General features: G+C 39.4%; 1 protein-coding gene across 1 annotated transcript; it reads right to left on the bottom strand.

Annotated features, from left to right (window-relative positions):
* Nucleotides 1-42033: 42033 nt before the first annotated feature.
* Nucleotides 42034-276264, bottom strand: sema5a (sema domain, seven thrombospondin repeats (type 1 and type 1-like), transmembrane domain (TM) and short cytoplasmic domain, (semaphorin) 5A). The gene is made up of 22 exons (XM_033985975.2): nt 275674-276264; nt 215015-215224; nt 199756-199855; nt 191391-191436; nt 174267-174329; nt 167339-167437; nt 159868-160081; nt 156286-156571; nt 151985-152120; nt 143022-143226; nt 138140-138347; nt 132244-132361; nt 128004-128188; nt 126281-126424; nt 118205-118352; nt 97045-97270; nt 72071-72280; nt 63022-63192; nt 60964-61119; nt 56231-56275; nt 54252-54463; nt 42034-43214 (listed from the first exon to the last, which is right to left on the bottom strand). The coding sequence occupies exons 2-22, from the start codon at nt 215157-215159 to the stop codon at nt 43095-43097; spliced, it is 3237 nt and encodes a 1078-aa protein (XP_033841866.1). The 5' UTR covers nt 215160-215224; nt 275674-276264; the 3' UTR covers nt 42034-43094.
* Between the last annotated feature and the right edge of the window lie 7264 nt (nt 276265-283528).

The raw sequence follows: 283528 nt of genomic DNA, 5'->3' as shown, positions 1-283528 counted from the left end.
GTGTTTGCTGTCTGTCTGTGACTTTGCACAAAATCTATTTCACTTAGCTCAAATCTGACAATATAGAGTCCACTGCTGAATGGAGACTCTTGAGATATGCTGGTTTTTTTTGTTTTTTTTTCTTATGATATAGAGATTTTCGCTTGTTTTCTGTTGATTAATTTGCTTGTCTGCTTCTCTTTCATTGCTGATTTTCTAACTTTCTGTTGGTTAAATCAATTCTCATGTTCAGCCCCAAGAGGCGACTGCTGTTGTGATTTTGGGCTTTACAAAAATAAATTGAATTGAACTGAGCGATTCTTCAACGTAGAAAGTACCAAATGAGTCTAAATCAAGTCTGTAGTCTTGTTTAATCGTCCCATTGCCATATTATTATTTTGGGCTAATAATAATAATAATATTGCTGTAAATATGTGTTCCTTTTTCCTCGTGACCAGCCGTTTGTTTTAATATGAATGGACCTCATGTTTTGTAGTAACTGTATTCTGGTACATTTACTCGTTCATTTCAGAATATTTACTTTCCTAAATTCAAGGAATACACTGCAGTACTTGAACACATAATGTAATGCTTCAAACTGCACATAATCAAAGAGAAAACACTGCTGTGGTGAGGCATGTGTGATTTTTCCTTCTCTAATGAGTAATGGAAATGCAGAACAAACAGTGAAACAAACATACAGCTGTTCTTAACCCTCTGTTACGTCCTTACCATATAATTTAAATGCAACTCGGTGTAAAAGTATTGTGCAAAAGTTAGAGGCAGGAGTGCCACTTGGATGTATAGAGATTGTGCAAAATTGTCCTTTGGTGCTTGTTTTGGTGGGATTTTAACTTTATCTGGTTTGTGGTAATAAAGGCTTTTAAATATTTTGTACTTTTTGAGTGCCTCGGTCTTTGTATTCTAAGTATTCAGAACACAGTACTCTGATTGGACCATGTATCGTAATATTACAAAATACATTTTAACTCATCCATCTATACATTTTCTTCTGCTTATCCGGGGCCGGGTCGCGGAGGCAGCAGTCTAAGCAGAGACTCCCAGACTTCCCTCACCCCAGGCATGTCCTCCAGCTCCTCCAGTGGGACCCCATTTTAACTCAGGTATTCAGTATTTTATAACTAAATACATTTTCTTCTTCATATTTTTCTTCGTATTGTTCTTCTTCGTATTGTTCTTCTTCGCATTCTTCTTTTTCGTTGTATTCTTCTTATTATTCTACTTCTTCTTCATATTCTTCTTCTTCGTATTCTTTTGTCTTTTTCTTCTTTATATTCTTCTTCGTATTCTTCTTCATATTCTTCTTCTTTGTATTCTTCTTCTTCTTCATATTCTTCTTCTTCGTATTCTTTTGTCTTTTTCTTTGTCTTCTTCTTCTTTATATTCTTCTTCGTATTCTTCTTCATATTCTTCTTTGTATTCTTCTTCTTCATATTCTTCTTCATATTTTTCGTCTTCTTCTTCACATTCTTTGTATTCTTCTTCTTCATATTCTTCTTCGTATTCTTCACATTCCTCGTATTCTTACCATAACTGCGTGTCCCTGATTGGCTAATCCATCTGTCAATCACACCAGTCAATCACACCAGTCTGAGCTTGGGGAGTTCAAACCGGTCCAGGCTACTGTCTTTGTAAAGTATACGAGAAGAACAAGAAGAAGAAGAAGAACAAAACAGACACAGGTTTAAAACGAAACTAAACAAGGTCCAATTCAAACTGATCCAGGACTAATCCATGATGCACCAGACCAGCCTAAACTAAGACCTAAAATCAGCTACCTGCATATATCCACACTAAAACCACGACCAACCGCAGACACGATAAGAGCAGGATTTAAACTACAGCTCTACCTTTTCAATTGCGCTGTACCACCACCGGCAGTACACACCCCACAGTTTGAAACCCTCAGCTCTGATGCATCTGTCCTTGAGTCGTACGTCAGTGTAAATGTGCTGCTGTGTATTAATGCGCCCGTGCAGGTTCTTCTCCTCTCTCAGTCTGAGCAGCGCCATCCGTCTTCCACCTCTCCGTAATGCTAGCGCTCGCTCGCCCCCTGATCTGTCCTCATTTGGTTGGCATTTCGTTACGAGCCACAGAAACAGCCTAGCTCACAGCGTGCCCGAAACTGCCATCTCTGCACAATTCGTCTAGATTTTTTGCTCCTAAAACAAACACATTGTCTTGTCGGCATGCACAGCTTTCCTCCAAACTAAATGAGGACAAATTGATACCCGGAAAAGAATCAGATAAATAAACAGAAGCCAGCGCGTGTCGGGATGGGAGACAACTGTAACTGTTCTGCTGATGTACTGCCCTGTTGTGTAAGTAAGCCTCATTATGAAAGCTGCAGTGGACATTGTATCGAGGGCACGCCAAAGTTAGTCTGACACTACATAAAGCTGTTTGGTCTTTAACGCTGTCACCAGTTTCCACGCAACAAGCACAACTGACTTTCTATTACATTTGATGGACTCTTTGCACAGACTTTGAGGTCCCACGTTTCACAAAATCGATTCTTGTGAGCTTTAAAACATGTTATAATGCTGTTACCTCCTCAAAAACATACCCGAAGTTGTGTTTTGCTTCATTCACACATGTTTAAGTAAGTCTGTCTACATCTCCAAAGCTCAAAATGCTCCGTTCCACCTTGTGATGTCACGAAGTGCTGCTTTTCAAGTTATCAGCTACATTTTTTTCTTTTGTTCAGTAGAGGTCGGCAATTCCAAAGCTAAAATCATCCAAATGATTCTAGTGAAGGTGTATGGGGTTTAAAAACACTGTGAAGCACTTCCTGTATCACCACATGACATCACAAGGTGGAACAGTGTGTTTTAAGAGAAAAACAAAGCCTAAATATGCAGGATTTCTGTGTTAAACATGTGTGAATGAAACAAAACACACCTCCCAGGTATGTTTTTGATGAGAAAGCAACATTATAACATCAGAAGATCAGAAAACAGCATGATACGGGCCCTTTAACAACTTAAAATGGAACGATTTAACAACTCCACTTATGTTTGAGATGAGGAAACAACATCATAATCAGAAAATAGTGTAATATGGGCATTTTAACCAAGGTAACTTTTGAAAATGTCTGCTGCTGGCTGTGGGTCGACATTTCTAAGGGGCCTCAGAGTTTGTTTGTGACTGTGTTCCTCTCTCTAACTTATTCACTGTCCCTCTCAAACAGCGTGTAAAGCGTCTGTCACCAGGCTTTGCATAACTTTTCACAGTGATTTTAAATTCGATAAACAAGTAGTTGGCAAATCAGTTTTTTTCATTTCTGACTTTTTATCTCATTTGCAAAAAAAGGTGTATGCTTTTATCTCATCTAGTTTAGACTACTGTAAACAACAAAGCGAAAGCGTCAGCAGTCACCTCCACTCTCTCTCTCTCAAACCTTCAAATCTGGCTAGAAATCGAGAGGTAATAATGGACTCAGACTTGAACTTTAACAGCCACATTAAATCAATAACATCTGCAGCTTTTTACAGTCTAAAAACATCGCAAAAATGAAAGGTAAACTGTCAAAACCAGACTTGGAGAGACTTTTCTGCAGCTAAAACGTGGAACAGTCTTCCTAAAGATGTGAGACAGGCCTCTACTTTGACAATATTTAAATCCAGGCTCAAAACGGTTCTGAAAGGTTTTTATTCTGCGTTCTTCTCTTTTAATGTTGGTACAATGATTACTTATGTTTTGATTTGTTTATCTTGTGATTTTCATGTCTTTCTTATTCTGTAAAGCACTTTGAATTACTTTGTGTACGAATTGTTCTGTACGAATAAACTTGCCTTGCCTTTCCTTGCCTATTGCACTTTTTTGTTGTCTTTTTATGTTCTCTGTGCAGCACTTTGAAAACTCTTTTGTTTGTAAAATGTGCTGTATAAAGAAAGCAGTTTTGGATTCTAGATTTGAAATGTCAAAAGTGAAAATATGATGGGCCAAAAGCAGCACAACCTCTGGACAATGAACTAACAATTACTAACAATTTATCAACCAATTCTGATCTATATCTTTGGAAACGTGGTAGAACATGATAAATAATCAAGAGCAGGTAATGAATGTTATGTCTGTAGTCTGTCATTCCTTTAAACAATGTACACGGCATGTCTTAGTTGCATTTTATTTTGCATTACTATTGCAACAAAACATCACCAGTAGAGTAAAACTAACCTGCCTCACGACGATCTAAACCCAGCTCACGTTCCCTATTAGTGAGTGAACAATCCAATACTTGGTAAATTCTGCTTCACAATGAATGGAAGAGCCGACATCGAAGGATCAAAAAAGCGACGCTGCTATAAACACTTGGCCGCCACAAGTCAGTTATCCCTGTGGTAACTTTTCTGACATGGGTCTACGTCTCTCGTCTGGCCTGGGAATGCCTTGAGGTCCCATTGGAGGAGCTGGACGAAGTGTCTGGGGGTGGGGGAGTTTAAGTCTAAGCGTCGCTGCTAAGACTGCTCCCCCTGCAACCTGACCCCAGATAAGTGGGAGGAAATGGATGGACAAGATGGATGTGTGTTTTAGTAGCAAGGATTTCTGTCGCTGACTATAGCCTTAGACAATTTACAGTTTTACTTTTAAAATGATCCAAATGTTTAATCAACATCAGCTGCTGCTATAGAGATAAGATCAAAGTGTTTTTTCCTCAAGCTTTCATAATAATTATTTACTTTATTTTTAACACCTTTTGCTTTCTGGATGTGCAACAACAACAACAACGCACTTCTCTATAAAGAATACACTTCATAAATACTACTAGGCAATACCAGAAGTTTAACACAAATTCCAGCTGCTTGACTTTATATTACTTAAAGGAAGTGTATATAAGATTTTGATTTGAAGTTTCATAAACATGGCTCAAATGTTTCTCCAGATACGAGGAAGACTTAAGTTCAAATCAAATATAGTTTTATTGTGATAACTATTGTAATACCTCACGTGAGTCTATCATTTGCGTTGTCAGGTTCAATGCTGAAATCCAGTGGGTTCCAACCTTAAAGAATCTATCTGATCTGAATCCTCACAACCTAAACCTCAGCACAACCAATCATTGCCTCTGTTGTTGCAGTATTTTCCGTCTATAAACCAGTGGATACATTTGAGAGCAATTATCTGAACAGGACTGAAAAGTAAAAGTATTTTACATTATAGATTGAGACCTGCTGAAAAGGCTGAGGATTTATTTTTAACACATTTGTAGCTTGAGCAAACAAAAATATACAAAAAAAAGCAATCGATTCAATTATTTCTGTTGAACAAAATTCAGCACAAATCTTTATCAAAACACGACATTTGAAGCTTTATTACGTCTCAAACTCTTACTCTTTAAGTATCATTTTAAACAGGTACTTTAACACTTTTACTTAAGTACATTTTTTTCATGTCATACTTTTACTTGAGTATTTTTTTGCCCTGGTATCTGCACTTTTTAGTAATAAAATTGAGCACTTCTTCCACCACTGCTATATACTGAGAATGAAAAAACTTTAAAGCGTCCTCTGTCTGCAGGTAGTTGTAGTGCCTTTTTAAAAAGTGTAAAAGCGCAGGCTACATACAGCTCCTTTAAACTTAAATATTCCCCTGGAGGTCTATAGTTTGGCTCCGGTGTTATTGAGAACATTGTGGGGCGCTCGGAGTCACTCGGCCCCAAAGTGGAGCTGACAGTGAGCTTAAGACGGGGCTCCGCTCAGTTTAAAGGCAATTCCCTGTTTGAGCCGCCACTGCCGCTCCCAAAGCTGAGCCAGTCAATCCAATAACGGAGAGGTGAGTGAGAGGGGGTCAGAGCAGAGGAGGGGGAAACAATGAGAGAGCAGGCTCAGGATCGGTCTGCGTCAGCCACAAGAGCGCACAACATCATTCTTATGAAGTGCTGAGAGCCTCAATGGTGTTTACGGACGGCGAGGGGCAAAAGTTTGTGACAGGTTTGCAAAGAAAGTGTTTCAACAGACACATATACACGAGAAAAATGTAATCTAACCTGGAAGCACTTTCTGCATTGGATGGCACAGAGAGTTGAAGCCAGAAGTTTGCATACACTATTTAAAAAGAGACGTATGCTATTTTTTTTCTCACTGTCTGACATGAAATTATACTAAAGTTTACTGTTTTAGGTCAAGTAATATTACCAAAATTATTTCTATTTCTATTTTTTTTTTTTTTACTTAAAACAAACCCCCTTCACTTATTGAAAAATCACTGTATAAGTAATAAATCCAATACACCAAGATGACTGGCTTTCTGTAAAGGAGCACTATGTAACCTTTCTGGGGGAGAGCGTATCCATGAAGAGGTAAATTCCACACTATTGCAATTGAAAATGACCAGGTGACACCACAAAACCAAGTTACAAGTCAGATCTGTGGAGAGGCAACCCGCTCATGGTAAGAATACGTGTTTTTTAAGGTGTTTTTGAGCAAGAAAAACACATAATAAAGTGAATTCAAGACAGATTTAGTGCAATACCGTGAAACATTCAAAGCAATCATATTTCCATGGAGATCCACCACCGGAAAAGTTACATACTTCACCTTTTAAACAAACAAATAAAATAAATACTTTCGATATTTGTTCAAGCATTGCATTTTCACAACATCTTCCGCATGGCGCTATGTCCTACAAACTTGTCTGAGCATCTTTGGAGATTGAAAAAACTTTCCAATGGGACTGACAATCGCCTCTCCATTTTCCTCTCCCAGCATGCCCCACTTTCTTTCATGCTCGAAATGCCTCTCAAAACACAATATTTGGTTTCCTGTGTAGCACATGGGAATTTTGGATACTATTGTGAAGAAAGGTAGGCAGTAGTCTAGTCAGCACAACATGGCGTCTCCGAGCTTCTGGTTTTTTTGCCACTGCTGAGCGCGGCAAGTACAGTACATCTCAATTTGTTCTGGGGGGATCAAATTCTACCAGCTTGCAAATCTTTTCCCGGGAAGCAGCAGGATATAGGCGCGCCGTGAATAAGCACAAAACAGTGGGATGTATAAGAAAGTCTGCATTCAAACCAGCGGAGTCCAATTGAAACGTCAATATATATGTGTGTAAATACACCGAGCGTCTAATCAAGCATGAGATGTGGCGTAGATCTGCTCAGCGTAATTACCAACTGCAGATCAAAGGATTGTATCTTGTATTTATGTCACATTCAGAGGAAGAATGGCGTGGAAGAGGTGGGCGAGAAAACAGCATTGAAAAGAGTTGAAAGGCGTGCAACGTTTGAAGACGTAATGAGGAAATATCAGCGTAAATGGCGGCTTTTATGTGTTTTAGTGTTTAATTTCACCTCATTCAAATATGTGCAGTATGTATAGATGTATATTTTTTTCTTTATTGTGATATTAGAGACAATACAAACAATAAAAGACATTAGACATTTCGAAAACGAGACTGGAAGAATGGCATTTGTTCTTCTTATTTACTTATATGGAAGTGTATTTGTAAATGTGTGTGTGTGTATGGGTAGATAAGTAATAAAACAAAAACAAAAGAAATAAGAGAGAAGAGAATAAATAAATAAATATATGAGATTCTGTGTAATATTTTTTAACCCAAACCAAGTCACAACTCACACTTAGGCCTGTCGCAACAACATTTTGAAGTGCGTTACTGCAATACACAATAAACAATATAACTGAAACTAATTCATGCCACTGACACAATAACCCAGGAGCAGATTTAAACCATAAAAACTATTCTAACTATCTCTACAATATTGTTAAAAAGCCATGAGCTGCAGTAAATAAACAGCAGAATGTAACACTAGTATTTGTTTGTATGTGTAATGAGTAAAAGAAGCAATTTATTCAACCTTTTTACAGCTTAAATCTCATCATATAGCCTAAAATAACAAACATTTCCCTGTAGTGCAAAGAAATTGTACACACGATAAATATTGACCACAAAAAATATCGTTTCAACTTTCATATATTGAACAATAAGTCGATATAGTGATTATTGTGCAGGCTTAGTGATACATTTTTAGCACATTTGGTTTGCAACAATTTGACGTGATTATAAAGTAGTTTGATAATTAGCAGATATATTGTCTGTGTAATCCCTCAGTCGTCCAGGTCTGAGCCAAAGTAAAAGCCAAAGTTAAATCTGTTGTAACAGTGACAACATTTCGCTGCTCATCTAAGCTGTTTCTTCAGTTGTGGTCAGATTACTGCTGGACACTGTATTATATCTATCTGCAGGGAGGAGCTAACTACACTGAAACTGTAAACAGCTATTGTTTACAATTTCAGCCTTAATGGGCCGTGTCCACCAGCAATCTGACCATAACTGAAGAAGCGACTTGGATGAGCAGCGAAAACGTCTTCACTCCTACAACTTTTGTCCGATTTACAGATTTACTACAGCAGTTGTATTCTTGCCACTTTATTATAACTACATCTTAAAGGTCCTGTATTACAGAAGCACTTGAGAGCTTTAAGTCTGGTTATAATGTTGTTACCTCCTCAAAAACATACCTGGAGTTGTGTTTTGTTTCATTCACCATGTTTAAGTGTTATTACTCTACATCAGAGGCGTCAAACTCATTTTCACCGAGGGCCACATCAGCAAAATGGCCGCCATCAAGGGCCAGATGTGACTGTGCGGCCGGATAAATGTCACTAAATGTAAACAAATGTCATGTAAAATAAATGTAACAACTTTTAAACTTGTTAAATAACTGTTTCTGTATTTATTACTTATTCAAGTTGCAAATATTGTGTAACTGTGTATTTCCTGATAAAGCCTTTTAATTATTGGACAATTTGTTCTTTTGCTTGAAGGCTAACTTTTTCATACTTAGCTCTGTGTTTGGTGTCAAAATGTCGACGTAGATTGTACCAACCCCGCCTCATAACACAAAAAACATACAAATTTTCTCCTTAAAGCACAAACTTGTATTCACCTTCAGCACCTTTCTTGAAACTGCCTTCCACGCCGACAATTTTCCTCTTCCAGAACAATTTGGGATGATTATTCTCAAATATTTCTCAGTGTCACTTGTTGGAAAAATCTTATTAGTTTATTGTCAGTGCACACATTAAAGCAGTATAGACTTATTTTAAAATGACAGTCAAGTCTTAATTTACCTTCTCGCGGGCCACATAAAATGACGTGGCGGGCCGCATTTGGCCCCCGGGCCTTGAGTTTGACACATGTGCTCTACATCTTCAAGGCTCAAGTTAACAGCTCCTTTTACCTTTAGTCCAGTAGAGATTGGCAATTCTAGGGTTAAAATTATCCAAATGATTCTGGTGAAGGTGTGTGGAGTTTAAAAACACCGTAAATGTGCAGGATTTGTGTGTGAATGAAACAAAACACAACTCCAGGTCTGTTTGTGATGAGGAAACTAATTATAACATAGATCAGAAAACAGTGTAATATGGGCCCTTTAATTAGTCTTAGTGAACATGAACCAAGAGTTAAATCATAATGAGCATAATGAGTAAATTGTTTAGACTGATTCAGGCTTAGTAACGACTTATTCCAAGGGTTATTTAAAGTAGTTAATTAAAGTAGTGTGTAATGTACAGTTTTAACAACATTAATGCCTATATTTTTTAGCTCATTACAGTAAGTACCACCTTGGAAATCTTCATCTTTCTGATTCTCACCTGATCGAACCTTGATCTAAAACGGAACAATTCCAGGTCTAAACTGGATCAAAAATATGACGAGCATAACGAGCCTATATGAAGGTTATTAATCATGTATTCACAGTCGGAGGAGAGGTCCTGATAAGGCTGGAGAGCAGAGGTTATGAAAGGACAGCCCACACTCTAATTACCCCATCAGTCACTCTGCTTTTAACGTGTCTCATTGTGGGAAGCGAGGAAAAGGCTATTCACTACAATCCAATTTGACACAGAAGATTTGGGCGTCTTTCTGCTGATGCGTGGTGTTTTGGAGGCCTTAAAAGAAGCTTAGAGGTCATCAATTGCCTGCTCAGCCTTTATTACTTTGTTTATGGCTTGTTGGTGAGTTGATAAATTATCCAGAAATGATCAGTATTGTCTTCTCCCATTGCTCACTTTCCTAACACATCTCTAGCATCCCGATTCCTCACCGCAACGAGTTTCTTAGAGAGTTTCATCACGTTTGAGGGGCAAAGCGGAGTGATAAGTCGGTGGGTCGTCGCTGCTGACTGCACACGAGCCGCACATCCGGGTTCAACATCATTAAAACGCTTCACACTTAGAGCTGGGAAGTACTTATCAGGCTGATTTGGACTCAAAGTGATTATCTGACTCTGCTACAGGAAGAAAAAAGTGGTATAGTGCCCAAAGATTTGAAGGTTGGCGGTTTGAATCCTGCTCTCGACACAGACATCCACAGAAAAAGTCAAAAGTAAATTCTGCCAACTGGACAAAAAGCTGTAGGAGTGAAGACGTCTCGCTGCTCATCCAAGGCGAACTGAAGAAGCAGCGAAACGTCTTCACTCCTACAACTTTTTGTCCAGTTGATAAAATGTACTTTTGGCTTTTTCTATGAATCAGACCTGGACGCCGGAGGGATTAAACGCAGACATAAACATCACTGGTTCAGCAGCTTGGCGGTGCGATTCCAGCTCCCTCAGATGAACGCTGTTGTTGTGTCCTTGGGCAAAACACTTAAACCACCTCGCCCCCAGTGTCCGTGTACACTGTTGTATGAGTGTGTGCGTGGATGGGTGAGCGGTTCCTTGATGTAAAGCGCTTTGAGTGACTTTACCTCAATGACTAGACACACTAGGGCTGTTAAAAGAACTGATACCCAGATATTCAATTCAATTCAATTCATTTATTTTTGTAACGCCCAAAATCACAACAACAGTTGTCTCGAAGGGCGTTCATGTTTTGGTTGATGGGGGAAACCGGAGTACCCGGAGGAAACCCATCCAGACACGGGGAGAAACATGAAAAACTCCACACAGAAAGGCCTGGTGACCCGGGGATCGAACCAACCTTCTTGCTGTGAGACATGAGTGATGGCACTCAGTCACCGTGCCGCCAAGACACAAAAAACAAAACAACAGGAAGAATCAGACACAACAAGAAAAATCAGACACAACAGGAAAAATCAGACACAACAGGAAAAATCAGACAACATAAGAAATCGGCCAGGAGACCAGACGAGGAGGAGGAGAGCCGGGCGAGGAGGAGGAGAGCCAGGCAAGGAGGAGGTCCAACTGTCATCGGGGCATCTGAAAGAGATACACTCCACAGGGGGAGTGGGACAGGGGACAACATGTGAATAGCATTGCTGATGAGAAAATAGGGCAAAGTAGAGGATAGTGCTCAGGTTGCCATACTTCCCCCAGCTAGTTACTCCTACTGCAGCTTATCTTATCCCGGGTTTTAATAACCCTAACTCCCTCACTAAGTAACCTGGTCATACGCTATACCGAAGAGGAAGGTTTTAAGCCTGGTCTTAAATACAGAGACTGTGGGGGCCTGTTTAACATCAGCAGGGAGTTGATTCCATAGCACAGGAGCTTGGTAACTGAATGCTCTCCCTCCCACTGTACTTTTGGACACTCTAGGAACCACTAATAGTCCTGCATTCTGAGAGCGGAGTGCTCTGTTTGGCTGGTACGGGACAATAGCATCTTGCAGATAGGATGGGGCCATACCGTTTAGGGCTTTGTATGTCAGGAGGAGGACTTTGAATTTGATTCTAAGCTCGACAGGAAGCCAGTGCAGATATTTTAGTACAGGACTGATGTGGTCTCTTCTTTTAGTTCCTGTTAGGACTCTGGCCGCTGCATTTTGGACCAACTGGAGGCTCCTTATAGTACTTTTGGGGCAGGCGGCAAGCAGGGAATTACAGTAATCAAGTCTGGAAGTAACAAATGCATGGATGAGTTTTTCAGCATCGTTTTTAGGTAAAATATTTCTAATTTTAGTTATATTTCGCAGGTGAAAGTATGCGGTTTTACAAGCTAGGTTTATATGGGCTGTGAATGAGAGATTTTGATCAAATAGGACTCCAAGATTTTTTACAGTAGGGCTAGAAGCTATATTCACATTGTCGAGTGAGAATATCTGGTCTGACAGAGAATCTCTTTGACCTTTGGGACCAACGACAATGACCTCTGTTTTTTCAGGATTTAAGAGCAGGTAATTCAAGGTCATCCAGGTTTTGATGTCCTTCACACAGGCACTGAGTTTATCTATTTGATCAGTCTGATTTGGTTTCATTGATAAGTACAGCTGAGTGTCATCAGCGTAGCAGTGAAAATTAATGCCATGTTTTCTGATAATGTTACCCAATGGCAACATATACAGAGTAAATAGGATTGGACCAAGCACAGATCCTTGTGGAACACCACAGGCTACTTTAGAACAGGGAGAGGTGCTCTGGTTTATACTAACAAACTGGTACCTATCTGATAGATAGGATTTAAACCATTTGAGGGCGGTCCCTCTGATTCCAATGTCACATTCTAACCTCTGCAGTAGAATGTTGTGATCAATGGTGTCAAACGCTGCACTGAGGTCCAGTAGGACCAGGACTGAAGCCAGCCCGTTATCAGCAGCTAGTAGTAAATCATTTGTTACTTTAAGCAGTGCAGTCTCTGTGCTGTGGTGAGCTCTGAATCCAGATTGAAATTTTTCAAATATATTATTGTCCTGCAGGTGGCGGCAGAGCTGTTTCACCACAACTCGTTCTAGAATTTTTGAGAGGAAGGGAAGATTAGAGATAGGTCTATAGTTGACTAATTCATCAGGATTTAGGTTAGGTTTTTTCAAAAGGGGTTTAATCACAGCATACTTAAAGGACTGAGGAACGTAGCCATTTTCTAACGACATATTTAATATGTTATGGATGGAATCTATTATTAGGGGGAGGGCTTCTTATACTAATATATAATAAAATACTATCAAAACCAGGTACTCAAATATCTTATACAGTATAACATAAACAGGATGGAGTTTGACATTTTCTGAGCAGTTTTATAAATGTTCTTGGTCTGTATCAGAACAGATATGAAACCACATGAGAATATTAAAGAAACTACTATTTTGTGCCTAAAAAAATGTTTTTGTTATTATCAGTGTGGTTTGATCAGGGCTAAAACGTAACAAAGTAAAAGTATTTGTATGTGTATGTGTATACTTCTTACTTTTACTTCACTACATTTGAGAGTAGGTATTATAACTTTCTACTCCACTACATTTTTGAACAGGAATGAAAAGTAAAAGTATTTTTCATGATTATTTGAGACCTGCTGAAAAGGATAAGGGGGATTATTTTTAACACATTTGTAAAGTGATCAAACAAAAATATACAAAGAAAAACATCAGTTGTTTCTGTTGAACAAAATTCAGCACAAAACTTGATCAAAATCACTGCATTTGAAGATTTATTAGACGCTTTCCTTTTTTAACTACACTTTAAACATGTACTTTAACACTTTTACTTAAGTCGATTTTATCATGTGACACTTTTACTTGAGTATTTTTTTGCTCCAGTATCTGTACTTTTACTCAAGTAACAAAACTCGAGTACTTCTTCCACCTCTGAGTATCAAAACAGTAACATAACATCAACATTTAGCCTTCGTAATGAAATCGAGTTTGAAATTTTAGTCGTACATCGTGACAACACCGCTCCACACTGAAATGTTTTGAACGTTCTAATTTTCCAGCCGAATCACACAACTACCAGAGCGAACCGAGGAAAGTTATCGATCAGCTTATTGTTGCGAAGGGGTCAAAGGTCAGACGAACAAGAAGAGGAAAATTTCACACCAAACTCGAGCAACTTTAGCAATACTTTCTCTCGAGGCGGAAGGAACATCATGAAGAAAAGTGAACTAGCAGAAGTAGTTTGCTTCGTAGCTGGATTTACTCACAACAACCCAACCAATCGCCCACAAAAATGAACTTGGAACACTGCAAACTTGTACTTCCTCGTCAATGTTTTGTGTTGTGTTGGTGTGCAGTCCTGCTTTGCCCAAACGCTGTGGATCAATAGCTCATCACAAGGCCCATTAGCGGAGAGGATGAGTCTAATGGCACCGGAGTGTGGAGCTGCTGTAATCTACTGCACTCATGGTATTAGATTGTTGTAAAAGAAGCACACAACAATCTACACAAGTCTTCCGGTTGTTTTTAAATGAAGGTGCAAATTAAAACTGGCTAAATGCTTCAAACTGCTCAAGCAAACTCCGATATCGAACTTTGAGCAAACTTTTTCTGGCAGTTTTTGTGCACAAACTTGTCTTGTGGTTTCATTATTGTGTAGATAAAGGAGAAGTGCTGGAAAAAATACTCTGTAGCTTTTGTCTTCATGGAGATGTTATCGCTTGGCTTGGAATGTTCCGCAGTACGGGGTTGAACTTAAGCAGGGGTGCCACCAGATGAGTTACAAGTCAGAGCTGTGGAGAGGTGACCCTGCTCAGAGTAAGAATGCATGTTTATTAGTAATATAAACAGCTGTTATCGACTAAATCCAAGGTCAGTAAGTTTAATGTCGCACTGTGGGACATTTCATGCAACGCAATAACATCTCCATGGAGAACAGCATGTGGCAGAAAAGTTACATAATGCATCATTAATATTTATACCCATTAATGTGTCATTTTAATTACTTACCATTTATCAGTTGGGGTTGTAATTATATCCAAATCTTAATCTAAAAATAAATTCTAAAATATTCTAAAAAAAAAAAAAAAAAGAAAAAAAAGAGGCTTAAAAGTGGTTGTTTTTTTGTTTTTTTTTGCAAATTTACTTTTTATTGAAAAAAATCACTCAAATATAGAGAGAAATAAAACGCTTTTTAAGATAACTAGGCTATACTTAGAACACACATTAAACATTCTGGTGGCAAAGGAAGCTGTTTCTTATCAAAGTGAAATAGCGCTGCAAACATATCAGATAACTTTACATCAAATCAGATCTAAGATTAAAAGTTGTAAATAATTTCTCCGTATTGGCTGCACTGAAAACTCATTTGTCTCAACGCCGGGGCTGATGATTGCATTACTCCGTGGCCCCTGTAATGTTGCCGTAGTAACCCATCACTATCAGTATTCTCTATTGTTCTGTTGTTAAAGGTAATCCGTTTCTCATGAGCATAAATCCCAGGCGTGTTTCACTGGCTGCTCTGAGTGGTGTCATTAATCAAACAGACAAAGTGTACCTTAGAGACACACCCAGGGCCTCCATAAACGTATAAACAAAACAAAGCAGAATAAAAGTGGCATCGATACATCAGCGAATGAACTGAGAGAGACGGTGATAACGACTGCTCCCTAATGTCACGTGAGGAAATAACTGTTTGTCGCGGAAGGTCAGATTATGGGATTTAGTCATGTGATTGGAATAATAGCTTTAAATGAAATTAGCTATAAATATAATGTGTCATAACCTTTATAAATCAATCCAACTTCATCTGGATGCATATGGCTATTAGTCTTTATCCACTGAACATATTTTGGTTTGTAAATGATATTATTTTAGATTCATTTCAGTTTTTTTTTTGTTTATTATAGTAGAAATTCTCCATAATTTGAGCAATATACAAAGTGTACACTATGTAACGTCGTCAGCCTAGCATTTAAAGCTAACATCTATAATTCGATTGGCTGATCTGCCCAGTTGCATTCTCACATATCACCACTAGATGCTATCAACTTTACTGCTGTCTTATACAGTAGGTTTGGCCTGACAGAAGAAGACCAGAGAATACAGGTGAGACTGAACCATAGATTGTATAAAAAAGTGGACTAAGTGAGTATGACGTCACCCACAGTTTTCAGCTCCAGTCAAATGAAGCTAATCGAGGTTATGGGGCGAAATTGGAGCCGAGTTCGATATTTGGCGTTCTGACCGTGAGTATCAGCAACCAAAGAGCCAATCCGGAGTGAAACTGTTGAAGATAGCCCCATTTCCAGGCCACACCGCTGGTTTAGCAGGGTCGAGCGCTTAGCAACGCTGTCAATCAAACCTGTTGCTAACGCCAGCGGGAGCAACCTCATTGGTCTCTTATTAACTGACAGCAGCAGTTACGGAGCGCGGGCGACAGTTAATTATAGTCAGAGCTAATGGAGCCGGAAGCGCGCCCATGATCACTTCCTATTTGGAACGTAGCGGCTAGCGGGTTAGCTACGTCCATTTATGTATACAGTCTATGACCTGACGTTTCACTTCTGACATTTACTGGAAACAAGCAATCAAATAAACGTACAGATGGAAGCTTTAACGTAACTAACTGACATTTATCCAACCACAGAAGAAGAAAATACACTGAAAAACATGCATACTTACTGCGTCCGACGTCACCTACCCGCAGATCTGACCTGTAAACTGGCTGAGATAAGTTCAATAACATACAGTGGAACATGACACAAAAGCAATTACATCTCCGTCCTCCACCAGAAAAATTACACAATGCACTTTTAACCAATCTCCCGGAGTCAGTCAGTCCTTTTGTTGATATAATGCCCACACCATTTCATTATTACTTGATTTCAATCTCAGAAGTATTCCCTGTTCCTTTGCTAACAGCAGAGGATGTCTCGACCCGTTGTTTTGCACTGGTAAAAGAACATGTTCTATTTAACCATATGGCACAAGAACGCTCAGTCCTGGGCGGAAATACACCCTGTACTCCACCTCCGACTCCGACCCAAACCATAGCATTTCTAATAAGTTAATAAAGAGATCATTTTTCGTATTCTAAGATAAGATTCTATCAGGTAATATTTTCTCCCTGCCTGCGCCCTGACTACCCTCCCGTTGTGCCAGTGCGTGTGGGCTTTACCCATTCATTTCTGGCGCAGCGGGTGAAGAGTATGCTGACCTCTGCTCTGCTTTTAATGAGACTAGCTCTGCTCCCTCAGCTCCATAAGCCACGGCCAATCACATTTAAACAGTTGAGAGAGAGGAAACATGGGTAAAGGAGGGTCATGGGCGTACACGGTGGGGTTGTTTACAGTGTGTGGGTGTGCGGTCAAAGCCATTAGTTATTGCCTCTCAGTCAGGAGGTTGTGGGTTAGATGTTCACTAATTATTTTATTCTTGGTATGTATACACGGCTTCTTGCTTATCATGTAAATTTAATCATGTGGCTACTTAAATCCCCACTCACCCACTTTTTAGCCCGCCACCCTCTCAAAAAAAAGGAAAAACTGAATAAATGCATGTTTTTTTCCTCGTTTTTTCTCCTTTGGGTGTTTTTATTTCACCGAAAATACATGCACCCTTGCTCTTTCACAGTATGGCATAAATCTTATCTGTCTCCAAGTCTGGTTTTATGACATGCACTCTCCAGAAATGTGTTGCTTAGAGCTCTGGCCTATTTTTCCTAAAACGCCCGATCAAAATGTACCCCAATCCAAACTGATTCTGCGTCTGAACCTTTGGAGCACAGACAAATGACTGAGCTCTTTGTGAAGCTGAGCGTCTATAGCTTTGGCCTCTACTGTCTGATCTGCTCTCATTATAAGAGAGAACAAGCTATTCACAGCGGAATATCGTGTTCAAATCTGGATTTTTTTGTGGGGTAAATACATGATGAGGTATAGCTAGCGTTCAATAGACACGAGATGGAACATTTGTTGGGTTTTGACAATTCTCATGTCAAAGCTGAAGCATATGTCACTAAAAATTAGATCTATGGACTTGTAATTAGGCAAAAACATCCATGTGGAATTAATATAAAAGTCCTAGTAAATTTATGTTTTTTAAAATTTGTGAATTAAAACACAAACTGGCCCAGATTCTACCACGAATGGTTGATTGATCTGAAGGTGGTGGTAGCTTTGGCCTCTAAGTATTTTATTTTATTTTATAAGCATATCCTTTTAACTTTCTGCATGCCCTTATTTGTATTTGTATTTATTCAATGTGTTTTATGTTGCACTTTATCACCGAAGTAAGCTCCTAGTTTGTGAACTGTGTTCACAGACGATGGCAATAAAAGTCTTCTGATTCTGATTCTGATTCTAATGTCTGATCTGCTCTCATTATAAGACATGTTCAAATCTGGATTAAACAAATAAATAAATAAATAAATAAATAAATAAATATATGATTAGGTATAGCTAGTGTCTGGAAGGATTATCCAATAGACACTAGATGGAACTTTGTTGGGTTTTGACAATTCTTATGTCAAAGCTAAAGCATATTTCACAAAAAATTAGATTTATCAATGTGTAATTAGGTAAAAACGTCCATGTGGAATTAATATAAATGTCCTAAAACATTTATTTTTATTTATTTTATTTATTTATTTTTTATATGTTTTTATATTTTATATTTTTATTTTTATTTTTATTTTTATTTTGTAGATTAAAACACAAACTGGACTAGATTCTTCCACAAATGGTTGATTGATTGACTGAAGGTTGGTTCAAACCCCGCTCTCGACATAAACATCATTGGTTGAGCGGTCAAATCCACTGACCCACAGGTTGGCGATGCGATTCCAACTCCCAAAGATGAATGCTGCTGTTGTTGTGTCCTGGGGCAAGTCCCTTAAACACCTCATTCCCTGTCTGTGTACACTGGTGTGAATGAGTGGTTTCTTGATGTAAAGTGCTTTGATATAAAAATGTGACGATACGACTATTTGACTAAAAGCTTAAAAAATCTTAAAAAAATAACTTAAACAAGAAAAAAAAATCTTCCTATACAAGAACTCATATCATTTATTAATTCACTCGAGCTTCTTTCAAAACTAAAACAAAAAAATTCACTCAAGTACCCCACGAGCCCTTTAAATGTATCAATGCTATGTCAAATAAATCTGCATTTTTGGGACAATTTTTCCATCTAAAACTCTTCCAAAGCTGCTTAAAAATTCTCTCCATACATATATCAGGGGTCCAGAAAATGACAAATGAATAAGAATGAGTGACTGACGACTGGCTTGACACACTGCGTGGTAAACTGCAGACACAACTCAAGGTAGCGCTCCGAGTCGATTATGTAAATGCTGCTGAGGGACTTTTGATTTTTCACACGTTGTGCCTCATATTTGTACATTTAAGGTGCTATATTTTAAGAAATAATCCTGTCACTCTCTGAATATGCATCATTAATTTGCCTCCCACACGTCCTGCCGAAAAGTGTGTAGTTTAAAGACTTCTCAGTCAGAGGGCGACATTTAAATTCACAAAGTAACCTGCCACTGTCACTCTTTGGGCTTTTAGTCAGTTTGCTCCTGGTTCCACTGATCTAGGAAAAATCAAAACAGCAGGACGGCGCCACAGCAGCTGAACAAAATGTAAGACACGGAATCAGACAAATCGAGTAAATTTAAGATGTTTTTGAGATGTAGCTTCTTGTGATAAGGCAAAAAAGGTTATTTGTAAAGCACAGTTCTTTAAATCCAGGCTCAAAACAGTTCTGTTTAGCTGTGCATATGACTGAAAGTTTTTTTATTCTGCACTCTTCTGTTTTAATGTTAATTTTATGATGATTATTTGTGATTATTTATGTTTTGATTTGTGTGATTTTAATGTCCTTCTTATTCTGTAAAGCATTTTTTGAATTACTTAATTACTTTGTCTTTCCTTGCCTACAAGAAGTAATTCAAAGTGCTTTGTAGAACAGGAAGTGCGCAATCAAATCTCAGTACAAGCTATTAAATATATACAGTAAATCATTAAAACACAGAAAGGTTGTTTTTGAGTATTTAGAGTTTTTTTTATTTTTTTGTGAACTTTTAACTAAATCATCATCATCATCATCATCATCATCATCATCATCATCATCATCATCATCATCATCATCATCATCATCATCATCATCATCATCATCATCATCATCATCATCATCATCATCATCATCATCATCATCATCATCATCATCATCATCATCATCATCATCATCATCATCATCATCATCATCATCATCATCATCATCATCATCATCATCATCATCATCATCATCATCCATCATCATCCATCATCATCCATCATCATCCATCATCATCCATCATCATCCATCATCATCCATCATCATCACATTTTATTTTCTTACATATTTATTTTTTTAATTAATTTTCTTTTTATTTATTTATTTTTTTTAAACAACCTTTTTATGTTCAATCTAATTCAAAATAAGTACCAAAACCCAGTCATTGATCAAACTTACTCATGAGACAAAGCCATTAGTTTGAATGACTAATGGCAGAGTTGGTAGAGTATCTGAAGGTTGGCTGTTGAAATCCCACTTTCAACGTAAACATCATTGTTAGAGCAGTTTTAGCTCCTACAAATGGTAAATAATCACATTTCTGCAAAGTGCTTTTCCACCTTCAGGGTACTCAAAATAAGAAACCACTCACATACACCAACACACACTCATTTTTGTGAATAAGAGGAAGAAAATGGATGGATAGGTATTTATATTTTCCTTACAAATGTAGTAAGTTGCCAGTTATTAGAAGAAAATACTCATAATGTAAACAGTAACTCACATACTTAATACGAGCAACTCTTTCTGAAATACACCTAAACCACAAAACCAATGAGCACAAAGTGTTCTGAAGTGAAAAGGCTGTGGGCTATTGGCACGCGAGCGCTGTAATAAAGTTTTGCACACAGGGAGAAAGTTGCCAGGTTTGTGAAAAATCTTCCTAATCTTGTCCATTTTAGTTATATTTGTATTCTAATAAACTGGGGATCAACCACTTTACTAGATCGGCTCAGTATTACGGTAAAGTGAAAGCGAAACCTGTGAACTCACCTGTTTACGCACCTGTAGGACGGTAAATGCAACCGGCTACGATAAAACTGAAACTGGAATGATGTCATGATGTGAAATACTATATTACATGCACATACACAAGTCAACAATAGGCTCGGAGTTGCCTCGAGTAGAACAACATTTTAATCTAGTATCGCTGTCCATTTTTCACCGAGGGGCAGTGAGTTCAATCCTAGCTGGCTCTGTGGGCGCGGTGATCAGTGTTTGGACAGCGGTTGGCGGGGTGTACGTTGCCAGGTTCGACACGGGGCTTAAACTCCTCGGCTCGCGGCGCTAAAGTGTTGATTCGTGCGCTGATTGGAATCTCAAAGCTAACTGACAGAGAATTGAAGATGGTTAAACTTAAAGGGAAAAATCATGCTGTGTAAATCGTCCGTAGCAATGTTTTTTTTTTTCCTTAGCAGCTTCTTACAGAATTCAGACTATAGAAAGTGATGATGTAATGGTGTGAACGAGCTACTGTTTCTAGCCTGATTTAAACTGTCTCGCCTGAAAAAACTGCTAACACTGTAGTTTCAATCTGCACAAACATGTTCGGAAGTGTCCCCGTGTGTCAGATGCCCTCCCTGTGTGTCTCCATTGGGTCTTATTCTGCATTAAAACCTGCTAACCCTGTAGTTTAGAGCTGTACAAACATGTTCTGAAATGTCCCTATCTGTAAGATGCCCTCCATGTATGTCTCCATGGGGTCTTATTCTACATAAAAACTGCTAACGAGGTAGTTTTTATCTGTACAAACATGTTCCGAGGGGATTCCTGTGTGTCAGATGTCCTCCCTGTGTGTCTCCATGACGTCTTTTTCTGCATAGACACTGCTTAACCTGTAGTATTGATCTGTACAAACATGTCCCGAGGTGTCCCTGTAGGTCAGATGCCCTCGCTGTGTCTCAATGGGGTGTTATTCTGCATAAAAACTGCTAACCCCACAAACCTGCTCTCCATTTAGACCTAAACCACCGCTGTAGATGATAAAATCTCCAAGATAAAGGCCAAAAGTCACTTTTTCATGCTGTATTCTCATGAGAAATATCCAAAAGCTACGCTAAACTAACACGTGTTGAACTGAATCATTTCTATCAGTGACCATAGAACTCGCCATGTTTGAACAATCTGTATTTTAACACATTAATATTCATTTTAGCTGCCACCCCATATTAAACATTATAGCCCTACAGAATGTTGTCAAACCCAACAATATGAAAACACATGGGCACATTCATATCTTAGTATCACATATATTTTTAAGCTTTGGAAACACCCAATGGCAACTGCAATTGGAAAGTGTTTGCCCGTGTGCCGGTGTCATACATAGTTAATAATTGTACAAAAATAAATAAATAAAATAAAGCTACATGAAATATTCTTGGCATAACCTTTTAAAAGTTCAATGAGCTAGCTTTTGCAACTCTTCTAGGTGAATGGCAGACAAATGTAGATGTAGTAAAAAGCAAAATACACACATACCTACATACATACACATAAATAAGATAACACAAAATACTAAAAAAATCAAATTCAGGCAGTCATTCCATGCATTTCTCCCTCCTTCCGGTTTTGTTACTTTTGTCTCTTTATTCATACAGCCTGAAGCGTGCTCTGCTGGTTAAATAAGACCACCTGCTGCTGATAAACATTGGCTGTGGACTTGGGATTCCTCGATGTGGCGCTCCCACATCGGTATGTATTATGGATGTGGTTTGTTTGTCTGGCCGCAGCACAACTTCAAATTTACTGCGTCAAATTGGTTTAGCTTGAATTGATGTTATTGTGCTGTTCTAGGTTTTACACCAGCCACCTGTCCTATACCGGGTAAAGAGGGAACAGAGACACGATGTAAGCGCCGGGTAACCAATGCCTTAAAACAACTGCTATGAATTATTTTTACTTTTTGAGGCTGCACGGGGAGGACTTGGAGGCCCTGTAGCAGATTTTTACGGTCTTGAAAACTTGAAAAACACAACTAGTTCATTTTAAATTGTTTGCAGAGGTCCAAAGTTATTCCTCATTTACCTTATGCACTAAAAATTAATCACCACAATGAGTTTATAAGCACTTTTCCCATATTTCAGAGATTTGAGCTGACGATAACTAGCATACTAACTGGGTGACTCAGTTTGTAGAGTATTTGTCCACTGAGCTCAAGGTTGAGTGGTCAAATCCAGGTCAGCGTTGCAATTCTAGTTCCCACCGATGAATGCTGTTGAATCCAAGACACTTAACCCACCTTTACCCCAGTGTCTGCGGACCCTGGCGTATGCATGTCTGTGTACGAGTGGTTCCTTGACGTAAAAAGCTTTGAGTGCCTTGAAGGAGGAAAAGCGCTGTAACAATTTGCCTGAACTCACACTTCCGGATTCACTTTAAAATTAAATGCAGACAGGACACGACAGAACGAGTTATTTTGACTTCAAGAGCTGCTTATCCAACATATCTGTATGGAGCAAGACATCTTTTGCTCAAATACATGGGGTAAAGTTGTGTACAAGGCTTTTAACAATGTAAACAGCAAAATAAATAAGGGTCGTGTTGGCGAAATAACAAGAAAAATATGTGATTCTTATATTAGTTTAGCAGTTCATATTATTTCAGTCTTGTTAATATACATTCAAGGTGTGTAAAAGACATGTTCTTTCTGCTCCGAGTTGCTGTAAACTCTCTATTCCTTATCACATCTGTTGCTTTTCCTACTTCCCACTACATTCCAGCTGCTTTAGCACGAACACTCCCATTTGTTGCGCTCATGTAATGCATTTGATCCAAAATGGCCCGGTTTTGAGTATCCAACTACCACCAACTACCAATCCTTCACATTTCTAGAGATCCTACTCATACAGAGGAGGATTTGGGAACACTTAAAGGAACCTCGTCTAGTGGTGGAATGTAACAAAGTAAAAATACTGTACTTAGATTTTAAAGTGGATATTTTTTACTTTTACTTCACTACATTTGCGAGCAGGTATCTGTAAAGTATTTTTTATTATTGTCTGAAACCTGCTGAAAAGGCTGAGAGTTTATTTTTAGCAGGTGCACAGTTTGAACAAACAAGAAAAACAGCAAGGAAAAAAATATTGATTTAATAGTTTCTATTGAACAAAATTCAGCACAAATCTGGACCAGAATCACCACATTTGAAGCTTTATAAGACCTCAAAATCTGTGTGAAATACTTTAACTTTTTACTCTTTAAGTACATTTTTGAATGGGTTTTTCATGTGATACTTTTACGTTTACTTGAGTATTTTTGTTCGTCTGTTATCTGCACTTTTACTTAAGTAACAAAACTGAGTACTTCTTCCATTCTACCATTGTCTGACTGAGAAGTGTCTGGGTAAGTCGTAGAAGATAGACAGTTCGCTTTGTGCTTATATACGTTTATAAAAAGCATGTTCTCAGTTATGGCATCTGAAATAACAATTGAGTCTACATCCGTGTGGACATAATCGATATATAGACGCCGGGAGGAAGGACCTAAACACACTAAATGCTGTCTTCTCACTGTTTTGTTGAAGGCTGCTCCATTGACAATCTCCACTGAGAATAGCTGAGGCAATTTCTCTTTCTTTAAAGCAAAGTGACATTGATTTTGTGTACTGCAGAATAATAATCTCACTTATTCACAACAAAACCTGTCTATTTTCTTGCTCATAACTGTCAAAGCTGCAGTAAAATGCAAATGTGTTGAGTGAGTGCTCCCAGATCGCACACAGGTAATGTTTTGTTTGTTTCAAGTCTAGTTTAAAGCGATTTTACTTTACAGCTCTGGACGAATTTGATTGTCGCTCACAAGGATATGCATGCGTCTGTTAAACTGTTCATCAACATCATAAACGCATTAACCCAGAGATTGTATTTCCTGTTGAGTATATCGATGACGGTCTCTTGGCTTTCTCGACTTCCTTTAGCCGAGAAATCTGATTGGCTACTCACTCTGTGGTCTATGGCAGTATATTTGAGGTCTGGGGTCAATTCCATTTCATTATATTTGTCTTGTTTGGTCATAAAACAGTATAACAGTCTGATATTTTGTGTTTAGTTCAGGGTTGACACGTTTTGTTGTTCTTGTTAATGTAAAGGCTTTTGTATGTGACACTTGGTTGCTATACCGACAATGATGTGAAGGTTTTATTGGTCAGTTACTGGTCTGTTCGTGAGTTTAGACTGCTGTTGTTTTGCTCGTTTTGGTGTGGGTTATGGTCTACAGTAGCCCCTGTGTCCGGAAAATAAACAACCAGAAGAAATTTGCAGTCTCCCTTGAAGGCGTCGATTCATATCCCACTTCTGACACCGATTTAGTGCTCTGGTGTAAGGAGGTTCGCCAAATTTCTTTTGGTTATTTTCTGAACAGATGGACTACTGTTGACTGTAATCCACGCTAAAGCAAGAGGAAAACAACAGCATTTTCAACTAACAAGAGCCAGTCTCCAAAAACAGATCAGTAACTGACCAATCGAACCTTCACATCCTTGTCGGCAAAGCAACGAAGTGTCACATACAAAAGCAGTTACGTCAATGCTTTAAGGACTGAGCACGTTATAGACCATTATAGCTCAGATAGACTTTTTTCCTTTTTTTAGCCATTAAAAAATCATGTTAAAGAAGTATCAGCATGTACTTTTGCCCTTTTTCACACAACTACCTCTATTTTACATATCCATGCTTATTTGTCCTTTGATGCAAATAACTGACTGAGAATCCCAGCGGCACCTGTGCTCTGATTGGTCGTCTATGAGGGACAACGTAAGCACATTACCGTAATGACAGTAACATATTTAAAGAGCCCCATGCCTCTGTTTTGAGATGCCGTTTGAATGTACCTGATAGCACAATTGGTTGCGGAGTTACGGTAATGGAAAGTCCGCAACCGCGAGTCCAATGGCGGCGATAGGATCCAGCGCAACAGGATTAAAAACAGCACATAAACAGTTTCAAGAATCACAAAAGGTGTCAACTCTGAACTAAAAACAAAATATAAGCTCATTACACTATTTTGTTACCAAGCCATAAAATATAATGGAATGGTGATTAAGGAGATAAACAATGATGTGGATTTCCAAATGCTCGATGAACTTCATTTGACAGGAGCCAAACATTATGGGTGACGTCACACTCCCTTAGTCCACTTGTTTATACAGTCTATGGGTGGAACTATAATCTAATCTAATGCCGTGCTATGTCATACTGAGAAACAAGGAATATACTGCATACTACTCCCAAAGCAATTCCTCCATGTTGTTTCATTCACTTTTATTTAATCAAAGTGTGTTACATGTTTGGTGTTATTTTGCTGACACACAGGCTAAGAAACAAAGCAAGAATGTAATGTCAAGGCAGCGCTGCTCTTCAGTCGCCAACAAAAAAACAGTGTGTGAAATGTTCGATGTAAATGCAGATGTAGTTCAGAGTAAAACAAGAGTTGTCCATGTATATAAGATTGAAGAGCAGTTAGACAGACTCCTTTGAATAAGAAGGAGAAGTCTGAATGAGCAAAGATGGAGGAGCTCGAGGAACTGGGACAACTGCAGGAAGACAGGGACATGTGTCAAGTGTCAACTCTTCAAAATCATTTCGACATTGATTTGTATGAGAGAAAACGTGTAATATTGAATGTCGTGGCTGCTCTGGATCTTTAGGTCATTAAACTACAGCGCATTAAACAATTTCTAAATAAAATAATCATATATAATTACTTTACAGAAATTATTGAAGTGTTGTGTAACCCAGTAGAGAAAACGTGCCTTATTTCTCTCCTAATGTTATTGCACTCATTTTATTTTGAAAACTTTTATTTTTGTAAGGAAGTGTGATCCTCTCACTTGCGCTGTTGACTTCCTGTTTTATCAGTCACGTTGGGTGATAATGACCTTCTTATTTGCCGAAAGTAATTCAGTCCCACCTCCTTCAGATGTGATGTCAGGTTCACCTTAGTTTTTCGTTCTTTTACGCTTTGGACACACACGAGAGAGGCTGGTTGACGAACTGTTTAAATTGCTAAGCTAACAGATAGTTGGTGAGTGCACGTTGAATTATTTTGATGTAAATATGGTACAAAATTAGAATTCTAATTGGGAAATTGTTTATACTATTTTAAGTTGATTCCCTGAGTGAACCAGAGCGGCCGTGACAGTGTGCATGTTCACGCAAAACCATCATCTTGGTGAGTGACCATGTGCTAACGTTAATCGGTAATGCTAATCGTGAGTGGTAAACTACTGCTTAAGGATATGAAATGTATGTGTGCTTGTTTTATGGTATTTTAAAGCACCAGTTAAGTTGACAACAAATGTCACTGTACTTTTATTTAATTTCACCCCCATGCTTCACAGTAGGTATAGAGTTCTTTGGATGCAACTCAGCATTCTTTCTCCTCCAAACACAACAAGTTGAGTTTTTACCAAAACGTTCTGTTTTGGTTTCATCTGACCATGTGACATCCTCCCAATTCTCTTCTGGATCATCCAAATGCTCTCTAGCAAACTTCAGGCGGGCTAGGACATGTCCTGTCTTAAGCAGAGGGACACCTCTGACATTGCAGGATTTGAGTCCCTGGCAGTGCAGTGTGAGTTTATATGTGGTATATGAGCATTGACATGTGAATGGAAAAAGGGAAAAGAAATGCTGATCTGCTGCTAATGTCCTCCAGAAAACTGTAGCCCACTGCAATGCTGCTATATTTGTTAATGCACACAGTGGTGATCTTGTACGTTGCATTTGTGTGGCATTTGTTGATCGTAACAACCATTCACTGATTCTCACCAACAACAGTGAATCTTAAAGGGATCACAACTCAGACCTGTGGGAGTGTGGGTTTGTGATGGAAAAACACGTCTGTATGGAGAAGACATGCTACGCTGACATCAAATTTAAACTCGTCCTAGCTTGGTGTGTTAATTGTAGTTTTAATTGGGGGATTGGGTCTTTCAAAACATGCTGACAGGTGATAGGTGTTTTACAATAACTTTTTAATTTTTTTAAAATTTTTGATTAAATAAAAAAAAAAGTGTGATGGAGAGGGACAGAAACCCAAAAGGACTTATTCTTTCACATAACAGCATATCTTTATACATATTGTTTAAATAGAGGCATGCTTTTAGAGCTTTATAGAGGTATTTATAGAGGTGTATGTTGCCTTCTACTTAGGCCTACTTGCCTAGTGTTTGTGCACCTCCAGCTTCTATGGGGCACTATGGTTTGGATGTTTGGAGTGGAAACCCCAGGTATAAAGGGAGCAGGAAATTGGCACCAGCTGTTGGAAGGTGCAGAGGCATATGATTTTGACTACTGTATAGGTTATTGTTTAAACTGTATAACTGTAACTGTACTCCTGCTTCCTGCTGCTGTCAGACTGTACAATGAACACTGTTAACACTGAACATGTGTCGTTCAACCATACCTATGTGCAATACTCAAGTCAATTCACGGAGATGTTACATTAGAGTCTATTTTTAGTTTATTTTTTAAGTCTATTTTTTAAATTATTTAAAGCTATTTATCTATTATCTTGTTTTATTGCATGTACCATTTTCCTTCTGTTCTTTAACTGTGCGGTGCAATATTGAATTTCCCCACTGTGGAACTAATAAAGGCATATCTTATCTTATCGTATAGGTGTTTTGTAGATTGTAAGATTGTACACTTTCAACCAGTAGTGACAAAAGTAGACAACAACTTTGAATCCTGTGGCATCTGGTTGGCATGGAAACATCCGATGTGTTTGTGTTTGTGTGATGTTTACTTATGTAAAGACAGACAGCCAAAATACTCATTTACACAAACTGATCCATAGAGAACGTCCACACGACCCAAGCTTGTACGATAAACGCCAAAATGTCTGGAGAAAAACTGCCTTATCACCTGCAGGACTACTGTGTCCTAGACATGCTCGATGAAGGGGTTTTTGGACAGGTGCTGCACTGTCTCAAACCCACATCAGCAGAAACTGTTGCTGTGAAAGTCCTCAAGAAGGAGGGGCAGTATTCTCTGAAGAGAGAGTTGGCAATGCTCCACCGCGTCCAACAGCTGGACCCTGAAAAGTGCCACGTTGTCAAATTCATTGACACGTTTGTATGGAACGATAACACATGTATGGTGTTTGAAATGCTGGACTGCAGCTTGATCGACTTTTGTAAACGGCGTAAGAAAAGACCTAATCTGAGTGAGATCAGAGTGATAGCCCAACAGCTTCTGATGGCCTTTGAGGCACTCGGAGAGTTGGGTATTGTGCACACTGACCTGAAACCCGATAATGTAATGCTGATCAATTGCAAAAACCAACCTTTAAAAGTGAAGCTGATTGATTTTGGAGTTGCACACCTGAAGTCGGAGATGAAGCTGGGATCCTCTCATCAGAACATTTATTACCAGGCACCAGAGGTCAGCCTAGGGCTGCCTCTGACTGAAGCCCTGGACATGTGGTCCCTGGGCGTCGTCCTTGTAGTGCTCTACCTGGGCAAACTCCCTTTCTCCGGCTCCTCCCCCTACAACAAACTGAGGACCATCAGCTGTGTGGTGGGAGCTCCATCAGATGAGCTGCTGGACAGAGGAATATACACCAACAGGTACTATTCCAAGAAGGAGAACGGGTGGACATTTAAAACACCGGAGGAGTACTACAAAGACACACGGATGGCGCCAATTGACACAGCAGGCCAACTACAAGGATCTAATCTGGATGAAGCTATTCGGTCATACCCACCAGAAATCACTTTCCCTGAATTCCGGGACAGGATGGGGTTTCTGAACCTGCTGAGAAAACTCCTTCATGTGGGCTTCTCAAAGAGGATAACTCCAAGTGAAGCTCTACAACATGAGTTTATAACCCTGGAGTATTTTGAGGAGAACCATGATGAATATGTAAAACAGGCCAGAGTCCTTATGGGCCTGGTTCAGAGGAACACCTCCAGAGATCCTCAAAATCCCACCCCTGAAAAGGTCCCACAGGAGGTCAAGGAGATGCCTCCAACATCAAGAGAATGCAGCTCACTGTACACAAGATATATATCCAGAGAGTACGAGTGTATGGAGGTCGAGGAAGATGGTAAGATCTTCAATAAGCCACCACCAATCACCAAGCAAACAGGGCAGCCCAAGGAGGTCCAGGAGGAGGACCATCCAGAGGAGGTCCAGGAGGAGAAGGACCACCCAGAGAACTGCTGGACAGAAATTGATCACCGGATTGAGGGCATTTCTCCTGAGAATGCTGAAGAATTTGAGAGCCAGACAAGGGACTCATCTCCCCCCAGATGTATCCTGGAGGTTTTGGAGATTGAAAATGGTGCCAGGGAAGCACAGTCAAATCTCCCTGAGGGTCCTGATGACCCCAAAAGCCAAACGGAGATTGTGTCACTTCCCTGGAACAGTCCAGAGGAGGTGGTGAATGACATTGATGAGGAGCAAGAGAGCCCCAATTTACGTCATCGCTCCAGTGTCCAACGTATCCTTTCAGCGGCCAGGACCTTCTGGAGAAATGTGGCTGTTTCAACCAGAAAGTGGTATTCAAGATCTAGGATGAGGACGATCTTCAGACGTGAGAATCGCAGTTCTGCCTCTAGAGGGCACTAAGATACTTAATTTTGTTAAGTCAATAAAGTTTGTTGAAGCATTTTTTTTGTCCATCTTAAATTTTGGGGCAAATTCATCAAATTAAAAACAACATCACACATGTTTACATCACTGTACATCACTGCAATGTCTAAAACCAATTGTCATGAACAACACAACCACAAGTAAAAATTCTCCATCGTCATCCCTTATTATGATCCAGATTATTGTGATGACTGCCCTATAGTGTAAGTCTTCACGTATCCTTTTTTATCTTATGCATAATTAGGCCTGTCACGATAATTACAGTATCAACTTATGGTTCAATATATCTTGCTCAATATTTATCAAGTGTACAATTTCTTTGCAATATTGGGAAGGTTTTAACAAATTTCTATGTAAAATGACAGAATTTGAGCTGTAGAGGGTTAAATAAATACCTTTTATGGCTAATTATCGGTTCATTCTCTGTGTACATTATGTAAGTTTGGGCAACGCTGCAGCTTTTGTGGCAGAACTGGGGTTTTCTATATCAACATCATAACTCTGAAGCTGCCTCTGAGAACTCTGTGTACACCAAACTACCAGCCGGCGGGACCCGCTGTGGAGATGTGGAGGCCCATAACACCTTGCATTCTTCCTTACCGTATGCAACCATCTATTTTGCATTTGAATAATAAAAAAGCAAGTTAAATCTATTCTCTGAGTCTGTGTTGACGTAAATGATCACTTTAGCGCTACACAAAACATGGATTTAAGACATGGTATTTTTGAATCACATACAAAATGGCCAAATTGTTTCCTTTGTAAGAGCAGTTTCTAAATGATTATCAAAGAGGAAAATACAGTTGTTAGCTCCCTAGATCAAAGACAAGCTTTCAGAGAGATTATATATAATAACAAGCAGCCATTTTGTTTGAGGTAATGGTTGAGGTATTGACGAAATTGATAAAATAAAGTAAACAACATAACCCAACCTATATTGTGAAATTACAAGCAGAACCTTTCACTATATTTGAAGTCTTTGGTGTCATTTGGATCTGTGGGCTGCACTGGCTGGCCCTGTATATGTCATATTCACTTGTGATAGTAACTGTAGTAGTAGTAGTAGTAGAAGTAGAACTGATCATGTGCAACACTGTAACACAATCTAAATACTTTTCAATTATCTTTATTTATACAGGCAAAGCCCAATGGGAGCACTTAGACTTCATGGGCGCCCTGTTCAAGTACAAAACAGTACAAACAAAACTGCATAAATCCATTTAAATCATTAAAAACTAGAGCAGGTGTGAGTATAAAGTTTTATCACCAGATTATCAAAGTGCATTTGCACCAAAAATATCCAGTTTTCCATGTCCTTGAAATATATTCCTTTTTTGGGAAGCAAAATAACAAGAAGTTTTTTTCCCCCCATTTCAGTTCTATCATGAGATCTTGAGTTCCCATATCAAAGTTCATTAAATAAGTGAGATATTCCGGAAAGTCTATTGTCGTAGTCCCTTATAAACACATTTTATACAGTGTTGTTCTCTTCTGACAGATCATGATGGTCATCTGACTTTTTCATAGATTGTACAGGGATGGACCTGTTATGAAACGAAGTGAAAGAGTATACTAAAGGTATAAAGTAGAGGCTGAAGTCTGCATGTACATTATATCTCCATAATCCAGTACGGAAAGAAAGATTGCTTGAACAATTTCTTTTTTTTTTTTTTTTTTTATAATTTAATGGGATACAAGATTTCAATCAATGTACCATTCAGTGTATAAAGATTTGTAGCTCTCACATCAAAAATCATACCTTAGTTTTATTTGTATTCTATGATAATATAAGATTTTCGAGGGTATTTTGGACTTCATTAAAATTTTGCAGCAGTTTTCATCACTGGCACAATTCCCTGAAGTCACTTTTACCTGCCATATATTGTGTTCATATGCTGTAGTGTAAATAAACATATCCACTCATAATGGTGTTGTAGTCTTGTAGTTTTGGTCAATCTGAACAGTGTTACCTTAGATTTAAATCACTTTTAGCTATTATGTGTTATTGAGCTTAGCATTGGTGCACTGGAATTTCAAGTAAAGGTTCTCTTATTTAACAAAACAAATGGAAAAAATATGGTTTCTTAATTAATTTCAGTTTTCCATAACTAGCATTGATTTTGTTATCTCGTTGCTACTCCATCATCATATATTATCCCCTATTTTATATAATAATCCTGTGTACTTTCCTGATAATCAGTCGCTGCCTGGTTGTAATCTCACTGCACAGATGCTTGGACTGGCCCCCCCTTCCTCCGACACACGCACACACACACACACACACACACACACACCCACACACACACACACACACCCCTCCACCTCCACCCCACACCCCCATCCCACAGCCCTCATCAATGACCAGCGTGTGAGCTCGAGCAGAAGTGACAGTGGCCTTCTGTTCGGCTGCTCTCCTGGGTGGAGGATACAGCGAGGAAACCGGTGCGATGCCAGAGCAGCTGGACTAGGCACACTGAGGAGAATTGTGGCAAACCTGGCAACAAAGATGGAGAAGACACACCGGCTAATTGGAGCACAGCAATATCCGCCATCTTGGCTTGTGTCCTAAATAGCAGCTTTGATTGAGGTGAATGGGCTCATAAAGTGCTTCTGGTGAGGCTTGATAAGCTTAAATGTGTCTGGCCGACGTGGGGATCCTCTTGGCGTCCGACGGAGAATTTTGGCTTAGCTTTGGGCTTCCTGCAGCTGAGACTTTGGGACCAACGGGACAGACACCTGGAGGAGAAGGGGCTACACTGTGGTCCGTCAGCTGACAATAGTATGTGTGGTCGCATTGTGGGGCAAACTGGGTGGCTTGAGTCACATGGAAGCAAAAGAAAAACACAGCACTTGCCTGAGACCTAGAGTACACACGATACTTTATGAGAATGTGAATCTGGTCGCTGGTTTTATCTTCTCAAGTTCAGATGGGTGTGATTGACAGGTAGATTAGCCAAAAACAAATGTGGCTGCTTATGGAGAAAAATCAAGGAAAAATATCACAAAGGACTGAAAAACAGACTCGAATTTGATTTTGTTCAGAATGATAGATGACTAATGAGCTCCTTTGTTTCGCATGCGTCACTGAAATACACTAATCTGATTTCACAGTCCTGTCTGACTCCAGCTCGACGACTGAAGGAGTTTGGGGACCAGAGTCATGTCACTCTGTATAAAACATACAGAGAGATATCATTCTGGATTTGCTAACGTTGAAACTGTTCAGTCTGCTTCCTGCTTTTACAAAATAATAAAATGTAAATAAACAATATTTACATTTTCCCAAAAGTCTAAGGGGAAAATAAATGGGAATAATTATGCAGCTCCAAAACCAGAATTCTCCTCCCACTCAGGCCTGTATGTCAATCAAACATTTTTCACACTTTTTCCCATAACTCCTTTTGAATATAAAAACCTGGAAGACAATAATGAGCACAAACAGAATAACTTTAAATGCAAGGCTTTAAATCGTCTCTCTGTGTAAACGAATGCAGCGCGGTCTTTACGGAGATTACAGAAAATGCCTTGTTTGAGTTTGTTTTGAATAAAGACTAATCTGACTGTGATGTTTTCATCTAAAAATACAAGATTTAATTACACCGGCTCCGTTCTGATGCTGTCTATTACCGGCATCAAAAAGTAAATAATTTTCTCCTCAAAGTAAGTCATAAGACAACTGTGTAATCTGTTTAGTTTTATAGTTAAATTTGGAGAAACGGCAGAACAAATGCAACTGGTTTAGAAGCGACAAAAACATACACACCTTTGAGTAATATAACAGTTGACTTAGGTGTAATACTTATTGAATGACACTCAGAGGTAAATTCTATATTAATTAAACCATCTTCTCTAAAGGTATATTATGTAAATTTTCGGATGTCTGCCACCTTAGCCGCACAAAAACAGTAAATAACTTATCAGGGACTGCATCTTCTCCGACGTAACTTTCGCCCGTCCCTCATGACACGCTAATAAACTTGTCTGTAGATATATAATGAAAATCCTGATAGGAAATCGCCACAGAAATCTATTTGATATAATGACAAGTTTATTATATCTGTGCTGGATCTGCTCTTGTCCTTCACAGTGACGTATCACGTAAAACACATCAGACACATCGCCCAAAAGTAGAGCCACGAGCAAGTGAAAATGAGACAAAACAAAAGTCTTTGGAGAGCGTTTTAACAAAGGGGAAAAGGCCGACCGAGGAGCCAGAAGAGGAGACTACGACCTCCAAGAAAAAGAAAGCTAAATTTAACAGGCAATACCAGGAGTCCTACTTAAAATATGGGTTTGTCGCTCCCAATGAGTCTCCCGCACCGAGCCCGCTCTGTGTAATATGTGGGAAAAAGCGAACGGGGCAATGAAACCTTCAGAACTGCTTTGGCACGTGGAGAATAAGCACCATGGATTCTAAGATAAGCCTTTAGAGTTTGAAACGTGAACAAGAAGGAAAGAAGAAACAATGCACTGATGCAGAGATATGGTGAGTTGTATTTTTTATGCACTTAACTTATTTTTGCCATATTTATCTGGAACACATAGATGGCCGTTCCGTGAAAATAAAACCTACATTATTCCAGTCTGTGGTGCAAAAAATGTTGGGAACCCCTGGCTTAGAATATTCCAGAGTCAAGTTACAGCTAAGATCACTGAATAGGCAAGCCCATGGAGTAGACTGCATGTTTTATATTGTAGTAAACCTACAGTAATGTAAATGTTAAAAAGTCACTGTCTGGTGAAATGTAAAAGTTGGGGGGTGGAGGACAACCAGGTGGCAGAACGCTATGAAACTGAGTGGACTTTTAATTTAAAAGTGTCATGATCCCTGCTGATCCTGCCCCTTTTTGCACCTCCCCACTCCCTCCTGTGTCCGAGCCTGAAGCTGGATGGAGATTTTTGGCTCCTTCCGTGCACACCTGGGACTAATCACCAATCAACCACACCTGGGAAGGATAAGAGGAGCCAGGACCTGACACCCAGCACCAGATCGTCCGTGTATCTTTGTGGTACTCCTTGCTTGGCTTCGTTCTTGTTTTTGCGCTCTTTGGATTTTACTTACTGGATATTCTTGCTCCTCACCAGATCCCGCTCCCTGGACCTCCCGTTTCCGACCTTGCTCTTCCCCACCGGTACGGTCCGCCCTGTCTGAGACCCTGCTCCTCACGCTCTCACCTTGGACCACAGCACTCTCCCCAATTCAACATTTGATCTACCATCGTTTTGCACTTTTGTTATAAATAAACACTGTTAAACTATTCCCCCAGTTCGGTCTTTTTGGTCCCCCTTGCCTGTCGTTATGACACAAAGTAAACAGGCAGTGGACGATTCAGTCTAAGGCCTTGGTCAGGATTATGATGGTGGCAGCTGCATAACAATCTGAAAACATAATAACATCAGTGAAAGTAAAAGTGGGACATTCATTTGGTGCTATGTCTTATCACCAGCTGTCACTGCTGTATATGACTAGTCACTATGTTTGTCTTGCATTAAATAAACCAATAAAATAAAAATAATAAATGAATAAAATAAGATGAATGCCCTGCATCTTTTTTCTGGATGTATTTTAACAATAAGAACAATGTAAAAGATGAAAAGTGTGACATTCATTTGCTGTATCATCATGGATTTGCACATAAAGAAAACACATTTAGCCTTTTGAAATATAAATAACACTCTCACTGCTTTGTCTCCATGCAGATGCTTTGCTTTGAATGTTCCACAGTATGGCATTAAACTTATGTATTTCAGATAAGATGAGCTCCCTACATATTTTTTCTGGATGTGTTTTAGCAATAAAAACAATGTAAAAGATAAAACGTGCATGGCATTAAACTTACGTATCTCAAAGTTACAGGTAAGATCAGTGAAAAGGTGAGCCCGCTTAGAGTAGACTGCATGTTTCTTTTCTGGATGTGTGTTTTACCGGTGAAACTAATGTAAAAGGTAAAAAAAAAGAAGTGTGGTTTCATTTGCGATATATGGAGCTGCAAATAAAGATAAAACCGCTAACCCTTTTTAAACCTGAATAATATTGGCCTCTCTAATCTTGTAATCACAGCTGGTTTGCTTAGCTAACATCTTCCCTCATCGCTCACACTATCCCAACACAGCAGCATACATCAGCAAATACTGTCAGCTCTTGCATTTTTGAGCGCGGTGACGGCATGAGGTCTGCCCTGGACTCCATCCACACTAAAGACCGGCGAGTTGGCGCAGCATCGCAACAGCGCTGGCCAATTTGGTTCAGTAACTTCACAAGAGCTGTGAGTTACATTCTTATAGTGGGAGAAATGAGCAGCTCTGGTTCAAACACAGTGGTGCAAAGATGACGAGTCCCACAGAGAAGTCAAGGTGTTTAATGGAGTATTAGTGTTAGGAACTAGACAGGGACGCTAACTCTCACTCATCTTGTTTATACTCCGGCTAATTAACACTACACTGCGCTTTGTGTCAAGGTAGAGCGGTTCGTATAGTACTTCATATCCGCACCATATGGAAATCAATAAGACGATGTGAGCGTTTGTGTCTTGACATTTGTGGATTGGATCAGTGTCGTCAATAAGCAATAACACCGGAGTTAAATGTACATATTTTATCAACTGCCCTAATCCCAAATCGATATAGCAATCACGGCGCAATGAACGTGGAAGATTGAGTTTGGCCACAGGTAAAATATAGGAATCTTTCAATAATTACAATAGATTACTTTTATTTAGTGCTTCTAATTAAAGCGCTCCGCAGTCATCTCCCCCCGGCTGCCAATGGACTGGAGGCAAGGTTAGTGAAGTATGCAGAGTGCCAAAAGAGACAACAGCACGGAGTCAAACCATCAACGTAATCACACAAACCTCTATTCAGGCGACGTCACAACATTCTGTTATGGGCCAATAATATTTAATACGGACTTATTGTGCTTGTGTCTGCTCTGTAGTTATAATCTATGACACCCCTGGGTAGTTACGTTATAATTTGCACATTTTAAATCGCAATATTTATCTAAAACGACCCAATAAAAGAAACAACTCCATTCACTTCCGCTTTAGAAAACTGTGGTGCCCAATGGGAGCTGATGTTGCCATAAACTTGATCACAACAAAAAGCCGTGGAGCTGCAGATCACAGTAGAGTAACAGATTTTGCTTCATTTCAAGTGACGATGTGACTCTGCTGAATCCTATATGTATCACTGATTATGAAAATAAAATTGAAGAACAAAGTAAATACAGAACAGAACAGAACAGTGGTGGCGGTGAAATTGATCGGCAATATGGCGTCCTGAAAATACGTGTTTAAGGATCGCTCAAACATGCACGAATCACTTCCAAAACAACTCGGAGAGGGGTAAATGAGAAGGTGAAAAGTCAATTTTGCAGATTTGGTCTGCTTTAATACAGATGAAAAACAGCTAAAATTACTATTGCTAAAATCCAAGCTCTAGTGTCAGGTTCAACATATCAAAGTACAATGTAATCGATAGAGCTCTTTGCCCTCCATCTGGGAGTATGATTCCACATCATCATCAAGGATCATCACATCCTACAATCAGAAAATCATTTTACAACAAGCTTTGGCTATGACCTGGAAGTTTTTTAGCATTCAAAAGGTCATAACATACCAAAAAGAACTGTGTGCTGTGGGAACAACTAGAAAAACTCGTGTTTGTGCTTGTATCATCCAGCTATGACCTTGAGTTTACTGGTTAAAAAAATCTGTTTTGACAGCCCCAGTCAATAAAACCTCTCTATTCTCTGAAGGTAGACAAGCTCTCGGATTTTTTGTTGATTTAAAATAAAATGTGAAATATAAAATCTCCAAATCTCCAACTGGAATGCAATATTTAGAGCAACATTCTAAAGCTTGTTGCACGAAAGCCGTTCTGAGACAGATCTGGACAAGCGGGGCGTGTTCTCCGATGACCTTTACAGCGACCTTTAGCGCACCCTAAATGCCACTTTAAAAAGTCATTTATTGTGGTCGGCGCGGTCACAGAGGGATGTCAGGAGTGTGTGAAGAACTGTAGCCCAGCGCACATGTTCAAACTGAAAAACGCTGACAATTACCGAGGATGAGTTGAGACAGAGCTGCACTTTTCTTTCATTTGTCACAATTTACTGACAGCAAAAAGAGATGAAAATACAGCCATGTGAGAAGACATTCAACTGATGATTTAGATTAGATGGGACAAGAAAGACCATATACAAAACACTGTGACATATGAATATAAAAAGCAACAAATATATATCTGCCCTCTGTGTTGCAACATACTGCAGGGATTGTACTCGTGTATTGCTCAGTGACACAACACCTGCATGTTTAACAATACATGTACTTGTCTCCTATTTAAGTAATGAACTCAATGTATTCTGTGGTCATTCTAAGTTTGTGAGGAACATTTAGTGCAAACTGAATGTATCATTTTGATAAAAGGCTTGATACTCAATACCAGTTGTGGTTAAAACTAAGAGACATCAGACCTGAGCCGCCTGCACTGGCTCCTGTTTCATGTCTGTGCAGTTCAAAATGTTATTGATTCTACTTCAATGTCTGCATTCTATGGGTTCTCTTTATTTTGACGGAGTTATTGCCGCCCTATACTCCACCCAGAGCCAAAGCCTGACCCAGACCACAGAATAGCGCCCTCTACCTGTCAGACCCTTTTAGTCTTTAACACGGTTTAAGATTCGACTGAAAACCCACCTCTTCTCCCTGGCATTTAATATTGGCTTGAGAGGATATCTTGGTGTTTTATTGTACTTTTTCTTATTTATTTATTTTTTTTTCACTCTGGTTAGCTGAGGTTGTTTTAAGTGTGTTATATAAATGAACTTGAATTGAACTGAACGACAAGCACCGTTGGACAATATAATTATCCAAGAGGTGGGGACTTTTAAACTTGGACTCGACTCTGACTTGAGTCACTGTTTTGAGGATTTGAGACTTGACTTGATAAAATGAACAAAGACTTGTGAATGTCAGTGACTCGGGACTTGACTCGTACTTGAGCGCTGTGACATAAGACGACCTGATGCTCCTTTTTTTTTTTCTCCAGTTGATACTTTAGGGGCTTCATTTAACAGAAACAAACTGGAACATGTCCCTCCCAGTTTCTCTATTTGTTACTAAGGATAAAACAGTAACTGAAGTACTGTGATACCGTATGGTCAGATGTCTAATGATAATACTGGGGCTGTCACAGTGAATTGGGCCACAAGCCCCACTGCTTAAATCCATTGTTTTGTTGCAGCAACAGCCAAACCACAGGGGGAACTACATAGACCAGATGTAATTCTTTGGATTATGGCAGTAATGATTCGCACTAAGGTCTTGTCGAGGCATTAAAAAGGAAAAAGGAGCATATTGACAATTTTGTCCCTCCAAATATCGCCATAAATACTGTGACATTTGTGTATTGTCACATCCCTATTTGTTACCATGACTTTTTACAGGAGTACAATCTAGTTTTAAAAGCACATAAATTGCAAGAATACAAGCTACATTCGATACTTTGGTTCCAAGACTTGAAATGACTTGAAACTCAAAGCAGAGGACTTGGACTTGACTTGGACTTGTGGACCAATGACTCGGGACTTGACTTGGACTTGCCGGTCTGTGACTTGGGATTGGACTTGAACTTGAGGTCATAGGTCTTGGTCCCACCTCTGTCTTACACTAATTCTGATATAGATGAAGACGATTCTGACAGTATTCGGGAAAGGTCCAGTTTTGTCTAAACACAATTTCAACGACTTATCACAGCCAATCCTACTAATCCCACTAATCCAAACCCATTTCTGCTCCAATAAATATTTTGTGTCATTTATTATTTATGAATTTTCTGCAGTTGGTTGCTTTCTTAGATAGAACAACTTATGTCCGTTTTAAAAATAGTTATTAAAAAGCTCTTGCGGTCCCCTGAGCCATTTAGAGCCATTTCTTCTCCCTCTACATCATCACTGCCCCCCTCCATGTGGCGCCCCCGTGCTGTCGAGTGATTAATTGCAGCCTGACCGGTCCCCTCTGCTCACAGGAGGGCGTGGGGCTGATGGAGAACAGGTCTGTGTAAGGTGTAGTGGCTTCATACAGATTACAGCTGTGCAGCGGGACTACCCACTGCCACCTCACGCACATTTGTCTCCTTCAGGTATCCTTACGCTGCCACAGGGACTATTTGTCACAGAGGAGAGCGGGCGACTGCTGAGGACTTCTTTAAAAAACATGTGCAAGTGGACTTCACACGCTGATTTATGGAGAGAGCATGAGGGCCGTTTAGAGCTCTTCGTTTTAGGTTTTTCTGTTGCTGTTTTTTATTTTTTTCAGAACAGAACATCAATACACTGGAAATGCACTAAAATACAAGATTATTCTTTTTGTTTGTCAAAGATTTTATGGAGTTATGCAGGAGGTTGTGTTTTCATTTGTTACTATGTTTTGTATCATTTGGGGTTTTGAGAAAAAAATCAATGCAATTTCTTTCGGGAAAAATAGATAATTTCAGAACCAAAAACATGTGAACCACAGCACATGAGCCGAATGCAACCAGTATGTGATTAAAAGAGCAGTCGACCATGTACCAAATACATATTGGCTTATTGACCAAATACTTTTCTCATGGAATAAATGGCTGAATGATGCTGACATATCCTCTTGTTTTGTACTCATGTTTCCGTAGTACTCATGCAGTACTTTGTGGTAACACTTTAACCTGCTCATATGTCGATAACACATTTTGGATTGTCTAGGCCACAATACAAATTTTTAAAAGAAGAACAGCAAACAAGAACAGCAACAATGCAAAAATGTTCAACATGGAATATTTTTTTAGGAGTTTAGAATGTTCACAATTTATTTATCTATTTATGTACTTATTTATTTATTGTAAAGGCATATGTCTTCCTTCCCTTCTTAGCAGCACTTCAATTGAGTCACATTGTTCCAAGATTCAGTTTTTTTTCACTCAGGACAAATGTTGCTCTGTTCAGGCACTTAATACATAGTTTTTGCAAATCGTTATTCAAATGTTCTATCAAAATTATTCAAACGTAGAACGAATATCCTCATATGTGGTAATGTGGTACAAGTAACGTAGATAATTCTAGTATGTGGTGGATAATTCTTTGCTTTTACACTCATCAGGTCCCAATCAGCCCACATAACAAAGAGATATTAATAAAGTCATGCAAAAGCTCGGGTCTCAGGAGACTATCCCAAACTCCTCAGCCTAACCTCTTAATTACATCAATACAAAACGTGTAGTGTATATGTAATGTTATTGTTAGTGATGGGACTTTCAGCTCATTCATGGGATCCGAATCTTTCAAAGAGCCATTCAAAAGACTGGCGCTTTTCCCATTTTTTTACATGACAGAAGCCAACGTGAGAACTCATTTTATCTACAAACTAATCACAGAGAGACGACAAAGACTCAGATGTGTTTAAAACGGTTCAAACTGAGCGTGGGAGTGCGTTTACCCTTTGGAATCATGCACAATCTACATAAAACGTTACAATAATAATGATAATTCAAAAACTGTTATCACGATGCCAGATATGCTTTTTGTGTCGCTTGTGCTGATTCTTCATCACGAGTTACTGTGAAGCGGAACCCGTCTTTTTCCAAGTTGTGTAATTGTTGTTTTAAGTGTCACATGTTGACAACACATTTGAAAGCTTTGAACAAATGAAACAGACGAATCATGAATAAACATTTTCAGCTCAGATTTGGCATAACTCAACACACTGTGATGTAAGAAGCAATATTCTTTTTAATTTATGCACAGGAACACAAGCAAACATGTAAAAAGAGTTAGTTGCAACTGAACCATAGAAGAAGTCATTATCCACTTTGAACAGAAAGCGTTTGACAAGATGGCGGACTGCGGGCGTTTACTTAAGGGCAGGTGCTCCAGTTTTGCTTCACACGGCTGTACAAGAAATGCCATAAATGTCCCGTCAAAAGAATAAAAGATAACACTATCAAAATTCATAGTTTTTTTCCTTTACAAAAAATATAAAAGTATGACGACAAAGACAGGAGATGGTGCTGATGAATCCTCGTCAAATACACGTTTTTAAACTTCTAATTTCTCTTTAACACTGGAGACTTTGAATACATGTTTACAAAAAATAGACATAGATTTTAAAGTAACATTTCTGTACAAAAAATATGAAACTTTAAAAGCGTTAATGGCTGCTGTAGCTCAACGAAAACATGGGCAAACCGGCTTCGTAGTATCTACATCCTAGAACTTGGACCAATCCAGAGATCGCTGGAGCGGTGAAAGTTGAACGCTTTTACCACGGACTTGCAATTTGACGTTTCCAAAATGGTGGAGCCTAGCGTTAGCCCAGTGACCCGGATAACGCGGATTTGAAAGTCCGTCAAAATCTGGAATGCGATCAATCATGCAAAACGAAACCAAAACAGCAGAGGAAAGAGATCGGATGAAGTCATGCACGGGGAGTGTCGTGGTGAGTTCTCTCTTGTTACAAATACAAGTCTGTTTAAGAGGCTGCGCAGGGAAAGGTAAAAGGAATCCATGTTTTCTTCTTCTTTCTATCCTCACCAACGAAAGACATATCCAGTTTTGGAAAAGTTTTTTTTTTTTTGTGTACCCCAAGGCACCTGTGAAAAAGTGGGCTTTCCCTTTTAGTTGGCAACATCGTCCTGTCAATTTGTCCTCATCATTAAAGAGCTGCCATATTGTCTCGATAAGGGACAGTCCCGTGTATGAATCTCAATACAAAGCACAAACAATATGCATGGTGAAAATGGGGGTGGTTGCCAGATATGGAGTCAGGGAGTCAGCTTAATAGTCATCGTAGGTGTTGAGGTCAGTGAAGTATGCGTTGGTATATGTTTTTCCTGCAAGCTGTGGGTTGAAGTATTTGTTTCGTTCCTCCAAGAGCAGATTGTTTTTGTTGAAGGCCTGTGGATGGAAAGAAGAAAAAAATATATTAATCTTTATGTATTGTGTCATGACAAGGTTAACCAAAACATAAAAAGTGGAGGAAAGGTGCAACACAAATCAATGAATGTCCATTTGGTGTGCAAAGCTGCGATATCCGTTTATAACACAAGGCCAACGCATTTGCAAACAGGAGGGAGAAACGATAAGACAGCGCTGGAGCATTCGGAGTCCGCGTGTCCACTTCTGTCATTGCTAATAGCTAGCATCAGCAGATTTTATGACCCTCACATAGTTATTCCTCCAGGACAAATGTTGACCATAAAAATCTATCAAAAAGAGCCACTTTGGAGTTGAACAATAAGCTGGAGCCATAGGGGGGTCTTTTCAGGGAGCGCACACACACATAGACTGGGCACACAACGCAAAGCTAAATCCAACTACAGCTATTTGGCGAATGGTCCCACGTCTGCTGCGGTGCGCCAGTCCCCCGAGGCGGCGCGAGTGAACGCCTGATGAGGCTGCGTTTGAGCCTGATGGATATTTGCAACACTGATGAACAAAAACTCAGACAGACTCAATTGAAAAAGACTGAGGACGCGCAAAGTAAAACGGTGTTGTAAAGTAGTTTGTCTAAATGAGTTTAGTTTAGTTTGTAGACGTTCTGCTAATTTCCATCTGCAGTTCCTCAGTTCATTTCTGTTAATATTTAAAGGGCCCGTATTATGTTATTTTCTGATGTTATTACGTTGTTTCCTCATCACAAACAGACCTGGAGTTGCGTTTTGTTTCAGTGACACATGTTTAACACACAAACCCTGCACATTTAGACTGAGCTCTTCTCTCAAACAGAAAACACCCCGTTCCACCTTGTGATGTCATCATGTGGTAATACAGGAAGTGCTCCACTGTGTTTTTAAACTCCATACACCTTCACTAGAATCATTTGGATGATTTCAGCCTTGGAATTGTCAATCTCCACTGAACAAAAGGTTAGATGTAGCTGATAACTAGAAAGCTACCACTTCATGACATCATAAGGTGGAACAGAGCATTATGAGCTTTGGAGATGTAGACAGACTAGTAATAAAGGGTTACTCAAACATGTGTGAATGAAACAAAAGGAGGTAACAACATTATAACATGGATTAAATCTCACAAGAGTCAATTTTGAGTAATATGGGACTTTTAATGTTCAGAGCTTTTTAAAGGTGCACTATGTAACTTTTGCTACGAGGAGTCTGCTACCTGCTTACGTCTAAGGAGATGTTTCTGAATATCCTTTCTTACTGTGCGCATGATTGCCATTCCACAGAACAGCTTGTTTCCATGGAGATAGATATGATTATTGCCATATAGTGAAATATTCCAGGTAAAGCCATACATTGTGTAACCATTGTTTTTCAGAAAGGTTACATAGTGCACCTTTACATTTGATGGAAGTAAATCATAGCACATTATTCAGAAAAAGGGCATTTAATGTTTTTTTCTGAATCTGCCGAGTTGAGGACTGAACCGTGACAGTTTTGGAAATATGCGTAGGGAATTTAACATGAAAAGGGCAAAACGAGGTCGTGGAAATTGACAAACTTTTTTACTTTAATGTGGATTTATGAAGGAGGGATGTTTATTGCTTGGGAAAAGAAGAAACTATTTTAACATGAGACACGTCAGTCACAACAATCAAACTTTTTAGCATAAATAATAAAAAAATTAAATAAAATTAAATCAATAAATCAATCAATAAAAATAAAAAAAATAAATAAAAGCATGTCGTTTTCATTATGGTTGTGATTATTGCACTGGAAAACACACACAAAAAAAAAAACATAAAACAAAAAAAAACAAAAAACAAACGAACATGTGCCTGGAGGAAGGCCACAGGCTTGTTACCATTGAAATGTTGTTCCTTTGGCTATAATCACGCACAGTATGGAATAAATGTATCTCTATGGAGAATGTTCCAAAGTTTCATTTTAACTTTATATTTCCATGGATGCAAGTGATGTGCCACCTCCAGAAAGTTACAGACTGTACCTTTAATTAGCCAAAGCATGAATAAAGCCAGACTTCTTAATAAGTGAAGGAAAGCGTAGTAACTCTGGATTTATTTCTATCAGACTGATCGTAACACTTCAGTCTTGTGTTGCCCTCGTCCAAACCTATTTGTGTTTCTGCCTTTAACAAAAACATCCCAACTTTGTCACATATGATTGTGTTTTCCATCACTTTTGAAACAGCGACCTCACTAACAGACGCCTTTTCTCTCCTCACACACACACAGGGCTGGTGATAAACAGGGCCCGGCCTCGGAGGTGCTGTGCTTCTTGGCAGGTGGCCCCATGGCTGCTTTGGAACAGCTGTGGTACGGCTCTGACTCCACGGCTCGCCTCTTTCTAATTGGCTGAAAAATGATTGCTCTTGCTTTTTTGCACAGCACTAAACATAAGTTATTTAAATGATCAGGTGCTGTTAGTGATAGAGTAGTAACAGGGGGCATCATTAAAATAGATTTGTTTCCACGAATCTGATCAGGTAGAGTCGCTAACGGGCACAACAGTTTTTGGTCAAATTAGTCTCAGGGATTGAACCGTGGCAAAATGATCCCTTATTGGTGATATTGGTTTAGCAGTTAGTGTATACGGGCTATATACTGCCACTTCACAATAAAGATTTCTCAAAAACTATAGTGTTATGGAGTGGCAAATTGAAAGTGCATTGTTTTTTCCAAAGCAGTGAGCAATCTATGATCTTGCTAATGAGAAAAAGTATAAAAATAAGTCATGAAAAACGAAATAAAACCCAAAAAAGATGAGCCGACCACACCAGCAGTCACTCAGTTACAGTCACTCCCACGTGGTTCAAAGTCTGTTATTTCTACACAGTAAATCAATGTAAAGTTGTTTTTATCAGTCTGTTTATGTCAAAATAACTTTATAATTTTGAACGTTTGATTAGAGGAATCGTATTAGACACTGTAAACTAAAGAAACACTTTACAAATTTCAGTTTTGTTTGGATCTGGTGTCAATTATCAGGAATAATCGCCACATTTTTCTATATTTTATCTATAATCGTAACACTAAAACTTAACATTATGACTGATTTATCACTGACGGTTGTGCACAGCGGTAGCCAGATAGTTCCAATCAGAGCGACCATTTCCACCGTAATCTAATCCCTATGAGGTTTTTGCTGACAGCACATTAAACACTTAACAAATGCAGAGAAAACTTCACCGGAGGACTCTTCTGTGTTTACCAAGATACGTCTTTGTGTGTCAATGCTAATGCTAATTTCAGAGCCTAATAAATATTTACATAACGCCACTGACCGAAATACTGTATGGCTAAAAATAACTGGGTTGTCCTTACAGCAAATTTAATTCTGTTGAAGATAGAAGTTAGTAAACACACAGAGAGAGAGAGAGTCCTTGGGTGAAGTTTTCCTACGTTTAACATTTTGTCAGTGACATCCACCTGCAGCTCCCTGTCCGCTGCCTGATCCGTCAGACTTTATTGATTTCACGCAACTTTGCAAAAACCTCATGGACTAGAGTGACCAGATTTTCAAATTCAAAAACTGGGACACACTCTGGTTGGGACGGTTGGTGTAAATAAAATAGTGAAAAGAGCTGACCATTCTCTTGTGGGTTTTTATATGATCTAAGGAACTTCTGTTGGTGCTTCTTATAACTTTTTGTCCAGTTGACAGATTTGAATTTCTTTTATTTTTTGTCTTTTGGTCGCTTTCAAGCACCGTTTTCCGTTTTTAGCTACACAAATGACAATATATTCTGCGCTTTACTGTTGGCATGTATCAAATTCATCAAAAATATGCGCTGGGACAGGGGACAGAGGGCTCAAAACTGGGACTATCCCGGGTAAATGAGGACGTCTGGTCACGCTATCATAGACATTATATTGGCTGATTGATACTAGCTGGCTACAGTTGTGCACAGAACCAATTACACACAGATCAAATTTTACAAACACATAAACTAAACCACATTGGCATCTGTTTCCCACATCTTTCTCAAACCAAAAGGGCCATTTCTTTCTAGAGAAGTTTAGGCTTAAATATATGTTCACAGTCCCGTTACGCAAAAACTCCCAGGTCTCCCACACGTCCTGAGAACCTCTTTGCGAACTTCTCAGACTGACTCAACAAGTAAAAACGTGTCATATCCATATACAAATTATATGTCATTTTGGAAAGGAAAATTATAATGATGCACAAACATTTCTAGGGGATTTTTCCGAAAGTGGCTTTGAATAAGAATAGGACCGTCAGGCGAAGCGAAAAACATGGAAATAACATGCAAATCAATGTCAAAAGAGGGTGTACACTGCATTCACACAAGCAGGAAAAATGAAAGGATGTGAGGATGAGAGGGGGAAAAAAAGGATAGGAGACTCCGACCTGGCGCACACAGCAAGTGCCCCCGGAAGTGAAGGAGCACGTTGGAGAGAGAAGAGGAAGAGGAGGAGGAGAAGAAGATGAAGAAGAAGAGGAGGAGGGGAGGTGTCGCGGAGGTCAAAGTTCAGAAGGGGGTTAGTAGAAAATCTCCAAGCCGCGCATGGACACCCCCATGTTAGAAGAGAGAGGCTGGTGCAAGGCTGGGTCATCCAACGGCAACAGAACCGAGACGTCCGGCTGCGGAGAGGAGCGACATTACAAGCTCACAGTGAAGCAACAACAACATCAGGCTGTGGATCTACCATTAAACATGCTACTATTCTGTTTAAAGGGCCCATATGACGCCATTTTCTGATGCGTTTTAATGTTTCCTCATCAAAAACAGACCTTGAATTGTGTTTTGTTTCATTCACACATGTTTGAAAACTGAAAAAAACTACCACTTCATGACATCACAAGGTGGAACAGAGCATTGTGAGCTTTGGAAACTCAAACATGTGTGAATGAATCGACTCCAGGTGTGTTTCTGATGAGGTGCCATTCATCAAAAATCATTGTAACGTGGCTTAAAGCTCAAAAGAGTCAATTCTGTGTAATATAGGACCTTTAAATGTCACTAAATATACAATTTCTACAGCAATATTAAGAGTAAATGTAATTATTAGCAGTCCCTGGAACCCAACAGTCCCTCCCCCTGTGAAAATACATTTGTTTTTCATATACAATTATTACCAGTCTTAAGAGTTTAAAGACACAGCTATGTGGTAACTAATGTTCATAACGCAATTCAATTCCAAACACAAATTTAAAACTTACACTGTTTAAAAATAAAAATATAGGTCGGTCATTAGTCACGACATAGCTGATGAGCCCCAAGCAAGTTTTAAAACTTTTTAACAGCCAATGTGAAGTCAAAGTGTGAGTCAATGTTGAACTCCATGGAGCTAATCTGTCAATACCTATAGACAGTTGGACTATTGAGGCTAAATGTCCCAGAAAAACTTTTACAAATCCTACTCCTACTGCATTTATCTGTAAATCTATGTATTCATTATTATCTGATTGGTTCCACTATTAAATATTTGAGGTTAGATGTTATTACTTAGTCCTTACTATTTATTTTTGACTTGAAGTTCAAATCTAGAGCCAACTTTAGTACAACTTTGCATGTGATTATAAATTTCTTGACTGTTCATGCACTAGGTAACTTTTCCAAAACAAAGTCTAAGCCAGGACTAAACCAGGTCTAAGCCAGAAGTAAATCAGGTCTAAATCAGGTCTAAACCAGGACTAAACTAGGTCTAAACCAGGTCTAAATCAGATCTAAATCAGGACTAAACCAGGTCTAAATCAGGTCTAAACAAGGTCTAAACCAGGACTAAACCAGGTCTAAACCAGAACTAAAACCAGGTCTAAACCAGATCTAAACCAAGAAGAAACCAGGTCTACACCAGGGCTAAAACAGGGATAAAACAGGACTACACCAGGTATAACCCAAGATTAAACTAGATCTAAACCAGGTCTAAACCAGGAGTAAACCAGTTCTAAACCAGATCTCTGGAAATGCTACTGCTGTCGCTGGAATGTCCCACATACAGCAAAAACATCTCCATGCCAACTAAGTGGTAAAACCCCCACTAGAAAAGTTACATAATGCAGCTTGAAATAAACTGCACACAGCAATGGCTCTATCAGAGAAAACTGCAAAATTTAAAAGAGAGTGAAGAATAGTTGGCACAATAACATTTATGATTTAAGCTTTTGGATATATTTTCAAAAGCAGCGTAATAAAGAGCCAGACTCAACAACACAGAGTGATGTCGTGAGCTATAATGTACTTTTATATAATCACGCCGCTCCTTTTTCACTCTCTTCCTTTTTCATATTTCCATGTGTCTAAAGCCATATCTTTGTCGATTTGCAACCCAACTAACACAATTAGACTCACAGCTCCTGACTCTAATTGCATGACAGATGGATGCCGCCAGCACCTTTATTTCCCAGTGAAATTACATCTGCAGACGTTTGCTTTGAGCGAGGACCTGTTTTTAAATACTAAGCAACCACCATTTTTGGAAGTGGTTTTGCAAAGATACACTCAGGTATACAGTCAATTTATGTGGGATCACAAAGGCTATTATTCATAATTATGGAACTACTGTATAATGTATAGCTGAGTAATCCAATTTGTGTGGGGAAATCTCAACGGGTTTTGCGTTACATGGTTTTGGCGTTTATTAAGAAAAATAAGCCTATAGACTGTATGTAGATGAATCCTTTGGCTAATTCACGCAGCAAATTGACTAAGGTAATGTAAATACGTGGACTTGTTTGTAGTTGTTGTTGTCCCAAGTCACATATAATCATGAAATTACTATGCAAATTACTGACACCGGTTTCTATCAAAACAAAATACTGCTGCGTTGGCCTCACTTCAAATGTTGTCTTTACTTACATAACATAACAGTGCAACTTGTGACAGAAGGATGCACAAAAAACATTGAAAACATTTTATTTTGTTAATGGGACTTAGGTGTCAAGAGCGTTTAGGTGTCAAGAGCACTTTAGTATAGTTTAGCGCAGTTATTTAGCAAGTATTTTCTTATATATGAGCTTAGGGTTGAATAAAATATAAAAAAACAACAGTACCGGTATTTCAGTAGTATTTATGGTTGGATTGTTGAAGCTTGGAACGGCGGAGCGGCAGTGGCTCAGTGGTTAGAGCACCGGTCCCACAACCTGAAGGTCAGAGGGTCGCTTCCCGCTTGGACCAAGTTTTATTATTGTGTCCATAGGCAAGACACTTCATTTATATTATCTAGTATGAAAGTAGTGTGTGACAATTGGTGGTGGAAGGGGCTTATGGCGTTGATCGGCAGGCTTGCTTTTGTCAGTTTACGGTCTCGTGAATGAATAATGCATCATAAAGTGCATTGGGTGTCAATAAAGGCGCTTATTCCTCTTTATTAAATAGAATAATAAACATTGATAGTGGAATTATTTGCGTCAGAGTAGAGTTACTGGTCTATTCTTCCAATACTAAAAGGTCTAAGCCAGGTCTAAGCCAGGTCTAAGCCAGGTCTAAACCAGGTCTAAACCAGGTCTAAACCAGGTCTAAACCAAGTCTAAACCAGGTCTAAACCAGGTCTAAACCAGGTCTAAACCAAGTCTAAACCAGGTCTAAACCAGGTCTAAACCAAGTCTAAACAAGGTCTAAACTAGGAATAACCCAGGTCTAAACCAGGACTAAACCAAGTCTAAACAAGGTCTAAACCAGGTCTAAACCAAGTCTAAACCAGGTCTAAACCAAGTCTAAACCAAGTCTAAACCAAGTCTAAACCAAGTCTAAACCAGGTCTAAACCAAGTCTAAACAAGGTCTAAACAAGGTCTAAACAAGGTCTAAACCAGGTCTAAACCAGGTCTAAACCAGGTCTAAACCAGGTCTAAACCAGGTCTAAACCAGGTCTAAACCAGGTCTAAACCAAGTCTAAACCAGGTCTAAACCAGGTCTAAACCAGGTCTAAACCAAGTCTAAACAAGGTCTAAACTAGGAATAACCCAGGTCTAAACCAGGACTAAACCAAGTCTAAACAAGGTCTAAACCAGGTCTAAACCAAGTCTAAACCAGGTCTAAACCAAGTCTAAACCAAGTCTAAACCAAGTCTAAACCAAGTCTAAACCAGGTCTAAACCAAGTCTAAACAAGGTCTAAACAAGGTCTAAACAAGGTCTAAACCAGGTCTAAACCAGGTCTAAACCAGGTCTAAACCAGGTCTAAACCAGGTCTAAACCAGGTCTAAACCAGGTCTAAACCAAGTCTAAACCAGGTCTAAACCAGGTCTAAACCAAGTCTAAACCAGGTCTAAACCAGGTCTAAACCAAGTCTAAACAAGGTCTAAACTAGGAATAACCCAGGTCTAAACCAAGACTAAACCAAGTCTAAACAAGGTCTAAACAAGGTCTAAACCAAGTCTAAACCAAGTCTAAACCAAGTCTAAACCAAGTCTAAACAAGGTCTAAACCAGGTCTAAACCAGGTCTAAACCAAGTCTAAACAAGGTCTAAGATAGGAATAACCCAGGTCTAAACCAGGACTAAACCAAGTCTAAACCAGGTCTAAACAAGGTCTAAACCAAGTCTAAACCAGGTCTAAACCAAGTCTAAACCAAGTCTAAACCAAGTCTAAACCAAGTCTAAACCAGGACTAAACCAAGTCTAAACCAGGTCTAAACCAGGTCTAAACCAGGTCTAAACCAAGTCTAAACCAAGTCTAAACCAAGTCTAAACCAAGTCTAAACCAGGTCTAAACCAAGTCTAAACCAAGTCTAAACCAAGTCTAAACCAGGTCTAAACCAGGTCTAAACCAGGTCTAAACCAGGTCTCTGGAGATGTCCATAGGCAAGACACTTCATCTGTATTACCTGGTGTAAAAGTGATGTGTTGTTGGTGTGAGGGGCCAATAACGTAGATCAGCAGCCTTGGTTTTGTCAATTTATGGTCTAGCGAATGAATAATGCATCGTAAAGTGCATTGGTTGTCATGAAAGGCACTTATTCTTATTATTAAATCGAATAATAAACATTAACAGTGAAATTATTTGTGTCCAAGTAGTGTTGCTGGTCTATTCTTCCAATACTAACCTTTTCTGCGTTTCTGAGTCTTATTTATAGCATTTGTTACTATGGAATCAACTCTATTTTGGCGAAAAATGTTGAATCTGGAATATTAACCATCTCTACTCATTGTGCACTAAAGGTTCCTCTATAATTCGTTAAAAAAAAGGCCAGTTTTATCCCACCGTTGGCTGTTTTCACTTCATTAAGATGCAATTTTAACCACCGTTTCTCACTAAATGGAACTGGCACGAGCGATCCCTGTCGTCACGCCAACAGATAAACGTTAGCGTAGCATCGGTTAAGAGCGAGCACGAACAGTGGCACTAGACGCAGTAAGAACATGCTGTTATTTGTTGAACAGCTCAACCGTGTTGAAGCTTAAGAGCAGGTGTGTGAGTCAGCGTCGTGCAGGTTAGTCTTTTTACACAAATCAGAAACAATCATGAGGTTTCTTGGGAAAAACATTTATCCAATATACTGAAATGGTGGCATGTTCGGGTGTAATCAGAGGTTCAGAGGTTTGTGTTTGGAAATGATACGTTTTGAAAATAATGGTTTATATGTGATTGCGCTAAAATACCTTTGTACTTGAGGCTGAACTAGAACAATTTCCCGGTTTCTAACGCGGCATCGCACACAAAAAAGAATCCCCCTTAATATTCTTCAATAAAAACAATATGCTATCGTATTACTTCTAACAAATGGATGTAGACACAGCCTGAATCTATGCAGGCAGGAGTCGGAGCGCTAACTTTAGCATTAGCTCAATGCAAACCACCAGTTATCTCCGCCTTGTTAAACATCATGTCTCGCTTCGTCAACTTTTATCTGCACTTTACTTTGATTGCCCTTTTTCCGACCCTAAAAACAAGATGTGCTAAAGTGTGAGCCTGCAGTTTAAAATCCTTCATAATTACAGCCTTTAGAACACCTACGTATATGTCTAGTTTTTCCATAGACTATTCCCGTTATAATTTACACTATGATTAAAGGATAATGTCCTCCAGCCTATGAATAAAATGATAAGCCTTACTGTAATTTGCATAAAGTTAAAATGAGCATAATTTTACTGGAATCATAACTGTAATATTACTTATATACATATGATCTGCACTATGTCACTTTCCTGGTGGAGGGTTCACCACCTGCTCATCTCTATTGAGATGTCATTGCTTTGCCTGGAATGTTACACAGTATGGCATTAAACTGAACTATCTCCAGGTGACTCCAGCAGGTTTAGTTCAGATCTGTGGAGAGGAGAGCCTACTCACAGTAACAATGCATGTTTTTAAATCAACTGGCTCTGTGCAACGGCAACCTCACTGTTAGCGTCACAACTTCCTGTCATTTTATCTCTCTAACGTTTTTGCAGAGTCACGTTAAAATCAATAAATATTTAAAGATCAGGAAGTGGACAGGGAACTGCAGGTGGATATCACTGAGAAGATGTTAAAAACTATGCAAATAAAACAAATATTTCAGCAGAGGACACTTCGGTGCTTAGAAAGAGAGATGTTTGTGTCTCAATGCTAATGCTAATGCTAACTTTGAGGCTTAATAAATATTAACACAATGCCACAAACTGAAGTATTCTACATATAAAACTAATTGTGCAGTCTTTATTTTAATTAATTTGAATTTTCATAGGTGGTTTATTTTATGTTTCACGATTTAAATAAAAGTGACTGTTAGCTTGGAGACACAGTGAGCTAGCTAGGGTGCCGCTGTGCACAGAGCCTATAGAAAGCGGTAATTAAGTAAACGCAAGATTAGTAAATTTAATGCCAAACTGTTGAACATTCCAGGCAAATAAATCACCTCTCCATGGAGATGAGAAGCTGGCAGGCACTCCAACAGAAATGTTACATAGTGTATCTTTAATTCATTTGATGTTTTGTTGTAATGATTGATCAGAATTATTTCGGTTCTCAATTATTTCTCATAGAACTAAATGCAGACATTGTATTATTAAGAGTTTCTTGATCTTCCTCACAAACTTCAAACAGAAATCAAATGTCACCTGACCTTAATGGCTTCCACTGTGTCGTATTTGTCCAGTTTGTTGATGTGGTTGGTGATACTGGTGTTGAGGGGGGCTGCGGAGATGGGGTGTATGACTGTTGCATCATGGGATTGTTGTTGATAACGCTGACAGTAGGAATACACCAGCAGAGTAACCAAGCACCCCAGTATTGAGCTGCTCAGCCCCACGGCGATCATGTGGAAGAGGTTGAAATCTGAAAGAAAATAAAAGCAAGATTAAGCGTCTATGGAAGCAGCGGGCTGAGGGAGTGCGACGTCACCCGTAGCGTTCGGCTCCAGTCAAATGACGCTCATCGAGGCTAGCGGTTGTTGGAGCTAAGTGCCTTATTTGTAATTCCAGCTGCGAGTATCATAGCAACCAAAGAGCCAATCCGGAGCGAGGCTGGTTTAGCAGGGCGTGGGCTCTTAGCAACTGTCAATCAAACCTGTTGCTAACGCTAGCAGGAACAACCTCAGGGATAGAAAGCGCCTGATTTGTCTCTTATTAATGTTCATATCTTGATTTTTGGACATATTAGTGAAATAAACCAGCACCAGGATCATGTAGAACGAGTCAAAACGAACATTTTAAGACCAAAATATGAGCCTGATAGCAGCATTTATGGAAAGAGGGGAGACAGTTTTCCAACGTAAAGTGAATTGGAGCCAGAGTCGATGAAGCCAGACCCGTGCCCATGCTCATTTCCTATTTGAAACATGTACAGTCTATGATTCAGTTATATAAAGAATGATTACCGATGAACAGCTGATGACTGACAGTACCAGCACGACAAATGAAACAATAAAACACATAAGCCACTTCTCAAAACAATTAGCAATCTATTCATTAATATAATTTGACTTCTCAGATTACAACAACACAATTATAAACGATCTGCTTTAGTTTGCGCTGCCGACAAAGACTCGAGCAGATAAATCCATACGATGTATTTTTACACTTGCATAGATTTAATTAAAGGGAATGAGTAAAACCGTCTGCTGAGTTACAGGCTAATGAAGTTTTTCAACAAAAGCGCTATTCTCAGTTGGTTTGGCTTTAATTTCGCCTTAAAAAAAGTAAATCCAATGATGGGATGTGTGAGGCATCTTTAAGTCGCAGAGCTCCCTGCCAGACTTCTAATAAGAGAAGTAATAATGTCCAGCGCCTGTGGAAAATACTAAAGCCCGACCCCCATCCCCCCCAAAGCAGCATGCAGATTACCGCAGTGGCCCTGGCTCCAAAGTGGCTGTGTTCACACCAAGAGCAGAAGTGGGAGATGTCAGACTCTTTTACACGGACTTCAGGCTTGTATAGATCGGGGGTAGGATGTCGTGATTAATCGGGGAATCAATGGACGTAATTCAAGTCAGAAAATAGGAACTAAAAACGTGATGATTTTGAAAGCGTACACTTTTCCAATTCAAACTTATCTCCTCAAAAAACACATTCATCACTCACAAAAGTTGGGGAAATAGCATAGAGAAATGATAATAATAAACAACGTGCATGAAAGTAAATGGAAGATTTAGTTGGAGCGTGATAACAAATGTAAATAATACAAGTTCGCATTAGAAATAGGTTTTAAACTGGATGTGCTTCCCGACAAAACATTTCGATTCATTTATTAAAAGGACAGCGGATTGTGAACCAGCGTGACTATGTCTGAACATTAAGAGAATCAGTTCGAGACAAATTTGTCCCATTGATATGAAGGGAGCCATGAATCTCCTTTTTACCAGTACATTCGTAGCATTGTTAATTTTATATTTGCTATAACTCTGTATTGGATTTTCACAAGAACCCTGCTGTACTTTGCTGTTTTGCTTTATATCGTACAAAATAGCTTGGTATAAAACTCAAACTTTACCTTCATTTGGGAAACTTTTACAACCTAATTTATCAGCTCCTAACAGCTTTCTTATTGCGGACACTGCCTGTAAAAACATCAGGTAGTTTCAGCCTCTATAAGTCCTTTTATTACCTCCACAGCGGCGTTCCTCCTGGCTCGAGTGTGCAATTGAGACTTCTGCAAAAGAAAGACAAAAACACCAGAATTAGGATATAATTTGCATGATCAACTCCTCAAAATTGTATAAAACAGAGCAAAACAAACTAATATAACATTTTGATGATGAATATTTAAGTTCGCTATGTGACTTTTCTTGTGAAGGGTCCTCCACCTGCTGCTTTGCTTGAAATGTTCCACGGAATGGCATTAAAGAAGACCGATAGTGCTTGGGTCTGCTGTATAGCTATAATCTATGATACACGTGGATCATTGTTATAATTTGGATATTTTAAATCACAATATTCATCTAAAACAACCTGATAAAACAGACAAGTTCGCTGAGAAAACTGTGGTGACCAATGAGAGCTGGAAACGTCATGACAACAAAGAGCCGGCTCCTCCCATGCATAGCGAGTAGCTGATATTCTTTCATTTGTAAATAACTATGCAACGCTGTCAAATCCTATGCTTATCACCGATTATAAAAGTAAAATTGAAGAACGAAGTAAAGTGGGCGTGTACCAGTGGCAGTGAAAACAGGAGTTGATCGGCAATATGGCGTCTTGGAAATAAGTGCTTAAATATTACTCAAACATGCACAAATCACTCCAAATACAACTTCGGGTGAGTAAATGTTGAGGGGAAACAACTATAACATGGGTTGACACTCTAGAACAGGGGCGTCAAACTCATTTTCACTGAGGGCCACATCAGCAAAATAGGGGCCAGACGTGACTGTGTGGCAGGATAAATGTCACTAAATGTAATGAAATGTCATGTAAAATAAATGTAAATACTTTATAACTTGTTAAATAACTTTTTCTGTGATAAACTGACATTTTTAAAAGTGTGTATTGGGTCAGGGCTCACCTGCTCACAGACTGTCAGCACTGCTTCAAAAACAGCCATTTACAGCCTTTTAATTATTGGACAATTTTGTTGTTTTTTTAAGGCTAACCTTTGCATACTTATCTCCGTGTTTGGTGGAAAAACATGGCCGTAGATTGTACCGACCCCACCTCATAACACAAAAAACATACAGGTTTTTCTCCTTAAAGCACAAACTTGTACTCGACTTCACCTTTCTTGAAACTGCCCTCCTTCCTCTTCCTGAACATTTTAGGATGATTATTTGCAAATATTTTTCAGTGCCACTTGTTGGGAAAATCTCATTAGTTTATTGTCAGTGCACACGTTAAAGCAGTACAGACTTATTTTAAAATGGTAGTCATGCCTTTTTATTTACCTTCTCGCGGGCCACATAAAATGAAGTGGTGGGCCACATTTGGCCCCCGGGCCTTGAGTTTGACACATGTGCTCTGCATAATAGGCCTGCTTTAAACTGATCTATTGCTTTACCTGCCATTAAACTTACCTATCTCCATGGAGACGAGACGTTTGCCGTAATGGATTTTTCACGTTTTTAGCAATATAAAACTATGATTAATGTTTAATATCATGCTGTGGAACAATCCAGGCAACGCAATAACATCTCCATACAGACAAGCAGGTGGTAGAAGCAAAAAAAGTTACATATTACACCTTTAAAAGAAAAGAGAACAAAAGAAAACTTGAATGTCTAATCTTAGCCGTGGCACCTGGAGTAGTTTATGAAAAGTATCAACTCTCATTACAGCAAATGGAGTGCAAGACTTTCCTAATGAACCATAATAGACTGGCGGTCCCATTAAAACAGACAGATGATAAGGGATAGGGGGCAAATGGCTAATTCGACACACAGTATTATAACCCTGCTAATTAATACAGAAAGGCTTCAGATAGAACTTTCAATCAAATGTTTACATGGCGTGGCAATGAATTATACCAGTGAGTGTGAGACTATAGTCGTTAATGTGGGGAGATATGTTTAATAGTCACAGTGTACGCAGTAATGAGGCTCATCTCTGAAAGCACTAAGGTTGGCATAGTGATCTTTATGAAGTAGAAATCAATGCACATGGAATCTCACATTACACGCTCTCAATAGGAAGATGCCAGTCTGCAGATACTAGCAATACTAATTATGTGAGTTAAGCTTTTAGGGCATCTGATCTCTTACATTAAGCAAACCATGTAATTTCACTCCAGTTATAATTGAATTCAACGTCTCCAGCTTGACTATTTGTGCAGTTTTAAATGTCTCAGGTTATAAAAAAAAATGTTTTCCACTTATTAAAATGCGGGTAACCTTCAGCGTTTTCTTGTCAAATGTTAAAAGTTCAATGGAAAATAATGTCAGTGTAAAATTCAATAGTATGAATCTATATGAGACATGTGAAGGCCAGAGCACAAATGAGAGATCGGATGATTTATTTATGTCGGAATATGTAATTTCGCTTGGTTAAGGCAAAATGGAAGTAAGAAAAAAACAACCGAATGATGATTATACAGGGTCCTTAAAGTGTCTAATTACAAAAGCAGTTGATAAGATATATTAATTAGATTTGTTCTATTGTACTCAGTGCTGATAAAAGTTTTTAATCACATTGCATTTTTGTATTTGGGGCATCGTGTTGATTAAAGATGCATCGTTTTGAATTAACCTCAAAGAAATGGCTAATCCTCAAGAAAAGCACAAGCTGTATTATGGTTTATTGAAACAAAATTGGATATGCAGACCCAACGAAACAAATATACGGGATATTACTGAACTAAAGCAAAATATAACAGATGTGATTGTAACCATTGATGAGGCTATGCTACACGAAAAATGGCAAAAAATCCAGCACCATCTTGATGTTCTTTATGCGACTAATGTTGCCCATACAGAGGTGTATTAAATGCGGTAAAAAAGACTTTGGAAACCACTGAGTACAATAGAACAAGTGTGATTAATATATCTTATCAATTGCCTTCGTAATACATTTTTGAAATTGTAAAGAGACTTTATGGACACTCTGTATAACATCAACAACATGTAATACAATGTAATATAATTTCTGCCTGTCTAATGTTGTGTTGAATGTTAACAACTAAAATCACATCTCTCGGGTTTATCTCTGCGGACACGGCCGATAATGGTGATACTTATAGACAGTGTAGGACGCTGTACGCTCAGGCGAAGACTCGTATGCTTCTTGTACTGATGAGGTAAAGCTGATATTGTTTAAATCACATTTCACTCCGCTGTACACCGCCCACCTCCGGACTAATTACAAAAGAGCCAGTGCGCAAAGGCTGCGGGTGGCCTTTAATGAGGGTTTGCGTGTGCTCTTGAGGAGGCTGAAATGTACTTTACAAGCTATACTAAGAACTTTAACAGGTCCTATATTACACAAAATGAGTTCTTGTGAGCTTTAAGTCATGTTATAATGTAGTTACCTCCTCAACATGCCTTGACTTGTGTTTTGCTTCTTTCACACGCGTTTAAGTAACCTTTTATTATTAGTCTGTACATCTCCAAAGCTCTGTTCCACCTTGTGATGTCATGAAGTGGTAGTTTTCAAGTTAACAGCTACGTTTCACTTTTAGTTCAGTAAACATTGACAATTCCAGGGCTGAACTTTTCCAAATGATTCCAGTGAAGGTGTATGGAGTTTAAAAACACAGTGGAGCTCTTCCTGTATTACCGCATGACGTCACGAGGTGGAACAGAGCGTTTTCTGTTTGGGAGAAGATTTCAGCCTAAATATGCAGGCCCTTTAATGTAGAGTTTTATTTGCATGCAGAATAAGTCCGACAATGAAACACTAATGCCACTCAACCCCACTCCAACATGTGAAAACACTGGTGTGGTTGTCTTTTTAAAATGTAAATGATTAAATGAGTCCGGAATAAAGTTGAATTGAATAGAATATGGAAAAAAGTACATTTATTAGCGTTGAACAAGTTCAGCGTGTGGATTACAAAACCATAAAAAGACGGGTTCTACCAATTTACAGTGTTGTACTCCTGGCCAATACTTCAGCTGAATCATGGGCTCTTGTAAAAACACTGCGTAAATCTGTTACGTAAACGCAACTTCCTGTGGAGCCTTGTCATTTTATTAAACTTAAATGTCTTTACAAGTCTCATCCTTGCTGTTTATTATGAAAACAATTAATCCACTCTTTTATTATTGCCATAAAAGCATCTTAATGAGATAACACAGGCCTAATTGACCTAGTGCAGCGGCAGCATCAAGGTACAATTTCTCCCCAGTGAATAAAATACTTTTAACAGGCCCATTATGAAGATATAATAACCCAGACAAGATAAAAAGGTGCAAAATGCGCTGCCCTCGTTTGTCCCTTCCGGCTCTGCGTCGTAATCCCCAGCTTCCCCAGAGATATGAACTCTTCTGAACCTTATACGTCACCTTTGACCCAACACGGACCCCTGTGAGATATCAATAATAGGTTTGGTTTTTCGTTTGCCTTTAGGAAATGAACAGGACTCGCGCTGTGGACATGCCGTTGTCTGCTAGAGTTATTCAAATTAAAGGAACGGTACATGTTTATATACTGTAAAAGCAGCTCTTATGGTCAGAATGAGGGGTCTGTGTGCTGTCTACATGTAAATATAGAGCGTTTCATCCTCCGCGAACCAGGAAGTGAACTGTTGTAGCTTGCAAGTTAGCATTAACGTGAAGATAAAACACCGCTAGCTTCTGAAAGTTGGGAAAAGCACTTATAAAGTCATCATGGTGAATACATAGGATGCTAGGAATGCATAGGAAAGTGAGGGACAACTACAAAACAAACTACTTCTGTTTTTCTTGTTGTTACCTGGTATGAAATTTGAATCAGAGGAGCAGGGCCTCGTCTCGCTGCTGTTCCCGGAGCATTGGTTTCCTGTAGGGAAGAGGACGTCGCAGTGCCGCAGTCGGACTTGCGCTCCGTTGGAATCACAAGGGGACCAATCGGACCAACTGGACCAGCTCTCTGTAACCGTAACAACAGCGCATCACATAAACTGTTATCGAAATAAAGGTTTGGATTAACGTAAGCCCTCAGCTCCATATTACACACATGAGGGTCCTTTAAGGTAGAAAAATATGAAATAAGCCGAACACCTGTGATGGAACGGCCTCGAGATGCTTTTTAATAAACTATGTGTCTGCAGCTGGAGGTAAGAAATATCATAAAACTAGTTCCCATACTGCACCAATAAGATAAAAATAAGCAAAGATGTAATGGTGTTTACATTAGAAAAATATGAAGGGTCACTGAGGGGGGAGAACAGAGACTTGTTTCATATACTTGGGTCTGTTTGATGTTGTTATGACTACACTGGGTTTAATACATCACATTAGCGGTTGATGTTTATGAGGCATTATACATATTGCATAGGCTCCCTCAGGTCAAACTTATATTCACATCTTCACATCACATATTTATTTTTAAAGGAGAAAAATCCAATAAACCAACAGTTCAGTTCAAGTTGAGCATCACAACAAGAACACACAGCGAAGCATCCTGGAAGTGTTATAGATTCTTAAGCCTATTGTTTTTCGTAGCATTTTAACACTTTGCATTTCAAAAGTGCACTTTCCACCACCCGTTTGTCTGCATGAAGAGCTGTTGTTCTGACTTAGATGTTTCATAATATGGCATTAGGCTTTTCATTTATTTCATGTATCTTTATTTACACACGGAGAGCCCAATAAGAGTACTCCCCCGTTTAAATACTGAAAAATACATGTTATAATGTTGTTACCTCATCACAAACATACCCAGAGATGTGTTTTGTTTCATTCACACATGTTTGAGTAAACCTCTATTACCTCCAAAGCTCAAAAAGCTTTGCTCCACCTTGTGATGTCATGAAGCGGTACATTTTACTTTTTAGTTCAGTAAAGATGGGAAATTCCAGGGCTGAAATCATCCAAATGATTCTAGTGAAGGATATTACTTAACACCAGATCATGTTCCAGGTCAGATCTGTGGATGTTTCCAAGGAGATAAAATAAGTTTGATGCCATATTGTGGGACATTATAGGCAAAGCAGTGAAATCTCCATGGAGACAAGCAGATGGCGAACTCTCAGCCAAAATAGTTACATAATGCACTTTTAATTATCTAATTAAAATCACCATAATAAAAATATATACATGGAGTTTTTGCCAAACACATTACTAAAATAAATGTTTAGCATTGTACCATATTCTGAGTCACTAATTTTAGTTTATTTTTAAGTCTATTTTTTAAATTATAATAAGCTATTTATCTGTTATCTTGTTTTATTGCATGTACCATTTTCCTTCTGTTCTTTAACTGTATGGTGCAATACTGGAATTTCCCCACTGTGGGACTAATAAAGGCATATCTTATCTTATCTTAATGTAAGACTGTGATAGAAATGTTGAATATAGATTTTACTGTCTCCTTCCCACCTGCACCCACTGGTTTAGCACGGAGAGGCACTTAACAACGCTGTCAATCAAACCTATTGCTAAGGCTAGAGGGCGCAACCTCGGAGAAAGGAGGTTCCCGATTTGTCTGCTATTAATGTTCATATCTTGATTTATGGACACAATAGTGAAATAAAAATACCAGGATCATGTAAAGGTGGTTAACACGAACATTTTAATACTAAAAATACAAGTCTGACAGCAGTAGTAACAGACAGAGGGGCGATGATTTTTCAATAGAAAGTAAATTTGGAGCCACACATGGCCATGCTCACTTCCTATTTAGAACATGTCGGCTAGCAGGTTAGTTACGTCCATTTATGGATAAGGTCTGTGTTTGTAACCACATACTTTGTTTCATTATTCAAATACAAATACAACACACCTGCAGAGTTGTGCGGTCAGTGCTATAATGTGACAGTTGGGGAGTTACCTGGGCAGCCCTGGGTGTTGCACAGGGCCTCCTCCGTGTGCAGACCCAGACAGATGTCGCCCCCGTGGGCCGGAGGGGGGTTACTGCACGTCCTGGTCCTCATGTAGTGACCTCCGCCGCACGTCACCGAGCACTTGGACCATGACGACCAGCACGACCAGCTGCCATCCACTGAAACACACAGCAAGTCAATCAGTTACCACGGCAACAGAACAATAAGGTAAAGCAATGGAGGTGTTTATCAAAAGTGGGTCTAAACTGGGACTGAACCTGAACTAAACCCGGACAAAACCGGGACTGCACATAAACTAAATATGGGACTAAATCTGAAGTAAACCTGGAGTAAACACAGACTAAACCTGGGACTAAACCTGGAACTAAATTTGGACAAAACCTGAATTGAACCTGGACTGAACCTGGACTAAATCTGGGACTAAACCTGAATTTAAAACCTGGACTAAACCTCAATTTAAAACCTGGATTAAACACAGACTAAACCTGGGATTAAATCTGGACTAGTTCTGAACAGCACATGAACTAAACCAGGACTAAACTTGGATTAAACCTCGGACTAAACCTTTGGCTAAACCTGGACTAAATCTGGATTGAACCTAAACTAAATCCAGACTAAACCTGGTCTAAAAACACAGACTAAAACTGGACTAAACCTGGATTGAACCTGGACTGAATTTGGACCTAATCGGGACTAAATCTGGACTAAACCGGAAAACTGGAAAAAAACAGGTCCAACTCAACTCCACATCAGGCCTAAACTGGGCTCAAACCAGAGCCAAGTGTGACGGCCCCTATAAGCATGAATAATTAGACTAATGTTAATGTTTTATGAAAATACTGCATATGATTCTTCCTCCACTTTTACTCTCTCCATTTTACACAGCAGATATGAATGAAAAAATGTGTGTTGTTCTAAATTCATTATTCATTAAGAGCACCAAGAGCTGTCAGTTTTGTTATGATTTGTTGTGATTTTGTGTAATATATTTTGGTAGCTAACCACGTTTCAATTGCAAATAAAAAAAACATTTAATCTTTTTTATTGTATAGGCCTACTTTTTAATTATATTTCCCAGATGATTTTGTGATTTGCTACCGTTTATTAATTTATCAAATAAGTAAAGTTTGGAATCCATCTAAACTGTTTACAAACGAACCCCAGAAATCTTGCATATTTATTTGAATAATTAACACGAAAGAAGAAAAATGGTGTTTACTGTTCCCCAAAACTCCAGCCATGTTTAGATTTACGTCTCAGGTCATTAAAAAGCCAATTTCCTCTGTAGACGATGTGATTGGAAGTCATTAGAAGCCATTTCAAACAATGAATTTGTCCACTTTCTGTGTGGAGTATGTGAGCCTGTCTCTGCCTTCTGGCCCTCCCCTCCTGTTCCACTGGCTTCTTATTAATAAAGATAAATGAAGCATACAATCCCTGTTATTGTTCTCTCTGTATTGTCGCCAAGCGGTGAGCACTTATACTAGCAAACACAACTCAAACTGAGAGGTAAATAAACTATGGGCCATGCAGGATCTTTGAACGTGAAAAAGTGCAAGAAGTGAGTGTGACGTCACCCGTAGCGTTCGGCTCCAGTCAAATGAAGCTCATCGAGGCTAGCAGTTATAGGGCGAATTTGGAGCCAAGTGCCACATTTGGAATTCGGACCACAAGTATCATAAGAACCAAAGAGTTAATCCGGAGCGAGCCTCTTGAAAGTAATAAGTAGTAGTAAGTAGTTCCTTCCAACCCACACACACTGGTTTAGCAGGGAGCGGGCCCTTAGCAACGCTGTCAATCAAACCTGTTGCTAACGCTAGCAGGAGTGACCTCAGGGAAAGGAGGAACTTAATTTGTCTGTTATTAATGTCCATTTCTTGATTTAGAGACACAATAGTGAAATAAAAACACCAGGATCATGTAGAGCGGGTTAATAAGAACATTTTAAGACCAAAATGATGAGCATGACAGCAGCAGTTACACAGAGAGGGGCAACAGTTTTCTGAGATAAAGTGAATTGGAGCCAGAGTCGATGAAGCTGGAAACGTGCCCATGATCACTTCCTATTTGGACCGCGATGGCATTTATATGTACAGTCTCTGGTGAAAACGTAAGTATCCTTTTCTTATAATCTGGCTTAACTCTACCTTCTTTGTGGCACAGAAATCCCGCTCTAAGCTACCTGTGGATTGTTTTTAAAGACCAGTGGAATGGCTAGCAGCTGTGTGCAGGTAACCGAGGCAGCAGATATTTCGTGTCATCAGGTCTAATTTCTCCATCTCAGCCTGACAACACAGTCGATATCATGACGGATCATCTCATTTCGGAAAAAAAAAATAAAAAAATCTTGGTTTGTTTCCAAAGCAGAGGCGGGTGGGCTTAATCTTCTCTTTGTTTTGCCTTTTTATCTGCACACAGGATGCTGCGATGAATGCGTCCCAAATATTTCCTCTTTGTCTGTGGGGTGCTAATTGAGAATGCATCAGTATTCACTGTTCATCAGGTTTCATCTGCGTCTTTGGGGTATATGAAAGCTTCCATTGTTAAAAGAAATAACATCCCCCAATGTGGGACTAAACTTAGACTGAAACTGGACTAAACCTGGACTGAATATGGGCTAAACCTGGACTAAACCTGGACTAAACCTGGACTGAAACTGGACTAAACCTGGACTAAACCTGGACTAAATCTGGACTGAACATGAACTAAACCTGGATTAAATCTGGACTGAACCTGGATTAAACACAGACTAAACCTGGATTTAACCTGGGACTAAACCTGGACTAAATTTGGACTAAATCTGGACTGAACATGAACTAAACCTGGACTAAATCTGGACTGAACATGAACTAAACCTGGACTAAACCTGGACTAAATCTGGACTGAACATGAACTAAACCTGGATTAAATCTGGATTGAACCTGGATTAAACACAGACTAAACCTGGATTTAACCTGGGACTAAACCTGGACTAAATTTGGACTAAATCTGGACTGAACATGAACTAAACCTGGACTAAACCTGGACTAAACAGAGACCAAACCTGGGACTAAATCTGGACTAAATTTGTACTAGACATGAACTAAACCTGGTCTAAATCTGAACTAAACCTGGACAAAAGTCACATCAAATGTCCAAATCAACTCCACATCAAGACTAAATTGGGCTCAAACCAGAGCCAAGTGTGACGGCCCCTATAAGCATGAATAATTAGACTGGTGTTAATGTTTCATGAAAATACTGCATATGATTCTTCCTCCACTTTTACTCTCTCCATTTTACACAGCAAATATGAATGGAAAAATGTGTTTTTTCACACACAACACGAACTTGTCACATACAGTTGTAAATATGACTGGTCACTATGTTTGTCTGTTTTGCATAAAAAAACAAAACAAAGTGTGCCGCATGTATAAATGAGAACAGAATTGTTTGCTTATAGAAAATCCACAACACCTCCCCACAGATCTGACCTCTAACTTGCCCTTGTGGCGTCCCGTCTTATATTTATGGAGACAGATATGTTTAATTCCATACTACTTTGGAAATTAAACTGATCTAGCATCATGAAGATAAACCATGGAAACTGTTTTTATCTTTCAAACATCTGTACCCATTTTGACTTTTGAGCAATTTTTGGTTTACTTTGTTTTATTGCATCACAGTATTTTAAGGTAACTTCAGATTGTCATATTTTTTTTTGTCAGAGCCAGTAGCCTATTAACTTGTCAAATCCCAGCAGCCTCGTCTCACTGCGTCATATGTCATTGTTAAGTCCCTGTTCTTTTTGGACCACTTGTGACAGCTTTGGAGAGATCCTCTGACCTAAACATCTTGCCCTCCTAATTTACCCCCTGTCAAATGGGCTCAAATCCTCACCTTCAAAAACATGCCTTCAGACGCATTACCGTTGGAAAGGTTCACTCATCAAATGTACCGCAACCTCTAACAGTTGCCATGACGATTGCAATTTATGGTTCACCTGTTGAGGTCATGATGTTTTGCAGGATCAGTTTATGGTTTGTAATATTGAACTTAAAGGTCCTATATTATGCAAAACTGACTGTTGTGCGCGTTAGGCCATGTTATAATGTTGTTACCTCCTCAAAAACATACCTGAAGTTGTGTTTTGTTTCATTCACGCATGTTTTAGTAACCCTCCGTCTACATCTCCAAAATTCAAATGCTCTGCTCCACCTTGTGATGTCATGAAGTGGAAGTTTTCAAGTTAACGCCTACGTTTTACCTTTAGTTCAGTTGAGATGGGCAATTCCAGGGCTGAAATCATCCAAATGATTCTAGTGAAGGCATATGGAGTTTAATAAGACAGTCGGGCACTTCCTGTATTACCACATGATGACATCACAAGGTGGAACAGAGTGTTTTCTGTTTAAGAGAAGAACTCAGATAAATATGCAGGGTTTGTGTGAGTGTTTTTGATGAGGAAACAGCATTATAACACATCAGAAAACTGTGTAATATTGGCCCTTTAAAGCATAAATAAATTAATAATGCATCGTAACACATTCTAGGTATAATTTCCTTAAAGGGAGTGAGTCAAGATGGTGGAGAAAAAGCCCGTCGGAAGCTTTTAGTTAATTGAGTCTTCGTTCATGGTTGATAAAGACTGAGGCTATTAGCTGTTACATTACTAAAAGGTATGTGTGCCGTGCTCCCAGTGAACTTATTGAAAGCAAGTAAAAACAGCGTTCACGGATCGTCATTCCGATTCACAAAGGCTACCTGCACTGGCCTAAATGTGATGAGGTAATCTGATAATGGGTTCATGTCGGGCCATTTCCACAGAGTCAATATGAGAGCAAAATCAGATTAGTAACAGGGTCGAAAATGGCCGTAATAGGATAATTGCATAGTGTCTTTCCAATCTTCTATTTGAGATTGACACAGTTAAACTTCTGCCATTTGTCCTGGGATTATAATACTGATAACATTGGACTTTTTTTGAGCTGGTGTATTTTTACAGGTTTCGAACAGCGACAAAAATTTTGCCTGGGATCCAGAGTACACACTTCGTTAATACTTTACGAAGATGTGAGTCTGGTCATCAGTGAATCTCCCAGTTTCAAATAAGTGTGATTGACAGATGGATTAGCCAATCAGGGACAGGCGTGGTCCATCCTTATTGGAAAAAAATAAAGGAAAAAATAACACGGGGGCTGAAAAACATCACGGATTTCAATGAGAAGCACTAAATTCTGTTAATCTGAGGTGAGATAAATTGGATTTTATTTGGAAACCATAGGTGACCAGTGAGCCTTTGTTTCACATGTGTCACCGAAAAAAATTGATCTGATTGGACGATAACGTTTGACCGGGCCTGAGACGTAACGGTTGACAGACTGATATCAATCTGTATGAAAAAATACAAAGATATATCACTCTGGATTTGCCACAAAGATTACTATGGCATGTCACTGAATTACATGTTTGGAAAAGTAAAAATATTCCATGTTCCAGCCCAAGATAAATTTTCCTCAAGGACGGTAAAGTCACTTCTGATTCTGATAATATCACACTTCAAAGTCTAAACATGTACTGTACTTGGATTCAATACTCGAGAAATAAATGTTTGGTAGTAACTGAACACACAAATACAAGAATATCTGTTCAGAATACAAATTATGAGTAACAGTATTCCTATGCAGTTACTTTTTCACTTGATGATATTCAGAGTAGTCACTTTTCTAAAATCAAAGGAGTACACAGCAGTACTTTATCACACAAGGCTTCAAACTGCACAGTATTACCGAGAAAAAATGTGGTGAGGCATGTGTGTTTTTAATTCCCTCTTCATGATAAATAACTGCAGAACAAACAGGAAAACAGACATAAAGCAGTTTTAATCCTATGTTGTGTCTTTACCTATAATTTAAATGCAACTCGAAATAAAAGTAAAAATAAAGAGTACTCTAATTAGCCCATGTATTGGAATCATAGACTGCATACATAAATGGACATAGCTAAACTGCTAGCCGCCATGTTCCACAAAGGAAGTGAGCACGGGCGCACTTCTGGCTCCATCGACTCTGGCTCCAATTCACTTTCTATTGAAAAACTTTGGCCCCTCTCTGTGAAACTGCTGCTGTCAGACTCGACATTTTGGTCTTAAAATGTTCGTATTAACTCGCGCTACAGGATCCTGGTATTTTTATTTCGCTATTGTGTCCGTGAAGTTGCTCATGCATTAGAAACAGGTTTGATTGACAGTGGTACTAAGAGTCCACTCTGTACTAAACCTTCATTTGACTGGAGTCGAACGCTATGGGCAACGTCACACTCCCTTGGTTCACTTCTTTACACAGTCTATGATTGAAGTATGTAACAATATTCTGTAACTAAACACATTTTCAAAGTATTTTTCCCATCACTGAGTATAATATAAATAATACAAACACTGTTGCCATTTACAATTTAAGGAAACTAAAATTTTACTACACAGCAAATGAAATTAAAACTACTTATATTTTCATTGTGTACTCTGCAGTCACATTGCATTGTACTTTTCAATTTGAATCCAATTACTGAAATAAATGAACTTTACCAGGACGCATATATTTGATGAAGTAACAAAAGCCAGTAACTTAATTTGATCCAATAATTTGCAGAGAAACAAAGTAATCTGACACTGGATCCGTGCCAAAAAGCGACGTTCTCATTTGACCCGAGCACTTCCTGCTTTTCTCCTGGGCCTGTTTTTAATAATCACCTCGCTAGTGGTGGACAGCAGGTGCCTCATGCCAAACCCGGCGCTGGATTTCCATTTAGACAGCTTACTTCACCCGTTCTTTTAATTAAAACGCTGCGTTGCGACGTCTTGGGCTCAGAGGAGAGCTCAAAAACGCATTGTCTCAGGGCTTTTCACAACACGGCACGCGCTCCCGACGCTGGCAGCATAATTACACACAGATGTAATTACAATAGTGAATGCGCCTGGGGTGGTCTGTTTGATTCCTAGTGTAAATTGGGGTCTTCGTCAAACCTCTTATGCACAACTGATTTCTTTTGTTGGCCCTGATCTGTTCCTCCTGTGTGGGGATGCTGCTTATTGACACATAGGCTTGAATAATAACAAAATGCCAACAGTTGTGATTGTAATGAGGATTCAGATGTTTCTAAGTGTCCGTGTTGTCCAGATCTACAGCCAGTCTTTGTCAGGGAAAGTATATTTTGTTTGGAGCAAAGATTAAAAGTCTGTTTTGCTTATAAAATCGAATAAAAAATCATGAAAAAGTAACAATATGAGCACCTGTGGATATGCATGTGCGTCAGAGTCAATGGTGGAAAAAGTATTCAATTTTGTTACTTAAGTAAAAGAACAGATTCCAAAGCATAAAAATATTCAAGTAAAAGCATAAGTAACACATGAAATATCTACTCAAGTAAAAGTATTAAAGTACCAGTTTAAAAATGTACTTAAAGAGTCAAAAGTAAAAGTATTTCATGTAGATTTTGAGATCTAATAAAGCTTCAAATGTTGTGATGTTTATAAAGATTTGTGCTGAATTTTGTTCAACAGAAACAATTGTGATAGTTTTTGTGGCTGTTTTTATTTGTATATTTTTATTTGCTCCAATTATGAACTTGATAAAAATAAAACCCACAGCTTTTTCAGCAGGTCTCAAACAATAAAAACATACTTTTACTTTTCAGTCCTGTTCAATAATGTAGTGAAGTAAAAGTAAAAAGTACCCACTTCAAGTACAAACATCTAAAATGTATACTTAAGTACAGTACTTTACTACTTTTGCTTTGTTACATTCCACCTCTGGTCAGAAGGATGAAAAATTTGTGCCATGACAGAATTTGAAACAGTCAAAAGTCCTCAAAATGTCACCTCAAAATGCCACGTCAAAGCTGAAACGCATGAAAACATCTTTGTTACATAACATTGTAGACATAATCATCGAATCATGACCTGAATAGATTTATACTTTCTTTTCTGTCAGGGATTGTCACAGTTGCAATGAAGGTGGGAGGATAATACTTACCAGCTGCCAAGTATTAAGTTGCAACTGAAACTGCCTATTAAATATAATTGTTCTTTATGTTCAAACTTGACAAGAAAATTTCATATATCTCATTAAGATAAAGAGCAGGCTTAAAGCTTTGTTTCTTCACCATATTTAACTTGTCATCCTCACTCATTAAAGAGGGAGTATTATATTTACTTGATGGAGCTTTCGACCGTGTTGTTCCCTCTTCCAAAACATGCCACACGTGTTTTTCTACGTGATCCAGGCATGTTTGAATAATCTTGTGATCTCTCCAGGGCCCTATTCGAACAATGCTTACAGTTAGCAGAACGAGCCTATGTAACTTACGGCCATTTTTCATAAGTAAACAACAGCAGGATACAAAACTATGCACTACAACTTCACAAACCTGACGCAATGTGCAGTCGTTCCATTAGCAGAATTGTGATCTGAAGGGGGGCGGGCGCAGGGGGCAACACGAGGGAGGACTCAGAGCATTAAAAACGAAACTGAAACGTATTAAATATTTGAATGTGTTGTTTTTTTTGGCGATTATACCATTTTCAAATTATAATTGAAGCTCATAAGAGTCGTGCGTATTATAGGACCTTTAAGACATGTTACCTCCTCAAAAACATACCTGCAGTTGTGTTTTGTTACATTCATAGATGTTTGAGTAACAATTTGTCTACATCTCCAAAGCTCAAAATGCTCTGTTTCCACCTTGTGATGTCATGAAGTGGTAGTTTTCAAGTTAATAGATACCTTTTACCTTTAGTTCAGTTGGGATTGGCAATTCCAGGGCTGAAATCATCTAAATGATTCTAGTGAAGGTGTGTGGAGTTTAAAAACACAGTGAAGCACTTCCTGTATCACCACATGACATCACAAGGTGGAACAGGGTGTTTTCCGTTTGAGAGAAAACACAGGGTTTGTACGTTAAACATGTGAATGAAACGAAACACAACTCCAGGTCTGTTTGTGATGAAGAAACAGCATCGTGACACAGATCAGAAAACAGAGTAATATGGGCCTCCCTTACCTGGACAAGGCGTGACGTTGCATTCCTGGAACTCCTGCGCTGGTCCTAGACACGTCTGCCCTCCGTACTTAGGCTCGGGATTGGTACAAGTCCTTTTCCGGCTCCTTATCCCGCGACTGCAATCTCTGCTGCACTGAGACCAGGAGCTCCAGGCCGTCCAGCCCCCGTTCACCGTGTGTCCTGAAATCCTCCCCAGTCGCAGCACTTCACCTGTCGCCAGAAAAACAACAACACAAGTAAGAACATTGCTCCAAACTAGCTTTTAGTGTCAGCGCTTATTGGACTTTTTTTTTTTTTTTGGTTGGGTATTTGGTCTCACTCGCGGTTCTGGCTTTGTGCATTTGTTCTGAAGAGCAACAAGAGGGCAGAGAGTCAATAAAAGCACTTGATAGCGTGAATGTGTCTTTACTCTTGCAGTTGGGAGATAGTCTAAAAGCCCCATTTCAGCTGAAGGAGGAGGAAGCCGTCTTCGTCATTCCCACGGGCCCATTCAGTTGTAAATAAGCTCTAAAAATGGCTGCCGACAAATAGACTGTAAGCAGGTACGGTGTTGTTACAGCAATTTATGTGACACAGCGACGTGAAAGGAGACGCGTACAAACGTGCACCGGGTCTGCGTCAAAACATCAGCCCGCGCAAAGTGACGCAAGAGAACGCTTTGAATAGAGCGGGATTAATGTATGTCTATGTATGGACTACAATGAGAAATCAGAATCAACTACTACCACTACTACTATTATTACTACAACACCACTACTACTTCTACCTTTATTACTACTAGCACCATTACGTCTACCACCACTACTACTATTACTACTTCTAGCACCACTACTACTGCTACTACTACTACTACTTCTACCTTTACTACTAATAGCACCACTACGTCTACCACCACTACTACCTTTACTACTATTAGCATCACCACTACTACTACCACCAGCACTACTACTACTACTACTATTTCTACTACTAACACCACTACTACGAATACTACTACTACCACTGCACCTTTACGAGTATTAACACTACTACTACTACTGGGCATTACTACTACCAGTACTACCTTTAATACTACTAGCGTTACTACTACTACTAATACTACTGGTGAATTTCCCTGGCTGGGGATTAATAAAGTATCTATCTATCTATATCTATCTATCTATATCTACTACTACCACCGGTCCTAGCACTACTACTACCACTAGTACGACTACTACTACCACTACTACCTTTACTACTTCTAGCACCACTGTTATTACTACTACCACTACACTTCATTAAATTTCCTATCAGTATTGCTCCAGCTATACACGGGTCTCAAAGCAATGAAAGATTATAGAACCGTTACCATAGAAACTGACAACTCAAATCAAAATATTATCTTATCTGAATTGTGAAAAGTCCTCAGGATGTCGTCACGTGTAACAGGAGCTGAGGCCCACGCTCCACTTTATTACACGTCACGCTTGATGCAGTGTTAAATGCAGATGTCTGATATATTTACAGAACCCCTTGGACCGTTTGATTGATTTCCACTAAATAAAAGTTAAATAAAAGTGCTGAGCTTTGCATGACTGAATATAAATAGAAAAATCATTCAAAAGCTTCAACTGCTTCGCAATCATCATTTTCTTCACATGGCTTTGGTGAGTGCCCCATTCGAAACACAGCCAGTCTGCTAATCTGTGTACTCTTGTCTGAAAGGAGTTGAATTAAGGACTCGTAATGAAAAAGTGTCATTTCTATTAAAGCCTAATTAACAACATGCATCAATCAGACGAGTGGGAACAGGGTCTGGCACCGAGAGACAGACAGACAGACAGAGAGACGGAGAAAGCGAGAGACAGCAGGTTAAAATAAGGTTCCTGTCCTTTTTCGCTGAATACTAATCACCGTCAGTAGAATATGTGGTACAGCGATGACTCTTCAGGCATAGTATTATTTACGCTGATGCTTTAGCAGCTCTTGTCACGGGATACGAATCACCTGAGGACAACAGCCTACACTTGAGGTCATAGATAAGTATTTATTATTTGTATATCCAACATAGTAAATACTGACTATAAATCTATAAATACATGTACTGCCTTATAGTATCTCTTCTGTTGTTTCTCCGTCATGGTTCAATATCAGTGAAAGAGCGGACGTATAAAGCGGGAGTAGCAGTTCATTCCCAAACGTGCTCCTCGTTTATGGTTCAAAATGATCTAAAAATGGTTTAAAATCTAAGTTTGTGTTCACATTTGTCCTGGTTTGTTCCTGGCGTAGGCGTAGGTAAAGTTCCAGGTTTAGTCGTGTTCTAGTCCAGGTTTAGTTCCAATAAAATTAAAATAAAGATGACGTAATGCATTTATTTTAAGCTTTTCCAGTGGAGGATCGACCCACGTGAGCGCCTCTATGGAGATGTTGCTGCTTTGCCTGGAATGTTCCACAGTATGACATTAAACATAACATGAACATATTACAGTAACAATGCGTGTTTTTAAAGGTTTTATATTACACAAATGGACTTTTGTGAGCTTTAAGCCTTGATATAATGTTGTTACCTCATTAAAAACATGCCTGGAGTTGTGTTTTGTTTCATTCACATGTTTTAGTAACACTTTATTATTCCTCTGTCTACATCTGCAAATGCTCTGTTCCACCTTGTGATGTCATCAATTGGTAGTTTTTCAAATTAACAGCTACTTTTTACCTTTAGTTCAGTAAAAATTGGCAATTTACAGTTAAAATCATCCAAATTATTCTGGTGAAGGTGCATGGAGTTTAAAAACACAGTAGAGCACTTTCTGCATTACCACATGATGACATCACAAGGTGGAACAGCGTGTTTTCTGTTTGAGAGAACAACTCAGCTTAAATATGCAGGATTTGTGTGTTAAACATTTGACTGAAACAAAACACAACTCCAGGTATATTTGTGATGAGGAAACAACATTACAACAGATCAGAAAATAGTGTAATATGAGCGCTTTAAAGATATTTGAGCGATAAAAACACCTGTAATTGAATGAATACGTAACAATAACCAAGGAACACTCCACGAAACGGAATAGCATCTCCACAAAGACCACCAGGAAAACGTACATAGTTTTTGTTTAAGTACTGAGTTGATTTTTCAGCTTGCATTCGATGCTCCTTCAGTCAGATCCCCATGTGCAGACACAAGCCCCAATGACATTTGTAGCACTAACAATCTGAGACACAGTGGGGTTGTGTTACAAGATGGACTCCGTGCTGCTGTCATGAGCCGGTGTGAAGGAGGCTCACACTAATTGGACTTGATATTCACTTGTGATGGAGCCACAACAATGATTGGAGTGGGGCTGGAGACGGATCGGGACGCTATCAGACAGTATTTTAGTATTTTAGCGTAGGCAACGGAACAGGAAGTCACCCACCGAACATTGAATTTTAGCTGGATTTTTCTTAGCAAACATAGTCAAGCACTTGGTTTTATAACTGATTTTAGTGTTTGGGATTTTCAAACTTTTTTATTCAGTTGAAATAATCGGTGAAGGTTAATCGGAAGAGTTCTGCTTTTTTAAAATGTTTTCGCAAAGACGCCGCAACCTTCCTCTTTTGTATGCCGCGTTTTACCTCTCACCCTATCATTTCACTAATAGCGTACCGTATTCTATCTCTTTAACTGCATTAACCTTCTTACACCTGCTCCCCTCTGCGTTCTCCTCTCTCACCCTTGTTGTCCTGTCGTGCGTTTTTTCCCCACCTGACAGTTAGCGAGCGTCTTTAAGCTGCTTTATATTCTGGGGGTGACATCCATTTGTTTACCTTTACCTTCGCAACCTTTTCGTAACTAGGGGGCGACCTTGGCGACTTCACCTCTGGGCTACGAAGCGCCGGACCCTTTATATTGATCTACTTCAACGTAAGAACTGGCCGGCAAACTGCGCGGTGTACTCCTTATCGCACCACTCCATAGAGGGTATACACTGGCTTTGTAATGACCGTGGTCTAAACAAAGCCAATTCAAACAAGCGCCGGCTGTGATGTACTGGTCATGCTGCTAATGCTACTTCAATGGGGCAGACCTCCTGTCGCCAAAACAAACAGCGTGGAGCCCTCCCTCTCAAATAGGGGCCGGCGGGGGCGATCGATTGGCCCGGAGAGCGCGCACACACACACGCACACGGACACACACATGCATACACACATAGAGGAGAAACAGGGTCTACTGAAACGAACATGCATGATTCAAAGCTAACGAATAAACTGTAACGCCGTATGAATGATCTGCATGTTCCAACTGTCATGGAGGTTAGAGGTTTGATTCCCGCCTCTTCCAGTCCATATACGCTTAACCCACGTTACCTCCAGTGTCTACAAATCAGTGCTGCACATAGATTTATTCACGTAGTCTTATGTACTTACTGGTTTTAAGGAGGAGGGAATATAAATCAAGTTAAAAGGCGGGTGTTTGTTCACTGATCAGAAGGTTGGCGGTTCAAATCCCGCACTTGACATAAACTTCATTGGCAATGCGATTCCAGCTCCCACAAATGAATGCTGTCGTTGTGTTTTTGGGCAAGACACTTAATCCTCCATCCATATGTCCCTGTAGTGTTAGTCTGAGATGAGTCAAGTGTCTTTAGTTAATCTGCACATGTTAGATGAATATTGCGGGAGAATGGACCTTAAGTGGTTGTGTTATTCTGTCGGATGCCCTATGGGAGGTCCCGGAGGAGTGCCCCCTCGCTGTACTCGACTCTGGCTCAGACTCTGGAGATACAACACGCTAAAGAAGCCAGGTACAGCACACTTATTCAAAATGTTTTAGAAAAGCGACATTACGAAACGCTAAACTGATGAAATGTTTGGAAACTCTTTACACCTGCCTAACGCTGCTTCTGATTGGCCACTTTTACAGTCGATCTGTCTTTAGCCAAAAGGAAGAAAAACCTTAGCATCCGCTTCTTTTATTTTTAATCTCTGCGTTCACAATGCACTGATAGTTCAGACTTTACGGGTGTACACCGCTGTATGAATGTGTGTGTTTTGAGTGACTTGAAGGTGGAAAAGTGCTAATAAAAACATGACCATTTACCATTTAACCAGTCTAACCAATAAACTACTACCACCCTACTCCAAAAACATTTTAAGCACTTTTAAGACTACAAATATTACTCATACTTTTTAAAACAACTACCCCTACTACTACTACTACTAGTATCACCGAGCTGGTTGTGATGTAGGGCTACAAAACGACGACACAAAGTAAAGAAATAAGAAAAAAAAAACACTTCTTAAGCAAGCTGTTGGTGGCCATTGATCTCCTCGAGACCCTCACCCAGACAGAGAGATGATCTGAACCACACTGACCAATAGCGGCGCAGTACCTATCGGGCAGACTTTAAACCTCAAACATGTGTGAACCGCGTATATCAAACGGAACGCCACAGTACAGCGCCGCAGATGAAGAGGTGATGGAGTAAACAAGCTCTGAGCTACCACACGGACAGGGGCCAAACAACATGGCCAGATAAGAGTGATTTAAGACAAACGTGAGAGACAGCTGACCTTTAGGCCTCAGCAAACGGCGCACTTGTATGAGGACAAATGCGTTCCCTTCAGCTACACTGGTCTATAATGTGGGGATAAAGCCAGGGATGGAATAGGGCTTTTAGGCATCTGTTTTTCTGTCTGGTGACAAGGTTTCCTGCCTTAATTAGGCTCCATTTCGGCGAAAATGAGGTGTCAAAATTGCAATTACCACGCGAATCGGAAACCAAGGCAGGGGCAATGTAAGCGCATTCTCCGCACGTATACAGAGTGTGTTGTATTGAGTCAACACTGCAGCTATAACCCAAACTCTTTACCTCTGCCACTGACACGCAAATAGGGCTTGGAGGGAATTTGAAAAAAAAACAAAAAAAACCCCAACTCTTTTACACATTTATTTATAACATCAACAAAACAAGTAAATCATTTATTTGCAAAAACAGGTACTCAGTTTAGAAGTAACATGTTTTAAAAGTCTGCGCGTAATTGCTGTGAAAATGTAAGCTGCTGAAAATACTCTGCTTTGCTTTACAAAGACAAAACCATCTTTTTTAATGGCACTTACTGTTATTTTGCAAATTAACTCTTCAAGTAGCAATCAAAATAATAAATGGTCACCTTTTTATATCGCGTTTTTCCACATTTAAAGCACTCAAAGCTCTTTACATACATGCACCAGTGTACACAGACTACTAATGATGCTTTATGTTGAGAGCGGGATTTGAACCGCCAACCTTCTGATCAACTCTACTAACTGAGCTACTCTCTCCCTAGTACAATACGTCAAAATAAATAAGAGATAAATAAGTAGTCATAGCGATGCTTTGATACAACAACACATTTGCATGAAAATAGGTTTTAAGGAGCTGGAGGAAGTGTCTGGGGTGAGAAGAGGCTGGAAGTTCCTACTTAGACTGCAGCACCCATGACCCGGCCCCAGATAAGTGGAAGAAAATGGATGGGTGTGTGGGTTTCAAACAAATGTGAATTATAGTAGAAAACTGTGCATTTTTCTGCAGGCTGCATTATATGAGAGTGAATATCCAAAATAACAGTAACTCTTTGTCTAGACTGTGAATATTTGAATAATTATACTACTAAGTTTAATTGTTCGCACATCACTTCCCAGCGTCTGACAGTGAGCTTCCTCCTGATAACATTAGCCGTGGTTAAAGTCGACATGTGTCAGTGCCGTGGCCTGTGGCTCCAGGACGTCCCTGAGATGTCCTGAAGCTCCTCACTGTTTACCACTGTCCCACAGAGCCACACCTCCTCTGTCACAGCCGGACACAAACACGGCCTCGGGGTACAAAAACCGATAAGCAGGAATGTAAACTTTAATCCACACGCACAAACACAAAAATCATACTTAGTGTTATCTCAGAAATGCAGTTTTGAGAATGAACCACAGCTCATTGTAGTAATCTACTTTTAAGTCATTTGTACGTTTTGTTATAAATGTGTAAGTAAATAATTAACTAAGACTTTATTTATAGAGCATCATTGGCTGTAAATAAATGGACAAATAGAAAGTGAGCATGGGTGCGTTTCCAGCTCTATCGACTCTGGCTTCAGTTCACTTTCTATTGACAAACTGTGGCCCCTCTCTTTGTAACTGCTGCCGTCAGGTTCGTCATTTTCGTCTTAAAATATTCGTATTAACCTGCTCTGCATGATCCTGGTACTTTTATTTCACTATTGTGTCAAGATATGAACATTAATAACAGACAAATCAGGCAATTTCTTTCCCTGAAGCTGCTCCCGCTAGCGTTAGCTGTTGTTGTTGCGTGGGTTATGGCCTACAGTAGCCCTTGTGTTCAGAAAAGAAACAAGCAGAAAAATTTTGGCATGTTTCCTTAGACCAGAACTCTACAATATTATCGTTTATCGTCATATTTCTCTTTAGCAATACTGTATATCGTACTTCAAAATTTGTTATCGCAACAGGCCCAAGAGCAACTTTTACAGGTCACAAAGTGTTTTAGAGCGTGGAATAATAAAAGACAACAGACCAAATTTACCTGAAAGGGAAAACAAAAAACAGTCAACCAACTATTTTAAGCTGCTTTTTAGAAGAATCAGGAGAATATGACAAAAGAGTCGGACGCCAAAAGAGTTCCGATTTCCGAGATCCATATTTTAATTCCCAACGGCGAGTATCATAGCAACTAAAGAGACAATCCAGTGCGTGGCAGTTGAACACTAGTTCCCGTTCAAACAGCTGGTTTAGCAGGGAGCAACGCTGTCAATCAAACCTGTTGCTAGCAGTGGCAACGTTGGTGAAAGAAGGCGCCTGATTCGTCTGTTATTAATGTTCATACCTTGATTCACGGACACAAAAGCAAATTAAAATACCAGGATCATGTAGAGACGTTCAGTACCAACATTTTAAGACCAAAATGACAGACTGACAGCAGCAGTAACAGAGAGAGGAGCGACAGTTTTTCAATAGAAAGTAAATTGCATCCAGAGTCAATAGAGCCGGAAGCGTGTCCATGCTCACTAGCGAGTTAGTCATGTCCATTTAGTTACACAGTCAATGGTCTTGCTCAAAAAACACAACCGCAGTCGGAGTCAGAGCTCGGGTTTAAACTGCTAACCGAGCCCAAGTCGCCTTAATCGCCGCCTGCCTTTCAGGAAATGTGTGTGATGTTTGCAAAGCGCTGTCCACACACACACACACACACAACTGTTCCTTTGTGCGTCTTCTGTGAGCCGTGCGCGTGTGGTTTCCTGACAGCATTGTGAGATTTGATTGTGCTTATTCTGACTGACAATTTGCCCTTGAATGCTCCATCAAGGAGATTGTGGAAAATAGTCCCGCTGTTCCCGAGCATCACAATAATGCAAGTTTGACAAGAAAATTAAAGCAGCTCTGGTGGATGTTTATTGCGTGAGATTGGCTTCCTCTGCGTCTCTGCTCAATAATGTTGGTCTAGGAACAAATAAAAGAAATTATCCAACACCACTAAAGAGAGTGCAGTGGAGCTGGCGTTAAAGTCGTGATTCCTGCAAAAAAAAGTGTTGACAAGGTGATAAATAACTTCACAAACACTGCAATGCCAACTGTTCATGTGGTAGATTCAAGCCGCTCCTACAATAATTAGGTTTATTTTGAATATTAGAAAGATCATTAAAAACACAACTTTCAAAACAAAAGGGGTGAAGAGTGATTTAACGTAACGCCAGTATATCCCATTGAATACTTGACCTAGAGTTCTAGCTTCAGTGATCAGACAGTCAAACATTTTATAGTAAGAAAATATTTTAACTTGATGCATTTATTTATACACTGCCTGGCCAAAAAAAAAAAAAAAAAAGGTCACACACTCTTCAACTTCTTGTTTTTGACGGCTCCACGCTTAAAGGGCCCAAATTACACTCATTTCTCATCTGTTATAAACTCATTTCCTCATCACAAACATACCTGGAGTTGTGTTTTTTGTTTTACTCAAACGTTTAAAACACACACTTGCAGATTTAGGCTGCATATTCAAACTGAAATCGCTCCGTTCCACCTTGTGATGTCATGTCGTAATACAGGAAGTGCTCCATGTCACGTGTGTACAGGTATGTTTGACTTTTGCCTAAATATTTTGTAACTAATAAGATGTGAATAAACGGTCACCCATATACACTGCCTGGACAAAAAAAAAAGGTCACACACGCCTTTAGCTTTGATTACATCGTGCATTCGATGTGGCATTGTTTCGATTTCGGTTCTGCAACGTCACAAGATTGATTTCCGTCCAGTGTTGCATTAATTTCTCACCAAGATGTTGCATTGATGATGGTTGAGTCTGACGCTGCACAAAGCTTCTCCAGCACATCCCAAAGATTCTCAATGGGGTTAAGGTCTGGACTCTGTGGTGGACAATCCATGTGTGAAAATGATGTCTCATGCTCCTGATCCACTCTGTCACAATTTGAGCCTGATGAATCCTGGCATTGTCATCTTGGAATATGTCCGTGCCATCAGGGAAGAAAAAAAATATGGAATTGATGGAATAACCTGGTCATTCAGTATATTCAGGTGTCAGCTGACCTCATTCTTTGAGCACAGACTGATGCTGAACCTAGAACTGACCAACTGCAGCAACCACAACATATTTGCTTAGTTAAATCCAGGTAGCGACTTTTTTTTTTTGACCAGGCAGTGTAAGTATGCAACTATGGACCAGAGGTGGGTGGGGTAGCCAAAAATGTTACTTAAGTAAGAGTAATGCTACTTCACAATAATATTACTCAAGTAGAAATAAAAAGTAGTGTATAAAGGTGAAAAACTATCTGGACATGGCATCTGATTTACTTTAATTGGAAAGAAAATATGAAATAATGCACAAAATCTGGTGTTTTTAAAGGATAGACACAAAAATGAGACTGATATTTGAAGCAGCGCTGCAAAAAACACAAATGTTCAAATGGTTTCTTATTGTAATCATAAAGCTTTTGTCACTTTGGACGTACTCACAGTGGAAAGAGGAACCACACGTAAGAAAAAACAAATATTACTCAACTAGAAGTCAAAGTACGCTGATAGAAGAGTACTTTAAAGTTAAATTAAATATATATAAAATAAATGGATGTTTCACTTTGGCACAAATCATTTTTTTATTTAATTATGAAAAACAGTGGTCTAGCATTACCGTTTTCAACTCTTTTACATATTATTATTATTTTAACCTGTGCTTGTGTAAAAGATGTGTGGAAACCTTTTATTTAACTGAAGAAATGTTGTTTTGAAAATACATCAAATTGCTAAGTAATAGTGTATAGAGCCATTTTCCCAGCAGCCAACATGAAACAGAGAGAGGGGCTTTGTTCCAGTGCGATGGGCCTAAAGGAGATGTTTGCAGTAATTGTAGGTGCTTTCACAAGAATGAGTCGACTTCAACAAGCTGAAATTGCCAGAAAATGTTCCCAACAAGGATTGATCTTTTTTCTTTTATTTTATTTTTAAGAGCCAAAGTAACGTGGCTTCCATCTAAGAAAACTTCTGCTGCTCTTTGGCAAATTGTACAAAACTAGTCCAGGTCTTTCCAAATAGAGAGCATGAAGGTTAGTTAGTTCAAATTTTATCAAAAACATGAAAAAGCCATCAAAACTAAAAAAAAAAACAACTAAATAAAAACATAGCCTTCATAGATTATGGTTGCTATAGCGACGACAAGTGACGTGGTTTAAAAGTATTAGTAAAAAGTACTGACAAGCGGAATTGCTAGAAAACTCCAACTTTATTCCAGGATCAAGTGAAGCCTTTCTTTATGGAGCTTCATATTCTCACTGGGATTCTTGCGTGCTCCATTTTCCGTCGCTACTGTTCAAAAACAAACAACAAATAATAAAAAAAAACTGTACTGTTCCCATGGGGAGAAGACTCGTCTGTACAACAGATACTGAATTCCAGTGGGACTCTCCTGGTTAAATAACAGTTTAACAATAATAAAACCTGCTGTGTTATCACATTTGTCTAAGAATAATCCAGACTGGACTTACAGACGTGCTGCCTGATTTTTATTGTCGTAAAAACATGAACAGAACAGAAGTGGTTCATTTTAAACAGATTATTTCTCACTCACTTTATCCATTACGAGCATCCTAATTATTCACCTCAATGAGTTTATAAGCACTTTTCATGACTTTCAGAGGGCAGAGTGGAGTTTTGCCATTGTAAATCTAGCAAGACGCATGCTAACGTGCACTTCCTGATTATCGGACAATACAGCGCATTATAATTAGATGCAGACAACACACAACAGACATATTTTGACCTCATGAGCTGATTATACAATATATCTGTTCAGGGGCGAGACACATTTTGCTCTAGTACATGGGAAAAAATCAGGCACAGGGACTTTAAAAATATGTTTTATCTGTAGAGTTACACGGAGCGGCATTACAGGTGGAAATTACTCCAACAAACAGCAGTGGTGGAAGAAGTACTCAATTCTGTTATTTAAGTAAAAGTACAGACACCGGAGCAAAAAAGAAAAATACTCAAGCAAAAGGAAAAGTATCACATCAACAAAATCTACTAAAAGTATTAAAGTACCTGTTAAAAATGTACTCAAAAAGTAAAAGTATTTTGTGCAGGTTTTGAGGTCTCATAAAGTTTCAAATGTAGTGATTTTGATAAAGATTTGTGCTCAATTTTGTTCAGCAGAAACAACTGAATCAATCTTTTTATCCCGGCTGTTTTTATTTGTATATTTGTGTTTAAATTATGAACGTGTTGAAAATAAACCCTCAGCCTTTTCAGCAGGTCTCAAACTAAAATAAAATACTTTTACTTTTTCAGTCCTGTTCAAAAATGTAGTGGAGTAGAAAGTACAGATACTGCTCTCAGATGTAGTGAAGTAAAAAATTATCTACGTTAAAACTGATTTAAGTACAGATACCTAAAAATTGCAGTTAAGTACAGTACTTTACTACTTTAACTTTTTTACATTCCACCATTGCTACATGATGTGACATTTTTGGAAGTAAATATTTATCGTGGGGACTTTTTTTGTTTATTTTCTGCAATTTGATGAGATTTGAGCTGTAAAAGGCTGAATCTACTCATTATAAATACAAACTAACTACTTAACTGTTGCATTTTTTGTAGAATTTTGTAGAATGTAGAATACGTTTTGGGGATAATTCTGTTTTATGGCTTGGTTTCAATATTATCATTTATCGTCTATATTTACTGCAATATATCGTACTTCAAAGTTTGTTATCGTGACAGGTCTGGTCAGAATAAGTCTGGTAAAACTGCAGTTCTCCGGCAGCTACGTGAGAGCGAGTATGTGCTACAAACACTCAAATCAAAATGGCAGAAGTCCTCAGACAGCAGGGACAAAACAAAAGCATATATGAGGGAGAGTAAAGCTATCATTTGTCACTTTTGTCCCCATTCGCTTGCGTCTCCTCATGACACGTCCACACACGATCATCCGCAGAGCAGCTATACGGCCGGGTCTTGATAACACATCAGTCTGCTGACACCGCCCCCTCTCCCCGAAGAAGAAAAGATATCAAAATAAAAAAGATGAAGCCATCACTCACCGGCACGAGCCCATGCAGCCAAATTACAAACGCGAGTCTCAGAAGAGAAGCCTTTCATCTGCTTCTCTCCCTTCTCTGTGTCTGTCTGTGTAAGATGCAAATGGTGAAAAATACAGGGACCAGCGGCCGACTTCAAAACCTTTAAAGCGCAAAATTACTACATCAAATAGCAGCGTGACTGAACTTTTAACACACTAGAACTTCACAAATTCTTGTCTAGTGTTATTGATTAAACCAGACAAGCCTATCTGTCTCACGCAACGATTTTTAGAAATATCTGGAGAGAAGAAATGAAACTGAGAAGGGGGCTGCGGGGCTGTTTTCAATATTTGATCTATGCTGATGATGAAGCATAACATTATGACCTCCTCCCTAACAACGCAACCAATCTGCTCACTGTTTATCAGGCTGTGACGACGCTTCTCCTTTACCTTAAACAGACAGTATTTAAAAAAGGGCAAATATTATACTGTTTTCTGATCTGTTATAAAGTTGTCTCCTCATCGCAAACACTCCATCCCACCTTGTGATGTCATGTGGCAATACAGGAAGTGCCCCACTGTGTTTTTAACCTCTATACAGCCCGGGAAATGCCAATCTCTACTGAAGGAAAGGTAAAAAGTAGGCGTTAACTTCAAAACTACCACTACGTGACATCACAAGTTGGAACAGAGCAATTTGAGCTTTGGAGATGTAGATTTTTAATGAACTGGCAACATTCTAGCATAGTTTTAAGCTCACACGAGTTAATTTTGCATAATATAGGACCATTAAAGGTAAGTAGATATAGGTAGACTTTATTGTTCCCTTAAGAAAATTTGTCCTCTGCATTTGACCCATCCTTCAATGCCACTGGGGAAACCTGTCAGGAGCAGTGGACCCATCTTGTGCTAAGCTTGGGGACTTTACATAAAAAGAACTGAAGGTGCACTATGTAACCACCGCTTGGACATGTTATTGACCTTATTCCACCGCACCCACTGTTCCTCTAAATTTTCTTTCTATTCTTTGTGGTGGCACTTCAGGTTAAACTGAAATACCATTGATTTTATTGGAAAATCTGATATAAAGTAGGTTGATTTGTGTAAAATGTTCTATGTTCATGTCACCAACGAATTCTCTGCGAGGCTTTAAAACAGCTCTGTTGTCCGTATAGAACTTATTTGCTGTCGAGATTGGCAGCCCCACGCAAAATAAAACAACCCCAAAGACGATGGCGGGGCCTGCGAAAACTTTTGGAAAACGGTGAATTGCTTTGCCTGGAAAGTTCCACGATAAGGCATTGAACTTATATCTAGCTCCCTGGAGAGTAAGTAAGAATGTATGTTCCATTCAAGCCAACGAAATAACATCTCCAAGGAAATAAGGATGTGACAGACCCTCCTCCAGAAAAAAGTCATTGTATAGACCTTATAGAACAATTGTACCGGTGGTTTTCAGACTCGAGGGGGAACGTCATGAAAGGCTCACAAATGTTGAACCAGATCATTTTTATTAGTGACCAGGCCCAAGAATTCAACATTTACAATATTAATTTGAGCTGCCCCCATCTGTATTAACTAATATTTGTTTATAAAATGTTGTGACGTCGTCTGAAACCAGCAGTTTGTCAAATACATCTTTATAATGCAATTCCAGCAAACTCTTTTGGACCTATTTCCAACCGTTTTTTTACAGTTTCTCTAATAAAGACACAACACTAACATCTCACACTTGATTGCGTATGTGACAATAAATAATGCCATAAACACCACGACTAATTACCATGTGAAAATCAGCGTCTTTTACATCAGGACAGACTCGAGCTGTTGTCATTAGGCTGTGATTACAAACATAAATAATCTCAGCGTGTTCTATAGAAACTTAATGGAAATACATGTTTGTGAGAGATACAGATCTTAATATGGTCTGAAAGGAAGCCCTGCCATCAAAGGTATATTTCTTCTGTAATGGTTCAAGGTTATCTGTGAGGCTCAGCTGTGTGTCAATAATATGGCGCCCGGATTCCAGGACAAATAATGAAATGTCAGCAGATCTGTGATAGCTTTGATGCTCAAAGGAGAAAAAACATGGAGACATTTTGCCGCGGGCAGCAGGAGATGAAGAGGATTTCAGTAAGACTTTCAGGCCAGAGAAGCCATGTGACAGAACCACAGCTACATTCAAAGACTTCTACACCAGATCAGCAAATTTGCATCATGCTAAATAGGGTTGTTCCGACATCGATGCTGTTATTAGCAAACGCTCTGATACCGCACATTTTTCAGGTATCAGTGAGTACTTAGACCACATCATCTAACCGATACCACTTTGTATTTCCAGAAAATGAAGACCTGTAGATACATTAGGCACCGCCGCTGTTGACGTCTGTGGCTAACGCTAATGCTATCGCCCAGAGCAGGCTAAATGCCGACTGTGGAGACACTTAAAACGTCAATAATAACAACAGAAAAGACATTTATGTTACTTATTTAACACCTTCATTTAGCCTTTGGTGTGGACGCTGAACAAAAGTAGTAGTAGTAGTAGTAGTAGTAGTAGTACGAGTAGTAGGACTGTTACTTGACCCAGCTATCACAAATCCAACTTGCCCTGATGTTCTTAAGACGACCTATTCCACATTCTCTTCACCTGGTCACACTTATAGAGCTGGAGCTGGAACAAAGAGCTGGATGAAGCAGAGACTAAAATTGCAATCAAAATCACAATTTGAACAATCCAAATTAGAACATCGCATATGTGTACTAATTTATCTGGTATACTGCTCTTTGTAGGAAAGAAACGGTGAAGTATAAACCCAAACGCGCTAACCCTGAAGTGTACACCTCTCCAGACCTGTTCTGAAATACACGTCACTCTTGTATTTCTTTAACAGTTGCTGATTCTCTCTGATTGTTCACACCTCAGCAGGATGTGACAAGGAAAATTACACATAAAAAGTATAATCTAATGTGGCAAAGGCAGAAGCTATATATACCCTGTTAACCTTTCAGTTTTCTCTCAAATGTTACTGCTCTTGGATTGTTTAAAAGGCACACTATGGAACCTTTCTGGGCGCCTACTCGTCTCCCTGGAGATATACTATTATAATTATTGATGATTTGCATGGAATCTTTCACAGTATAGAATTAAATGTATATATCTTGCTTTTATTCAATCACTCGTGTTTTTTATTAGCTTGAAAAACACGGATTCCACGCAAAGCAATAACCTCCAATGGGGACAAGCAGGTTGCACGCACTCCACCGGAAAAGTTGCGTAGTGTACCTTTAAAGGTCCTATATTACGCAAAATGTACTCTTGTGACCTTTAAACATGATATAATGCTGTTACCTCCTCAAAAACAGACCTGGAGTTGTGTTTTGTTTCATTCACACATGTTTGAGTAACACTTTATTATTCGTTTGTCTACATCTCCAAAGCTCAAAATGCTCTGTTCCACCTTGTGATGTCATCAGTTGGTAGTTTTCAAGTTAACGGCTACATTTTACCTTTTGTTTAGCAACGATTAGACAATTTCACTCCTGGAATTGATGTTTCTAAATGATTCTAGTGAAGGTGCATGGAGTTTAAAAACATAGTGGAGCACTTCCTGTATTACCAGATGACATCACAAGGTGGAACAGAGTGTTTTCAGTTTGAGAGAAGAACTATGCAGGGTTTGTGTGTTGAATATGTGTGAATGAATGAAACAAAAACACAACTCCAGGTCTGTTTGTGATGAGAAAACATTATAATATACTGTGTAATATAAACCCTTTAAATTTGAAAATCTTCTCGCTAAAACAGATGATAGTTTTGTTTTTACCTACCACCGGTTTGAATCTGCTGCATAGAAAACACAAAGACTTGTTTGGTGTAGGATTTCATTGCATCGCTCGCTGTTGGGTCACAAACACATATACATTATCGCCTTATAACATCCCCATAGGACAGGTACACGGGACTCCGCTCGATAACCCGACGCCTCATGCTAATACTAAATCTTTACGGGGCGACATCCCATTCCTTTAGCTGCTTCTCAGAGGGATCTTATGGTCCCATGGTTGGACAGTGCACATCAATACGGACCCGCGCTGTGGCAGTAATTATCAGGGAATGGCTACGAGAAAAGAGAAGCGCTGTCACCCACGCTACGGCTCCTCGTGAGTCTGCACAGGAGGACGGCGGACTCCATATTGGAAACGTATTAACTATGAGCTATTACACGCATAAATCCAAATGATATGATAACTATCGGCAGGGGAAGTGACTACCTCTTCATCAGCGTTGGGTCCCTTGGAAACATGTTATGTCACCGCTCGACCAAATATAACAGCGTGTTGAAACTGTTGGAAATGTGCAGACTCATGTGTTGACTGTGAAAAAGGTCCAAAAGTTGCTACAGTTTTTTATGATATGAAAATAATTATGCGAACGTGACATTTATGCATTTGAGTTTCGTTTCACAATCTATTTGATATGTGAACCTCGACGTAGACCCTGTTATTACAAGAAAATTGAATGCAGTGGTAGAAGGTAAAGTACATGAAGTAAAGTATTGTATTTTAGTAGAATTCTTAGGTATCTGTACTTTACTTAGGTCAGTTTTACAGTGGATATTTTTTACTTTTATTTCACTTTATTTGAGAGCAGTATCTGTACTTTCTACTCCACTACATTTTTTTAACTGGACTGAAAAGTAAAAAGTACTTTTCATATGATTTGAGAGGTTATTTTTACAGCGTTTGTGGTAACATCGTGACTAAAGGTTTTGAGTTCATGCTTCGGCTTTGTGCAAAAAATAATAATAACAATAACAATAATAATAATAATAATAATAAATAAAAAATAAATCAAAATAAAAAAAATAATTAATTAATTAATTAATACAATACAAAATATAATAAATACATAAATAACACACACAAAATTAATAAGAAAAATGAAGAAATTGATTCGTTCTGCTACTGTTGACCAAAATAGATTTTTAACATCACTACATTTACATTTGAACAAATTAACAATGCGCTATAAATTCTTTTACTTTTTACTCTCAAAGTACAATTTTAGACGGGTACCTAAATACTTTTACTTAAGTCAATTTTTTCATGTGATACTTTTACTTGAGTAACTTTTACCTCTATCTGTACTTTTACTTAACAAAAGTGAGCATTTCATCCATCACTGATATAATGTAACTAAATACTTCAGATTTTGAGAATGTAACCAAGTAAGGAGTGCTATAACTATATGTATTTTACGTGTGTTGTCCATTGTTACTCTAAAACTCTAAAAAGGTAAGTAAGAAAAAAGTATTAAACGTTATGGTTAAAGAATGTAACCATGGTTCTCCGAGTGAAGAGACTTTTATTCCATGTGTTAACTCATCACGCAGGTAAACTGGGCTCAAATGCATCATAAAAAAATACAGTCAAATATAAATCTGTGAGTGTTATTCAAACAGGTCATTCTTAATATGACACATCAGGCAATAAACAACTGAGAAATTAATGTCTTATTTAATATCAACTAAAATCTCTTCTACTTTAGAGAATCTCCAATCAGAAAATAAACCCAGAAACGAGTCCCTCAAACAGGATTAATGCAGATGATTAGGAAATGAATGGCAGCTGCAGAGAAAAACAGGGAAGAGCAAAAGAAGGATCGGGACAGGCCGGAAATGGAGCTGGACTGGGATAAACGTGGAAACAACAGGCGAAGCTGTGACATAACTGGGTAAAGAGATAGTCTCGATATAATAAAGAACTCATTGTAAGACCTGTTAGTGAATGATAAGTCAATAAGTCCAAGTTTCTCCCTCCAGTATGATTGAAAAGGAGGTGTAAGTTTAAGGGTTTGAGAGATTTCGACAGGTTGATACGACGATGGTCAAAGGGCTGCATCTCATTTTGTCGGATGTATCAAATCAAAGTGTGAAGTGTGTTAAGGAAGACGGCAGCAAGTGTGAAGAAGTTCTGCGGTGTTCATCCATCTTTGAACAGAATAATTCCTCAGAGACATGAGTCACTGTGGATGAGTAACCGACAAAGCCAAGAGGACGCACCTTTTAATAGAAAATTCTTCACACTTTGTTGTTCAAACTCTGAATAAAACAAAGCGTCGCTCGGCTCAAACAGACGCAATTGATTATGAGAATAAAGTGTCTGTAACTGAACAAATGAGTTTTACCGAACACTGGGGCAAACTGTCACTTTGAATAATGAAACAGATTTCAGTTTCACAAAGCTTTGAGAAGAATCGTTAATTTATCTTTAATGTAACACAGAGAGCGTCGCGGATGACAATTGTGACAACTGTGCGACGCAAAATGAGTGTCACCTTCAGTCAGGAAGACAGACAGGTGCTGAAAATGAGCATTTCTTAGTTCCTATGTTCAATTAAGACCTGGGAACGCCCTGGGAACGCCGCCGGAGGAGCTGGAGGAAGTGTCTGGGGTGAGGGAAGTCTAGGATTCCCTGCTTAGTTTGCTGCCCCCATGACGCGGACCTGGATTAGCGAAAGAAAATGGATGGATGGAAGTTTAAAGGGGACTTATTTTTAACTTAACAGGTGGTTGGTTCATCTCCTGCTTTTTTTTTGAATGTTCCACAGTATGACATTAAACTTTTCTATCTGAATAATGACAAGGATTAGGCACCATCAGAACAAATTAGAGGTCAGATCTATGGAGAGGTGAACCTGCACACAAAAGAATCAGTGTCTTAAGCAAACGTGTGTATTTAAATGCAAGATATAAACCAGTTATAAGCAGATTTGGAGAAAACATCAATATTTAATCGATAACAATTAATAATAAACTGCATTTTAATTGAGTAAATCTGTGTAATAAACATCTGTGACATATGACAGTTCTACACATATAAAATGTACTATCACCATGGAGACAGGCAGGCGGCGGACTCCCTGAAAAGTTATAAATTGCACCTTTAATATGACAAGATAAGGGATTGTTTATGTTCTCTTGAGGAAAAAAAAAAAAGTTTTCTATGAGATTTATTTCAATGTTTTGTTAAAAAATAATGAACATTGATTCTTACGCTTCAGCATCAATATAATTCACAAAAGCTGCGGGCTTAAATCTAGACTATTACGCCCTAAACAACAGTCGTGCTCCAGTCCAAACCTCTGGCCTCATTTATCACTACATTATTTGTCAAAGAAACAGAACAAACGCAGCTCAGTGTATCGCTCAGACTCGTGTCACTGCTTATTTCTTTGGCGCTGAACTCGGCAGGACTGTTTGTGCACAGGGCTTTAAAATAACCGCTCTGTGCTATCCATGCACCGCCATCTGTCTCTAGACCTGTATCAGCACACACAGTGACAGACGCTCGGCCAAAAGTGACTTTTAACTGCAGCGAGTTTCAGCTAATGTGGTGTCAGACTCTACTGACAACCTTTAATGAAACACTGCTATTCCTCTCCTTCTCTGGCTCTAATCAGAAACAAGGCAGCCCTATTAAACCTTCACAAAGTCTTTGTTCCCTAATATCTCAGGATGTGTGCATGTCACTCCTCTTAAGTCGCTGAATCCCACTTAGGCCTTACCCACGCTGCCATGGCGATCGTTTAAAGACCCTTCAAGAACATTTTGCTGCTGCCAGCCCGACTATGAGGACAGCGTGTTCTGATGAGGCAAAGACAGTCATAATCAAGAGATGAGGAGGGAGATCAAAACCCATGTGAAAGAGCACATTAAGACTCACTCTGCAGGGATTAGACGAGAGGAGAGAGGGACGGACAGAGGGATGGAGAAGGGACGGAAGGACAGTGAGGGAGAAGAGATGGAGGGAGTGAGAGAGAGAGAAGAGAGAGGGGAGGGAGGGACAGAGAGGGGGAGAGGGAGGGACAGAGAGGGAAGTAGAGGGGAGGGAGCAAGAGAGAGAAGAGAGAGGGATACAGAGGGGGAGAGGGGAGGGAGAGAGGGACAGAGAGAGGAAGAAGGGAGGGAGAGATGGAGACAGGGAGAAGGGAGGGAGAGAGAGGGAGAGAAGGGATGGAAGGACAGTGAAGGAGAAGAGATGGAGGGAGTGAGAGAGAGAAGAGAGAGGGACAGAGAAGGGAGGGAGCAAGAGAGAGAAGGGACAGAAGGACAGTGAGGGAGAAGAGATGGAGGGAGTGAGAGAGAGAGAAGAGAGAGGGGAGGGAGGGACAGAGAGGGGGAGAGGGAGGGACAGAGAGGGAAGTAGAGGGGAGGGAGCAAGAAAGAGAAGAGAGAGGGATACAGAGGGGGAGAGGGGAGGGAGAGAGGGACAGAGAGAGGAAGAAGGGAGGGAGAGATGGAGACAGGGAGAAGGGAGGGAGAGAGAGGGAGAGAAGGGACAGAAGGACAGTGAGGGAGAAGAGATGGAGGGAGTGAGAGAGAGAGAAGAGAGAGGGACAGAGAGAGGGGGAGAGGGAGGGACAGAGAGGGAAGGGGAGGGGAGGGAGCAAGAGAGAGAAGGGGCAGAAGGACAGTGAGGGAGAAGAGCTTGAGGGAGTGAGAGAGAGAAGAGAGAGGGACAGAGAGGGGGAGAGGGGAGGGAGCAAGAGAGAGAGAGAGAAGAGAGAGGGTTACAGAGGGGGAGAAGGGAGAGAGAGAGAGAGAGAGACAGACGGCGGGACAGAGGAATGGAGAAGGGCGAAGGGAGGGAGTGAGAGAGAAGAGAGAGAGATAAAGAGGGGGAGGGAAAGAGGGAGAAGGGAGAGAGGGACAGAGCGGGGGAGACAGAGAGAAAGAAAGAAATGAAAGGAGGTAGGGAGGGACAGTTTAAGGGAGGGAGAAAAAGAGGGAGGGAGAGAGAAGAGAGAGAGGGATAGACAGGGGGATGGAAAGAGGGAGGGAGAAGGGAGGGACAGAGAAAGGCAGAGAAGTAGAAAGGAAAGGGCAGACATGGAGAGAAGAGGGAGGGGGAAAGAAAATGAGAGGGAAGGGCAGTTTAAGGGAAGAAGAGAAGGAAGGAGGGAGAGAGAGAGGGAGAAAGGAGGGAGGGAGAAAGAAATAGAGAGAGTGAGAGAGAAAAGGAGAGGAGGACAGGGAGAGAAAGGCAGAGAGGGAGGCAGAGTGAGTGAAAGAGAGGGAGAAGGGAGGGGGGAGGTAGAGAGGAAGGGGCAGAGGCGGTGAGAAAGAGGGAGGGGGAGGGATGGCGCAAGAGGGAGAAGGTTAAAGTTAAGGGAGGGAGAGAGAAAGGGAAAGAGAAAAAGAGAGGAAAGGAGAGGGGAGAGGAGGGAGGAAAAAAGGGGAGGAGGGAGAAAGTTAGTTAGTGTTAAGGGATGGAAAGAGAAAGACAGGGGAGGAGAGGGAGAGAGTAGGAGGGAGGGAAGAGTTAAGGTTAAGGGAGTGAGAGAAGGAGGGAGGGAGAAGGACAGAGAATGAGAGAGAGAAGGAGGGCGGGAGGGAGAGAGAAGGAGGGGGGGACCACCTACAGCTGCACACAGAAGCAAAAGGACAAGTGGCCCTGTGAGGCAGTCAACTTTTAACTACACTTTCTCTGCACTCGCAATTAACACCAGCGCTCATTTTCACAAGACATTCATAAGACTTTTCTTTAAAATTATTTTAAATTTTAGTCAACAAAAACGCAAAGCTAAGATAGTATTCCATAGTACCCTTAGTTCCATAGTAGTATCCATAGTACCTTTAGTCAGATGCATCATATACAAGTATTTAAACTATGGATATTAAGTTTGTTCATGTTCTGGTTTGGAGCTCTTGAATTCTTTTATGAAAGTTTGTTTTTAATATTCAAGAAAAATAAGAAAGAAAATCAGAGCCGTAGTTGAGCTTTTAGTCATAGTTTAAGTCAACAAAAATGCTTAGAATTGTAATCATAGTTTAACTAATTATGATAACTTTAAATTAGTTATTTCTTCGGCAAAATTAACACTAATTAAAATATAGTAAATTAATGACAGTTTGTAAAAATAATCCAAACAAGTACATTTACAAACAAGACAAACGACTGAAACTGGGAGGAGAAAAAAAATGCAAAAAGGGATTTCATGTTTCTTTTAAATGAAAGTTTATATGCAATGGTAACTAGTCACATTTTTCCACCTTTAAGACACTCAAAGCGTTTTACATCAAGGAACAACGAACCATTCACACACACATTCATACACCAGTGCACAAAGACACTGGGGGGCGAGGTGGATTAAGTGTCTTGCCCAAGGACAAAGCAACAGTGTGCTTCTGAGGGAACTGGAATCGCACCGCCAACCTGTGGATCTGTGGATCTGACCGCTCAACCGATGATGTTTATGTCGAGAGCGAGATTCGAACCTCCAACTATCTCATCGATGGACAAACACTCTACAAACTGAGTTACTTCTGCCCTTAAATGAATTTATAGCAACCCCAGTTTAAATGCCAATCATTACATCACAGCGATATATCAGATCCAAACATAATCTTAACCGTTTTCAGGTGGTATAACGCTTCTTCCATAAGTTCTGAGAAATCATGTAACACCCAATTTCCTCCTGTATAAATTTCCCTTCTACGCCACATTGCAGCTCTTGGCAATGGGGTTGGACGTGACTTTAGTTGTGTCAGAACCTCCCAGAGCCTCCCACTACTGTTGTCGATTAGCACTTGTTTGTAGAAGCATATGTGGCGTCTTAACCGCGAGGGGTGTGGCTCTGTACAGCTAACAGCCCCGACCCGAGACACTGGGGAAGAACACCACAACATCTAAAATTAAAGTGTTTGTGAGGTGCAAAACTCAGGATCAGCTTTGAGGATTGAAACTTTAACACGTCTGACACATAATCTGATAACAAAACCAAGGGGGAAAACTTTAGCATGACAATTAAGAGGTGGTCCTGTTGAGATGATTGCACAAGTATAATTTTGACAAACAAGTTGCCACAAAAAACATATTTTATTTATACAGAGAGGGCCCAATGAGAACTCAAGACTCTTTTTCATGTGCGCCCAGTTTAAAATCCAGAAAAATCCAAACAAAACTACATAAACCCATTTAAAAACAGGAGCAGGTGTGAGTATAAATGTTTATCACCACATTATTAAAGTGCATTTGCGGCACCCAAGTATCCTGTTTTGCCTATGTCCTTGAAATATATTCCATTTCTGGGAAGCAAAATACCCAAAGGCTTTTTGTCCCATTTCGGTTCTAGCGCGGCCAGTTTTTAGACTTATACAATCATGAAATCTTGTATTAAAAGTTCCCGTCTCAAAGTTCAATGAGCATGTGAGATATTCAGGCAAGTCGATTGTCTTAGTCTTTTATAAATACGTTTTATACAGTGATGTTCTTTTCTGACAGACACTGATGACCAACCTACTTTTTTTTAGAGAGTGGACAGTGATGGTTTTTAAATTCATCACCTGTTATGCAACAAAGAGCTGAAAGAGTGAAAAAGTGAATCTAAAGGTGTGACGTAGAGCCTGAAGTCTGCATGTATTACTCCATATGGTAACTGTTGTAGAAATAAGACTCCTTTTACAGGCTCTGATGAACGTTGAAGTAAAGACAAAGAGTTTATTTCTTGCAAGAAATAGGTCTGACAGCATCTCCTCCTAATGTCAGACCCCGAATCATGGAAATCACCAGGTTCATATAGTTTGAGATGAACCAGAGAACAAACATTTCCAAGTAAGGATATGATGCTCCTACTGAGGTGTGGTGAGACGAGCTCCTGGAGGCTTCGTGAGCTGGATCACCTCAGGATGTAACATGTGGAGTCAAAACGATACAAGGAGAGAGATCTCAAAGCCAACTGTTTGGTTTGATTGCATCTATCAGCACATACATTATCAACAGTAATATATGTGCTCATATCTTGACAGGATTAGCAATCAAAAGGGAACAAAAGGGTTTACATGAAAAGTTTTCCAACACTGTCTTTGACGACCAAACCAAATAAACTTTAGTTAATCTCACAACATTTGAATTTCCTTTACAGTAACAAAGTAAGTAGCTTTTCTTTTTCTGCATCAATTTAAAAAGCATAATGATGAATTGGTTAGTATAAAGAACTTTTTTTCAAACCACTACCAACCAGTTACACCACATCCATACATAGGCAGTGTGTGCGACGTGTCTTGCTCAAGGAAACAACAACTCCACACTGGTCCGAGCTGGAACTGAACGGGCAATATTACAGTTTTAATAGGACCACGCTACCTTAAGCCACTGTGGACGAAATGAACTGACATCCAAACCAAGAAAGTGCAGCTAAATAAAAAAAAAAGTACAGCTACAACTACAGAAGACAGAGTTTGACAGAAAGTATCAAAAATCAGATGAAAATACTCCACAGTGTTGCTTTAACTCCCTTAGAACAAGCGGAGGCGTTGGAAATAATGAGAGCCACACAGCGAGACAGAATGGCTGGCGGCGGCACGTAACAAGCCCTGCAGAGACGAGGAACTTTTATTTATTTATTTATCTACTCACCGTCTGTGGAGCAGCCCGTGGAGCCGTCGCTGGAGCAGTACCTCATCTCGATCCTCTGGCGTCCCACCTCCAGCAGGCCGGGGTCGGGGATGCGAGCCTTACACGTGTACCTGAAGCGCTGCTCGTAATGGCCCCCGTTGTCCGAGATGTTCACGGGGGTCCACGGCGTCCAAGGGGTGGTTTTCTTCAGCTCGGGGCACGGGACGGTGTTGCACGACTGGTACTCCTGCAATGAAACGCACGGTGTGTTCAAATAGGTGTCGGTGATGGAAAACGACACAAGTAAAACGAGGATGATTTAGAGCAACTGCTTCAAACTGATGTTGTTGTTTGGTTGTCTAAGGCGATTGGGATGTAATTCAAAGTGCTTTACGGAATAAGAAAGACATTAAAATCACAATACAAAACAAATCAAAACACGAATAATCATCATAAAATAAACATTTAAAAGAAGAGTGCGGAATGAAAACCTTTCAGTCATATGCACGGCTAAACAGAACTGTTTTGAGCCTGGATTTAAACATTGTCAAAGTAGAGGTCTGTCTCATCTTCAGGAAGACTGTTCCAGGTTTTTGCTGCATAAAACTGAAATGCTGACTCCCCATGTTTAGTCCTGACTCTGGGCAGCAGCAGGAGGCCTGTCCCTGTAGTCCTCAGAGTGTGACATGGTTCATATGGCAGTAACATGTCAGAGATGTACACGGAACATTTTAAACAGAACTTAACTTGCTCAGGTCCAGTTATAACACAGGAGATAAAACTCAATGCCATAATTACTGCTGCTACTGCTATAATTGGCTTTATAAAGTATGTTTAAAGGTACCTCCTGTGAAGTACAATACTTATTCATGACTTTATATTACTCATTCACCCCCACACTTTAACCTTTATGGCCACAACTGCCCTAGGGCTAACAGACAGACACTGCCAATCTGCCCCAACGGCCTGTCCGACCACCACCAATCACACACTCACTCCAACTCAATTACTCTAGCAAGGTTGTCCAAGAACACAATGACAGTGTGCATTAGTCAGAGCAAGGATAGAACCACAGACTGTGTAAAGAAGTGGACTAAGCGAGTGTGATGTCATCCATAGCGTTCGGCTCCAGTCAAATGAAGCTCATCGAGACTTGCAGTTATAAAGACAAACTTAGAGTTGAGATCCATATTTGGACTTCCATAGACAACCAAAGAGCCAATCTGGAGCGAGGATGTTGAAGGCAATGCCCCTTCCCGCCCGTACCACTGGTTTAGCAGGGAGTAGGCACTTAGCAACGCTGTCAATCAAACCTGTTGCTAACGCTAGTGAGAAGAACTTCGGGGTAAGAAGGCGCCTGATTTGTCTGATGTTAAATAAAAATACCAGGATCACGTAGAGCGGGTATTTTAAGACCAAATGATGAGCCTGACAGCAGCAGTTACAGAGAAACGAACCACAGTTTTTCAATAGAAAGTGAATTGGAGCCAGAGTCGATGCTCACTTCCTATCTGGAATGCAGTGGCTAGCAGGTTAGCTATGTCCATTTATATATACAGCCTATGGATAGAACAAACCTTCAAGTATATGGGTTACTATTTTGTTTACTCCAAGTGCTTTAAAAAATCTTTCCTGAGTTAAAATGAAAACAAATTAATCCTTAAGACGCCAGAGGAATGTTTTGAAGTGATTTTGCACCTCGGGCGCTTTGAATCAGAGCAGCTCATTGGACCAGTTACACGCTGACAGCAGATGACATAGAGACACTGATACTCGCGCGTGTCTTCCGCTATAACTTCTGCTACTGTGTTTTTTTCGGCTGCAGATTCGGCGGCAGGTGATTTCCTCCGTCTAGTGGGAGCAGATCAATCATTAAAGTTAGTATTAAACACCTCGGCTCAGACAGGGAGGCTTATTTCCAGGCGTGGTAATAAACGCAACAATGGCTTTTAAAATTCCCAGCAGCGACTATTACGAAATTAAACTGCTACTTTATGGGGGAATAAACAGTCTCTACAAAGCTTTCATCACTGTGTGCGTTTGCATGCATCTTCATCCCACTATGGACTGTTTAATGTTACCAAATGCAGTGTCTCTTGTCTTCGTAAACATCGGTCCAAACTCTTTTATTGGTTTGTTGTGAAAAGCACTCAGCGGCATGCATAAGGATAAGACCACTGGCACGATGCAGTACAAGGCAAGCAAGCCAGCTGGAAAAGGTCATTGATCCAGTTTAATTTACAATCGAGAGCAGGAAGGATGGATTTGTGGGGGTAAAGATTGAGTAAAGGCCAGGGACCAAGAAGGCAGCCAGTTGGAAAGTTAGCAAGCATTTCTGGTGTCAGGAAGTTAGGAATAAAAATAAGGAAAGACGGGCTAATCAAGGAATCAATGGGATTATCTGCTGCAGTGGCAAAAGTTGAACATTTTAAACATTACAAACATGGCCGTTACGGATAAATACTCTTTTTTACAGTTCACAATGGCAAACGTAAATGTGGAAACTTTTCTGATGGGAGTTTATGAGTCCACGTGTCCATGGAGATGTCACCGTTTTGCGTAGAATGTTCCAAAGTATGGCATTCAACGTATCGATATTGCATTGCGTGTTGGTTTGAAAAATACCTTAATAAACATATATTCTTACAGTGATTGGGGTCGCCTCTCCACAGATCTGCCTTGTAAGTCAACCTGGTAGCTTAGACTAACAAGTAGCGCACCTTGCACGCAAAAAGTTACACAGTGCACCTTCAATGAGCAAATGAGAAGATGTTTTCTTGCGTTTCTTTCTTTTTCACTACTCTATTTCCCACATTGTTACACTTTTATTTGGTGAAATTCTTTATAAAATGTTAAAAGCGCCAGCGGAGAACCTTGAAATCCTCTTCTTGGAGCGTATTTTCAAAAGCCAACGTATTTCACGACACAATTGAAGCCCATAATAGCGGCGTATTAGGCATCCTGGTGCTTTTTTGTGCGAGGAATCTAGACTTGAGAGTAAATGATATAGGGAGAAGGAGGTGCGCGGGCTGCCATTTTCTGCCACTACTTGTTTATTTATGCTGAATGGGGCTTTGAGTGAGAGCCAGACCTTGACAAAATAAGATAAGAGTTCTTTTCGGCACATCCGTCAGCCTGTCAACGCACACATCTTGGCGGGTCAGTCTGGGAGCACTATACATTATACAGTACACAGCCATTTTTCACCTCCTCCATGCTCCCTCTCTCTCCATCTATCTCTGTATCTTTTATTTCTGGCTTGATGTCAGTCTCTCTCTCCTTTGTGTCCCCGGTTGCATTGCTCCTTGTGTCGTCTCTGGGTATAAGGTTAAGTACACAGGGAGGATTTAGATTCTGTTAGGCCAGTGTGATGAATGGAACTGTCAGCCCCCGACCACTTCCTGCCTCTCCCCATCCAGCGCCGTAATCATCTGAGGACATTAATATTTAACAGCACTGCGCCAATGTATGCCGGCCTGCGCAGCCATTTTAATCAGAGCGGCTAGCCAAAAATATAGAATGTAAAAATATCGTAAAAGCATGAGGGGGAAGTTGGTGTTATGGATGGTGTTATTTAAACCAGCAAGAACGTTCTGGGTTCAAGTTTCGAACAATCTGGGGATGTTTTTGGGGGGAGTTTGCGTTGTTCTCTTTGGGTTTCGCTCTATTATAAATCGTCCAGCTGATAAAATGTTCTATTCTTTTGTGATTCCTCTATCGATGTAAAATATGCACATAACGGCTGAGTCTCTAACTTCCTGAACAGAATTTGAGATTTCGACAGTGTGGCACTACTGGCATGACAAGCTTATCTCCATGGTGACAAGCTGGTGGAAGTAATACATATTAGCTATAAAAATACGTCAAACTGAGTCAATGAAAGATTACATGCAGTACCAGGCAAAAGTTTGGAAACACCCTCTCGATCAATTTTTATGACTTTCTACATTTTAGATACACTCAGATGGCATCAAAAATATGAAGTAAAATATACGTAATTATGTAGTAAATAAAAAAGGGAGCGTCTGCAGTGATGTGGTCACTGTATCGTCTGTTGTTGCGAAGCTCTCGATTTACCGGTCAATCTATGTTCGTACCCTCAGCTGTGGTCATGAGCTCTGGGTAATGACTAAAACGACAAGATCGCGGATACAAGTGGCCAAAATGGGTTTCCTCTGTAGGGTGGCTGAGCGCTCCCTTAAAGATAGAGTGAGGAGCTCGGTCACACAGGAGGAGCTCGGAGTAGAGCCGTTGCTTCTCCACGTCGAGAGGAGCAGCTGAGGTGGCTCCTCTGGACGTCTCCATAGGGAGGTGTTCCAGGCATGTCCCACTGGAAGGAGGCTCCGGGGGAGACTCAGGACACGCTGGAGGGACTATGTCTCTCAGCTGGCCTGGGGGTCCCACTGGAGGAGCTGGAGGACATGTCTGGGGTGTGGGAAGTCTGGGAGTCCCTGCTTAGACTGCTGCCCCCGCGACCCGGTTCCGGATAAGAGGAAGAAGATAGATGGATGGATAAAAAAGGCAAATAACTACTATTCTTTTTTTGTATTTTATATTGAAATCCTCAAAGTAGCCACCTTTTCTTTGTTGAACAATATTCAGTAGAGTTACAAACTTATCTCCATGGTGACAAACTGGTGGCCATAATATATTATCTATAAAAACACCTCAGTTTGAGTAAATGTAAGATAATGTACACTACCAGCCAAAAGTTTGGACACACCATCTCTCTTTGGACACAGTTTAAATTTTTTTTTTTATTTTTACTATTTTCTACATTTTCTATGAAGTGGGATATATGGAATTGTGTAGTAAAGAAAAAAGCAAACTAGCTCTAAATATTTTTTGACAAAGCGAAGGGTGACTACTTTGAGGATATGAATATAAAATCTAAAACAATATATTAAGAGTTATTAAAATTATCAGAGTTTAACTTTTTTTAAATTTGTTACATAATTCCATATATTTTACTTCATGTTTTTGATGCCGTCTGTGTGTGTGAATAAAGCGTAGAAAGTAGAATAAATAGGCGTAAAGCAAAAAAAAAAAAAACAAAACAAAAAACTTGACTAGCCAGAAAAGTTACATAGTTCACCTTTAAGTAAATCAGTTTGCGAAAATTAATCTGAAAAATATGCAGTACCTGAACCGAACTACTCCTGTCTTCTTCACAAAAGCATTGAGGTTAAAGGGAAGAGTACTAGCATCCACCAGTGTTTGTTGTTGAGTTGTAGACGGTGGACAAAGATAGTAAATATTTAATATGTTGTGGCTCGCGTTTCAGCCTGGACTGTCTGGATTGGTGCTAAGGAGATAATAATAATAATGTTTTAATGTTAACCCTCCGCAGACACCTGTTAAGTTGTCACGCTCACTCAACACCAGGGAAAAGCTGTTGGGCTGAATGCCATGGACTTTCAAAATGGCCGCCCCTTCAGATTAAAATGGGCATATCAACACGGTGACAAAAAATACTCTTGGGGATTTAAAATAGCTTTTCCAATGACGCCGTAAATTGGTATTTTTACAACTTCATACTGTTTTGACACCATTTAATTATTTAAAGGTCATTTATGAATTATTAAGTTTGTTTTTTAGGTCTCCCATAAGAGGTGTAAACTTTCACTTTGCCTGTCCAAAAACACTGAACACTCTGTTGTAGTAGTAGTAGTAGTAGAAGCAGTATTAGTAGTAGTCGTAGTAGCAGTAGTGGCAGTCTCAGTAAACCCTCGCTGCTTCATTTTGTGTGATTGATGGGTCATGCGTTTGGGTCTGTACAAAGTTTGAGAGAGGGTCCTGCCTGAACAAGCTCCTGATGTGTTTAATAAAAGGGTTATAGCCAGACTTCAGGTGCTTTGAGTTACACAAACACACGGGATCTTCTCATTTTACAGCGAAGTCTCCCATTCTACAATATACTGAGCTTGTGCGTGTTATTAAAGGTCTTATATTACGCAAAACTGACTCGTGTGAGCTTTCAGTCATGTTATAATGCTGTTACTGCCTCAAAAACAGACCTGGAGTTGTGTTTTGTTTCATTTGCACATGTTTGAGTCACCTTTTATTATCAGTTTATCTATCTCCAAGGCTTAAAATCCTCTGTTCCACCTTGTGATGTCATGAAGTGTCAATTCCAGCGCTGAACTTATCCAAATGATTCTAGTGAAGGTGTGTGTTGCTGTGTCACTGGGCCAAACACTCCACACTTCTCTGCAAAGTGAGTGCAAAAAGCCTATTTGACAATGTATGGGAATTAGTATGTAAATTTGACGTAAATTGTTGATTCTCTTCGTAAGCAACTGGCTCTGCGGCAACAGCGCCTGGCAAACTCACTATCAGCGTCACTACTTCCTGTCTAATTTGATCTGTATGAGGTTTGTGCAGAGTCATGCTAAAATGAATAAATATTTAAAGATGAGGCAGTGGACAGAGAGCTGTGTGCATGTTAAAAAGTACACAAATGAAATAAATACTTCTCTGTTTGGAAAAGAGAAATGTTTGGGTGTAAATGCCAATGCTAATGCTAATTTTGAAGTTTTCTGAAGTATTCAATGTTTAAAAACAATTGGGTAGTCTTTATTTTTATTAATTAGAGGGTTAATAGGTTGTTTATTTTATGTTTTATTACTCAGTGAGCTCGCTGGCTTACCACTGTGCACAGAGTCAATAACTATCTGCAGAGTAACCCCCAAAGGCCCATAGTTATCCCATTGCTTTGACTGGTGTGTCATACAGAGCCGAGCCAGACCTTTGCTTAACCCAGAAGCTAGTCTTACATCTCACCTCAGCATTCACATTATATATTTACAAAGGTGTGTGAGTACAGGATGCAATGGTCTGTTTGGCACTCACTACAACAAGAACATTTATACTAAAACAAAAGGCCTGTACCCAAACCACTGGCTGAAAAACAAAAACAGGCTTGGCTTCTGCAGAAGAAGTAATTTTTATGACACGTTCTAAATAATAGATTCAATAGACCTGAGGTTGTTAAACACTGCACCTCTGTCCCGAGAAAAGAAAGAAAAAACACATACTGTACATACAAATGGAGTGACAAGATGGACGTGTAAATAAAATATTAGGTTGGAGTCAATTCAACAGTCAGTGGTTCCAATTAAAGTGTGCTAATGTGATTATTTCCAGCTAATAAGCATTGTGATGTGTCAGACACACATCCACAAACCCACGTCTCTATTGTGAAGAAATGAGCAGAAAGTGAACACACGGCAAAATGCAGCCGAACGTGACCGGAGCCTCGCGCAACACCAAATTGGATTCAATTAGTTCAGTGATTTGGACAAGCTCTCCACACAAATAAACAGAGAGAGATGGGATTTTTACACCTTTTTACGCATGTAGAGGGAGGGGACAGGAGCAGAGATGTAGTGAACATGTAGCACAAAGATCATGCTAAGGTTACTTCAGCTTTACTCGAGTATAAGTTCTGTGTTATTCAAAGGAAATTATTACAGAACTACTGCAACCACCATCCTATCGAAACTATTACTACCACTACTACTACTACTACTACTAGTGCTGCTACATGTTCACATACTAATCCAAAGGTGCTGGTTTTATTTCAACGTCAACCAATTTATAGTGTTGTTGTGTCATTGGGCAAGGCACTTCACATTGAGTTCATCCAGAGATTATGAAAATGCAAGTGTATGAAAGTCTTATCCCAGGATCAGCGGTCCAGCAGCCGCATAATTATCTAATTATAATTGAAACTCGCAAGAGGAGCTGGTGGTGCTGGCAGAGGTGATGCTGGCGGAGGTGGTGCTGGTGCAGGTGTCTGACGCTCTGGATTAATTTCATTGGGAGTCTATTTTTGCCAGAACCCACCGCAGCCTTTTCCCTTAATAAATGCACAGGTATCACATCGGCCTGTCACGATACATTTTGGACCACGATATATTAACACAGACAAATATAATGACAAACGATTATATTGAAACTACTTTAAACCAGTGACACAAAGCAGGATAATCCCAGTGAACCCATTTAAAAATTGCCAGTCTCATTAAAAAAGCCCAAGCTGCAACAGATAAACGGCAAAATGAACCGATAATAAGCCACAGACGTTATTTATTCTACTCTCTAAAGCTCAAATCTTACATTATTACATAAAAACGGCCAAAATCTCCCCATTATCGCAAAGAAAAAGTCCCCACGATAAAAACTGAGCTCCAAAATGATGCATTAGTGAGGGATATTACTAAAAAAAGTTCACGGCTACAATTAATACTTCTCATATTTCTACTACTTCTACCGTAGGGCCTAGCACTATTACTGCGATTACTACTGCCATATGTCAACTGGTGCTTGTCCCGCTTTCACTACTGCCATTATTATCGCATATTAACTTCTAAGGTAACTGCTATTTTAACCCATCGAGGTGTAGAAATGTAGAAATATAGAAATGTCCAATAGGTATAACTCTAAGGAGACGCAGCAGTAGCAGTCTGGAAGTAAAAACACGTGTAGAGGTCTAAAGTAGTATCTTGTACTCGTGTAGCTGCAGCCTGGACACTGGCACATCCCTGTATGACCCGGTTTGCTGCAAGAAAACATGTTTATACGTTTCTGCATGGTTCAAATTCCATCGTACTCAGACCACATCGACAGACCCGGCCTGTATTTTCTAGGTGCTACGCTCTGAGGAAATACAAGTTTAGATGGGAAAGTACATAAAAATAGCCAAGTCTGTGTACGTTTTCTGGACTGTGAAAATCTGTCTCTTACCTGCTTTTACTAGAGGAAGTCTGAATGCTCCCTGGATGTCAAAATGGACTATATTGTACAACTTAACTCCCATGTGTGGAATATAAGCAGTTTTCAAAGCACTACTCAAGCTCTGGCCATCGGTGAGAGGGGAATAATACAGAGTCGTGCTTCCCAGTCTCCTGCCATCATTACACTGATTATGTGACTTATTGCACCGGCAGAGCTCAATCTGTTTAAGTGAGCCAGTCCTGACACTTGTACTTGAGTCTGAAGTACTTTGTAAAGATTTAAGGTTGGAAACAGCAGGGGAATATGGGATTTTTACAGACTGTCTAATGTGCTAATATATCTGTGTTCGTGTCATTAAGCAAATGATTCAGTTTAGACACACCCTCATTTCAAAATACAAACATGAATATTAGAAGAAGCCTCGTTTAATACATGTAAATTAGAGAATATGTACAAAACTGTGTAGAGACTGGAACATGTCTTTATTTATCACAAATCTATAACAGCTGTCAAGACTTGCCATTCTATTTTATTTGTTTTTCCAAAATCTTGCAGCTCTGATCTGATGGGCCGAACATAAAGCTTTGTAGAATTACTCACAGTAACTCAAGTAAGAGTACTATTACATTGTAAACTTTGTTACTCAAGTAGGAGTAAAATGTATGGGATCTGAAAACTACTCTGAGGAGTACAATTTTATTATTTGTAATTGTAAAGTTCTTGGTCAAGGTTCACTTACTGCACAAGTGAAGGGACTAAGGTAAGAATAAACAATGATGAGCAGTGTGTTACACTGGAGTCTAGAGCACCACAACACAGAGTTCATCGAAGAACAATATACAGATAAATCTAATGTCAGAGATACTGCAGAACATGACTAAATGGCAAGTTTGGGGAAAGAAAAGTTTTGTTGCTCATTTATATTGCATGTGTTCAAATGGTCATTATAATATGAAACAATAAAGTAAGTAAAAAAGTACACAATGGTAGTGTTGGATATACAGGCAGATTTTTACTGTAACCTGGATTAGTAACATCATGTATATAGCTGAATATATAAGGGTCTTTACTAAATGTGTCTGACCCATGCTCTTGTATGACCCAGGCTGCAGAGATAACGGCACATTTGGTCCAAAGCTCAGACTTTTCTGTCTGACTTGATAATGAGGCGGCGTGTCGGAGCAGATCTCCTGGTAACACAGCAGCACACGCTCCATACAGGACTGTGCAAACAGCACATGTTCATTTCATTGGTGAACTGCTCTCAGTGTCATTAAAGTAGACGGCGCCGTGAGGACTCACCTCTGTCCATATATTTGACTTTAAACTCCAGTCAAATGAAGAGACCTATAAGATCCTCAGATATATTTAATGTACTTATGTGAATGAAGTAGGAAAGGCCAAAGAGAAGACCTGTGAGATAGTAAAAAACTCCATTAAACTTTATTTTACAGGCTGAAATGTGTAGTTGTTCCACTGGGTGAGCAGAAGACCTCAGAATGTCAGGAGGCAGAGAGGTCACACTGTCACTGTAAAGTCTGAATCCTGCTGTAGCCCATTCAAACTGCCTCTGTGTCCTTGGGCAAGACACTTCCCTGAATCTAGTATAAATAAATGTATGAATACGTGTTGGCGGTCAGAGAGGCCGTGATCTTTCTGTTAGCCCCATGTGGCTGGACTGGTGTATCTCACTCACTCACTTCCAGAGTGCTGAGTGAATGAATAATGCAATGCAATAATGAGTTTATAAAAAATAGATTATAACATTAATGCTGAATATTTCATGTATTGATCTGTCTCAGCTGAAGTTGAGTGACTTAAGATCTGTTTATTTTTAAAACAAATATTGGATTACGTTAAAATATTTACATTGAAGTATTTGACGAAATGGTGTGAGATCAGCAGCTCTCAGGACCAGACTGACACTTTCAGGAACCAAGAACAGCTGGAGCACAACTTGAGCATGAACTTGTGTATTGATGAGATCCTGAGTCTGAATCAAACTTTTCAATTAAAGATTTATGTGTGTATTTCAGAAAACAAGAAGATACCGATTTTAACTTGGAGAAAAGGCTTGTTGTGCAAACTCAGCTAAAAGAACCGCTTAAAGACTGTAACCTTTCGGATCAGCAGATCAGTTAATGGGTGACGCTGAAGGCTGTTTTCACTGCTGTATCTGGGAATCAGCTTGTTCTTCTAATCCAGCCCGTTGCTTTTTCAATCCAACATGGCTGCCGACTGTGTTTAGAGCCACCGTTCACCTGAGTCACCCCCGTACCTGCCTCTGCCCCACCGTCGCCCTGCGGTGAAGCCTCTATCACAGAACATGTAGCCTCAAGGATCAATAAAGAAACAGAGGGGAGAAAAACAACACATTTGATTTGCTCTGTGGCTTACTTGACTTTTGACCACAAGTGTGCTTTTATCAGACGAAACTTTCAAGTGTTTTGCAGAAATTTCCTGTTAAAACCAAGCAGCTGTTTTGCTCACCGCTGTCTAATATGTGACAGATTGCTAGAGCTGAGCACAGGTGCGTCTGAATGCTGACAGGTAAACAACACAAAGTAAATATGTGTGTAAAGTATAAACAGTATGTGCGGCACGGCGGGGGGCCTGGGATAGTAGAAAGGAGCGCAGCGAGAACAGTGTCTTTTGGATTCTCAAATGTATTAGATTCGCTATAGTAAATAAAGTGTTTTGTTTGGCCTTTGAGCTACAGTATATTTGATTTATGCAGTTTAAAATATATAAGATACAATACCATGACAACAAAACAGACAAATCCACTGAGCGACACAATCTATAGTCGTCTATTCATCTATGTGTACACAATGAGCGTGAAAAGCAGTCAAAATCAGATCATTATTACCAGTTATTGCACTAATATTGAAACTAGATCATTATATAAATCACATAAGCAGTTTTGAAATGATCATAAATCAGACCTATTGTGTTCGTGTTTGCTCTATAGTTACAATCTATGACACTTGTGGATCATTATGTTATAAGTTGCACATTTTAAATTGCAATATTGTTCTAAAATGGCTTAACCCTCTAGTGTCAGATGCTATCGCCGCCGATAATCTCTCGGTTGCGGACTTTCCATTACCGTAACTCTGCAAATTCAAATGGCGTCTCAAAGCAGAGGCACGGGGCTCTTTAAATATGTTACTGTCATTACGGTAATGTGCTTACGTTGTCCCTCGAAGACGACCAATCAGAGCGCAGGTCTCACTGGAATTCTTGCGCCAAAGGACAAATAAGGATGGATATGTAAAATAGAGGTAGTTGTGTGAAAAAAGGCAAAAGTACATGCTGATACTTCCTTTAACATGATTTTTATGGCTAAAAAAAGAAAAAAAAAGTCTAGGCTTGCTGTAATGGTCTATAATGTGCTCAGTCCTTAAAGAGTTAATTAAAGAAACACACTCGCTGACTTCTGTGTTTGAAAACTCTGGTGCCCAATGGGAGCTGACATCGCTGTGGACGTCTTCACAACAAGACGCCCTGGAAATCTATGTCATGGAGATAGCTGCAGATCACAATAGCCAGTAAAGGATCTTTAATTTTATTTTTCATTTGTAAAATAACTATGCAACGCTGACGAATCCTGCATATATCACCAATTAAGAAAATAAAACTGAACAACAAAGTAAGTACGTCACAGTGGGCGTATGCCGTGGTAGTGAAAACAGATTGATCGGCAATATGGCTTGAAAATAAACTATTAAAGAGTGCTCAAAACATGCACGAATCACTTCAAAAACAACTTATAGAGCTATAACATGATTAAAAGCTGTGAAAAGTTGATTTGGCAAGAACAGGTCTGCTTTAAACTTTATTAGACCTAGTGTAATCCCACACGGCAATGATAATTTAATGTTAAAAGCTACATTTATCATCTAAAAAAAGCATTTTTAACTATCACTGTGGTGTCAAAATTGATATCAAGCCTATTTCTAAGTATCAAAAACTACAATAAGCTTTCAGACTGGTGCTCAATCTTGAAATACATGTATGGATTTTGAATTTGAACTAAAGTCAGACCTCCCTCAAAGTACGGGCTCTATTTGACAATGAGATACGAGCAGTAAAGGAATATCTATTGAATCACTGACATAAATAGAAGGTATAAGGTGAAAGAATTTGTCCGTCCGTTGGGCACATTCACACCGAGCCCAACGGCACTCTTAAACTCTCACTTCCACTCTCCTTCTGTCTGCACTTAGCTGATAGTAATATAAAGTACTGCAATGGTAAAGAATTAGTAAAAATCCCAAACTGAGCCCATTCAGGGATAACTACACTGAGCCAAACAGCAAGCTAAACGATCACTTGTTCTTTCACTCACACTTCTGTCTGGGGTTAGCTGATAGCGCTACAGGATCAGAATAAAAATGACTACCACAGTAATCCAAGGAAAAAAAGACTTTGTAATCTTCTGTTTAATTACGCAGGTCTGTCCAAACTGGAGAAGCACAGCAGATGGGACATAAACCAACACTTTTAGGCCATGTTTTATAATTACAACTCCAAAACGCACAATTGCATCACTGACCATTCTGGAAATATAACTCCGAGAGCCTGGAGCACCAACGTCTTCAACCGCTACGGAAGCCTTTAATACCTGCAACTGTTTCTTTGATCTGCGTAAATATGCGGCATTAATACAAGGTAGTCAAGCTGTCCGAGCGATAGAGAAAAAGCTAAGGTGTCTGTGAAGTATGCATGCAATTATGGGGATGTCTGGTGGCACCCACAGACCTAATTAAGTCCATGTCAGCGAGTGGAGACGACAGGGAGGCGACGCAAAACAAACGCCCAGGACAAAGTGCTTCAGGAGCAGAGCCGGAGGAGAGCGAGCCAAGCTAATGAGCCGAGCAAGAGAAGGGCCTGTCTGCGGCAATTAGACACATCAATAATCATATCAAGAGCTGTGCGCCTTATAACTTTGAATCATTTGTACATCTAAAAATTTAGGTTCACTTTGCGGTACTTCGGGATTGTTATTTTTTGAGCAACAAAGATGTTCAAGGAGACATTTTAGCCTAAACCTACTTTTATGAGTTTTTAATCTTGTTTAATGGTGTCTGCATAATCTCTTAGTCGTCCAGATATGATTCGCAGCAAAAGAAAAATTGAATTATGTCTTAGAGCGAGGGCGTTTCTCCACTGTCACAGACCGTGTTGTGCTGTGTTTTTATTAATAACAATTGTGTCTGTTTTTGGAGGTGACCCGGATGCACTAGGACCCAGCGCATTTGCCCACCTGCGAAAGGAACACGCCTCTTACGTCCTGTCGCTGCTCCTCGGGCTCGACTCCACCTGGCCACACCATCAGAACTTTAGCTCTTTAGCACAATTTGCACGTATTTATTGTAAATTATTGAATAAACGCTTCACCAGAGAGATTAAACCTTTACAGTTGTGTCTGCTACCTTCTTTTGTTGTGGTAGATAAGCTGGGCCATAACAGAAATGTGGTCTACTCCAAAAACAAAAACAAAACAGCCGCTCCATAACAGAATGCAGCAAAACCATCGTGAGAGCAGCTCAGGACCCCAATCTGCTGTGCATCTCCATCTCAAAGCAACTAGCCACTCCTTTTATCAGTAAGGTACAATATCTTGGCCAAAGAAAAGAAATGGTTTGAGAGAGGAGTTAAAGAGGCTGTTTTTGTTAGGGAACACAATCCATGTTTGAACAGAAACAAGGGATTTAGACATAATTTATCACCTATTTATAACTCCATCCTCAGACCTAAATCAAAACAAGGAAAGCAACAGTGATAGCGAGTGTGCTAATAGATGTGAAAGCACCCATTAGACGACTGAATTATGATGCAAAATATGACTCAGGCACAGTTCACACTTAATGTAGCTCATTAGACTTAGCTTATAGAAACTGTTTACAAATAAATGTGTTAGTTTCTGTGTAGTTAGCTCCTCATTTCAGACAGATATAAGGCAGTGTCCAGCAGCAATCTGACCAGAACTGAAGAAGACGCTTGGATTTTTACTCTAAAAACTTTTGTCCAGTTGACAGGATTTCATTTTTCTTTTGCCTTGTGTTTCTTTTTAAAAAATAAAACACAAAAATGCTAATCTGCTGATTGTTATGTGAAATGAAGCAGCAGGGGCCAATAACCTCCGCTGCTTAGAACACGAAGTCAATTGACCCACTTCCATTAAGCTGTTTTAGATCAATATTGTGTTGTGCCATTACCGTTTACAAAAATTTAAATAAAGATCTAGGTAGGTTATAGTTCGTACCCGTAACATAACATTTAAAACAGTCGCTTCCAAATATTACACCTTTAACTGTTTCTGCTAAACACTTAATCGCAAATCAGACAGGCAAAGTGAAGCATTAAAATGTGTAAAACTTTAATATATCATCTTATTTTCATGGTAATCCAATTTCACTTCAATTAAAAAACACAAAAAACAAAGTGTCCTTCAACTTAATTAAACTTGTGATAATTTCATAACAAGCACACACAACATTAGCCAAAAAAAAAAAAAAGATTCACTCCAATATTTCAAAACCCGACGCTGACGTACGCTTACGGTTTGCGGTTCCTGTTCAAACAAATGTGTCGTCTCTAATTTACCACACGTCTATAACACTTGATACAAAAACTGTCAGCGGAGTTCTTCATAATCTGCCGAGGGTCCCCTGTGGTCCCAGTCACTTTCACTTCACAAGGCAAAACAGAGCTCCCCAGCACACTGACACTGACAACAGCAGCGCACAGTACAATCAAATAAAAGATATAAGTCCACCTCGATATACTGCATCTGCTAAATCACTGTTTATGTGCACTATGGAACTTTTCTGCTGAAGTGTAGGCCACCGGTTTGTCTCCATGGAGATGTTATTGCTGGATTATTGCACAGTATTGGATTAAAGCGGACCCATTAGGCAAAATCGGCTCAAATCGCAGTTTCCTCTCGACATATACTCACCCGATGTTGTTTTTGGAGTGATTCGTGCGTGTTTGAGAAATCGTTAGTCGCTTTTTGAGACGTGATGTTGCCAATCAATCCCCGTTTTCACCACCACCGATACATGCCCTCTGTGACGTACGTACTTTGTTTTCCAATTTTATTTTCTTAATTGGTGATACGTGTAGGATTTGGCAACGCTGCAAAGTCATTTTGGTACGAATGAAAAAAAAAATCAGCTGGGCACTGCAGTTTTCTAACAGTCAGTGGACTTGTTTCTTTTATTAAGTTATGTTAGATTATAGGTAGATTTTAGATTATGATAGATTATAGCCAATAATAGGTCTTCTTTAAACTTCCAGTCAATTCAATATTGCATTTATTCAATTTCAGGTGTTTGTGTTGATCGAAAATACCATGGAAAACACTTATTGTTCTCCACAAATCTAACTTGTAACTTTTAGCCTCGTGGCGACTGAATGGAAATAAATACGTTTAATGCCACACAGTGGATCATTACAGACAAAGGAATAACATCTACATGGAGACAAGATGACGACAGGCCCTCCACCAGAAAAATTACACGGTGCATCTTTAACAGGAGGTACATTTTTCTTTTGTATTTCTTTCCTGAACAAACTAATGTGTCCCTGGCAATTATAAGATGCTCTGTATAAGGTGAGTGTGTGCTAGCGTGCTATTTAGCTTCACTACGGGCCATTACACAGGCTGCGGGATGTGCTCCTTTAGCTAAATGTCCCGTTTAATGTTGCTCGCTCATCGTCGCCTCACTCATGGGTCAACTCCTCAGTCTTGTAGGAGATATAAACTGTGTTTAGAAATGAATATACATTGTATACTAATAACACATGCATAATTCATTGTGGGGTTTAATACCAGTGAGTGGGAAACTGGTGATAATGTTTATAGGGCAATGGGATCCATGTTTTAGGTTCCATTTGAGTACTTTGCTTTTATGAAATAATGAAACATGCTTTACACTATATTATTACAGATTTAGCACTATTTATTAATTCATATTCTTTACTACAAAGGAGGATGTATAGGGAGGGTAGTTTAGTAATATTGGAAATGTCCCAGTTCATCCAGGAAGATGAACTCTCGCGATTTTTGAATTCACAAGCCCTTGAGAATCCGTTTTGTTCAGCTCAGGCTGAAGCGTTGGCATGTGACTCCATTTTACCCTGGCCGTCGCCGAACACCACAAAACAAACATGGCGATGCCAACAGAAACACTTTTAGCAGAAATCCAGACTATTTTGTTTTGAAAAACACTTTGTGCTTTTGTGGAAGGAAACGGGTTCGTGCTTTTCTCTAAGTGGATTTAACTAAAGTTTGATTTCTTGCCTTTTTCCGCTGTAGTGACCAATCAGTGACCAGATTGATGAGTAGAAGTCTGTTCAGAGAGCAACACATATCAGTCTGACAGGTGCCAGGTTACTGTGTTCCATGTATTTGAGTAAAAAGTGTCTTGCCTCAGTGCAGATATATCACATAAACAGCTGTGTGGTGTCTGCATATAATTGTAAAGCATTTTATTTTATTGTTAGCTTTACTGTGGTGGCAAAACTCTGCTCTGGCCTCTGAAAGTTGTGAAAAGTGCTTATAAACTCATCACAATGAATAATTAAGATGCTGGGAATGCATGAGGTAAAAGAGAAATAACTTTGGACCAATGCAAACTGTTTGAAATGAACTTTTTTCACATTTTAAAAACTGTAACAATCGAGCTTTGAAAGAAGCAGTATATGTAATACTATTTAATACTTTTCATGGCAGAAGTCTGTTGAGTGTGTTGAACATAAAGACAACACTACATGCAGTACACGATTAAGACTACTCTGACATTTGCTTCTTTATTTGTTCACTATAAATTCACTCCTGTGATTCTAAGCTGACAGAGTACAGTCCTCACTATTTTAAACACAATCACATGTTACACTACTGTGCACTTACACATCTTATACTTATAATTATTATGTACGTGTAACTTTAAACCAAAGTGGTCAGAGACTAAACGTCCTTTAAGATTCACAAATTCTTCTACCACATTTGTTTCTTTGGATATTTGGACAAGGTTGTGAAACAGGAAAAACTCCCAAAATGTGGAATTTTAGATTGTGCTAACCACTCTGCCACTGAAGCTTTAAAACAGCATTGCACCAGAAAGAGGAACTGAGCGTCGGATACCTTCTGAGATTACATTTTTTAAACCAAACAAAGTAGAAATCTTGCTTTTTTTTTGCTCTTTGAAATAGGCCTGCAAGATTAACCACAATCAAATCGCAATCTTCATTTTAATAGATTCAATTAACAAATCGAAAAGGCTGCAGTTTTTGAAGTATCATCATTTCCAACACAACAAAATATCCGTCGTATTCTACGTGAAGAAACTGACAACCCTGTACTCCGTGGGTCTGTACAAACATGTTCAGAAATGTGATTCTTCTGTTAGTATCAGTTCATATTCCAGCTCTTTTGTCATATCTCCTGGGTGCGCTTAAAAGTGAAATAAAAAAATAAAAAAATCCCAAATCCAATCCCAAAGCTTGTCAGAACAAAATTTGATATTTTTCCCAAATCACACATCTCTACTTTGAAACGCAGAACCAACAACAACAACATTTACGACCACTTTAGTAATGAAAGTCAGTCCCGATATGTCCTTTCTCGCTTCTCTTAAAACAACCTTAGAAATAAACCAAAAACACAAACAACAACAGCCGTAAAGTCCCACGTACCACCCGGCCTTGACCCAGATGTTCTAATGCTTTTCCACGAGGGACACGGACACAGAAAAAGCGATGGCGTTCATTGCGTCTTCATATTTACGCACACTCGAGATGGTATGTGCGAGCGAACAGAAATAACATGCAGCATCTCATCACTCTGTCAACAAGGGCCAACGCCGGAGCCCGCGTCAAAAGAGCCTGTGAGATAAGCTGCTCATGTGCGCTGATTACTGTTGTCAAATGTGTGTCTGTGTGTGTGTGTGTGTGTGGTGTTAAAAGGATCCTGGTAATAAAAGAGAGAAGGATGCTGTGTAATTATAGACATATAGAGGATTTTAGTTGTGCTTTTACGGGTTTAACATGAACGATCCAATGCATCACGTAGCACACGGACACATACGAACGCTGAAAATGGTACTAGCGTTTTGTTCTTCTCTTCTGAATGACGTGAATTAGCCTCAAAAAGCCCCATATTACGCCGTTTCCGCTCAAAAAGAAAACACTCCGTTCCGCCTTGTGATGTCATGCGGTGATACAGGAAGTGCTTCACTGTGTTTTTAAACTCCTTACACCTTCACGAGAATTATTTGGTTAATTTCAGCCGTGGAATTGTCAATCTTTACTGAGCTAAAGGTAAAAGGTAGATGTTAACTTGAAAACTATCGCTTCATGACATGACAAATAGATGGTTTGATATTAACAAACTATCACTTCACTTAAGTAAAACCAAATATATACTCTTTGGGAACAGACAAATTTCTAAACAAATTAAAATTCAAATTAATGATATAGAAATAGAAAGAGTCACCATCGATAGTAAAATAAGCTGGAAACTACATATAAATAATGTAAAAAAAAAAAAAAGAAAAAAAGAAAAACTATTGCTATAATATGTAAAATGAAAACTTTTTAAAACCAAAAAAAGGGTTTATATTATACTGTTCTCTTTTCCTTCCATACCTTAATTATTGTGTGGAAATATGGGGGAACAATTATAAATCCAATATGAATCCAGTATTTTTACTTCAAAAGAAAGCGATTAGGATTGTCAATCAGGCAGAATATCATGCACCCACTAACCCACTCTTTATTAAACTAAAAACATTAAAACTAAACGATCTGGCTGAGTTTAATACAGTAGTTGTTATGTATAAGGCTCATAACCACAGGCTTCCACACTGTGTCCAGGAGCTGTTCAGACCTACAGAGAGTCGCTATAATCTGAGGGGAACTGGGATCTTCCAAAAAACTATGGCAAGAACTACAAAAAAATATATGCATCTCAGTTACAGGGGTTAATTTATGGAATCGTTTGGATAATGAATTAAAAAGCTGCACTTCAATTAAAGTATTCAAAAAAATGTATAAATTAAAAATTCTAGAAAAATATAGAGCAATAGTATAACTGTTACTATGACAACTGAACTGAACATTAATGAACATAGTATAAACTTTGTCTAATACAAAATATAAATCATGTAATAAGAAAACAAAATAGTAATAATAATAATGATATGCTGATGATTAAAAATAACACCTATGATCATGATAATAAGGACTACTAATGATTATTATATATAAATATGAACCCAGAGGTAACCGTATGAATATAAAAACAAATGTATTTCTTCTGTATTGTATAATTATTTGAAATTGTTGTGAGCCAAAGCCTTTCAGTCACAATTGGACAGATTCTGTGTGTGTGACTGTGACATTATTTTGTTTGTTTTTCTGTGTGTGTCTGAATAAACTAACTAAATAGAGCAGTTTGAATTTTGGAGATGTAGCCAGACTCCTCCTGGTGAGACCTGCCTGGAAGGAGGCCACCGGGAGGAGGTCCCAAGGAAGACCTGGGAACGCCTTGGGGTCCCACCGGAGGAGCTGGAGGACGTGTCTGGGGTGAGGGAGGTCTGGGATCCCTGCGACCCAGCCCCGGATAAGCAGAAGAAAATGGATGGATGGATAGACAGACTAAAAGTAAAGAATTACTCAAACATATGTGAATGAAGTAAAACAACTACTCCAGGTATGTTTTTGAGGAAGTAACAACATTCTAACGTGGCTTGAATCTCACAAGAGTCAACTTTGTGTAATATAGGACGTTTACAGGCGAGTTATGTAACGTTGAGTGTCGTTCATGTCTGACCACGGGGATGTTATAGTTATGGAATGTTTCACAGTGTGGCATGAAACTAATTTAACTCTATGGAGACAAGCGACGCGATTCAATTTTGTGATCCCACCCTGTTGTATTCTCACATGTCACCACTAGATGCTCTCTACGTTACTGCTGTCTGACGTTAGCTTTGGTCTGACAGAAGAAGACCAGACAGCACAGGTCAAAGGAGGGAGGAAGGGCAGGTTTTACGTCTGCTGTCTACTGAAAGAAAAAAAAAAAGCTAATAAATTTGCAGATGGTAGCTTTAATGCCACACTGGGAAGCATCATTAACTATTTTACTTGAGCAAAATCCATTTAAATGAACAATACTTTAAATTCGGAGCGATTCTCAGCTTCTCTGCTCACCCCTTCCTGCAAAATGTGCACCTTACCTTACAGCGAGGTGTATTTAATGAGTTTGTCTCCTCGCGGGATTATGTCAAGTGTAAATTAAACATGAAACAGATCTTTTTCTTGGGTATCTTGTATATTTTCATCTGCGTAGCTGTAACTGAGAAGCTTTTGGTAGTAGGGCTCGTTTAAACATTAAGCACAAAGCAGTAATGGGTGTCTCAAGTCCTACCTGTCCACAGCCGGGACAGTCGTCTCCATTCTCACATGTCCTGCGCCGTGATTGGATACCTCCACCGCAGGGCACGTTACAGCGTTCCCATGGCGACCAGGCGGACCAGTAGACGTGGGGAGGGCAGGGCAGGTGCTCGTTACAGTATCTGAGAGAAACGCAAAACGTGAGTAGGAGGACTGAACACAGTAACTCAAGATAACGTAGACCTACAGAAACATTCCAGGGGTTAAAGGTTGAAGGTTAAAGAGGAGGTATGGGGTATTGTTCTGTAACACATTGCGTATTTAGATCACCTTTTATTGTTTTGAAAGCGTTAAACAGCATTTTAACATGTTTAATAAGCTACATTTGACATTTCTGACACGCTGATTCGCCCTTCCCTTTGCTCCCTGTGCTAAGTCACTCCCATTTCAGAGCGCTATCACACCTCAACCAGCGCTAATGAAACTATCGCACATCACACCAGGTTTGTGAAGTCGTAGTGTATTGTTTTTTGTTATGGTTTTGTATATTTATGGAAAACTGACATGGGTGATGTACACTTGTGGGCGGAGCTTTGCACAGAATCTTACAGCTAACGAACAGGACCTGGGAGAGATCGCTAGATTGTGTAAACATGCATGGATTTTTGAAGAGGGAACGGCGTTATAACATTGTAGAAAGCTTCAGAAAGTTGATTTTTTACCCGTTCTTTGACATTATCTGTTTATTACATTTGATGACACCACTTACAGTAAAAGAAAACAAAGAATCTAACCTAAAATACTATCGTCACAATATTCCTAACGCAAATTCAGAAATACATGTGCTAAAATCCCAACCCAGCTTGAACAGTTGTTTATTTGTTAGATTCCTGTCATAACATATCAACATAAAAACGCATTTTCATAATTAACACCCCAAACACCCAGTTATTTTCAATGCGTTCTCCCGTTTTTTAATCTAAAACTTTCCCAGATGGTAGACAGGTTGAGTGCATTTGTTGAAATATACTACCCACATCCAACTCCAGCGGCCCCGTCTCTGCGTTCTCTTAAGCTGTCAGGTGAAAATGGCATAAGAACTCTGTCTGACACTGTGTTAAAATAATCTGTGAAGGCCACTAAAGTCGTCAGCGCACTTTTGCCTCGTCACTGTCACAAAAATAACTCCACAAACTGTCTCCTAAGTTTACTTATAACAAAGATTCTATGGCGCTTCGCTGTAGACCCTTCAGCGCAGGCTCTGTTGAACATTTAAGTCCATTTTACTACATATTTTAATCGCCCTCAATATGTATTTCACAGTTCATTTGCAGTAAAAGCCACACGACGCATGCATCACTTCTAATTACACTGTTTTACAAGACAAGTTTACTGCTATGTCTACTATACTTAATAACTCACTCTCATTAACAATCAGAGCGAGGCTTATTACTGCCATATAATATATTTTATATCTGTTACACATGCCACTATAAAAGGGGTTTATTGCGCTCGAGGTTCGGCACGTGCTCGTCTTTAGGAGCTCCGACAGTTGGCCACAAACTTGACGCTTCTGTTGTGTTATTTTCTAAGTGTTTTCTTGCAGCGTTACAGTTTTTAAGATACAAAACATAGAAAGTGAAAGTGTGGGCTCTTTTCTCTCTTCGGTGCAGCTGAGTAGGCGAAGGCGTCTTTAGAATTATACCAATAATAGTTTGGATTTATATAGCACCTTTCACTTTTAACTGGAGACGGTTTAACAATGAGGAAATCTGTTTCAGTGTAGTGTTTTTTACATAATCTGCGCTATTGTTGTGTTTTTAATAAGGGCAATTTTCACACACTAGGAGACAACAGGACAACAACAACAACAAATGGATTAATGTCGTGTCAGTGTATTTTTTAAATGGAAATTATTCACATTTTTATATAGAGATTCTCCACCTTCAAGGCCCCCAGAGTACAGTTCATTTAAACAAAACATTTAAGGGCTTATATGATCAGCTGTTTATTTAATGAGTGAGAAAGAGGGAGAGAGAAACCGAGAGGAAGAGACAGAAACAAAGAGACACAGAGAGAGAGAGAGAGAAAGAGAGAAACAGAGAGTGAAACAGAGTGAGAGAAACAGAGAGAGAAAGAGAGAGAGACAGAGAGAGAGAAAGTGAGAGGGAGAAAGAGAGAGAGAAACAGAGAGAAACAGAAAGAGTGAGAGAGAGACAGAGAGAGAGAAACAGAAAGAGAGGGAGAGAGACAGAAAGAGTGAGAGAGAGACACAGAGAGAGAGAAGCAGAGAGAAACAGAGAGAGAGACAGAGAGAGGCAGAGAGACAGAGAAACAGAAAGAGACAGAGAAAGAGAGAGACAGAAACAAAGAGAGACACAGAGAGAGAGACACAGAGAGAGAAAGAGAGAGAGAAACAGTGGGAGAGAGACAGAGAGAGTGAGACAGAAACAAAGAGAGAGACACAGAGAGAAAGAGAGAGAGAAACAGAGCGAGAGAGACAGAAAGAGTGAGAGAGAGACAGAGAGGGAGAGAGACAGAGACAAAGAGAGAAACAGAAAGAGACAGAGAAAGAGAGAGACTGAGAGAGTGAGAGAGACAGAGAGAAACAGAGAGAGAAATAGAAAGAGACAGAGAGAGTGAGAGAGTGAAACAGAGAGAGAAATAGAGAGAGAAACAGGGGGAGAGAAACAGAGAGCATTGGAAGAGTGAAACACTGAGAGAAAGAGAAACAGACAGAGAGAGAGAGAGAGAGAGAAAGAGAGAAACAGAGAGAGAAAGAGAGAGAACTACTGGATTAATGCCATGTCAGTGTATTTCTTTCTAAAATGGTAATTATTCACATTTTTATATAGTGCTTTTCCACCTGCAGGCCCCCAGTGTCTGAGTCCAGTTCATTCACACACCAGTGGACACAGACACTGGGGGCGAGGTGGGTTAAGTGTCTAAGTGCACAAAGACACAACAACAGGATTCATCTCTGGGACCTGGAATCGCACCGCCAACCTGTGGGTCAATGGATCTCGCTCGACCAATGACGTTTATGTCGAGAGCGGGGTTCATATCAGTGGACAAACCGAGCTACTGCCGCTCCTCCTACATCTCCGTTAATAAATGCAGTAGTTTTCATTTTGTTTCCCTCAAACAAGTGTAAGATTTAACTTCATAGTTGGAACTAAAACTAACCCCGGTGGAAAATCTCCTGAAGGCACTTGAACACAATGAAATCAATACACACATGATTAAAAGCCTGAAAATTACATTTGTGCACACTTTTATCATTCCAGACAGGCTTTGGTCCATAATATCTAATCTCCCTTTTTCCCCAAACGCACAAGTCTCTAATTATCCACTGAAGGCTGAGTAAGCAGTGAAGACAGTGCAGCGTGCTAAGGGAAATATCAACAGAAGGTTCATAATGCAGGATTTAAGTACAGCCAGATTTAGACCCAAAGCAGCGCCTTTACACTCTGTTTATCTTTGAAAGCTGCTGCAGGACAATCAGGACTGAAGTTATGGCTGAAGAACAAGAGAACAGACTTAGGACCTCTGAGCTCTGGTGTTCACTTTGAATAAATGTGCTGACATAAGTAGTCCTCTTAAGCCTGGACATGTGTGGGAGTAGGGATCGGGCATACGTCCAAATAAGATATTATAAATAAACAATGTTAGAGGAGATACAAAATGTCATGCACGGTCTGCGGTGTTGAACAAAACCTTTAAGGGCTTATATGCTCATCTGTCTGTTTAATGTGTGAGCGTGTTACAAAGCTGTGTCTTTATCCAATGACATGCCTGGATTAGATTTGTTTATTTGTGTAATTCTGCATATTTAGTTGGGATTCTTCTCCAGAGGACAAAGCTCTTGACCACTTTAGCATTGACCTCGCCCACTTTTGCCTCTAAACGCTCCTCGCTCTCGACATAAACATTATTGATTCAGCTGAGAGTTTCCAGCTCCCTCTGATGAATGCTGTTGTTGTGTCCTCGGGCAAGACACTTCACCCAATTTCTTTGTCATGGCACGTCTGGTTAAGTGAGATTCCCGTTCGTTTCAATGGAGAATTTGAGAGAAGTTTCACCACCGATACGCGATATACAGTAGGTTTGTTTGTGTTAAAGGTTCATTGTTGATGTTCACGTTCTCTGGGACGATTTAAAACGACTGTCAAGATTGGCAGCTCTATACAAAATAAATCAGCCCAAATAACGATGGCGGCGCCCACGGCAACGTCCGGAATAAGGTGAATACAGCAGCAAATTGAGAGGGAAAAAATGAGAGAGGGAGAGAGAGAAACAGAGAGAGGGAGAGAAAGAGAAACAGAAAGAGAGGGACAGAGAAACAGAGAGCAAAACAGAGAGAAAGAGAGGGAGAAACAGAGAGAGGAAGAGAAACAGAGAAAGAGAGGGACAGAGAAACAGAGAGCAAAACAGAGTGAGAGAAACAAGGAGAGAGAGAAACAGAGAGAGAGAAAGAAACAGAGAGAAAGAGAGGGAGAAACAGAGAGAAAGCGAGGGAGAAATATATAGAGAGAAACAGAGAGTGAGAGAGTGAAACACAGAGAGTGGGAGAAAGGGAGAGAGAGAAAGAGAAACAGTGAGAGAGAGAAACAGAGTCAGAGAAAGACAGAGAGACACACAGAGAGAAACAGAATCAGAGAAAGAGAGACAGAGAGAAACAGAGAGAAAAGGAGAAACAGAAAGAGAAACAGAGAGAGCAAAACAGAAAGAAAGAGGGAAAGAAACAGAGAGAGAAACAAAGACAGAAACAGAGAGAAAGAGAGAGAGAAACAGAGAGAAGCAGAAAGAGAAACAGAGAAACAGAAAGAGGGAGAGAGAGAGAGGGAGGGAGAGAGATACTGTTCTTCTCTGTGGCCTCTGTGTCTCAGTGCAGTGTAACAAGACTGATCAGTGTTGTCATCCGTGGAGCTCCTCCATGTTTTTAAAGTCCATAAACCATCAGTTTATGTGTTCTGATCATGTCAGTGCTCAAATTACACAAATCACCTTCACAGCTGAGCATTTTGACACCAAGCTACTGTTATTTTCAGCTTCACATCATCCAACCTGCTTCACTTTTCAAAGTCCCAGCAGAGGCAGTTCTCGCACCTTCTACTGGTAAAATTAAGAGACAAATTTCATACCAATTAGGTACTGAGCTTTGAGTCATTTCCAAGATAAATTATCCTACAGAGACATTGAGGCTCTTATGCCCAAAGTAGTTTAAAATGCCGTAATAAATCATAATAACAAGCCATGTAACCATTTTCCTATTTTGAATTCAAGGTAGCACAGTGGATTCTACCTGTTTCGCACTTCACACAGCAGATTGATGGCTTACTTGATTTAAACATGTGCTGTGGCAATAAAAGTGCACACAACAGGTCTGAGGCTCCCAAATGGCCCCTATTAGCCACTGTCTTTCATGTAAAACCACACGGACAGGGTAATACTAGTGCTATTCAAGTGACCAGTGCAGATTTTTCCACTCACATGAAAAACACACTTCTTTATTCTTTCAGAGCAGAATCCTCTCCGCCCTCGCAGCTGGCCTCAAACTGGCCTAAGGTGTTTTAAACAGCTGAACAAAGCACATATTCAGAGCACTAAGATCAAACAAGGCAAAACCCAGGCTAAGAAGAAGGAACACAGGCGGGTGGGAAAATCAAAATGTGTCCTGTGATATTTCAGCTGTTTCAAGTTCAGACGATTTCTATCTGCTCTGGTTTGTGGCAAAATTAAAGCTGCAATATGGGACTTTTCCAGCGGATGCTATGTCATACGCTTTGACGGGGATGTTCCAAAGTATTAAGTGGCATTTAACTTGAGCAGGTGATGACGTAAGGCCAACTTACTGATCAGGATGAGAGAATACGACTCACAATCAGAGACAAATTACACATTTTAAATCAGTTTTCTAGCGATAAAAACACTTGTAATGTGAGGATAAATGTGTGATAGATTTAACAATAAACTATTCCACTATTCCAAAGCAAAGAATCTCTAAAAAAGCTGCCAGAGAAGATACATCGTGTGCATATTTTGACTATTTTGAATAACATTTAAATTCAGTGTTATGACTAAATACAGTAAGTAACAAGTACAGCATGTTCCTCATAAGTAGAATTTAAATCTCTCCCTATTTTTATACAGATTGATATCAGTCTGCTCCACACTCCCTTCGTTACATCTCCAGCCTGGTCAAACATGATCGTCCAATCAGATTTGTTTTTTTTTCAGTGACACGTCTGAAACAAAGGAGCTCATTGGTCATCTATGATTTGCAAATAAACTCAAATTTCTCTCAGAGTTTAGTGTTAGTTTAGAGTTTTTTCAATTCCGTGATATATATTTTTTTCCTTTATTATTTCCGATAAGGACGGTCCACGCCTGTCCCTGATTGGCTAATCCACCCGTCAATCACGCCCATTTGAACACAGGCAGATCCACCGGTGACCAGACTCACATCTTCGTAAAGTATTGACGAAGTGTCTATTCTTTATCTCAGGCAACTAAAATATATGAGTCAAAGTCAAGTTCAGAAATGCAATCTCAAATAGTATCATTGTCGGAGGTTTGCTTTCTCTGAGGGCTTCAATTTGTGAGAGAAATTGGGCAACAAGCAAAAGCAAAATGGTGAGGTAAGGAGAGGGAAAACGAGAAACGTCCAAAATATATTAAAAAGAAGATGTGATATGAGGTACAACACCGTTTGCTCTTTCCTGTTGGAGTAATAAATTGTTTTTCGTCCATTTTTGTTTCCCTATAGTTCATCTCACTTGTTTGTTGACTTTTTTTTCTTCAATCAATCTTTGTGCGACATTAACTTCACTTAAACCTATCAGAGAGTATATAAAACTTCATAATCTAAAGCTTGTGACAGAAAACTTTGCAGACCTGTGCGCACTAGATCTTGACCTTACCAAACCTTTTTTTTGTTTTTTGCGTTTCTCTTTGTGTCATGTTCAAAAAATAGATAATTTTCAAGGCTTGAGGGTTGCTTGGAGACCGCACATACATCTCTACAAAGTGATTATGCCTCACAAAACGACTTCTACTATGTCTGTGTGTGTGTATGAAACTTGATAATTATCTAAGCACAGGCATATTCTACTATTCTACTAACTTCTTAATTAACTGTCACAGAATCGGACACAGGTTGGATAAAAACAAAAATATATACAAAAATGCAGGTTATGTTTTCAACTTGTGCATCTGTTTTTGTCTTTTAGGAGATGATAATAAAATAGATCCAACCAGATTATAGGAGTATACTTTTACACTTACTACTACGTTTTTTACACTAATCACGGTCAGCTGATTTAAACTGTTTTTGGTGCCGTCTTCCTATCAGTGGAGGCAGGACGACCGCGCTATCTGCAGTCCGGCTTCTTCAGGACAGTATCCCAGGTGTGTGAGACTAAAAAGGCCCCCTTGTCCCGGTTTATAGTCCCATGGGCACATTTGTGTATTTCTCCCACCTGCCTCGAGTGGTAGGAAGACAGCGCCAAAAACCTGTTTAAATCAGCTGCTCTGCACAGGTCACAGCAGCATCATGTGACCACCGCTAGTGAAGAGTCGAAATGATATGAAAATAAACTAAATATTGAGCTGAAAAAAAATCTCCTAAAAGAAATAAAAATATATAAATACATAAAAATAATAAAATAATAAATAAAATAATAAAAAAATGAAATAATAAATGATAAAAATAATAACAAATTAAATAATAATAAAAATCAAATAAAAAAAAGGAAAGACCAGATTAACCATTTTCCATGTATTTATTTTATGTTGATTCAAAGAAAATAATTGAGATAATTAACCTAATCTATCGAAAACAGGTATCTGAGCATGTCCTAAATGTATATATTTGAACTATTTAGTGTGTTGACCATCAGTCTGTCACCCTTGTTTGACCCTCCACTTTAGCTGTGTTTTGATACGTGGCCCTTGATGAAAAAGGTTGGGACAGCTGTGATCTAAAATATAAATATGCCTACGTTCATTTAACTCAGTACAGTGTCACATGTTCTCCACATCGTCCAGCTCTAGCCCAGTGTGGAGATGTGTTTAGATGTTGGCTGTGGTTTGTACATGTGTGTATTACCGTTCTTCTCTGTTCTGGCCCACACACACTCTCCCTCCGTGCCGGGGGGCGGGGTTGCTGCACGAACGCTGCCGGACCTGAAAGCCGATACCACAGCTGGTGCTACAGGGAGACCACGACGTCCAGGGAGTCCACGCACCGTTTCTATGGAGATACGAAGACGTTATGAAGAGGGGCAGTTATGACGTCACAAAAAATAGACTCTAGACTAAAGCTGAGATAACCTCGGCTTTGAGGCATATGCAAGATAAACTAGACTACAGTAACATTAAGGCTCTTACGATTCTACCTACTTCCTTTTCACACAGCAGATGGATGGAGCCTTTAAGAGCAGCTTAAGTGGTTTAAACATGTGCTGCGGCCGCCAAAATGCACAGGACTGATGCACTCCAAAATGGCCCATATTAGCCATTTTCTTTCATGTAAAACCCTGCAGAGACAGAGTAATACTAATACAGAGTAATACTACTGCCTATTCATACCACAGCTGGTGCTACCACATGAGGAATTGTCAAATTGTAGTTCAATTGTATCCTAAATGTTATCTCACATTTATTTATTTATTTAAATTGGGAGCCACAAAAAAGAACTGAAATTCAAAGCATTAATATCTAGTTAAGATGGAATTATATTTGTCCTGACCCATCAAAAACTACAAATGGCACTTTAAAGTTTGGATACATTTGTGACAAAATATTCATGGGTCCATAGTTGTTGGGGGATCAAATCTGATACCATCATTTCAAAGACACACTTATGTGGAATAGTTATAGCCCCAGGCCTCCATATGTGTTGACCTCTGTGCTGATCTCTGTTTCTGTGTGCAAGATTTGAACCGACACAACTCTCCTGTGATTGGTGTATTGCTCACAAGCTGGTACCTGATTGGCTGCTGGGTACTATGTGCTGATTGGTGCAACATCCTAGAGCCTGGAAACTCCTGGGACTTCACCTGCAGCTGCCACACCTTAAAAGGACCTGCCCCTCCAGGCTGCTGGGTTCTGTCAGTGAACAGTGCTGATTTTGTTCTGTGCGGCTCTGATTGTTGAAACTTTAACTTTGTAAATTAGTTCTGACACTGGTTTTGTTTTTTGTTATTGTATTTTCTGTACTTTTGTTTTGTTAGCTGTATTACTTTAATTAAATCATACCTTGAACTATTCTGTTAAGAGCCTCTTTTTGTTAGTTTTTAATTTAACATTTCTTTTTAATAAATTGCAACTTTAGTTTAACAATTTTCCATCATTATTTGTTACTTCCCCTGTCCCTAGCTGAGCTGTGCTGTAACAGGAGTGAACTGAGGTGACAGTGGCTGAGTGGGCCCCAAGCCCAAGGGTTGAAGGATTGATTCCCCCTTGGACCATTTTGTATTGTTGTGTTCAATACACTTCACCCACCTTGCCCATAGAAGTGGTGCGTTAGCTTGTTCTTGCCAAGAAAGTCTCAAATTTTAACAACATATACCAATGTGTCATGAATTGTTAATAGTGTCAAAGCTGTAATTTAGCAAGAGCAGAAAAGGGGTGAAAAAACAGCCAATCAACACTTTATCCCAAAGTCGGAAACACTGAATTAAAAACATGTGGCGACAGAGTGTAGTTTTATTAACACAGGGCTCTGTAACGAGGGGGTGTGATGAAACAAAGACTGTCTCATCCAAAGTGACTCCTCTGAGCTCCACAGAGGAGTTTGACTGTGGGATTTCATCTGGTCGTGTGGTTACCTGGAGCAGTTGGCCACCTCCACACTGATGCCATGACACTGCTGGCCGCCACACTGGGGGGCGGGGCTATCGCAGGCTCTGGTCCGGCACAGACATGCCCCAGCACTCCCCCCTCCGTCACTGTGACTGCACATGGACCAACTGGACCAGGAGCCAAACCCTCCATCGACTGTCACGTTACGCACCTGAGAACAGCACAGACGTACACACATCAGAGACACATTTTTACGACAGAGTACACAGAACAGTGTAATGCATCTTTGACCAAAATCATTCAGTCGATACAAACATACAGAGACTACATTCGTGCTTGCCACTTGTAATTTCGACATGGTGACATAACAACAATGATACCAACACTGCAGTTCTTATTTGGAGCATGCACAACATTTTTAGTTTCAAGTCTAAGATAGAAAGGACATTTTGAACTTAATATGAGTCAGCGACAGTGACAGAATCTAAATTGTTGGAAAAGGTCAAAAGAATAGAGAGTCCCTGCCGCAAGTGGAGGAGATCAAGTATCTCGGGGTCTTAGTCCAATGAGATTTATCTGGTGTTCTGCAGATTTTTTTAATAGATTATTTTTTCAGACTTAAATAAATAAATAAATCTCAGGGTCTTGTTCACGAGTGAGGGAAGGATGGAGAGTGAGATTGACAGGCGGATCGGTGGAGCGTCTGCAGTGATGTGGTTGCTGTTGTGGCAAAGGAGGAGTTGAGTGAAAAGGTAAAGCTCTTGATTTACTGGTCAATCTATGCCTCTACTCTCACCTATGGGCTTTAGGTAATGAACGAAAGGACAAGATGGTGGATACACGCTGTCAAAATGAGAATGACCATATATATATTTTTTTAATATTAGCACTAGGGCTGCACGATATGGGGAAACGATGAGATTTATATACTTTTGGCACCGTAAGTTCAGTTGATTTAAAGCAAAAAATGCACATGCGTTAATTTACGAGTCAAACTGTGTCAAAATAAAAGCAAAGACAAAACCAAGTCAACTCTAATGTAGAAGTTAAAGGTCCCACATTACGCAAAATTGACTCTTGTGAGCTTTAAGTGATGTTATAATGATGTTATCTTCTCAAAAACATTCCTAGAGTTGTGTTTTGTTTCAGTCACACATGTCTGATTAACCCTGTGCTATTAGTCTGTCTACATCTCCAAAGCTCAAAATGCTCTGTTCCACCTTGTGATGTCATGTAGTGGTACTTTTCACGTTAACAGCGACTTCTTTCCCTTTAGTTGAGTAGAGATTGGCAATTCCAGGTGTGAAATGATCCAAATGATTCTAGTGATGGTGTATTTAGTTTAAAACACAGTGGAGCACTTCCTGTATCATCACATGACATCACAAGGTGGAACAGAGAGTTTTCCATTTGAGAGAATAACTCAGCCTAAATATGCAGGTTTTGTGTGTTAAACATATGTGAATGAAACAAAAGACAACTCCAGGTCTGTCTGTGATGAGGAAACATAACAGATCAGAAAATAGCGGAATATCGACCCTTTAATAACAAAAAATGAATGAAATCTGCCTTTTTTGTCCATTTTACTTGCCAAAAACACGTCTGTTAAATGAACTTTGTGCTGTTTCTGCGATATATTGTGCAGCCCTAGTATGACTTATCTGAACTCCCAAACACTGGTGAACATAAGCTGACTAAAACCCTAGTTTAAAAAGGTAACAAAAGTATAATTTTAACTTGGAATGAAGATATAAAAACAGACAGGTGTACCATGTTGTATTCCAAATCCCCACAGAGAGCCATGCAATATTTTGGAGGATAATGGATTTCCTGGAAAGCACTCACTACAACTTAGGTATTTGTGGTTTGGGAAACAAAGCCCATGTGGCAGCTTCCAAAATCAATTTCCCTCAACCAGATGCAAAAATAGCCACATTATGAGGCTTTCTGCACATCCCAAACTGTTCAGTCACCAGGACACAGCTTGGCGTAAACACAAGAAAGATGTATGAGGAAGGGCTATGGATACGATCTGACAGAAAAAGACTTTCCCAGAAAATGAATGCTGTGAATCGACGCATTCAACTCACAGAAATATGAGGAAATAAAAAGCAGTGCATAAATAGACGTCTGAAGCAAAACAGAATGCAGCGGGACAGTTTGGATATTACTCGAGAAGTCCAGGGCACCAGGGCTAAATACAAAAAGGCACGACAGATGATATGAGAACGCTCGCTGCTACTTTCCAAGAAGCCATTTGGAACAGCGAAAAAAACACTTTGAATGAAAAGACATCAGCTGTTTTGGAAGAAGACGAAATAACGCCTGTCCTTATTGGTAATTGAAAGCTGCTGCGAACCTCGATTGGGAATGCTTGGCAAAGGCGGCCAATTTTGGATAGATGAGTTGGCGCAGCAGCAAGAAAAAGCCAATATTACATCTGTTGCACCTATCACTTACAGATGGGGCAATAAGTGATATGGCAGCATCCAATCAGATAATACTCCCCGAGAGCATTAGCGTGTAATCACTTCACCCTCTTTTACTTTCTGCAGACATTTACGGGAACCAGCGGCACGGTCACTTGGTAGATATTTTATGCCAGATGCCCTTCCTGTCAAAACCAGACATGTCACATGTCACTGAGACTCGAGGTGTTATTTATGCAGGCGGGATGTTTGAAAAGCCCTGCATCATGTCAGAACCAATACGAAAAACAAATAGTTGCTTTATATTTGTACATCCTTCAACCTGACGCTGACCTGTGATGACAAACATTCTGACTCTGTCTAGTTTCTCAGAGGCCGACTGTAAAAGCATTTTAGCTGCACAGATTATTACTGAGAAACTCAGTTCCTCAATCAATGGAAAAACACTTGAAATGGTTGGATATGTGACAGACAGTTTGACAGGTGCTATGAGGATAAATGTCTTTATCAATTATATGGAAGCAGCAGTCAAAGCAAAGATATTTGATCTTCCACCTCCCGAGACACTTCCTCCAGCTAACCCAAAGGAACATAAAGACAATTGTGATGCAGAGTAGATTCAGGGTTGACCTGGCAGTCAACTTATGTTCTTGAATTATTTGAGTCGTTTTTGTAGCAACAACCTTCTCTTTGTACTGACATAAAGAGTACATTAGCGCTTGATTAAATGGAGGGTTGTAAAATCATTCATTAGAGTGTTGCTTAAAGCAGGCGTTATTTAAGTGTACTTAAGCTAATAGACACAAAGGATAAATGAATAAACATGTTGGGCATTAGCCATTTCACTGGGGAATCACTCCATACGCATACATTTACATGTGAACATATGGGCCTGACATGGGCATGCATACAGATTTGTACATCTTAATGGAAACAGCATGGGCTCACTCCCAGCCACAGCTCTGCTGACAGATGCCGTAGGACGCTTGGCCACTCCACTGCTAAATATTCCTCTGAAACTATAAAGTCACATGAAAAAAATGCAGAGGCACATGGTCCACCCATAGTGACTGGAAACTAATCTAGTCAAACTACCACACCTCGTGCTATCAATTTTAATGTCAAAATGGGAGAAAATGCTCCAAATCCCTGCTCAACTAAAGTGGTACTCTGTCACTAGTACAGCTATTATCTCTGCTAACTACAGCCACAGTCCTCAAAATGTTGCTTATGACAGGAAGCTGAAACCCATGAATAGCTGGAGGATTACCTAGAGTATTTTGGGCTGTGTGCCTAGAAGAAACTCACAGACACAAGGAGACACATGCAAACTCGGTACAGAAAGGCCTGGCCCAGCTCAGGAGTTCAATCTGGGGCCTTCCGGGTGTCAGGCAAACAAACAGAAAATTCTTCTTCAGTTTCAGATTTTGAAAAAAAAAATCTTAAATCTAACACATCGGCCAGAATGTGTAAGGCTGCATGTTAATAAAGGCAATTGCTGCTGATGATTGAGTATCAGCTTTCAGATCACTCCGTTCCTGTGTACAAACTGTTCTTTAAAGTCAACCAGCTCAATCCCCAGACACTCTTCTTTGGCAACACTATATTCGATCTCTGGTTTATAGCAGCAGTTGCTTGTAAATTGCAGAAGTAAGAGGAGAATACAGAACAGGACGTAGACCTTATCGAAGAACCAAGACGTACGTGGAGAGAAAAAGATTCCAAAGATATATAATAGCACTTTCTATTAGCTTTAAAAGTCAAGATACAGGCAGCAAACAAGTAAATGGACCACAATAAATTTATAGCAGATTAGAAGTATTGCAATAGCACTTACAGGGCACTTGGAAATGCTCTGCTCCCATTGGCTCATCCGGACACTCTCTTCCAGGGTGGTACACTTCTTCAGTAGCACATCCCAACCACAATAGGGGTCCCTGGCACCCACACACGCTCTGCAATAAGACGAGACAGAAGATTTAATGAGCTTTTATCATCCTGTCATGAGACGGACAGAAATGAATTAAACAAGGGATTACCACACCAAAACAGATGAGAGTTTGGATAGAGAAAAGTTAGCAGATAAGAAGGTGGAATGACTGATGAATGCGAGGAGGAAATGAAAGAGATAAGTTAGAGAAGTAGGGAAAATAGAATTGGTTCAAAAGGGAGGATTGTGATGAGGGAGAGAGAAGCCATTTTAGGACATGAGTAACTAGGCGAGAGTGTCCAACGAGATAATATCAAGAGGTGTGTAACCGCTACAGCTCGGTGTTTTACATGGTGCAGACAGATAGAGTCGGAGCAGGCTGTTCACCTAAATTAAAAAGGACATTCGTTATTTCAATGGCTGTGGCCGTTTTGGATGCTTGCAATTACTGATTTACTGTTTTTAATTCAGCCTTGGGTAAAGGTTAGGGAAACAGCTGGGAGAGAGCGGGAGGAGCGGCATAATTCTTGTCATTTTTCCAGATTGGATAAAAATATATATATTTATTTGTAAAAAGTATGACAACATTGAACTTATCTTTAAAGGTTCAATGTGTAACTTTTCTGGTGGAGGGTCTGACATCTGCTTGTCACTATGGATGTGTCATAGCGTTGCTTGAAATGTTCCGCAGAATGGGATTAAGAGACAAGCCGCTCGGTCAAGTTACGGGTCAGATGTGTGGAGAAGCAAGCTGGTGTAACGACGTATACTTTTCAATTTTTATTTATTTTTTCAGCAGTACAGCAGTAGCAGTAACTATGCAACTGAATAAATGTAAAATAGAAACATTTAATGGCATACTGTGGAATATTTCAGGCAAAGGAAATGATAAATCACATTTTTATATAGCTCTTTTACACCTTCAAGGCTCTCAAAGCGATTTACATCAAGGAACGACTCGAGAGTTCACACACAGGCACACTCATACACCAATGTACACACACACTAAGGGCAAGGTGGATTAAGTGTCTTGCCCAAGGACACAACAACAACAACAACAGCATTCATCTGTAGGAGCTGGAATCGCACCGACAACCTGTGAATCCAATCAGTAGATCTCAACGCTCTACCAGTGATTTATGTTTTTAAACGTTGAGAGCGGGATTCGAACCGCCAACCTTGAGATCTGTGGACAAACACTGCAACTCAGCTTCTGTCGCAACTCCGCAAAATTATTCAGCCAATCAGATGACACAGTACGCACCAGAAAAGTTACACAGTGGCCCTTTAAATAAGATTAGATGATGTTATAGTTGGTGCTTTTAATGTAAACAGCGACAGTGTGAAGTATTGGTAATAGTATCTATGCTAAAACACATATTTACTAGCAATAAACACAGCACTGTATTTGAAACACTCGCTCAGTTTTGTAGTGTTTCAAATAGAAGGAGTATTAAGGACAAACTGAGATTATTTCTTATTCTTGTCCATCCGACAATTCCCTGTAGCTATGTCGTCTCTCTCTGTATATAGAGTGTAACACAAACTCATATTGTTACTGTCTTAAGCAAATGCACGGCAGCGGCACTGACAGCTCAGCGACTCGTCTCCCAGATCCCGACTTCAACCTGGCCCGACGTGCCCCCAGCCAAACGTAAACAAAAGTTATGAGTATCATCCATAACAATGAGCTGACAGGGGCTACAGTGGTGCCAATACAAGGACGCAGGTCGCATGCATCAGGCCGGCGAGGAGTGCAGACACGAGGCGGCTGACGTAATGTCTGGAGGGGAGGGGTGGTAGGAGGAGGAGGAGGAGGAGGAGGAGAGGAGTTATGGGGAGCTTCTGTTGGGACAAGGTGACGTCCTGCATAATGAGAGGGGAAGACGATACCTGCTCTCAAGAGACTGTGGGCGCTTTAATCATTGTGCACGGTCTAGTAAGAAGAAACAAGATGCGTGCGGACAACTAGAGCTGCTGTGGCATGTTTTTTAATAGGAAACGTTGCTATTAAAGGTTTAACATGTAACTTTTCAGGTATATTGTTTTGTTTAGCGACAGTAGCTCGGTTTGTAGAGTGTTTATCTATTAATCTGAAGGTTGGCGGGTCAAATCCTGCTAAACATCATTGGTTGAGCAGTCAGATCCACCGACGCACAGTTTGACGGTGCGATTCCAGCTCATGCAAATCAATGTTGTTGTGTCCTTGGGCAAGACACTTCACATAATTAGTGTACGAATGTATGAGTGAACGGGTGAGTCGTTCCTTAGTGTAAAGAGCTTAAACAGTGCCTTGAAGATGGAAAAACGCTATATAAAAATGTGACCGTTTACCATTTAGCATCTCCTTGTCTCCTGTTCATGTTTTTACTTTGTCATAATGTTCCACAGTATGACATTAAACTCATATCTTGCATTTATTCAACTGCATGTGTTTTTATCGCTCAAAAATGCTTTGAAAAACGTGGTGGTGACATTATGCTGGTCTTTCTTTCTTTCTTCATTCTTTATTTGTCAGGGACGATGTGCAAATTCATTAATCTAACAAAAGAAAAGATGATTTGTACCAGATTTAGTCCTTGGGCAGGTGAACACACAATAAATATACACATTTAATTACAATTACACTACAAGACTATCAGTTTATAATTAACATTAGCAGTAAAATACAATAAAATGTCCCTATGTCCAGTAAAATATGTTTCCTACTGTCCAAACTTCTATAAAAAATCATTATGTGCAGGTTTTTACAGTGAGTCTCCATGGAGATAGAAAGTTAAAACTCTACTTTGGTTTTATGTCCTACTGTGGAACATTCTTTAATTAAACAAACAATTAAAAATCAAAGAAAAAGACGGCGGACTCTCCATCGGGGAAGTTGCACAGTTCGCATTTAAAGTACTATTTGAATGCATGAAAAGGAGCTGGAAATAAGTTTATATCAAATTTAAAAGTCCAATAAAATTCCTTAACTAAGCTCAGACCAAATTACACCAGGCAGCTGTCCCATAAAAGTAGCTAACTCCATATCCCTGGTTTATTTGATTCTGGTTTTCTTTGTTGTCAGTTTCATAAAAGAGGCTCATGTGAGGAGCTGAGTCTGCTCTGGGAAAGCCCTGAGTGAGATTTAAGGAAAGGACTAAGCCGAAAATTCCGAAATTTAAGGATGATGCGGCTATGATCCAGCTAGACGTTTACTCGTTTATTTTACTCAGTGTATTTTATTTACTCCAAGATAAAGATTAAGAAGACACTGGCATCAAAAACCCTCAGAATGACACACACATCAGGACCTTTATATATCTTTACTTTTACGTCACTAGATCTATCTTAAGAGAAATGTTATGGTCCATCCAAACAGAGATAGAAATCTGTATTTGTTACGGCTTAAAACTCACATTCCAGCTATTTATTCAACATTTGTATCGCAGATGGGACGAGTCAGATGCGCAGACTGTATAAAGAAGTGGACTAAGCGAGTGTGACGTCACCAACAGCGTTCAGCTATAGTCAAATGAAGGTCAACAAGGCTAAAAGTTATAGGGGTATTATTGGAGCCGACGTCCATGTTTGAAATTCCGGCCGCCAGTATCACAGCAACAAAAGAGCCAATTCGGAGCGAGGATGTTGAAGGTAAAGCCTATTCCTGCTCGCACAGCTGGTTTAGCAAAGCTGTCGATCAAACCCGTTGCTAGCAGGAGCGACCTCAGGGAAACGAGATGTCTGATTTGACTGTTATTAATGTTCATATCTTGATTTGAGATCCATATTTGGAATTCCGATCATGAGTATCATGGCAACCAAAGAGCCAATCAGGAGCGAAGCTGTTGAAGGAGCGGCTGCTTAGCAATGCTGTCAGTCAAACCTGGTGCTAATGAGTGACTTTGGGGAAAGAAGGCGCTTGATTTGTCTGTTATTAATGTTTATATCTTGATTTGTGGACAGAATAGCGAAATAAAAATACCGGGATCATTTAGTGTGAATAAATACGAACATTTTTAGATCAAAATTACGAGTCTGACAGCGACAGTTACGGAGAGAAGGGTTTTCAATAGAAAGTTAATTGGAACCAGAGTCATGCTCACTTCTTATTCGGAACGCAGCGGCTAGCAGGTTAGCTACACAAAACACAAAACCTCCACTTGAATGATCTAAACCCGAGAAAGGAACAAGAACAGAACAAGCCTGTAATTTCTCAAACGTGACGCTTCAAACACTGGCCTTCGGTAACTCCTCCTCTCTTTTACTTTGTTTTTCTTTCCACGGAGAGAACCAGAGCAGAGGATGATGAAGCCATAACAAGCGCGGCGTATTTCTTTGTGAACAGATGTAAGCCGCAGCCCTAACTCTTCCGATAAGGCCTTATTGTGGATGAGATAGCTACGGCAGGTGCGATTCCTATTCTCGTCTGCGCGTGATGGATGGCCACTCAATCTGGCGCTGAATCTTCACGCCTCCATCGCGCTCCGTCTTCTTCTGCCAATATTTATGTCTTTGACGGAAGCATATTCTCCAGCAGACAGAAGCGCGGTAAATCTCATATATAAACAGGGAATAGTGCGGCGGAGAACGGTGGGTCATTGGTAATAAGAGGCGAGGAGGACAGCCTGATTTATGGGTACAGGAGGCAAAGGGGTCTTCCATAATCCGGAGCGGTTCGAAGTGTAGTGGCTTAAATTTAGGAAGACAAAAATGAGGTGAATCAAAACCTGCTGCTGGGTCAATAAATAAGTCCAAGATCAATACTTTTTAGGAATTGGATTACTTCTTATTTAAAACAGTTTATTAAAGGGGCATAAGAATCATAGCGATATTTGGACTAGACTGGGGCTAAACCGTAGACTCTACAAAGAAGTGGACGAAGTGAGTGTGACGTCATCCATAACGTTCAGCTCCAGTCAAATGAAGCTCAACGAGGCTAGCAGTTACCGGGCGAATTTGAGAGTTTTGAGAGAATTCCGACTGCGAGTGTCATAGCAACCAACGAGCCAATCCGGAGAGAGGCTGTTGAAGTAGGAAGTTACGAAATAGGCACTCGCTCCTTTAACTAGTAGGGAGCGTTGTCAATCAAACCTGTTGCTAACGCTAACAGGAGTGACCTCGGGGAAAGAAGGCGTCTGATTTATCTGTTATTAATGTTCATATCTTGATTTACAAACACAATTGCGAAAAAAAAAGCACCAGGATCATGTAGAGCAAGTTAATATGAACATTTTAAGACCAAAATGACGACTCTGGCAGCAGCAGTTACAGAGAGGTGACAGTTTTTCAATAGAAAGTGAATTGGAGCCAGAGACAATGGAGCCAGCAGCGTGCCCATGCTCATTTCTTGCTAGCAGGTTATGTCCATTTATGTATATAGTCTATGGGTTAAACTAAATTTTATCTGGACTAGACCAGGAATAAACCAGGACTAGAACAGAACCGAACTACATCTACATTTTGACTTATTGGCTGAAACTATTAACAAAAAGAACCAGTGTGAAGTCACGCTAAAATGTGTAACAATATTTTTGATGTTGTAATAATATCTGCTGGATTTTTGTCAATTACGGAGCCAATGAGACTGTTTCCAATGTTAAGTTACAGTAGTTTTAGAAGGAAAAAAAATGACGCTACAGTGATATTACAGTGGATGCCCAAACCAACATGTTTCCCCATTGACACTGCAGGATGTGTCAAAAGCAGAGGACAAATTTCCCTACGGGGGACAATAAACTGTACCATAACCTTAACCAGTCTCATACAGTGAACAGTGTGGACATAATGGTTAGTGTGTTATACGAGTCCACGTAATACTCACTCTCGGTTCTTGTGGTAGCTGCATCTCTTGAGTGGGATCTTGATGACCTGGTCACGCACACCCACATACAGCTCACTGCGGCTGTGCAGGATCAGCAGACTCCGGATCACCTGCCTTTTCCGGGGAGGGAACAACTCAATCTCCTCTAACAGGCAGCTGCCCGTCGACTGGTTCAGAGGGGAGAGCACCTTCCGGATTGTTCCATAATCTACACACAACATAAGCAAATATGGAATTAACGGAAGGAAGTGTAGCATACAGCATTATTACAGCGCATCTAAGCGGAAAAAATACTTACGTTAAATTACTTAGCTGCAAAAAGACCAACTGATGCCATTCTTACTTATGTCATAGTCATGTAAGACTCTCCATGCAACAAAGAAAACCACATGGCAACTGAATACCCAATTTTTTACGTCCTACTTTTGCTTTTCTTCCAAGTAAAACCTCTTCTCAAAGAACCAAGTGCTGAAACCCTTGTCATTGTGAATACTCCTTGACCTTTTTATTTTTAAATCCCCATGTAAGGCAGAGACCCCTGTGGGAATTCGTTATAGGTGCAGCTTTTCTTCCTGAAGTACTTAAACAAACATAATCCATTACACATGTGTCCCTCGGGTGCAGAAAAAGTAATTAGGTGATGTGGGATGCCAGTGGAAAAGGGTGAATTGCTAATGCAGTTGAAAGTTTGCTGGTAAATGGGAAGGTCGGGGAAGTAATGCTGATTTTCTGTACTAACTATAGTTCATCATGGGAGCGTCAAGACATTACAGTGAGGTTAATAGGGACATGCTTCATACAAGTGGACATAACACACACAGACATAACCTCTGTGCTGCAAAGTCACTGAAAAGTTCAAAGGGATTTTATCTTTTTTTCAAATTCCTCTGCATTAAATCAGATCTATGATGCTAAATTGACTTTTCAGAGCTTTTAACCATGTTACAGTGTTTCTCCTTCTCATTTACCCTCTGGAGTTGTTTGTGGAGTGATTCGTGCATGTTTGAGTAATCGTTAATCACTTATTTTCAAGACGCCACATTTCCGTTCAAGCTTTCACTGCCACTGCTCTGTACTTACTTTGTTCTCTAATTTTATTTTCTTAATCGGTGATACGTGTAAGATTCGGCAGTGTCTCGTAATCATTTTGGCACAAATTTAAGAAAAAATCTGCTTCTCGCTCGTGTCATCTGCAGTTATCCATTGGAGGGGCCGACAGCCACACTGCGCTTTTTTGTTGTGACGTTTACCACAACGTGAGCTCCCATTGGGTTTGCTTCTTTTATTGAGTCATTTTAGATGAATATTGCGATTTAAAATGTGCATATTATAACAAAATGATCCATGGACGTCGTAGATTACAACTATACAGCAGACACAAGCACAATATGTCTTCTTTAAACTTTCTTTTTCTCTCCAACTTTCATTTTCGAGCATATGGAAACAAATAATTGATAATCTATTTGTGTTTTGTTAGTGTCTCCAGACCTGTACTTGAAGCAGCAATCTTCTCGTTTAGAGGCAAGAGCTGTATTCACTAATCCACCGCTCCTACATTTCACCCACTGTTACTTAATTTGCTCTGAATTCAAGCAAAACCTCAAGGCAAGCCTCTTTTAAGATATTGCCCCTCAGTTGCAATGGTTAAAGGTCCTATATAAATGCATTATTCATGAATTTTAAAGTGCTTTGTACATCTTACTCTTTGTATTCCCTGCAGTTAGAATGAAACCTGTCCATTATTCTGTGCCTCCAGGCTTTAGCCACCATGATATCTGTAATAAATGCCAGTAGAGGGCGCTGCATTTGGAAGCAGTTTGAATAACGTTTTAAAAAAGAAGAGCTACCAGTTTAAATGATAAATTGCTTAACAGATGCATTTTGAGACCAGATTAGAGAGTGAATCTGGGACTGGACTTTTAAAACGTGGAGGAGCTTCATAAATTATGTGTGAAAGCAAGTCCAGAGAAGTGGGCGGAGATGAGGAGTAGGTGAAAACAGATATTTAAGCATCGAATGCGGGACAATTCGAGATTACTCAAACATGTATGGATCAATTTAAATACAAGTTTGAGTGCGCTAATATTGAGGGAACACCATGATAACATTAAGTTTTTTACATTATATGTTCTCTTTAAAGGGCCTATATTATGTTATTTTCTGATCTATGTTATAATGTTTCCTCATCACAAACAGACATGGAGTTGTGTTTTTCATTCACACATGTTTAACACATAAACCCTGCATATTTAGGCTGAATTCTTCTCTCAAACTGAAAACACTCACAATAGCACAATAGCACACAATAATTCAGATAATTTCAGACCTGGAATTTTCAATCTCTACTGAACTAAAGGTAAAAGGAGCTGTTAACTTGAAAACTAACGCTTCATGACATCACAAAGTAGAACAGAGCATTTTGAGCTTTGGAGATGTAGACAGACTAATAATGCAGGATTACTCAAATATGTGTGAACGAAACAAAACACACCTCCAGGTATGTTTTTGAGGAGGTAACAATATTCTATAATACCTTAAAGCTCACAAGAGTCAATTTTGTGTAATATAGGACCTTTAAAAGCATGCAAAAATATCTAAGCCCTTGGTATGTTTGTAATGAGGAAATTATAACACGATTAAAAGCTCAAAAAGTAATATTTGCCCTTATAGGCCCTTTAAAAAGTTATAATGCCAAGATTCAAAAACATGGAGTTATCCCAATTTAAGTGCCCGCAAACCCCAAAAGTGCTAAAATTCTGTAATTTGGAGCTTTTATTAAGATCTCACTTCTTTTACAGCGGCTGCATCGATCTGGATGTGCCTAAGCGTTAATAACACATGTGATTAGGTACAGTGAGTCCACTCGAGCCACAGTCTTGGCAGAGCTTCTGATCTTTTCATTAGCGTTCGTTGCTTGTCTGGGGAGCGCTGTATGTGGCCAGCCTCACTCTGGCGTCGCATTGATCACAGCCCCCTCAAACAATGAGAGGTTTTTAAACGGAAAATGCCACGCAGAGCACAGCCGAAGCCCAATGCCTTTGTCTGAGAGAGATCCAAAAATAACAGCAGCAGATACAAGGGAAGATGGTGTTGACATTTCCCAGTAGGTGTATGGTACATTAGTGAAGTGGGTCATCCGCATACATAAGCCCTGTATAGTGTCTGTTACATCACACAGCTCTTGTCTAATGTCTTGGAGGCCTTCCCCAGCACTTTGCCTCTATCATGTTGTCACACTTTAGTGATCCAAAGAATAAATGATAAGAAGGAGGGGCAGTGCAAGGAACAATCAGTGCTGCAGTGGATGAAATGGAGGAGGATGGTTAAAAATTCAGCTAAAACTTTTCTGTAATTTTAAACTGAGTTTTAGTATTATCAATCAAGCTAGCCTATTATTTCAGTGTGTCCCATGGAGATGAATCATCTCTTTTTTGAGAAGGACCTGTATAGTGCTAAATCAAACCAAGTGAACCATATAGTGATCAGAATGGTACAGCTGAGTGGCTCGGACTCATAGCAACAAAGGTTCAACTCCCGAACCCCCGGGCCTTTCTGTGCAGAGTTTGCACTTCTGACAGGTTGCCCCAGCGGCATTGATGGATGGGGCCATAGCAGAGGAGAGCATTCAATAAAGTTTACTTTCATCTTATAACCTAAGAACAAGTAACAAAAAATCATTTAGTCAAATAGTTCCACTGCGTATATTTTTGTCACAATTCAAAAACTATTGAATATGGCTACAGATACACATTTGGTATTCTACAGGTAAACAGTGCAGGTGCTTACTGTTACTAAATCAACTACAGAGTGTATCGTAAAGAAGAAATACACATTTTTACAGTGTTCCATACGCCTCTAAGTACTGTAGTACTGCCACCAAGTTAAAAAAAAAAGCACTAAAAGTATCTAGTTACCCTTTATGTTTGACCTGAGCATAAATAAACCAGCTGCCTGTGTCTGACACACGACCGTAGGCTCTTTGCGTGTTTACAAGCAGTGCTTCAGAGAATATGTGATATGTGGTATGTGTGTTGGCATTTGTATGTATTGTATTTGCAGTGCATATGGGGGACAGATGTAGATAAGCAGACTCACACTCCCGTCAGGAGAGGAAGCTTTGATGTCTCCTCTATACTGTTTTTTCTCATTGGGGAGAGACAGATACCCACCTGTGGCCAAGTACGTGACGTGAAACAGCCTTGCACCATGTCCAATCTGTTTCCAACCAGCAGTGACAATAAGACTGACTGAATATATGCATGGAGTTAAAGCCACTTGAATGTAATGAAAAAGTGGACTAAGGAACTGTTAGTTTTATTAATAAAAACTGCTAAAAAAGCAACTAAAAATAAGGTCAATATATTAAAGATGCACACTGTAACTTTTCTGGTGTATGTTTCTCCATGGAGATTTGATTGCAGAGTTTCATTTATCTTGCGTGTATTCAATTGCAGGTGTTTTACTATTAAACAAACACACTCAAAAAGCATGTGTTCTGTGAGCTGGCTTGCCTCTCCACAGATCCAACCTGTAACACGACCTGATTGTACCGTCTGGACACGTGTAATGCTATACTGTGGAACATTCCAGGCACTTCACACCTCACATCTCACATCTATTCAATTACAGGTGTTTTTACTGCTAAACAAATACATTGAAAAGCGTGTATTTTTACTGTAAACCGTCTCTCCACAGCACAGACCTGACCTGTAACTTGACCTGATTGCGCCGCGTACGTGTCTACATTGAGACAGGCGTGTGTAATGCTATACTGTGGAACATTCCAGACATAGGAATGACATCTCCATGGAGGAAAGCTGCATAGCGCTAAATAGAGTTACATTAGCAGACGCCATATACACAGATACACAGAGACACCCACCTGTGGCCAAGTAGATGATGTGAAACAGCGTGTCTTTGCCTTGTACTACATCCACCGCCACATGGGTGAAGCGAACGTTGTCTTCCATAAAGTAGGGCACCGGGACCACGGGCTGGACCACCTCATGCATTAGTAAGAACTTCTGAGCGTCCTGCAGGTTCCTCTCCGTCAGGTTCACGTAGGTGCCGGAGTCAATGGTGCCGCACTGGGGAAGATACGGAGGTAACAAGAGGGCAAAAGTTCAGCAATGCTATTATAGATATATTATAGATACAGATATACTCGGAGGGTGAATGGGCCTTGGTTGGTATGGGGCTGGTATTTTGAAACGCAAGGAAGCCGAGTTTGACAGCACCGAATATAGCCCGCGTGCTTATATTACTTCATCATTCTGTATATAAAACTGATGTAAGGCAAGTTTGGTTACAGCGAGTAGGCTAGAAGCATTTGGAGAGCGCAGGCTATAATCGAAACGGCGTATCTCGCAATGGCAATAAACTTGAATATAGACAACCTGTATTCATTCAAAAGGGAAATATTTGGATACAGTTGCGCAGTTGCTTTTGTACGGCAAATCCAGAATGATACTGTATGTCTCATCTCTCTAGTGTGTATTCTGCATCACGGGTAACGCTCGCTCGTCTCCGCGGAGGTATTTATGCGTAATGTCGTACTATGGAACGCTATAGACGAAGCAATAATATCTCCACGTAGACTAGCTGGTGATCTACCTTGAAACAGAAAAAGTTGCAGTGACTTTAAACGAGTTTTGATGCGTTACTGTCGCTTGTGGACGAAGTTTTGTTACTTTGGCCCGATCTCACAACGCAATGAGTCACCGTTTCGCTGATTCAAACCACTGTCTACATTATCAGTACATTGACTTGTGCTCCAAAGCATTGTAACCTGATTGACAACCAACTTTACTTCAAATATACTGTCCCACTGTTACACCCGGAGCTACAAAATGAAGTCGCTCCATCACAATTTGAGCACATCATAAAAAATGCATTAGATCCACCCACCTCTTTGGTCCATAATATTTAAACACGAGTATTAAAGGTAGATTGAGGTGCACAAAAGGACAGCTTTGACTGAATGCATTAATAAAATCCTTGGCGTTACCTCTGCGATTTTCAGAAAAAAGCTGTAGATTTGGAGGCCACCTGAGATAGAAGACGAGGGACTGAATGATTAACTGAACAAGTCTTTTAAGTCTGCGGTCTCAGTGTGCCAATGCGAACCCTCCCTCGCCTCACGCCCCCCCTCCCTCCATCCTTAAGGCTTTGTAGTCAATACGTGCAGGTTGATGAAAGGCGGGACTGCGCAAGTAGCTATCTCTTTTCATTACATTTCCCTCTCATATGCATATATATTGGCGCCAACTTGTATAATACCTTTAACATCAGCCAATAATTTTAAAAGGTTAGCATGTGCTGTGGGCTTCATTACTAATCTTCATAATAATAATAATAATAATAATAATAATAAAAAAGAGAGATTGCTTTCGGTAAACATGGCAACGTGAATTGAACAAAAGTGCCGCTAACGATAACTTTATTATGAGGGGTTATAAATAGGTGTCATTATTGCATATTAACTTGATTTCTCCGCTGTCTCAAGAGCTGTGTAAAATCTGAAGTCAAAAGTTCAAATTTAATGAGCTGCAAATGTGGGATACACACGTGTGCTGCAACACAATTACACAGGCCAAAACCGCTGTTAAATAAAACAACAATGGGATTTTAGCGGTGGCTCTTTAAGTGCGCTGTGGCCCCACTGTGCGGTTTCACTGTGACTGTGGTCAGAGGCAGCAGCATTAAACACAAGTGGAATACAAAATTAACAGCAGACAACTATCTGTTACTGCACTGAGCAAAAAGGATTATGTCTCAAGTGTGATATGAAAAACTCTGTGCCACTGCATTAGTTTTCAAATGAACGGCTTCTTCAAAATGCCTGAAAATGTTTTAAAAAAAAGTCTATATACGATCTGCATTTATTTATTACACCTGGAATGTTACACAAAATGGCATTAAACATATCTATCTCCATGGAGGCAGATGACGTGACCAGGCCAAGTCCCTAGCTGCATCTGTTGAGAGGTGACTCGCTTTAAGAGTGCAAGTTTTTTGTTATGAAACGCCTCTAATTAAATAAATGCAAATGTTTAAAAGGTCTTATATTAACAACATGGACGATTGTGAGCTGTAAAACATGTTATAATGCGGTTACCTCATCAAACAACAGACCTGGAGTTGTGTTTTGTTTCATTCACACATGTTTGAGTAACCCTGCATTAATAGTTTGTCTACATCTCTAAAGCTCAAAATGCTCCGTTCTACCTTGTGATGTCATGAAGTGGTAGTTCTCAAGTTAACAGCTACACTTTAGCTTTTTTTTAGTAGAGATCAACAAGTCTAAGGCAGAAATCATCCAAATGATTCTAGTGAAAATGTATAGAGTTTACAAACACAGTGGAGCACTTCCTGTGTTACCACATGATGACATCACAAGGTGGAACAGAGTGTTTTCCATTTAAGAGAAGAACTCAGCCTAAATATGCAGTGTTAGTGTGTTAAACATGTGTGAATGAAACAAAACACACCACCAGGTCTGTTTGCGATGAGGAAACAACATTATAACAGATATTACACTGTTAAACATCTCCATGGAGACGCACTCCCCGCCAGAAAACTTGCATAGTGCAACTTTAAATTAGTGGAAGTGCAGAAAATATTAAGCGAGAAAAGTGGACAAGCATTATTATTATTATTATATCGCCTGCTATTGTCTGCTCCAGGGCAAGTGTGGCTACCTACCAACCATCTAAACGAGCACCAGAGTCGCTGAATAATGCATGAAATTATGAAGCCGCTTTAATTAACCGCTAAAGCTTCATATAACAAAGACATTATTAGCATTATTAATCAAGATCAAAACTGTAATCGCTCGACAGTTTATTTCACTATGTACAAAATGGCCGCCCACATACCGCACTGGATAAACTGAAGAAATAAAGACTTTAAATATATTATCTTAAGTTATCTAGTCTGAAATGAGCGGCGACCGTACACAGCCCATAACTTAGACCGACAGAGGCTGGTAGTAACAGCGAGTTGCTAATTACTGAGCGGGATGGATTTTGAGGAGTTAAAAGGCTTCAAATGCAGTGAGTTTTGCGCAACAGAAACAATAGAATCGATGTTTTTTTCCTAGCGGTTTGTCTTTGTATATTTTTGTTCGCTTAAATTACGAACGTGATGAAACTAAACCTTACGCCTTTTCACTCTTACTTTTCAATCCAGTTCAAAAGTAGAAAGTACTGATACCTGCTCTCAAATGCGAAGTAATGAAGTAAAAGTAATCGACAATTTATGTGACTATGTACAAAATGGCCGCCCACTTCCCACGCTGAAGAAATAAAGACTTTAAACATATTATCTTAAGTTATCTGGACTGAAATGAGCGGTGACCGTACACAGCCCATAACTTAGAGCGACAGAGGCTCGTAGTAGCAGCGACTTGCTAATAAGGTAGCGGGCTCCACACAGATCAATGTGGAGCCTTCTCTGCAATGACAGATGAGATTCACAGTGGGTTTCCCCGGGACAAGCCACGGCTCAGTGCGTCCACCACACAAGGAGATGGGAAATTAAAGCCCCCGAGGATGGTGCTCGACAATACCTTTGGCTCTATATCTTCACCTGCGCGACTGGACATAACATATGCATGAGCTTTACCACTGGGAGCCTGTCCTTGTGTTGTATTTGTGGGCTAACTTTTTGAGCAGAGAATGCAGTAGGAGATGGATGTGCGGTGGCCGTGGTACAGTCAAGGTGGGGGACGGTGGGACCATTTGGACGAGGGCCTACGGAGCACTCAGCTGGCTCTCTCGCTCTCTCATTATCGTCAGCAGCTTTTTACTCTGTCAGGAGCATGAGAGCCGCACCAAAATAGTCCTGTTTACTACCGGGTTTTATCAAAATGCGTTTTGTTTGCCTCCTACGTATCAATATTGCTGCATAGTGAAGGTGGAACTCTACCTTATACTCGCAGACATGTTCTATTGAAAATTACATTGTATAAAAAAGACTTACAGATGAAATAACTACAGTAAACTACCAACCTGTGTCTCTCCTTCATAAAGTGTAATGTAAATGTAGAAGTTTGTGACAAAATAGATGGAATTTATACAGTGCAAACTTGTAAGAAAGAGCCATGCGAGTCAATATATGTGACACTTTAGGATGATGGGCTGTCCTTTGTCGTCTAAAGATGCTTTTCTTAAGTTGTGCTAGTGGAAAAAAAATGCGTGCATGTGAATACTAGCAATATGCCAAAGGATTTAAGAGAGCGCGAAAAGAAATAGATTTATACTGACTTTGTCCTTTCCTGGTTTAAAAATCATTATCCCAGATTTAAGTACAAATTAAAGGGTGGATTTTATCATTCTAAGGCTCAATTTACTTCACTGGAAATTGTTACTAGTGCTTATTACTATATTAATATTACTACTACTGCTACTACTTTTATTGCTGCTGCTGTATACTATAGTAAAATTGATTTTGATTTTGTTCAACAGAGCAAATTGCTATTTTTCCTAACTGTTTTTCTTTGTATATTTGTGTTTGTCCAAATTTCAAACTATCAACGTGTTAACAATAAACTCTCAGCTTTTTTTCAACAGGTCTCAAATAATTATAAACCAACCAGTACAACTGTTATTTGGAAAAAAACAAAAAACAAACAAGATACCTGCTCTCAAATATAATGAAGTTGAAAGCATGCATTTTCAAATCTACTTAAGTATACCTAAAATATATACTTTAGCAAAAAACAAAGAAAACAATAACAAAACAAAAAACATTAATCAAAGTTTTGGGTTAAGTTTTACTCAGTCATTCAGTGGATCATGTTTTAGAAGTGGAAATCCCATGATATTTACCATCCATTCGTTTCCAGTGCAGTTTATCTTACTGTGTAATTACAGAGTATGTCCGATAACCTACAGCACAGGTAACACAATCTTACACACACATGAACATGACTCAGAGCCGAGATAAACCCAGGAGGATCAATCTATAGAGTTTAAATAAATGAAGGACTTCTCCGCTGTCAGACGCAGAATTAAGCTCTCGATCAATGGCAAGTATAGTGTTCAGTCGTCATAATTATACCTATTTGGAAGCCATCAATAACCGTGTTTGGTTGTTTACTTTGATATGATTCCTGGGGCTTTGCTGTGTGCGCATACGTGTAGGTGTCTGCAGACAGCACATAAATCCTGCCTGGTAAATCTAATCCCACTACATTGACAAATACTTGATGAAGATGTCACTGAAAGCCAGATAAAGTGCGCACCGGTCCAGTGGCGAGGAGCAGCCATTGTGAGCGCGGCGTCTTTAAAGAGGAGATAGGGAGGAAGAGGGGAACAGATAGCGGCTTATCCTCGAGTCAAAGAGGGGGAATATATGGCAGGCTATTGAATACAGCTAATGCTACGTGGAGAAAAACAGGAGACGTCATGGTTACAAAGTGGAAAAATAATACAATGATTCAGAAATGCAGCTAAAGGTAATTACTTTAACAGTAGAGGTTTATAATTAGTTTTCTCATCACAAACAGAGCTGGAGTTGTGTTTAGTTTTACTCACACGTGTTTAACAAATCACAATCCTGCATATTTAGGCTGAGATCATCTCTAAAACAGAAAACAGGATTACGCAAACAAACAAAACGCAACTCCAGGTATGTTTTTAATGAGGTAAAAACATTATAACATGTATAAAAGCTCACTTGAGTCAGTCTTGCGTAATATAAGACCTTTAGCCCAAAGAGAGAAGCTCATTCTGATTTCTGATTGGATAATCTGATGTAGAACGAAAACACAATATTGTAAGTAAACACAATCAGTAGTTACAATGTTTTTATGATGGCGAAGTCAACACTGCAGTTGTTTTCAGTCAGATTAATATTTGATTAGAACAGGATTAATTCTTATGTGAGGATATAGATACAACCAGTCAGAAGTTTACACACACCATTTCATTCAGTATTTGTTTTTTTTTTTTTACTTTTATGACTTTTTACATTTTATATACACACAAAGGACATCAAATATATGAAGCAAGATGTATGGAATTATGTAGTAAAGAATAAAATGTAAATAACTCTACTAAATTATATATCATGCTTCTGTATGTATCTAAAATGTATAAAGTAGTAAAAAAAAAAAAACTGACTGACTGGTAGTGTACTACTTTGATTGACGTGTAACAACGTCAATCAAAAAAGTGAAATAACTCCTAAATATTTTTCGATCAAGCAAAGGGTGGATACTTTAAGGATTTGAATATAAAATATAAAAACATATTTATTAGAATTTTTTAAACTTTTTTTTTCTTTGCTGCATAATTCCATATATCTTACTTCATATATCTGATGTCTTCTGTATGTATCTAAAATGTAGAAAGTACTAAAAAAATAAATAAATAAATAAATAAAAAAACAATGAATGACTCCAAACTTTTGACCAGTAGTGTACATATTTAAACAATATCAAAAAAGTGAGAAAAAAAACAACCAAAAAACTAAATATTTTCCGATAAAGCTAAGGGTGGATACTTTAAGGATTTGAATATAAAAACAGATTTTTTTTTCCTTATTTTTCTTTGCTGCATAATTCCATATATCTTACTTCATATACCTGATGTCTTCTGTATGTATCTAAAATGTAGAAACCAAAAAAACAAACAAAAAAAGAAAAAGTAACAAAAAAAAACAAAAAAAAAAAAACAAAAAAACTCCAAACTTTTGACCAGTAGTGTACATGTTTAAACAACATCAAAAAAGTGAAAAAACAAAACAAAACTCTATTAAATATTTTTTGACAAAGCAAAGGGTGGATACTTTGAGGATTTGAACACAAAATATGAAAACATATTTAGCAGATTTTTTTTTTTTTTAACTTTTTTTTTCCTTTACTACATATTTCCATGTCTTACTTCATATATTTGATCTATCTGTATCTAAAAAGTAGAAAAATAACGAAAAAGCGTTGAATGAGAGGGTGAGTCCAAACTTTTGACTGGCAGTGTATATAATAATAGTGTAGTTGAGTTTGTAACAAAGTCTGTAATATATGGCCAAAGATATTACATTTATTAACTCCAAATGACCAAAGATATTACATTTACTAACTCCAAATGCCACTTGCTAATTTGACCAAAACATATCCACGGTGGAAAGCACATGAATCTCAAGTCCATAATGTACTTTGAAATCCTCTCCCTTGTAGCAGACTATGAGGATTAGCTCTGTCGTTATCTCCAATAAGCCCGCTATGACGAGAGCCACTCTGCACTAACACACACTCCCAGACACGAATAAGGTGTTTTTATATCTCTGGGTTTTAGGACGGAGCATAAACACAGAGTGCCTGTTTTGAGAAACAAGTGCGGTTTATGAGAGGGCCTCCAGCTGACTGTAGAACCCGATGAGCCATATTAAAAATAATGCCGGCACTATTGTAAAACTGACTGGATTTTTACAGCGAGTGGTGCTTAATGTCTGTATTTATGTGCAGATGGAGGTGACTGAGGAGAGAGTGAATTAAAAGGAATTAGAGGCTTACTGGGTTTGGAGACAAGGCTCAAATGGGCTAAGCTTATATTGATGCGGGAATTCAAACCAGGTAAGCGTTCATCCAAAACCACACACTGCTCTGTCGTTTTTATTCACAATATAATTCCATACGGGCGTAATTATTCTTTAGCACTTAATGGGCACTCATTAGCGAGGCGGACATCTTGTAAACAATTGTGACTATTCAAACCCAAATCCAGGACATGTGAGCTCAGTTTGAATAAAAGTCATTGAGATAGTGTTTTGTTTCATTCACACATGTTTGAGCTTTACTTTATTATTAGTCTGTCTATATCTCCATAGCTTGAAATGCTCTGTTCCACCTTGTGATGTCATGAAGTGGTAGTTTCCAAGTTAACAGCTACATTTTACCTTTTGTTTTTGTACATATTGGCAATTCCAGGGCTGAAATTATCCAAATGATTCTAGTGAAGGTGAGTTTAGTTTAAAAACACACTGTACCACATGACATCACGAGGTGGAACAGTGTTTTTTTCCACTTAAGACAAGAACTCAGCTTAAATATGCAAGAATTGTGTGTTAAACATGTGTGAATGAAACAAAACACAACTCCAGGTGTGTTTTTATGAGGAAACAATCAGAAAATAGTGTAATACGAGCCCTTTAAAACTGACCTGGACATTTAACCCACATCCTCCTTGACGGCTTCTCCACCGCCAAGTACTTCCTGAAATCTTTTTATATTAAAGGTTCACTAAGTAACATTTTTGAATGACTTGTTTCCATGGAGATGTTACTAATTAGACTGGATTAAAGTAGGAACCTTTGGAGAGGCAGCCCCGCTTACTGTAAGAATGGATGTTTTTCAGTGAGCAGTAAAAAACACCGAATGCAAGATAGATTTACATTTAATGCCACACTGAGAAACATTCCAGGTAAATCCATAACATCTCTATGGATACATGGAGATTTTAAAATGAAGCTGCATAGTACACCTGGCATTATTACATTCTGACTCATTTATTTAAAGGGCACATATTGCGTCATTTTTTAAATATATGTTATAATGTTTTTATCCTCATCGCAAACAAACCTGGTGTTGTGTTTTGTTTCATTCACACAAGTTTAACACACAAACCCTGCACATTTAGGCTGAGTTAGAAAACACTCCACCTTGTTCCACCTTGTGATGTCATGTGGTAATACAGGAAGATGATTTAAATCTCACAAGAGTCACTTTTGCGTAGCGTAGGACCTTTAAGTTTAATATTTTGATCTATATAATGTAATATTTGAAGATGGATGGGTACACTTAAGGTCTGTCAGTGTAGTGTTGTATGTGCAGTGTATTTTTACCTGGAAGTCGGGGTTGGGGTTGGGGTAGGGCAGCCACGCTGATCGGGAGTTCTCCTGGTACTTGAAGGGTCCATTAAAGGAGTGGGATATGGCACTGAGATTGAAGGCACACACAGCAGACGCCGCTATGCTGTTCCTGTTAACAGCAACAAAACAAGACCAGAGGAGGAAGAGGAGGAAGAGGAGGAAGAGGAGAAGGGAGAGGATTACAGTGTGTCCGACAGTCTGGCCAGTGTCACCTATTATATAAACACTACTGCCACAGACAACAGAACTACCAAGATGCCAATGGAGGTGGGCGATCAATATAAGATACAAGATGAGATTGAGATCGCAATGTAGGTTTACTATAAAACTGTTTGTGTAGTTTATTCTTTATATCCATATGAACCTTTTGAGAGTATATGGACCTGGGCAATTTGTCTGACTGATTTATTTTCTCAAAATCTATTCTGCAAAATTGACTTTTCAGAGTTTTTAACCATGTTAAAAGGTGTTTCTCCTTTTCGTCTTCCCTCTCAAAGTTGTTTTTGGAGCGATTCGTGCATGTTTGAGTAAACTTTAATCGTTATTTTCAAGCCGATCAATCTCCATATTCACCCACACCAGCATACTCCGACTGTGACGTGCTTACTTTGTTCTTCAGTTTTATTTTCTTAATCAGTGATACACGCAGGATTTTGCCGTCGTGTTGTCATTTTCGTACAAATGGAAAAAAAAATCTGTTACTCTGTCCCTGTGTTTCTGTGCTGTCTTTCCCCCTCCCTTCTCCATCCTGGCCTGGAACTGGGCGGAGACTCTGGCACCACCTGCTACACACCTGCAGCCCATGAGCAATCAAGCCTACACCTCGGAATAAAAAGGGACTGAGGATCCTACACACTCTGCCAGATCTTCAGTGTATCCTCAGTGGTACATTTCTGGTTGGCTCAGTCTAGTTTTTGTGATTCTGGTCTTAGTACTCAGCTTGTTTTTCTCTTTTTTTTAACAGATGCCGTTTCTTGGACCCCACCCTGCACCTCCGCCTCCGACCCAGCTCTCCACAACCGACACGAACACCTCAGCCTCCGACTCAACTCAACCTCAAACTTTTACCCCAAGTCCGTATCTTTGATTCCCCAGATGTTACGACATGGTAAACAACATCTGTAGATTTGGCATGTGGAGTTTGAGTTCATGTGGATGAAAACTTAGGACTACATAGGTTTCATACACACTCCCTTAGTGGTCCAATTTTATGTATTATAGGGGGCGCTATATCTCTAGTGTACTCTGCGGCTATTCATAGGAGGGGCCGACAGCTCCCATTGGGCACCGCAGATTTTCTAACAGGACAGCAGACTTCTTAAGACTTCATAAATTATAACTATAGAGCAGACACAAGCACAAATGGTCTTTTTTTTTATTATTCAAAATCTGAATACCTCATATCCAAAAATGTCTAAAAGCTGTTGATGGCAGTTCATTAAACTAAACATACTCTTTAATCTAATATAGTCTAAAGTGTCTGCACTTTTGAGGTTAATTGCAAAGTCTATTCACTTTTTATGTGATACTTTAATCTAAACCAAGGTAATTTTGTCAGATTTCAGAAAGCAATCAGATTATAGTTATTAGGAGAATCTGAACATGACAAGGTGAGTTATTCCTTTTTGTCAATAGCAAATAGAAATCATTATTATGGTATAAATCTTACATCGGAGTCCGATTCCACTGTACTCTGTGTCTGATTAAATGCACAGGTTCTGCACTAAAACACAGCTTTGTCTTTTGAAACTGTCACTTTCAACAGGTCGCATCTGTCCTCATCCCCAAGTAAAGAATGAGAGAACTCCTCTTCAAAGCCTGAGACTCCAACTTGAAGTGAGTTATAATCTACCTCTGGTGTTCATTAAAATGCGAGCCTGCGGGGCGAATGTTTCTGATTTCAAACGATTATTTTCAACAACGTCAAAGCCTGGACCATAAAGACTAGATTACTCTGCTGATGTGGTATTGCAGATTATAAAAGGTGACTTTGAACAGAGTGTGTTAAATGTCCCATTTTTTTTTTTTTTACATTTTTATAATTATTCATCATTAATTATTTATGAATAAAAGACATTTATTGTAAGTCAGACGGGCTCGGATCTCCTTCTATTTTCTTCTAGCATTACCAGGAGCGGGGGCAGCCATTTTTGGTGGGAGGAGCCTATTTACAATGGAGCGTACCCCCCACCCCCTACCATGTTTGAGTCGCTCTTTTAAACCACTTTAAATGTAGTTATCCCTCTGCAGTTCTTTATAAAACCTAATATGGATTTCATTTGTATTGTTTTATTTTATTTTTGGTTGCCATTTGAGCATTTTTAGATTGGATATGCCGTGAAAGTAGGGCAAAAATCTATGGGGGGGCTAAGGGGGTGCATTGGCCATTCAAGGGGAAGCCATTGCCCCTTTCAGCCCCCCCTGTGACGCCGCCCCTGGCCATTACTCACCCTTTGGATTCTCAAAGACCACCTGCGTTACATTCATATTTAATTATTTTCTATATTTTTTGGGTTACTTTGACATACTTTTATCCTGCGTAGCAAAAGATGAAGTGTTTGTTTGCATGTTACAGTCTCAATGCATCAAACAGCTTCTTAATAAACCCCAAATATGAATATGATAAATACATTTGGGGGCGGTGTAAGTGTAAACAACTTTATCACACAATTTCGAACTGAGAGCGTCGTGTGAAATGTCAAGTGTCAAGTAAATGCAGATTGCTGTCACCGAGCCTGGCAACGTCAAAAACGCTGAATTAAACATGAGCCCGTTCCTTTGGTAAATTAGGAACAGCACAGCAAATGCATATACTTTACAAATAAGTGACATATAGTGAGAAAGACACACGTATAAGAGGGATTTTTTTACTGCGAGAAACCAAAACCTTTGAATAAACTCATTATTGCTTTAATTTTTAATGGAAGAAATTAAGAAAGTATTACTCATGTTGCCGGATATTACGAGTTTTGCGCAAATAACCAAGCTTGGTCATTAGCAGCCCCTTCCTGTCGTTGGGTAACACACTTGAACTGTACTTGTCTCCAGTTTCTATGGTGCTGCTTGGGTAATTCTGCGTTTTGGGTTAAGAGTGAATGAGTTCAGATGTTCGCAAGTTTCTTCATGATAAGGCAGTAATAAAAAGCAGAAGGTTCAAATAATTGTGAAGCATCAGACAATTTTGCTTGGTACATTCCAGGCCAGTGCTTTTCAACCTTTTTCGGCACAGTTTTGCCGTTTCTAAAGATGCTGCAGCACACCAAACACTGAAACTTTATCGAATTATCCCAATTTCAGCAAAAAACTGTGTAAATAATGCTCATGTCAGTCACTGTGGCGTTAGGTTTAGGGATTTTTGTGTCTTTTTCAGGACACTCCCAAATATTACATCAACTATAGCAAAAGACGAAGTTGGACTGAGGGATTACACAGACATTACAGTAACTAACTTTGTGAACTAGTTAACTCAAATTGGCCATTTTTCCAAGGTATATCTGGCGATCCCTTAAGGTGCACTGGTTAATGTCTCTCCCCACGCTACACCCCTTTTCTCACTGTCTAAAAAAGCCTACAGCTAAATTATTTAACACTAAAAAAACACTGTGACATAGCATACATGCGTGAAAAAGTAATGCAAACACACCAAATATGTATTTTTCTTGCACTAAATTAGATTTGTAGCCTCGCGCTGCAAGCTGGATACTGTCGAGGTTTGAGCTTTCAAACTGAATCCATCTTATACAGCTCCCGGGTAATCCACTCCAGTCCACACAACTTTGGTCCACAGCAGAAAGCGTATATATTTTCAGACAAAAACAAGGTAAGAAATAGTGGGTATGAGGCTACGAATTAATTTAGCTCAAAAGCAAATTGGCTACTGTCACTTTAAATGGCGTTAATGTGATTGACGGAGATTCAGGAGCACGACCACGCCTCAACCACACCTTTAATTACCCAGAAGTCGTATTTACACAAGCTTAACCTGGCAACACGGTCTGTCTCTGTTTTCTCGACCGTTTCCTCCCACTCTGCGTCTCTTGTTCATCTTTCACCTCGAAGATTTCAACATGTACAGGGGGGGGTCTCCATATCTCCATATCTGTGTCTCCATATCTGTCCATATCATCAATAAATATCATTGTTTTTGCTAGTGAAACAACGATAATGAACCGTCTTGCGCTGATAGTTTTCCACTGCTCTCCTGTCCATACTGTATATTTTGTATTTTGTATATCTAAGTCTAACTACAAGACTCGAATACAGCTGGTACTCACACATTGGTGGTGAAGATGCCGTAGAGCAGCTCCAGCTCGGGCAGGTAGAACGTCCCCTGCAGCTCATTGTAGTTAAAGGGGATCTCTCCTGGTCTGGAACAGTTGAGTCTGGCCTTCATAAATGTGGTCCACGTGTCCTCGAGTAGAAACCTCCCTCCGATGTCGTTCTTACAGACCCGTCCCACTCGAGAAAACACCGTCCGGCCGCAGTCGTGCTCCACCGCGTTCTCCCGGAAAAAGAAGAAGGTAAAGTTCCCGATGTCGTAGGAGGAGACGAAGTTCGGTTCTGCAAAACAATTCCAAGCAGGAAGGTGTTAAGGGAGCAAAGGGGAAGATGGTTCAAACAGAGATGGATGAGCAGAGAAAACCTGCAGAAATATACTTAAGCTCGTGGGAGTGCGACACTGAGCTATGACTGATGGACTCTGGCTGAGAGGAGCCCACACAACAGCAGGGCATCAGAATTAACAAGAGCAGCCTTGTTATTAATGGACTCATGTTGTAATAAGAAAACTCATTTTTCATTTACCCACAACCCAAAGGTTACAGTGAGAAATGGCCGAGACATAATAGCTCTGGCCTCATCTACAACGAGCACGACACCATCAGGAGGGTGTTTTTTATGTATGGTATTATTGGATTTAAAACACTCGCTTCGTTCCCGCTGACAGACGTTTAATTCACCTTTAAATGAATGCGTTACGCCATTCTGTTCTTCCCTCCTGCAACAAAGCTTGGGAAAAAAAAAAATCATCCACCATAACATCGGTCTATTTCACAGTTTGTTACAAAGAAATCGGCTCGCTGTTTTAATTACATTTTTCACTTACATAAATCTGATGTAGCTGATTGTTGACAAGAGCAATAATTTCCTCTACAGTCTCGGCCAAGGTTGAACCAAGTACAAATAATGATTAAATACATTGAAATATACAGTGCTATCCTCGGTTCCTTTATTACAGAAATAATCCCTGGGTAAGTAATTTTATTTAGTTGCCTTGGTGATAAAAGAAGGGCAAAGTATATGCCATGGAACTTCACAGTAAAAAGATGAAGCTATTAATTCACATACACATGCCTTTAGCGAGCGTTTCAAAGGTAAATCCCAGAATCGGATTTGAAATATTTCCTCATGCAAACTTTGATGTGGAACCACACTAAGATTAGCAATTTTTTCCAATATATTTTCCAACTACAGTGGTCCCTCGCTATATCGCGGTTCACCTTTCATAGTCTCGCTGTTTTGCTGTTTTTTTTTACTGCAATTTTACATGCTTTTTTACAGTATATTGTGTTCTGTGTCCTGATTGGCTAAGAGACTGTAGACCTTTGTTAATCAATCTCCTCCGTGCCGTGTCTCCTGAACAGTGCAGAATACGTTCAGCCAAATCTACATAAATGTTCGATCGACATGAACCAGGACGAAGACGCACGGTCAGAGAAACTGTCAAGACAAGATAAGATCTGCCTTTATTAGTCCCACAGTGGGGAAATTCCAGTATTGCACCGCACAGTTAAAGAACAGAAGGAAAATGGTACATGCAATAAAAGAAGATAATAGATAAATAGCTTAAAATAATTTAAAAAAGAGACTTAAACATAAACTAAAAATAGACTCTAATATAAAATCTTCGTAAAGTGACTTGAGTATTGAAATACACGTGAGTCACTATTAATTAATTAAACAAGAGATAAAAGTGAGAAAATGTTATTGCCTGTCTGAGAAAAGTGTATAAAGTGTGTGGTGAGGGGTTTTACAGCATTAAAACATATAATTACTGTAAAAAATAGCACTGACTACTTCACAGATTTTGCCTATTGCGGGTTATTTGACTTATTTTTACTACACACATTACACTAAAGTTGACAGTGATTTTCCAACTTCAAGGCGCTCAAAACACTTCACATCAAGGAGCCATTCACTCATTCACACACCAACGTACACAGACACTGAGGGCGAGGTGGGTTAAGTGTCTTTCCAAGGACAGAACGATAGCATTCATCTATGGGAACTGGAATTGCACCGTCAACCTGTGGGTCAGTGGATTTGACCGTTCAACCAATAATGCTCATGTCGAGAGTGAAATTTGAACCGCAAGTCTTTGGATCAGTGGACGAACATTCAACCAGCTGAGCCACCGTCACCCCTGGTAGATGTTTTTTCGTTGCAAAGTCAGAGGAATATAAACCTTTAGCATTTACTGCATATCTGGAATTTCCCCACTGTGGGCCTAATAAATGCATATCTTATCTTATATATTTCATAATGTAGGCTAGGCTAACAAGCAGGCGGGTATAAACTACTTGAGTAGAGTTTGAGTTCGTATGCAAAATTTCACACGTCGTTACAGAAATGTCTTGTAGCTTTAGCTGTGCCTTTTATGTTTAAATTAGCTTTAGGCACAATTTTCCTCAGTACATTAAGCTCATATAGCGTGAGTATATAAGTGTAGATATCCAGTGGAGGAGTTTGATCTCTGATAGTGAAAGAACTGATTTTGGAGAAGTCAAGCACACGGAAATTACTTAAACAACCTCAGACACCCTCAAATAACACTCAAGTTGGTCTCTTAAATTCAACACCCACTACAATGAATAATACAGTGATACTAGAATTCTATTTGCTACGCCAAAAAGAGTAGTGTAGTCTATAGTGTAGTCTCCAAGGGTGTAGGGGGTGAACGGAGGGAGAGGAAGCTTTATCCAACCTACAATGGGGAAACTGCTTATCCTTGGAGATTCTGAATGAAGTATAACATTTCAGAAATCCCTTGACCAGTTCATTTCATTAGAATCTGGGTTTTATAACAAGGTTTTCACAAAAGATATTCAGAAATAAGTGGGTTAGGGTTAACATCAACTATTGCTCTTATAAATAATACTGGTCAATTATGTAAGCCAATGTGTATGTCCTAATGTACAAGCCAGATTAAAGGTGCAATGTATAACTTTTCCGTTGGAGGGACCACCATCTGCTTTTCTCAATGGAGATACCTGGAATGTTCAACAGTACGATATTAAACTCATCTCCACCTATCTCCATCTCCATTAAACTCATCTGACTCTGGCTCCAGTTCACTTTCTATTGAAAAACTGTCACCGCTCTCCGTAACTGCTGCTCTCAGTCTCGTCATTTTACTCTTAAAATGTTCCTATTAACTCGCTCTACTTGATCGCGGCATTTTTATTTTGCTATTGTCTCCGCAACTCAAGTTATGGACATTAATAACAGACAAAACAGGCGCCGTTTTTCCTCGAGGTCATTCCCGGTAACATTAGCAACAGGTTTGATTGACAGCGTTGCTAAGGAGTGTGAGCAGGAAGGGGCGTTACGTTTATCAGCCTCGCTCCGGATTGCCTCTTTGGTTGCTATGATACTCGCGGTCAAAATTCCTAATATGTAACTCGGCTCCAAATTCGACCACCATGAGCTTCATTTGACTGGAGCCGAACGCTACAGGTGACGTCATTCATTCTCTCTTGTACAGTATAATCATAGAAATAACATCTCCAAATTACACCTTTACGCTTTATACAATATAGTTAGACCTATACCCATGTCCGTATGTGCTGTGTGCTTACCGTTGAGCCACTTGGAGTTGTACTGGGCGGTCCGCAGAGGGGGCAGACCTCCCAGACTGCGGTAGATCGCCGGGTCTCGTCCGCTGAAATCCATGGCTGTAGCGGCGTAGAGTTCTCCGCTGGAGGTAATGAGAGCTGTGGAGTTATGGAGGGGGTTGTACGGACAGCGCGCCATTCCGCTGATCTGGTCGTGGATCTCTGTCAGGTTTGTCAGCTGTGACACAGAAGAGCAATTGGACCAGGATTACAGTCTATTCTTTACAATGGGAAGTGAAAAATCGCAAGTGACAGGATGCAGACATGGGGTGAAAATAATCATTTATATCCCGGGATGGAAAAACAATAAGATACAATTTGTTTTAATGGAATAGTGAATGAGAACATCTAGATCAAAATATAGCACGAGGAAGCAAAGGGCGACATTAAAATGCAAAGCAGATAGGTCTTCCAGTGTTTGTTTCTGCCTATATGCTAATGCTGTGACAAAAATACCACATCTCATTATGTTTTGTTTGGTTTTTCTACAACATGATGGAAAATGCGCATGCAAAATGTTCAAGAACAGTGAAGATAATCAAAACTCTGAATCATTAGCACAATATAATTCACGATCTCAACAGCTGTTTTGATGTCGCCAGTGTTGGGTAAACCACCTGTTACGAAGCCAATAGCATTCTGCGCGCTCTTAAATTAAAGTTCCTTCCTTCCGCGAGCTTAGTTGAAGTTAGTCCTGGACATGCAGCTGTGCGTCTCGTTGTATCATTATTAAACCACAACTTTGAGGAGTTCCCTTGTCTTCAAAAGAGGATTTGGAGCAAGCTTTAAATTCCTGCTTTGAATTTGAAACCGAATCTGGCTGTACGCTTTTTAAAAATACTTTTAACAGCATGACCCTGGTTCAGCCCCAACACGCACTCTGCAAAATTAAGATTTAGGGAAAGGTTACAGTGACTCAACTTCGCCAGGGAAGCAATGTGTCTTTGAAAACGCGGGATGGTATTAAATTTTATGGCGCAAAAGTACACACTATATAGAAGGATTAGCGATTGGTTTTTGAAGGGAATATCCGGAAAGCTTTGTGGATACAGGTGATTCCACTGCCAGCTTCCTAGTCTATTTGGATAAAAGGGTCTATTAAGTCAACCGCCCTGCTTCCTAAACACCATCTCTGTCAAAGCGCTATCCGGTCTCCAGGGATGAAAGCCTGGGATTCACTAGCATTAGCCGAAGATCCGGAATTAGCTACGTGTAGGTCAATAGGGTCATTTAGCGAAACACAAAAAGCGATAAATAGATAGAAGCTTGGCTAGCTACCCTGAATATGTATGAAGCCTAGTGAAAGTTGCCTCTGTGGTGTGTGCAGCAGCTGCGAGGAGGGGCATTGAAGTGACTTAAAAAGGCTGATTGAGAATTTCAGACAGTTGGTTCACAGAGTAGACAGTCCACGCTGAGAGCCAGTAGGGGGCCCTGGAACGTGCCGGGCAAATACAGACGTGAGTGAAGCCGTAGAGATAATTTAGAAGCAGAAACGGTTACATAAAGGGAAACGCGGGTTAGCTTTGCGCAGCCCTCGATCTGCTCTGGACCTCTGCTAATCCTTACAGCGTGGACAAATGCGGTTGTTGTGGTTCTTTATGCTCATAATAAACACATCTGCGGGAGCTTTTGAGATTTAAAGTGGGAAGATTTTCAATTTTGACTGGTAATCTTTGATATGAGAAGAGGACGTTTATTTATAGAGCGCATTTCATACGGTGATGCAACGCGATGTTTTACAAAGACAACAGGATTTAAATAAAGACATATTACTCCCTCCTTACATCAGTAAAATACAGAGAAATCAGAAGCGTAACAGCTGCGTATTAGTGTAATGTTGTCTGCTCTTTCGCTTACTGTGTTCTGTTTAAGGCTCATGGAGGGTTTGGGGCTTTAAGTGTCATTATTCAAACAAGTTGTACAACATTGTCAGGATCATAGGCTTGGATTAAGTGTTAGGTTACAGTTAGGGTTGGAGTAGAGTTAGGGTTAGGTTAAGGATAGGTGTTAGGTGTTAGGGTTGGATTACGGTTGCAATCGGGTTAAGGTTGGGTTGGGGATGGGTTAGGGCAGGGGCGTCAAACTCATTTTCACCGAGGGCCACATCAGCAAAATGGCCGCCATCAAGGGCCAGATGTAACTGTGCAGCAGTGTAAATATCCCTAAATGTAACTGAATGTCATGTAAAATAAATGTAATTACTTTTTAACTTGTTAAATAACGGTTTCTGTGATAAACTGACATTTTTAAAAGTGTGTATCTGGTCAGGACACACCTGCTCACAGACCTTCAGCGCTGCTTCAAATACGGCCTTTTACAGCCTTTTAAATATTGGACAGTTTGTTATTTTTCTTGCAGACTAACTTTTGCATACTTAGCTCCGTGTCCATGTCAACAATTTTCCTCTTCATGAACATTTTGTGACGATTATTTGCAAATATTTCTCAGATCCACTTGCTGGGAAAATCTCATTAGTTTATTGACAGTGCACACTTTAAAGCAGTATAGACTAATTTTAAAATGACAGTCATGCCTTTTAATTTATCTTCTTGCGGGCCACATAAAATTACTTGGTGGGCCGCATTTGGCCCCCGGGCCTTGAGGTTGACACATGTGGGTTAGGGTGAAGTTTAGGGTTAGTTTAAGGTTAGATTATGGCTAGGGTTGGGTTAAGGTTAGGGGTTAGGGTAGGGTTAGGGTTGGGTAAGGGTTAGGGTTAGATTAGGATTAGGTTAGGGTTGGATTAGGACTAGAATTAGGTTAGGGGTTAGAGTAAGGGTTAAATTTGGACTGGATTAGGCTTGCATTAGGGTTAGGGTTTAGGATGAGTTAGGGTTGGGTTTGTTGGCAATATTTACGATTATTCAAAACATCTCAAACGAATATCATCAACCCTTTTGAACACTATGAACAATATTAGTCTTTATTTTCCCATCCCTAAGTATTAGTAGTTACATTTACTCAACTTTTTAAAGGAATTGTACAGTTTGTAGTAGATTTCAAAAAGCATACTTGTACTCCCACTTTAGTAATATTTTATTTGAAGAAACAGCACTTTTACCTAATTAAAGTTCAGTTTACTCTCTCCACACTGAGTATAAGTCCATAACTGAGCTTTTAAGTCAGTGTTGACAATATGAAACGATTTGACAAATTTGTGTTTCTTGTACCGCTCCTGGAGATGACAGTTTCTTATGTTTTTGTGGTCTAGCTTTCGAAAAAATACTAGATTTTGTGCATTATGTATTCCGTTGTCCTTCTAACTACATTAACTTCAAATGACAGTACAGTTTTTGGCTACTCCACTATTTCTGCTCCATGATGTACCACCACCAGGGGCTAATATCTCATAGTGAATGGGGATTGTTGTTGTTTTTGTTATATGATACGATTTGAGCTGTAACGTGTTGAATATGAAAACTGACAGAATACCTCACCTGCTTGTTAATCATTGATAACAGAACATTTAACACCAGATCACATGACTGCATAAGGCTAAAGGGACTAACTGCACCAAAACTGAGACGAGAAAGAGGGTTTTAGCTGTTCTGCTTCACAAAAATGCAATATACTCCAAGGAAAATCAAAACTGGATACTTTGGTGACACCATCGCAATTTAATAATCTGGTAACAAACCTTTGTGCACACACCTGCTCCTGTTTTTTATGGATGTATACTTGTTTTTCTGCTTGTGTTGTATTGTATTTTAAACAGGGCGCTCATGAAAAAGAGCCCAAGGGTTCCTCTGTATAAATAAAGATGAAGAAAAAAAATATGTAACTTATATGGCTAAATATTGTTTAATTCTGCTATTCATTTGTTGCAGCTCAGGCCTTTTAATGATACAGTTTAGTTTTAAAATGGTGTACTGTACTGGGATTAACCTGCTTTATTGTTATAGTGTCAGAGGAATAAGGTAGGTTCATTATTATCGTTTATTGTCGTGTTTATTATCGTGTTAAAAAGGTCCATCTTCATGTCACTGAGCGTCCCATTTGATCATTATATTTAATTAAAAATGGTATGAACATTATACACAACGTCATCAGTATTTACTTGTCAGGTCCACATTAAACTGCATTTAATAAACATGCTCCTATCTGAAGTAAATTCACTGACGTTGATTATTTTCTCTTTATTCCCATGCAAATAGTTACAATAATGTCACTGTCTCATAAACAGCGACATCATTACAAACAGACAAAGAAATGAACATATATGTAATGGGAACTTAAACTAATCCCCTTTGACGTGGCTGATTCATCATAACAGACTCTCTCACAGAGCACAAGCGCTGTTTCACATTATCAAGCATCCAGAGCCCAAATATGACGTGTTTTTGATGGAACACTTGGATATAATGCCATGGCATTTCAACTATATGTATTTTCACAGCAGTAAACAGTCATCACGAGCCTCCGACCTTTGGATGCAGTGCTCATGGTCAAAAACAAATGCCATGATCCCGGTAAACGCGACAGCACTCGCCCAGAGCTGAACCGGAGTTTGAGTCTGACGTGTGAGTGGTATGAAGTGCACTGGGGGGTATCAAATGTACTTTATGTCAGTTTGGGAGTTTCATGTCACACTTTAAGTATCTGCACTGACATTTCAGCTAAACATTTTAAAGGTAATCTATGTATCTTTTCTGGTAGGAAGTCTGCTCTCTGCTTATCTCAACGGATATCTGAACGCTTTAGCTGGAATGTTCCACAGTATAGCATTAAACACATCTATTTAGCATTTATTCAATTACACCTGTTTTTATTGTTCAAAAATACCTTGGAAACACATTCTTACTGTTTGCTCACCTCTCCACAGATCTGACCTGCTGTAACTTGGCCAGGGGGCGTCACCTGCTTGTCTTGCTCGGCTCATTGAGAGTTTAATGCCATACTGTGGAACATTCTAAGCAAAGCAATACCATATCAACTGAGACATTTTCGTTTATATATAGGCACGTTTCTACATTGTTCTGCCTTATTTGGCTGCTAGGGCAAAAATACATCCACACTGATCCGGCAGCTTAGGTAGGGTGAGGGTTAGGTTAGGGGTTAGAGTTAAGGGTTAGGTTTGGGCTAGGGTATAATTAAGGTATGGTAAGGGTAGGGTTAGGGGTTAGGATTAGGTATAGAAATGGGTTAGGGTATGGTAAGGGTAGGGTTATGGTTAGCTTAGGGGTTAGAGCTAGGGATGGGGTAGGGTTAGGGTATGGTAAGGGTAGGGTTAGGCATTAGGGTTAGGTTAGGGGTTAGGGTTAAGTATAGGGTTGGGTTAGGGTATGGTTAGGGGTTAAGGTTAGGGGGCAGGGCTAGGAATAGGGTTGGGTTAGGGCTAGGGTATGGTAAGGGTAGGGTTAGGTATATGGTTGGGTTAGGGTTGAGTTAAAGTATGGTAAGGGTAGGGGGTTAGGTTAGGGGTTGGGGTTAGGTATATGGTTGGATTAGGGTTGGTTTAGGGTTGAGTTAGGGTATGGTAAGGGTAAGGTTAGGTATATGGTTGGGTTAGGTATAGGGATAGGGTTGTGTTAGGGTAGGGTTAGGGATTAGGGTTAGGGACAGGGTTTTGTAAGGGTATAATAAGAGTAGGGTTAGGGTTATGTTAGAGGTTAAGTTTTGTAGTTTAGTTAGAGCAACTGGAGTACATGTGAACTAAGTATTTTGCCAAATAACCCTCCAGTTAGGAATAAGCTAAAAATACTCCACGAATGCAAATATTTTTTACAAACTGGTATTGTCAAAATGAGCAGTGACTCCATGGGTGACACCGTGAGCTGGTGACACTGTGACACACACAGAGCTGTCTCCGGAGCGTCTTTAAATCCTGCCGTTGCGGAGATTACGGCTCACGACTTCGCCTCTGACATCGTGGCGTTCATCAATCCCGCTCCGTCAGCCATCACTGTCAGCGCAGCATCATGACTTATTAGGTTTATTTACTTCGACGGCCATATATCAATTAGGCCAGTGACAAATGTATTCTAAATCTGAGGCTTCGCTAGCTTCATCTTCAGTGACATCTGCTAATTGTAATCCATACATGCTTGGATTAAACTGTAATCGTGGCAGCGGGAGGGAGGTAAGGCTGCGTTGGCAAAAATGTGCTTTACTAATTGCCTGACAATGTTGACTGGATGACACACACATGCTGTTGATTCTCAAAAATACATGTTGAGTATTTGTTTGCAAGACCACATGCGTTTTTATATTAGTAGTAGTAGTAACAAACATATGCCCAATGACTGGTGGTGTCCTCTGTGTGCGCAACAGTGAATAAACAAGATAGTAGAAGTATTGTAGAAGTATTTAAAGGGCCCATTTTACATTGTTGTTTTCTGATCTCTTGTATACAGTGGTCCCTCATTTATCGTGGGGGTTACGTTCTAAAAATAACCCGCAATAGGCGAAATCCGCGAAGTATCAGCTTTATTTTTTACAATTATTCTATATGTTTTTGGCTGTAAAACCCCTCACCACACACTTTATACACTTTTCTCACACAGGCATTAACATTTTCTCACACTTCTCTCTTGTTTAAACACTCTCAAAGTTCAAACCTTCGTAGACACCTTTGTCGGTGCAGAACGTTTCATCGACATTGTGGGTTTTGTCGGGGAGAAAAATTGCAAACGTACAGCACTTCAGAGTCACACTGCGATCCAACATTTATGTAAATTTGGCTGAGCACATTCTGTACTGGACAGGAGACACGGCACGGAGGAGACTGATGGACAATGGTCTACAGTCCAACAGCCAATCAGGACGCGGAACACAATGCACGTTCAGACGCTGTAAAAAAACGGCAAAATTACACTAAAAAGATCCGCGAAACAGCCAGACCATGAAAGGTGAACCGCGATAAAGTGAGGGACAACTGTAATGTTACTTCCTCATCACAAACATACCCATAGTTGTGTTTTGTTTCATTCACACATGTTTAACACACAAACCCTGCATATTTAGGCTGTGTTGCACTTTGTGATGTCATCATGTAGTAATACAGAAAGTGCTCCAGTGTGTTTTTTAACTCCCTACATCTTCACTAGAGTCATTTGGATGATTTAAGCCCCTGAATTGCCAAACTCTACTGAACTAAAGGTAAACATGTAGCTGTTGCAAACTACCACTTCATGACGTCACAAGGTGGAACAGAGCATTTTGAGCTTTGGAGATGTAGATGCACTAATAATAAAGGTTTACTCGAACATGTGTGAATGAAACAAAACAACTCCAGGCATGTTTCTGATGAGAAAACAACATTATAACATGGCTTAACGCTCACAAGAATCAATTTTGTGTAATATAGGACCTTTGATCTTCTCCTTTGATGGCTACAATTAACATGTGAATCTATACAGACGCTGTTTGAAGCTGAAGTATGCTCTTAAGCTAATTGAACTGATTATAGTGGAAAAAAAACAAAAACAATCCTTACCGTGCGGTTGGTGCAGATGGGAGTGAAGGCGTTAGTCCCGCAGGTAAACAGCCGGTTCCCGTTCACCAGTAGCACCCTGATGTAGTTCTGGCACTCCTCCTAAAACACACACGTCTTCATTAGCACTTAGCAATAACTATTATCCTCCCATCGACATCAGCAGCTCCACTCCCGCTCCCAAAATTACACTTTAGGTCGATAAATGAGACAAACACCGCTGACTGCAGGAGGGCTACACAAGAACGTGGGCAAGACTGACACGAACGAATCAAAAGTAATACTCAGACAGCTCGGTGAAGTCACATCCAATTCAGGTGGGGCCGCTGTGAAGAGGGGGAGAAGGCACATCGGAGTGGCTAAATGTAGCGGGTCGTAGGAGAAAATCATTCAGGATTAGTTGGAAAATTGCCATTGCTTTGTTGGCTGGTCAAAAAGTGCAATCAAAACGTCCATTCTTTCCATCAGAGCATTTATGAGCCCGCTTTAATCAGTTCAAACCAGTTTTGTATTAATTAAGCTGAAGTGCTCATCGCAGCCTATTTTCTTGAATTTGCACAAAGGTGATCTAACCGTGATTGATTGAATTCGCAAATGGCCGTAACAACTCATCAGCAGCCTTTGCGTAGCGTTTGTGTAACAGCAGGAGTGAGTATTACGTCGAAAACTTGAACTTATGTAAGAAAAAAACTGAGAAATTACACTTTTACACCAACGTACCGGGAACAAAAGCACTGCAGACACAAAGCACATCTCCTGAGCGTGTAGTTACAGTATGAGACATTCTATATTTTTGTCGCAGAGATAAGAAAGTGAAAGTGATATTCTATTTAACATGAGTTTTCATAGAGAAGAGGGCAGCGATGTTGTACGCAGATTTTGTTTTGTGATTTTTTTTGGTGTTGTAGTGAGAGCTTAGACGTAATCGCTTTAGGAAATAATGTGTTGGTGTCACATGTTCGTTTCTTTTCCAGATGCCTGTACTCTCCCTATTCCCATTTCACGCTACATGTCTTGCCTAATAAGGCTTTGGAACAAAAATCTTGTCTCTATACTTCTATAACAAAAGAAGATTTCCAGACTCAAATATACAAGATTGTCTGAATTACAGCTACACTATGTAACTTTTCTGATGCGGGGTTAATATGATATTCCGCAGTATGGCATTATACTTATATATATTGCATTTATTTAACTACAGCTCTTTTATAACCTGAAAATACCATGAAAAAACATGCCATTGTTTCCTTGGAGATGCCTTATTTGATGCTGTGGAACATTTCTTGTCTTGCTTCTTGGTGACGAACTCTCAGTTTGCTACGTGCTCGTGTCCATAGAGATGATATATTCCACAGTATGGCATTACACTTATATATCTTGCATTTATTTAACTACAGCTCTTTTATAATCTGAAAATACCATGAAAAAACATGGCACTGTCTCCATGGAGATAGATACGTTTAATGCGATGCTGTGGAACGTTTCTCGTCTTGTTTCTTGGTGACGAACTCTCAGTTTGGAAAATTGCATGTTGCACCTTTATTGGGGGTGAAAACAGCTCAGTGCGGGCGATAATAGCTCAGTTCGTAGCGTCAAATCCGCTGATCCGAAGGTTGGCGGTTCGAATCCCGCTCTCGACATAAACTGACCCGCTCCCTGACTCTAGCTTCCTCAGATGAACGCTGTCATTGTGTCCTCGCGCAAGACACTTAATCTCGCCCCCAGTGTCTGCGCACATCGGTATACGAATGTGCGTGCGAACGGGTGAGTGCTTCCCGGGTTCAAGCACCATTTAAAAATATGACCATTTACCATTTCATTATTTTTCAAACGATTTCGTGAAGTGTTTTGCACATATCTCTGCCAGCGCCGTCCGACCCTTGTGCATGTTCAGAGCTGTGCCGTCTTCAGGTCAGAGGCAGGATTTAGAGCCTTGTAAAGCTGTTTTGTGCGGTACACTTGAGGTGTCCGGGACAACGACACTCTCTCAATCCCCCTCAGTCTGATTTAGGAGCCCGCCTCAACCAGCCCTGAGAGCCCCCTTTATTTCCCACATCACTACAGACTCATAAAACCTGTATGTGCGTCAACTCCCCAGCGCAAACACATCCAAAGACGATATGTACTTCTGCCTGTTTTCTCTGAGTTTTTGTGGATAAACAGTGCCTTATTTGATATTTGCCTCAGCTATAATCTCCACTTGTTTATGAAAACTTAGTGACAGCTCCACATCCAGACTGTAACGTACTGCTGTGACGCTCACTGTCTGACATTAAAAACAAAACGCAGGCGGCAATCATGACTTGTCAAGTCAATTTTAGCGCTCTCCTTACTGGCGGTGAAAATAAATCACACAGGAGAGGAGTTTGACATGTTTACAAAGAAATGCAATCACTTAAAAGTACATTCACTCTCACTGGCTCTGATAATGTACATTGTTTTTTTACACACTCGGATAATTACAATCAGGAAGAAATATTTTTAAATCAATTGTACTATTTGAAGGTACATTGCGTAACTTTTATGCCACCTGCTTGTCTCCGCTGATGTTATTGCTGTCATTACAGTATTCAGCATTATGGCATTAAACTATCTGTTATTTATGTCATTAAGTGTGTGTTGTTTTTTTTCCTGAGTATGGTCGCCTCTCCACAGATCTGACCTGTAGCTTGGCCTGATGGCGCCACCTGCTTGTCTCCATAAATAAATGAGTTTAATTGAAACATTCTAGACAAATTAGCAGCGTCATTCTCTTCCGTGGAAATATGTAGGTGGCACCTTTAAATTAATTTATTGTTTTGTGTTGTGTCCTACTCAGTATTTGAAGTATATATATATTTGTTGATTACGTAACATTTTTGTCCTTCCACCACCAATAACAGTAGGAGTCGTTGCTATTCAGTGATGATGTACTCAAATCTTGTATGAAACTGCTGCCTGCTGAGCTATAGGCTGTGGTTAAACTAAGTAGTACTGTACTTATGAATACATTTTAGGTATCTGTACTTCACTTTTACTTCACTAAATTTGAGAGCAGGTATCTGTACTTTCTATTTCTACATTTTTGCACAATACTGAAAAGTAAATGTCTTTTTTACAATTGTCTGATAGCTGTTGAAAATTCTGAGGGTTTATTTTTAACATGTTCATAATCTGAGCAAACAAAAATATACAAAGAAAAACAGCTCGGGGAAAAAAATATTGTTTCAGTTGTTTCTGCTCAACAAAATTCAGCACAAATCTTTATCAAAATCACTACATTTGAAGCTTTAGCTCTCAAAATCGGCACAAAATACTGTCACTTTTTACAGTTTTAGTACAGGTACGTTAATACTTTTACCTTTACTTGAGTAATTTTGCCTTAGTATCTGTACTTTTACTTAAGTAACAAGATTGAGTACTTCTCCCACCACTGGCTATAGGTGATAAAGCATCTATACGGGCCTGTCAGCGTGCCCTTTAATGGTACTTTGTCGACATTATGGGAGTTGGATCACATAAGGAACAATACAGAAAGCCTTGACTCCAGTGAAGAGAGCCATAGCCTGTAATTCAGCGCAGACGGGCCCAGGCTTGTGTCTTATATTACAGGCTCTCCCCGACTTTCACAGGAGGATAAATACACAGAGGCAAATACAGCTGAGGGCAGGGCAGTTCACCTATGAGTCAAGTTCAGCTCCTAACCATCTGTTAAGCCACATAAAGAAAACACGCGCACACAAATAGAACACTGTGAAAACAATAGTCTCCACAGAAGCACTGCTCTCAAGGTGTGGTTAGCAATTTACATAAGAGACAGAAGAACGAGAGGTTTAAGAAGTGGTTCAAAGTATAAGTAAATGTAATAATGTAAACAAATCAAATCAGAAAAATAAATAAATGTAATGCTTGAGTCAAGATTTACATGAAACTGCTCCATTAAAGATCCTAAATACATTCTTTTGTGTTCTATTTTGGGATGGACTGGTGTGGATTGCAATGCAGTGATGCACAGTGAGGAAGCAATAGTTTTTAATTTGATGAATATGGCAAAAATGTATTGACTAGTGCCCCCTAGAGTTTGAACTGTGAGTTAAACGACTAAAGCTCTTCCTCATGCTGGATCTTCAATGCCACTTTCTGGACAAGCCCCGTTTCTCTCCTTGTTTTGGTGTTGGAGGCATCTCCTGGTTGACGTTGTTGGGTGTCTCCTGTGGAACCTCCTTAATTCTGAGGATCTCTGGAGGTGTTCCTCTGAACCAGGCCCATGAAGTTGCAGGCCCGTTTTACATATTCTGCATGGTTCTCCTCAAAGTACTCCAGCGTTATAAAGTCATGTTGTAGAGCTTCACCTGAGTTATCCTCTTTTCTCACCAGGTTCAGAAACCCCATCCTGTTCCGCCATAGAGCAATACAAGGCCTTGAAATAAAGGTTCTGATGAGAGGATCACACCTCAACTCTGCAAAGAATACTGCCCCTCCTTTTTGAGGACTTTCACGGCAACAGTTTCTGCTGATGTGGGTTTGAGACAGTGCAGCACTTGTCCAAAAACCCCTTCACTGAGCATGTCTAGGACACAGTTCTGCAGGTGATAAGGCAGTTTTACTCCAGACATTTTGGCGTTTATCGTACGAGCTTGGGTCGTGTGGACGTTCTCTATGGATCAGTTTGTGTAAATTGAATTGAAATAAAAATTGTGGCCTAATATTTGACCACAAACTCTAAACTTGTTTTCCTCACTCAGTCCATCAAGATTGAATCAACACTGAAATAACTGGGGCTGCTTCATAAAAAATCTGAATCACAATAACTGGGATTATATTATTATTATAGCCAACAATTATTTATGTGTAAAGTGAAAGATTAAAATGTAAAAAGGCCAGTGTTTAGTAAAATACATCTAAATTTCATACTTTTCACTCATTACTGTATAATCGTTAGTTTTCAGTTTCAGTTATAGAAATTGTACAGACTCAACAGATCAAAGTGTTGAAATTGTTGGTCACTGCAGTTTTCTTGTTACAAAGTACATTTCTGGCCAGACTTTTTATGTTTGATCAAACTGCATGGGCTCTGTGTCTGTGGATATCTTGGCTCAGCACGACTCAGACACAAACACACAAAGAAAACTTCAAACTGACATGAACTTTCAAAGATGCTGAACTCGCTGGTCACAAAACAGACAAACTCCTGTCAAATTATACACTGGAAATGTATGAAGGCTTATGCATGTGCTAATTAAGACCTCACCGAAGAAGCATTTGGCGTCTCTCATCTACCTACACAGTCTATGGAAAAGTAATATTTAAAGCTATATTTATCCTTTTATTTTGATTAACTGAAACAAAATCAAACTAAAGCCCGTGACACACTACAGGATTTTTCAGTCTTAAACCATTTTTTAAGACAATTTATAAGACTTTTTGTTGCACACCACAGGCATGAGGAGAAGCAGACGAGATTTTAAGTCGTACAATTCACTGAGCACAAACACTGCAGCAGGATATGGCAGTGAAAAGACCGTACACCACAAGCTAAAAGTTGTGATGCGCACTGGAAAATGGTCCAAAGATCAGAGCATTGCACTTCTAGTTTAGATGCAGGTCAAAGTCACCTAGTTTGTCTCTTGTCCTTCCGTGTCCATCACTCCGTTTGCCCCTCATGCTCTGTTCTATCGGCTGGTGCTTTAGCGGTGATGTTTTGTGGTTACGATACAAAAGAACAGCTGAGAACCGCATTGACGCCACGGATTCAAAGTTGCACATGAAAATCCGTCCGTAGGGGTTAGTCGCGTCACGTTTTACCGAAGTCAGGGAGAAGCAAATCAGGTCCTAAATCGGTCAAATTATCCTGTAGTGTGTGTCTCGAGCTTTATTTTCATTGTTTATCTGATATTACTAGCACAAAATTACCCATTACTCAATAATTTTTCAAAGTATTCTAGTAAAACACACACATAATTCCGCCTTTTTCTCATCAATCAAGTTATGAAAAAATTATGTGATCTAAATATATGTATAGATAGAATTTTGCTTTGAATTACATGGCTGCTTATTACAATATGTCCCGCAAAACCAAACAGAAATAATGTAGACAGCATATGGTGGTGATATGTGAGGATACACTAGGGGCGGGTCGTCCAGTCTAATTACAGATGGTAGCTTTAAGTCTTTACAAACAGAACAGGGCTCATATTACGCCATTTTCTGATCTTTGTTATAATGTTGTCTCCTCACCAAAAACATACGTGGAGTTGTGTTTTCTTTCATTTACACATGTTTAACAGACAAACCTTTCATATTTAGGCTAGTTCTTCTCAAACAGAAAACACTCTGTACCACCTTGTGATGTCATGTGGTAATACAGGAAGTGCGCCACTGTGTTTTTAAACTTCATACACCTTCACTAGAATCATTTGGATAATTTCAGCTCTGGAACTGCCAATCTGCCAAACTGAACTAAAGGTAAAATGTAGCTGTTAACTTAAAAAAAAAAACTACCACTTCATGACATCACAAGGTGGAACAGAGCATTTTGAGCTTTGTAGATCTAGACAGATTAATAATAAAGGATTACTCAAACATGTGTGAAACAAAACACAACTCCAGGTCTGTTTTTGACGAGGTAACAGCATTCTCACGTGGCCGAAATCTCACAAGAGTCAATTTTGGGTAATATAGGACCTTTAACTTTTGCTATCACATACTTTTACAAACAAGTATGAGTTTATGATTGCTTATCGATTTAAACGAATGCAACTTTCTAAGCACGATAACACTTTCTATTCCCCCGTCTCAAGTCTTCTCTGTTGCACTAAAACCATGAGACGTGGATGGATTTCATAGTGTCCAAAGACAACACCGCACTTGTATCTGTCTCTCCCTGCGGTGACAAGTGCCTGATAAAGTCCTACAGTGACACCTCAAATCCCTGAGCAGCACTTAAACTCACCTCTGATTTTCCGCGGCTGAAGCAGGCTCCCTTGGTGAACTCATCGCAGTGCCACTCCGCCTCCTGCACACACAAACACAGTCTACTGAGACAAGCTAGCATCACAAACATACAGGAGAGGATCAGTGTGTGTAGTCTATTAAAACGTGCTGTCTGGAACCCGAACAACAAACGTTCGACTGCAGGGGTAGTAGGATTTGGGGTTGTTAAAAGTGTTGAAAATCAGATGGTAAAACTGGTAGAGAAGCGCGATACTCATCTGAGCAGGTATCGACACAAAAAAAGGACAAAAATGAACCTTTTCTGCATGATCTGGAGCTGTATCAGGACAAGTATAAGACACATAGACTTGTATACGCCCATGGACCACTATGGAAACTACCTGGATGACAGAAGGATTACACAAATAAAAGGCCACATGGGAATATAACAGAAACTACTACCATTTAATGTTGAAAACCACATTCTGTTGCCTAAAGAAAGAGTGTTTTTAATTATCATCGTGGTATCAGAATCGGTATTGAGTATAAAGTCTATTCTTTAGTATCAAAAATGTGTTTAAAATGTTAGTACTGTTACTACACTGACACTAGGTTGTAGGTTCTCTTTACAAGTTGATTAAATTTCACTGGTCAATGATTACAGAATTAGTTCAAAATAAGTTGAATGATGAAAGTGACTGATGAAATCTAGACACCTTAAGTCAAAAATGTATAATGATAAAAATTAATGAATTCTTGTTTATCCAGGGCCCAGAGCAGGGTCGGCTCAAAAAGTCACACTCACATTCATACACCAGTGTACGCAGATACTGGGGGCGAGGTGGGTAAAGTGTCTTGCCCAAGGACACAATGACAGTAATCATCTGTGGGAGCTGGAATGGCACTGCCGACCTGTGGGCCAGTGCATCTGATCACTCAACCAATGATGTTTATGTTGAGAGCGGTTGAATCAGTGGACAAACACTCCACCAACTGAGCAACTGTCGCCCAAATTAGGCGTAAATTATGGATAAACCAGGTGTAATATGAGACTAAATAAAGTGTTCTAAAAAAATAATGAATTGAAAGGACAAAACATCAACAGAATGAGCTCTGAATAAAAACAAAAAACCGCAGGGGCCCATGTACCGTTCACTGCAGTTTGAAAAATACTGAAATAAAGGGAAAATGTAACTCTAGCCCAGTGGGGGAATGGAACAAAGTAAAAGTAGTCAAGTACTGTACTTATTAAGTATTGAGTATACATTTTAGATATCTGTACTTTACTTTAGTAGATTTTAGTGGATATTTTTACTTTTACTTTACTGCATTAGAGAGACGATATCTGTACTTTCTACTCCACTACATTTTGAAGCTTTATTAGATCTCAAAATCTGCATGAAATACTTTAACTTTTTTAAGATGATTTTTTCCATGTGATACTTTTACTTGAGTATTTTTTTTGCTCTTCTATCTGTACTTTTTTCTTAAATAACAAAATTGAGTACTGATGGTTTGTTCACAGGGCTACACCCAAGTCAATACATGTAAAAAAAATTAAACTAATAGAAATCAGGAGTGGTGCAGTGGGTTAAGTATTCGCCCACCAACCGTATGGTCCTTGGTTCTTTGTCCTGTAAAGACATATTTGCAGTGGGACATCCTGCTTTAATTCATGCATGTACAAACCACTACACACTTGACGCTTACTGAACATAACGGATGAAATGGAGAATATATTTAGTTTAATACTGTGACATTATTATTCAGTTCCTTGATGAGTTTGACTTATACAAACTTGGTTAAAAGCTAAAAAAAAAAAAAATCTTTGCTTAAAAATATGCACATAGTATAGCATTCAACTTTACACAGCGCATTAAAGACAGAATCCAATTAAAGAGTGGACCTGGAGATAGGAGTGGCAAGCCTGAACGCCACAGTGATTTATGCGGCAGGGAGAAGGAGCCATCTTAAGACACAAGACGTGCGTCTCCCGGGAATCGTGTCAACGTGATTTACATGTTAGAACCGTCTTTTGCATTTCACCACGGCCCAGAAAGAAATCATATAACTCCTCAGAGGTGGCACAGACTGGCCTGGTTCAATTTCATTCGTTTAATTTGAGTGTGACCCGTGGGATACCTCTCATTGATAAAAGTTGGATATTTCGGAAGACGCCGCAGAGGCCAGACAGGGACAGAGCATGGTGGCATGGCACGGGGGGGGGGGAGGTTACTCAACATTAAAACGCCCGCTGTAATAATGCAAATGAAGACAAGTTATGCAAGGGCCGCAGATGTAAAATTGAACCGTTTTAATTTTGATAATTCACTGTGATAAATACGTGATATGAAAGGAACACTTTACAACAACTACACTGTTTACTGCCTTAATAAAACCCTGACTAAAGCAGGAAGAAAGATTAATTCTTAATCGTTTAGGCTGAGTAAGTACTTATTTAAAAGGCCCATATTAGGCCCTTTATGTTATGATGGTGTTTCCTCATCACAAATACACCTGGAGTTTTGTTTTGTTTCATTTACATTTTGTTGTGATGTCATGTGGTCATACAGGAAGTGCTCCATTGTGTTTTTAAAGCCTATAAACCTTCACTAGAATCATTTGGACAATTTCAGCCCTGGAATTGCCCATCTCTATTGATCTAAAGTTAAAAAGGTGGACGTCAACTTGGAAACTAGCACTACATGACATCACAAAGTGGAACAGAGCATTTGGAGATTTGGAGACTAGACTAATAATAATAAAAAAGGATGAACTCAAACATGTGTGAATGAAACAACACAACTCCGGGTATGTTTTTGATTAGGTAACAACTTTATAACATGGCCATAACGAGTCAATTTTGGACTTTTAAGGTTTTAAGGTTTGGATTACTACCTGGATAAGTCCTCATATACTGCTGCAAATATAGGTTGAAGTTAGTGTACATGTTACGGGCCTAGGCATTAAGTTTTTTTTTGTTGTTTGTATTTATACATTATGTTTCTTGTGTGTCTCGTCTCCCTCCCAATAATCATGACTATTGGATCCCTTGGCTGTGATTGGAGGACAGTCTTCCAACCTGGCCCACCTTCCGCCGCCTCCCACCCTATTTAAGAAGATTGGGGACTCCTGACTTTGTTACTTATTGCGAAATTAAATTCATTTTTTAGTTACTTTACCTTTGTTTTTTGGTTTAAACCCTTGCAAGGAACCTTTTATTTGTCTATGTTTAGTCCCTTTTTGTCTAGTTTACCCTTACATTCTTGTTCATTAAATTACTTCTTATTTTACCATTTCTCCATTTTGGTTTTCTTTTTGTTACTTCCCTTTCCCACACGAGCTGAGTCATAACAATGTATACATGCACTTTTTTTTTTTCTTTACTAATTAAGCTTCCTCTGTAAAGTTAATGTCTTCGAACTGCTAAACCCTCTTCGAACATGAAAAGATGATGAAACACTGAACTCTAAAAATAAAACCAACCACCATGTTGTAATTTCCCCATGAAGTCTGATTGATTTCTACACTGCTCCTTTGGGGGTACGTGTGGGGTCCATTAGCGGGTCTTAGCCCCCCCACCCTTCCACCCCTCCCACCCCCCTGTGATCAGCAGAAGCACTTTGGAGCGCCACAGCGAGATGCCTCCTCTGCTCTGCTCTGCCGTCTATACCGAGCTGCTGATCTGTGTGGTTTGTGCCTGTGGTCGCTCGCCCAAGAATAGTCCTCTAGCTCTCGTCTGGAATGTGAACTGGCATATGCATGAGAGAGGGAGAGAGAAAGAGAGAGAGAAAGAGAGGGATTGTGAACAGACCGAGAGATATAGAGAGTGATTGATGTTGAGGAAAAATGAGTGAGATTAAGAGAGAGCGGAGAGGCGATAGGGAGGAAGACGGAGAGACGGGGAGAGACTGAGACGAGAGAGAGGGGGCACGAGAGACGAGAGAGAGGGGGCACGAGAGACGAGAGAGAGGGGGCACGAGAGACGAGAGAGAGGGGGCACGAGAGACGGGGAGAGACTGAGATGAGAGGGGGCCAAAGGGGACGAAAGAGGAAGAGGGGGATAGTGAAAAGAGAGGGAGAAAGCTAGGAGTAGAGAGAGAGGAGGGATGCACAAGTCAGCTCCTAATAATACTCCATATCTTATCCTCTTTGCCTCCTCCTGCTACGTGTGCGTGCATCTGTGTGCGTGTGTGTGTGCGTGTGTGTGTATTTGGAGGATATGGTACAGCTCTATGGGTGTCTGAGCTCCCCAAAGGCTGCTGTGCTGAGGTAAAGTTTAGTCCTCATCATAAAACGCAAAGAGAATTCCCACAGAAAGACACAATAAAAGCAGTTCTCCACTGCGCCAGGGGGCCTCAGCTGTTTTTACCCTGAGCAGCCACGGAAAATCTATACTCATGAGGAATTAGTTACATACGAGGGCGGACATAAGTAGATATTGATGTAATGATATGTTTTATCTCGTATTCTCACGTGTAAGTCTTATGTACCAAGAAACCAGACAACAGTGAGGTAGGGCACACAAAAATTGAGATAGAGAATATCTTTGGTCAGGCCCGTGGACAGAAATTTGGGGGCCTGGGGTAAGATGCATCGCATGGGCCCCCCTCTGATATAAATGAATAAGAGGATGGTCCAGTACTGGGCCCCTAAGAGTCCGAGGCCCCGGACAACAGACCTCTTTGCCCCTCTCCCGTCGACTCTCCTCTTTCTGACCAACATCCTCATATCATTATACCAGCACATTAATTTGACTTCTTGGTAGAGATTGACCAATATATTTTTTTTCACCCTTCCTGATACTAGTTTATAATCCGATAGCCGATAAGCTTTGCCGATATTTTTGGGCTGACATGTATGACAAATTTTTATTATTTTCCACACATTCTGTTATTTAAATTCACTACAAACTCAGCCACAGCCTAAAATAAACCTTTATGTGTATTCTTTAAGCAGCAGTCTGGCCAAAACTAAATATCCACCCATGCTGGAGATTCATGGCCGATAGCCAATATGCTAAAAAAGAGCAAATATCGGCCCGAGACGTATCGGTTTGTCTCTATTTCTTTGTGTCTTTGTGCCGGTAACATTTCATATAACTACTCCTTAATTGGCCTCAATAAAGCATTAATTAAGACTTAATTCTTGACAAACAAACAGTTTAAGAAGAAAGATTCATGCTTAGCAATTAACCAGAGGTGGATGAAGTACTCAGTTTTATTACTTAAATAAAACTAAAAGATACAGAGGTTAAAAGTTACTCAAGTAAAAATATCTCATGAAAACATCTACTTAAGTAAAACTGTTTAAGTACTTGTTTCAAAATGTACTTTAAGAGTAAAAAGTAAAAGTATTTCACAAGTGTTGTTCATTTGATGTAATGATTTTGATTAATAAAACAATATATATTTTGAACAGTAACAACACAAATACATTTCTTAATTTTTCTCATGAATTTTGTGTATTTATTTGTTTGCTCACAGCCCAAGCTTGAACTCGAAAACTTTAGTCAGGATTTTACCACAAACATGTTACAAAAATAACCCCTCAAATCATATGAAAAGTGTTTTTTACTTTCAGTCCAGTTAAAAAATGTAGACAGTACAGATACCTGCTCTCAAATGTAATGAAGTAAAAGTAAAGTATCCACAGTAAAATGTACTTAAGTTAAATACAGGTACCTAATTTGTTACGCTCTACTACTGTAATTAACACCATGACAGTTATACCAAATCACACTTCTACTCAAGAAATTGTACTTTTTATAACTCATACATGTATTTTTTCACCTTTCAAAGCTACTACGCTCTGTAAGTGTAAGCATAGGTAGTAAAGTGTTCTGCTGACTACTTCTGTGGGCCTATCTGACTGGCTGCAAATGAGCAGAATCACAGCCATGGCAGAACGAGCGTCATTAACGAGCATTAAAAGTCCATTAACATGCTATTGTTCAGGCACACTGCTCCCGAGATGATTCTCACAGAAATATGTCGTCTGTTAACTCATCTGTCTCTGCCTCAAGAACCAAAATATCACTAAGACGTTTTTTCAGGATTTTTTTGTGGAGCTTAGGAACGTCAATGGGAGGTTTGGGTGAGGGAGAAAGAGGTGAAGAGAGGACAGAAAAAATGGTGAAGGGGAGCTTGGTTTAGGTTGACAAATTGGCGTGGTTACGAGCCATGCAGTGTAAGCTAAGGTATATTGATCCCTTGAACCATCCTTCAACCAGTGCCGCCGGGGCAACCTGTCAAGACCAGTGAGCTGCTGCTGGACGGGGCATGAGCTGGTCTGGGTCAGGACTGCACCTTCACTGGAGGATTGTACCTGTGTGCGGTGGATGCATTGAGCTGATGGAGAAAACTCGAGGAAACCCAATCAGACGTGGGAAGAAGATGCAAATTCTACACAGAAAAGCTTGAATGATCTGGGAATGGAACCTGTAACCTTATTGCTGTAAGTTCTGCGAGACACTCCGCCACTGTGCCACTCTTTCTGAAGTCAGGGGAGGGCATCTGATGTAAAAAGTACATGCAAAACTGAAATGCAAATCATATAAATGCAGATAATTAGCTGTGACTGACCCAGATGAATAAAAGTTTTGTCGATAATATACAGGCTAACTATATTTTGTAGAGTTTTGTGAATAAATTTGATTACTGTTCTCCACAACTGTTAAGAGGCAAATTGAATCGGATTTTCGTTTTTTGTAAAAAATAACACAATAGAATAAACTACAATCGAAATTGCCGTTATTAAATATTTTCTATCCTCACAAACAACTTCACTTTTACGATTTCGCACATTATATATTCCCTTTACTCCACATTCAACGCGACCTAGAATAACCCACTCATTCTCATTCCAGCATTTGACGCCTACACCAAATAATCAAGACATTAAAGATGCAGAATGGATGGCAGGGATGTTCCGCAGTATGGCATTAAGCTTATCCATTTTACATTTATTCAAGGTCTTTAACAACATAAAACATCCATCCATTGATCCATCTATTCCTTTTTCTTCCGCTTATCCGGGGCCGGGTCGCAGTAGTCTAAAGCAGGGACTCCCGGACTTCCCTCACCCCAGACATGTCCTCCAGTTCCTCCGTTGGGACCCCAAGGCGTTCCCAGGCCAGGTAAAACATAACGCAAAAAAACACATTCTTACTCCACTACTCTCTGACTTGCAATTTGTCCGGGCTGTTACTGTTTCTTTCCAAGGAGACATATATAAGCTAATGCCATACTGTGGAACATTCGAGGCAAAGCAGGTGGGCTACACGCATCGGAAAAGTTAAATACTGCCTCATTGGTCGGTTTAATTTCATATACGATTGGCCTCAAGTCTCCAGGCCAAGTATTATGGGGTAAATGGTGTCTTAGTGCAACAATCCGTGACCTCTGCCTACTAACGCTCCTCTATCTTCAGATAAGCCATTATGTCCTGACCACATTTACAATAAAGGCTTTGTCAGCAGGAGGTGGGTGAGGCAGATACCAGCGTGGGCAGCAGACAGGGCAAACACACAGGAGAACTAGCACTGCTTATACAAAACAACAGAGTACATAGCAAACCCAACAAAAGGTCTCATGAACAAGTGTGGGGTTGCATTCTTAATACCACACCCCGGCTTAATATTGAATCTCTTTTGCATAAACAGGACTCAGAACACATTCTTTTGCTGACAGCTGTCTAAGAAACGACTAGCCTTGCGTCGTGCAAGCAGCGGGGGAATATTTAATCTCTTTTATGAATTTCTGATATTATCTTTTGGTGCTCTGGCACAATATTTACTCTTCACACTGCGGGCTCGCTGATGTAAGAGCCTGAAACATTTGCCCCATGAATTGGTCTAGATGTCAGGCCTAAGCGAATGGTCGTAGCCGTAATAACCTCATAAAAGATTATGTAGTGTGGATGGGCCAGTTCCAGTGCACTGCTCTCACTTAATAGAGAGTCCAATCCAAACAAGGGATAATATTACCAATATCTTAATCCCATGCCACTGTGTATTCCATGCATTTAAATGGCCACGTTAGCCATGTCTATCATTGAATTAGCGATGCTTCTTAAGAAGACACTTTCCGTTAGCTCGTTATTATCCAGGATATAATTGACTGTCCAACAAGTAATTGGAAGTGACAGAAGGGAAATACATGACGGGACTTTTTAAATTAATTTTACTACGTTTCATTGTTGTATAGCATGACACATTTATTTCCTTTATATATATATATATGAGTATTGTAAATTCTCAAAATAAATAAATAAATGTAATAAATAAAAGATGATTAATAATAAATAAAATTAAAAAATAAAAATAAATGATAATAATACATACAAGCACTATTTGGCAACACTACTCCTTGCTACTTCCTACAACTATTACAATACTACTCCTATTTCTACTATAGTGCAAGTACTAACACTACTACTCCACCAACTGAGCGACAGTAACTCAGTTGGTGTGTGTGAGTGTTTGTCCACTGATCCGAAGGTTGGAGGTTCGACATAAACATCATCAAGGCTGGAGGCTCTCGACATAAACCTCATTGGTAGAGCGGTCAGATCCCACAAATGAAAACTGTCATTGTGTCCTTGGGCATGACACTTAACCCACCTCGCCCCCAGTGTCTGCGTACACCGGTGTATGTGTGTTTCCTTGATGTAAAGCGCAGAAGGTTGGAAAATGCTACACAAAAATATGACCATTTACCATTTTTTACCATCTGACGCGTACTGCTTACCTCGTAGTTCCCTGAAAATCCAAACAATACGCGAGGCAGTAAATCACGAAAATGTAATTTGTTTGACTACTTTCCAACAATCTCTTTAACTATAACAAAATGTGTGAGCTTAGGGACACCAAATATTGTGTTCCATCTCTGTCTAATCTAGTTTTGTGTGGCTTTATAACTGCAGTCACTCACAAAGCACCGATGCTCCTTATCCTTGGGTTTATTGACTAATACAGAGTCTCAAGCCATTGTCTGCATCCGGCTTTGATTTACCACTACAACAAGACATATTGAACTCTTTACAATGAAACAGCCTTACATGTGTTCGCTCCATAGAAACTTAGTACAAGGGAAGTTGGAGTTACACGCTGTGCCAGTACAATTATTCCTAACCCATTGCGAGCCATTGTAACAGAGGACACAATGGACACGGCTGTTAAAGTGGTCTATGGGATATGCATGAACTGTAAGGTTGATTGGCCCAAGGCTGGCCTATGTTAATGAAGGAGAGAGAAGCGAAAGATACAAAAGAAATGAAGGTTAAGTGCGAAAGAATGCGCGGTGTAACAGAAAACTCATCCTGGAAATACAAGTCTATATGTTCTACTGCAAATACGATGAAACCTTAACATTCACAAACACAGAAATTGGTTTGGATGTTTGCTAAAAGCTTCAATTCAAATAATATAATAATGTAAGAGGACCTCATCTTGACCAATTTCACAATAACGTCGAGATTAGCGCAGCTTATTTTACAGTGACTGGCGAATGCAGAAAATCATTTTGAAAAGACATGGGGCGATGTTGATTTGAGGGACGATTATCATGGCCAAAATAATTGCGATTAACAATTATATCACGATAATCATTAAAGTTAGTGACAGTTTAAACATGTTATGGATATGAATCATTTAACTTTAACGTTTAGAAGAAGTGCCATGGTTAAATGACTGCTATAGTATTGTACTCAGTGAAAACGATTTTATGATTTAGCAGAGAATATTATGGATGAGAAGGGCCGTCGACTGGATTTTAGGCCCTGGAACAATAAGCCTCATATGGGCCCCCCTCTATTACAAAATTAATAGAAAGGGGGTCCAATTCAGGGCCCCTTTACGCCCCTCCTGTCGACTCTCATGTAGATAAGTCGCTTTTTTCTGCACATCCGGGTGATACAATGGCGAGTATCTTTGTTGGCGATCATCACGATTGTATAAAATGTCCCACGAATGATTATCGTCAACCCGTTTTATCACGGTAAACGATATTATTGTTTACTTTTGTTTTGATTATTGCATTTTCACACCCATCTACGCCTTCCAAGGTATTTTTATTTGAGAGTCTAAAGCCAATCTTACAGTAAAAGCATCTGGTTTGGAGCAGAGTTAAGACTTTGGAAGAAATACATGAAAACTATTGGCGTTGTTGTTATTTTAGTTATTAATCAATACTAGTAAAAAAACAACAACATTTTTGTCATGTCACTGTGTTGTGCTGAGAACATTCTGAACTTAAAACCATCTTGTTTGTTGGTTAAGTGTTGTCTTAACGAGTCCTGGAGTTGTGCAGAGGCAGGAGACTTGAACATACTCAACACTCCACGTTAGTATCGACCATTCAAGCCTCACTATGCTTCCACTCGAGGAGGTTTAAATACGAGCTGAGACGGACAGCCTGGAGGCAAGATGGCCGAGATAAAATGAGCAGCGCAGCAGACCGCTTCAGTGAGACGAGTGCCCAAGGAAACCGATAATGTTAAAGAAGGACACATTTTGTAATAGTTGGATGTAGTGATGTAGGACTTTCGGCTCTTTTATGGTAACTGAATCTTGTGGATCTGTTCATATAAAAGAGTCGTTCAAAAGACTTATTTTAACAGCAAACTAATCACAGAGAAAGGCTAAGATTTGTTTATAATGGGTCAAACAGACTGGGAGTGAGTTTACCCTTTGGAATTATGAATATAAATAAAACGTTGCATTACAATAATACAAAAAAAAAAAAAAAACAACTCTCAAAGCTCTCACTCGTGTCGCCTGGTTTGCTTCTGTGTTGAGTCTTGTTGGTTCAGCGTTAATCCGTGTATAAAAACGCAAAAAACTTGAAAGGAAAGGATTTGACTCTTTCTGAAAATGAGATCCGGTCCCAACCGTTCACATTAAGGAGCCGTTTAAAAGAGCAGATTCATTCAAAAACGTCACATCACTAGTTGGATCTCACCATAGCTAACCACAGAGAACTGCAGGTGTCCTTGCTAAGACTACGAAGGAGATGCAAAATTCACTTCTGGATTAAGAACAAAAGGGATGTCTTCTTTACAGATGGCAGTTTTCATGTAATATAATGTGTAATATATATAATAATAGTACTTATATAGTGCTTTTTGGACATGACGATGGAAAACCCAATTCACAGGTTCACTTGCATCAGCCCGATTAAGTAAACTCAAGTGCAGCTGATAAAGTTAGTGTTCCTAAAGTACCTGTCACTGCGAGTCCCATGAAGCCCCCATCAAAGCAGAGCAGGAGAAATATGGCCACCTTTTGTTCCTGACAGTGTTTTCCACATCAGTGAAGATGAGGCTAGAGGGTGACAGCAAGAGGAAGACCTCTTCAAGCTGTTGAGGAGGTAAAAAAAAACAAAAAAAAAAAACAAAAACAAAATTCCATCCCGGACAGACTCAGCACTCTGGCCTCTGTATTACTATTCAGATGGAGCACACGCAGCACGTAATGTGAGATTTTCCTCTGTGAGACCTGCCTTTGTTGTAAACAGCTTTTAAGACAACCTTTCTATCTCTAAGTGGCTGCAGCCTTTCTTCTTGAGGGATTTATTGAAGACCAAATCCGTGGAGTGGCCTCAAAAAGACAGCGCCGCCAATGAAAGTGTAAAAGTTCTCAAAGGGCTTAGCGTAGCTGCCCTTCTCTGTGCACAACTTCTGATGTTCCTCTATTTTTCATTAGCTCGGAGCAAGAAGGGCATTTACTGAGGAGATTATGGTTACTGGCTTCAGCCCACATCGATCTCCGTGTCTCAACTCGATATGAGCAATAGACTGGGCCGGCCCGCCATGTTTGGCTGGTACTTACCTGCTAAAGCCTCTGTAATACAACGCCATGACGACCAGTCTGCTTTAAGATCGGGACGACGCACAACAAGAGCTTTCAAGGGCACGATACACGTTTGGGGCAATACACATTTTGTAACAAAACCTACAGGAAATGATAATGGATATTTTATGTTTGGCATTTAGATTTACGTTTATGAATGAACTCTTTTAGACTTTTGCGTGATAGTATTCTTCATTCTGTTTTATTTGCATTGAAACTAACGTACTACTAATGAAAAATCACCCATGCATAAACCAGTGTACGTTGATACTCGGGGCTGTTGGGTTAAATGTCTTGCCCAAGGACACAACAACATCATTCATCTGTGGGAGACAGTGGATATAAACTATCTACTAATAAGGAATTGTCAACCTTTGGATCAGTGGAGCTGACACTACCAACTGCCATTGAGCTTGAATAAAACTTTCTGGTAACAATAGAATGACAAAACAGAATTCTATTAATAAAAAACATAAAAATAAATATTCACTTGAAGACAATTTGTAGTTTATATCACCAATTTGACATGACACTTCTTAGTACGTTTCGATACCCTCCATAACCAACAAGGAATGAAAGCTTGTTGTAAGAAGAATAAAGTTTTCTCCACCAAACTTATCCAAAAAAGGTAGAGCCAGTTTCGTATCTGTTTGTTTCTTGTGTTTTATCTTGTCCAGCACAATAGGAGCAGTGTGTACATGATCCTATGGTAATGACAACAGTCTCAGAGCCAGTCAGGCCTTACACAGTGTGCTGCCTGTGCTGTCTGCCAGAACAAATCACTGCCACTGGGAATCATCTGACAGGCCTGAGCTCCGGGGGAAGGGTGAAATCACGAAGACGAGCGGAGGTGTAGCTTTTAGCTTGTTTCCAACATGTAAGAGGATGCAATTCGTTTGAGTGCCACGGTAACAAACAGCCAACAACCAGAGCTGCTCAAAGTGCTTTTGTCACTCATGGTGGTATCAGAGCGCTCACAGATCTCTGACAGATCACAAATGTCTGCACTAAAGGGAAGTTTGTTTTAGAACTTTTCATTTTGTGTCTAAATTAAGGTGGAAGAAAAGTGCTGTTCTCCTCATTTACTAAAGGTGCACTGTGTAGGTTTTCTATGGGAGGGTACGCCACCTGCTTGTCTCCAGAAGATGTTATTGCTTTGCTTGGAATGATCCACAGTACGGCATTAATATAGCTAATAAATGTAATTACTGTTTCTATTTTTACTTTTTAAATGCACTGAACTGTAACTTGGCCTGGTGGTGCAACCCTCTTGGCTCCATAAAGACAGAGTTTAAAGGTCCTATATTACACAAAATTGATTATTGTGAGCTTTTAGCTGTGTTTTAATGTTATTATCTCATCAAAGACATGCCCGGAGCTGTGTTTTGTTTCATTCACACATTTGAGTAATCCTTTTATTAAGCTGTCTATGCCTGCAAAGCTTAAAATGCTCTGTTCCACCTTGTGATGTCACAAATTTGTAGTTTAAGTTAACAGCTCCTTCCTTTAGTTCAGTGGAAATTGGAAATTCAAGGGCTGAAATTATCCAACTGATTTTAGTGAAGATGTATGGAGTTTAAAAACACAATGGAGCACTTCCTGTTTCCCCATATGACATCACAAGGTGGAACAAAGTGTTTTCAATTTGAGAGAAGAACTCCGTTAAATATGCAGGGTTTATGTGTTAAATATGCGTGAATGAAGCAAAACACAACTCCAGGTCTGTTTGTGAAGAGGAAACAACATTACAACAGATCAGAAAATAGCATAATATGAGCACTTTAATGCCGCATTGTGGAAGATTCTGGGCAAGCAGCATCTCCATGGAGACGGGTGATAAGGGATGAATACATCTTTGTTGGATAGTAGTCTATTAACACTTGTAGTTCTGTCCATGACTCATCATCCTTTTAAGACTTTTGTATGGTTTGTCTCACTCTAAATGTACAAAAAACTGCCACAATGTATTTCACAAATAAAAGTAAAAAAATAGTCCTTCCAAAAGTCAATGTGCACGGTCAAGTATCGAGTATAAATACCTTGGCATTACACTGGATCCTACCCTAACTTTCAAAAAACATATAAAACAAATGTGCCATAGCCTAAAATATGATATAAAAACCTTCAAAAGTAGAAGAAACTCATTAACCCTGGAAGCATCACATACATTTTTCAACGCCATGATTATGTCCCGGCTCCATTACTGTATACTCTGCTGGTCACAAGCCAACAAATCAACGCAAAAACCCCTAGAATCCCTCCACAAACAAGCATTAAAAATATTAGACAGAAAACCTCGACACCACCACCACTGCCATATCCTACAGAAATAAACTGTTGAACTTGGACAATCTACAAAAGCAAGCATCCCTCCAGCTGGTCCACAAAATACTGAATAATTCTGCCCCTACATTGCTCAGACACTTCGTCCAGTGCGCGTCCACCGTCTCCTCCAGAACCACACGAGCTTCCACCACCGGACAATGTAACACCCCAAAACAGAAAACTGCTTTTGCACAAACAGCCTTTTCCTACAACGCAATAAAACAATGGAACAACCTCCCACCTGAAATAAGAACTATCACAAACCATACTACATTCTCCTCTGAACTAAAAAAATGACTTTGGGACAACTACACTTGCCAGCACTGAGGTTTTTTTTTATTGTGTTTTAAATGTAATATGTAAAGTGTGTAATGTATTTTAAGTATGTAATGTGTGTGCATCAGAGTGTCTGAACTGGATGAATGACTGAGACGCGCGAATGTGCATATAAATTATAAGTTCTTATCTGTTTTTTATTATTGTGACTACTGTATTTTTTCTCTGTAAACCAGGGACTGCAGATGGAAAGCTACTTAGCTATAATCTGGTGCAGAACATCTCATTTTATGCTTAATGTCTCTGTACATGGTCCCTTAAATAAAGACTAAACTAAATAAATAAATACGAGTTTAACATTTCAATTTCAAGAACATGTTTAAAAATCAGATGAGACTTTAAATTTTAATGAAAAGTACTTTTAGTTAAGATAATGTTTTCAGACTCCACTTAAACTCTGCACAGTATGTTAACCAGTCCACAAACACTCAAAATCAATCAGCAATTAAAGTCCCATTTAGCACCAGGAAAGAAAAAAAAGGAAGAAAAAAAGTTGGTAAAAAAGGATTTGGATTGGCCCCCCCCTTGACCTATAAGCCCTAGTCTATAGTTTGATGCAAAGCGGGGCACCTTAAACACAAGTCCGCCTTAAATTGGCCCCTAGATCCATCTAAGGATTACAGAGGCCTCACGAGGGAAGACAAGCTGGAGATGAGCCTTTGATTGGGGCTGCTCGGAATTTCTTGTTCCCGCTTCTGGGGCAATACAGCAGGCAGCAGTGAGGAGAGAACAGAAGATTGGGAGCTCCGAGCGCACACTGAACATCTTTTAAAAGCATGTGTGTGCCAGCGTAAGGGTCTACACAAAGAATACCGCCGCATGCACCCTCATTTAACACCATAGGGGGCAGCGCTGGCTTTCTTCCTTATGTCTATGGCGCTCTCGGCTTTCCCAATCCTCTTGTTTTGGGTGTTTTATTTCGTCCTATCCAACAAATTCCGACCTCTTTTTTCTCATTTCCTATTCCAGTCGGATTTGTATCAACGTAATACCCCCAGTGCCTGCTTTGTTCCGCTTTCTATATTCTTTTTTCCAATGGTTTTCTGGGGTATAAATGGCAGACAACAATCATCAAAGAATCCCGGCTGGTACAACCTAGAGACAAGTCCGGGATGTACTTGTAATTGTGCGGTTCGTAAATGCTTTCGCTCAGTGGGGAAGTACGGGGTTCGGCAAATATAAAAATAAAAAACATGCACCAAATGGAAGGACAGCGTGTGGTAGAAAGAAAGATAATTGGTGTCACTGGTATTTTGAAACACAGCGGTCGTGTTGGAAAGCTCTTTCGGTATAAAATAACTCGTGCATAAGACCGCGCTGATTCGAAGTTTGGCGGTTCTAATCCAGCTCTTAATGTAAACTTCATTGGTTGAGCTGAGTCAGATCCACTGATTCCAGCTCCCACAGATGAATGTTGGTGTTGTTGTCTCGTCTGCAAACACTGGTGTATGAAAGTGTGTGAGAATGGGCGAGTATTTCCTTGATGTAAAGCGCTTTTAGTTCCTTGAAGGTGCAAAAGCGCTGTAGAGAAATGTGCCCATTTAGCATTGCATATTTAAAGCAGATCTATTGCACTTATGTCTGCTCTATAGTTATAATCTATGACAACTATGGATCATTATTATTTGCACATTTTAAAATCACAAAACTAAAATTGCGGTACTCAATGCTAGCCAACGTTGCCAAAAACGTCATTACAACAAAGCGCACTAGCGAGTAGCAGATTTTTTGACATTTGTACCAAAGTGACGATGTGATGCTGCTGAATCCTGTGTGTGTCACCGATTAAGAAAATAAAATTGAAGAATGGAGTAAGTACGTCACAGTGGGCGTATGCCAGTGGTGGTGAAAATGGGTTAATCTGCAATATGGCGTTTTGAAAATAAACAATTAAAGACTGCTCAAATATGTACAAATCACTCCTAAAAACAACTTCAGAAGGTAAATGAGAAGGAGAAACACTACAACATGGTTAAAACTTTTGAAAAGTCGATTTTGTACTATAGGTCTGCTTTAAATCACGCAATTGTTGATCACTCCACAAAAGTCTTATGTTTTATGGAAATAAGGCAAAGTTTAGACAGCTGTGTTGAAAAACGAGTTAACATTCACCTGTTAACAGCACCCAGACACCAGAGTCAGTTATTTTCCCTAATGAGAACATTCAAAATGGAATTTGTCAAATGTCAAGTGTTTGAAAAGCTGGAGAATGTTCTGATCGTTTGACAGTACATTATTATTGAAGATTAAATTCCTATTGGTTTTATTAATGGCCTTATAATGACACATATCTGTTACCAGAAGAATAACAACCAAAACATAAGCATTTCTTTATGTGATTATTTAACAAACCTGTGGCTAATTGTTCACAATAACTAAAAACCGTACTGAATCTGCTCACTGTGGTTCCAAATGTCAAGGATATCAACACAAACAGCATTACACTCACATGCTCCACAAAATCACTGCTGGAAAATGCATGAACATGTTGTGACGGGTGACACTAAACCACTTTACTGTAACTGATTGGAGCAGCAGGACGCCATGGTAACGCTGTGTTTTGGTGGTTTGTATGTGATTCCTGTCTGAAGTGGGAGCCCTGAGTCAGACAAAGAGGCCGGAGGGACTCACCTGGATCAGCGTCAGGTCCTCCAGATTCAGTCTGAAGAGGTGATTTCTGCAAAACAAGACAAGACAAGAGGCCAGTCAACAAACACAATACACGCTGTGCGGCCGGTCTGGTTTCATACGTACAAAATATGGTCAAAGTGTAAGAAGTGCACGGATAATGAACCGGCAAACAAGCAGTTTATTAGATCTTTTTGTGGATACTAATTTAAATGATTTACCATAGTGAGCTAAAGCATCTCATACGAAGTAGAGTGGTAACAGTAGAAGTGCTTGTATAGAATTTGGGATCGATTGATAAGCTGCTGTTACTGGCAGGCAGAGGTGGATGAAGTACTCGATCATACTTATTTACTTAAAAGTTACAGATGCAGAGGTAAAAAGATACTTAAGTAAAAGCGTAACATGAAAAAAATCAAGTACATGTTGAAAAAATGTGCTTTAAGAGTAAAAAGTAAAAGTATTTCACATAAGTGTTGTTAATTTAAAGTGGTAAACGTAGTGATATCGATTCAAAATGATACATATTTTGGTCAACAGTAGCACTATGAATCAATTCCTTAAAAATAAATACACAAAATTCATTAAAAAGGTGAAAACTGAACTTAAAACTTATAGTCAAATCATATCAAATGTACTTTTTACTTTCAGTCCAGTTCAAAAATATCACATAGGTGAACTGGACGCAAATGCAACACAAAAAGGGCAGTCAAATGTCTTAGAAACTACAACAGAAAGTGTCCTTTAAACAGGTAATTCAGAATATGGTAAATCTGGCAAATAACTGAGGAATAATGTCGTATTTAATATCAAGAAAAATCTCTTACACATTTGGGATTCACACTTGGGCTGGAGAAATAAGCTCAGGACGAGGTAACTCAAACAGGTTTATATGCAAGTTCAGAATTGCAGAAATACAAACAACAGAGTATTTCAGATGAGCTTGAGTGTTGCTTTTGACCGGTCAACAATCTTGCAAGGATTGACTGAACAGAAGCAGTGTATATATAGACAAAGACGACCCTGGGCTGATTAACAAAACGAGACGCAGCTGCAGGGGAAACATGGAGGTAACAAAAGAAGGACTGGAACACGCTGGAAAACGGAGCCGGATTGGGGATAAACATGTAAACGGGCAGAACTGTGACAAAAAATGTAGTGGAGTAGAACGTACAGATACTGCTCTCAAATGTTTTGAAGTAAAACTAAAAAGTATCGACCGCAAAATGCACAGATACCTAAAAAGTCTACTTAAATACAGCACTTTACTATTTGTACTTTACTGCTTTACACCACTGCAGGCGAGACATACCAAGATGCATTAACAAACTTCAATTTCTTTTATCTAAATACTAACTTTAGCATTTAGCATCTGAAAATCCCCACTGATTTAACATTACGCAAGATGAAAATTATCTAAGGTGTGACAATAGAACCCCAGTTTCTATATTTAGAACAGAAGCAGGTGTAAATAGTCTTAGTTTTCGGTGATAGCTACTTTATTGCCAATATGTTACAGAAATGTAAACTAATTGACAATATAAGAAAATAAAACAAACTTCGATTGAGTAACGCTTCTGTCAGGGGCCTAATTTACCCAATAATCTTCATATTTCCACTGAAGTTCACTACAAAAGGTTGCGTTCTCCTCCTCCTCCTTCTCTATTTTTATCAGAAAACAGGTGAAGCTAAAGCATTTAAACCTCCCACACACCTCTGATGGATTGTGAAACACTCATAATGCAGTATATAAGCTATAAAAAGGTTAAGGTTTTGTCTAATCTCCTGCAGTTCCACCTGTCTGACACGCCGGGATAGGAGAATATATAGAGAAAAGCCTATAGGAGCAGACAAACCTTTACTCTAATAGGTCCTTACCCCCAAGAGCCTAAAGCGTCACATCGAGGAGGTACAAACAAAATACTTTCAGCGATACAAGCAACTTTTCACGAATACCAATCTCCGTAGAGAAAATACTGTCTCGCTGCTATTAAGAATGTGTCAGACAACTCAATGATTATATACAATTACTTTGAATTAGAGTGCACGCAGGCTACAATTAAATGTTTATGAAGAAAAATGCCCTCTTGTGAAAACGGGGTATCATATTGTTGTACTTCTATGCGAGGGTAATACGAAAAACCAAACCAGTGAGATGCTGTGTAACATAAAAACTGAAAGTAATGGTTTGAAAAGTCATAAAACACATTTTATTAGTAATGAGTTCCAGTGGATGAAGCGTCTGGGGAGTGGGAAGCATGGACGTCTCATAATAGTTTGAAATCATGAAACCAGATGATGTAAAACAAAGGTGAAGTCAGAGCTATTGTGTTAGTCCCAAGAAAGGATAAATCAACACATGTGCGAGGGTCTAAATCTATTTAAAAATAATACACCGCATTTTATTAGTGATGAGTTCCAGCGGATGAAGCGTCTGGGGAGTGGGAAGTGTGGACGTCTCATAATAGTTTGAAATCATGAACCCATATTACGTAAAACAAAGGTAAAGTCAGAGCGATTGTGTTACTCCCAAGCCTGGATAAATCAGCATATTTCTATCAGGGAGGGCATCTGTTGTAAAATCTGTACTAGGGCTAAAATCTATTTCAAAATAATAATATGCCTTTTTTTTAGTAATGAGGACGAAGCGTCTGGGGAGTGGGAAGTCTGTACATGTCATTATATTTTAAAATCATGAAAAAAATATTACGTAAAACAAAGGTGAAGTCAGAGCGATTGTGTTAGTCCCAAGCCTGGATAAACTGACACATCTGTAAAATCTGTGCTGGGGCCTGAATCTATTTGAAAATCAAATTGTCTGTTAAAGGCAAACGGCACATAACTTGTATTGTGTGTTTTCATGTGACCATGGAGAACTTTTTCCAATTGAATAAATTGATTTTAAACAAGCTTTGACATTCAGTTTTGAATTTAGATTTTGCTCTGTTCCCCAACACCACAATGAAAGATACAAAGGCGTCAAGGTATTTCTTCTTAAAATATTCACACTTTTTATGTTATGAAAGAGCATTTGCATATGAGAACCATCATGAAAATAAAATAAACCACATGCAATTATAAAAGTCACAACAAATATATACATAGCAGTAACAAAAAAAAGACGAATAATAATTATATATATATATATATATATATATATATATATATATATATATATATATATATATATATATATATATATATATATATATATATATATATATATATATACAATGCAGAAGAGTTAATGATTTTTAACCTGCTAATATTTAGTCATGTTGTATTTTATATAGTATTTCATGTTGACTTTTGTAAGTAAAAAGCTTTGATTCTATATCAGTGGCTCAGTTGGTAGAGCCTTTGTCCACTGACCCAAAGTTTGGTGGACATAAACATCATTAGACCCACAGCACAGATAAATGGTGTCATTGTGTCCTTAGGCAAGACACTTAACCCACCTCAGCTCAAGTATCAGCGTACACAGATGAATGAATGAATGGTTCCTTGGTGTAAAGCGCTTTGAGTGTCTTAAAGGTGGAAAAGCGCCACACAGTTGTCCCTCGCTATAATGCGGGTCACCCTTCATGGTCTCGCTGTTTCGTGGAGTTTTTGTGTGCAGTTTTACGTGCTTTTTACAGTTTATGAACGTACATTGTGTTCTGCGTCCTGATTGGCTAAGGGACTGACCAAACTAGACCATTGTCAATCAAATTTACATAAATGATCAATCGACACTACAACGCTAGGACGAAATACATGTGAGTCACTATTAAGTAATTAAACAAAAGAGAAACGTGAGAAAACAAGAGAGAAATGCCTGTGTGAGAAAAGTGTATAAAGTGTGTGGTGAGGAGTTTTACAACTGCAAAACATATAATAATTGTAAAAAATAAAGCTGATACTTCGCAGATTCCGCCTATTACGGGTTATTTTTAGAACGTAACCCCCGCGACAAACGAGGGACCACTGTATAAAAATGTGGCCATGTGATTATCAATGGGTTCCAGGCATAAAATAAATAGATACAGAGAATTTAAGGTATTTCCGAGAAAATTCTACGCAGCAAAGTCTTTCCAAATTCCACTTGTGTCATGGCGCACATACTCAGCTCGTGTGAGGGGAGCTGTTGGCCCGTTTTAGCCTGTTTTACTGTATTGATATTTACATTGATCGCTCCTCAGCTCCATTATCACTCATACTCAGACACCACCCACACAATGTCATCAAATCACTTTCGCACTTGAGCCATCACATCTCTGCGGACAACTCGACTAAAATGTCTTATTTGATTTTCCAAGCGCTTTAAATGCCATGACCTGATAGGATTACCTGAGCTTTTTCTTTTTTTTTTCTTTTTTTGTCGCATATTGATTTGAACAAAATGTACAATTGATTACATTTTTCTGAGATGAAGATTTATCGTATGTGCCTATTAAATTTGACAAAAAAAACATTGAAACTCAGGATAGTCGATACTTCAGACTAAATACTCTTTGGAGCATGTATCAGTGCTGAGGAAAAACAAATTCATAAATGGGACAGAATTGGACCTTTCCTGAAAACATACAATGGGATTTTTCAGTCTTGAATGATTTTTAAATGTGTGACAAAAAGAGCAGAGCAGACATGAGGAGAATAGTTTGAATCCTTCCAGTAGAGTTACGTTGAAGTTCCTCTGGGCTCAATTTGACCCCAGTTTATTTTTCTTATAACTCAACCATAAAATAAGATACTTTTTTTTTTTTTTTTTGGTTAGTAGGCCGTATTTTAGTAAAGATTGTGCATTTATGGACCTCAAAATCTCCTGTAACTCTTAATTTCCATCAATGTACTGTGTTTGTCAAGTACAGTGGTGGAAATTAAGTTGATCTGAGTTATAAGAGAAAAAAAAAATGGGTCAAATTGAACTTTAACATAACTTGTTTTTCACACAGTTCTTATTATACAATCATTTTTTCAAAGTTTAATTTTTGATAGAAATCCAAATGAACAAGTGGCTCAATTTTCAACCTATGATGAAGAAACGTCCAAGTTCTGCTGTGAGTGAGTTATTTTTTGGGATCATAAATTATCCCAGGACAACACAAAGGTTAAGACCGCAGTGAAGAGACCGTACACCACAAGCTAAAAGTTGTGATCTAAAAAAAACTACAGCGCAACTCGTGTTAGCTATTTCCTGTCTTGTGTAAAACGACTCGCTCTGAGACTCAAAGTGTTCCAAAGATCAGAGCATTGCACTTCTACTTTAAATACAAGTCAAAACTGTGTCATTATTATTTGTGAAATGTGCTGCAGTCATTTAGATAAACGCTTTCAATGCACAGAAGGCTGGCGATAAACTACACAGGAAGTACAATTGTTTTAACTGTAGCAGCTTCGCCCTGATTTGTGCCGCTTGGAATTATATAAACAGACACATGTGAGGCTCTACTCTCCTTTTTATGTTTTAAAGAACACTTCAAACTGGGTTAATAGCTCTGTTTTGTGGACCGGGCGTCTTTATTTGCAGAGGAGAAATTCTAATGGATAATATGGATGAGAATGCTGCAGTTTCACTTTACAACTTCACAAGAGGTGAGTAATAAAGTCACTGGTGCTGTGTTCTATCGGCTGGTGCAGTGGCGGTGATATTTTGTGGTTATGATATGAAAGAGCAGCTCAGAATCACATTGACGCCACACACGAGGAGCACAGCGGATTCAACATCAGACACGAGGATCCAAAGTCTGGTCACTGCTTCCCAAGGTCAGATAGAAGGAAATCGCGTCCTAAATCAAACAAATTATCCAGTAGTGTGTGGCGGGTTTAAGACCACATTATTAATTATTTTGATTTGTAAGTGACATTATTTTGGCTAAAAAAACTGTGGAATCAAAATGGTATAGAGCTTTTTCCTTATCAAAATTGAGAACTAGCACCATGACAACAAGGATGCACAATATATTGAATCTAAATCGCAAAAACTGCAACTATTTATTTTGTATTTTGAAGAAAAATCGTGCTGTAACTGTAGTTTAAAGCCTCTACAAACATGTTCTGAAACGCGTGACGTTCTTGTATAAGTTTATCAGTTCGTATTTCAGTCTTCTTACAAATTTATAATATTAATACTCCTGAAGTGTTTTTTTTACAGCGTGCATTTTGAACAGGATCCCACTTTTAAACATATAAACTGCAAATCTAATCACAATACTTGTCAGAGAGTGTAGATTTTAATAATAGTACTTATCAAATATACCTACACATTCTCTTATTAGCCTTTCCCATCCCGGCCATGGAAATGCATTAGCTAATTCCCTATAGGCTTGTGTTTGTTTTCTCTCCCGGCTGCTCTGTTATCTCCAGCTCACTTTGTACTGCTGCATTCTATTGACAGCACCACCATTAAGAACAGTGGCAAATACACTCCACATGGAAGCAGCCATTGTGCGCATCCATACCTCTCACTCACAAGTCTAAAGGAGGCACTTAAAGCCAAAGAGGAGTGAACGCTCTTTTGAAATTCAACCACTCCAAACCAAACACAGCCTAATGCATGAAAGCTACAGCTCACTGGACTTGGGACAAACAACATGGACGTAGAAAGGAATGGGCTAGTTTATCTGGCGGAGAAAATATTTCTTTTGTTTTTGAAATAACCATCATTACTCTGGCAAGATAAACACCCAAAAAAGTACTTTGTCCCCTTTATTCAGCTTTGAGCAGTTAAAGAGTAAAAACTTTTTTCTGGTAACACTTTTTTTTTTACACGTAGACCGTATACAGCGGTTCAACTTTCGCAGGTTTCGCTGTTTCGCAGATTTTCCCAGTTCAATTCTACACGCTTTTTTACAGTTTATGAGTGCGCATTGTGCTCTGTGTACCGTCCGGCCAAGAGACTGCAAACCACTGTCAATCGATCTCCTCTTGTACAGTGCAGAATGCGTTCAGCCAAAGTTACGTAAATATTCGACCGACACTACAGCCAAGAGACGACAGGACGAAGACAGAAGAAGTCAGAGGAACTGTGAAATACACGTCAGTCACTATTAATTAATTAAACAAGAGAGAAATGTCTGCCTGAGAAAAGTGTATAAAGTGTGTGGTGAGGGTTTTTCAGCCTTAAAACATATATATTTGTAAAAAATAAAGCTGACTACTATTTCACCTATTCGCTTATTTTTTAGAACGTAACTCCCGCAATAAACGAGGGACCAGTGTATATAAATGGACACAGCTAACCTGCTAACCGCTGAAACCCAAACAGGAAGTAAGCATGGCTGCACTTCCAGCTCCATTGACTCTGGCTCCAACTCACTTTACACTGGAAATCTGTGTCCCTTTTCTCTGTTACTGCTCGTCAGCCTCTTTATTTTATTCTTAAAATGTTCGTATTAACCCACTCTCCATGATCCTGGTAATTCATTTTACTATTGTGTCCGTAACTCAAGATCTGAACATTAATTATGGACAAATCAGAGGGCTTCTTCCCCCAAGGTCGCTCCCACTAGCGTTAGCAACAAGTTTGATTGACAGCGTTGCTAAGCGCCGCTAAACCAGGGGTCTTCAACCTGTAGTTTGGGAGTTAAAGTTCGGCAAAGGATGAATCGTACTGAATAACTCAAATTTGATTAATTACCATTGTAAATCTATCATTTTGATGCCTAACTGTGTGAAATAATAAATGAACAACGGTTTATGTTTTATAGGTATGTAACTCTACCCCAGGTAAGGCTTGTCGTGGCACTAATATTTACTCAATTTCTTGCACCCGCTAAAATTAGTAGCTCTCTGGCATTGTCGTTTTGTAAAGGTAGCTCATTGGAGGAAGACCCCTAAGATAAACTAATGTTGTGGGCAGGAGGAATAATCTTCAACAGCCTCGCTCATGATTGGCTCTTTGGTTGCTAGGATACTCGGGGTCGGAGTTCCTAATATGCAACTCGGCTCCAATTTCGCTCCTATAACCGCTAACCTCGATGAGCTGAACACTATGGGTGACGTTAAACTCACTTAATCCACTTCTTTATACAGTCTATGGTTTTACAACACTTAAAGTTGCCCAACGTCTACTGTTAATTTTAAGCGGTTTGCAGCGGTCCAAGGTTTTTCCTCACTTAACATTCATTCCAAGCATCGAAATTGTTCACCGTTATGAGTGGAGTTTTGGCCTCACGGTAATGCTAACAACAACACTAACTGATTCTCATTAAAAAACTAAAAAATGTGATTAAATACAGACTTCACAATACATTTTTTTTTCATTTTTTTTACTCAAAATGTACAAACACAATAATTTTGAGAGTAGTAAACATATTACCTCTCCACCAGTGCGATGCTAGAATATAAGAAGACATTATAAAATATCACCATCCTGTAGTTGTCTTACCGTGCTCCAACGATCAGCTCGTTCTGTCCGGGGTCAAAGGTGAGCTGGGAGTAATCCACTGTGCCCTCGGCCTTGAAGCGTGAGAACCAGGGCTCCATTTCTGCCAATCACAAGACAGAACACAACATTAGCCAATCAGAGCCAAGGATTTATGACCGAAGATGACAGCTGCACACGAATTAGCTGCGTTCAAGATGGCCGTAAATTTCACCGTGGACGCTTGTAATGACGTCTTTAAAGAGAAATTTACAACCGAGTCTGACACGTCTGTTCTCTGCCACACACTGACACGAGGATTAACCTAATTATATCTAGTTACATATTTGAAATACCTCTTAAAGTTCATTGGTGTGTTTATCGCCACAATCGCAACTAAATAGACTTCCTAATAGTCCATTAAAATGTTGTTCAGAGGTGATAATACTGTTATAACAAATACAAGTATCTAATGTAAACTTAATAAATCAAGAATATGTACTAGTGCTGTCAATACTAACATTTTAAAGTCAATTTTGATACTATGCAATGTGGGATTTTTGATACTTTTGACCACTCTACAATGTACACTCCTCCTACTGCCAGTACTGCAGTGGTGGAACGTAACAAAGTAAAAGTAGCAAAGTACTGTGCCTAAATAGAAATTTTAGGTATCTGTACTTTAATTAAGTACATTTTAACTGGATACTTTTTACTTTTACTTCAGTAGATTTGAGAAAAGGTATCTGTACTCTTTACTCCACAAAATGTTTCAACTGGACTGAAAAGTAAAAGTATATTTTATGAGGCTATGGGGTTTATTTTTAACACTTTCTTAGTACGAGCAAACAAAAATTTATAAATAAAAACAGCTACAAAAAACAATAGATTCATGATGGATTTTCTATTGAACAAAATTCAGCACAATTTTTTTTTATAAAAATCACCACAATTAATGCTTCATAAGAATTCAAAATGAAGTGAAATACTTCTACTATGTACTCTTTAAGTACATTTATAAACAGGTACCTAAATACTTGTACTTAAATAGATTTTTCAGGTGATACTTTTGCTTGAGTATTTATTTTTGCTCTAGTATCTTTTCTTTTACTTAAGTAACAAAATTGATTACTTCCACCACTACATCGTACAATCATATAATTGGGTCATCATACAACTGCTACAACTGATATTTCGACTACTACTCCTACTTTCACCAAAACTACCATGAAATCTCCCATAATACTTCAATTTTCCCAATATCTATTTCCACCTGTATCATTCATATCACTTTCAAGTTGAAGCATCCAGTATCAGTGTGATCTGATTCCAGCCGACTCTTTGTCAAACTCAATAATACACAGTCCACAAGTCCACCGCAGAGACAGACCAAAGATAGTCCAGAGCCAGACTGTGACATCTTATCCACTACACGCCTGTTGTCATGGCGCCCGGCCCATTAACCCCTGACCAATCGACTCGCGGGGTCTCGCCTGGTGCCCTGCCTGTCTCCTGTCCGGACACCCGATAGGATAAGTTACTCAGAGGAAATCCATCATCCTCTCCATCACTTGTCATGTGCTTGTAACAGTTTTAGTTTAATAGGATACATTCAGGAAATACAACTGGGAAAAAACTCTTACAAGGAGAGTCGTTTATTGTGAACGTGCAAGATGATATGAAGTACGCATAACTGAAGTGAAAGCTAGGCTAACGGTCAGGGTTATATTTCTGCACTTATGGGTTTAAATGTAACGCCCGTTCAGTTTTCGTATGGCACTTGAACCCCAATCAATAGGGTCTCTGTAATCCCTCAGTCGTCCAGGTATGAACCAAAGTAAAAGAAAAATTCAATTCTGTCAACTGGACAAAAAGTTATTTGAGTGAAGACGTTTCGCTGCTCATCCAAGACGCTTCTTCAGTTCTGATCAGATTGCCGGTGAACACCTTATATCGATCTCAAGGGAGGAGCTTAATTTCAGTGTAGTTCAGATAGATATAAGCAATCTGACCAGAACTGAAGAAGTGGCTTGGATGAGCAGCAAAACGTCTTGAAATAACTTTTTGTCCAGCTGATAGAATTGAATTTTTCTTTTACTCCCTCGATGCATTTTAGCACATTTCAGATCGATTAGAAGAATCATCTAACTATTGCTCTCGGCTTAATCCAACACATTAAAGGTAGAAATTGATCAGAAAATTGCCCTGTTGTACCAAAAACAATCCAGCTCATTGTTGGCTTATGTCATGAGAGGTATAATACACTGCCTGGCCATAAAAAAAAAGTCACTACCTGGATTTAACTAAGCAAATAGGTACGAGCCTCCCGCAGTTGGTCAGTTGTAGGTTCAGCAACAATCTGTGCTCAAAGACTGAGGTCAGCTGACACCTGAATATACTGAATTACCAGGTTATTCCATCAATTCCATCGATTTTTTCTCCCCTGATGGCACGGGCATATTCCAAGATGACAATACCAGGATGCATCAGGCTCAAATTGTGACAGAGTGGTTCAGGAGCATGAGACGTCATTTTCACACATGGATTGTCCACCACAGAGTCCAGACCTTAACCCCATTGAGAATCTTTGGGATGTACTGGAGAAGGCTTTGTGCAGAGGTCATCAATGCAAGATCTTGGTGGAAAATTAATGCAACACTGGATGGGAATAACTTTTGTGACATCGCAGAAGCTTAGCGAATGTGTGCTGTAATCAAAACGAAAGGCCGAACAACGAAATATTAGAGTGTGTGACCTTTTTTTTGGCGAGGCAGTGTACTCCCTATGATGGAAAGCTTGAATGGACAATACTGCAGTGTGTCAAGCGTTCATGTCTTTCGGATCTCATTCTGGTAAACAAACTTCCCCTGCTTTAGCCATTTGGTATCCTGCCCCTCTTTACAGTCTCTTATTTACTCTATAACATCATTTTCGCCCACATCTATTGAAGGCAAGCTTTATCCAAACAACAGATTTTATAGGGTGCTCCCAGCGGTCAGTACTCGTCGAGGAAAACACAAAGCTTGAACAGTATCAAGATAAGCTGGTAAAACGCGTATGTGATTTTGAACTGCATCACTGTACTTCCATATATGGTAAAAGTCCGAAAACACTGTAGGTAGGTGACTGTTACAAAACACTTACGCGGCTGAGTTTTATGGAGGGGCTGCTGGCGTGGCTTCATTCATCACTACCTTTGCGAGCTATTTCTGAACTTAATACATCACAGACTTTTTTTTTTTTTTTTCAAATTTAGCAGAGAGCTTTCCATCTGGGCAGAAAATCCAGCTCCCAAACACATTGTGGGTGAGTTGAAGCGCACCTGTCAGACACTGTTTCATGTGAAAGCACCTCTCTCTGCTGACTGCCGCACTCCAGGCTCCGTGACAAATGTGGGATTTTGGATTCAAAGGGAAACACAACTGAGAGGAGCTTTCAAAAATATCAGCCTTTTTCAAGTCTCTACTGAACTGGGAATACTATCCAATAAATAGCATTGTTGTACATATATGAAGGAACTGTCCAAAGCCTTAAAGGGTAGAGGGGTATTATGCCAAATTGATTTTTTTTTTACTTTCTACCTGATCCTGAACAGGTTTTAGATGTCATGTTTGACATCATGCATGTTTGAGTAATTTAGCGAGCTAGCAATCCTATTCAGAATTATTATTTAGCTGTAAGACTCTGTCCAAGGCTCCGCCCACAAGCCCACACGACAATCCTCCATAAATATACAAAAGCATGATACAAAACTGTGCACAACAACTTCATAAACCTGATGCGATGTGCAGTACTTTCATCTATAGTAGATTTCATGCACGCTGATTGTATTGTGATGGTGCTCTGAAGGGTGAGTGACTTAGCGTGGAGAGTAAAAGGAGAGAGCATCAAAAACTAAACTTCTGTAAGATGTTAATATGTTGTTTCGGCGAATTGAGCATTTTCAAAGCAATAAAAGGTAACATGGCGATCAAAATACGTGTTAGCAGTTAATACCCCACAGAAGTAGACAACCCCGTCTTTAAATTATGTAATGATAGTGGTATTAAGAAGATTATGATATATACAAAATGTCTAAATGCCAACCAATACAATTTCTTCTTCCATTTCAGTTTCTCCATTCATTAAACACCACGTCACATTGGATTATTTTTGGTCATGTAGATGTGACATTTTCTGAAAAAGGTGAGTTACGAGCCAAAACGGTGTCCCCAAGATAACACAAATTTCCAAGAATTAAAAAAATTCCAATTAAAAAACTATCTCCACGAGCTGATGATTAGTCTCAGTACATTCTTTATCATTTTGACACAGTATAACATCTTCTCTCAACACCCAAAGCTAAACTTAATAAACTTTCTATCTAAATTTCCTCGCAGTGACAGCTTCAGTTTCACTTATTTGAGCTCTGGAGTTTTGGTCGTGCCAATCTCTGGGCTTTGCTTTTAGTGCCATTGAAAGGGATTCCTGGCATACAAATGCAGACAGCAGCCCCTCAGGGAGACACCACTCGGAGCACTCGGCAGCTCCCATAAATCTGCAGTGACTATAGCTCTCCTTCACCAGAGAGGGGGGAGGTAGTGGGGGATGAGGGAGGGAGAGATAGGGGAGCGAGGGGACGATGGGGCGTTTATATGTGGACTTCTGCTTTGGAGAAAAGGGCACTGGAAGAGGTAAGAATTTCATTAAACAATACAAGATTTACAGGCTTACTAGAAAGGCCACATATATCACACATTCTAACTATAAATCTTTTGCTCACACAACTGCCGAGTGTTAGCGCAAGGGACAGGAAATTGTTAGTAAGAGTATTCACGGTAACTTGTTCATTTTAATCATAGACTGTGTAAAGAAGTGGACTGAGTGAGAGTGACGTCACCCGTACCGTTCGGCTCCGGTCAAATGAAGCTCATCGAGGGGCGAATTTGGAGCCGTGTTCTATATTTGGACGATATTGCATATTCCGACCACGAGTATCATAGCAACCAAACAGCCAATCTGGAGCGAAGCTGTTGAACGTAACGCCCCTTTCCGCCTGCACCCTTGGTTTAGCAGGGAGCGGGCGCTTAGCAACACTGTCAATCAAACTTGTCGCTAACGCTAGTGACAGTGACCTCGGGGAAAGAAGGTGCCACTTTTGTCTGTTTTTAATGTTCATATCTTGAGTTACGGACACAAAAGTGAAATAAAAACACCAGGATCATGTAGCGTGGGTGAATACGAACATTTTAAGACCGAAATGACGAGTCTGACAGCAGCAGTTACAGAAAAAAATGACGATCACTTCCTATTTGTAACGCGGCGGCTAGCAGGTTAGCTATGTCCATTTATATATACAGTCTATGATTTTAATGGTGAAACTGCTGGCCAAAAATATTTTAAAAAGCTCAAGGCTAATAAGCTTTTGAATGGACAGATGTTTTTAAAATATGCCAAACATCAGATGATTTCCACGTTAATTTATGTATCTTCTGTTCAAATATATAGGTTGTATCTCTAGGCTATAACTTCTATACAGATCACATCCTGGACCGCGGCCAGTTAGCCATAAGAGACACACATATATGAAAAAGACTTGTTTTTGTCTCCCAATAGTGGATCGTAAAAAGCTGCTCATATTTTATTTGGTGATAACTTTAAGTATCTGTTCCCCAAAGTGATTCATATAAGTGATAATGCAATCAAATCTCCACATTGGTATGCCAAGAGCTGCCGGCATTAACAGAGTGTCTGCAGTGGAGCAAAGTCACACATCTCAGAGCTCCTGTTTTATCCCCTTAACCCTACATCCTCCCTCTGTGCCCTAGAAAGACCACACCATCACTCACATCACGTTTGTTAGTCCTGGATTTGACAAAATGACAGACTATATCAATATTTACAGCCCACATCAGAGGCCATGCCAGTCTGCAGTCTGGCAGCTTGGGAACTCTAGTCTAGTGCTGTGTTTCTGGCAAAGGGAAACGCAATGGAAACACGCACAAGCCATTCAGAAACAAGAGCGGAGAGTGGAGAGGAGGCGGCAGCAGGCTCTCGAATCAAAAGATTAATTGTGTCCAAATACTAGGCACACGTCACTGAAGGAGGACTTTGTGAAGAAAGAAATGGCTTTCAATGTTTCAATGTTCAAGTTGTTTGCAAAAAGTTGAAATTAAACTTTTTGTAGCAGAATTTAGTTTGTGTTTTACTTTTTAACCAAACGACTAATTATTATAATAGTATTTTGCTGCAACGTTTTAATTTGCGGTGTCTCTTTCCTTGATGTAACAAGCTGCAGTGTAAAAAGAAAGTCTTGATTAGATGCTTTGAATGGATTTAATTGTGTTTTTGAAGATCGAGAAACTTGATGACCTTTAAAATAAGCACCAAGTTCAAAGAATTTCAGGGAAAGAAAAATATTTTTTTAGAGATCAAATTCTCAATAAGAATACAAAAGTGCATTGACTGAAAGTTTACAAAGTAAATTAGTTTACTATTTAAAAACAGTTCAAGTGAAACACTTTCATTATGTTCAGAAATGCATTTGAATTTTGATAAAAACATCCAGCTATTCACAGTTTACACCCCAACCATATAGAAGGAGTGTATGAGTAATTCAACATGCAAATAGCTCCAAATAGCTGATGTAGAAACCAAACTGACAGATGGACAAATGTAGAATTTCATGTTCTAGCCTCAATTATAAAAGACATTGAGCATCTGTGTATAATCATTTGCAGCTTAAAGGTGAATTATGCAACTTTTGAGAGCTTTTAACATCTTATAGTTGTTTCCCCTTCACATTTACCCTCTCAAAGTTGTTTTTGGAGTGGTTCCTGCATGTTTGAGCAGACTAATCACTTATTTGCAAAACGCCATACGCCCACTGTGACGTACTTACTTCATTCTCGAATTTTATTTTCTTAATTGGTGATATGTGCAGGACTTGCTAGTGTGATCTGCAGCTATCCATAGGAGGGGCAGACAACTTCAAAGCTCTTTGTCATGATGACTTTTACAGCGACATCAGCTCCCGTTGGGCACCACAAGTTTCTAATGAAGAAGCCAGATGACTTGTTTCTTTTGATGGATATTGTGATTTAAAATGTAATCCATAATAATCCACGTGTGTCATAGATTATAACTATAGAGCAGACACAAGCATAATAGATCTTCTTTAATGATTTGCCTGGAACGTTCCATAGTATGGCATTAAACCTGCGACACCACCAGGCAACATTACAGATGATCTATGGAGAAGCAACGCCGCTCACAGTAAGAATGCAAGTTTTCCAATGCCACACAGCTCCTTTAAACAAAATATATGTGTGACAGCAGTTTCTTGGAACGCTGCCACTGTTACACAATATATCTTTGAGACTTTCCATAAAAAATACAACTCTAATCCCAAATGGCCAATTAAAACATGCGTGATAGCCTGTGAAGCGCATGCTGTTTATGAATGCAATCGTATATATCTGTTCTTAGTCCCTGCTTCATCCTCATGTGGCGTTCAGGGATGCTGGTAAAACTAGCAGGCGTTGTGTGGCGGTAAAACTGGCCCCTCCGCAGAGACATGCCCCTCTCGGCCCGTGAAACTCCTATTTACTGCAGACTTTACAACCTTTAAACGCCTCACAGCCTCCACCAGGGGCTCTTGTTAAGTATGCTTTAGTGATGCGTACCTCTCTGGGGCTTTAGCTAGCACAACACAACCACCGCTGATGAGGAGGAATATATTTTACAACAATTTAAGCAGAAGTTGGAAATCCTGTTAATACAAAGACGTGTAGTGTTTCTGCCAGTGTCAAGCCTGGATAAAGAGAGTGATCAGGGAGTAATATAATGTGTAATCAGATGCAAAGAGGCTGGAAAGATGCTTCAAGAAGTAATTTTGTATTGAAAAACAACTACAGTTTTCAAATACGCCTTGGCATTCTTATTCTTCTGCTACTTTTGTTGTATTTTGGGACTGATAAGCTACAATTTAATGGAAGAATAAAGGTTTTTCTAACTAATTTCTAGGTGTTTTTAAAGTTTTTACGCCACTGCACGATACGGTCAAAAGAATTGTTTCACCTTTATACTGTCTGTGGTTGAGCATCCAGCCCAGCCCTGTCTAATTACTTTGGCAAGATGATACAGCCATTTATTGATTTGCCCCAGTTGTTTTTTTTGTTTTGTTTTTATTGTTTTGTCCTTTTTCCCTTCTTCTTCTTCACAGAAACTCATTATACTAGCCAATGGTTCAGTTCTAAACTCACTTTCCCAGCACAGACTTCCAAGGGAGGCTATATTTAGACCTGTTTTTGTGAAAGTATGGCGGCCTTACCTTTTGGGGATCACATTCTAGATAGTTTATGCTAAAAGGGTATTTCTTTCTCAAACCCAGCAATGGTCCAAACCGCTGCACAAAGCAGAAAGTGGTCTTTATGGGCGACTATAGGCTCGCACCACAGTAGCACTTCTGTCAGACAAGTGTTGTGCCAAGTCAGAATTACCCACAATCCCGGGAGGCACGCCCTTCCCCAGTGTAGCCACAATGATATACAGACAAAATGAAGAGCTGTCATAGTAACTCATGCACTACGGCCCTGGACAGTCATGACCGCAAAGGGACCACAGGCTAAATTTCCCCAAACTGCTCTGACTCAACGCCCGTTTTGAGCTCGAAACAAACAAGCACAGTTCATTGATTATGGCATGTGACCGAATTGTGCTTAAGTGAAGGTTAGTCTTTCATCATGCAGGTCTCATTCTTCTTTTTGTCGACATATCTGGCAGCTCAAGATAAACCCGTGTGGGATTGAGGTGCAATGTCATTTAGGGCTTTTCCATATATTTTGTTGTTGTCATTTTTAGGTTCCATTCTGGCAACAGTAAACCTCTGATTCTCAGTGATCCATAGCGCTCAGTGATCCACGTATTGATATAGTATAGTTTGGAAATTGTGTTTTTTATGCCTGATGCCCTCTCTGATGCAGTTAGCATTCACCTTGAGCTAACATCAGCTTGAGACAATGGCCAGTGCCGTTATTCGTAATGATCCAATCGTAGCCGCTAAATTATTGCACTAAGGATATATTTTTGTGTCATGTACAACTAAACACTATATAACACCTTTTACTTCTGATTTACAGAGTTTAGTTCTTTGTTTGTTGGTCCTCTGCTATTTTTTCTTTTATATTCGTAAACCATTTGCTTTAACGCTAATCGACCATGCGTTTCTCTGATTGGTTATTCCACCTGTCAATCACGGCCATCGTAAATCGGTTGGACAGGATTTCGTTCTCAAATGTCTTTGTAAAACCCTGTGTTGAGACGTTTATAGCTCGGTCCTCATTATAACCTTAGATCAATTAATAAAACTCAAACATTTTCTTTGGAGTGAATAATTTAACACTTCAGTAATTCACTATTATAAAGTACTTTCATTTTGATGGATCATTTGGTTCATTGTCTTGGTCATGTTGTGAAGCTGAAATCAAATTCCCCTGAGACAGAGAGGCGGTGTAGAGAGGACTTGAGCTTTGCTGGGCACAGACGGATGGGGAAATGGGGACAGCATTGGTCACACAACAGAAGAAGAGATTAGCTGGAGACAACAGAAATGTGATTGGTGCAAAATGCATTCATTAGCTGCAATCTTTTACTGAAATGATGTCGGCATTTTCAAAAATTGAACAGCAACAATTGTATATGCTATTAAATGAAGCGCGGGTCGAGAGGATCATTTGAGGTGAAAGCATCGCCAAATCAATATGAGATTCACTTTCTGTAAGGAAGTATACATCTGGCTGTGGCGAGGCCTCAACAGTAGATACATATATTCAAATGCTCCCAGTCTATTGCTGTCAGCCAGAGTCAGTCTCGCTCATCTGCCTCGCTGCAGCATAATCATCAGCCACCAAATATTTACAATATTTACAGGTTTAAAAGGAATTATACATTTTTTTTTGCTTTCGTTGTATAAGGGTGACAGTACTGGGTGATCTTAAAATAATTAAATAAAATGTTTATAGATATATGTATATATGATGTGTAGATAGATATGTACATGGTGTGTATATGTGTGTACATATGCATGTGTATATATATATATATATGCAGATGTAATATGTAATTTATTTTGCTATATGTGAATGTTTGTTAAGCGCTGGGATCAATGTGCAAAGGTAACCACATCATTTTTGAAGTTATGATATGGTCAGGGGTGGGTTAATATAAGTTTTTCTTCTTCCCACTCCTTTTTGAGAGATGTGCTTTTCTTTTGTTTACAATGTACATGTAGTAAACATGATTGTTCTTTTCTTTTGGCACTAACTCGAAATAAACCAATCAATCAATCGAATCACCTACTACTCATCTGTCTGTTTGCAAATTGTTCTGTGATGAATTAAGATGTAAGAGGCTCCAAACTATACACTTTTCTGGTCAAGGGTGAAATGTTCCAAATAATGGCATTAAACTCCATGGGGACATCAGATAAGACTACCAGGTCAAGCTATGGAGCAGATCTGTGGAGAGGGCATGTTTTTCAAGGCATTATTACCTGTAATTGAATAAAATGCAAGTATAATGCTTTACTGTAGAACATTACACAATAAGAAATGTGGTGGCAAACTTTGAAAAGTTACATAGTGCACATTTAGACACTTAAAGCTCTTATATTACACAAAACACCACGTTATAAAGTTGTTACCTCCTCAAAAACATACCTGGAGTTGTGTTTTGTTTCATTCACACGTTAGAGTAATCCTTTATTTTAGTCTGTTTACATCTCCAAAGCTCAAAATGCTCTGTTCCACCTTGTGATGTCATGAAGTGGTAGTTTTCAAGCTACTTTTTACCTTTTGTTCAGTAGAGATTGACAATTCCAGACCTGAAATTATCCAAATGGTTCTAGCGAAGGTGTATGGAGTTTAAAAACACAGTGGAGCACTTCCTGTATTACCACGTGATGACATCACAAGGTGGAACGGAGTGTTTTCTGTTTGAGACAAGATCACAGCCTAAATATGCAGGATTCGTGTGTTAAACGTGTGAATGAAACAAAACACAACTCCAGGTCTGTTTGTGACGTGAAAACAACATTATAACATAGACCAGAAAATGGCGTAATATGGGCCCTTTAAATGTATAATTGTTTACAGCTTGGTCTCTGGATAAAAATACACCAGTGAATAAGTGAATGCAAATTGTAGGATGTGTTGTTCTTTCAGGTCCGGCCAAAGCTTGAGGTGTCGCTCCATGTTTCTGTTATGATCCACAGTGGTATAGTTAAGCGTTTGTAGTTCTCCCAGCTCACCTGAAAAGCGGCCACTGCACTGTCACTATGCCCACTCCACACAACGGGGATTACTCTACATTACACGGGCGCAATGATTCACAAAGACTAGCATAATAGCCTTAACAAGAGCCCTGTGTGTGCGTGGATGTGTTTGGGTATACGTAGTGACTCATGGCTATTTTGCATCTAAAGCAGAAAGAAGAAAGAGGAGAATAATTTGGCTTGCACTTGTGAGCGATGAAAGACTATCATCAAGGCATGAAAAGACTTATTATTAAGACTGAATGGGAGATATGGCATTCAAGGCAAAGATTAATGGACAGCTTAATGACTGCATGGAAATTACCAACTGTTCAGCACCTTTACAGAGCAAGCGCTAATGTAGTGTAGCTGCAGAACAAATGGAAAAGACTTCAGGTAAACAAGGGATTAAATACAAAAGCATAAAAAAAACAAAAAACAAACTCAAGAGTCCATTAAAACAAGGTTAGCGCGCACAGGTGAATACACGTCAGTATTGCAATGTGAGATAATTACGGCTCAATTGGACCCGTAAGCCGTGCAGTTAGTAGGTTAGGTAGGTGGCAAATGTCTATATACAAGAGGAAGAGTGAATAAATGTGATGGAATCTGTTATATTTTCTTGTTGGTATTTAAAGGCCATGTAATATTTTTCCCCCATGTATTTGAATAAAATTTGCCTTGCCCTGGACCAGATGGAGAGAAACAGCCAATTTTCTCTATTAATTATGTTGTATTTTTAGCTGAAATATCTAAAAAGTAAATTCACAAATAGTGGACATGATCATTTTATTATGATTTTGAGTCCCCGGACCCTAAAACCCGCCATATTACAACAAAAATAAGCATTTTAACCATATAAATTTTACCTGCGCCCCATCTGTATTACATATTATTGGTCTTTAAAATGTGGTGATGTCGTCTGAAACACAGCAATATGTTGTATACACAGCCTGAAGTCAAAATGTATCTATATGCTGAGTGCTGTCCGCAAAATCAGGTAGTGCACGTTAGCTTGTTAGTTGTTGTTAGCTTTACCGTCATGGCAGATTGCATAAGGTCAGTGAGGATTAACTGAAAAAATGAACCAGTTTCACGAAAATCAGGTACAGCGTCTTTCAAATTTAGCTCCCTCATCATTTCTGTAGAGTTCTGGTTGTGCATGGTTTTGATAGAACATAGAGTACTCAAAATTACCCGTTAAGTGCCAAGACTTGGAATGAAAGGGGTTTTTTTTATATACCAAGTACAGTAGTTCTTGTTTAGAGCCCTGGCCCTGTTTCAGCCCTAGTTTAGACCTGGAATAGTGCTTTTAGAGACCTGTTTTAGATGTGGAGGTGCTGGGAGGACAACCCTTTTTTACAGGTGACACTTTGCCGTTGGGAATCACTGTTCAGTTAGGTACAAAGTGGATGAACGCAAAAACGTGAACTTAGCTTGTAGTTTAAATAACATGATGGGTGATGTCAAGTATATCTCATTATGCAGGTCCAGGTTTCTCTGATTTGAGTTCCTGCTACATAAATCTATAACCAGTTCTTTTCACACATGCCACTCACGCATACAGTCTGAACATCCACGCTAGTTTCCCCCTCCGCCTTTCCCACTCCTCTTGTGAAACACACTTTATGTTCCTGGTCTACGTCCGACGCTAACAGCTCTGACCCTCTACATTACCACTGCTATATTTCCACTGCAGTATTCGGTGCACGAGGCGTAATGGGCCATAGTGGTGCATTAGAGAACACATCGTCAATGACCAGCGATGACCTGCAAGACTCTCTACGGGCGTCCATTTTGGAGTATTGTGTCATGTTATCCAGTGTTAGCCCATTCTACTCAATTGCCCGCGAGTGATGAGTGCTACCGCCGCTAACAATGAAAATGACAAAGACCAGGAAGGAAAGTACAGAATGGGAATCGTCAAATGGGGCTAGATCTTTGTGCTAAACGACCTTGGATCTTTTTCAAGTCAATTTCACCCAAGACATAATGCTGGGTGATTATCTGACTGCTAGGGACTCCATTGGACTGCAAACAACTCAATGGCATCTGGGTACTTGGAGGTGGGCAGACACTGGAGCATTGATCACTATTGAATTGTTCTTTTCGACTAAGTTTCAGTGCATTTCATTAGACTTTAGGAGATCGATGCCAACACAAGATGAATGGACGGGACGATGGAACTTGACGCTGGAGTTACTGTATCCAAAAACAAGCAAAAGTGGAGAAAGTAGGTTTGATTGCTAAAAGAAAAGCTTAACGTTTGTTCAGAGAGGATCAAATGAAAACGAGAAGTGATGGTAACCTAATATAGCTGTCGCGCGACATCGATGTTCGTGTCAATATGCTTTGCCAGGGGAAATTACAAACTGCCAGGGACAAAAAAAATTCATTATGGTGGATGTATTTTTCCTATACGGCTGTTTATTTTGACGTCACAACATCCTAGTCATCAGCTTATTTAAGGGCAGTTTCTTCATATTCAGTTGTTAAAGGTCCAACATTACGCTATATTCTGATCTGTGTTATTCCATGTGGTAATACAGGAAGTGCTCCACTGTGTTTTTAAACTCCACACACCTTCGCAAGAATCATTTGGATGATTCAGCCCTGGAATAGCCAGTCTCTACTGAAATAAAGGTAAAAGGCAGCTGTTAACTTGAGAACTACGACTGCATGACGTCACAAGGTGGAACACAGCATTTTGAGCTTTAGAGATGTAGACAGACTAATAATAAAGGATGACTCAAACATGTGTGAATGAAGCAAAACACAACTCCAGGTATGTTTTAATGATGTAACAGGATTCTCACGTGGCTAAAGGTTCACATGAGTCAATTTTGTGTAACCTTTAAATGTTAAATGTTCTGTTCATTCATGTTGGGGCTGCCTGTATCTTTTTATCCTCCATTAAAGGGTAACTAAACCATCTGCAGCTTCTTCGGGGAGTCCAAACTTCACTGTGACTGGTTAAATCGGTCTGTATGTCACTCAGCACATGACAGAGGCTGACCAATAGGGGAAGTGGGGGGAAGTGTGTGTGTTTGAGCAAAGAGCTGCTATAAAAATAATGGTAGACAATCCTCAAAACAGCATAATATCACAGGATTGGGTCACAATTCAGTTTGATCATATTACCAGCTGTAATGTATTTTACAAATGAGTGTTGGGAGAGCTTTTAGGAGTGTGAGTAGTGACTATATACACTGCCTGGCCAAAAAATAAAGTTGCCACCTGGATTTAACTAAGCAAATATGTTGTGGTTGCTGCAGTTGGTCAGGTCTAGGTTCAGCAACAGTCTGTGCTCAAAGAATGAGGTCAGCTGACACCTGAATATACTGAATGACGAGGTTATTCCATCAATGGATTTGTTCTTCCCTGATGGCACGGGCATATTCCAAGATGACAATGCCAGGATTCATCAGGCTCAAATTGTGACAGAGTGGATCGGGAGCATGAGACATCATTTTCACACATGGATTGTCCACCACAGAGTCCAGACCTTAACCCCATTGAGAATCTTTGGGATGTGCTGGAGAAGCTTTGTGCAGCGTCAGACTCGACCATCATCAATGCAAGATCTTGGTGAAAAATGAACGCAACACTGGATGGAAATAAATCTTGTGACATTGCAGAAGCTTATTGAAAGAATGCTACAGTGAATGTGTGTGACCTTTTTTTTTCGTGGCAACAGTGTAGAAGTCACATGTACACGATATAAGTAAACTTTTGAGAAAATAACGACAAATGCGATGCTAAATACAAAGACAGAAAAGACTGCTATTTATATTTGGGAACATCACAAGAACACGAGGATGCAGCAACTGGCTCCATATAACTGAGACGGGAACATCATCACATTCTACAATCTGCTGGTGACCAATTAGCGTTATTCTATCTCCTAGCAACAGTATCTAATCGAACCGACTACATTTAAACTCTTTAATTAATATGAATTTCTACTTATGTTATTCTGTGTGTGTGATTTACCTGAGTGTGGGATGACGGGGTGCTCGATCCGGTAACATGGCGACTCAGGCAGCAGCACTGGTCCTCTCCGGGCCTCCACACCCCATCGCAGGACCAGCATGCACTGCAGCAGGAGCAGTGCATGCTGGGTAACCGGACGTCCCATGAGGCCCCGGGGCGTGGCTCACTCCTCCTTAGGCCTCAGGGACCAACAACATCGGAGAGACACACCTGGAACAAAGAGAGACGGTGGAGCGTTTTAAAGTCTTATTTGCAATGTGGGAGTGCGCAGACATAATAATCACTACTGCATCGTTGTAATTGCAGTGTTGCTTTATTTTAAATTTAAATATTGTGTAACACTTTAATCCCAGTCCTGTCATCAAGTGGTGGGTTGGGATCCTTGCACAATCTTTTTTCAGTGTTTAAATTTATTTGCACAAAACAGATCAATGTTTTTCCTGATTCAGTCTTTCTTTGTCTTATTAAAAACAAAATAAAAATTCAATATTAATTTCTGGAACATAAACAAGACAGACAAATGATGCTATTTAAAACAACAAAGTCAAATTTCTTTCTGAACTCTGCCACAAACTTAATCTGACATAGGATCGGCTGCAGACTAATATGGACAATTTGATGGTTTGCAAAGTATTGATGAACTACAACAAAAATAATGAAAACAAATATTTTAGGGTCACAGTTTAGGATCTATGCACTATGAGAGGGGTCAACAAGGGCGAACATCCCAACTAAAGTTTCACACGAGCAGCTCTAGACAAATGAGGTCACGGAGAAGTTTTAAAGTCAAAGTGTTGCCTCACTCGATAAAACACATGCACACACTTTGCATCATAGCAATCAGAACAGATTCAGCTCAGGATACGGGAGACGCGAAAAATAAAGGCTGAGAGGGGAGGAAGGAGGAGGGAGAGGAAAGAGAGAGGAGAGAGGAGGGAGAAAGAGGAGAGAGAGGAAAGAAGGGAGGGGAGAGGAGGGGTGAGGAGATAGATACAGAGGAGGGAGAGGAGGGGAGAGAAGGGAGAGGAAGGGGGGGGGAGGATAGAGGGGAGAGGAGAAAGCAGAGTAAGAGGAGGGAAGAGGAGGGACAGGAGGGAGAGGATCGGTGAGGAGGAGAGAGGGGGGAGTGGAGGGCAAGAGTAGGAAGAGGAGGGAGTGGAGGGGGGAGGGGAGAGAGAGAGAGAGAGAGAGAGAGAAAGGAGTGGAGAGGAGGGAAAGGAGAAAGGAGGTAAGCGGAGGGGCGAGAAGGGAAAGGAGGGGAGAGGTAGAGAGGGGAGAGGAGAGGAGGGAGAAGAGGGAGAAGAGGGAGAGCGATACGTCCAAAACTCTAACCCTTGACTTGGGCGTGTCTCAGGTCTGTCCTTCACTTGTTCCATCGTCTTCTATAGAAGCTTTTGTTGTTTTATCTGAGCAAAAGTCAGATTTTTAACAAAGACTCAATCAATCTCGAGAATGAAAAAAAAGACTGAACCTGGTCCTAACTCATAATGGGAAATAACTCAAATCAAAACCTGCAGATCCTCTATTCTCAGATGAATGTTTTTTCACTGAGGGACAAGAAAACGGTATGAAGTACTTTAAAGATACACTATGTAACTTGTGGGGGATTTTCCATTTGTATGTCTCCATGGAGATATAGTAGGGCTTTACACATATCTATCTTGCATGTATTCAGTTACATCTGTTTTTATTTATTTTGCTAAGGACTCAATGGCCGTACCACCAACCTGCGTCTCACTGGACAAACACTTTCCACCGAGCTACTGTCGCCTCTTCTGTTCTTCTTACTTTTACTTGATCTGATGTGTAACTTGAAGGCATCACCTTGTTTCCATGAAGATAACTTTAATACCCTACCGTGAACATTCCAGGCAAAAGGATTACGTCTCTATACAGAAAAGTGCCTTGTTGCAGCTTTAAATAACTAACTTTACTATTTCAAAAAGCAAACAGACTTTTTTCCAAAACGATCTCTGTCTTTCTTCATATATATATCCCTTGAATATTTCACTTTAATTGTATTGTAAACTTGTCTTATACATGTGGCAAACTTTCCTCACAAGTGAAGTGAACCCAGAAGCCATTGTAAATATGCTGTGTTTTTCTTCTCAAGCAAACCATGAAATTGCTGAATGTGATTATAGAGCGGGATCTAAGAAAAGTCACACATTCGCCGCCAGCGTTAGAATTTCCCTTTTGTGCCTGTGAATTGACGAGCAGTCTAGACCCTTTACATCAGGGCGGCTTAATCATTTATGGGACGGTGTTAAAGGGATGATTCGTGCAGAGTCTACTCGCGGACTGCAAGGCGGGCCGTGCCGACAGGATGTACGAGGCTGGGAAGGATGGACACGCTTCAAGTGTATAATTCAAAGACATCCAGATTGGCATCATGTACTCGAAATCTAGTAAAATAGTCACATATTCAGTCAGATGGTCAATTAGTGTGTTCAAAAGTAAAACGTTTGTGCAAATAAACAAAAGTATTCTGAGGGATTCCTGGCAATAAGGGCCCGAGTTGAAGTACACCACTGACTACTGGCTTTGAGAAGTGGAGTTTTCACTTTATGAGCTGTAGACTTTGTGCTTTGTGTATTCATATAGGCTCATTTCAATCGTTGCCGTCTACTCAGCGAGGCTAATTAAAGATAAGTAGGACCTCCAAGGCAGACTGGAATATAACTAAACCAAATTATTATTAACTTCTCTGCCAATGGAAACAAAATTAATCATGTAAATCAATGATTTTTTTAACTTTTTACTACATTTTTAAGCAGTTCCCTCATTAAAAAGCAGTGTTGTGTTCAATTCAACATTTTTAAGAACAAAAGAAACAGAAGAGAAACTAATTAAAACACCTTTTTTGTGCTGTACTAGGGTCACACACCTGCTTGTCTCCCTGGAGATGCTCATTGCTTTGCCTGGAATGTTCCACAGCATGGCATTTAACTTAACCTTCTCTATGTGGACAACCAAGGGGTGCTGCCAAGTCAAGCTGAAGGTCAGATCTGGGGAGAGGCGATCCCGTACATAGTAAGAATGTATGTTTATTCAAGGTGTTTTTCCAGGAATACAAAAAACTGTTGAATAAATGTAATGAGAAAAGCTGGCGGGGGACTGACAACAGAAAAGTTACATAGTGCATCTTTAAAGCAGGGGTGGCGCCAGGGAGGGGCTTGAGGGGACACTGGGCTCCCTATGATGGCCAATGCTGCCCCAGTTTTGACTAAAAATGTTCAAATGTGTGAGTGTTCAATATGAGACCACAATAAGAAAAAATATAATAAAAAATAAAATAAAATAAATAAAAATGAATGAATAAAAATGAATAATAATAATAATAATAATAATAATAATAATAATAATAATAATACAAAAATCCATATTAGGCTTTATAAATCACTATAGGCTGCTCAGTATATTTAAACTTGTTTTTAAACAGTGAAGCATACACGGCAGGGGGTGGAAGTACACTTCATTGCCAAAAGGTCCTAAATTCACTTTTTAAGAGCGCACCCACACTGAAGACCTTAGCCCCCTTCGCTCCTCCAGCCCAACATGTCTGCCGCCGCCCCTGCTTTAAAGTACACAGTTGCTAGGACACAGAAAGCCATAAAATGTATTACATATATATATAAAAACGATTATATAAAAGTGAACTCTACAGCCCAATGTCAGCCCTCTACTGAAAAAAAAAAAAAAAAAAAAAAAATCTCTTGTGTTTATATCCATTTGCATTATATTTCTCTTGAATGCAAACTTTTTTTTTTTTTTTTTGCTGTCGCGACAATGGTATAACCCTCCTGACCCTGAGGCCTGCAGCGTTCACTCAAACTGAGAGTATAAATAAAAGCACATAGAGGTTTAGGGCTGCGGCTTCTCTTAAACCACAGTGTAATGTAAAACACCTGTCAGCCCCGCGCGGAGGCAGAGGCGCGGCGCAGCATTGTGTTTGCTCTCACATTCACGCGTCACATTTGGAGCTCTTTGGCAGCCTCTCTTTAGTCAACCTGTCGCTGTAAGTGTCACTTTGCTTTGTCTGCTGCTTTCCTGACAGTCCTCACCGTTTTTCCACACTTTGCCAAACAAACCGTACTTTCTGACAGAGAAACGTATCAAGAGCTTTGAGGAGACGCCATGGCTAATTAGGATCAGTCAAGTATGTGGATAACAAAGGTTCCAAACTGTAAGACGGTACGTTAGAGATACAGTAGTTTGACTTAGGAGTGCGAGATAGGGCGGAAATTAACGATTTTCTTGGAGCTGGACTACTACTTATTTTAATCGTTCAATGAGCCCATATTACGCTATTTTAAGATCTATGTTATGATCTTGATCCTATTTTGTTTCATTCACACATGTTTAACACACAAACCCTGCATATTTAGGCTGAGTTCTTCTCTCAGACTGAAAACACTCTGTTCCACCTTGTGATGTCATCATGTGGAAGTGCTCCACTGTGTTTTTAAACTCCATACACCTTCACTAGAATCATTTTGATGACTTAAGCCCTGGAATTGTCAATATTTACAGGAACAAAAGGTAAAATGTAGCTGTTAGATTGAAAAAAAACAACTACCACTGCATGACATCACAAGGTGGAACAGAGCGTTTTGAGCTTTGGAGATGTACAGACTAATAACGCAGGGTTGTTCAAACATGTGTGAATGAAACAACACACAACTCCTGGTGTGTTTTTGATGACATAACAACCTTATAACATGACTTAAAGCTCACATGAGTCAATTTTGTGTAATATAGGACCTTTAACAGTGCACAAATAGTTTATTTTGCTGACAAATGTATTTATTTATTTGGATTCTAAGGATTTATAAAGAAAAGAACGTCCTGAATGAGTTAACTGGAGTTTTAGGAGTGACATGACAGTTTAATCTGCCTTTTCACTTACGAAGATTTTGTTTACCAGTATTCCTCTGCACACAGTAGTAGCAGTTTTTAATCCTGATTCTTCCACACATATATAACATTACGGTTGCTATAGGTAACAGTTATTTCTATATCATTTTTACTCCCCATGTCCAACCAGGAAGTAAAAAAAATAAATAAATAAAATGTGTAATCAGAAATGAGTAGTGAAACCTGTCAGATACACTTTATATCATCTCCAAGGGTGCTATAAGCTCTACCATCTCCACCATATATCCCTCTTATCCCTGGATTCTCTTGTCTGCAGCACCGTTACACTCTTGCACACACACACACACACACACACCAACACACACACGCACACACACTGTAAATTCACACTTAAAATCACCCAGAGACCTATGATGGATATTTTATGTTATCATGTTTCTTGTACACATATAATTCCTGCACAATGCCTTTGGTTAAGAAACTAAAACCACCAGCTGCTTCTAAAAGTTAAAACTTCAACGTGATTGGTTAACTGCAGCTATCACATGACAAAGGCTGACCAATAGGAGGAGATGGTGCAAAATTGTCAGTACCACCTCTTCTCCCTGGCATTTAACTCTAGCTACACAGGATATCTTGGTGTTTTATTGGTGTTTTATTATTAATGTATGTATTGTATTATCTGTATATTAGTTTGCAGATTTTTTATGTGAAACACTTTGTTCAGCTGAAGTTGTATTAAATGTGCTACATAAATAAAATTGAATTGAGGTGAAAGAGAAGAAGGTGCCTGATTTGTCTATTATTAATGTTCATATCTTCAGTTATGGACACAAAAGCCAATTTTAAGACCAAAATGATGAGTCTGACAGCAGCAGTTACAGAGAGTGGAGCCACAGTTTTTCAACAGAAAGTGAATTGAAGCCAGAGTCGATGGAGCCGGAAGCGCGCCCATGATCACTTCGTATTTGGAAAGCAGCGGCTAGTGGGTTAGCTATGTCCATTTATATATACAGCTTATGGTAAGATGACATAATTCATCATATTTTAAATGTTATGTTTAAAATGTATTCAAGAATCTCAGGGACAATACAATAGAAATCGTCGTTTGACCAGTCTGTTGCTATGCTCTCAACATTCACCAACTCAATAAAATGCAATTTCCAACATTCCAATATTCTTATAACCCCTCAACGCCCTATTATAAAAAAGTACTCCAGACTACCAGATTTTAAATTTGAATAAAATCCATCTGTTTTTGCTTAACCTTTTGCCCATGTAAGTTCAGTCGACGCCAAGCTCCTCTATTGTTCCGTATTGTTGGTAAGAGCTAAGTTATTTCCCTATACCACTCTACAACAGCAGAGGAATTATTAATTTACTGGGTTTTTAGCATTCAGCTCTGGAGCATGTTCCCATCTTGCTTTGTTTACAGTACATCTGGATTGAATAACTCCACCAGAACAGTTGCAAAATGACATAATGAAAACCGTAGCTTGCCTTTATACTCTGTCACTCCCAGGCATAAATATACCAATTGGAAAAGATTTATGCTAGCAGCTATTAGCATCAAGGCTCTTTAGCGACCTACACGACAGGCCTGATTTGATTTAAAACCACGCTATCTGAACTTATGTTGAAATTCTTTTATAAAGGAGTCTGATGGATCACTGTGAAGCCTCTCAACTTCTTTAACTCGCTGTCCGCTTTTCCACAGGGAGAATGAATCAGGTCCATGTTTTTCTAATTATCACCGTTCTTGGTTTGATGGTACTGAACCTGTGCTAAATGTTTATTATAGTTTTGCTTCGGAAAAGTGGACATTTGTGGGGGAAAAGTTTAGAAGAAAACACAAAAATGCAGGAAGTAGCGCTTAGTTTTTAAAGAAGATCTATTACGTTTGTGTCTGCTCTGTCGTTATAATGTATGACACATGCGGATCAATATGTTATAAGTTGATCTGCAATTGAAAATAATGATTAAAGATTGCTCAAAAACGCACGAGTGAGTTTCGAGAGTAAATGTTGAAAGGAAACAAATAAAGCCTATGGTTAAAAGCTCTGAAAAGTCAATTTTGCATAATGTTTCTGCTTTAAACAAAACACCTCTACCTATGGCATCAGCACTTTGAAAATGTAGGACCAATTTATGCGCAAACACTCAAATTTGTTTTTTATTAATTTAAATTTTAATCATAGTATGCAATTTAAGGGTTTTGGCCCCTGTTAACATCACGGTTGCTAGGTAACAGTTATCTCTATGCCATTTTTGCTTCCCATGTCCAACCACGAAGTAAAATTATAAACCTCACCGAAAAATAAATAAATAAAAATAGAGTAAAAATGAGTAGTGTAACCTGTCAGATGCACTTTAAATCATCTCCAAGGGTATTGTGATATAAGCTCTACCATCTCCCTCCATATATCCTCCTCTTATCCCTGGATTCTCTTGTCTGCAGCGATGTTACACTTTCGCACACACACAGGCAACCACACACACACACACACACACACACACACACACACACACACACACTGTAGATTCACGGTTAAAATCACCCAGGGACCTATGATGGATTACATAGCAGCACATGCGGAGCACAGAGGGAGCACAGACACACCAAAGCTAAACAATTTTGTAATGTGAAACGTGGGCAGAAATTACAGTAATGCAATATGCAAGAGGGAAGAGCATGTTCAATTTGCTTTAGTAATAACTTTAATAATAATGCGCTTCGTTTGTGAGAATGGGAGTCAGTTAAAACATATTCCATTTGTTTCTCCTCGATTGTGCAAATAAACAGAATAGGCTCTTAAGAAGATAGGCCTCATATATTTTCCCAATGTTCTCAAAGACTGTTACAAGGAAAAGTTGAAAATGATACTAGCAGAAGTTTATTCAGTAAATATTTGAATCTTTCTTTCGATTATTATTGCACTATTTGCATTTTAATATAGTACGAGTTACTTTCTTTATGTCCTTTGTGTTCTCTTTCATATATACTTTCATATATAATACCATAAAAAACTAATAATGTACTTGGGCGAGACCATAGACTGTATAAAAAAGTGAACTAAGGGAGTGTGACGTCGTCCAGAACGTTCAGCTCCAGTTAAATAAAGCTTGACGACGCTAGCGGTTATAGGGGCGTTATTGGAGCTGACTTCCATGTTTGGAATTCCAGCCACAAGTATCATAGCAACCAAAGAGCCAATCCAGAGCGAGGATGTTGAAGATAACGCCAATTCCCGCTCGTACCGCTGGTTTAGCAGGGAGCGGATACTTAGCAAAGCTGTCAATCAAACCTGTTGCTAGCAGGAGCGACCTAAGGGAAAGAAACCATCTGATTTGTCTGTTATCAATGTTTATATCTTGATTTACAGATACAATTGTGAAAAAAAAAGCACCAGGATCATGTAGAGCGGGTTAATACGAACATTTTAAGACCAAAATGACAAGTCTGACAGCAGCAGTTCCAGAGAGAGGAGCAACAGTTTTTCAATAGAAAGTGAATTGGAGCCAGAAGCGCACCCACGATCACTTCTTATTTGCAACGCACCAGCTAGCAGGTTAGCTATATCCATTTATATATACAGTTGGGGAAAATGAGCACAGGGCAGAGCAGTTTCACGCTGGGTCTTACCATATATGTAATCTAAGCTCACCCTAGAGAGTCATGACTATTCTAATCCCGTGATTTATTATGGGTCATATATTCTTTACATTACATTGGAGAGGGGTTAATTGTCTAGCCGTAAAGTAAAATTGTCTGGGAAGTCATCCATCTGGTCGTGTAATCCCTGTATTATCTGAGCTCACACTTAAAGCTCACTGTAATTGTAAGTTCAATATCAAGCTGTGAGCGGGTGGGACGAGAGCACATGCATGAGGCACTGGGATAAGATACAATTCAAATGGGTCTGTAGACGCAGATTCAAGTAAGAGTTAATAAAAAGTCCTACATTACACAAAACTGACTCTTGTGAGCTTAAAAAGGCCCAGATTATGCTATTTTCTGATCTGTTTCCTCATCAAAAACAGACCTGGAGTTGTGTTTTGCTTCATTCACACATGTTTAACACACAAAGCCCTGACAGAAAACACTCCGTTCCACCTTGTAATGTCATCGTGTGGTAATACAGGAAGTGCTCCGTTGTGTTTTTAAACTCCATGCACCTTCCCAATGTTCTCAAAGACTGTTACAAGGGTGAAATCATTTTGATGATTTCACCCCTGGAATTGCCAATCTGTACTGAACAAAAGGTAAAAAGTAGCTGTTAACTTGAAAAACTACCACTTCATGACATCACAAGGTGAAACGGAGCATTTTGAGCTTTGGAGATGTAGGCAGACTAATTATAAAGGGTTACTCGGACATGTGCGAATGAAACAAAACACAACTCTAGGTATTTTTTTGAGGCTTACAGCTTTCAAGAGTCAATTTTGTGTGACCTTTAAGCCATGTTATAATGTCATTATCTCTTCAAAAACAAACTCGAAGTCGCGTTTTGTTTCATTCGCACATGTTTGAGTCACTCTGGTTAATTAGTCTGTCTACATCTCCAAAGCTCAAAATGCTCCGTTCCACCTTGTGATGTCATGAGGTGGTAGTTTTCAAGCTAGAGGGAAGAACGTGCTAAACATGTGCAAATGAAACAAAACTCTAGATGTTTTTGATGAAGAAACCACATTATAACAGACCAGAAAATAGAGAAAATAGAGAAAATACTGGTCCCTTAGTGCATTCTGGAAATTTGGAACAAAAACATAAGACAAAAAACAGAAATAAAGCTGGACTAGACTAGAACTAAACCAGGATTACATTAGAACAAAGCACGCCAAGGACCACAGCAAACGTATTTCCGTACACAGTGATTTCTACACGCATTCAGATTACACTAGATGCCCTCCCAGGTCTGTACGTGGGTTTGTGAGTGACCCTCGTGTAGCTGAATTACACTTGAAAGGCTGACTGTGTTTAAGTAGCGGCCTGGGCTGCATTCAATGTTTACACTTCAGTAATTATCAGATCAATAGCATCGAAGTTACAAAATGAAACAGCGTCCAGTCTATAGGCAAAACAACAACAACAGCAGCAGACCCAGTTCCACTTCGCGCTGCAACTTAGCATTTTGGGATTTCTGGCGTCGGTTCACAAATCAATTGAAGTCTTCCTGCTGTAACCACTGGTGAGAGGATCATATAAAGACCACTATTGATTTTGTCTGAGGTGGGGGGAGGGGGCTGGGAGATACTTAAATTACACTATACATAATGAATAGGGTGTGGGACAGATGACTTTGTACACCCCATCGCGCGCTCACATGGGCTGGTTCAATTTGTCAGAGGTGAGTGGTCCCAGAGATGATTCGTCTGTCCAAACAGCGGTCCTGGGAGTGCGAGGCAGGGGTCAGGGTGGACTCATGATAGATGGGCTACTTCCTGTGGGTGGGCAGAGGGGAGGGATGCACCAGTAAAACCAGTATCAGAGGGTTTTACGAGGGGCTACAAGGTAAAGTGATGTGCTTTTTTTGGTCAGGGGGACTGGGAAAAGAACATGTTTTCTCAGAGTAAATCACCTGGGAGTATGGACATTTGGTCTAGATTGCCTTTCCTTGAAGTTATCTTTAGGAAACAGTGGCAGGTTTGTAAGTGCAAGCCCTCTGACTGCAAGGTAATCAGTTCAAATTGCAGTTTTTACAATAGCACTGAGCTTTCTAGTCACATTAAAGGTCCTATATTACGCAAAATTGCCATGTTATAATGTTGTTACCACTTTAATATGCAGAGCTGTGTTTTTAACATGTGTGAATGAAACAAAACACAACTACAGGTTTGTTTGTGATGATTAAACGACATTATAACATAGATCAGAAGTACAATATAGGCCCTTTAAAGAGGCTGCATTTGATCATATTAAATAATTAGTTTTGCCCCAGTACAGAGACACCGTAAAAGCAGCTCTGCATCTCATTAATTACCCTGTACTGCTGGTGAGCTTTTAGATTGCTAGCTGTTGTTAGAGGTTTGGCCAGTGGAAGTTGTGAAAAGCTCTTATAAACTCGCGGTGAAGAATTGGGATGCTTGGAATGCGTTGAGAAAGTGAGGAATATGTTTGGACCGCTGGCTTGGCACAGGCACAGTCAGAACAGTTTGGGAGTATTTGGAAGTTGTAAGTTCTTATTAGTTACTGTTATACTTAAGGTTACATCTTTTACACTGGGCTTAAAGGGCCAGTATTATGCAATTTTTGATCTATGTTATAATGTTTCTTCATCACAAACAGACCTGGAGTTGTGTTTTGTTTCATTCACATGTTTAACACACAAATCCTACATATTTATTATTATTATTATTATTATTATTATTATTATTATTATTATTATTATTATTATTATTATTATTATATATTTATGATTTATAAATTTTATTATTATTTATTACTGCGTATTTTGGCTAGAGTTCTTCTTTCAAACAGAAAACACTCTGTTCCACCTTGTGATGTCATGCAGTAATAAAGGAAGTGCTCCACTGTGTTTTTAAACTCCACACACTTTCATTAGAATCATTTCAATGATTTCAGCCCTGGAACTGCCAATCTCTGTTGAACAAAAAGTAAAAGGTAGCTGCTAACTAGCACTTTATGACATCACAAGGTGGAATAGAACATTTTGAGGTTTTGACAGACTAATACTAAAGGGTTACTCAAACATGTGCGAATGGAACAAAACAGAACTGCAGCTTAACAACGCGGCCTAAAGCTCTCAAGAGTCAATTTTGCGTAACGTAGGACCTTTAACTGACAAAAACAGGTTTATGCTTCAATAAATACGCGAAAAGTGAAAATGCGTTTGACTTTGACTCTGACGAGAACGACAGATGACCAGCAGTTTAGTTTTACAAATGGCCTGTAATAGATCATACACAATCCGTACATTTATGCGGTCATGGAAGGGGGGCTACACTGCGGTTTTACTTTGCGGTGAGTGGCGTCTGGATGGCAGGATGAATGTCAGGGTGGGCGTCTGAATGACAAACGATCACAGAAATGGCACCGCGACAGAGTGAGTGACGGCGGGGCATCAGGGAGAATCAGCGCACAGCTCACTCCACTTCCTCTTTTGCCACTGTCGCCGTGTCTTTTACAACCTTCATCTGTCAAGTCTGTCCATAACTTTCATCATTATTCTCAGCGCAGCTCCACTGACCTTTTCCGGCTGTGTTTGTGTCGGGCGTTTTACCACCGCGAGGACCTGTGGCAGACGGCGCGCTTCATGTAGAGAAAACAAAATCATTTCTGCCATGTGACCTCTATATCAGAGCAATACTAAAGAGATTTGCAGTTTCAACAAGTGGAATTATAATCTTATTTATTATACACTGACTACATTAAAGAGGAGGTACTACACTTCTATGGGGCATTAACTGCTAACACATGACAAGAAAAGCAAAACTGGATACGTTGGTGACACCATCGCAACGTAATAATCTTTATACACACACCTGCTCCTGTTTTTTATGTTTTATATGGACTTGTATACTTGTTTTGTTTGTTTTTCTGCTTGTGTTGCATTTTAAACAGGGCGCTCATTGGATTCTGTTGTAAAAATAAGGATTATAAAAAGAAACATATTTAAATCACCATCTTTTATTGTTTTGAAAATGCTACATTCGCTAAAAACAACATATTAGCATCTTTTATAAGTTTCACTTTCATTTTTGCTCTGAAATCCTCTCCCGGTTGCTCTTCACGCTAAGTCACTCCCCCTTCAGAGCGCTATTACAACACAAACAGCATGCATCCCGCTAATAATACTACTGTACATCGCATCAGGTTTGTGAAGTTGTAGTGTATTGTTTTGTGACGTATAGGCTTGTAGAGTGAGCATTGGACAAAATCGTATCGAATAGAGCCCGGGAGAGATCGCTAGATTACTCAAACGTGCATGTTTTTGATGAGGGAACAATATTATAACATGGAAGGAAAAAAAAGTCAGATTTGTCAAAGGTCTTCGATACATATGCTAAGTGACTAAAATGGCTTCATAATCAAAACAGGTTAATTGACTTCCTGCAGAAATGAGACGCGCCACCCACTCATAGCGTTATTTTATCGTAGCAAGCAGCAGATTTATGTTTTATTGTTACAAATGGCTGCAGGTTTAGATACAGTGTGAGCGTAACTCATCATGTGTGGTGTCTGTCCAGGATACTGAACCTACAACCGCAGAAATACAGCATCCAAACCAGCGTACCCCTACGACTTTCAAATAGAGATTCACAATGATGTTATGTATGAGTAGGCGCATCTAGGCTTATTTTGTATTGTGGTATAAATATATAGATGTGTGTGTGTGTTTGTGGATGTAGATCTATCTCCTAAAGTAAAGGTAACCCACTCTTCCATCTCCTCCAAGCCCAAAACAAATTTCACACTGCTGCTTCCTTATTTTGCGCTGATGTTCCTATATGCAGCCGGGTGCGATAAGTCCGTGTTTGTGCGCTAGAAAAACCCACCTGGGGAAATCTGACCATGTTATTAGCTATCATATATATAGTACACACTGGATATCACATATTGGTGCTCCACTGATGTCATTTTGAGTATTGTTTTCTGGGGGCTCTATATAAACGATGCAATATCTTGTCCATATTTGTCATTTGCACTGCCTTTACTTTTTAAAAAATGACCGAAAAACCCAACCACCTTGAGAAAAAATACTCCAAAAATACCTCAACAGGCTAAAACTTTAAATTGTAATAGTAAACAGAACAAACTAGTTGATTTCCGAGAGTCCTAATTACTCACAGTGATGCAGTTTATAACCACTTTTCACAACTTCAGTCATCACAGTAAAGCAAACAGAACAACTAGCATACTAACAGCGCACGTCCTGGTTCTCAGCAGTGGTGGAAGTGCTCAGTTTTGTTACTTAAGTAAAAGTACACATAGCGGAGCAAAATAATGCTCAAGTAAAAGTAAAAGCATCACATGGAAAAATCTACTTAAGTAAAAGTATTAAAGTACCTGTTTAAAAATGTACTTAAAGAGTGAAAAGTAAAAGTATTTTGCACAGATTTTGAGATATAATAAAGCTTCAAATGTAGTGATTTTGATACAGATTTGAGCTGAATTTGAGCAGTTTTTATTTGCTCAAATTATGAACGTGTAAAAAATAAACTCAGGCTTTTCAGGAGGTCTCAAACAGTCATTAAAAATACTTTTCCTTTTCAGTCTTGTTCAAAAATGTAGTGGAGTAGAAAGTACATATACCTGCTCTCAAATGTACTGAAGTAAAAGTAAACGTCCACTTTACAGTACAGCACTTTATTACTTTTACTTCCTTCTGTCCTAACAATGGTTCTCAGACAATTAAATACTTTATAATGTGATGCAGACAGTACACGACAGTCTCATTTCTACCCTAAGAGCTGCTTTTATAATATATCTGTAGTGCAGCACTTTAAAAATGATCATTAAGACTGCTCTAGCACTAACTCACAATGGTACAACAGATCTTAAAAATCTGTTTAAAATCTGAATGCAGCGTGCAAGCTAATACTTCTTCTCCTTGGCCCCTCGCTAAGCTTTTATTAAAGTTTCAACAAAATCAATAAAACTTTGTCTTTCTACGATTCATTTCAAAACACTTGACTAATCCAAAACTCACAATTCATTAGGATTTTTCTGAACTGACTAGCACATTTTAGACAGCTCTTGCCCTTGAATGTGATCTTTCAATTATGCCACGGCAATCGCAATTACAGTGAAACAACACATTCACGTCCGCCTTTTGTTTGGAGTTTTTGTGCACGGTTAAAAGTGGCAGGATTTGAAAGGAAACAGAAGAACGACTCGCTGCATATTTGGCGCTGGCGGCCGTGGAGTCGAGGCTGATGAAACGCAGATATTTTGAGCGTGAAGCGGGAGTGCGGCTCTGTGGTGGTCTCACACTGACTTTAAAGGTGTCCCGCTCGCTAACAGCCGACTGAGCTGGTATTTAGGGACTTTTAAAGGGCCCGTATTCCGCCGTTTTCTGATCTACGTTATAATGATGTTTGCTCGTCACAAACAGGCCTGGAGTTGTGTTTTGTTTCATTCGCACGTGTTTAACTCACAAACACTGCATATTCAGGCTGAGAAAACACTCTGTTCCACCTTGTGATGTCATGTGGTGATACAGGAAGTGCTCCACTGTGTCTCTAAACTCGACACAACTTTACTAGAATCATTTGGATCAATTCAAAGTTAAGTTGTGGTAATAGTAACTACCAATATAGATTTTAAGATCCTAAATACCAAACGTAGCATTCATTTTAAAGTATAGATTGCTCATTTGCTTATTCATTGATTCTTTTTTAAATCTTTCTTACATTATTCCTGATATTGTATCACAAACAACGGAAAGATTTTGGTGTTCGACCTTGACCTCTACAGTCAAATGTAAGGTCCACATAATGATTGCAGTTACAATTGTGAATGTGTGAGCCATTTTATTGCTTTTAATATAATTTTATAATAAATATTTATGTTTGTATTAGTATGAATTGTGATTGTAATGTCTTGTTCTGTAAAGCACCTTGAATGATGCTTTTTACAAATTCTGCGCTATCATAGACTGAATATATAAATGGACATAGCTAAGTTGCTAGCTGTTACGTTCCAAATAGGAGGTGAGTATGGGTGTACTTCATCGATTCTGGCTCTAATTCACTTTCTATTGAAAAACGCACCTCGCACCTCTCTTGTATTCACCCACTCTACATGATCCTGGTATTTTCTATTTCGCTATTGTGTTTTTAAATCAAGATATGAACATTAATAACAGACAAATCAGGCTCCTTCTTTCCCCGAGGTCACTCAGGTTTCCGGTGGGAAGGGGCGTTACCTACAGCGGCCTTGCTCTCGATTGGCTTTTTGGTTACTATGATTCTCGTGGTCGGAATTCCAAATGTGGAACTTGACTCCAAATTCGCCCCATAACTGCTAGCCTCCATGCGCTTCATTTGACTGGAGTCTGTCTATGCGTGCTATATATAAAGTTGCCTTACTGTTATTAGACAATGACACATACCTCCCAGCTTATTTTTAGACCTATTTAAATACTGATCATACATACTCGTACTTAATTGTAAGATTTAATCATACTGCTGACTTGCTCTACAACACATTGGGTTGTTCCCCGGTTTTTCTCTGGGATAGTCCTGCTACAGCTAAAAAGGTCATCTCGGAAAGGCAGTAAAACAGGCAAATCCGATGATGATGAGTTGCTTCACCAAAACCATGGAGTTGGTCTAGTTAAATTCGGGACATACATCATACCCACTTACACATGACAACCCCACTCTCTCACACACACCCAGCAATTTCCCCCAAGTCCCTCCCTGCACCCGCGCCCCTCCCTCCCTACCCCAGGAGCCCAAAAACCCTGCTGTTATTTCTGTTCTGAAGCATGACCGCGTCCCGCAATGTGGTCGGGCCTGTCTGTGCCTAACACGATTTTGGACAGTTCTCCCAAAACACTCTTTTTTTTTTGGTCACGGAGGCGAAAGGGAAGTGACATCATGGTCGTCAAGGAAGATCCAAAACAACAGTTCTTAGTGTGGAGGAGTGTGACCCTTAGCTTAAACCCATTAGCGAACCTGACCCTGTGAATAGAGAGCAGGCCTTTTAGAAACAGCTCATTTTGAAATGTAGGTCAAGGTAAGGCTGAGCTGGGGCTTGCAGCTGACTTCATAATTGCAGAGTATTAATCTTCTTGAGAACAGCCTTACAACTTAACAAAGGTTTGAATAAGAACTCTGCAAATGACTACTATTAGGCCATATTAGGAAGATTCTGAGATCTACCAATTAGCGATGCATAATTTAAATAAAAACGCTTAATATTTGTTACTGTATGTTTTTGTTATTATTGAAAAAAACGTTCTGAACAAAATGTAGGCTTCGTAATTACCTCAGATGTAAAGTGTTTGTATGTCGCCTACTGACTAAAAAGTGTTAATTTATTTTCATTTACACCTCCCTTTTTATTTTTGCTTTATTTTTGTTTAACTGGATGTGTTAATTAATATGAAAAAAATATATATTTGAATGAAATTATGAATAAATAAACAAGTTCAGACCATAGCCATCTGGAAATTATCTGAAAATTAGCAACATCACGTATATATAATAGCTTTAAGTGCTTCCTGAAAAAGGCTGGGTTTCCTAAACAATGTATGTGTAGCATTTCAGCGCCTAAGAAGGTCAGTGGCACAGTAGACACAAGGACTCAAATGCATGTAATAAAACACACATCCCCAGGTATATTGTCTATGTGAGCTGCACTGTTAAAGAGTAATAGTCAAACCCACTTATTGTACATACATAACGCAGCTGTAGTCCTTTGTTTTATTTAGCTTTACTTTATGTTATTTTACTTGCACAATGTAAATAAACCATAGACAGAAATGGAGTAAGTGAGTGTGATGTTTATGTGGCCCACGACAAGGTAAATTAAAACGTACGAATGTCTTAAAATGTCAGTTTATCAGGAGATACGCAGTTACAGTCATATTTTTTTTTACATCTAAATGCATATGCCATGTTTGTAGTCAAGTCATAAGTTAACAAAAAGAGTTACGTTTATTTAACATTACATTCAGTTACATTTATATGGTTTTACAGTTACATCTGGCCCATTTTGCTGATGTGGCCCTTGGTTACAGGGATGAATTTGGAGCCATGTTTCATATTTGGAATTCCGACCACGAGTATCATAGCAACCAAAGTGCACTCCAATCTGGAGTGAGGCTGTTGATGGTAACACTCCGTCCCGCCCGAATCAATGGTTTAGCAGGAAGTAGGCCCTTAGCAACGCTGTCAATCAAACCTGTTGCTAACGCTAGCGGGGGCGACCTCGGGAAAAGAAGCCACCTGATTTGTCTATTATTAACGTTCATATCTTGATTTATGGACACAAACGTGAAATAAAAACACCTGGATCATGTAGAGTGGGTTAATATGAACAGTTTAGGACCAAAATGACGAGCCTGATAAGAGTAGTTACGGAGTGAGGGGCGACAGTTTTTCAATAGAAAGTGAGTCGATGGAGCCGGAAGGGGGCCCATGCTCACTTCTTATTTGGAACACAGCGGCTAGCAGATTAGCTATGTCCATTTACATACACTCTATGATTGCAACACTGGAATTTCCCCACTGTGGGACAAATAAAGGTTCTCTTATTGTATTCAGGTTTATTTGTACAGCACGTATCTTATCTTTTCTTGAACAACATTGGTAGAAGTTGTAAACATCATCCAACTGGACCCATTCTTAGTGACCCTTTGGGCTACAAATGTCCCTGCGGTCCAGATGTTGTGGATATGTGCATTTTGACTGTTGTCTTTAAATCCCAGTGTCTGCTCTTAAGTCTTTGGAGACTACGACTGCAGCTCTACAGTCTAACCCTGCGGCTATAGCCTCCGCGCTCTCTGTCTGTCAAACACAGCTTTTTTTTCTCCACTGTGAACAAGTCATCACAACAACCTCACATAAGTCTTTCCAAACTTTCACGAGATCATTAGAGCTAACTTAAATCACCATCTCCTCCTTATGTTCTCTTCTGTTTTGTGAGAGGAATATGAAACCTAGCAGCTAGCGTTATATGTATCTTTCATAATGATTTGATCAAAACAACGCTATATGAATAAAATGTCTCATCTTGAGTGAACTTAAGCCGCATCAAAGACATCTTCTGCTTTTAATAGCTCTGTTCCCGGTATTAGCCAGGCCAGCTCACATGAGGAAGTATGTGACGTTTGACGATTGATCAAAGCAGTCCAAAGCACTCCAAACTCATTAGAACACAATTTTATTCCCAAGTAACCAGTGTGAAGTGAACGTTTTGTGAACCAGATGTCCCCTTTTTATACGATTTACCACTAGACTCAAAGCATTACATGTATTTGAGTGAAAAAAATCTACCTCCTAAAGTAAGTACATCAATAATTTACATATTATTTTTTGTAACCAACTAGGGTGTGTTAGTTTCAGCAGGGCCGGTCCAGCCTATAAGCAGATTAAGCAGCTGTTTAGGGCCCCGAGGCCACCAGCGGGCCCCTAAGAGCCTATACTGTACATTTACATTGAAAATAATATAATATGTAAAGTTTTATTGGGCACAGGGGCTTGTGTGTTTACAGCAGCCTAAATATCCCTCTAAAACAATTACATTTGTTGTATACCTAAGAAGAAATGTCTAGAATTTTAAAACTCTTGACCCTCCCATCTTATACGTTTGTCTACTGTTCTTGTGACTATGGTAGTTGTGACGTTCTGGATGTTTTCAGTCTGATGTTGGTCATGTACTGTATTTTCTGGACAATAAGTCACACCTTTTTTCTCATAGTTTGGCCGGGGGTACGATTTACATGTGAAATATATCTTTTTTTTATTCATTATTATGCATTTTTTGGCTGGTGCGACCTATATTCCGGTGCAACTTATACTCCAGAAATGATGGTAAATACAAATACAGTTGGTCAAGGTTGCCAAATGTGAATCACTAACATCTGAGCCAGGATACATCTGCTGTCGGGGGCCCCAGAGACAAATTCAGCTTAGGGCCCCCTGAAAGCTACTGAAGAGACTACTTCGATAAGTCCGAGAAAGTATTCAAACATAAAAACTTTAGTCCAGTTAACATAATAGCATAAAAATACAGTGACGTAAGTCTGACTTTCAGATAAACATTTATACAATACAAATCCTTTCAACATTATTTAAGCGTTTATTTTATTTACGATTTATTTGTTTTATGAACAGCATGTTGGCTACTGTATTCCCACCTCAGTGAATTGGGCCGGTTTGATCGAGAGCCTTCATTATGCTGTGTAAATGGATAAACGCTGATTCCAGATTTGACTCATTACACTATAATTCAGTCAATGCCAGAATAAATAGTCTTGTGTTTATTTTATAGGCTCTAGCACATGCACCTGGGGGCGCGGTGATAAGGGGCATAAAGCCCACCACTGCGGCGCTCTGACATTTTTAAAGCTTTAATTACATGCTTGGCTAACGGGTAGCTCACTGGCTTGGCGGGTGCAAAATGACGCTATCACTGTCTACAGCTGTGCACAGGTCCAAAACTGATGCTCCTCTCCACACCTGCCGCTCATACCTCCAAAAGTGACGAGCCAACCTGAGAGTCCAGAGCGGGATCTGCTTTTACACTCCTGACAGTGAGGTGGTACAGACACACTTAAGATGTACTATGGAACTGTTCCTCAGCTGCTTGTCTCTGGAGATGTTCTTGCTTTGCCTAAAATGCTCCAAAGTCTTAACCTTGCACTGGACGATGGATTCTCACATACTCACGGTTAAGAGGTGGACAATCATAGAACAGCATTGAGGTTTGTGCAGAAACCAAAAGTGAAACGAACCAAAACAAACACGGCGATGTGACAGACGCACTTCAGTCTATTTTACCACCAATACTGACTATTTTCTTTGTGGAAAAACGTGCAGAAGGTAAGCGGTTTACGCACTTGTGCATTGTTTTTTTTTTCCGGCTTGTTCTGCTGTTGTGATTACAAATATTAATCTGCCGTGAGCCAAGTTAGCAAAATCTAGCATTAACTTCTCTAACATGTATTTTCTTTCCATTCACAGATGTTTCTATTGTTTAAAATATACTTTGATTGGGTCGTCTATCCACAGATCTGATGTGTCACGAGGCCTGATGAAGAATCTGTCATCTACTTGTCTGTATGATCTTTACGTTTAATGCCATACTGGCTAACATTCCATGAAAACACCATAAAACACAAATACCAACAATAACATTCAGTGTCGTGCATTGTCATACAAAACTGTAGGTTGTTAGTCTCCGCCTCTTGCCGTAGCTGCTTGTCTGTGATCTCCGCTGTGTAAAGGCAGCGGACTGGGCCTGAACTGTGATGCTAAGCTAACGGTAAATGAAAATGAAATGTCACGGATGAGTCGTTTTCATTCACAGATTCACTGACTGAGGGTTTCTTCTCCTTTTTGTTCTGCCTAGACGCTTTTGAATCATGGACTCCCTAATATCATAATCAATCACGCCAGCTTTAGTGGTGACACAGTGTGAGTGGAGCAATGGCGGGTGAAATCTTTACCAGAGAGGTTCCACCGCGGAGGAGTCTGACCCGGCTCCGTCCTTTCTTGTGGTAAACATCAGGAGTACAGGAGCGGCTTTATGTAATACAATCCCCCATGTAAGAGCACTGTAGCATAGACAGAAACACTGATGCATTTTGCTTTATAGAACCGGCCACAGATGTTGTCCTTGAAGCATAAAGACTACAGTGACTTTTCAAATAGGCTATTACCAGTTCATGTTCGCCTGGCCAAAAGTATTTCTCATCATTTGTAAAGCTGCGGTAGTGTGGTCCTTAATGGTCTTATTTCAGGGTTTATTTACAAACGTGGCAAACAGTAGCCGCCATTCATAATCATAATTCAGCTGGAAATTGCATATTGGCCTAAATATCCACTGACCAAAAAGCCCTGAAGTAACATCTGGACCAAGTACCTGTGCTGATCTATAATCATTTTTCATCATTTTGTGTTCACTAAATGGGTCAGCTGAAATTTACCTGACAATCTGGACAGCCTGCTCAATTTAAGCCGACTCCAGCCGAGCGTTTTTGTTGCAGAGTCTTGGTAATGTCACTGTGAACTAATAAAAGTACAAACTACAAGCTGAAGTACATGTAGTTTACCGGGAAATACTATTGTTCAAGTAAAGGTGACAGTAGCTCAGTTAGTAGTGTGTTTGTCCGTTGATCTGAAGGTTGGCGGTTTGAATCCTGCTCTCGATATAAACGTCATTGGTAGACTGAGATCTACTGACCCACAGGTTGGTGGTGGAGTTGTGTCCTTGGGCAAGACACTTTACTTCACTTCACCCACCTCACCCCCCGTATCTGCACACACTGGTCTATGAAGGGGTGAGTTCTTCCTTCGAGTGCCTTGAAGGTGGAAAAGCACTGAATAAAAATGTGACCATTTAAAAATACTTTGCAAAATTAGTATTAAAGGTGCACTGTGTAACATTTCTGGAATTCCACCTCAGTATCAGAATCAGAAGACTTTTATTGCCATTGTCAGAGAACACAGCTCACAAACTACAAACTTTCTATGGTGATAAAGTGCAACATAAAAACACTGAATAAGTACAAAGTTAAAAAAAGATATGCTTAAAAATAAAATAAAAATACTTAGAGGGAGAGAAAATGTATATGACAACAACATCAGAACAACAGTGCAAACATGGCTTATTAAGGTGACTGGTATAAAGTGTCCAGTTTAGTGCGGATATTCTAAGGCACATGTGTCAAACTCAAGGCCCGTGGGCCAAATGCGGCCCGCCACGTCATTCTATGTGGCCCGCGACAAAGTAAATTAAAAGGTATGACTGTCTTAAAATGTCAGTTTATCATTAGATACACAGTTAAACAGCCATTTTTTTCATATCTATGCAAATCCATATGCAATATTTGTAACTTGAATAAGTAATAAATAAACGGTTAATTAACATGATAAAAACATAGTGACATTTATCTTACAGTTACGTCTGACCCTTTGAGAGCAACCCTTTTGTTGATGTGGCCCTCTGTGAAAATGAGTTTGACACCCCTGTTCTAAAGTGTCAATGATACAGATATTATAAAGTGTTCACCTTCTTGTCGCCATGGAGATGTTGTCACTTTGCCTGGAATATTTCATAATATAGCCTTCGACGTATCAGTTATTCACCTTTTTGTGTTTTCATCGCTCAAAACGCCTTGAAAATCATGCATTGTTACTGTGAGCTGCTCGCCTCTCCACAGATCTGACCCGTAACACGACCTGGCGGTGCCATCTGCTTGTTTCATGATGGTAGAAAAGTATGTAATGTAATGCCATACTGTGAAACATTTGAGGTAGAGCAAGCGATGACAGGTCTATGGAGAAAAGCAGGCGTTGCATGTTGTACCGTCACTCAAAAATGTTACGCAGTGCTGCTTTATGTAAGAGGAGCACAGTACAAAGAAAACAACCTTTGAAAGTTCTGAGTAATTGTCCAAATTGATCCAAAAGTGTATGAAGTCCGCGTCAGTTCGCCTCCGCTATTTGATTCTCAGCTTTTTTTTACAAGGACCACTGCGTACGTCATGAAGTAATTAAAATACGTTCCTGATCTAACTACATCTAACAGCGTGTTCTTTTCCCCGCTCAACATTTCAGGCCTAATCTTCACGATAACATAAAAACCACCAGCAATGCGTTTCATCATCGCTCTCTTATTCTATTCCATAGGCTGCCTCTTCCCTGTCAAATGTCCCAGCGGTCAGACCTGAAGGGAGAACTCCTCTTCCATAATCAATCTTCCCACATGTTTCTCGCAATCAACACAAGATAACAAGCCGTACAGCGCTGCCAACTCCTACAGCCCGGTAATTGCACGCAGGCAAAAACAACAACCACCTCTTTTGGAGAAGTGAGGACCTATACAGATGGGGAGGAAGGAGGTAGCCATAAGGACTTTTAAAAGAGCGTCAGAAGATTGTGGCAAAGGGAACATGCTAATTTAGCGACTGGCTCCACTGGAACCAATTAATTATCGAGACGTATTGGAGCTGTGCATTGGACATCACTTTGCTGTTTGGCCCGAGCACAAAAGCATAAATATATAAGACGAGGGGCTTTGGTTGACTGTGTGAGCCAGAAGGAAGTCAAGAGATACTGAATTAAGTAGCTAGGGTGAGGAGTGCATCTGGTGTAAAATTAGAACCAAAATAATCAGTGTTGTAGAACTGGATGACGAAAATTAAGAAGCGCGTCTTGCTGTTGTGTTTATATAATAAGAAATAAGGATAACGGAAAAGGCAACAATTAAAGTTTCAGATAATGATGGCCAGAAGAGGTCTTTGTATCGAAGTGTGAAATGGATTATGCTGCGGAAAACATCAATTTTTGCGGTGGGCATTGAAGCCAAAAGAAAAAAAACACAGGACAGCATCAATCGCACAAGAGAGATTCAAAATTTACCACATAAAACATAAACAAATCAATACTTAAAGCTGTCGTGTTTAGTAAGATTGGATTGGAACTAGATGATATTTGCGTTATTCTACTGTCTCATAGAGTGGAAGCTTTGGCGTGAGAGAAGAAGACCAAAGAGCAGAGGTGAGCGTGAGCAAAGGTCAGGGATCGACGTGAAAAAAATGTGTCGTTTCTCGTCCTTACTACTCCTTCGCCTTGACCTTTGAAACCTGCATCATGACGTCAACAATAAGAACCAAGGAAGAGTGAGGAACGTTGAACAGAACGAGCTTTTGTTCTTCTTAACGTGTGGTGGGAACGACAGTAAAAAAAAAACTACAACACCCAGAAAACTGACTATAATGAGCTCACCGTGCTCCACTACTGCACGCTGAGTCTTATTAGAAAGATCTCAACGTTTCAGCCTTTACAGTTAATACTTTAACACAACGGCAGCCTATAAATAAAGTGACTGTACATGAGTGAAGTCTCTGCTGTTAAATAAAGAGCTGCTAAACCTGCGCACGTATGAGCTCGGAAAAGTTCAACACCTCCAGCCTGGCAGAAGCACAAAAGCGGAGCCGTTTACATACATGCAAAAATCCTCTCCAAAGTCACCATTACCAGCACACATCACCTGTCACAGTGAGAACAACTATATTAAACACATCCCCGCTTATAATTTATGCAAATGAGCCATGTGGTTTTAAGTTTTGTGTTTGTAAAACGTAAACAAATATGCACAAGACGGCATTAAACACATTATAATATCAAACTGCCTTTATAGTTACACCTAATATGTTTTAAAGATGAGTTTATTTATGCAGAAGATTTTAATTAATAATCTGTTGCGGTGTGTAACTTGTAAATTAGTATTTGGAAACTTTCGGTGTGATCCGCGCAGTGCCTTGTCGCTGGTCCCTACGCAAAGGAAGCGTTTCCTTTCCTTACTACGTTCTAAACTCACTGATCAGTTCGGATGTTCCTTGTCATGGGTGGCGATGACGCAACTCCAGGTCGGCGATAAGGAAAGGAGCTTCCTACGCGTATTTAACTGATTTGGATGAAGCCCAAGTGCGGTGAGACGGAGGGGGGTGGAACAGCTTTCACATCTGCCATCTACTGGTGAAGAAATCCAATAAACTTGCAGATGGTATCTTTAAGCGGCAGATTTCTTCACACATTTTCACGTATCGGCTGTTGAATAACTTCTTCACAACCTTTATTACTGTAAGCTACAAGCCAAAACAAAAGCAATACTCTTGTCCACGGTTAGATACAGTATTTGCTTGTGTTTTTAGACAGTAGGGAACAGAGTAGCCGGAGAGCGCCCGCAGGCAGATGACTGACTGGAGACATGGATGACTCTCTCCATCTTCCATTGTGTTCTGCAGTATTAAGTTTCACCTACTGTGTATGAATGGACATGCTCACACTGACAGCCCCTGCCTTCAAAAATAGACTTGAAAGACGTAACCTGCACTTTAGCCCAAGGCACTGTGTGTCTCTGCAAATCTATTAAAGCCATGTAAAAACTCAATCTACAAAACGTACTGGTGCTGTAATTCCTCCTCCACCTTTCTCTGTCAGCAGGTCCACGGGAGCGGGCCACGGAGTCACGGCTTTAATTGGCCATTTGATTCTCACTTGGAGAGGACGGGGAGACTTACTCAGACTATGTGGCAATTAGAGGGAACTTTATTTAGAACTTGTGTAGTATATTGCAATGGAAGTATTTGGCAGAAGACTCAAAAAGTATAGCATTAGAGTATTGCTTGTTTGGACTTTACACCAGGTAGAGATAGTATGGTATGGTACGCTTTTTATTTGTACAGGGGCAGTGCACAACATTATATTAATCAAGACAAGTAACAGAAGAGATGCTGGTGTCAGGTCATAGCGTGAATGCTAATTTACACCTGTCATCCCTCAGCAGGTTGGTGGAAAAACTGAAAAACTGAAAATATGGATGCAATGTATATAAATAAATTGACCAGAAATGAAGAGATGGGCGATATTCACAAAAACGTACATATAAAAAGTGATTTCTATGGAGATTTTTGGATGAAATTATGACAATTGCAATGTGCGAAACGAAAGGAAATCTGTTGACTGGACAAAAGTTATTTCAAGTGCTACAATCGTGCATCTAATTGACAGTATTGTTATTTAAGGAGTTAATTAGCAATTAGCAAATGCTGCAGTTACTTAGGACATACCTCACCAAGAACTATCTTCTCTTGGTATCTCTAGATTTTAGGTCAGGTAAACGTCAAAAACCTTTGTCCAAAACATGTCATTCTTCAAATACGCACTCTGAAATAACCCTGCATTTTAAAAGTTGTTCAACCTGACTTTTTATCCTTTCACTGTAACCATCTGTGGCACATAGTTGCTGAGAAGGTCACGCTTATGTCACTTTGAGTCAATCACAGCGTGTTATCTTCCCCTGTCAATCCAACGCTATATGTATAAATATATCACAAGGTTATCACACAAAGTTTAAATGTCTGGCAAAAGTTATCCACAGTGTGTAGAAATACTTTACTAAAACAAAAATTGCGATATTATTTATATCCTCTGACACGTCTCCCACCTCTAATACCAGGTTTGATTAATGGCCGCCAAAGAAAGTAACCTGTATTTTAGCAATTACAGCATTTCACATACAAAAATGCATGGACGATATAAACACAGAAAGCTGCGCTGAGAGGGAACGCTTTTCATTTCTTTAACTAAAATGATCTTTTTGTGAATTAAATTAAATGTTTTGTCGCTGGAAGGATTTGCATTTTACCTTAAATCAGAACTATTATGCAAAAATCGAGCTTTTCATCATGTTATAGCTGTCTCTCCTCAGCATTTACTCACCTGAAGTTGTATTTGGAGTGATTCGTGCATGTTTGAGCAATCTTTAATCGCTTATTTTCAAGACGCCGCGACGTTTTCACCGTGAAATCTTCTGTTCGCTAGTGTGATTTGCAGGTATCCACAGGAGAGGCCGACTTTTTGTTGTGATCACGTTTACGGAGACGTCACCTCAACTGGACACCGCAGTTTTCTAACGCAGAAGACAGCGGACTTGTTTCTTTTATTAGGTCGTTTTAATATTGCAATAGGTCTTCTTCAACATACAACATGAACATTTCAATTTCCAAACTAGTGCGATGTTTTCGGAGCTGCCCTCGACACTCCAAAGGCGAACGGGGCGCTACGCTAAAAACAACTTTTCAGGTTTTTACTGCGGCGCTGTGAAAAAAAACATATCTCCTGTAATTTATTAATTCCTGCAGTTCATCTTCAGAAAGTAGATTTGAATAAAGTCAGGAGTTCTTTTCAAGGTCACGGGCGGTGCATATTAAAAAGCACTAGTTAATAAGCTTATTTACATCATGAGAAGAATCAAATGGTGTGTGTGGTGCCTCTTTGAAATGCTGCATTAGAGAGTAACTTTTAACATCAGGCCGGGGTGATTAGGATTCTACAGGGAGACAGTAATTGCATTTCCGTCTGTGTGATCTTATTTTCCCCATGAGGTCTTCGGCTCTTGCATATTATTTTTGAAAAGCACAACAACTTTCACGACTGATCGCTCGCGTGCGCCTCCCAACGCAAACTGTGACCGCGTGGACCAAGGGGGAAACAACAGCCTGCCCTTCTACATGATAAATAGATTCATTGTAACATTTAGTAAGATGCAACACGGAAAAGGGCTTGGCCGTATTTCTCACTAAGGTGGTTTTGGGAATAATCCTAAGTGTTTTGTCCATCTGTGAACGCTAATCTGCCAAAGTCTTAAGGGCATTTTTACTAAACCAGGTGCTAAATTACAAGTGCAAACTGAAAAATTGCATGTGCTATTTGTGGTGGTTTACCATTAGAAACTGCGCCTCTTCTTCCTACAACAATCCTAATATAAATGCGACTTTAGCAAGGAATGTGCTGCTTCTGCTACAAATACGATAACTCAACAGGCGTGGCTCCTCCTGTACACCCGCCGTATGGACCTAGTTTGATAGACAGGACCGTTTCTGGGACGCTCACCTCTTTTGGGAATAGGGCCAAAGTGTCACAGGTAAAGTGTGTCGTTTTATTACGCCAAGGCTATCTTCAAAACAAAGCAATTAGGCGGTTTTATCTTTGTGAATTAGCAAGCGCACTTTTACTTTACATCGCTTTTAATACATCGTTAGTGCGGAAACTGTCTATCCAACGTGTTAAATTCCTACAAAATTTTGCTCTTGTTGTCTTGAGGAAACAAAACGTCTCTTTTGATATATTTAGTTGGGCACAAATGTAAAATCGAATGTATTTAACATGTACGCAAATGATTAATAGATATCCCGCGTAGTATGTTACTAAGGGGAGTATAAAAATCAAAAACCTCAAAACATAAATGAAAGAGGGAATTAAGAGAATTTAGTTTTGACTGAAAAAAAAAAAAACTAAATCACTACTTTGAAATAAATCAATATTATTTGACTTTACTATTGTTGCATAGGAGCAAAGCCTTGTCACATTTATTGCATGTTGAGTCAAATATTTTCCACAAATTACAGAGCACATACACTTCTATTCTCATGCAAAGTCAATAGTTGCCATTACCCACATGTTCAAAGGCCTAATGACCAGCCTGTCCTTCACTGGAGCTCATTAACACCAATGACAAAGCCTGGCGCAGGTACAGCCCCTCTGAAAATGCCACAGGAAGGTCACAAGTAGCAGGTACCGCGGTGACACGGGGCTAATGCATGATGGGTAAGTGGAAGGGTTAGCCTGCCACTGTAATGAAAACTGTAGTGTAGTAGTAGTAGTTAGACGGGGCCCGGTCTTAACGCTGGTTTTATAGACACTTTTAAAAGGTCTTGTTCCATAACCTCTTTACTTTATAGCCAAGAACAAATCAGTCATGTGGGGTAAAGTTTGTATGGAGGGAGTGCGCGGCGGTAAGGATTCCTGTCTCTTTTGTCTCTTATCAGTCCTAGTTTTGTTCTGTATATATATTTTTGACTTCATTCCGGTGCCCAAGGACAGGTACGCAAAGAAATAGTGATACCCTGATGATTATATACAGAGTTAATTAGCACTTAGCAAATCACAAAGACCGCAGTTAGTTAGGAAACGCGATAATGTCTCTCAGTAAGAATGATCGTCTCTTATCGTGTGTAATACTGTAGTTAAGTACAAATTTGAGGTATCTGTACTTTACTTTGGTAGATTTTAAAGTGGATACCTTTCACTTTTACTTTACTACATTTGAGAGCAGGTATTTGTACTTTCTACTATACTACATTTTCGAACAAGACTGAAAAGTAAAAGCATTTTTCATGATTGTTTGAAAAGGTTGATTTTTAGCACGCTTATAACTTAAGAAAACGCAAATATTCAAATAAAATCAGATAGGAAAAAAAAACGATTGATTGAATTGTTTCTATTGGACAAAAATCGGCACAAATCTTTAACAAAATCGCTAAATTTGAAGCTTTATTACACCTCAAAATCTGCGAAAAATACTTAAAACTGTAGATTTTTTCATGTGATACTTTTACAATTGACTTTTACTTGAGTATTTTTTGCCCTTGTATCTGTACTTTTACTTAATTAACAAAACTGAGTACTTCTTCCACTACTTTAACTCAAAACTGCAATATCAGCCTGACTTTTTAACCTTTCGGTGTCCCCATCTGTGGCTGGTAGCTCCTGAAAAGGTCTCACAACTCACGCTTTTGTCACTCTGAGTCAATCACAACTTGTTATCTTTCCCTGTCAATCCCCTGTTTAAGCAATCCATTTAAATGCACTCTCTCTCCCTTCATTTCAGCGCCACAACCCTCCTCCGCTCCCCTCCTCCACTCCCTTCTTCATCACGGCGATATTTCATTTGATTTTCCACGCTCTCCCGTTGTCTCCTCGCATCCCACAGCTGTAAACACGAGCACAACTCAAGTCTCCGCTAAAAAACAAGTCAGTGGGATTTTGTGGTTGTCGTTATTGATGCTGATCCCTGAAAGCGCCGCGCTCCCCTCCCTCTTTCCCTCCCTCTATCCCTCTCTCGCCTTCACTGTACATGTTTCCGCTCTGTCTCTCGTCCCGATCACTCCTAGGACACTTTAAAAGCCTCCGACAGGGCACAGCTAATCCAGTCTCTTCTGGTGAGCCGCTAAACTGTCAGCAACATGCCATGTGGGATAGACACCGGATTCGATTACACACAAGAAGACCACAGTGAAAAGTAAACAGCATCGTTTTACAGTTTGTGCACAGAACAGAAAATCAACCGAACTAAACCGTTTTTTATGCTACGTTTAGCGCTACCTAGTTACAAAGCAAAATGTAATAATGATGTCATGACTAAGACTGTATGTATGAATGAACATAGCTAACTTGCTAGCCGCCGGTATCCAACTAAGAAGGAAGCATGGGCGCAATTTTGGCTCCATCGACTCTCGCTCCAATTCACTTTCTATTGAAAAGCTATGGCCCCTCTCTGTGTAACTGCTGCTGTCAGACTCGTCGTTTTGGTCTTAAAATGTTTGTATTAACCCGCTCTACATCATCCTGGAGTTTTTATTTCACCATTTTGTCTCTAAATCAACATATGAACATTAATGACAGGGAAATTGTCACTGGACTCACAAAAAAAGTACCGTCACACTTCTTAGTCTCAGCGAATTCAACAGGTTTATTCGAGAAACAGCGTCTGCGTGTCTGTCTTGGTGGAACAAATGAAATGAAATGAATGACAATCCAGCAACTACTCAATGAACAGAGGGAGCACGTATAAGCTCCTCTGGGCTGATTAGCAAATTAACAGCAGGTACGTTTAAAACAAGGAGGTAGCAAACGAAGGACCAGAACAGGCTGGGGGGCAGAACTGGATTGGGGAAAATAAATTCAGGGACAGGGATTAATACAGGTTTAAAATACAGACATGCAAACAGACAAGTGTCCTTCAAAAAGACAGAACTCTGACAGAAATCAGCTGCCTTCTTTTCCTGAGGTTGCTCCCGATAGCGTTAGCAACAGGTTTGATTGACGCCGTTGCCAAGCGTCAGGTCCCTGCTAATCCGGCGGTGTGGGTGCAACAGCTTTGCTCCTGATTGGTTCTTCGGTTGCTATAGATACTCGCGGTTGTAATTCAAAACATGGAACACACTCCCTTAGTTCACTTTATACAATCTATGATGTTCCGGTTATGTCCCACTGGGAGGAGGCCCCGGGATGACCCAAGACACGCTGGAGGGAGTATGTCTCTCGGCAGGCCTGGGAACGCCTTGGGGTGTCACTGGAAGAGCTGGACGACGTGTCTGGGGTGAGGGAAGTCTGGGAGTCATCCTTAGACAAGCGAGTGTGTATCGTCAAGCTATAAAATGACCAATAATGTTCAGAATAGAGCAGTAGTAAATTAGAACATGTTTCTACTAAGATAAAGTAAAAGTGTGTTAAAAAACTGTATTTGTATGAAAATAAAGATTGTGCTGACCAAGAAAGTACTTTTACTCGTAGTGGTACAACAGTTAGAGTTAGTTACTACTACTACAACTCAAGATCGAAGATACCTGTAAAGGATCTGAATACATCTTAGCGAAGGTACTCTGAAAATATTTCTCTTTACCATTAAGTTGATGTTGCCAAAAAAATACAAAATAAATACATGGAAATTGTATGTTTTTTTGTTTTTTTTTCTGAGTCATTTCATAGTTAATTATGAATGAACTGAACTGATTTCCAGTGACTGAAATAGAATCGAACGCAACCCCAGAGTGCTTCCAAGAACTGCAAAACTTGAAAATATATTAGAGATGGAAAAAAATAAATAGATAAATACAATTCAATATGTTTTGTTTTTTTCCAGCGAATCCTTTGATAGTTAATTATAAATATAGTGAACTAATTTCCGCTTTATATGACTGAAATAGAATAAGAATCCAGCCCTCGGAGCCCCATCCCAGCTCCTGATGATAAACATTTGCTGCAGACTTCGAGCTAATTGCTTGTGTCTTGGGGGTGTCGATCCGTTTTACTTCCAAAACGCCCAAAACACTAAACAAGTTTCCTCTAATTGACCCACTAAATGAGCATGTAACAAACAGAAATCGCTTTGATAATGTGTCATCATTTCCTTGTAATAAAGATGAGTTAGGGACCGGAGGCAACGGAATCTAGGTACAGTTTGTCTATGTTTGACTGTACAAGACTCACATGTACGGATTATACGACTTAAAGGGCCCGTGTTTCACTGTTTTTTAATCTGTGTTATAACGTTTCCTCATCATAAACAGACCTGGAGTTGTGTTTTGTCTCATTTACACATGTTTAACACACAAAACTTGCACATTTAAGTTCTTCTCTCAAACTGAAAACACTCTGTTCCACCTTGTGATGTCATGAGGTAATACAGGAAGTGTTTTTTAAACGTCTCCATGGAGATGTTTAACAGTATAATATCTGTTATAATGTTGTTTCCTCGTCACAAACATATCTGGAGTTGTGTTTTGTTTCATTTACACATGTTTAACACACAAATCCTGCATATTTAGGCTCTTAAATGGAAAACGCTCTGTTCCACCTTGTGATGTCATCATGTGGAAATACAGGAAGTGCTTCACTGTGCTTTTAAACTCCGTACACCTTCTTTTTGGATAATCTCAGGTCTGGAATTGCCAATCTCTAATAAACTAAAGGTAAAAGGAGCTGTTAACTTGCAAACTACCACTTCATGACATCACAAGGTGGAACAGAGCATTTTGAGCTTTGGAAATGTAAACAGACTATAATGCAAGATTGTTCAAACGTGTGAATGAAACAAAACACAACTCCAGGTATGTTTTTGACGAGGTAACAGCATTATAACATGACTTAAACCTCACATTTTGCGTAATATATGACCTTTAAACTGACTTATGCAGCAGAATTTTTTTACGAAAACTAAAAAATTCACAGGTCTTTTCAGATAAACAGTAATCCAGGCTTTTATAACATTTAATCATTTTGTCTTTGGTCAATTACTATTTCTACAAATCCTCATAACACTAAACAGTTCTCGGTAGGAACGATGGTCAAGAGGCAGCTGAAATTTCAAAAAACAATTTATTTTTTAAAACACTTCTGAAACAATTTTGTCCTTGTCCCGTTACTCATCTCCGGCAAAGTCTTCACACAAATAAAAACATTGAAAATTGAAATAAAAATTAGACTCTTACGACTAATTAGCAATCATTTTTACACCTCAGTCAGGCTTTAACGCTGTAGTGTACAAAACTGTAAATTTTCACACGTCGTATGAGGGAGATGAGGCATATCTTTAACGTTGTGTTTGGGAACAAAGCTATAATTATCAAATCTTCGCCCTCTTTTGGAGCGGAGTCTATAATTGTTGTGAAAACGCGAGCATCAGCAGAGTACAGCAGGTGTGTCTGCCACCTATAAACACTAGATTTGGTTCCTTGTTGATGGATAATGGGTTTTCAGGAGAGCTCCAAGGTTATATGGACAAAAGCGAGAAAACGTATTGTCTATCTGGGCTCGTATTAACTATAGGAGACTTCATAGCTGGGGGCGACTGGCGGAGTTGATTAGACAGGTATAGGCCAGGTGCTCTGTGGCTCCGGACTCTCTGTGTGCTAAGAAGGAAAGGAAACTCTCACATAAGACGAGGTGACAAGGAACACAGGGTTTGACTTTTCAACAAGGTAAACACAGACCTGAACTTTGCACAGTCTTTCAAACGGCAGCATCCTTGTCCGGTAAAAGTGAAGGAAATATAAAAAAAAAAAAAAGAAATATTGACTTTAAGTGAATGCCTTTCTTTTCCGTATGAATATTTAATGGAGGTATACATTTTAAATAGACTCAAAAATCCGCCATATTACTTTCGGTAAACATGAATTTGAGAAAAAGATGACGTAACAAATGTATGACTTTGCCACTTTCGACTGCTGCTACTTCTACGAGTATCACCACGATGTGAAATATTTGGGGCAGTGGTTTGGGCGTTAGGGTTCAAGACGGTTCAAATCTTGCCTAATCACAAACTGTTGTTGTGTCTCTCGGCAAGACCCTTCGCTCACATGTTCCACTGTAGTCACTGTATATACAACGTGGTTGCGACATAGATAATTCAGTGTAGGAACGTCACAATATCAAATTTCAGCGTTAAAGTCAGTGTGAGAAGAAACAGACGCAGTTTTGCATTATTCACGATCACTGGTGGAATGTGATGATGTAAAAGTAGTAAAGTGCTGTACTGGAAGTGTGCATTTTAGGCATCTGTGCTTTATTTAAGTAGATTTTAAAGCGTATACTTTTTACTTTTACTTCAGTACGTCAGCAAAAAGGTAGCTGCACTTACTGAACAGGACTGAAAAGTAAAAGTATTTTGAAAAGCCGCTGAGAAGCTTGAGGGTTTATTTTTAACATGATCATAAATTGAGCACAAAAAAAAACCCTAATAAAAACAGCTAGAAAAAAAATATTGATTCTGTTTTTTCTGTTGAGCAAAATTCAGCACAAATCTTTATAAAAATCGATCCATTTGAAGCCTTGTGAGACCTCAAAATATGCCTGAAATACTTTCACTTTTTACTCCTTAAATATATTTTTATACATTTTTAATACTTTTACTTAAGTAGATTTTTTCATGGTGATACTTTTACTTGAGTTTTTTTTGGAGGGTTTGTTTTTTTTTTTTTTTTTGCTTCAGTATCGATACTTTTACTGAAGCCTTGTAAAACCTTAAAATATGTGTGTAATACTTTTACTTTTTACTCCTTAAATACATTTTTAATGGTTTTACTTAAGTAGATTTTTTTTCATGTGATACTTTTACTTTCACTTTCACTTGAGGTTTTTGGGAGTTTTTTTTTTCTTCAGTATCGATACTTTTACTGAAGCCTTGTAAGACCTCAACATACACTTGAAATACTTTTACTTTTTACTCCTCAAATACATTTTTAATACTGTTACTTAAGTTACTGTTACTTTTACTTGAGTTTTTTTTTGTTTTTTTGTTTTGTTTTTTTTGCTTCAGTATCAGTACTTTTACTTAACTACCAAAACTGAGTACTTCATCCACCACTGTTCACAATTACACCAAGCAACTGTGAAATCCAGTGTAGCACAGACAGGAATCATGTTTTTTGATTCATTTCCTTAATTCAATGTGGCCATTTCTTGAACTTCTATCCCCTAAATGTAAAAACACCATAAAAAAAAACGAGCATCTAATGAAGTGTTTTATATTGAACTTAAAAGACCAGCAGCTCTCCATAAATGAAGATCTCCACGTTGCACAGGGATGGCATGTGTCTATAGCTGTGACAAGTCTAATTTGAGCTGCGGGCTAAATATACAGTCTATGTTAGCCCTGTGAACCTCTCCCTCACATGACGCCTTTGATGGCTCCCACTTCAAAGCTTCATATCAACAACGTGGGACATTAATTCACAGGCTATGTTTAGTCCCGGTTCAGATTTCACCAATGCCAGATATGCTAGATATCTGCATGCATATTCCATGACAATACACAAAATTAGGTCGAATAAAACCGGGGTGACCTACATTTCCCAGAAGCCAATGAATGTGATAATTAAAAGGTGCCTTCTTCTTCCTGTAAGGTTACAACACTAAGCTATAGATGCGGGTTTATACGCCCGCGCCAGTCCAAATGTGCAGAACTGCTATGTATGAAATATTTATAGATGGTTATATTCTTTGTGTATTTGTTATGCATTAGCCTTGGGGTTCGGCTCGTCTCTGGCCCAAAAAAACAGATGTTCCTTCTTTTGGTAATATATGTTTTTGTATGAGTTTCCCCAACCTGCCTAAAGCGTGTGTGCACAGCTGTCACCTGGCCCCAAAGTATCCATTATAAAGGCTAAAACTCTTACCTATTAGTTTGACTCACTCACTTATTATGCTAGTATGTTGAAGGAGTTTAAGAAGGGGGTATTTTACTTCTATGGGGTATTAATTGCTAAAATGTAACATATGTTCTGTCCATGTTTGCCAAAAATAATGTATTCAGATATCGAATACATTTTGTCTCTGAGTCCCCCCCCCTCCCTTTGCTCTCCGCGCTAAGTCACTCACCCTTCAGAGTGCCATTGCGTTCACAATTGGTGTGCATCTGGCTAATGAATTGCTGGATCGCTCAAACATGCATGGATGGACATATAAATCTTCATCAGGCAGGTTTTTCACATAGGAACAATGTTATTACATGGTAGAAAGCTCCAAAATGCATAATACTCCCTCTTTAAGTCACAGAAATGGTAAATATGGTAACGTGTTTTGTGCATTTTGTTAAAGCATTTGTAACATATTCATGTCAGATGCCCTACCTCAGACTGAGATAACATATTAGAGCATTTATCATTTATCACTGAACTAACAGGTGCATTTGTGAGTATTGCAACATTATCATTACAAGATCACGCCAAACCATTGCTGGATGTCAGACCTTCTACTATATGCATGTATTCAAGTTAATTCTCACGTGGGAGCAGGTGCACGTCCATAGATTAACAAACCAAAACAAGCATCGTCTTACTTCTAAATTAATTAGCACATTTGCATACAGTATTAGAGTTAGCATGTACACACATTTTAATCGCCATGGTGGTGAAATCTGCTTTTTTAATGTCGGTTGACTTACTGAAATCCTTCACCAGCAGAACAACAACACAGCGTTTAGCATTAATGCACAGCAGCTTACAAATGTACTTTTACTCTCAAGGCGCAGTAGTGCAACTTTTCTAATGAAGAATCCTCCCCCCTGTTTGCACGTTACAGATCAGTTCTGTGGAGAGGCTTAGAATAAATCATAGATACATTTACTGCCATAGACATTCTAGGCAAAGCAATAAGATCTCCACTGAAACAAGAAGGTAGTGCCCCCCCACAGGAAATAATAACTATAATAAAATATCATAAAATTAAATCAGCAAGTGGTAGCATAGTGTAACAGTACGTTTGGACCGCTGCGTCGGGGACATCGGGACACGTCTTGGCTAGTCTTTCAAGTACTTAACACATTTCGAGCGCGTTCACGTCTCAAACTTCGTCAATGTGTTTCAGGTCCAAGTGGGCATCTGGCACGACTTTGATGCAGTGATCTGAACGCAGCATTAGAAGCAAACAGTACTAGTATTTAATGGCTGTACCTGTAGTAATCAAATAAGCCATACTCAGTTTTCCATAGTAACATTTGAATAGTATTATGTTTTTGCCCAGCATCAAAATTCATAGAGAAATTACTTAAGTATTTCATTTTTCAGGCCAACAGATAACCATAATAGCTGCTTGTTCTAATCAATAGCCCTTCAGAGTTAAATATGGACACGCATGACGAGGTCGTGCATATTGTGATTTACGCCCCAGCTGGACACTGAGGGGGACGTGAGGCGTGAGTGTGGGCTTTCGACACAATCCAGTATTTATGGGTGTGTGAGCGCCAGTGAATTCTTAGAGCCATGCACTGCTCAGCTGCTTTGGAAAACTAGAAGGAGTTATGACTTTCTGACCCATAATGACCCACTGTTCCGAACCTGAAGGGGAGACGCAAAAGCCGACGTTACTAGGGGTCTGGGGTCAGGGAAAGTGGATTATAGTGAAGATATAATAGGCTAATGAGGAGGACAAATATATAGCAGAGGAGGGAAAGGTGGAAGTAACTGGATTAAGTTGAGGAGAGTTTGGGTAAGAACAGAAAGAGAAGATTAACGGGGAGATTATGAGTTAGAAAAGTAGGTCAGGAGACAAAACAGGTGAGGTATTGGTAAAGACATTGAGTATAAAATAGCGTGTTTCTTACTATTACTAATTTAGGAGTTATCTTAAACTTTCATTCTTGAGTGTGTCAGCATGACTAAAGTGGTTCCTTGAAGTTATAGGCAAAGTATTACCAAGAAATTCCAACAAATATGAACAGGTGCTATCTTACGTCACCGTGGCTAGCTTAACACTTCCAAATTTGCTCAGTTGCCAAAGCCAAACACTATGCATTTTTGTGCCCACTCATCCCAGCAATGCACACAGTGACTTATAATAAACCAGACAGCAACATGACGAAATCATGCCCATCTGAAGTGTCTTTAAATAGGATGTCAGTTCCACAGCTCCAGTCTGCTCTGATACCTCTGGGCCCCTGTGTCATTGGTATGGAGCAGAGGTCCCGGCCCGAAGGTAATTGAATCAGGACAGAAAACACGGGGGAGCAGACTGCAGGGCGAGGGTGGTCAGGCGCAGCTGGATAAGCAACAGTTGGTGCCTTTTAAAGAGCAGAGCCAAAGGAAACAGCAGGCAGGGCAAGAGGGACAAGAGAGCCCAAAGCTGAGTACACAAGAGCCCAAAGAGGAGCAGGGTGGAAATACTGGGCATGTCTGTGTAACAACCATACATACTTTACTATTCAGACGAGAAATTAGGGCAAATTAATCTAATTTTAATGACGGAATCAATATTCAATAGTTTCAAATTGTGAGCAGCTTGGGTCTTTTTAATCGAGAGGTCTGCAGCCAACTCTCTCACAGTGAAACCGGCTTAGGCTTTTCTGTGTTCGTTTCCACCAAAACGAACACAAAATGTACTGAAAGATGTTTTTATTTGCTTTTTAAGTCGTGGTACCTCATTTTTATCCATGCAAATAGATATTTTTTGTCTTTTTTTTTGGCCAAAGTACAGATATTTTGGGGGTCAAAATGAGACAACTGTGTGATTTCTGCATCTAATCAGCGTATAAAGCGTTTTATTGGTCCAGAATCAGGAAGTGTGGTGTTAGCATGCTAGTTGTAGTCAGTTTTATCGTGATGCTCTGGGATCTAGTTGTGAAAAAACACTCACTGCGTATGTTTGGAAAGTGAGGAATAACTTGGACGACTGCAAACAGTTTAAAACAAAGTAGGTCTGTTTTGCACATTTTAAGATAGTACAAAAAATAATTACAAAAGAATATGAAAAAATATTAAAAAAAAGATCCATTTGAGAGAAAAAAAACACAATTTATTTTTTGTCATATCGCCCAGTGCTACTATCACTGCCCTGTTTGAAAAGGAAGCTAATTCATGCTAAAACAATAAACCATCGAGGGCCAACTCATTTTGTGACCTGACCAAACTGTCCAGTAATTGAAGGGTTTGAAACTTTCTTTTTAATTCAGTTTTAATTGGCGCAGCAGCTGTTGTATCTGTGACACTTCCACTATTCAACCCAGGAACGCTGTCAGAATACAAAGGATGTCCGAACAACAATTTTACAAAAAGGTGAATTGTACTTTTCGGATTAAGTGCGAATTACTTTAATCAAATTGTTTTTTTTAGTCATTTATTTATTTATTTCATTGTTGTTTTTGCAGGTAAAGAGCTAAAGTTGCTGAGCGATAAGAAAAAGCCAACATTTTATCCTGCTGCAGTCAGTACATCGCAAACTTTCCAACACAAAGAAATGACCTTCTTGCTGTTATCGGGCTAGCTTTTGCGCCACCGTGAAGCGCTGGACCAGTCAATAGAGGATAACCTTAGCCTCAGCCCGCTTACAGACCAGACTATGTGTTAGCAATTAATAAAACCTCGTAAAACGTGCCTATTTTAAAGCGGAAATTGCCTGTAAAAACTTCCCCACGCAGTTGTAGGTTCATTTCAGGCACATGGACATAAATAAAAGTAAACATTGTTGGCTGCAAATGAGCTTAAAAACAGAGCAGGCGACGTTACAATGAGCTGAGGCTGTTAATGCCTGCAGTATTTCTGTTAGCAGTGGACTCCAGACCGCAGGTTTCCTTACGGTACCTCCACACACTTACTCTATTCTTCTCAGGAGCAGGCAGAGTGGCTGTCTGCTTTGTGCAACCATGTCTGGAGGTAATAAACACGCTTAAAAGCACATAAATAATGACTTAATGACCCCTCCGCCCTGCCGTATCCTGATGACGCTGGAGTTTCCCGATGCTGAGGTGGGGAAAGTGAAGGGGCCACGGTGCACATGTGGCCTCCAGGTGTGTGCTGGCTGTGGGATTGTTAGTCTAAAGGTGTTACGCTCACACTGGCGCCCTGTATGCATGTCGTCCATTGTTTAAGAGTTTAGTTTTGAGACCGGGTAGGATTGAAACTAAAAATGAAACTAGGATGGCTTTAATTTGTTATAGCTATCTGCTTCTTTCAGGGGTGGAAACTAACTGGAACTGGATTTCATTTTAATTTATATCATTGTCACCCAGCCCACGCCAGTTTGAAGTAAAACAGAATAAACTATAATAATAAAATACAATAAATCATACCCATCAGATACAAATTTTCAAATGTTTGTGATCTGTCCTTTGTAAATACCATGTTTTGCTCATGTTTTGTCCTTCAAACTTCATGTTAATTTTATGTCCAGACTCTTGCAATTACTTTTACTTGAGTAGAACTTTACCAATTTGCACTTCTACTTCAGTAACATTATTTCTGAATACAAATTATGGCTATTCTGAGCTTGAACTTGGACCAACCCAGGGCAAATATTGACACACTCCCAGATTGTCTTCAAAATCAAATAAAAAATCATTTTGAGGAGAGATTCGACGGTGACCAGTGAAGGTTTATGAACTTCTACCTGTGACATAACAATCCAGGGCAAATTGAAATGAAGTGATTTCCGTGGCTCATAGATGGCTTTGTAAACAGGATTAATCAAACAAGCATTAATGAAGTAAAATACAACTCCAGGTGCATTTTTAATGAGGGAATAACAATAAAAAAAAGCAATATTAAATGATTAAATGCCAGTTGTTTCTTTCAGCATTCCATTAGATATGATTTTTCAGTTGTTTGTGGTCTGTCCTTTGAAAATACCATATTTTGTTTATGTTTTGTCCTTCAAATTTCATGTTCAAGTTATGTCAAAAGTCTTACAATTACTTTTACTTGATGAGTCCTTTAACAATTTGTACTTCTACTTTATTAACATTTTGTAGAAAGTTTACTCTTGAATACAAATTTTGGCTACTCTGAGCTTGAACTTGGACGAAACCAGGGCAAATATGAACACACCCTCAGATTCTCTTGGTTTAATTAACAACATCAAAAATAATTCATTTTGAGGAGAGGATACGATGGCGACCAGTGAAGGTTTATGAACTCGAAAACTACAGATTTCTACCTATGACGTAACAATCCAGGGCAAATTGAAATGAAGTGATTTCTGTGGCTCATAGATGGCTTTGTAAACAGGATTAATCAAACAAGCATTAAACAAACAAGTATGATACAACTCCAGGTGCATTTTTGATGAGGGGATAACAATATCAAAATAAAAAAGCACCAAAATAAAAAGTTAAATTAGCATACGTGTACATAAAAATGACAGCAGTAGCAAACACCACAAAGTTGTAGCAATGTTGTTTTTGTTCTTTTAAGACCCACTCACTCAATCCATATCTAGCAATTACTGTGGAGTCAAGGGAAGCTAATTGTTGGTTACACTGACATGATTTGAGGCTATTGTTGTGAGGCGGTAGTAGGCAAAAAAAATACAATTACAAAATTATACTGTTTTTCTGATTTACGGTTCCTCGCCCATCAAAATGACCTGTTTTTGTAGTTGTTTCCTCACTGAATTGCTCACTTTTTAAGTAAACACAACCTTTTGAAACTGGCACTAATTAATGCAGCTAGTCACAAATATCTTAGCTGGGACGTCTCGAGGGATAGGGAGGTCTACATGAACTAGATACTAATTTTACAACAAGTCCAAAAAAGTTATACGAGACTGATTTTTTATTTTATTTTTTTTTATCAAAGCAGAATGTAATGGTTAGCAAATTTCATTAAACTTTAAATGTCGTCTCAAAGGTCTGAATATGCCATAAAATAATGAACATGTTTACTGAGGAGGAAAAAGTGCCAGTGACTATTTAAAATATTTTCAAAAAGATCACAGTTTTAAAGTACTTTCGACACTAAGGAAAATGCCAGGTCCGTTCTGAAACTCTTTTGACGGCATCGATACTTCCTCAAACAAAAATGTACTTTCAATAGTTTTAGCATCTATGGCTTGGTCAGAATTAGCCAAACTGCTGCACTAAATTTGTATAATTTTAGTTTCACAATTTAAAAATCAAATCTGATGGAATGCTGAAAGAAACAAATGGCTTTTAATCATTTAATATGACTTTTTATTGTTATCCGTCATCAAAAATGTACCTAGAGTTGTATTGTGCTTCATTAATCACTACAATTTCAATTTTAATTTGCCCTGGATTGTTGCGTCACAGGTAGAAATTTGTAGTTTTTTGAGTTTATAAACCATCACTAGGCTTGACTGGAATTCTTGTGGTCAAAATTGTGTTCACTGACAGAAGAGAGCTCTTTAACGCAAATGAAAAATGAATCATATCAACACAGAATAGGTTGCTAAATATTGGACAGAGGAGGTACAATGTCTGAGTTTTTAATTCTATTTTACTTCAAACTGGCTTGGGCTGGGTGACGATGATATAAATTCAAATGAAATCAAAATATGCCTTGGTGGTAATTACCCAAAAAACTTTCCAGTTACTTTGCACCTCTGGAAGAAGCAGATAGCAATAACAAATGAAAGCCATTTTGTGTTCATGTATGGTGGTACATTTTAAATCGTATTAGCACAAAAAGTTTTTACGTGAAACTGGCTAGTGTAGACAAATTCTTTACGGTAACGAAATATACTTTTATTGAATTGATTTTTAAAAAAACGCAGAGGGAGAATGTTGTATAGTTAATGTTTGCTACAGTGTTTATTGAGGTAAGCGTCAGGGTAAATGCTAAAAATGCACATATAAGCAGATAGGATTGTTAAAAATATAAGTAGAAACTATTCTCCCCGGAGCTATAGATTTGTCTTTGCACTAACAGATTCATTTTTACACCAGATGCCCTTCCTGTTGAAACAATCTTGGGAACAGAACTAGCTAACGTGTCATTACTTGTGCCTGGTTTTGATAAATGAAAAAAAGGTTTCACAAAAACACAATAAAAGTCGACTTTGGGGTCAATAGATGCATTGCTGACCCCTCCTTCCTCTTGACCCTAACCTTCCCAAACACAGGAGGCAAGGGCATTATTGTTCTCAAGAGGTGCGTTAAGAATTCTGCTCATACTCCGGTTTTCCTGCACAAAAGTTGAAGCCGAGGGAAATATGTAGCTTTTTACTCTTTCCAAACAATGAGAATTTCACAGTTGCAACATTTTGTTTTATTGCACCATCCTGTACTTTGTGCTATTCAAAAGTCAATATAAAGTTGGAACCTGCAGGAGAGACGCCCCCTTTGCCCTGGGCTGGAGCAGGGATGGGAGTTCTTGTTGGCCCGCGGAGCCTTAGGGAGCAGAGAGGAGGCCAGGATGCTACGAGCCTTAGCTTCAGAGAGGGCAGAGGTCTGTTTTTAATGACAACACAAACGCCGCTACCCGAGTGTGTTATGGACCGCCAAGTCTAGAGCGAGCAAATGTATCCCTGTGTAGGAGTGTTTTGGCAAAGTCAAACAACTAAGGGAGATAGAGAGGTTTCAGACTACAGAAGCTCAGTTGGTGAAGTGTCTGTCCGCTGATCTGAAGGTTGGTGGTTCAAATCTCACTTTCTACGTAAACATCATTGGTAGAGAGGTCAGATCCATTGACCCACACGTTAGCAGTGCGATTCCAGCTCCCACAAATGAATACTATAGTTGTTTTGTCCTTGGGCAAGACACTTAACGCACCCCCCAGTGTTTGCGTACACTGATGGGTGAACGATTTGTTTATGTAAAGCGCTTTTGAGTGCCTAGAACAGGGGTGTCAAACACATTTTCACCAAGAACCACATCCGCAAAATGGCTGCCGTCAATGGGCCAGAACTAAAATAAATCTAACTACTTTTTAAACTTGTTAATTAACTGTTTCTGTATTTATTACTAATTCAAGTTACAAATATTGGAGATGCATTTGCCTAGATGTAAAAAAATATGGCTGTGTAACTGCGTATCTCCTGATAAAATAATATTTTTAGACCATCATACCTTTTAATTTACCCTGTTGAGGGCCACAGAAAATGATGTGGAGGGCCGCATTTGGTCCGTGGGCCTTGAGTTTGACCCATGTGGCCTAAAAGGTGGAAAAGCGCTATATAAAATGTGACCATTTACCAATACAATGGTCTGATAGAGCTCAAGTTTACAAAAGAGAAGTATGTCAAGAATGTGTACAGTTTAATGGTCCGCTATGTAGCTTTTCTAAAGGGGGTCACGTACCAGTGTGTCTCAATGGATATATATTTAATACCATACTGTGGAACATTCTGGGTAAAGCAATAACTTTTCCAACGAGACAGATGACACCAAAAAAGTTACACCTTTAAAACTACAGATTTTTATTTCATTTCAACATTGTGAGGTACAGTAAGTTCTTCTGAATCAGTAAAAGCCAAATTTACCAATAAACGCAATTCTTTTCATTATCTGTGTAAAAGTATTTGAACTTCATAGCAGAAGCAGAAAATCACTTCACCTTTCAAAAAAAGAATAAATGGAGTGTTTTGATGAAGCAAAATGTCACACAATGCCTTCTAGTGGTAAAGGGTAAAGGTCAAGGAGGGGTCGCGCTGGGGTCAAGTAGAGAGAAGAGTGGATTGTGAGAAAGAGAAACCGGACTTGTTCTATGAGACGCCGGGTCCGTCTTCTTCGTAACCTTAAAATGTCTCAAGCACATGAGACCATAGAGCTAAGAGCGGTCAAATACCTCGCTACTACATCCACGAGAATGTTAGCTTTGACTGCTACGGAGCGCTACATAAGTCAAGAAGTACCAAATTTGTGTTGTGTTCTGTTAAAACTGCACCATCCGCATTCAAATAACAGTAGCAGCTGCTTGTCGCCATGGAGATGTTATTGCTTAGAATCATAGACTGTATATATAAATGTACATAGCTAATTTGCACGCCGCCGCCGTTTCCAGCACTGCTAAGCTCCCGCCCACTGCTAAACCAGCGGTGCGGACAGAAAGGGGCGTTACCTTCAACAGCGTCGCTCCAGATCGGCTCTTTGGTTGCTATGATACTCGCGGTCGACTTACGAATATAGACGTCGGCTCCAAATTCGCCGCTATAACTGCTAGCCTCGACGATGAGCTTCGTTTGACCACAGGCGAACGCTACGGGTGACATCGCGCTCCCGTGGCCCACTTCTTTACACAGTCTGCACTTAGAATGTCCCGCAGTATGGCTTTAAACGTTTTTGCGGAAAGGCGAGACTGCAAACTGCCTTATAACACTATTTTAGAGCAACGACTGCGATGAAATACTGCACAGGTTTAAGCCGAGCTGCGGAATATTCGAGGCGAAGCAATAGCATATTCACAAAAAACGAGTTAGCAAGCGGATCCTTCACCGAAAAAAGTTCCATAGTTCAGCTTTAAGTCAATTTCAATGTCAATATCAATATACAAAGTGTGTATTGTGACGCTACCTTCTCGCCAAGACTCTGCCCTAATTAGTATTTTCCCTGGCGAGCACATTTTGAGCCAATGCTATCACGCATATTTGGCTCTGCTGTCAGTATTGTAGAAAGCAAATGCATAATTAATGTCATGTCCAATAACACCGCGACCTTATCCTCGTGTCCTCTCCTCAAAATGCCATTGTAATGTTTGATTTTGTTTACTGAACCAGGACAGTCTGTGGGTGCGTTCACTTTCGCACTGGTTTTTTGGTTCAAGTTTGAGTTCAGAGTGGAAAAAAATTTGTATTCAAGAGTAAACTTTCTTCAAAATAATGTTCCGAGTAAGGGTAAAAAGTATTTTGGTAAACTGCTACTCAAGTGTAATTGAAAGAATCTAGACATAACATCTGATTTGGTATTTGAAGTCGATGAAATGTGAAGGGCAAAGCATGAACAGGATAGACCACAAAAATTCGAAAATATCTGAAGGAATGGTGAACGAAACTGAAATTTAAAAAGGTATTTAAACATTTAATACTGTACACGTTCCTATGGAGTCTCAGTCATAGTGGGAGTAATGTTCCACTGTAAAATACACAGTGTAAAAGTCGCTCAAGTAGAAGTAAAAGTAAAGAAAAAGTTAGTACCCACCTCTGGTCTGGTCCATGTTTATACTTTGTACATTTTCCAAATCAAAAAGGTCAAGGCGTGGAAGGTAGGAAGGTAAAAGTAAAAAAAAGTACTGCACTTAAGTATCACTTTTAGGTATCTTTATTAAAGTAATTTTTTACAGTGGATACTACTACTTTTTACTTTTACTGTGAGAGCCGGTATCTGTACTTTCTACTCCACTTTCTACATTTTGAAAAGTGAAAAGTACTTTTCATAAGATTTGAGGGATTATTTTTACCTGTAACATCCTGACAAAAGTTTTTGAGTCCAAGTTTCAGCTTTGAGAAAAACAAAAATAAACACATAAAAGTCACTAAAAAAGTTAAGAAATCGATTTGTACTGCAACTGTTGACCAAAATCTGTATCATTTATAGTCGATATCAGTACAATTATCACTAACAAATGAATTACACTTGTGTGAAATACTTTAACTTTTTACTGTTAAACTACATTTTTAAACACGCACTTAAATACCTTTACTTGAGTTGATTTTATTCATGTGATACTTTTACTTTTACTGGAGTGACTTTTTACCTTTGTATCTGTACTTTCACTTAAAAAAAACAAAAACTGACTACTTCATCCACCGTTTGTCCAGATGAGGATAGTATTTCTGTCTGTCTTTGTTCTTATAATGTTATTTCTGTAGCTCGCGTCTTGTTTTCTTAAGAGCAAACAATGGCTCGCAGCACTCACAGCTCGCTTTATTTATTTTTAAAACGCACTTTCCTTCCATCTACAACCGGAGCGAGGAGGGAAAAACACACATCTCATGGCAGAGAATACTGACAAAATCTGCAGGGCTCCCAGTAGGACAGAGCCAACAGAAGGAGCTCAGTGGAGAGTCAGCAGTGTGTGCTCCAGCTCCTCCAGGGAATAACTCAACACAATGGAACAAGAGCAGCAGAAAAGACACACACGCAACGCACACTTTCATACACTGCATAATCTGACCACTGTATTAGCCAAACACTGACACAAATGTGCACACACTGTTATCAGCTGTTGTGTGTTTAGAGTGTGTTGTGTGGACAGTGAATATGTTGTGTATACAGTGAGTGTGTTGTATCTATAGTGGATATGTTGTGTGTACAGTGAGTGTGGTGTGTGTATAATGAGTGTGTTGTGTGTATAGTGAGTGTGTTGTGCGTATAGTGAGTGTGTTGTATGTATAATGAGTGTGTTGTATCTATAGTGGATATGTTGTGTATACAGTGAGTGTGCTGTGTGTACAGTGAGTGTGTTGTGTGTATAATGAGTGTGTTGTGTGTATAGTGAGTGTGTTGTGTGTACAATGAGTGTGTTGTGTGTATAGTGAGTGCGTTGTGCGTGCAATGAATGTGTTGTATGTATAATGAGTGTGTTTATTTATAGTGGATATGTTGTGTATACAGAGAGTGTGTTGTGTGTACAGTGAGTGTGTTGTATGTACAGTGAGTGTGTTGCATCTATAGTGAGTGTGTTCTATATATAGTGAGTGTGTTGTGTGTAGAGCGAGTGTGTTGTATGTATAATGAGTGTGTTGTATATATAGTGAGTGTGTAGTATATATAATGAGTGTGTTGTGCCTATAGTGAATGATCAATTGTTGTCATTTTCAGCCAGTTATTGCAAAAATACTTGTGGAAAACTGTGGTAAAATTATGGAAAAATATTAAATGACACATCTGAACCTTTAACTGGACAAGTTACACAGTGGACCTTTAATTTCAAACCTGGTTCTGTATTTTTAGAGCTACAAATAAACAGTGACTACAGAACGACGCTTACTCGGTGTAGTCGGTGAAACTTTGACAGAGCCTTCATCCCTGCTTGCAGAAAGGACACACCGCCGCAGTACACACACACACACACACACACCCCGTCGGCCTGTGTGGTCTGAGCTCCTGGACTGAGGCTGCATTGTGTTTACTGCAGCCAAGCACCAAGGACAGTCTCTCTCTTGCTCCGTCTCTGCTTCCATAAACTCTCTGAGGGTTTCTATCACTCACTGAAGTCTTTCTTGGAAGCACCAGAATCCAGTGTCCTGAGGGAGACGCTTCTTGGACACGCAACTGCCTCATCCATCCGTGTAACGAACCCACTCTCCCGTTATGGAGATGGAGATGCGGGCTCCTTCAAACTAAACACTCACTACTGGGAACAATAAGATCTCCGGTACAAGTTTAAAAATATGAGAAAAATGTTGCTGAGAAAAGACGCTTCTCGTTCTACGCAACATTTTGGAGATGTTTCCTCGCTCAAAAGATTTAATATTGTGTTTCAAATTGTTAATGACTGTATTTATAATTTAAATCAATCTAATACGTTTTAATGTGTGTCTTTTTTCATGTGAGGATTAGCAGGGTGTTTTGTGTATGATAGTCTATGTACCAATGCACTGGCAAGATTTTGAAAGCTTTAGAGCAGTGATTGTGTCACTGTGTGTAACAACATTATATTTTATACTGAGGATTTGGTTTAACTTTTAATTTCTAACTTCAAATGAACTGTTGTATAATTGTGTATATAGTCAGTGTGTTGTGTGTGTATAGTTAGTGTGTTGTGTGTGTAGTTAGTGTTGTGTGTACAGTGAGTGTGTTGTGTGTACAGCGAGTGTGTTGCGTGTACAGTGAGTGTGTTGCTTGTACAGCGAGTGTGTTGTGTGTACAGTGAATGTGTTGTATGTATAGTGAGTGTGTTGCATGTATAGTGAGTGTGTTGTATGTATAGTGAATGTGTTGCGTGTACAGTGAGTGTGTTGCGTGTACAGCGAGTGTGTTGCGTGTACAGTGAGTGTGTTGCGTGTACAGTGAGTGTGTTGCATGTACAGCGAGTGTGTTGCGTGTACAGTGAGTGTGTTGCGTGTACAGTGAGTGTGTTGCGTGTACAGTGAGTGTGTTGCATGTACAGCGAGTGTGTTGCATGTACAGCGAGTGTGTTGCATGTACAGCGAGTGTGTTGCTTGTACAGCGAGTGTGTTGTGTGTACAGTGAATGTGTTGTATGTATAGTGAGTGTGTTGTGTGTACAGTGAGTGTGTTGCGTGTACAGTGAGTGTGTTGCGTGTACAGTGAGTGTGTTGTGTGTACAGTGAGTGTGTTGTACGTATAATGATATAATAATGACTGTTTTACATCAACCTGCCAGTTCTGAAGATAAAAGATTAAGATTAACAACATTGGCTATAACCTTTGCACACAGTATTTAGGTTTTTATGGTTTTTAATATGTCCTGTCCCTTTACCAATAAATAAAAATGAGAAAACAATATAGTCTATAACCAGAAAATAGTATAATGTGCAGATTTAATACTGACAAAAAAAAGATAAATTCAAAGTATGATTACCATTATATCTACACTTTTAATGCCTTTATACCAGAACATTAACTATAGAAGACAAACATGTACAGGGTTTAAAGAAATGAAATATTAAAGTAGCGTCAGTAAACACAAACACTATGTAAAATCCTTTCATGTCCAGGCCTTGTTCTTTCTTTATTCCGCTGTATAAAGCCGACTCCTCCCTTTGTCTGGAGGGTCTTATCCCCTCGTCCCCTCTCGCTCTTTCTCGCTCTTCCTCTCCGTCTCTAATCTCCGGTTGCATCTTTTTTGTCCTGCGTGGCTGAACTACCAGTATGGTGCAGCCTTATCTCCCAGATCCTATCGCAAACATTTCATATAAAGGAATAAACTCCAAATAAAAACCAATCGCGCTCATCTGTAGACGTCATCTTTTCGAGGATATTGCTCTCATTAGCCCTTGGTAATCATTTCAAAGTAGCGATAAATGTTTTCACTTGCCGGAGATTAAAAGGGTTTTTCTGTATTTATTTTCAGACGCTGATCAAATTAAGGCTTTGCTTGCTGTGCCATAGATCACATCAAAAGCGCTCCTTATCGTATAATGATATGCTCTATAAAGATAAGAGCGCCGGTCCCGTGAGGCGCAAAAAAACTCATCCACCGCTCCGACTGGAAAACATATACAAACAGCAAGGAAAAGTCTGGGAAGTTCTGCTTAAGAAGAAGATACTGCATTTGGAAAGTGCTACAGAAAAAGTCCAAATACGACAAGACCAGAGGGAAATGGATACATGTAACTTCAAACACGATGGAGTAAAAGTAGAAAAATATGAGAAAAGTAATAAATGGTACTTTTTTGTGTCAAATTTGTGTTTTGCAAGTGAAATCAAACAGCAAAAAGTAGAACAAGCTCTGGTTCTTCTGAATAATGATCAAATATGTTTTACTCAAATGGTAAAATGGCAAATTTCGGTTACAATGCATAATAACTACTTAATTAACCTTAATAAACCATGAAGAAAGACTTAATGCAGATCTAATCCACAAAACCAACTTTTCAGAGAGCTTGGATTGTTATAGTTGTTTCCCTTCTTATTTACCCTCTTGAAATTGTTTTTGAGTGATTCGTGCATGTTAATCGTTATTTTCGAGACGCCATATTGCCGATCAACCCCCGTTTTCACCGCCACTGGTAAATACGCCCACAGTGACGTACTTATTTCATTCTTCGATGAATATTATGATTTAAAATGCGCAAACTATAACATAATAATCCACGGGTGTCAGAGTTTAACTATACAGCAGACACAAGCACAACAAAAACAAGTTTGGAAATAGTTTAAGAATGAGTCGGACTTAGTAATCCAGTTGGAGGTAGGGTATTAATTAAGCAGTTACAAAGTCAGAATCAGTCTTAATACACTTTAGTTCATTATAGTTATTGTTCATAAGACTAAGACAAGTACCGTACATGTACTGTAAATTTCAGACTATAAGCCGATACTTTTTTCCCCACACTTTGAACCCTGCAGGCTATACAATGGTGTGGGTAATTTATAGGTTTTTACTGGCTAACGGCCAACGGGGGACGCTCTCTAGCAAAAGTGAGAAAGACGTGGGGAAAGATTATGCGCTGAAGAATACACTTGATTTTGTACTGTCATTTTGCGCGTCATGCACACACCGTCAACATGGAAAACACACCAAGAAATGCAGACGATACAGCTTTTGAGTTAAAGGCAATGGATCTGGCATCAAAGAAGGAAATAGAGCCACTGCACGTAAGTTTGGCATTAAGAAATCAATGGGAGGCAGCGAGAAGGAGTTAGTCAATGTGAAAAGACGACAAAAGTTTTCAGAGGAAATAAAAGCAGATGGATCCTGTTGGTGCTGTTTTATTTTCTAAACATGTAGGTATGTTCGTCCTGTGTTGATGGCGTTGGTGCTGTACTAGCGATTTTCAGACACAATTTGATAAAAAGCGTGTAAATAAAAAAATTAAAAAATAAATAGAAAAAAAACTTCCATGTGCCGTCTTTCTGGGTAAATATCTCATTTTGCAACATGAAAATCTGTGGCTTATATTCTATCGCGGCTTATATCTGAAATTTATCGTTTTACCCAATTTTCCACCTCAAGAAACACTCAAAATGCCACAAACAGGACAGGTCAGGTGTCTTGCCCAAGAGCGCTGCAGTTGCTGAGGCGGAACTCAAACTGCTAATCATATTTTTAAGACATTTTCCTTGAACATATTGACTTGTATTTATTCTGAAGAAACAATCTAACGCTTGTAGTCATGAGACAAAGCTACAGGAGATCAGGCCAAGTGTCAGAGCGATGAAAAGGGCATTTAAAGAGTGCAGACAAAGCGTAGAGTGTAATGATGCGCCCTGTAACGATAAGCGCTGATCACATGAGGAGGGAAGACAGGAGGAAGACCAAAACATAAACACGCAGTCTAGAAAATGTGCTCCCATGTCGTACTTTAAACGGTGCAGGCTGCTAATTTAACCAGGTCTAAACATAGCAGAGAGAGTCTCCCAGGAGCCACTGCACTTTTTCTGCAAAACCTCACACGCTGTAAGAGAAGAAGACACAGAAACGAGAAATATATCCCAACTGCTGCTCTGAAATGACTCTGATGAATGCCTCAAGTGGTCAAGTTCAGAAGTACAACGACTGGTGATGGCGAGTTTTATGTGGGTTTGGAGCCGTAGTGGAAGAAGTACTTCATTTTGTTACTTAAAAATGGCTCAAATATCACATAAAAATACCGACAAGTTTAAAAATGTAGTTTAAAAATGGTCAATGGTCACACTTTTCCACCTTCAAGGCAATCAAAGCGCTTTAAATCAAGGTAAAGGATTCAAATCGGCAACCTTCAGAGGGCGAACGCTGTACTGACTGAGCCGCTGTCGAGTAAAGTGTAGTTAGATTGATAAATAATTGCATTTTTGGTCAATGGTCAAAAGTAGCAACACTAATAATGTCGTTTTTTTGTGGAATGTGTATGTAAAAACCATGAACGCGCAAAAAATCACCCCTCAAATCATACGAAAAGTACTTTTTGGTTTTCAGTCCAGTTTGAAAATGCAGTACAGATACCTGCTTATTAAAAGTTTTGAAGTAAAAGTGTAAAACTGGGTACAGATTCCTAAACATTGGATTTAAAAGTCGTCATTTTCCTTGTGTACTTTGTTTCCATCACCGGCCTGGAGATAAGTTTTGCCTCATTTCACCCTTTGCCAAATGGTCCTGAATCAGACGATAAACAATGACTTATACTTCTGAAAATCCTCTTTTAGCTCCTGACTCACACCTCTTTCCTCGCTCAATTAAGTTTCCGACAAAATCCACCAAAACCCACAAACTAAAAGTGCTCCTGTTGTCACAAAAGTCGGGATTTATCTAACCTTTCAGAGTTTGGCTCAGGGAGGAAGAAAGAGAGAAGCTTTGGGGATTATTTAGCGCTGACCCAAATAGTGGTGTAGGAACAGCCCCTTTTCTTACTGGTTCAAAGATCTAGGTCTTTTTTGACTCGGGTTTAACAGAGGAGCAGAGTTAACGCAGCGGAACAGTGAAGCCAAATGAGCGCTGGTTTAGAGGCTAATTCCTCCTGACATCCGGACATGAGATGAGAGTCTTTGAGTCCGACCACAAACGCTGAAATCACAGAACACACGATTTACTCTGCACCTGTCACTCGGATGATTTTACATTTACAAATTCGAAAAAGTTAAAAGTTGGAACACTGTGTAAAACGACGAAAGAATAATTTGCGAATCAAACCCAATTTAATTCTGAAAAGACGGGTGATGACAATGAGACGTCTTATTAATTCATGAAGAAATTATTGCTCATCGCAGAAAGGCAGAAAAATGCGCTGTGGCAACAAGGAGAAAAAAACGAAAAAATAAGCATTGTTGATGGAAAGTCTCTTATTGGTAAAACCTAGTTCTGTCGTGATCATTACTACATCCACTTATCGTTTGATATATGTTTAATAGAACAATACTTTTGGGGTTCTGTATTTATCATGTGCGTTTTCTTTGCACAACTGGAACATTTTAGATTATTTTTTTAGCTTTATGATAAGATTTAAGCTGTGGAGAGATGAATAAAAAACTTCTATGGCTCATTATAGATGCAAACCAAGCACTAAAGTGGTTCCTTCAACTGTTTATTTATTGCAGCTCATGGCTTTTTAACAATATTGTAGATTTAGAATAGTTTTTGTGGTTTAAATCTGCTCTTGGGTTATTTTGTCAGTGGCATAAATTCATTTCAATATTATCGTTTATCGTCTATATTTACTTCAGCGGTGTATCAAACTTCAAAATGTGTTCTCGTGAGGGACCTAGCTTGGACTGAACTCTTTTCAGTGTTTGAAGTGTTATCCCTTCTACGATTTAAAAGTTCATTTTCTAACTTTTTTGGTAGCGCTTGTCCCCACGGAGATGTTTTAGCTTTGCCTAAAATGTTCCATAGTATGGCATTAAAATGATTTATTCTGCATTCATTCAAATACAGGTGTTCGTGTTGCTCAAAAGTAGCAGTAAAATACATGCACTCTTTCTGTGAGCAGTTTTGCCTCTCCACAGATCTGACCTGTAACGTGGCCTGGTGCTGCCTCCTGGTTGTTTCCATAGGCATAGATGTGCTGCATAATGCCGCCATATGGAACATTCCAGACAAAGGTGGCACTTTTAAACTACATTTTGTAAAGAACGACTCCAGCAGCTGATTATGTAAATGTAGTAAATCTAATCATTTCCTGTTGTGTTGCTCTTTTCCTGTTTGCTCAGTTTATTGGTGTTATTCTGCCCCGCTCACTTTTGCCTCTAACGCTACATAAATTGCACTTTTTTTTGCGCTGGAATCCTCCTTTTCATTTCAATGGAGAATTTGAGAAATGTTTTGCAGCTAAAATATGGTTGATTTGTGTAAAACGTTCTATATTCACGTGACCAACACTGTATGATCCTTTAAACTCCATATAAATCCGTACATTTCTGGTCAAGATAAGCAGCTCCATGCAAAATAATAACCACAAAGACGATGGCGGCGCCCACAGTAACTGAATGCAAAATGCAGTTTACTAGAAACTCACCGACTCCTTACCTTCATCTTCTTCTTTACATAATCTCTACATTGTATTGACTGTGTTCAGTAATGCAAACAATGAGCAGCTTCTATAAGAACTATTCACTCTGCCCTATAGCTTCCTCCCCCTGTTCTCTATGGCAACATCATCTTGACACTTTGGCCTTTAACAACACAGAAGAACCGCTGTGAATGATAAAGTTTTATTGAGCCAACACTTTCTGTGACAGACATACGCTTAAAAATAATGCAGGCCAACCTTTGGGGTCGTCATGGCAACTTCTCCTAGCACCATCTCCACCACGAAACAAAAAAAAAAAAAAAAAAAAGAAAGAAAAAACTTGTGCTTATGCCCGGACAACTTTCTGCAATTGAACTAACCGGGTCAGTGAATATATTCAGGACGACTGCACTGTACTTTCACGGATAGCAGGGATAGTTTTAAAAAAAGGTCTAAGGAAAAGAAGAAGGGAGGAAAGGGATAATGCTAAAGTGGTGGGGATGTATAAATAGCCGGTGTAATGAGAGGACAGAACACAGCGGGAAAGTACAGAAAACTACTGCGACCATTGTTTAAAAGTCCTCAGCTTCACTTGTAATAAATCATCCAAGAAGGAGGAGAGACCAGAGAGGGCCAAAGTCACTGTAAACAAACACTGCTCTGTAGTTATGTACAGCAGATACGATCAGATACTAAAACGCTCATACTTGAACTTAATGGAGGCAGTGCAGCTAGAGACTGTAACACGGAAGGGCATCTGGGGTAAACTTTACAACAGTAGCGCTCAATTTCGCTATCTAAATAATGGCGGTTTGTTGTGGTGACCAGGCGCGCTATTCTAACTATTCAATTTGAGGAAAACTTTCAAAATAAATGTGACAACAGAGGAATGATAAAAGCGTTCGCTCCTTTGTTATCGAAAAAAAAAATCAGTCAATCATTTTATAATTTTAATAGTAAATGTATTCAGCCTTTTGTTTTCTTTTACTTTTTGCTGCCATTTTGTCTGACGCAAGTTCAATTTTATCAGTATTAAATTAGCATATATTCCTCAACACTATGATGTTTTCTGTCTGTATTTGGAATATTTCGCTACAGCGTTTTTGAATTGAGGGCACGATATTCCCGAGTTCAGCCACTTAAGCATTCATCTTTTAAGAGCCATAAATCACACCAGAAAGAAGATTAGTACAAGGAGGTGCCTGTGTAAGTCAATGTGTTTAAAGTGCGCTCTTTTGTCCTGATATGTGCACAATCTGCCCCCACGGTCCCCGGACGCTCCAGCTCCGCAGTCTGATAAGCGCCCAAAGAGCACCCGAGGGTAACCGAGGGGCCAGGGGGCAATGGCTTATTTGGTTTACATGACAAAACCCTGCGCTATCACTCTCAGCGGGGCTCGCAACCCGGCTCGTGAACTTGGGAATCGCAAAGGTCAACCCCCGACAAGAGCTGGATGTCATTCACTGGAGTCTCCATGGCGACAACGTGTGGGAGGGTGGGGTGTTCGGGAGGTGTTGGGGGTCATTTCCACTATGAATCCTGGACTAATTGCACTGTTTGCGCCAGTGTCCCATGTCGGGCAGGGAGGGCGAATTCCCCACGCAACACAAATATCAATCACACTAAATATACACCGCTTTAAACCGGGGCTGGAATGTGCCTCGTCTGCTCACCACTCATCTCCTCCTCACGGCGTTCCCCCTTCTGAAGTCCTCACAGCCAAACGGCACGCTCCTAATAACACGCTCCTAATAACACGCTCCTAATGGGCCGTCATTTGTAAACCACATTGATTCAACTCTTGGTTTTAAGGCAGCTGCTAATTGTATATCCAAACTTGAGCGCAGACACATAAGTTACGTAGCTTCTTCTTCTTTAAGCCTGGCGTGATAATTACTAAGGAGCTGCACAGTGACAGTCTGCTCAGGTTCCACACGTCCATTTTCCATTCATTTTAACCATAGATGTTTCAAAAAAGTCAAATATTAAAAGTTCAAAGGCATCGCAGAGGCTAACGGCTACGTGCAAACCCGCTACGTGCTAACTAACATCTATAACGCTGTTGTTTTAAGTTCTAAAAGGCAGTTTAAAATGCAAGACTTTGTGAAATGCTCTAATAACTTTGCGTTTTACGAAGTTTCAGAAGCCGATTTTAAATAAAACTATAGATCTTGTGGTCATTTGACAATTTTTTTTTATGTAATAAGCTAAGATTTGAGCAGTAGAGGGTAGACTACATGACTTCTATGGTTCATTTGCTGTTTATTTGAGACTGTATATTTAAAAATACATTTACTGGGATTATCTTGCATTAATGTTATTGCGTCAGTGCATTAAAGAAGTTTCAATATTATCGTTTATCGCAATATCTCTCTGTAGCAATGTATCGTAGTTCAAAATATGTTATCGTGACTAGCTTCTTCTGTTCACTTGTGCGCTTTCAGACTTTCTTTTTACACCTGTTTCAACCATTTTACAAGCTGTGATTAAATATCCCAAACAATCAAAAGTCTGAAAGTCTGAATTGTGAAATTTATTGTATTGTGTTTATTGCAAAACGTGAAACAAATTAGACGAAATAAAACGTTTCCAAATGTTTAGCAGCTTGGGACAGGCACAAATCTGAACTTGATAGATTAGTTTATAAAATGCCATTTCAAACCAGAGAAATTTGCAAAATAATACGGGTTTTTTGCAACTTAAACTGAGACTTTTTTCGGACAGATCCAGAATATCTCTCTGTCGTTTTTATACAGATTCATACTTGCTTTTGTCAAACGTGATTGTGCAATTCTTCCACTGACCAGACTCACATTTTCATAAGGTATTGCAGAAGTGTGTATTCTGAATCCCGGCAACTTCAACTTTTTTCGTTGCCAGATTTCGTCAAACTTACTCAAATCACATCAAACATTCTAAATTCAAAAAATCAATAGAAAGCTTCCTACACACAGGCTTCATGTTACTAGACCTTGACACTGCAACGCTCCTTCATGTTTCCAACCTAAGGCATCAGACTCAGTTCTATGCTTAAAAACCATTTAAGTATAAAATAACCCAAGCATTTGTACCGGGACATTTTTGGCATGGATAAGCACAGTACGGCAGGAGCAGACTCAGAGGATTCTTCAGGATCTAAAGCCAAAACAGAGCTGTGTTTATCTCAATTGTAGCTTTCAAATCCACAAAAGCTCCAGCAACAACAATCACAACTGCCATGAATACCAAAACAGCAACGGGGAAGACTCGGGAAAGTTGTGCACCTCCGGGCATGGGAAAACAATACATAAATGAAGCTCGTTAGCAGTTAGCGCTTATATCCAGTTAATGGTCCACTAATTGGTGTGATCACAATTTATAATAGCATCAGTTCAAATGATTGATGTGAAGAGAAGGGAAGCGGGGAAGCACAAACGCAGCTCTATAGAAGCTGGGAACGCCTGGATGTTCCTTTAGATTTGAGGAAAAACATCAAAATTATCGAACGTTTTGGATGAATGAGGGATTACGTTGATTTTCTAGCTGACGATCCACCACGTGCTCGTTTTTCTGGGGATGTTTTTGCTTTTACTGGAGTTAGTCCTGTCAACATAATTACTATATCGACCCATCGTTCAGTAGATGACACATGGAACAATGTTTTGTCGTGGTCAATATTTATCGTGGGGACTTTTTCTTCAGACTAGTGGGAAAAGTTTGGTTATTTTTTTGTTCTGTGGTTAAATTGGAGCTGCAGAAAGTGGAATAAATAACTTCTATGACTCATTATAGATGCAAGCTGACTACTCAAGTGTTGCATTCTGTTACTTATTATGTTGGCAAATCCAGACTGATCTCTTTATCTTTTTATACAAATTCATATAAGTCTGGTCCCCATGTTCTTTGTCACGTCTCAAGCTGGGTCAAACGTGATCGCGCCATCAGATCTGGGTTTTTTTTGAGTGATACATGTGAAATAAAGGAGCTCATTGGTCACCTATGATTTAGAAATACAATCTAAATTATCTCAACTCAGATTAAGAGGTTAGTGGTTCACGCATTGATGCTGAAGTCATTTTTTTGTCCTTTTCTTTTTTTTGATCGGGACAAACCATGCGTGTCCCAGACTGGCTATTGCACCTGTTAATCACAAAGATTCATGGGAGATTCACCTGTGACCAGACGCACATCGTAGTAAAATATTGAAAAAGTGTGTATTCTGGATCCAAGACAACAATTAGAATATATGTTTTATGGTTTGGTTTCAACATTGTCGTTTACTGTCGATATTTACAGTAGTATATTCCACTTCAAAATGTGTTTTCGTGACAAGCACAGCCAAAATATCCCACAATATGTCTTTTTTTCACATATATCTAGTGCGTACTTATTCAATAGTGCTTTTTTTTATCTGTAACTTGTAACTTGGCTTAGTGGAATAATATAATTCGCAGCAGTGTTGAATAAGTTTAACACCATAATCAAAAAGGTCTACAGTCAGTATCAGTCAGCAAAAGTACATGGCTCGGAGCAGAATTCAAACTTTGGAGGACAAAATTTGAATGTTTTTGCGTTAAGCGGGACTCATTAAAAGTTTGGATCGTGTATGTTCAGAAAATTCACATCGAAAGCCATTTATGTTAGTTTTTAATAAGACCAAATAATAAGACTGAATCGAAAATTGCACCTGATTAATACGTAGGAAAAAAAAAAACACGAGGTTTTTTAACATCGCTCTACTTCACAGCATCGCCGAAAGTCTTCAGGAAACATTATTCAGACAAAAACATCGCTCTTTCCATTTCTCATGCACAAACTCCCGGGACGAGGAAAGGAACGCAGCAGCGATGAATCCGAGTGCAACCGATCTCCAGATGCACAAGGAAAACTTTTTTTTGTCTCTCAGCTCCAGGTATGAGCTCAGCGATTCAAAGACACCATTTTGTTAGTGTGGAATCCTTTCAAAGAGGAACAGGCGGCTCTGAACGGCATCCCACATAAAGACATCCAGGGATGCTCTGAAGAACTGACAAACTGCTAGCAGCGCTTATACTTCTAATGCGCAGAGTGTGAGGGAAACATATTTGTACTTTCTCAAACATCTTTCTCTATACCTTCTGGACGCAACTCGTGTAACCAGCATAGAAATACCAAGTTATATATGTTTTGCTTTTACAGAAAATACAAAAATAAACTCGCAAATCCACACCGTACTGCTGCAATTATGTGGAATTTCATAGTTGGAGATGAAGAGGCCAAAGTGTGCAGAACCAGTGGCAAAAAAAAGCGTAGAACGAAATGAAACCGGCACATTGCATTTCTGAGAAGAAGCTGCCACGCCGTACATAAAAAAAGTGCGATTTGGTAAGGTCACAGATGCTGCTTGGATCTTTTGTGCCTCAAGTCTTAAGAAATGAAAGGAAAAAAAAGCAATTAGCAAGAAGAGTATGGAAGAGAAGGAGGGAAGGAGAAAAGGAGCTAGAAACAGTGATAGATTCTGTCATGAGTGCATCTCTGACTGAGAGCGATTGCAAAGAAATAAAGTGGAGAGAGAATGACAAAATAATAAAACACATTTATACACTCCACGCACGCAAGTCATTACAATTCCAAGTTTGAAGAAGTCAGCATCAGCATCCGTAATATCCAGGTATAATAACAAATTGGACATTCAAGGCAGCTGCTTGTGATAGAAAAAAACTAACTCTAATTAATCCATTTCGATCTGACATTTGAACACAAAGTCTGCCTTAATAAAATGCACTTCCTCATCGCTCCATAAATAAACACAACTATTTTATTTAGTATCTTCCAGTGCGCATCTCTTCACCACACCCTTAATGCAAATCTGCTGGGGGCTTAACATGAAACTACACACAATGCACAGGACTTAACTAAAAACATAATCCCAGCATAACACAGATACAGATGAATAATACTAATGTTCACACAAGATACCATAATAGGCTGACACTGTGCTAGCACCACCAAGCGGACACAAGAGGAACACAGCTCTTGAAACTTCTAAAAACTGATGGTGCCTTGGGGAATTGTACCATTTTGCAATAATAGTACCATACATTTTGAACACTCCGCAGTTGTCACGTGTTATCTGTTTCATGAAACATAACTGAGATAAATAAACGTCTGCACATGTGTTGGGGGAATTAAAGATTGTTCAAGCCGCAACGCTTCTGCAGGAACTTAAAAAAAAAAAAGCGCACAGGTATTGGGATAAAAGCTAAGAGCATGCGTTCTTACCAAGAGAGGTGTCCAACGATCATCTACGGTGCAGACCAGTGCGTCCTGCCCAGGGGGAGAAGTGCAAAGAGCCGCTGCGAATCAAACCTGGAGGTAGAACAAGGTGAAATATCCTCGCGAGGGTCCTATAACTGGAGTGCGCTATGCTCCTGCTCTGCACAGTCTCCTCTCTGTGGCTCTATTGTGTCCGTGTCCCAGTGTTGAGAGAGTCTGCTGCTGCTGCTGCTGCCGGTGGCTCCTCAGTCAGCGCACGGCGTGGTGGTGCTGGTTGGTGTTGGTGCTGATGAAACCCGACGCCGCGCAGAGTCAAAAGCCCTGCGCAACAAAACAATGAAGCCCCCCCACAACCCCACGTTACGCGAGGCACTGTACGTCACCGGAGCGAAGCACAACTTTCCCAAAAGGCTTGTCACGAGGAGGGGGGGAAAAGCCACGAGGTTTACGGTCTAGAAGTGTGCGGGGTTCTGAGGAGAGCGAGAGTGAGCCCCAGCAGCGGCAGCGGAGAGACGTGGCAGCGCGCGTCAGAACAGGAGCTGCAGGTGGACCCACGGCACGAGCATTACGCACGGACCCGAGCGCAGCCAAGTTCGGGGTTTGGAGTAGAATGACACAGTACTACACCGTAGACAAGTTTATGGAGAGTATATGGACAATCAGAGCCAATGAGGGGGGTTTATAAGACCGGTTAGACTGCGCGTCACGAAGGGAGGCTGCACTGTCCCAATCCAGGCACATTTTACACGGGCGTTATCCCACTTTTCAAATCAATGGGGATTTTTAGTGAAAGTGACATTCAACGAAAAATAAAAGAACAATTTATTAGTCTCACACGGGCATTGGCTTTGTACGTCACTATCGCTTTAAAAAATGGTACTTTTAGGTTTAATGTGATGGTTCCACGTGGAGTTTTAGCTCACTTTATACCAATATGTTTCCTTATCGTGCAAATGGATGAGGCTTTACAACAGGCATGTCCAAACTGTGGCTTGGGGGCCAAATATAGCCCTCAGACCAATTTTTCTTGGCCCTCAAGCTTCCAGGTGAATTGGCCCATATTACCTTAAACATTACTTTTTACTGTACATTTCTGAAAATCTACTTTAACAAGCCCATATCAAATATTTAACGTGTTCCATTGAGGATGTAAGCATGAATAAAGGTCTAGTGGTTCAGTGTACCTTGTAATAATAACGCAGATTTGAAGTATTCACTGTACTGCGACCAGTCTATGGCCCTCAATCGACCCTCAGCTTTGTCTCTGTTTTTATATGTGGCTCTTAATTAGAAAAGTTTGGACACTCCTGCTTTACAACTTTAATTAGGCATTTAGAGGCATTCAGAGTCAAACTATATCAAAACAAATTATAAATTGCAAATTACTGCACATGGAGACTGACAAAAGGCCATTTTTGTGTAGGAATTGTATGTAAAAATGTAATTAACATCAACATGAAGCAAACACTATTGAGTCAGATACAGATTTGATGGATAACAGTCACAGAAGAGGGTGACACAGTGGAATATCTCTTAGGGGGACAAACTTAGACTTTGACTTAGAGGACACCCCACTTTCTGAAAATCTTTTGCAGGTCTGGGACTAAATTCTGCTAATTTACTTTCATTTTTGGAGCATCTAATTCTCAATGCCGTGATGGCGGTTGGAAACTGGAGTTCCTGGAGAGACTCAAACTCAAAAAGATAGTTATTTTGGCCAAATTCTACAACTTACAATCTCTCCCATGACACTCAGAAGAGCCAGTTTTTAATGCTTGGCGGCATCTCCTGTTTTTTAGTTTGAACATAATTGTTTCCAGCAGACATTACCATGACAACCAAAGAAACTCTGAAGCCCTTATATTACCAGGTATTCTTTAATCTTAATTCATAAATATTTGTGAAGGCTTTTATGTACCTTTGCTATATTGTAAAGAAAGGGCATTTTGCTTTGAGTCTGCAAAAGTGTGTGGAAGCATTGAAAAAAAAACAAGAAAAAAAAAAACAAGGCTAAAGCTGTTATATCTGGCTCTTACTGGTCTTTCTTACAGTTCTTTCTTAGTAAAATGAGTTACAGCTGCGCACCTCATGGATAAAAATCATAAAAAGTCAGGTTTTCGAAACGTTTAGCCCCAAACTTTTCCAACAAAAGTAAAGCCTTTAAATCCCTCTCTAAAACAGGTCGTGTATCACATGATCCTATTGTCACATATCGCTTCAATTCAGTGAGATGCTGAGGTCGAGACATAAAGTGTGCATTACCGTACGCATAAAAAACCCTGGGAATGTTCAGCCCTTGGTTTTTGACTGGTCATTTTTTACATAAGCAACAAAGCAGGGCACAATGGACTCACATGGTTCAAATATAACAACTTTTCTCAGCCCTACAACGGAGAAATCACACAGGCAAATTCACACCGCTGACATTTTCATTGGAGTTTTAAAAATACTTTATTATATTCATAAACAATTCAGTGTGATGGAAGAAGCAGAATCCACAACAGATGTATTGGCTGTCAGCAGTGGAAGAAGTACTCAGTGTTGTTACTTAAGTAAATGTACAGATACAGTATTAAAGTAAAAATGTACTTAAACAGTAAGTTTTATCATGAAGATTTTGAATAAAGCTTCAAATGTATTGCTTTTCATAAAGTTTTGTGCTGAATTTTGCTCAACAGAAGAAATAGAATCTTTTTTTTTCCAGCCATTTTTCTTTGTCTTTTTTGCCCAAATTACAGTATGAAAGTGTTAAAAATAAACCCTCAGCCTTTTCAGCTCGTCTCAAATGGTAATAAAATACTTTTAGTTTTCAGTCCAGTTAAAAAAGGAGTGTAGTAGAAAGTACAGATACCTGCTCTCAGATGTAGTGAAGTAAAAAGTACCCACTGTAAAATTTTATAAAGTGAAATACAGATACCTAAAATTTGTACTTTAATACAGTACTTCACTACATTTACTTTGTTACATACCAGCCTTGTTGTCTGTATTACCATATGGCAAGACTTTGGGTCAGTTTTTCCACTTCCACAAAATCTGTAGTATGAGAGATACGTGGTAATACATGACAATATTGCAATTTTAGTTGTGGAGATATGCAAAATAAGAAAAACAAATATATCGACCTTAACAAGATGGTTAAAAAAGACGGCAAAAAGAGCGGATTCAAAATACAAGGAACAGAAACTTCCTGATAATCCTAAAAACATATATCGGCCCTTATCTGTAGTCCCTACAAAAGTACATATACTGGACAGCTACATTTTAAAAAATGTCCCACATCCCACATCTGAACACAGTACTTGTACACAGTACAGTACTTGAACTAAAATCATTTGCATATTGTTGGATTTGTTGTGAGTGTTCTTTCTAAAATGACAGACGGAGTGGTAAAGGAAGGTTAATTTTGAGAGCATTTTAAAGAGGCAACACTTGAATTGGTCCAAGTGGCATCTCTCACTGTCTGCATGTGGCGAGGAACAAGCAGACTGGCTGTTCCTATGTATCTGAATATATTTTCTGCCATCGCTGTCTCAATTACCTCCTTCTCTCCAGGTGAATGCACACGGGGTTCTGATCGCCAACTGAGACAACTTTAGGTTTATACGGCAAAAGCAGCACATCTGTTTTCTTGACAATGACATCCTGATAATAACTTGTCATGTTCTATTCTAATCGACATTCGGAGGTAAAAAGGTTGAAAAGAGATGGTGGCGCTTTATAATACTTAAATAATACTTAAATAGTCTCATTAATTAACTCATAATTAACAAAGTTTATTGGTGATAATGATGATAATGACTATGTGATGATAATGATAATAATGATGATAATGATGAGTGGTGATGATGATAATGATGATAGTAATGATGACGATGATGATAATAGTAATGATGATGATGAAGATGATGGCAGTGATGGTGATAATAATGGTGAGTGGTGATGATGATGATAATGGTGAGTGATGATGATGGCGATAAAGGTGTTAATGATGATGATAATAATGAGTGATGATGGTGGTGATGATGATAATGGTGAGGATAATGGTGGTAATGATGATGATAATGGCAGTGATGGTGATAATAATAATGGTGAGTGATAATGACGTGATAATGGTGGTAATGATGATGATGATAATAATGAGTGATGATAGTGGTGATGATGGTAATGATAATGATGGTGATAATGTGGCAATGATGATAATGATGGTGATAATGGTGGCAATGATGATAATGATGATAAATGATGATGGTGGTGATGATGATTGTGGTGGTGGTGGTGATGATGGGGTAATGACAGGTGATGATAGGTAATGATAATGGTGATGATAATGGTGGTAATAATGATGAGTGATGATGATGATGATGATGATGATGGGTGATGAAGATGATGAAGCACTCCAGATGCTCAAAGTTGCAGTAAAAATGATTGAGCCTTAGTAACAACGTAATTACTTCCCTTAACTCATAACCTTTCTAAGCCCAAATCATTTATTTAAAACTAAACTATTTGTTCAGTGTGAACTAACTCTCTCTTCCTGCTTTATCAAGGTTAATTAAAGTGTACCATTTTATGAAGTGGTGCCAAAGATTTGTATTTGTCTCTTCTCAAGCAAAGAACCTTTTATATCCTGTTTTCTTTTACTTTAGTTCAATTTGAAGTCCAAAGTCCATATTTCTGCTGTTTGAATCTATGGAGCTCAGAACAGTTAGACTCATGATGATACACTTATATAAGCATATTTTCTTTATTTTAAAGGGAGGGATTTTACTTGTATGGGACATAAAAACAAAAAAATGGATAAGGCTTGCCTATTACCTTGAATCAGATCTACAAATTGTTGTTGTCTAACTTATAATGACGAACACAACACTTACATCACTGAAGAAAATGGAACAAACACAAGCTGCGACAATAATAAAGCATTCTAAGTACCTGACATGTGAGTCATAATAAGAAAAGTGGCCTCTCCAGGTAAGAAACTGTGTGAGAGCAAAGCCTCTGCTGGTCTATGGTCCATCTCAGCCCATCCCTCAGCTCCGCCCGGGCTCCAGACCTGTGTGCTCAATGAGGCGTGTTCTGCTCGGCATCGGGGGCCACCGTCGCACCATTTCTCACACTTACTCAGCCTTACCCGGCACCCGAACCACCATCCCATCCCAGAGGCCTTGGACTCCGAAAAGTCTCCGCTTATCTGCCACGCTCTACAGGAGGAAAAATTGGACAATGACGCCGTAAGTGTTAAGAGTGGCAGTGGCAGTATTTCGGCGTCATGGACACTAATCTGTGGAGCTTAGACTCAGCACAATGTGAGGTGAGGCCCTGCTCGGCTGTCATTTATCAGGGGAATATACAGGGCGGGACGCTGATGGATGGTGTGACCCCTACCCAGGCACTTTTTAATTTATACACAAGGGCATCATGTAAAGTGCTGATTACAAGTGCCCTAAGTGTTCTTGTTTACAACATAACCGTGCATTGAGAGTACAAATATTTAGACGCTGATCATAAGGTAAGGCTCATAATAATCATGAATCGATGACTTAACAAACAAAAACGGCTTCCACATTTATTTCCCTAACATAAACAAGACACATTTTTAATCTTTGTCATTTAACACAAACATTTCCCAGATTTCTTCCTCCATGTTTTTACCGACGAGGGCTGTGGACCTCCTGATTAAAAAGACTCAACCATATCATTGATGATTAGAAAAGATTCTCAATTAAAATTCAATTCATTGCAAAGCCCTATTTCAAAGTATTCATTAGTCGCTTATGAATTCCAAAGTGCAATATCAGGATTCTGTTTACTCTCACTCACAATGCGATCATTATAAACTGACCCATATGTAGAAATACAATGTCATTCATGTTACAAAAGTGTAAAATGTAAATGTAATGTAAATGTCGTAGCAGTAGTATAAGTTGTGCTATTTTTCATAGTTTGGCTAGGGGCGCGACTTATACTCAGATGCGATTTATATGTGAAATATATTGGGGTTTTTTTCATTATTTTGCATTTTTGACTGGAGCGATTTATAATCTGGTGCGACATATATATGTTTTTTTCTTCATTATTTGGCATTTTTTGGCTGGCACAACTTATATTCCGGTGCAACTTATATTCTAGTACTACTTATATTCCAGTGCAACTTACTCTCCGGTGTGACTTATATGTTTTTTTCTTCATTATTTTGCGTTTTTTTGGCTGGTGTGACTAATACTTTGATGCGACTTATACATGTTTTTTCTTCATTATTTTGTCTTTTTTGGCTGGTGCGACTTATACTCCAGTGCAACTTATACTCCGGTGCGATTTATACTCCGGAAAATACTAGTAGAAGTTAGTAATATACTATGACAACTGTACAGATCACTGGACCTGAAGACTAAGGACGCCTCATAGAGAGAGTGGACAGAGACTATATGTTGCTTTAAAGTGGTAACATATATTGAATATTAAGTGGACGAACAAAACAGACAGTTAGACCGACACTAGTGAATGGGCATTCATAAAATTCACAAAGTACAAAAAAGTGAATAGAGTGCTTCACAGTAATATTGCACCAGCGAGTTCAATTCATATAACCCACAACCCCCACAGTTCAGTAAATGCGACGCCATGGGTTTAACAGAGTCCAAATACAGCAATAAATCATGAATATGTTGAGGTAAAAGAGGTCGGCTACATTGAGCAGGTGTAGTTTTCAGTGTGGACACAAGTCTTCAGATTAAGGCACGAGGATTATTGCATAACTCGCCATCGAGAAATGAGAACCTGGACTGTAACTACTCGCACGAAACAACAGGCCAACGTGCAGAAAAACAACAATAACAACAACAGTTCTCCTACATAAACTGACTAAGATGCACAGGATAAACTAAATACACTTTATCTCACATCGGTCACAGTCTCAAGAAGTTGTCAGACTGTAGGGGGCGTGTAAATAATAATGCATGGGTATAATATAGCACTTTCCAGGTGGCCCAAACCGCACTACACTGTTCATACAAAGTGAGGGAAGTGTCTTGCCTTAGGAGACAACAAACGCAGACACTGGTTGAAGCTCTAACCACTGAGGAACTGATATAAAACCCATTTTTGGTGTTGTAATAATGTTTGTCTTTCTTGAAAATTAACCTCAACAATGCACAAACATGTATGCTATAAATTACACATAGTTTTAGATTTAAGTCACATTTCAGTTGTTGGTATTGTTAAAATGTCCTGCGGTGTGACTGTAATACTTAAAACTATTCTAGAACGAGAGACAGTGAGTTATTTAATAAAACTACACATTAATCTCTAGTTTAAATCTATAAAACAGGTTCATGTTGTAATCCAGAGGCTACGCTACAGTGTGTCATAAAAAATCACACAGTTTAAAAGACAGTTACACAAAAACCAGAAGGAGCTCATCTGACATGTGTGCACCAGGAAGAGCTCAGGGGTGAAGGGTTTAAGCTACAGGTCAAAATGAAGAATTATAATTTTCTTATTTTTGTAAACTCCAACGTTTCTGGAAGAATTTGAACATGCGCCAGTGTGATGTCCTGCAGTGAGACAGCTGTATTTACTGAGAAAAATACCATTCTGAATGTTAAAATGATGTTACTTTCAATGGGACAGTTACATAACTATTAAACTAGTCATTTATTTGAATATTTAATGTAGCAAATTTGTACTGAATGTCCAGCGGGGTGACAGAAAAAGTGACATTGCATGGTTGCTTATCTGGTTTGGTGCATGTTTACACCAAAAAATGAATAAATATTGACACTTTTTACATATATAATTCTGCTTTTTTCCATGTTTTTATGCTAAATGAGCTGACAGTCTTTGCTTTAGATCAACACAAATA

This window comes from Periophthalmus magnuspinnatus, chromosome 20 (assembly GCF_009829125.3).
Source record: "Periophthalmus magnuspinnatus isolate fPerMag1 chromosome 20, fPerMag1.2.pri, whole genome shotgun sequence".
NCBI lineage: Eukaryota > Metazoa > Chordata > Actinopteri > Gobiiformes > Gobiidae > Periophthalmus > Periophthalmus magnuspinnatus.
The sequence above is the reverse complement of the archived record's forward strand: the minus strand, read 5'-3'. Positions and strand labels throughout refer to the sequence as shown.

Bases quoted from the DNA above. Each gene is read 5' to 3' on its own strand.
- sema5a (XM_033985975.2), bottom strand. From the start codon at position 215,159: ATGGGACGTCCGGTTACCCAGCATGCACTGCTCCTGCTGCAGTGCATG. The intron at 191,437-199,755 runs GTAAGACAACTA...CTTGTTTTGCAG, and splicing joins GAGCTGATCGTTGGAGCACG to AAATCACCTCTTCAGACTGA. The intron at 126,425-128,003 runs GTAACCACACGA...GTATCTCCATAG, and splicing joins GAGGTGGCCAACTGCTCCAG to AAACGGTGCGTGGACTCCCT.